General features: G+C 46.6%; 4 protein-coding genes across 6 annotated transcripts; 1 reads left to right on the top strand and 3 right to left on the bottom strand.

Moving 5' to 3' along the window:
- The first annotated feature begins 36,965 nt into the window (after positions 1 to 36,965).
- On the top strand, positions 36,966 to 48,691 carry PNRC1 (proline rich nuclear receptor coactivator 1). The gene is made up of 2 exons (XM_030199104.1): positions 36,966 to 37,653; positions 47,617 to 48,691. Exons 1-2 carry the CDS (start codon positions 37,201 to 37,203, stop codon positions 48,058 to 48,060), a joined length of 897 nt encoding a protein of 298 aa, XP_030054964.1. The 5' UTR covers positions 36,966 to 37,200; the 3' UTR covers positions 48,061 to 48,691.
- A 20,588-nt stretch (positions 48,692 to 69,279) lies between these two features.
- SRSF12 (serine and arginine rich splicing factor 12) lies at positions 69,280 to 161,246 on the bottom strand. The gene is made up of 5 exons (XM_030199103.1): positions 160,868 to 161,246; positions 134,210 to 134,314; positions 132,048 to 132,151; positions 113,457 to 113,595; positions 69,280 to 70,804 (listed from the first exon to the last, which is right to left on the bottom strand). Exons 1-5 carry the CDS (start codon positions 160,930 to 160,932, stop codon positions 70,459 to 70,461), a joined length of 759 nt encoding a protein of 252 aa, XP_030054963.1. The 5' UTR covers positions 160,933 to 161,246; the 3' UTR covers positions 69,280 to 70,458.
- A 13,457-nt stretch (positions 161,247 to 174,703) lies between these two features.
- Positions 174,704 to 206,727, bottom strand: LOC115465237 (gamma-aminobutyric acid receptor subunit rho-2-like). The gene is made up of 9 exons (XM_030195640.1): positions 206,609 to 206,727; positions 202,047 to 202,153; positions 200,135 to 200,202; positions 196,777 to 197,000; positions 194,211 to 194,293; positions 185,727 to 185,867; positions 184,426 to 184,578; positions 178,117 to 178,313; positions 174,704 to 175,009 (listed from the first exon to the last, which is right to left on the bottom strand). Exons 1-9 carry the CDS (start codon positions 206,722 to 206,724, stop codon positions 174,704 to 174,706), a joined length of 1,395 nt encoding a protein of 464 aa, XP_030051500.1. The 5' UTR covers positions 206,725 to 206,727.
- A 15,182-nt stretch (positions 206,728 to 221,909) lies between these two features.
- UBE2J1 (ubiquitin conjugating enzyme E2 J1) lies at positions 221,910 to 288,065 on the bottom strand. Of its 3 annotated transcripts, none has more exons than XM_030199100.1 (8): positions 287,958 to 288,065; positions 267,504 to 267,577; positions 263,944 to 264,075; positions 261,757 to 261,841; positions 255,420 to 255,525; positions 250,380 to 250,509; positions 238,070 to 238,204; positions 221,910 to 224,921 (listed from the first exon to the last, which is right to left on the bottom strand). In XM_030199100.1, exons 1-8 carry the CDS (start codon positions 287,986 to 287,988, stop codon positions 224,652 to 224,654), a joined length of 963 nt encoding a protein of 320 aa, XP_030054960.1. In that variant the 5' UTR covers positions 287,989 to 288,065; the 3' UTR covers positions 221,910 to 224,651. The 3 variants fall into 3 exon arrangements, with proteins under 3 accessions (XP_030054960.1, XP_030054961.1, XP_030054962.1); XM_030199101.1 differs by lacking the exon at positions 287,958 to 288,065 and adding an exon at positions 281,790 to 282,101; XM_030199102.1 differs by lacking the exon at positions 287,958 to 288,065 and adding an exon at positions 281,567 to 281,670.
- Positions 288,066 to 288,358: the final 293 nt, after the last annotated feature.

Here is a 288,358-nt window from a genome sequence, read left to right as displayed (position 1 = left end):
AATCACTGGACCAGAATGGAAAAGAGAGGAGGAGGCATAGCTATAATCTATCGAGACCAATTCGTTACCGAAACCACTGCCGAATCCGTAACACCCGAACTCGAAATTGCCTTGATTAGAATCTATAACAAATCCTTGGTCGATCATCTGAACTGCGTCCTGTTTTACAGACCGCCCAGTAATTGGAGTGACAGCCAACCAATCTTCACAGACTTCATTTCATCTACATGTGTAAACAACTCCAACACACTAATCCTAGGTGACATTAATCTCCACCTAGTAGACCCCAACTCTACCAACACATGTGAATGTAAGGACTTCCTACACTCCTGGGATCTCAAATGGCCTCACATGCAAGCAACTCACACCAAAGGACACACACTAGACCTCTTATCACACAAATTGTCCACAGACCATAACATATTAATAACAGATATCAAATGGTCAGAAACACCTTGGACCGACCACTACAAACTGAACTTATCACTAAACTGGCGGAAGAAGGGATTAAATTGCGTACCAGAACAAACATCATACAGTACGAGCAGGCAAATAGACCCAAAAATATTCTGGCAACAGATATACGACAACGAATGGACAGCACAACCGGACGCCATACATTACCTTACTCAATGGGATGAGAGATGTAGAACCATATTAAATGAAATAGCACCCTTAAAAACAAGAATATCAAGAAGACAAAACTTGATACCATGGTTTAACGACGACTTTAAAAGACACAAAACTCAATCCAGGAAACTTGAATGAACATGGAAAAAAAGGAAAGATGAACATACACTCAATGCATGGAAACAAATACACAGAAAATAGAAATCCTATATAATAATTCTCACCTCCAACGTTCTATGAGCCTGCCTGCCTGTGTCCGTAACTTTCTTTACAGAAGGCCAGCTGGGCTCCAAAGCCCCAGCTGACGTCACTGGACCCATTATGCCATAAACCCAGGGGAAAAAAACAAACCTCACAGCTGATCCTCTTCCCCGCCCCCCCCTACAACTGTCTTGCGCAAATAGTTGACCGCCAAAAAACCCAGAAAAGGCTCAAGACTGCCTGACGACTGTGACGCACTGAACAGCCTCCCTACACAGTTACCGCTGTGCTGGCCATCGCGCTGAAGTAGGGAACAACGGTGCTGGCAGTGATGCGCTGAACAGCCTCCCTACACAGTTACCTCTGAACTGGCCATCGCGCTGAAGTAGGGAACAACGGTAAGGAGGGAGGGGACGATCGCTAACTTCCATATCATCAAGCTGATCAATCCATAGACTGGTGGGTTGTGTCCATCTACCAGCAGGTGGAGATAGAGAGCAAACTTTTGCCTCCCTATATGTGGTCATGTGCTGCCGGAAACTCCTCAGTATGTTCTCTATCTCAGCAGGTGGTGGTCACACACAGCAGCAGCTCTGGCTAGGCCTCCAAGCCTAATCCTTAGGTTTTGTTGAGGCCTGGGGTTGAGGGCTCTTTTGAGCAAGTGCAAACCTGGTGGTGCCAGGTCCCTCCTTTTCTCCCCCCTCCCGCTGGCTCCGTTAAAAAAAAAAAAAAAAAAAAAAAAAGAAAATTTTAAACGTCCTTAAAGGCGTTTATTTCGACGTTTATTTAAACGTTCATTGCAGCTACTCACTGGGACACCAGTTCGTTACAGCTCGGAGCGGCAAGCAGGTAATTTTACCTTTTTATAGCGGGCAGGGGGTTCCCCGATTCTTCTCCTCGTGGCATATGGCGTCGGAGGGCGAGGGCGCAAAGGGTCGCTCCCCGGATCGCTTGAGCGCTTCTAGAGGGGATGCGGGGGTCTTACAGCCTGATTCGCCCTTGTTGGGTGACAGTTTCGTGACCGAGGAATGTCCCGGTCCTTTCTCCGGCGTGGCGGTTTTTCCCGCCATAAACGCCCATCCCCCGCTCCTCGCCTTCGCCATCTTGGCCGGCCACGCGGCTCGGACGGCTTCTTCGTGGGCCGCCCTTGAGGTTGGAGACATTATTGCCATGAACGCCCTTAATTTGGGTGACGGCACAAAGCGGCTAAAGATAAGCGCCGTTCTTCCCGCGCGGCTCCTTCGCGGAGTGTCGCGCCGGACGCCATTTTGGATGCGCAGCATGTCTCTCCCCCGCTCTTGCGAGCGCCGGTTGAGGGTGCGTCTAGGGCTGTTGCCCAGGCTGCGGAAGTGCACAGTCTGGGGGGGTTTCTCCCCCGAGTTTGTTTTGCTGCTGCATCAGGCTTTCCTCATGCAAAACGCTGCCCCTGCTCCCTCTTCTGGTAAAGAGGTTGAGGTTCCCAGAGGTAAACGCCCTCTGGTTGATTTCCAGGCCTTGGAGGACTTTGTCTCCTCCGATGTAGATGAGGGCAGCGTGTCTGAGGTCTCCCAACGGTCCTTTGCGGATTCCTTGGAGGAGATGGATTCCCGCTCGGATGGAGCGGATGACCCCTCTGCAGCGCGGCTTTTTAGCTCAGAGGATTTGCCCAACCTGTTAGTGCAGGCCATGGGCATTTTGAAGATTTCCTCTCCGGAGGACGTCTCTCCCTCAGCCCCTGTTGGCTCTGCCATTATGCTGGGGATGAAGCGCCCGCCTAGAACCTTCCACGTGCATGATGCCATGCACACCTTAATTTCGGCTCAATGGGATGTCCCGGAAGCGAGCCTCAAAGTGGCTAGGGCTATGTCCCGCCTCTCTCCTTTACCTGAAAGTGAACGTGAGGCCTATCTGTGGCCTACCGTGGATTCTTTAATCACTGCGGTGACTAAGAAAACGGCTTTGCCGGTGGAAGGTGGCACGGCCCTAAAGGACGCCCAAGACAGAAGATTGGAGGCGGCCTTAAGGTCGTCCTTTGAGGCGACTGCTTTAAGTTTGCAGGCCTCGGTTTGCGGTGCCTATGTGGCCAGGGCGTGCCTGACTATGGTGCAGCGGGCTTCCCCCTCGGATCATTCCTTGAGGGCTGATTGGCCGGCCCTGGAATCGGGCTTAGCCTATTTGGCAGACTTGCTGTATGTTGTCTTGAGAGCCTCAGCTAAAGGCATGGCTCAGACAGTCTCTGCGCGGCGGTGGCTTTGGCTGCAACATTGGTCTGCTGACCACGCCTCTAAATCCCGCCTGGCTAGATTGCCTTTTAAAGGCAAGCTGCTCTTTGGGGTCGAGCTGGACAAAATCGTGACCGATCTCGGCACGTCTAAGGGCAAGAGGTTACCAGAGGTCAGGGCTCGGGCTAGTACCCGTCCCGGTCCCTCCAGAGGACGGTTTCAGGAAGCCCGTCGGTACCGCCCGGGCAGGCCGGGCTCCTCTGCTCCCTCTTCCTTCAAGAGGAATTTCTCCCCCAAGCAGCATTCCTTTCGCAGAGACCGCCGTCCCGGAGCTGCTCCCTCCGGTCCTCCCCCAGGGTCTTGTACCCAGTGACGGGGCCTTGGTCCACGCCCCAGTGCAGATTGGAGGACGGCTGTCCTCGTTTCGGGGTGAGCGGACCACAGTAACTTCACACGCTTGGGTGCTGGAAGTCATCAGAGACGGCTACAAGCTAGAGTTCTGCCGACCCTTAAGAGACGGGTTTGTACTCTCTCCCTGCAAGTCTCCGGTCAAAGCTGTGGCAGTGCAGCAGACCTTGGACAACCTGATCCGCCTGGGTGCGGTCGTTCCGGTGCCAAAAGATCAGATTGGCAAGGGACGTTACTCCATTTACTTTGTGGTACCAAAGAAAGGAGATTCTGTCCGGCCTATCCTCGACCTCAAAGGGGTCAATCGGGCCTTGAAAGTGCGGCACTTTCGCATGGAGACTCTCCGCTCTGTTATAGCGGCAGTGAAGGCAGGAGAGTTCTTGGCTTCCTTGGGCATCAAGGAAGCGTACCTGCATATTCCCATCTGGCCTCCTCTCCAACGCTTTCTGCGTTTTACAGTCCTGAGACGACACTTCCAGTTCAGAGCCCTCCCTTTCGGGTTGGCTACTGCTCCACGGACCTTTTCCAAAGTAATGGGGGTCATAGCGGCCTTCCTGCTAAAGGAAGAAGTACAAGTCCATCCTTATCTGGACGACTGGTTGATCCGAGCCCCCTCTTATGCAGAGTGCGGCAAAGCTATGGACCGGGTAGTTGCTCTTTTGAGCTCCCTGGGATGGATCATTAACTGGAAGAAGAGCCAGCTGCGCCCGACTCAGTCCCGGGAGTATCTGGGAGTTCGATTCGACACCCAAGTGGGCAGAGTGTTCCTGCCAGACAATCGGATTGTCAAGCTTCAGGCTCAGGTGGACTAGTTCCTAGTAGCCTCTCCTATTCGGGCTTCGGACTACGTGCAGCTGTTGGGCTCTATGACGGCCACGATGGAAGTAGTGCCCTGGGCCAGGGCTCATATGAGACCACTACAGCTATCTCTGCTGTTGCGCTGGACTCCGATGTCGGAGGATTATGCTGTGCGCCTTCCCTTGGACCCAGCAGTGCGCAAGCCGCTGAGCTGGTGGACGCAGACAGACAAGTTGTCTGCAGGAATGCCTCTGGTGACCCCGGAGTGGATTGTCGTCACGACAGACGCCTCTTTGATGGGCTGGGGAGCCCAATGCTTGGGAAGGACAGCGCAGGGGCTCTGGTCTCCTGCAGAGGCAAGTGGTCTATCAACCTCCTGGAACTCAGAGCCATTCGGTTGGTGTTATTGGAGTTCATCCCGGTACTGGTGTTGAAGCCTGTACGGGTCCTGTCGGACAATGCCACGGCTGTGGCCTATATCAACCGCCAGGGAGGTACCAAGAGCGCCCCTCTAGCCAAGGAGGCTATGAATCTATGCCAGTGGGCGGCAGCGAACCTGGAGCAGCTTTCAGCGGCCCACATTGCCGGAGTCATGAATGTCAAGGCGGACTTTCTCAGTCGCCATACTTTGGAGCCCGGAGAGCGGCAGCTATCTGCTCAGGCGTTCTTGGACATCACGAAGCGCTGGGGCCAGCCGAGCCTAGATCTGATGGCGTCATCGGCCAATTGCCAAGTGCCGCGCTTTTTCAGCAGAGGACGGGACCCTCGATCCCTGGGAGTAGATGCTCTTCTCCAACAGTGGCCGACACAAGAGCTCCTCTATGTGTTCCCGCCCTGGCCCATGTTGGGCAGGGTGCTAGACCGGGTGGCAAAGCATCCCGGCAGGGTAATCCTGGTGGGCCCGGATTGGCCCAGACGTCCCTGGTATGCGGACTTGATCAGGCTCTCAGTCGACGATCCTCTGCGGCTGTCAGTGGAGCAGGGCCTGTTACATCAGGGTCCCGTGGTGATGGAGGATCCCTCCCCCTTTGGGCTTACGGCCTGGCTATTGAGCGGCAGCGTCTGAGGAAGAAGGGCTTCTCAGACAAGGTCATCGCCACTATGCTAAGAGCAAGGAAGCGCTCTACTTCTACTGCTTACGCCAGGGTTTGGCGTATATTTGCAGCGTGGTGTGAAGCAGGCTCACTTTCTCCCTTCACTGCTCCAATTTCTTCAGTGTTGGCGTTCCTGCAAGAAGGTCTGGAGAAAGGCCTGTCGCTCAGTTCCCTTAAAGTCCAGGTAGCGGCTCTGGCTTGCTTCAGGGGCCGCCTGATGGGTGCTTCCCTGGCTTCGCAGCCAGATGTGGTGCGCTTTCTCAAGGGAGTTAATCACCTGCGCCCTCCTCTGCACTCAGTGGTGCCTGCGTGGAATCTCAACCTGGTGCTAAGAGCATTGCAGAAGCCGCCTTTTGAACCCTTGTCAAGGGCATCTCTGAAAGACCTGACGTTGAAAGCAGTCTTTTTGGTGGCTATCACTTCAGCCAGAAGAGTTTCCGAGCTCCAGGCGCTCTCATGTCGAGAGCCTTTTCTGCAGTTCACTGAGGCAGGAGTGACTATTCGCACAGTGCCTTCCTTCCTGCCCAAGATTGTTTCTCGCTTCCATGTGAATCAGCAGCTCTGTCTCCCTTCCTTTCGTAGGGAGGTCTACCCAGAGGAGTACTCTGCTCTTAAATATCTGGATGTGAGGCGAGTCATCATCAGATACTTGGAAGTGACCAATGATTTCCGGAAATCGGATCATCTGTTTGTCCTGTGTGCAGGTCCTCGTAAGGGTCTGCAGGCTGCTAAGCCTACGGTGGCAAGATGGGTCAAGAGTTATGTGGCCGCAGGGAAGGTGCCGCCTATCCAGCTGAAGGCTCACTCCACGAGAGCTCAGGCGGCCTCGATGGCAGAAGTCGGATCCGTCTCCTTGGAAGAGATATGCAAGGCGGCAACTTGGGCTTCGGCTCATACATTCTCCAAGCATTACCGTTTGACGGTGGCTGCACGGGCGAAGGCCCGGTTTGGAGCTTCAGTGTTGAGGTCAGGGATGTCAATGTCCCGCCCTGGGTGAGTACTGCTTCGGTACATCCCACCAGTCTATGGATTGATCAGCTTGATGATATGGAAGGTAAAATTATGTATAATCATACCTGATAATTTTCTTTCCATTAATCATAGCTGATCAATCCATAGCCCCTCCCAGATATCTGTACTGTTTTTATTCTGATTGCATTTCAGCTGCAAGTTTAGTCTTCAGTTACTTCAGAAAGACTTCGTGTTCAAGTTTTTTCACTTGGATTCTTCAAGAGTTGAGACGAGTTTGTGTTACAGTGAGCTGCTGCATTCCTCTCCCCCCCGTTTTACGGGGCTGGATTGAGACATAAATTCTGCCGGCACTCCCTCCCGCTTCGTGCGGCTGTAGGGCAGCTTTGTACCCCTCCCGCTTCGGCGGTGTTGGGGTCAGTCAGCTCCTCCCGCGGTTGCGGTTGCAGGATAAGCCAGATCCCCCCGCATCGGCGGGTGTGGTGTCCCTCCCCCGCTCCGCGGGGATGAGCTGGACGGATTCCCCTCCCCCACTTGTGTGGGGATGAGCTGGGTTAATTCCCCTCCCCCGTTTCGGCGGTGGTGAGCTGGGCAGAGTGTCCCTTCGTGGGTGTAATTCTCTAAGTGCTGAGTCCTGCGGATGGAGCTTTGATATCGACATACTGAGGAGTTTCCGGCAGCACATGACCACATATAGGGAGGCAAAAGTTTGCTCTCTATCTCCACCTGCTGGTAGATGGACACAACCCACCAGTCTATGGATTGATCAGCTATGATTAATGGAAAGAAAATTATCAGGTATGATTATACATAATTTTACCTTGAATTACTGTTCCCTGTCTTCAAGTCGGACCGAAGAGGGAGGGAGGGGCAGGGCCTGCACCTCAGACGGAAGGAGAGGAAGGGAAGGAGGGAGTCATGGAACTCAGTCCCACACACACACTCTGTCTCACTGTATCTCTCTGTCACACATACACACACACAGTCTCTCTCCCTCTCACACACACACTCTTTCACTCCCTCTGTCTCACACACACACACTGTCTGACTCTCTCTCTGTCTCACACACACTCTCAACACATATACACTCTGTCTCACTGCCTGCCCCTGTGGTCCTACAGAGGGCCTGGACTGCGGATGTTACTGCCAGAAAGGAGGGAACAGGCATCCATACACACATTGGAAAGTAGACAACAACTTCAACAGAGTACATCCAAATTTTATTTTTTTGTTTCCTCTTTTCCATCTTCCAAAATTCCAGACAGCAGATGTAGAGATCGGTAGGACCCAAAGCAGTCCAAAACAAATAAAGTCAGAAACAACACAGTTTATACTTAATTGTTAGAACACTCTTAGGTTTTGGGTTTAAAGAGCAATACCATGTGCATGTAAGGTCTGCGTAAACAAATTAAAACCATCAAAGTTCTAAGCAAATACCACAAATATGTAGTACTGAAAATAATTAAGGGCCTCTTTTGCGCTAGCGATTCCCAGCGTGGCAAATGAGAAGAGGCCCATAGGAATTGAATGGTCTTCCCCAAAACCCAAACCCACCCCAAAACCCACTACCCCCAACTGTACAACACTACCATAGCCCTAAGGGGTGAAGGGGGGCACATGTGGGTACAGTGGGTTTGTGGTGGGTTTTGAAGGTCTCACATTTACCACCACAAGTGTAACAGGTAGGGGGGGATGGGTCTGCCTGCCTGAAGTGCACTGCGCCCACAAAACTGCTCCAGGGACCTGCATACTGCTGTCAGGGAGCTGGGTATGACAATTGAGGCTGGCAAAAAAATATTTTTAAAGTTTTTTTTTAGGGTGGGAGGGGGTTAGTGACCACTGAGGGAGTAGGGGAGGTCATCCCCGGTTCCTTCCGGTGGTCATCTGGTCAGTTCGGGCACCTTTTTGAGGTTTGGTTGCAAGAAAAAATGGACCAAGTAAAGTCGGCCAAGTGCTCGTCAGGGACGCCCTCCTTTCTTCCATTATTGGCCGAGGACGCCCATATGTTAAGCATGCCCCAGTCCCGCCTTCGCTATGCTTCTGACACACCCCTGTGAACTTTGGTCATCCCCGTGACGGAAAGCAGTTGAGAGCGCCCAAAATCAGCTTTCAATTTTGCCGATTTGGGTGACCCTGGGAGAAGGACGCCCATCTCCCGATTTTTGTCGAAAGATGGGCGCCCTTCTCTTTCGAAAATGAGCCCAATAGTCAAATATAATAGAGCTGAGCCAGACAATGCATTTTATAGGGTAGGGTAATTTGGGGGGCAATCCTGATTGTTTTTAGTTATCAAGACCTGGGGGCCTGAAAGATTGTTGAGGAGGCACAAGGCTGAAAGTTTGCCTAGGGTGCCAACCGTTGCACTGACCCTAGGCCCTTCCCAACCCAAAATTTTAGGCCCCTGACTCAATACTTTTTACTTTGACTATACCATGATACACATAATCCAATTTTACTTCTAATATTTGGCTAGTTTTCTTTTGACATTTATTAGTATTGTAACCATGACAATGTTATGTTTTTCCCATAAGAAACGGTGCCATCTGGACTGACATGTTATGCTTGGTGTAGAAATCAAATGAACAGAGAATGCTAAGTAGAACTGACAGTTCTTCTTTCTGGCTCAGACTCTTGAAGACTCAAGTTGTATGCATTTATAATCCACATTATTTTGTTCCAAACCACTGATAAGTGTTAATGGGATGGTTCAGTTAAGTATTTCAGAAAGTGGAAAGGGACTACCACATTAGCTTGCCAACAATACTATACACAACTGAATATGAAAAACCCTTTGAAACTAGAACCATGTGAGCATAACACACCGACTACTATTATTATTATTACGTATTTAAATTTATTAACCATCTTTATGAAGAGATTTACTTTGTGGTTAGTTGTCGGTCTGAATAATAAATAGAATCTCCCTCTACCACAAATAGCAGCAAAATATCCTTTTTTATGACGGATAATTGGAATAACATATATTAACCCCCACCCCCCCATGTTTCAATTACACCATTCAAAATAAATGGGCTGTGTCGGCAATAGCATATGGCAGCTGCTAGCATGCTTAATAAATAGCATGGCTTAGTAAACGGGGGATAGACACCTAGAAAATGATGATAGATGACGGGCTCATTTTCAAAAGAGAAGGACGTCTATCTTTCGACATAAATCGGAAAAGGGACGTCCAAATCGGTATAATCGAAACCCGATTTAGGACGTTTCCAACTGCACTCCGTCGCAAGGATGTCCAAAGTTCAAGGGGGTGTGTCGGAGGCAAAGTGAAGGCAGGATTTGGGCGTGCCTATCACTTGGATGTCCTTGACCCATAATCGAAAAAAACAAGCACGTCCCTGACAAACACTTGGACGTTTTAACTCAGACGTGTTTTTATAATGAATAAGGCACAAAAGGTGCACGAAATGTCCAGATGACCTCCCCTTACTCCCCCAGTGGTCACTAACCCTCTCCCACCCAAAAAACACATCTTTAAAAATTTGTCATGCCAGCCTCAGATGTCATACTCAGGTCCATGACAGCGCAGGCAGGTCCCAGAAGCAGTTTTAGTGGGTACTGCAGTGCACTTCAGACAGGCGGACCCAGGCCCATACCCCCCACCTGTTACATTTGTGGAGGAAATAGCGAGCCCTCCAAAACCCACCAGAAACCCACTTTACCCACATATAGGTGCCCCGTTCACCCATAAGGGCTATGGTAGTAGTGTACAGTTGTGGGTAGTGGGTTTAGGGGAGCTCAGCACACAAGGTAAGGGAGCTATGTACCTGGGAGCAATTTATGAAGTCCACTGCAGTGTCCCCTAGGGTGCCCGGTTGGTGTTCTGGCATGTCAGGTGGATCAGTGCACTACAAATGCTGGCTCCTCCCATGCCCAAATGGCTTGCATTAGGATGTTTTTGACATGGACGTCTTTGGTTTCGAAAATTGCCGAAAGAAACGTCCATGTCTAGGGACGTCCAAATCTACGGACATCCAAGTTTAAGGATTTGGACATCTCTGACGGTATTTTAGAAACAAAAGATGGACGTCCATCTTTTTTTCAAAAATACGGGTTTCCCCGCCCCTGGATTTTGCCGTTTTGCAAGGACGTCCAAATCGCAACTTGGATGTCCCTTTCGAAAATGCCCCTCCATGTGGCCTATCCAGTCTACCCATCCACGCCAGCTTCAAGTCTAGCAACACTGTAGGCCCGTGTTCTCTTGGCTTATCTGTGAAAATTGTGGAGGCAGGATACTTCTAGCATGTGGGCTCTTGGCCTTCTACATTATTTTTTCAAAAATGGGCAGATGGGAATGGGGGAGGTCCAGGGTACCCTCAGTCCTGCAATCTTGAGTTTTGGGGGGGAGAGGGGGCAGGAAGAATCTGAACACCCAAGGTTACACTGATAATGGCTAGATATGGCCATCCAAGTTAGGAACTTACCATTTAAACAGGTGATTAGCACTAAGTTCCTTTTCTCAACCTGTTTCCTACCCTGGGCTTATCCACTTTTAAGGAATCCTAAATTTAGGGTATTCTGAGGTAGTATAAATATTTAAATTTGAAAGCCCTAGACACCTATACCTTTTGAAAAATCACAGTCTTAATTATAAGCTAGGGGTAAAAAAAGAATATAAAGATATCATAAAATAATTTCTATATTATAAATATATGCTATATAATATTTGCATCAGAATACTTACAAGATACAAAAATATAGAACATACTTTTCTCTGTTTCCTTTCACGTGGAACCAGAGTGACTAAAATGACAGAGAACTTTAGGCCAACATTCTAAAATTTAATAACATTTACAAGAGCTCTATTCTGATTTCTCAGCAAGAGGAATTCATTTTAATGATTCAATTTCATGACCTAGTGGAACTAACAAATTGAGATCCTTAATAATTCTTCATGGACCAGAAGAAGGAAAGGATTCAGTTTTCACTCTAATAAAGACTGACTATTTAAGCCAATGGCCAATGAACTATGACCTGAAGGCCATATCTGTCCAATAGAAAGTTTCTATTCAATCCCCAGTTCCAGTCAAAGTCAGTGGCGGCCCATTGGGTATGCAAAGGGTGCAGGGTCATGTGTAATAGCCCATTTGCATAAGTTAGTAGGGGCTGAAATGTGGGGCACAAATACAGTGGTTAGACTGGCCCTTTTTATAGTGAATACAGATTGCCACTGTTACCTTATTTGGAGGAAGAGTAACCCCTAGTGTTGCATCAGAACACATCGCTAGGAGTCAGGTGCCACCATTTTGAATGATTGGGCATCGCTCCTACCTTTACAGGTGGGTCAAGGTTTTGGGGGGGGGGGGGTTGACAGGGGCCACCCTAGAGGTCCCTGGGGATTACAATTGGCTCACAAGTTTAAAGAGTATAAGTAAACCCAAGAGAAATAGCTGGAAAGTTATAAATACAAATGTTGATACCTTATAGAACAAAAGTTAATATCTTTAAGTTCTAGTAATGGTGGAGAGGACTTAGATATTGTTGTTAACCCAAAGATATGATTCAGTGAGTCTCACAGATGAGAGGTGGCCATTCAGAATTATAATTTATTTAAGAAAGATAGAGATGGCAGAAAATGGGGTGGAACATCTTTATGTTAAATGATATCAAGTAAAAAATGCAGGGTGTCTGAGGAAAGGAGGAGATGGCATGTCGGTCTACCCTGATGTGGTCTACAGACCTCCCACTAACGTAGCGGAACTGGATAGAGAATTGTTCGAAACACACAAAGGTGGCAACAAAGGGAAGGTGTTGCTGGTGGGGGACTTTAACCTACCAAATGTGGATTGGAGTGGCCCATCAGTATTCTCAGTTAGAAGTAGACGAATCCTGGACTCTACAGGTAAACAGTAATGTAGCCTATGAGGGAAAGAGCTACACTGGACCTACACATATGAATGGAGGAAGCCTTGCAAATTGATTATGTGCCACGGTAGTTTAATATAATGGCCCACAAAAATTGAAGTCCTGAATTTCAAAAATAATATATAAAAGCAGAAGAAAAACAAAATTGGCACGGTTTACCAAAGAGGTGAATAAAAAAGTAAGTACAAAAAGGTTAACATTCAAAAAATATAAAGGATCCCAAAAGCAAAAACATGGGGAAGACTAAAGCTGAAAGAGGCAGGAAACAAAGTCAGGATGGCAAAAGAGTATATGGAATTAAAAGCAGCTACAAATGTAAAGCAAGGTGACAAGATTATTTTTTTTAAAGATATGCCAGCAAAAGGAGAAAGACCAAAGATGGATCTCATCAAGCTCCATGGCTTTGACCACTTTAATTTTAGCTAGTACCATCCGAACACCCTCCTCTGTAAATGGTGTGGTATCTAGCCCCACTTCCATCTGTATCCTTCCCAACTTACATTGGTCCTTTTCTGTTTCCTTCTTCAGCAAAGTCCAAACAGAAGTATTTGTTTAGCATTTTTGTTTCTGATCTTAGTCTCACGGTACTAGTCCAAATTAAAATGGTCAAAGCCACGGGGCCTGATGAGATGTATCAAAGGGCATTAAGGGGAGTCACAGAGGCTCTGGTGGATCTGCTGAAGGATCTGTTCAATCGATCTTTGAAAACCAGAGTGATCTTGTGTAACTGGAGAAGAGTGGATATTGTTTCATGTCATAAAATTAACAGGATGCAGATTGGAAACTAGAGACTGATTCTGATGGTGAGAAAAGTAATGGAGACTTTACTGAAGGAAATGCAAGGAAATTGCAGGACCCTAACAATGTGGAGATCGTCAGGCTCATTGGGATCAACTTCATGGCTATGGGGACCAAAGGCTTGAAATTTTATCTTCTGGGCAGCAAAAATAGAAACATGCCTTCAAAGGTTCCCATTGGACCAGCATAGGGTGTGTCCTTGATTACAGACCAAATAAAAGAAGATGCAGGCAGACACACCCTTAGTAGTTCAATAGTTGCCAGTGAGTTGTCTTATGGATGCACTGGTTGTCTGACCTTGTTTTGCTCTTCATTTGGTCATGGCCTCATTCAAGCTTCTGTTTGCTCCTGAACTGCTGTGGTTATCTTCAAGAGATTTCTGGTTTCCTGCCTTGAACCTGATTGCTCTAGTGCTGCCTGACTCCTGATTGGTAGCCCTCCAGTCTACAAGTTCTGGGGCTAGCCCTCCCAGTTATGCTGCCAATACAGGGTAAAGTACCCCCCTCACTAAGGGGTCCTTTTACCAAGCTGTGGGAAAAAGGGCCCTGTGCTAGCGATGGGGGCCATTTTTCCTGTGCACCAGGGCCCTTTTTACCACAGTGGATAAAAAGCCCCCAGGCAAACATGACCACGCGGTAAAAGAACTCTTACCGTGTGGCCATGTAGTGGGGAGCCCTTACCGCCACCGAGGTGGCAATAAGGGCTCCCGCGGTAATCCGGTGGTAACTGGCAGCGAGTGGCGAAACTTGATTACCACCGGGTTATCGCCACACAAGCCATTTCTGGGGGTTTTCTTTTTCCCCTGTTAAGTAGAGGAGTGTGGTAGCCGTGTTAGTCCACTCTTAAGGTTATGAATAGAAATCAAACAAAATAAAACATGGAAAAGAAAATAAGATGATACCTTTTTTATTGGACATAACTTAATACATTTCTTGATTAGCTTTCGAAGGTTGCCCTTCTTCCTCAGATCGGAAATAAGCAAATGTGCTAGCTGACAGTGTATATAAGTGAAAACATTCAAGCATTACTATGACAGTAAAATAGATACCATTGGAGATTCTACATGGAATGTTGCTACTATTGGAGATTCTACATGGAATGTTGCTATTCCACTAGCAACATTCCATGTAGAAGTCGGCCCTTGTAGATCACCAATGTGGCCGCGCAGGCTTCTGCTTCTGTGAGTCTGACGTCCTGCACGTACGTGCAGGACGTCAGACTCACAGAAACAGAAGCCTGCACAGCCTTCTACATGGAATGTTGCTAGTGGAATAGCAACATTCCATGTAGAATCTCCAATAGTTGCAACATTCCATGTAGAATCTCCAATGGTATCTATTTTACTGTCATAGTAATGCTTGAATGTTTTCACTTATATACACTGTCAGCCAGCACATTTGCTTATTTCCGATCTGAGGAAGAAGGGCAACCTTCGAAAGCTAATCAAGAAATGTATTAAGTTATGTCCAATAAAAAAGGTATCATCTTATTTTCTTTTCCATGTTTTATTTTGTTTGATTTCTATTGATAACCTTTTTCCCCTGGAAATGGCACGTGCTCGGGGCAAAACTACCACTGGCGACTGCGTTGGGCCAGTGGTAGTCCCAATTTATCATTCAGTAAGCCCGCGTTGGGCTTGATGCTTTGTAAAAGACCCCTAGGGCAGGCCTTGGTGAAAAGGTGGAGTACCTCAGGGATCAGTCCTGGGGCTGATTCTGTTTAATGTCTTTGTGAGTGATATTATGGAAGGACTGAAGGGAAAATTTACCTTTCTGCAAATGACACAAATATCTGCAACAGAATGGACATCACTGAGGCAATAGCCAGAATGAGAATTGATCCAGAAAGCTTGATGAATGGTCTAAAGTTTGGCAGTTAAGTCTGGATGCAAGAAATTACAGAATCCGAGGAAGTAGCATATGTTGGGAAGTGAAGAGCTGATGAGCATTGATTAGAAGAGAGACCTTGGAGTGATAGGCTTTGGCAACACCATGGAAGGGAAACATTGTGATAAGGCAGTGGTCAGAGCCAGGGGGATGCTGGGATGCATAGGGAGAGGCATAAACAGCAGAAAAATGAAGGCAATAATGCTTTCATACAAATGGTTGGGATGAGGACTCGCCTGGAATAGTGTGTTCAGTTTTACGTGTTTTTGTCAGAAAGGATGGAGAGAGGATAGAGGAAACTCAGGAAAAAAAGCAACCAAAATGATATTATTCACCCTAGCCATACCAGCACAACTCTTAAGAAGCTGCAGATATCCAAGGCACAAATATACATCAGATTTCCACAGATTTGGGTTTCTGCCAGGTACTTGTGACCTGGCTTGGCCACTGTTTGGAAAACAGGATACTGGGCTAGATGGACCATTGGTCTGACCCAGTATGGCTACTCTTATGTTCTTATGTTATGATTTTCTTTAAGAAGTTGTATGTTACTTGCTTTAGTTTTTTTTTTTTAATTAAATTTCCATTATTTGCACTTTCTCATGGATGTGTAGAATATTTTAAAATATTAAATAAAATAAATTATGGAAAGACTTATGGCCTTGCTTCAGAAGGAACTGATAGTCCAAAGGAAGAAAAAACAACCCCCCCGCCCCCCCTCACACACACACAAAAAAGCCAGGTGCATTAAACATTCAATTATCAGGTTTTCTGCGGTTAGCAGTGATACATGATATGAAAGCTTCAAGATGTCTGGATGTACAGTTGGAGCATTAATACAAATAGACACTAGGTGGCATTTGGTCACCAAGAATAGAATTTAAAACGCATTGACAGGGAAGTACAGTTTGCTAAACAAAACAATTTAAACTGCGTAGAGTGAGTAAGGCAAGGATGTTCCTTGTAGTTGCATCTGTTCTTGTTGAGTTTGGAGCCTCTTTTGAGGAGCATAGGGGAGAATGGCATGAAGTCAGGGGTGGATATTTGGAGGGAAACAATTTAGGACCTCTTTTACGAAACCATTCTAGTGATTCCTAGTGTGGCAAATAGGCCGCAGCCCATTTCTTTTGAATGGTCTGCCTCTGATTTGCCTCGCAGGAATCACTAGTGCAGTTTAGTAAAAGAGGCCCTTAATGTGGCATTTGTAGATGATATTTTAGTTCAAGAGGGAATAGGCTTAGGAGTAATCTAAGGAAGTATTATTTCACAGAAAGGGTGGTGGAGGCGTGGAATGGCCTCCCGGTGGAGGTTGTGGAGTCCAGGACTGTTCCAGAATTTAAAAAGGCATGGGATAAGCATGTGGGATCGCATAGGAATGGAAAGAATTAGGGGTTACAGAGGATGGGCAGACTGGATGGGTCATCTGGCCTTTATCTGCTGTCATGTTTCTATGTATCAAATTCACGTAGACCTCTGACTGTTCTTCTGCAGGAGCTTTCTCTTTTTGGCTGCTTCTTGGGGCTTCTATTCAATTTTGATAAGTCAGAGGCAAGAAGTACAGGAGTAGCCTAATGGTTAGTGGAGTGGCCTGAGAACCCAGGTTCCAGTGGCGTACCAAGGGGGGGCGGTCCGCCCCGAGTGCACGCCGCTGGGGGGGGTGCCGTGCACCTGTTGGCCGAGTCCGCTCGTTCCCTCCATGCTGTTCCATCTGCGCGGAACAGGTTACTTCCTGTTCCAGGGCAGAGGGAGCAGCAGGGAACGAGCGGACTCAGAGCCGACAGGCGCACGGCATCCCCCCCCCAGCAGGTAAAAATGCACCCGGGGGGGGGGGGTCGCGCTGCACCCGGGGGGGGGAGCGCATCGGTGATCCACCCTGGGTGTCAGCCAGCCTAGGAACACCACTGCCAGGTTCAATTCCCACTGCAGCTTCTTCTGATTCTGGGCAAGTCACTTAACCCTCCATTGCTCCAGGTACAAAATAAGTACCTTTATATAATATGTAAATTGCTTTGATTGCAACCACAGAAAGGCAGTATATAATATACCTAGGATATCTGGAGCAATTTAAACATATACCTGTTGATCCTGTACACCGCTCAAATTAAGCAATGGGTAGAGCTCATGATCTCCTTTATGGGTAGAATCATTCTGTATAAGATGATGCTTTTCCTGAGATGGCTGTATTAATTTATTTCTGATGGTGCCATTGGGTCTGCTGAAAAGAGACCTGGATAGAGTTGGATGGTTGGTAAGGAGGTTCATTTGGAGCGGTAGGCAAGCTAAGACTCACTTGATGGGAGAGGATGTGTATTGAGGAGGGGGGCAAGTCTGATAACAGAGGGTACAGGGAGATACCGTGACCTTTGTGCCTGTAGGTGTCAGGGGTCCGGCCCAGTTCCTTTTCTCGCCCAGTGTGCAATGCCGGGTCCTTTTATGTGAATCTTCAATGCTCTGTGTATGTACACACACTGCTTCACTGGCAACTGCAGCAGGTTTGGCATGTTCCCAGGAAGATGTGCGCCACTGTTTTAATTTCTCACGTAAGCTCTGGACACCCTATCTAGGGGCCTGTGCTCTTCTCTGCCCCAGTGCCCGTCCCAGCTGTCAGTGCCCGGGAGGGAGCAGTCTTGATGGGACTGGATAAATACAATATGGCATGCCTTCTATGACGTGTTAGGGACTGGTTATATGATACTGACAGCTACACTCCAGTGGATGTGGGTCAGGCATGGGCATGCCCGTTGATTCTGACGTTTCCACTTTAGGCCCTAGGGAGTTTTGCCCACCTTTGCATGACAGGGTCATATAGTAGCACCTTTGCGGACTGCCTGAAAGTATGCATCAGAGACAGAGACTTTTTTTTTTTTTTTTCCAAATAATGCATTTGAGCCAGAGCTCTCTTTTAAAGTGTTTAAGTCATGAATTTAACTTGGGTAATACAGTTTCTTAACAGAGGAGGTTTTATAATTTCAGAAACTACAGTGTCATTTTTATTTAAAGCACAATAATTTCTTCAGCTTCTTGCAAGTCTTTCAGAATTTGAGAGAGGGGACTATTTCTGAGGGGTTGAAAACAAGGCTAGATTTTTTGAACTGGATACCCTATCAAATGCTTTCTCAGCATCAAAGCTCACTAACAAAGAGGGCAGCGCCCCTCTCTCCCGATATTCCAAAGAGGCCAATATTCTATGCATATTTTTAGCAATAGCCCACCCCAAAACAGACCCCACCTGAGCTTCATGTATGCGGGCTGGCAGGAAATGTGCCATCCTGTTGGCCAGGACTTTTGCAAGGAGCTTGGTCTCTACATTTAAAAGGGAAATTGGGGAGCTGGTTGATATTGTGTATCTGGATTTTCAGAAGGCGTTTGACAAAGTACCTCATGAAAGACTCCAGAGGAAATTGGAGAGTCATTGGATAGGAGGTAGTGTTCTATTGTGGATTAAAAACTGGTTAAAAGATAGAAAACAGAGAGTAGGGTTAAATGGTCAGTATTCTCAACGGAGAAGGGTAGTTAGTGGGGTTCCCCAGGGCTCTGTGCTGGGACCGCTGCTTTTTAACATATTTATAAATGACCTACAGATGGGAGTAACTAGTGAGGTAATTAAATTTGCTGATGACACAAAGTTATTCAAAGTCGTTAAATCGCGAGAGGATTGTGAAAAATTACAAGCGGACTTTACGAGACTGGGAGACTGGGCGTCTAAATGGCAGATGACGTTTAATGTGAGCAAGTGCAAAGTGATGCATGTGGGAAAGAGGAACCCGAATTATAGCTATGTCATGCAAGGTTCCACGTTAGGAGTCACGGACCAAGAAAGGGATCTAGGTGTCGTCGTTGATGATACGTTGAAACCTTCTGCTCAGTGTGCTGCTGCGGCCAAGAAAGCAAATAGAATGTTAGGTATTATTAGGAAAGGAATTGAAAACAAAAATGAGGATCTTATAATGCCCTTGTATCGCTCCAGGTGCGACCGCACCTCGAATATTGTGTTCAATTCTGGTCACCACATTCAAAAAAGATATAGAGGAATTAGAAAAGGTGCAGAGAAGGGCGATGAAAATGATAAAGGTGATGGGACGACTTCCCTGTGAGGAAAGGCAAAAGCGGCTAGGGCTCTTCAGCTTGGAGAAATGCGACTCCATTCTCATATGTACTATTGCCAGTGAATCGTGGTCCTTCTCCAGGATTTTCTTCTGTGAAAACAGAACAAAAGTATCTGTTTAGCAAATTTGCTTTTTCTTCATCATTATCTACATAGCGGTTCACAGCATCTTTCAGTCTCACAATTCCATTATTAGTCTTCCTCCTTTCACTAATATATCTGAAGAAATTTTTGTCACCCCTCCTTACATTTCTAGCTATTTGTTTTTCCGCTTGTGCTTTTGCCAGACGTATCTCTCTCTTGGCTTCTTTCAGTTTCATCCAGTATTCTTCTCCATGTTCCTCTTCTTGAGTTTTTTCTGTATTTCAGGAACGCCAACTCTTTAGCCTTTATTTTCTCAGCCACTTGCTTGGAGAACCATATCGGTTTCCCTTTTCTCTTGCTTTTATTTACTCTCCTTACATAAAGGTTTGTGGCTATATTTATAGCTTCTTTCAGCCTGGACCACTGTCCTTCCACTTCTCATATGTCCTCCCAGCCCATCAGCTCCTTCCTTAGGTATTCCCCCATTTTACTAAAGTCAGCATGCTTGAAATCCAGGACTTTGAGTTTTGAGTGGCCGCCCTCCACTTCAGCTGTCAGATCAAACCAGACTGTTTGATGGTCACTGCTGCCCAGGTGGGCACCCACTCGGACATTTGACACACTATCCCCATTTGTGAGCATATGGTGAGTTTTATGGGGAAATGTCCTTGCTCTGCTCTGTATCCATTGTTGGTGGAAGGCCAGGAGGTTCTCTGGATGTGGAATCTATTTGGCTTCAATACCATATATGTGTTGGAGGACCGTGGCTCGATGGGGGCTAAAGAAGAGTGCGGTCTCTTGTACTTCCCTTAGCTCTCAATTGGCCACTGAAGCCTGCACTGCTACCCTCACTGAAGTAATTGGGAGTGAGATAGAGGTGGAGCATGGGGTGGGGTGGGGTAGGAACAAAACATGGGTGCATTAGATGACTGTTTTTTTCTCTCTTTCAAAAAGATGGGCAGCTCTAGTGCCCACCCATCCAACTTGTTGACCCACCCAAAAGTTGCCTTCTGTCTACGCCACTGTGCTCATCTACTGGTTTTGCCACCAATGTTTACAGCTGGCTGTAATAACTATTTACATTTTCAAAGTTTCCACACTAGAAGACTCAAAGAGAGTTTGCCCTCAAGCCAGTTTCTTTGACTACATCATCTCTATTCAACTAGAGCAGTTTGAGAGACAGATAAACAGTTATTATGAAGGACTGCTTTTTAGATAGACTATATACATTTGAATGTGTTCAGTGAGGCTATGAAAGAGTAAAGGAATCTGAAAAGAATCAATTGAAGGGCACTTTTCCAAAACTCACTCAGTCCAGTTTTTTTGTCAGTTTGAGTTATGCAGTTAATTTCATTCATCAAGGGAAGATTCATTTACTTTAGCTTATTCCTGTGCCAAAACTCACTCAGTCCATGGTATTTTAATGACTTTATGCTGAGTACTCTAGGCAAAACTCAATCAGTACAAAAGCCGCCATCTATGTTTCTCAAAAATGCTGCTGACGGACTGACAGAGGCATATTTTCAAAGCACTTTGGGAGGCTAAGTTCCATATGTTTCTATGGAACTTTGGGAGGCTAAGTGCTTTGAAAATAAGCCTCTGAGTGAGTTTTGGAAAAGTGCTCTTCGATTATTGCAGAGCATCAAGCACAGACATGACGATTTGCACAATTCTCCACATTATCCTCACACATACATTGGCATCTGATGCAACACCTTGACTACTTTCACAACACACATCTCAATGGGGCGTTCTGTGTTTAATACACTCTCTGGATTTTTTGTTTTTATGCTGTTTCTTTTTCTTCTCATGCAGATTTCACTTTCAGCTCAGTGCTGAATCTTTATACTTCTATTCTGCAGGTGAAGTAAACTTTTTAGTGCCAGGGACTGTGTATTAAAGGTATGTTCACAGCACCCAATTTTCCTGTGCCAGATTTTTCAATATTCTGCAGCAAGTATTAGCAAATATGCCAATTATGTTGCATATCTGCAGAAATTAGAATAGGCCTACATATTAAATAATTCTGGTGTTTTTGTAAAGTAAAATACATAAAGCTTATCACACAGTATACTCAAGTTCAGTGTGGCTAAGAATTGAGGTTAAGTAGGCAATAATAAGAGGACAACAATCATCTTACAATACACCCTGGAGGGTGTGAATGACATGAGGAAGGACCTAGCGAAGCTGGAGGAATGGACCGATATTTGACAACTAAGATTTAATGCTAAAAAATGCAGGGTCATGCTCTTGGGTCACAAGAATCTGAGGGAACAGTACAGTATAGGGGGGTGAAGTGCTTCAGTGTATGAAGGAAGAGCGGGGTTTGGGGGTGATTGTGTCTGATGACCTTAAATCTTCCAAACAGGTAGAAAAAGTGACAGCCAAAGCCAGAAGGATGCTTGGGTGCATAAAAAGAGGGATGACCAGCAGGAAAAAGGAGGGGATAGTGCCATTGTATAAGTCTCTGCTGAGGCCCCATTTGGAGTACTGTGTGCAGTTCTGAAGACCGCACCTATGGAAAGATATAAACAGGATGGAGTCAGTCCAGAGGGTGGATACAACATTAGTAAGTGGTCTGGAACACAAAAAATATAGGGACAGGTTTATGAACCTCAACATGTATACGCTGGGAGAGAGGAGATATGATAGAGACGTTTAAATATCTCAAGGGCATTAATGTACAGGAAGTGAGCCTTTATCAAATGAAGGAAAACTCTGGAACGAGGAGGTGTACAATGAAGTTAAGAGGGAATAGGTTTAGGAGTAATCTAAGAAAGTATTATTTCATGGAAAGGGTGGTGGAAGCTTGGAATAGCCTCCCAGTGGAGGTTGTGGAGTCAAGGACTGTGTCAGAATTTAAAAAGGCATGGGATAAGCACATGGGATTGCTTAGGAAAAGGAAGAGTTAGAGGTTACAGAGGGATGGGCAGACTGGATGGGTAATTTGGCCTTTATCTGCCATCATGTTTCTATGTTTCTATGTGTCTATAAGAGAAGATACATGGAGGGGCATAATCGAAAGGGGTGCCCAAGTTTTCCTGAGGATTTCCTCGCAGGACGTCCCGGCGAATGGGCGGGGAAACTCGTATTATCGAAACAAGATGGGTGTCCATCTTTCGTTTCGAGAATATGGTCGGGGACGCCCAAATCGCTGGGAGGTGTGAAGTCTTGGCTTTTAAGCCAGGAATCATTGCCCTAGGTGGGACCTTCCTAGCGCGATTTCCTTGCAAGTGTTTTATTTCCTTATTACTTATTTGTTTGAACCTAAGAAATTATAAGAGTTTGTGGAAACAGATGAAGAATGCTCTGCAGCAACTTCCTTCAGTTACCACTGTACCGGCTGCAATGACCGATTAACCTTCCTCCCTCAGAAAATGTGAAGTGTAAGATTAACCATTTTGAGTTTTTCTTATTTTCTTTAAGATTATTTTCCTGATCTTGGATCTTCCAATTGTGGACAATTATGTAAATATATATTGTTGAGAGAAAATGTTTTCCTTTTTATATTAATTTCTGTATTTCCTTACATTTATGTGATAAATGTGAATGTAATTAAGTAAAATGATAAATAAATAAATAAAAGGCAAGGGATAAGCACATGGGATTGCTTAGGAAAAGGAAGAGTTAGGGGTTACAGAGGGATGGGCAGACTGGATGGGTCATTTGGCCTTTATCTGCCATCATGTTTCTATGTTTCTATGTGTCTATAAGAGAAGATACATGGAGGGGCATAATCGAAAGGGGTGCCCAAGTTTTCCTGAGGACGTCCTCGCAGGACGTCCCAGCGAATGGGCGGGGAAACTCGTATTATCGAAACAAGATGGGTGTCCATCTTTCGTTTCGAGAATATGGTCAGGGACGCCCAAATCGCGAAATGTAGGTCGACCTTAGAGACGGTCGTCCTTAGAGATGGTCGTCCCCGATTTTCGGCTATAATGGAAACCGAGGACGCCCATCTCAGAAACGACCAAATCCAAGCCATTTGGTCGTGGGAGGAGCCAGCATAGTGCACTGGTCCCCCTCACATGCCAAGACACCAACCGGGCACCCTAGGGGGCACTGCAGTGGACTTCATAAATTGCTCCCAGGTGCATAGCTCCCTTACCTTGTGTGCTGAGCCCCCCAAAACCCACTCCCCACAGCTGTACACCACTACCATAGCCCTTATGATTGAAGGGGGGCACGTAGATGTGGGTAAAGTGGGTTTCGGGTGGGTTTTGAAGGGCTCACATTTACCACCACAAGTGTAACAGGTGGGGGTGGGTGGGCCTGGGTCCGCCTGCCTGAAGTGCACTGCACCCACTAAAACTGCTCCAGAGACCGGCATACTGCTGTCATGGAGCTGGGTATGATATTTGAGGCTGGCATAGAGACTGGAAAAAATATTTGTTTAATTTTTTTTGAGGGTGGGAGGGGGCTAGTGACCACTGGGGGAGTAAGGGGAGGTCATCCCCGATTCCCTCCGGTGGTCATCTGGTCATTTTGGGGCATATTTATGTGTCTTGGTCGTAAGAAAAAAAGGACCAGGTAAAGTCATCCAAGTGTTCGTCAGGGATGCTCTTCTTTTTTCCATTATCGGTCGAGGATGCCCATGTGTTAGGCACGCCCCTGTCCCGCCTTTACGCTTCCGACACGCCCCCATGAACTTTGGTCATCCCCACGATGGAAAGCAGTTGAGGACACCCAAATCAGCTTTCGAAAAGTCCATAGACCATTATTAAATGGACTTGGGGAAAATCCACTATTTCTGCGATAAGCAGTATAAAATGTTTTGTACATTTTGGGGATCTTGCCGGGTATTTGTAACCTGGATTGGCCACTGTTGCAAACAGGATGCTGGGCTCAATGGACCTTCGGTCTTTCCCAGTATGGCAATACTTACGTACTTATGATTTGGGCGACTCTGTGAGAACGATGCCCATCTTGTGATTTGTGTCGAAAGATGGGCGCCCTTCTCTTTTGAAAATAAGCCTGAAAGTGCACTATCTGGATAAGTAAGGGCATAGTTCATAAGTGATATGCAAGATAACATACAAGTTAATTAATCCAGTGTTTTCTGACGTTTCTTGTGTGCCTTGCTCATTTATTTGTTTCTTTTGAGAACAAGGTTTAAAGGATCTTTGTGATCAGTGCAGGAATACAAAGAAGAGAGAAAAGGATCTGGGGAATGGGGAGAAGAAAAGGGATCTCAAAGGGAGATGCGAAAAAGACCTAAGGGAAAAGAAAAAGAAGGATAGGAGATCAAAGAATAAAGATAGCGGAGGTGGGGGGGGGGGGTCTTATCAGGGAGCAGATGGAGGATCACAGGGAAAGGAAAGGACTCATAAACCAAAAAGAATGAGATGTAGGATCAGAAGAGAGAAGAAGGGAAGATCCATTTTTACACACCTCCTGATACTGATCCCATCTTTCACACCATGGTGAAACCACTCTATCCCTCACTCTGTGTGCCCTCACCAGTCTCCTCATTCAAAACTCATACCCACTCTAGTCTCCTCACTCCACACCTATTCCAGTCTCCTCACTCATGCCATTCTATCCTCCAATCCTTTCACTCTCCTCACATTCCCACTGGTATACAGACCCCTCGCTCACTCTTCACTCCCTCCAAACCTTTCACTCTTCCTCTGCCACTTTCTGTCTGCACCCCCATACCAGACATACTCCTCCCACACTGCCCTGCCCCGCCCCGAAATCTCCTCATCTCTTCACCTCCACTCCATGATCCCCTCATATATTCTCCTCTCCTCAGACACCTCCTACAATCTCCTTACTCTCCCTTTGTCGTTTCCATTGTACTATCTCCTCCCCCGTATTCTTTCAGTGCAAGCCACATTATTTATAAATGTAACACGAAAGTCACGTGATGCTGTGAGCAGCTCTGGACGTGCCTTAGGAGAGCTGCTCCGGGATCCTCCTTCTACCCCACTAAAACTGCTATCATAGCACAGCAAACACTGAGAAATGATTTGGAGAGGTGGAACACATCTATGAACAAATTTTTATCGCGTCCAATGCCAGGCTCAAAAACCAAACCCCAACAACATGATGTCTTGCAAGGCCGAGGAGCAGGAACAGATATGGTGGCCTCCCCAGAACTCTCGCAACACGTGGTCACCCAAAGTACTCTTGTACCTGAAATAACGGAGGCTGTAGTTAAAACATTGGATGTCAGCTTCACGCAGCTCGCTGAACAAATAGCAGGGATAACCCAATTTACTTCAGATTTTTCTTGCCACACCGGCAACTCGAATGCAGAGTATCGGAAGTTGAGGATATCAGCCAATCACACACCGCTGAAGTGGTGTTGCTAGAAGGCCTCGTGCAAGCCCAACAAGACAAAATCGACGATCTGGAGAACAGATCAAGGTGAGACAACCTCCGTATAATCGACTTTCCAGAATCTGTGAACAACGCCTCTCTGGCTGATGCATTGGAGATGTGGCTGTTGGCCACCTTTCCCCAGGCTGGAGGCAGAGGGCCTATCCATTTAGAATGGGTGCACCAGGTGGGGCAGCTGAGAGAAGGAGATCGCCACCCAAGAATAATAATGGTTAAATTCCACCGCTACAAACACAAGCTGGCAGTTCTTAGAACTTACTAATCTTTAAAGCAAGATCTCAAATATGGCGGGCAGATTATACACCTATTTCAAGACTACTCTGCATCACTCTCTGCTCGGAGGAGAGCATTTTCACCCATGTGTTCCAAGTTGATAGAACAGAAGATACATTTCAACTTCAATATCCTGCAATGCTAAAAATGTGTTTTGGGGGAAACATAACATAGTAAGATAGTAGATGACGGCAGAAAAAGACCTGCACGGTCCATCTAGTCTGCCCAACAAGATAAACTCATATGTGCTACTTCTTGTGTATACCTTACCTTGATTTGTATCTGCCATTTTCAGGACACAGACCGTAGAAGTCTTGCCCAGAACTAGCTCCACCACCATAGGCGGGGCGTATAAGAGGCTTGGGGAGGCTAAGCCTCCCCAGCCCAACCGTGACCTTACCCTGCGCCCTGCTTCCCTCCCAACTCAGCTCCCCGACCGGCAGCGCCCTGCCAGCACAGCTCCCTGACCGGCAGCTCAGCTCCCCGACAGACCGACCCTGGGGCGGGAGGGGGGTGCTCCGCCGCTCCCGCTGCTCGCTCCTCTTCTTAATGGAACCCCTCCGCACCACGCACCAGCCTTTTAAAAAGAAATGTCCGACGCGGTGGCAAGGCACAGCACCTCGTATCTGCAAGTAAAAGAAGCGGATCATCTCATTGGGCCTTCCCTCACTCTGTCCCGCCCTCCTCTGACACAACTTCCTATTTCCGCAAGGGCGGGACAGTGAGGGAAGGCCCGACGAGACGATCCACTTCTTTTACGTGCAAATGCGAGGCACTGCGCCTCGCCACCGCGTCACACATTTCTTTTTAAAGACCCGGTGGCAGAGAGAAGACGAGGCACTGAGGTTCTGGCTCGCGGTGGGGAGAAGGGAGGGAGCGAGGGACAGATTTGCTGCATCGAGAGGCAGGGAGGGGAAGTGGTATTGCACGAGGAGGGGGGCAAGGAGGGAGAGAGGTGCTGTATGGGGTGGCAAGGTGGGATATTTGTGCTGCATGATGGGGGTCAAGGAAGAAGAAAAGTGATGCATTGGGGCAGTGGACAACAACACAGGGGAGACATATTTTGCATGGGAGGGCAAGGAGGGAGAGAGGTGCAGTATCAAGAGGGGTAGGGAGGGACAGAGGTGCTGTGGGGTGGGGGCAAGGAGGGACAGAGGTGCTGCATCAGGAAGGGCAGGGAGGGACAGTGGTACTGCATTGAGGGGGGAGAAATGAGGAAGAGAGGTGCTGGATAGGAAGAAAGATTAATTGGGGGAAATATGGAAGGGAGAGGGCACGGAGAGAGAAAGAGGTGCTGGACTTGGGAGAGAAGATGGACGGCGGACTTGAAGAGAAAAGACGTGCCAAATGTACAAGGAGACTTTGTCAAAACAGTTAAGAGAAGAAAGAGGAAATCAGAAACCAGAGACTGGGACCAACACAATAAGAAAAATAAAATGACCAGACAACAAAGGTAGAAAAAAAGAATTTTATTTTTTATTTATTGATTAGAATATGTCAGTTTTTTGAATGTGCGTCTGCCAGAACTGGTTTTAGACAAAGTGGAGGTAAATCTCCAGCTTTGAGATGGGCCACCCTTGGCATCTCTGAACTCCTTCACCTTTGCTGGCAGGGATACCGAACCCCACCAGCCAATAAATGAACTGCCACTGCTCTCTGCTGCTTGTTTCTGGCTCTGAGAAGAATGCCAGGATTTCTCAGTGCGCGAATTCCTGGCATGCTGCTCAGAGTCAGAAACAAGCAGCAGAGAGTGGCAGTAATCCATTTATTTGGCTGATGGGGCTCGGCATCCATACAGCAAAGGTATACCTTGCGTGTCTGAATGGTGGGAGGGGAGAGGGAGGAATTCATTGCCCCCCTACCCCCTAGTCCCCATGCCCTCCCCCCCCAAATTGTAAGGCTTGCTATACCCAGAAAGAGAGCCTGTTGTTAAAAATTTCCCAGCACACCACTGGGTGTAGAGCCTAAATCATGACACACTACCTCTTGATGGATCTACATATGGTCTATCAGACAACTATGGATGTAAGCTCCACCCCTGGCCCCACCCATAACCCCGCCCCCTTTAGCATCCCCAAACAGTTGGGCCACCGACCGCCTATGCCCACCACCCAAACACCAGCCCCGCCTCCCAATCTCGGCTAAGCTTCTGAGGATCCATTCCTTCTGCACAGGATTCCTTTATGTTTATCCAACGCATGCTTGAATTCCGTTACCGTTTTCATCTCCACCACCTCCCGCGAGAGAGCATTCCAAGTATTTACCACTCTCTTCGTGAAAAAATACTTCCTGACATTTTGCTTGAGTCTGTCCCCCTTCACTCTCATATCATGTACTCTCGTTCTACCGCCCTCCCATCTCCAGAAAAGGTTCGTTTGCGGATTAATACCTTTCAAATATTTGAACGTCTGTATCATATCACCCCTGTTTCTCCTTTCCTCCAGGGTATACATGTTCAGGTCCGCAAGTCTCTCCTCATACGTCTTATAATGCAAATCCCATACCATTCTCGTAGCTTTTCTTTGCACCACTTCCATTTTTTTTACATCCTTAGCAAGGTACGGCCTCCAGAACTGAACACAATACTCCAGGTGGGGCCTCACCAACGACTTATACAGGGGCATCAACACCTCTTTTCTTCTGCTGGTCACACCTCTCTCTATACAGCCTAGCAACTTTCTGGCTACGGCCACCGCCTTGTCACACTGTTTCGTTGCCTTCAGATCCTCAGATACTATCACCCCAAGATCCCTCTCCCCATCCGTAACTATCAGACTCTCCCCGCCTAGTAGGAGTACTACACAGGGAATTTTGGAACAGGATGGAGAGAGGACTGGGGGGGGGGGGGGGGGTTGTACTTGGGAATCAGTTCCTTGCAGCAGGCTTGTATTCATACTTCTGTTACGTGCTTCTTGGTCAGGGTAAGATCACTGTCCAATCTGTTGTTTTGGTATTGAGATGGGGGGGGGGGGAAGTTTGGAGGTGAGGTTAGGCACCCCGGAGTCCCTCCTGATCAATTATACAATCTTTCTTTCGTCACTTAATAGTAACTGCTGGTCTCCTGTAGGCTAGCCTCCTGGAACATTGGAGGGGTGTCCTTCCCAATAAAGCATACAAAACTTTTACATATGTTGAGATGTCACAAAGTAGATATAGAGGGGCATAATCGAACACGAACGCCCATTTGTAAAAACGTCCATCTCCGAGAACTGGTCCGTGAAGGGGCGGGCCGAATCGTATTTTCGAAAAAGATGGACGTTTATGTTTAGTTTCGAAAATACAGTTTGTGGCGGGCAAATGCATAGGATTTGGGCGTTTTTTGAGCTAGGCGTTTTCGTTTTTCAGCGATAATCGAAACCAAAGCACCCCAGCTCAAAAACGAACAAATCCAAGGCATTTGGTCGTGGGAGGGGCCAGCATTGGTAGTGTACTGGTCCCCCTGAGATGCCTCTATGCCAGCCTTAAATATCATTCCAAGCTCCATGACAGCAGTATGCAGGTCCCCCGAGCAAATTTAGTTTAGTTGGTGCTGGCCGGACCCATGCAGAGAGCAAAAATCGGAAGAAAAAAAAAACATGCAAGTGCAGTTGGGGACGTCCAAATTAAAAATTAGTAAAAAAGGAGATTTGAACCAGCCACCTTCTGATTCCCAGGCCAGTGCTCTAAGCACTGCCGCACAGAGTCAGTTGATTAGATGTCCTTCCCTTTCCATTAAGTCCCTCCAAGATTCTGTCAGCCAATCACAGCTGTTTAGCTGACACGATGTCACTGGAAAAAAAGTGTTTAAAGTTCAGGTATTTTTGGTGGGAGGGGGTTAGTGACCACTGGGGGAGTCAGGGGAGGTCATCTGGTCATTTAGGGCACTTTTTTGGGACCTGTTCGTGAAAAAACAGGGTCCAGAAAAAGTGTCCTAAATTCTGGCTGAAAACGCCTTTATTTTTTCGATTATCAGCCGAGCGCGCCCATCTCTCCTCAGTCGATAACCACGCCCCAGTCCCGCCTTCACCATGCCTCCAACACGCCCCCATCAACTTTATGTGTTCCCGCGACGGAGTGCAGTTGGAAACGCCCAAAATCGGCTTTCGATTATACCGATTTGGGCACCCACAAGAGAAAGACATCCATCTCCCGATTTAGGTCGGAATTTGGGCGTTTTTCTCTTTCGAAAATAAGCTGGATAGTGTGCCTGCAGGAGACCAGACTAATTGACCAGGAACATCAGAAGCTTCAACAGAAATGGGTGGGAGAGGTATTTTATGCATCATAAAATAGTTCGCTGTTATATGAAGATCTAAAAGAAGAAGAAAAAGCTTTCGTGTATCCCGATGATAGAGACTATTCAACGGCAAATATACCCATTGTCAACCTAAGACCACGAGTCTGAAAAGTTTCTGAGGGATTTTCTTATTATTATTAAAATTACAACACATATAACAGCGGACTATTTTCTAATGTCACTTTTTGTGTTGTATAGATTTACCGCATTTAGACATTAGATTTGCTGCACTATTTTGTTTGTAGTATTTTATGCATCCTCAGGCAGGAGGAGGAGAGGGGTGGCGATATTGCTGCATAAAAGCCTCAGGGGAGGCAATCTGTGATCAACATTCAGAAAATGCTCCTAGCAATGGTCCACTGTCAAACACATAAGATTCCTGCCCTGATAGCCAGCTTAGACTTTTGATAAGGTTCACTGGCCATATCTTTTCGAAGTGTTGACACGATTCAGGTTGCAAAGCTGGTTCTTTGAGGCCATACGAGTTCTTTACAATGCACCTCAGGCCATAGGAGCCAACTTTTTAAAATTATTGGGGGTGCTAAACCCAGTGGAAATAACCCTTCCCTGGACACATAGAAGGAATTTTCTCAATATTGAGGGTGCTCAAGCACCCACAGCACCCACAGAGTCGGCTCCTATGCCTCAGGCACATTTAATAGTGAATGGGACTTATTCCCCAACCTTTTCCATATTCCAAGGGATGAGACAGGGTTGCCCTCTGTTGCCTCTATTTTTAATTCTCTCACTAGAGACCTTGATCTGAACCCTTAACAATGATTCGAACATAGCTGGGGTTCAGGTCCAGTCCACTCACATCAAGGGCCTAGCCTTTGCAGACAATTTGCTAGTTGTGATATCTAATCCCCACAGCTTTTTGGGTGCTCTTTTGGGGCTGCTCGCGGAATATGGGCAGGTGTCTGCTTTCACACTAAATCTTGTCAAGTCTAAAGCCCTTTCGGTCACTGGAGGCGTTTGGGAAGACTGGGAGGGGAGGGGGGCTTTCCTCTTATATGGGAGGAGATACAGCTGAGGTACCTGGGGATCATCCTCCCAGCAGACCTATCTGCCCTGTATGCTAGTAACATTCTCCCACTTATGGAAGAGACTCACACAAAACTTGGGTTGTGGTGTTCCTACCTGTTATCTCTCTGGGGTAGAATAAGACTTTATAACATGATAATGGCCCCTAAGTGGTTTTATCTGTTTCAAATGGTGCCTTTGTTTTTAAGAGGTTGTGATGAGAGAAGGATGGAGCAGATTCTACAGCATCATCTATGGCAGAACAAGAAGCTGAGGCTGCTCTTAGGGTGTTGCAGACTCCCATTTGGCATGGAGGTATGGGCCTCCTAAATATCAAATACTTCTCAGTGGCAAGCCAGATGAGACACATCAATGATTGGTACTGGAACAATAATTTTTTTTAATTCTGCCAACTTGGAGACACAGCTGATCCCAGGGATCCACATCAGCAGCATACTACATGGTTTTGGCCACCCTGCTAAAGGGTATTTACAAGGATCATCTAATATACAAGGAAGGGAGAGAATCCTGGAAGTGGATGTCATCACTTCTCATTTTCATCAAATACAACCTCATATTTGACCTTTCCCTCCTGGACTGGGTGACAGTATATTCACGCATTGGCAGCAGAAGGGTATCCTTTATTTGCTACAATTTATTGATTAAGAAAGGAAACCAAAATCATTTTCTATGATTCAACAAGATTATCATGTGTCCCACTCAGACTGTTTTGCATATCTCCAGGCTCGACATTATGTACTCTTGATGGATTGGATAGCTCTCACAGAAGATGTCTAGGAGGTGCAGTTGGAGACGCTTACCTTAGGCTCACAATCAGTAGTACCTTTATGATTTCATTACAGGGCATTACTGGATAAGACTCCTGACGTTGCTTATGTTGCCCTTGCCCAAGAGTGGCTTGTGGAGTTGTGGCATCCGCTTACAGGAGTCCAATTGCAAGACTTTATCTTACACAACAAAGACTACACTGATTGTGTGTTGCGTAAGGAAACTCTATAAAAATTTGCTTTACACTTATACATATCGCCCCAGAGAGCTCGTAGGATGGGCTTTGATTCCACAGGACATTGCGTCTAGTGTAGATCCCCTGTAGCGCACTTCGGCCACATGTTCTGGGTGTGTCTGATTATACAGGAATTTTGGTTACACCTTTTAAAACATTTTGTTAAGCTGTGAACTCTCCATTACTGCTATTTGGAGCATACACATTGGGAATTCCAACAAGGCAGGGGAGCAATCAGTTTTTGAGGCGCTTGGTGCTGTCTGGTATTAAGGCCATTTTGCAGGCCTGGCACTCGGAAGATGGATCTACTCTCCAGCAGTGGCAAATTTTAATGATTCAGGACATGAGGATGAAACGCCTCCAAATCAAAGACATCTTCAGTGGTCCAGGACTCGTTTCAGGCCACATGGTCACTTTTCTGGGATACGCTATCTCCATGTGCGAAAAGCCGGTTGCTCAATCTGTAACAGGCTAGGGTTATACCTTTTGGTATAGGTGGTTCCTATTGGGGTGGGAGTGGATTGGGTAGGAGTGATAGCAATTTGTTTGCCTGTTTGATTCTTAAGTTTGTGCTCAACATGCTACTGTGCAGTTTTACTTTCTGGATCTATACATTTCTATGTGCATGTACTAGTTAATAAAAAAATTGAAACATAAATGTAACACTGGTCATTGGTAAGAAGTATTTTCCCATTTGACGAAAAATAGATACTTCTGCCCTTACATTTGTAGATTACTAAACAGAGCAGGGAAATTACGTAGGAATCTCTGGCCAGCAAAATTTCCTGTATGAACTAATCTGAAGCATAATTGAAACTGAACTTGCACAACTTCCCTTGTACTTTGGAAATTCCTGAAATATGATACCAGCCTTAGAGAAGCAAGGCTGTCTTTACCAATGCTGCTTTAAATAAAATAGCCTAGATCACATGTCTCTTATTAAAAACTGTTTAGCTTTAATAAGTATTCAGCAAATGTAAGAGCTGAGTAATAGGAGTATAATGTGACTACCTTGTTAGTTTTTAAATGTAGGTTTAATTAATTGCTTAGTAATGCGGCTCATTTTTTTTTTATTTTACTTTTATATTGCTTCTACATACTGCTTTCAAAATCAAGCAGCAAAACCAATGGATGAAACACTGAGAATCATTCATTTATCTACTGTATCTACAGTCTCACAGCCTCCACAATCAGGAACATTTCTATTTTTCAAATATAAAAATAAAACAAAACAAAAAACAGGATGATACATTTTTTTATTGGACTAACTTAATACATTTGTTGATTAGCTTTCAAAGGTAGTAGAGGGTAGGGTAGGTAAGGTAAGAAACAGGGAGAGCTGGGTGGGTGAGAACAGGGAGAAATGGATGGCTGATAAAAGGGTGATAGAGCGGTAGAATTTTATGGTTTGTAATGTGTCAAAATAGTTAATCATTTTGATTTCAAAGGTCTTACGTTTCTGGATCATCTTAAATTTTCCTTTTAGTATTCTCACCATAAAATCATGCAGTGTTCTGGTTTTGTAAAGTGCTGTTCCACAGAGGTGATATCCTGGTTGGCATTGTGATGTTTAATATGATGTCTGTGTACATTGATTCTTGTCTCTCCAATATAGCACCCTTCTTCACACTTTTTGCTTGAATGATATATACCACATTTGAAGATGAGCATGTGTAGGAACCCCTTGTGCTGAATGTTTTTTTCCATGTGAGTGACTATCAGGCTTGACGCGCAGGCCTGGAATCAGGTGAGGAACGTAACAGCAAATTAATCCGATGCATATTCATTGTGGGTATCCTGAAAATCTGACTGGCTAGATGTGTTCCGAGGACTGGGTTGAGAACCCCTGGCTTGAGGACATAGTGAATGCAGGCTGGATGGGCCAGTTGGCCTTCATCTACCATCATGTTGTACCAGCCACTCTGTGCAAGTTACACCCGTCTATGCCTTTAATAAGTTTGAAAGTCACTTAAGTTTTGCTTTGATTCCATCTACGTATAGCAGTGGCTCTCAACCCAGTCCTCGGAACAAACCAAACCAGTCTGGTTTTCAAGATATCCACCATGAATATGCATGCACTGCCTCCATTCTATCTCATTCATATTGATTAGATAGCCTGAAAACTGGGTTGGTGTGTCCGGAGGACTGGGTTGAGAACCTCTGTTATACAGCAAGGAGGTTTAATTAACACAGGACAGCATCACATGACAAGGCTGACGCTGTAGTCGCCATCTTGATACACTTAAACTAAAGCAAACTATTGGTCAGCAAGTACTGACTTCAGGTCATATAATGGGCCAAGCACACTCCCGCTGTCTCCTGTCAATTAAACCTCCTTGCTATATAGAGATCTTCTATGTTTTATCCCATACCTTTTTGAATTCTGTCACTGTTTTTGTACCCACCACCACTTTCAGGAGGGCATTCCAGGCGTCCACCACCAGAAGTATTTCCTGGTGTTGCTCTTATAGCTCCTTGCAGCTTTATTTCATGTCCTCTAGTTCTATGTTCCCTGCCTTTGAAAAAGATTTGCTTGTTAGTCCTAGGTTACTTAATTAAACGGTTACTATTTTTGCTGAGTATAAGCAGCACTGTAACTTTTCTTGATGTCCCCCATCCCGCTCTCTGTTGGAGTTCCTCAAGGGTCTGTCCTTGGACCCCTTCTCTTCTCAATCTACACCTCTTCCCTGGGTTCACTGATCTCATCTCATGGTTTCCAATATCATCTCTATGCTGATGACACCCAGCTCTATCTCTCCACACCTGACATCACTACGGAAACCCAGGCCAAAGTATCGGCCTGCTTATCTGACATTGCTGCCTGGATGTTCAACCGCCATCTGAAACTGAACATGGCCAAGGCCGAGCTCATTCTCTTTCCACCCAAACCCACTTCTTCTCTCCCTCCACTCTCTATCTCAGTTGATAACATCCTAATCCTCCCAGTCTCATCTGCCGGCAACCTCGGAGTCATCTTCGACTCCTCCCTCTCCTTCTCTGCGCATATCCAACAGTCAGCCAAGACCTGCCGCTTCTTTCTTTATAACATCAGCAAAATTCGCCCCTTCCTCTCTGAGCACACCACCTGAACTCTCATCCACTGCCTCATTACCTCTCACCTTGACTACTGTAACCTACTCCTCACTGGCCTCCCATTTAGCCATCTATCCCCCCTTCAATCCGTTCAGAACTCTGCTGCGCGTCTTATCTTCCGTCTGGACCGTTATACTCATATCACCCCTCTCCTCAAATCACTTCACTGGCTTCCGATCAGGTACTGCATACAGTTTAAGCTTCTCCTACCAACCTACAAATGCACTCGATCTGCAGCCCCTCATTACCTCTCTACCCTCATCTCCCCTTACGTTCCTACCCGAAACCTTCGCTCACAGGACAAATCCCTCCTCTCGGTACCCTTCTCCACCACCGCCAACTCCAGGCTCCGCCCTTTCTGCCTCGCCTCTCCCTATGCTTGGAATAAACTCCCTGAGCCCATACGCCAAGCCCCCTCCCTACCTATCTTCAAATCCCTACTCAAAACCCACCTCTTCAATGTCGCATTCGGCACCTAACCATTATACCTCTATTCAAGAAATCTAGACTGCCCCAACTTGACATTTCGTCCTTTAGATTGTAAGCTCCTTTGAGCAGGGACTATCCTTATTTGTAAAACTGTACAGCGCTGCATAACCCTAGTAGCGCTTTAGAAATGTTAAGTAACATAGTAACATAGTAAATGACGGCAGAAAAAGACCTGCATGGTCCATCCAGTCTGCCCAACAAGACAAACTCATATGTGCTACTTTTTGTGTATACCCTACTTTGATTTGTACCTGTCCTCTTCAGGGCACAGACCGTATAAGTCTGTCCAGCACTATCCCCGCCTCCCAACCACCAGCCCCGCCTCCCACCACTGGCTCTGGCACAGACCGTATAAGTCTGCCCAGGACTATCCTCGCCTCCCACCACCGGCTGGCTCTGCCACCCAATCTCGGCTAAGCTCCTTAGGATCCATTCCTTCTGAATAGGATTCCTTTATGTTTATCCCACGCGTGTTTGTAAGTAGTAAGTTATATAGTCCGGGGATGTAAGATGCAATCTTCTTTGTCTGGTGTTCCAATAAGGGAGCAAAAGGTCCTTTCACTGGAACTTTGTGCCCTACCGCACCTTTTGGTTACCCTCTTATCCCTCTCCTCAAGCAACGGATTGTCTTGAGCTGCTCCTAGTTGTGATTTATTTGTTACATTTATACCCCACATTTTCCCACCTATTTGCAACCTCAATGTGGCTTACAAAGTATTGTAAGGCGATTGCCATTACGGATGATAATAAATACAAGGTTGTGTTATGGTCACAGGTAGAAGTGTTTCAGGCGTCATGGGGTCAAGGATAATAAATTGTCCAGTACGATCATAGATTATCTTGTGTTGCTGGGTGTGGGGATTTATGTTGGATCGGTGGGATAAGCTTTCTTGAAGAGGTGGGTTTTCAATGATGTCGTGAAGTTTAGGTGGTCATGCATTGTTTTCACTGCATATGGGAGTCCATTCCATAGTAGTGTGGGCTTATGTAGGGGAAGCTAGATACGTGAGTTGTTTTGTATTTTAGCCCTTTACAGTTTGGGTAATGTAAGTTTGATCCGAGTCTGATGATATTTAACATCTTTCTTATTTGTTTGTGGACTAACAATACTTCTCTTCCCATACTTCTTGTTAGTGAACAGATGGTTCCCCGTTTGAACCAAAAAGAAAGAATTCCATATCACCCTTAACAATCCATTATTACCGCATCCTCCTGGTAAGAGAGCAGTAGTTAGTTAGTTAGTCTCCCTCCCCCCCCCCCTCACTCCTACGCTTCGAATCAGATACCAACAGCTTTCGCGTTCCCTGTGAAGGGGAGGAGACAGTGAAGGCCACGCCTCTTCGCTACTGCGCATGTATATGAGGAAACAAAAGAGGGGGCGCGGTACTTACTACGTTCTCTCACTCAGATTCCAGCAACAAAAACAATCGCGTCCAGCTGCTTTTTGTTTCCGCTTACCGGACGCCATTTTTCTCCAGAAAAACACCACTTTATCCGCTACCGAACCTGCAGAGAGCGAATAGTTGGGCCGTTCTCTTGGCAGAAACCGACGGCCACGGCCGTGGCTGTAGTACCCCGGAGGGGGGAGGCGGAGCGCAACACAAGAACGTTGGGCTCCCGATGGTGACCGGCACAGCGCCCCTGTTCACCCGGGCACCGATGACCGGGGACTGGGGAAAAGAGCAACCGCCGCAAGCGCTATTACATCGGCTTCTCGGGGATGGCATAGGCGAGGAAAGAGGAGGCAGCAGCGACTGCCCTAAAAGATCCGGGCTGGCGCTGAAGAAAGCTCGGCGGCGGAGGAAGAAAGGCAAACGGCCCCCCGCGGGATTGTTGCCGGCGCGTTACCATTGTCACCCGCTGCACCAACACCGCCCGAGTCTGGCCAAGAGGAGCAACCTGGAGCCGGCGCAGAGCGGCTCGCAGCCCCGCGCCAACAAGACGGTCGCTAACGGGGGCGAGCACATCTCCCCCAGGGCGAGTGGGGAGCAAGCGGCCGTTGGCTCTGCTGCTGATCTAGATGAAGTCACAGCAGCGCCCCGAGCCGCGCAGTATAAGCAGCTGAGGAAAGAGGTAAGTGCGAAATAATCCCTAAACCACCCGATTCTTCAACTTTGTTTACGTTTATAAAACTTGAAACCCACTGAAATTGGCTTTAATACACGCACGATCCCAACTGTAGAACCCATAAACCCGACTGTCACTATTCCGCAGGGTGACCCTAACGGGAGTATTCCGTTAATCGTATGCCCTCCTCTCCCGGGAAGAACGACGCCGTCACAGTTGACAAACAGAACGTTGGCAGTAGTATGCGCACAGGTGGGAGGGGGGAAATTCAACAGTACCAGCACGGTAAACAAATATGGGGGGGGGGGGTTGGGGTAGCGGACTAAAGTGTGAAAAGATCAAATAGCAACTTTTTTTTTATTGCGCTGTTGAGTATCCCAGAGCTTTGGGGGGGGGGGGGGGGTTGTTCGGCAAGCTGATTGGTTCGACGTAAGCAACCAATAGGAAGAGCAGCAGCGCCCAGCAACAGAACGGAATTAGAATGGTGGCGGCGTTCCAGGTGCCTTTTTTTTTTTTTAGGGGGCGGGGCCCGCTGTGGCGGCGCTATTGTTTTGCCTGCCTGGGTCGCGAGGTAAGGGTCAGGGAGCAGCAGATTCGGAATGTGGCTTTCCGAAAAGTAACCAGTGGAGTGTGGAAGTGGCAAAGGGACGGGAGTGTTGTGTTTTTTTTGTCACGCACTTTCCCCAGTAGACTTAGGTTTGGGTTGTTCGGTTCTCGAGGATCGGTGTGCCAAACACTTTTGTTTCGAGATCGCGCGTCCACGACTATGTTTGCTGCTCTCTGGTAGTAGCACTGTCAGTTTTTCTTGGTTGACACCAATTTTGTTAAACATAGTCCTATTAAGCTTTTGAAAGAGCTTATGGAAGAAGGCATATAACTGGGAATGGTGTTAGCCAGCCAAAGTGTTACATCAAGTCTCTTTATATTCTGGCTTCTCGTATTTTTACTGTTTATTTAAACGTCAGCATGGTATTTCTTTGGCCATGGATGCTATTTGTGACATTTGATTTGTTACCCCGCCTCCCTCAAAGTGGACGTGAAAGGAGTCTTTTTGGTATCAGCAGCTGAAAGTTGACACTGCACTTGTGTATAGCCTTGTCTTACTGTCATAATTATTAGGTGTGAGCCTGATGACAGTGTTTAATGTGCTAGAAGACTAAGTTCCAGATACACAAAACTTAATGAGCCAGCAACCTTCTTCCCGGTAGAACGAGAGGACATGAAATGAGATTGAAGGGGGGCAGACTCAGGAAAGATGTCAGGAAGTATTTCTTCACGGAGAGGGTGGTGAACGCTTGGAATGCCCTCCCGCGGGAGGTGGTGGAGATGAAAACGGTAATGGAATTCAAGCATGCGTGGGACAGGCATAAAGGAATCCTGTGCAGAAGGAATGGATCCACAGAAGCTTAGCTGAAATTGGGTGGCGGGGGGAAGAGGGGTTGGTGGTTGAGAGGCTAGGATGGGGGAGGGCAGACTTATACGGGGTCTGTGCCGGAGCCGGTGATGGGAGGCGGGACTGGTGGTTGGGAGGCGGGAAATACTGCTGCACAGACTTATATGGTCTGTGCCCTGAAAAAGACAGGTACAAATCAAGGTAAGGTATACACATGAGTTTATCATGGGCAGACTAGATGGACCGTGCAGGTCTTTTTCTGCCGTCATCTACTATGTTACTATGTTATGCCGCTTCTAGCCGGTTTAGTGAGCACAGAGTTAGGCGAGACATGTAGCAGCTAGTGAAAATTAAATGCTAAGTTATTATAATAAGCTATTTATTATTCAGATGTGCATTTTGATTGATGCACAGAAAGGATCACCTACCTTAACGATGAAATTTTTACTGGTGGTCAGGAGCTGCTGGTACTACTATTTCCTTCCCATTACCACTGAAATAGCAGCTGCCGGTTGGCTGAGGAGAGCTGCAGCACCTGTAGAGCCTGCCCCTCTTCCGCTCGCCAAGCATGCATGCAGTCAGTCAGCCCTTTGCTCTCTTCTTGCCTTGCTTTCCCTGCCTGTACTGCTGCAGAAGGTCTGGCAGCAATTTAAAAAAAAAAGTTTGAAAACAAAAAAAAAAAGCTACACACTGCTTTCATACATGCAGTTTGTATGCGTGTATGAAAGTTAGTTCACTGCATTGTCAAAAATATCACACTGCTGCATTGGCAGTGAAAGATTTCCCTCTCCCTGTATATGAGGGAGACATTTAAAACCAAAAAAATAGCCAACCAAGAACCCCAAGTGTTACCTGGTTTAGGGCACCCTTGGCCTGTGCACCTGGCACAGCAGGATCTCTACTAGAGAGCCTCCATAATGATGGATTGGACCCCACCCGGACTAATTAACCATTTGCTGTGATGTGGCTTGGGGAGGCAGTACCTGAAGAGTTGCCTTATTTGGCAGACTGACCCTTAGTGGTGGGTCCTGATGATCTTGCTAGGGGACAGGTGCTTCCATTTTCCAGGGTGTCTGCAGTGAGGGAAGGATCCCACCCAAAATTCTACAGGAAACAAAACACATCTTGGAATCCCTATGGATTGAAATTCCATGTGTAAAGGGGAAAAGGATAGTGATAGGAGTGTACTACCATCTGCCAGAATGAACAGACTGATGTAGAAATGTTATTGGAACTTAGGCAGGCTAACAAACTAGGCAACACGATAATAATGGATGATTTCAATTACCCTGATATTGACTGGGTAAATGTAACAGCAGGGAATGCTAGGGAGGTAAAATTTGACGAAATCAAGGACTGCTTTATGGAGCAGCTGGTACAGGAGCTGACGAGAGAAGGAAAAATTCTAGACCTAGTCCTTAGTGGAACGCATGATCTGGTGCAGGAGGTGGTGGGGCCACTTGATAACAGTGATCATAATATGATCAGATTTGATATTAGCTTCCGAGTAAGTATAAACAGGAAATCCAATATATTAGCGTTTAACTTTCAAAAAGGAGACTATGATAAAATGGTGAAAAAGAGGAGCAGCTGCGAGGGTCAAAAATTTACATCAGGCATGGATACTGTTGAAAAATACCATCCTGGAAGCCAAGGCCAAATATATTCCTTGTATTAAAAAAGGAGGGAGGAAGACCAAACGACAGCCGGCATGGTTAAAAAGTGAGGTGAAGGAAGCTATTAGAGCAACCCTAGTTCACAAAATCATTCACAGAGATGCCCCAGCCTACATGTCAGACCTGATAGACTTAACACCCAGGAATGCTAAAAAATCATCCCGCACATTTCCTCAAGCTTCACTTCCCCAACTGTAAAGGTCTAAAATACAAACTAACGCATGCGTCATCCTTTTCCTACTTGAGCACACAATTCTGGAACGACCTGCCACGCAGCTTGAAAACGATTTACGAATTAACTAACTTCCGCAAACTACTGAAGACTCATCTCTTTAACAAGGCGTACCACAAAGATCAACAAATGTGAATCCCTACACATATATCCAGAATTGTCTTACAACATTTGCTTATTACTCTACTATCAAGTTTCATCACTATCATAGTACCCAAGATCCTTATGTTATACAGCGAAAGCTACATACCTGTAGAAGGTATTCTCCGAGGACAGCAGGCTGATTGTTCTCACTGATGGGTGACGTCCACGGCAGCCCCTTCAATCGGAGATCTTCTCTAGCAAAGACGTTTGCTAGCCCTCGTGCGCGCACGCACACCGCGCATGCGCGACCGTCTTCCCATCCGAACTCGCTTGTGTTCGTCAGTCCAGTAAATAACAAAGACAAAGGAAGACACAACTCCAAAGGGGAGGCAGGCGGGTTGGTGAGAACAATCAGCCTGCTGTCCTCTGAGAATACCTTCTACAGGTATGTAGCTTTCGCTTTCTCCAAGGACAAGCAGGCTGCTTGTTCTCACTGATGGAGTATCCCTAGCCCCCAGGCTCACTCAAAACAACAAACATGGTCAATTGGGCCTCGCAACGGCGAGGACATAACTGAGATTGACCTAACTTAACCAACTAACTGAGAGTGCAGCCTGGAACAGAATAAAAATGGGCCTAGGGGGGTGGAGTTGGATTCTAAACCCTGAACAGGTTCTGCAGCACAGACTGCCCGAACCGACTGTCGCGTCGGGTATCCTGCTGTAGGCAGTAATACGATGTGAATGTGTAGACAGATGACCACGTCGCAGCCTTGCAAATCTCTTCGATAGTGGCTGACTTCAAGTGGACCACTGACGCTGCCAATGGCTGTAACACTATGAGCCGTGACATGACCCTCAAGAGTCAGCCTAGACTGGGCGTAAGCGAAGGAGATGCAATCTGCTAACCAATTAGAGATGGTGCGTTTCCCGACAGCCACTCCCCTTCTGTTGGGATCAAAAGAAACAAACAATTGGGCGGACTGTCTGTGGGGCTGTGTCCGCTCCAGATAGAAGGCCAATGCTCTCTTGCAGTCCAATGTGTGTAGTTGACGTTCAGCAGGGCGGGTATGCGGATGGGGGAAGAATGTTGGCAAGATAATCGACTGGTTCAGATGGAACTCCGACACCACCTTTGGCAAAAACTTAGGGTGAGTGCGGAGGACTACTGTATTATGAGAGCCAGGGACCGGAGGTTGGGATGCAGAAGCGCCCCCTCATTCTGAGTAATGAGGGTCAGAAAATACTCCAATCTCCGCGGTTCTTCAGAAGACAATTCCAGAAGAAGAGGGTACCATTTCTGACGTGACCAAAAGGGAGCGATCAGGATCATGGTGCCTCGATCCTGCTTGAGTTTCAGCAAAGTCTTCCCCACTAAAGGTATGGAAGGATAGGCATACAGGAGGCCCTCCCCCCAGTGCAGGAGGAAGGCATCCGACGCTAGACTGCTGTGGGCCTGAAGTCGAACAGAATTGAGGGACCTTGTGATTGACTTGAGCGGTGAAGAGATCCACCAAGGGTGTGCCCCACACTTGGAAGATCTTGCGTACCACTCGAGAATTGAGTGACCACTCGTGAGGTTGCATGATCCTGCTCAATCTGTCGGCCAGGCTGTTTATGCCTGCCAGATACGTGGCTTGAAGAAACATGCCGTTCCGGCGAGCCCAAAGCCACATTCTGACAGCCTCCTGACACAGGGGGTGAGATCCGGTGCCCCCCTGCTTGTTGATATAGTACAACCTGATTGTCTGTCTGAATTAGAATAATTTGATGGAACAGCCGATCTCTGAAGGCCTTTACAGCGTTCCAGACTGCTCGTAACTCCAGGAGGAGGGACCAACTCCCTTGGGTGTGAAGCCCATCTACATGAGCGCCCCACCCCAGGAGAGACGCATCCGTTGTCAGCACCTTTTCAGGCTGAGGAATTTGGAAAGGATGTCCCAGAGTCAAATTGGACCGAATTGTCCACCAACTGAGGGACTGAAGAAAACTCGTGGACAGCAGGACTACGTCCTCTAGGTCCCCAGCAGCTTGGTACCACTGAGACGCTAGGGTCCATTGAGCTGATCTCATGTGGAGGCGGGCCATAGGAGTCAAATGCACTGTGGAGGCCATCTGCCGAGCTGTGATCTGCTGAGACGCTCGTACCCAAGAAACAAGGGACAGAAGATTGTCAGTCCTCGCTTCCGGGGGGGTAGGCATGAGCTGTCTGAGAATCCAGCAGAGCCCCTATGAATTCGAGTTTCTGAACAGGAAGAAGGTGGGACAAACCCTAGTAGCTCCAGGAGTCGAATAGTCATCTGCATGGACTGTAGAGCTCCTGCCTCGGAGGTGTTCTTCACCAGCCAATCATCGAGGTAAGGGAACATGTGCACTCCCAGTCTGCTGTTTAATGTGAGCAAGTGATGCATGTGGGAAAGAGGAACCCGAACTATAGTTACGTAATGCAAGGTTCCACGTTACGAGTCACCGACCAAGAAAGGGATCTCAGCGTTGTCGTTGATACTTTGAAACCCTCTACTCAGTGTGCTGCGGTGGCTAAGAAAGCAAATAGAATGTTAGGTGTTATTAGGAAAGGAATGGAAAACAAAAGTGAGGATGTTATTATGCCTTTGTGACCAAACCTCGAATATTGTGTTCAGTTCTGGTCACCACATCTCAAAAAAAGAAGGGTGATGAAAATGATAAAGGGGGTGGGATGACTTCCCTATGAGGAAAGGCTGAAGCATCTAGGGCTCTTCAGCTTGGGTAGATGTGAATCATTTGTTTACTCTTTCCAAAAATACTAGGACTAGGGGGGGGTGCGATGAAGCTACAAAGTAGTAAATTTAATACGAATCGGTGTTTCTTCACTCATCGTGTAATTAACTCTGGAATTCTTTGCCAGAGAATGTGGTAAAGGCGGTTATTTTAACGGGGTTTAAAAAAAAGGTCTAGATGGCTAGGTTCATAGACCATTATTAAATTCTGGGATAAGCAGCATAAAATGTATTGAACTTTTTCGGGATCTTGCCAGGTATTTGTGTCCTGGATAGGCCACTGTTGGAAACAGGATGCTGGTCTTGATGGACCTTTGGTCTGCCCTAGTGTGACAATACTTATGATTGAGAACAGGAGATGGCATGACTTCAAAAAGTTGAAGCCACTTATGTTAGTCTGTTTTCCCTTCCCCGTGCAGCCGTCCTTCTGTGTACACTCAAAACAAAGCAAACAAACCTATGAGCTGCTGCGTCCACGTTGTCATTCTTTATTATTGGTAGCATTTTAATTTAATCTCGCTTATATTTTCAAACATGCCAGCTTGTGCAGCATACAGATTTATACAGAGGAAGTATAATATAACTTTTCAAAAGGTAGAGTAGTAATTTGTTAATTTTAATAATCAGTGTGTCGTGGAGGGGCTGGTTATGATCCTTTTACACTCAGCGGCTGAAAACAATGGGAAACACGACCCGGCTATGTTTCGGCACATGTGCCTTCTTCAGGGGTAAAGACCCATGTGTAGAAATATCAGGCGTTAAGAAGTGGAATCAAAAATTGGTTCTATAGTCAATAAATCCTGGTTTGCAACTTAAGCAAAGCTCAGTGAGTTAAATAACTATCGGAAAGAACTGCAAGGCACAGTGCGTCTCACACCATGCCTAGATCAAAAGAGAGAGATGGTTTTTGGGAACTTGCTCCTTTTGTTTGTTTTTTTTAACTTTAAATTTTTATTGAGTCTTTTGAAATATCTTTAAACATTTGTATCAATAAGACCATACAATATACATCCATTTATGTTTCCATTTCTTCTCAAAGTCTCAACATATTGACTGTCCAATTAACTTATATAACCAACATTGACACATCTTGTTAATTACACACATGTCTCAAACATTAACACATCTTGCTGATTACAAGCATATCTCAAAATACAATCCCTCCAACCTTGTTCCTCTCTATATTGTCCCCAATTTTACTTTTCGCCTGCCTGTCACAGGTGGTGGGATCAATCTTGCCCCCTATCATTTCTCTATCCCCCCCCCTAACCCCTCTACCCATCCCCCCTCCCTGGAATGCAACCTCAACCCCTTAAAGTCTCTCAATCATTTGTTGAAGTCTTGCCCATCCCCTTTTACGACAGAGTTCACCCTCCCTTCTATATACTGTTAACCATATGCCACAAAAGTCTCACTTTGACCTTCCAATCCCTAATACTTGGGGGATCTACTGAATTCCAACAGCGTGCGATAAGACACTTAGCCGCTGCTAAACCCCACCGCATCAGTTTACTCTTCTCCCACACCTCTCGCTCATTATACAATCCCAATAAACACTGTCGTGGTCCACACACCAGTGAAACTCCCATAGTTCTGACCAGCGCTTTCATCACTGCCAGAATACTACCACCCCCTCACAAGTCCACCACACATGGAGAAATGTCCCTCTCTGTTTTTCACACCTCCAGCATACATCTAATACTCCTGAGTACATCTTCTTTGGTCTCTCTCGTGTGTAATACCATCGTGTTAGTACTTTATACATATTTTCCTGTATTAACACACAAACCAATGCTTTTTGTACTTCCCCACAGATATCTTCCCACTCCCGTGCTGTAAATTGACATTGCAGATCACTTTCCCAAGCTTCCTGAAATGGGTATTTTTTTTTTTCATCATCCCCTTGAATAAACCTGTATATCACTGAAATGGGTTTTGGAACTCTCCCCAATAATTTCCACAGATTCTCTAGACTTTCCTTCTTCCTTGGATGTCCCCTCCTCCACCCCTCTTTATCTATAAAATGTTTTAGTTGCATGTATGCAAATCTCTCTCCCGCAGGGATCCCATATCTAGTGCACACCTCCTCGAAGCTACACATGCCACTCCTATGCAGCACGTCTCGGAATTTCTCCACTCCCTTCTGTTCCCATCTTGCAAGTATAGCATTTTCCCTACCCACCCCAAACCTAGGTTCCCACCTGATAGAGGCCATTGAGGATACTCCTCCTTTCCGACCCCCACCTTTTCCTTATCTTCCCCCATAGTTCTAATAAATGCCTAAGATATGGGCTATGTTCCCCCTGTTGCCCTTTCCCTGTTATCTCTGTCATCCACATCAATGATCTCAAGCTCCGTTGTGGCCAATATGACTGTTCCACCTGAACCGCCGGTTTCTCTGTCCCCCTGTCCCAGTCTAAAATCATCCTTATTTGGGCTCCCCAGTAATACCACTCGAGATTTGGAACTGCTCTCCCCCCCCCCCCCCCCCCATCTCTCCCCACAATATTCTTTGTGCTACTTGCTCCTTTTGTTTTGTGGAATGCAGTGGTATATTTTAAAAATGCGTGTATTGTTTATCACTACTATTTAAAAGAAAGATACTAAATAATGAGGGCAGAGCTACCTTCATGCAGAAGTCCAGAGTCTGTCTAAATGTGTCAACATTTTCCAGTTCTGTGATTATGTATTTCTTCGAATCAGTTTTTAACAGCATTTTCTCAGTTACTACCCAAATGTGAACACAATTATAATTTTTAGATGTTGGCTGAATTCTATTCTGTTTTGCTGTATTTCCAGTTTTGACACAGCATGTCATCACAAGGACAAAATATAAGAAAACCAGTGGACTGTATTAGGGGCTTATAGCCTATTTAGTTATGTTTAAACAAATGAGAGATCCTGCATGAAAGAAAATATTTTTATTATTTTGACTGAAGAAAACCAATTGTCCCTGAAACATGCTCAAAACAGAATAATTCATTTGTACAAAACAGATGAGGTGAAGATGTGATTCCATGTGCCCATCAGTAACATAGTAGATGACGGCAGAAAAACACCTGCACGGTCCATCTAGTCTGCCCAACAAGATAAACTCATATGTGCTACTTTTTGTGTATACCCTACCTTGATTTGTATCTACCATTAGTGAACAGGATATCCTCACTGAAATTTGGCCACACATTACTGTATTGTTTAAAACAGTGTAGAAAAATGAGCACAAAATACAGCCTTTAGTGCTGTTTCCACCAGCTACAGTAAGTTTTGAAGCTGTTTTAGTGATACTCAAGTTTTGATTTCATGATATTTATGGAAAGCTGTCAAGTAAGTAAAAAAAAAACAAAACCCAAATCTTTTGTTCTCCACCTTTTAAGGCACTGCCTATTCAACTGGAACAGCTTTTGACTTTATGGGCCAATCATAGGCAGTCCATTATTTCGAATAGTCTTTTACTTTCAATAGCGTTTGCTATTGTTTTGGGTGTACTTGTGACTCAGCCTACTGCCAGCAAGCTACGCCTACTGGCTTCAAATGGGCTAGATAGCTTCGTACAAGTTCCTGTTCTCAGTCTAACCGCCTTAATCCCACCAGATGCCTCTCTGGACCAGTATAATTACTAAGGGTAGTAGGAGAGGGAGGGGGGGGTTGGTTTTAGAAACATCGTGATCTCTCTGGTCTAGGGGGGGGGGGGGGGGCTGGTACTGTAAGCTAGGGGACCAGAGTGTGATTCCTTGACTGAATAAAGATTGGTGGGTGGTGGTTTTTTTTATTTTGTGGGAGAAAAGATAAAGCTTTAAACTTTTTTTCCTTTTTTTGTGGTGTGCAGGTATTAAAAGCAAAGATGGGAAAATTGGAAAAGATGACCGTTTCCCACAGTCAAGCTGGTTACAGTATACAGAGATGTGAACAACCAAACTTTCACAAACAGAAAACCAAATGTTGTATGCCTCTAATTAAAATTACATCAGCAAAAGGGAATGAAAACTGTTGGCAGAATACAATGACACTTAACGTGCTTCAGAACCAGGAGAAAAAACCTTTAAATAATACAGAAAATTTCCTGAATATAAAGCTTAAAAATGCAGTTTTTCTGCCTGAAACAGGACATAAAGAAAAGAACTATGCTGGAGCAAAATTTAGTGATCCACCATCTCCTAGTGTTCTTCCTAAGCCTCCCAGTCATTGGGTAGGAAGTACCACGCAGCATTCTGATCAGTCCAGGGAGCTGATGGCAGTCCACCTGAAAACTCTTTTAAAGGTCCAAGCATAACCTATCTGCTTTTATAGGTATCATTTTTCAAATGTTACTACTTTTAAAAAACCCTCCATTTGGAAATTGACCTGTAGAATCAAGCACTATGAATCTGGAGGGGTTTTTTTTTTTTTTTGCTTGTAAACTAAGACCAGTTATGTATTATTTTTTATAGTTGTGTAAATACTGTAAATGATGTAATGTGTAAATTGTTCATATGTTGAGAATTTTTTAGTTTTGTTATTAAAAAAAAATGTATTTTGTTGTGCTTTGGAAGAAGGTGATAGTGTGATTGTAATGAACAGGACTGATGAGCCTGTAGCGATACACCTAAAGTGACTGATTTTTGCACATCCTACCACGTTATTTCAAGAATGAGATTTAAATGTGAGCACTGCAGACAGCTGCAACTTGTTGCACAATCAAGGTAAAAGTTGATGGAGCAGCATGTCTCAATTAAGAAAACAAGTGAAGCACTGAAGTGAAAATTGTGTGACATTTCTGAAACAGTACTTAATCTTTCTATGTCTTCACATTTTTTAACAATGTGACAAGGTTATAAACTTAAGGACTGGATGTACTCAACTTGAGGCTGATTTTTTTTCCATCAAATATTCCAAGTCTAATTGTCATAATATTAAAAAAAAAACAAACAAACAAACAACCCCCCCACTTAAGAATAAGTACAAATTCCCATTATTGAATTGGCTACCACTAAATAAAAACATAATTGGACTTCCCTTAAATCTGTGTGTTGTGCTTGTGTGTACTGATAAGTACTCTCTTTGGAATGATTTACTTTGTTAAGGTATTTCATAGAGTGATAAATACTAATGGGCCTAGAACAATACTTCAGAAAGGTATAAAAAGTTGGTGTCCCTACTACTTTACAGGCAAGCTCTCTATGCAGAAACACCTCTTATTTAACTTATTAAAAGGGCCATTCTGTGTCAAACTATAGTCTGTTAAGTTCAGCATCCTGTGATTGCTTATATAAATGCATTAGGGTGCTTTTCTCTCCCCCCCCCCCCCCCAAGGAACTTGGTGCATGTTTTATACCTCATGTGCTGTAGCCCATGACAATGATCTTCCTCCTTCCACCACCAGACCTAAACCCTTTCTCTCACCAAAATCCCATTCCTTTTCTTTGTGGGTGGGCGGCACCATCCACCTGCTTATTTTTTTTGGAGTAGCTATCATCTATTCCCCCCCCCCCAAAAAAAAAGGTAGTGTATATCTCATGCATATTCATTGCAGATTTCATGAAAATCTAACTGGCACGGGGCTACTCCTGGACTAACTTGAGACATGCTGCCATAGTGCATTACTCAGTACAATTTTTGTAGGAAGGTATGCTGTGAATATGCCACTTAAACTCTCGAGTGGTTGTATGCATTTTGAATTAGTTTGAGTTGGTGTCAACTCTTGTGGTTTGAACAATGTATGGGGCATTACCATAGCCTAGCCATGATATTACAGCATTGGATCACTCTTAAGACTCAGCCTCTTGGTATATGGAGAGAAAGACTGTGTAGTTGCCACAGAACTCTTGCTTACATATAGTCCACAGAGCTGAAGGCTGCCTGCATAATCCAGCAACACTGGTAGCAAAGTGGATCCCTTCTGTGGAGATAGTTAAGAACTGTCTCTGTTCCATAATGTCTGAAGCTACATTGATATGAGTCTAGTCAGTTCCTTTCATTTAGCCAGTTAACGTTGAATGTGGATTGTTCTGTAAGTTTTCAGAGGAAAGTGATATTAGGTATGGGCTGGTACTTTACCAGCTTGTCCTGGTTAAGATGCTGTTTTTCCAGTAAGGGATGCTCCACAGTCCTTTTTAGTGTTGTTGGTAGCTGTCCTTTCATAAGAAAGAAGTGATTTGGTGGCCCTTTCAATAAGGTGGCTGCTGTATTATCTTTGGGCAGGATCCTGGCTGTATATCTTTTGAAATTTTTGGAGAGCCTCCTGTAGTATCTGAGTGCCAGATGGCTGTACGTAAGTAGGAAGGAGGAGTTCACCTCCTTAGCTGGTGGGAGCGTAAGGAAACTGTATGTAGATCACTGATGGAGACTTTTTGCTGGCAGAAGTATGTCGTAAGTTACAATCATTGTTGGTCAGTTGTGTCTGAGAAGGCTGGTTCTAGACCATTTATTTACTATGTAGAAAAGCCGCTTGGTTGAATTTGCAGCCTGTTCAGTACATTAAGAGAAATCTCTTCCCCCCCCCCCCCCCCCCCCAATATAAGCATTGTAAAAGCAACAGGCTTTTTATACTTGTATATCCACTGCTCCGTCTCTGGCTATTAGTGGCTTGTGCTACCTGTCTAGGTTCTGATGATATTCAGACTAACAAGATTGGATAGCCTTTTTTTTTTCTATCTTAACTCCTGGCTTTACTCCCAGCCTACCCTGGCACCACCTGGATAGTGCTTTGGTAATCCAACTGAGCATGATCCTGGTCAGTGGTTAGTATTTGGTATAGGACTTTTTTTGAGGGGAGGTCCATTTTTTCTATGGTCATTGCTAAGTATGCATTTCAGATATCAACATGCTCTGACCCTGCACTCATCTTTTTCATCCACAGCAGTCAGATTTATCTTGTCATGAATTGCCTTCCAAACCCTAGTCTGGATCTTTTGTTTGAGGTTGTCATTTGTAGAAAATAATCTGCCCATGATCTCAACAGCAGCAAAGTTCATGTCCTATACAGAACATGTCTAGTATGTTATGCATTTCAAGGGTGTGTTGAGGAAAACAGTAGTGGTGGTGGCTGGAGCTTTTGAAGTTGCCAATTATCACTAACCTAAGGAAATTTGGTTACATCTGTGAACACAAACAGCCAAATTATCCTCAGCTAGCTGGATTAAGAGGTATTATGACTCTGGTGGATAATAACTTTGCATGATTTGACTGTCAGCTTAGGACTTTCCTTCCAAGGCCCTTGTCATGGCTTATACTGAATAGTGAATGCTGTTGGGCATGGCTCTGTCAAAAGGGCTCAGTTATTCTGACTCGCTGCCTCTGCTGTACCTGGAGCACAATGTCAACAAGTGAATCAACACACTAGCTTGAGAGGAGGACTTTGGTTTGAGCCATGTCAAGCAGGGCACCAATGAATTCCAAACATTGCACAGGCGTGAGCTGGGACTTTGGGTGATTCACAGAACCTAGTAGCTCCCACACCCCAAAAATATACTGCATCAATTCTTGAGCCCTGTTCTCTGCTATGTTCTTTATCGGTAATCATCCAGGTAGGGAAACTTGTGTGAATTCCCCCCCCCCCCCAAAAAAAAAAAAAAACCTCTGCTTAGCAGCTAGGCATTTTATAAAGACCATGGGCATGGACACGAGGCAAAAGGCAAGTATATGGTACTGTTAATGGCATTTCCCTACTCAAGCTATGAGAGGCTTCCTGAAGCTGGATGTGGGTGTAAAAGCATCATTTAAGGCCAGAGAACATAAGCCCCATGAGTCAGGAAAATGATTGGCTAAGGTGCGCAGGGAAACCAGCCTGAATGTTTGGCCAAGTACCTGTTGTCCAGAGCCCTTATGTTGGAGTTGAGACAAAATCTTCCTGTTGTTTTGGGGACGAGAAAGGACATGGTGTAAAATCTCGGTCTGTTTTTCACATGGTGTAACAGGCTCAACTGCAGTGCCCTGGAACAGAGATGAGCTCCTATAGAAGCAGTGACTTGTGCTGAGAACTTAAACTTTAATACTCTTCAGGCGCAATTTGGAGGGGGTTTTCACCAAGGAGCCATCTAGACTATTTTGAGAACCCACTGGGCTGAGGTTGCAATGGGCCACTTTTCTTGGGGGGAAAAAAAAGTGAGCCTACCTCCTACCAGTTGGTCTTTTGGAATGGTTACCTTAACTGTGGCTATGCTCTTCTGGAAGCAGTAAATAGCTCATCCCTTGCGTTGACTGGGACTTTTAAGCTCTTGGCTGACTTGAGAAGGATGGGATGAAGGAGGGGCCCTATGCCTTTGAGAGTAGAAGGGTCTCTTCTGTGCAGTGCCCAACTACCTCCTGGAAGAGGAGGATGCAGCAAGAAGCAGGCACAGATGAGGTCAGCTACCTCTTCACCAAAAAGGTTAGCACCTTGGTAGGGGATGTATACCAGTTTGTCTAGAACCACCAATTCTAGGTCCGAGGCATGCAGCAAGCAAGTCTACACGCTCCAATAGCCATAGCAGAGGCCCAGACCACCATATCAAAAGCATCACGGGCTACCTGAGGCATGTGTTTTCAACATTCCTGCTGCTTTGCTAGTATCTGGCAAAGCTGTACAGCTTGTGCAGATGGTAAGAGTATTTGCAAACTATGTCCCACCGTTTACCAAGGGCTTCAAGTTCATGCTCATGAAGAGCTGCTAAGAATATATACAGGAGGCCAGCATAGTCAAAAGATTAAAAAATCCTTGCCTTTCTCCCTGGGGGCATCAAGGAGTGAGCCTTGGAGCTGTTGGTTTGTTTGAGATTGGATAATGTAACAAAGAAATATGTTTGGGGAATTGCATTAACCTGCACTGTATAATGTTTAAGGAAATGTGCTCGGAACATAAGATGCTTATTCTCAGGTACAAATAACATTTATTTACAGTACATGCAATGCAATAATTTTAGAAGGTAGCTTAGGGATTTTACACAAGGGAAATGTGCCACATGATAAAATATTGCTAGCAAGGCAGAATTATTAATTATGCTAGATTAATATTAACTCTCTTTAATTGAGGCTTAGATGTATTCTTTCTGCTGCTGGTTGGAGTGGTGAAGGAGGTCTTGTCTTTGTAGCTGGACAGTGGATCAGATCCTTTGCTGGGGATAGAAGTCCTCTGCATGCAGAGCTGATGGTAGTAGAACCTGGAGAAAGCCTTATCTTGAAGTCAGGTGGGATGTATTAATCCAATCAAAACTCAGAGGACAGGTGAAACTAGTTCTTTCTAGTTTTTGATAGGGAGAGATGAAAAAGCGAAGATATTTACCTGTAGCAGGTATTCTTTGAGGACAGCAGGCCTTATAGTCTCACAAGTGGGTGACGGTAACTGTGTTGCCCAGTTTGGGACTTATGACAAGCATAAGTAAAGCGGTGTGGAGAGCGCATGTGGTGAGCTCAGTTATATACTACAGCAAAAAAAAAAAAAAAAAGTAGGAGACAACTCCAAGGGGTGGTAGGAGAGAGTGTGAGAATATAAGGCCTGCTGTCTACTAAGAATACTTGCTACAGGTAAGTATCTTCACTTTCTCCGAGGACAAGTAGGCTTATTTATTCTCACAAGTGGTGAATCCCTAGCATCCAGGCTCACCGAAAACAACAAACTTTGGTGAATTGGGCCTTGCAACGGTGATGACATAACTCAGATTAATCTAAAACTATATACAAACTGAGTGAGCATACAGTCTGGAACCGAATAAAACAATTCTGCAACCCTGTCTACCTGAACCAACTGTTGCATCAGGTATCCTGCTCCAGGCTGTAATAAGGTTGAATGTGTGGAATGAAGACAACATCACAGCCTTGCAAATTTCTTTAATGGAGGCTGACCTCAAGTGGGCTACCACCGCAGCCATGGCTCTGACATTGTGTGAGCTTTGACATGACCCTCCAGGCTCGGCCCAGCCTGGGCCTGTGAAGGAAATGTAATCTGCCAGCCATTTGGAGATGGTGCATTTCCCGATGGCGATCCCCATCCTGTTTTGATCAAAAGAAATAAAAAGTTGAGTGGACTGTCTGTGGGACCTGATCTGCTCTATGTAATAGGCCAAAGCTCTCTGGTGATCCAAGGTGTGCAAGGTGCTTTCGCAAGGATGGGCATGATGTTAGGGAAAGAATGCTGACAAGACAATCGACTGGTTCAGGTGGGAGGAACTTAGAGCCAGATGCACTAAACCTTAACGACCCTCTAACAACCCTTTAACGAAGGAAATTCCTAACGTTGCATGCATTAAAGGCCTTTTTCCAACGAAGCAAGCAGCTAACGAAAACTGAATGCAAACCAGAAACTACCATTGAAATGTGGACAATTCGGAATGCACTAACCATACCGACGATTGCAACGAATCATTTTACGTGAGCTCAGACCTGTCGTTAAGGCCTGAGCTGTCATCTCCCCGCTGCCCCCTGCACCATAAAAATCCAAGCCGGCATGTTTAAAAAGAAAAGTGAGATACAAACACGTGGCTCTCCGCTTCCCCCCTGCATCACTACAAAACTAAACATACCTCAAAAAGGGATCGGGAGGGGGCAAAGGCGCTTGTCAGAGGCGTCCTGTATGGACGGCCTTGCCCCCCCCCCCCCAGATCATACAGACACTGCTCCCCGCAGCATAAAAATCCTGTCTCTCTCTCCTCCCACAGCTTTGAAAATTAACACTCTGCTCTCCTCTCCTCTGAAGCCAATTTCCCAATACTGTAAACAACTTAAGCTGCCCCATCCTCCTCCCTTCTTCTGTTCCATCACAGTGAAAGAGGTCTTTTGTTACAAAAGGGGGTTTATGAGGGACGTTCTTTTTAGAGTCATCTTCAACTGCACTCAAATCCTGCTAGATCACAGAGCTAAAAACGCTTGCTTAATCATTGCCATTGGATTGGTGTATAGCAACCTAAGCCAAGTCAGAAATCTACCGTCCAGTCCTATCTGTTTTAAGACCTCAAACAGAAATAACCACTCTATGCGGTAGAATGCTTTTTCTGCATCTACCGAGAACACTTATTCCTAGAGCTGTGTCATCCCTAACTTGCTGGATAATATGTAGTAAGCATCTAATATTATCAAATGTCTGTCTCCCTGCAATGAAACCCGCTTGGTCCTCATGTACTAAGTGTGGCATTACCCCCTGTAGCCTCTTAGCCAGTACTTTAGTGAATATCTTATAGTCGGTGTTTAGTAGCGAGATCGGCCGGTAGGATCCGCACTGAAGCGGGTCCTTACCTGGTTTTAGGATTAATACTATCTCCGCCATTCTCCAAGAGTATGGTAGTTCCCGGGCCTCCTCTAGGGAAGCCACCACTCTCAGTAACAGGGGCGCCAGCCACTTGGTAAATATTTTATAAAAATCGGACAGGGAACCCATCTGGGCCAGGTGCTTTATTATTGGGTAGATCAAGCTGTTGTTTTTGCCCACCAGGTACATGCCATGTTGGCAAGCCCAATGCCAACATCCTCCTGACAGAGAGTATGATCTGGTGCGCCTCTGCTTGGTGTAATACATAGCAACCTGATTGTGTGTCTGAATGAGCACAATTTGATGAGATTCATTTCCTGGGTGGACCAAACACCTTGAGTGTGGAGCCCATCCACATGAGTTCCCCAACACAGAAGGGTTGCATCCATCATCAGCACCTTTTGTGGCTGAGGTATTTGGAATGGAAGTCCCAGAGTCAAATTGGATGGAATGGCCCACCAGTAAAGTGAGTGAACAAGCTCTGGGGACACTTGGATAATGCCTTCCAGATTCCCAGTGACTTGATACCACTGAGAAGCCAGGGTCCATTGTGCTGATTTCATATGAAGACATGTCATGGGTGTTACATATACTGTGGACTCCATGTGGCCCAACAGCTTCAACATCTGCTGAGCCGTGACCTGCTGAGAGGCTCAAACCTTGGAAGCAGTGTAATTAAAGTGTCCACTCTCAGCCACGGAAGGTAAGCTTGAACCTTCTGTGTATCGAGTAGGGCTCCTATGAATGCCAATTGTTAGGCAGGGTGAAGGTGGGACTTAGGGTAGTTTAAAACAAACCCTAGTAGCTCTAGCACCCGAATAGTCATCCACATGGACTCCTGAGCACTGTCCTCCAGCTAATCATCGAGATAAGGAAACACATGAACTCCCAGTCTACGTAGCGATGCTGCAACTACTGCTAGACATTTGATGAAAACCCTGGGAGCTGACGCGAGGCCTTAAGGCAACACACAGTACTAGTAGTGATATGTTCCCAGCTGAAACCATACATACTTTCAGTGGGCTGGACAGAGAAATATCCAGTGTACCTGAATGTAACTCACCTTGAGCTACTACTGAAAAAGATGTGAGCAAAATCTATCTATCTAAATTTATTTATTTATTTATTTGTTTGTTGCATTTGTATCCCACATTTTCCCACCTATTTGCAGGCTCAATGTGGTTTGCATTGTACCGTTATGGCGATCGCCATTTCCGGATTAAGAAATACATCCATCCATCCATCCATCCTTTAAGCCCAGAAAGCATAGCCAATCATTTTCCTAGATCATGGGGAGAAGGGTACCTAGGGCAACCATCCTGAACTTTTCTTTGACCAGGAATTTGTCCAGGGCCCTTAGGTCTAGGATAGGATGCATCCCCCGTTTTGTTCTGCACAAGGAAGAACCTAGAATAGAATCCCTGCCCTTCTCCTGGTGGAACAGGCTCGACTCCATGGGCCTTCAGAAGGGCTGAGAGTTCCTCTGCAAGTATCTGTACTGAGAGCTGAAGGAATGAGTGCTCAGGAGCCAATTTGGAGGTTTCTGATACCAAGTGGGGGCGCATGCAAGACCAACTATTTGGAGAACCCATCAGTTGGAGGTTATAAGGAGCCACCTTTCTTGAAAAAACTTCAGCCTCCCACTGACCAGCAAGTTGTCCAGAATGGACATTTTGACAGCGGCTATACTCTGCTGGAGCCAGTCAAAAGCTTACCACTTGCTTTGACTGGGGAACAGAAGGGCCTTGGGTGCAATCTTGAATAATGTGCAACCTTTAAAATCTGTCTGCTCGTTATTTTAAAAAACCTCGCTATTGGGATGCTGCATCTTCCCCTAGTTTGGGGATCTCTTTTAAAGATACCTTGTTCTAAATCATGAACTTTTAAGCAACTGTTGGTCTTCCTTTTCTAGTTTAAAATCTGCTCTCTCTCTAACTCCTTTTTAAATGTTGACACCAGCAGCCTGGTTCCTCCCTGGTTAAGCCCATCTTTCTGGAATAGGCTCCCCTTTACCCAGACTGTTGCCCAGTTCCTAACAAGTGTAAAACCCTCCTCCCTGCACTATCGCCTTATCCACGCCTTGAGCTCTGTCTGTTGCTTGGGTCCTGCGTGTGGAACATGAGCACTTCTGAAACTGCTACCCTGGAGGTTCTGGATTTGAGCTTGTCACTTACGATCCTAAATTTAGCTTCCAGAACCTCCCTCACACATTTTCCTATGTCACTGGTACCCATTGTACCAAGACAGCAGGGCTCCACCCCAGCATCTAGATGCTGCACAAAGTCCGCCACCTTTGCACTAGAGAGTTGCATGGGGACAGATATTTCACCCATCCCTGCTGGAATCTAATCCACCCCTGCCAGTCCCCACTGGAATCCCCTCCGTCCTCCTAACCTGTTCCAGTGCTGCTCTCTACTTTGCACGAGGCAGGCAAGTGACCAAATGATCCTCATGGCCACCAGCCATGCAGTTATCTACATGGCTAATGATCGAATCTCTAACTGCAATGGCCATCCTAACCCCCTGGACACACATCCTCTGTGCAAGAGCATATTGCATTCCCTGGAGGGCAGGTCCTGGTTACAGGATCAGTTTCTGCCTCTCCACAGTGATGCTTTCCCTTCAGGAGACCTTTCTCCTCCATGGCAGCGCAGAGGTTGCCAGATTGGAAGTGGGTCTTTTCTCTATAAACCTCTACCTCAGCTCTTCCAAGTCTGCTATTCTAGCCTCCAGAGATCGGACCTGTTCTCCAAGTGCTAGGAGCTTTTTGCACAGAGTGCACACATATGACCTCTTACCAACTGGGAAATAAATATGTGACACTCAGTCCAAAAGACTGGATAGCCCCTCTTTCTGCGTGCATCTTATTATTAGTGATTTCCATAGCGTCCCACAGCTCAATCCAGAGACTTGTGGGTTATGTCGCTCTACAAGCAGGTGGACATAGAGAGAACTGCAGAGGTTTACTATATGTGGTCATGTGCAGCCACCTTAACTTCAGTATTCTATCTAGCAGGTAGATGGTCATAACTGCAGCTTTGGAGTGATTGGCTCCTGGCCTGGTCCCCTGGGTCTAGTCGAGGTTCTGGGGTCTGAGGTGACCCAGTTCTGGGACTTGGGTGCACACCTGGTGGTGCCAGGTCCCTCCCTTCCTCTCACATCGCCCCCTCATCTCTGTCTGACTGGGGTTTGTGGTTCTCACTCTCCTGACTTAAGAGTCTGAGGTTTCTTTTGCTCAGGCGTCCACTCCTGCCTTAAAAAAAAAAAAAAAAAAAAAAAAAGCCGTTTGAGCACTGTTAAAAAAGAAGAAAAGAAACAACTCAGAATGATTAGTCCAGCGCAGCCAGCGGATGCCAGTTTGCAGTACTGGTTGAGGGGTGTGAGGACCGACTTGGCATGTGACAGCGATTTCTGAGGGGGTGAGTAGTCATTACCCTCCCTGTGCCAGAGGGTGAGAGCAAAAGCGGCTCCCAGTGTGGGAGCCGCTGGGCTGCTGCTGTTTCCTGTGCCAGAGCTCCACTGTACAGCCCAACTCCATGGAACTTTGTGCTCCTTCCCAGCTTGTTTTGGCTGACACAGGGCACCTGTTTTCTTGGGCATGCGCTATCTTTCCTGCCGCGCCATATAGCAAGGCTACAGCGCCAGCGTTCTCTTGGGGCCCAATTCACCTACAATTCTGGCAGTTTTATGTGCAAGCTTTTCAGAAGATGTGACTGGGGAACTGGTGTGGATTGCTCCCAGTTTCTTCATATTTGGTATTTAAGAGCTTCTGAAAAAGAGGCCTGGGGCAGTTTGCAGACTCCTGTGGGAGTCCTTGGATATCCGACAGCTTTGAGTCTCCTGCAGCTTCCCAAGGGGCGAGGTTGGAAGCAACGAGAGCCTTAAACTGCAGCTTGGAAAGTACTATCTGAAAGTCTTCTGGTGGACATGCCTGTGCCTCACTAGGTGATTTATGGTTTGGGTGTACCCTCTTAGTAACATAGTAGATGATGGCAGAAAAAGACCTGCATGGTCCATCCAGTCTGCCCAACAAGATAGACTCATATGTGCTACTTTTTTTTTGTGTGTGTGTGTGTGTGTATACCTTACCTTGATTTGTACCTGTCCTTTTCAGGGCACAGACTGTGTAAGTCTGCCCAGCACTATCCCCGCCTCCCAACCACCAGCCCCGCTTCCCACCACCGGTTCTGGCACAGACCATATAAGTCTGCCCAGCACTATCCCCGCCTCCCAACCACCAGTCCCACAACTATATGCTACTTTTTGTGTATACCTTACCTTGATTTGTACCTGTCCTTTTCAGGGCACAGACTGTGTAAGTCTGCCCAGCACTATCCCCGCCTCCCAACCACCAGCCCCGCTTCCCACCACCAGTTCTGGCACAGACTGTATAAGTCTGCCCAGCACTATCCCCGCCTCCCAACCACCAGTCCCGCAACTATTCGGGCGTCGAATAGTTGCACTAAGAATATTTCTGGACCCTCCTCAAGGAGGTTCAGGGTATGTTGACATCATTAATGGAGGGGAGAAAGGGATCCAACTCTAGGTTTTTCACTTTTTCCCTTTCTCAGAGCATGGCAGTACAGATGGGGTTCAGTTAGTCAGGCTTAGGGCTGTTAACTCTATGTTTCTGTGAGAAATGTTACATTTTGAGGCTAGTGCAGGCCTCTCAGGTTTCTCTCAGTCTCCATCGTAATCCTGCATGGTGGTAGTGGCAACTTTCCTTTACAAGGATGGATTGCAGGTTAATCCATACCTCGTGACTGGCTGATTTGCGGCTCTCTCTATCAACAGAGTCTGCAAATTTCATCCAAGATACCTACCCTGCTTCAGTCCTTAGGACTGGTAATCAATGTCACCAAGAGTCAGTTGTTTACAGCACAAACCTTGGCTTATCAGGGAGTGATTTTCTTCCTTTTCCCTCTCAGCAAGAGGTGCCAACCTAAGTCGGGTTCTACTTTCCCTACCAGGTCCAGGTTCAAGTTATGGGCACAAGGGTCTCTTTCTTGGACATTCTCCCATGGGCCTGATTCCGTATCAGACCACTTCAGGGGTTCCTTCACTGCTTTGGTCCCCATCTCTATGGTTCCCTTCAAGCTAACTTCAAGAAAACTTCTGAAATGTAAGCAGAAGGCTGTGTTGAAATCCCCATTGAGACTATCTGCCGCTTGTAGGCTTCTAAGGTGTGCCGTAGCTGGCGGCAACAGATTTTGGGTCCCTTACAGAAGGCAGACAGTTGACCACCTTCTCACTTGCCAGATGTGGAGTCGAGGCTGGCTTAGTTGAGAGTTTTCTTCTATGATTTGTTTCGGGCGTCGAATAAGCAGACGTTTTTGGTGGTCACAGCCTGTCATTTGATATGGTTGTGCTGCTGTGCGGGAGATGCCACTTCTAACAATGGCTGAGTTGGCTTCCTTTTCAGGGTAAGCTATTGTTTGAGGACTCAATGAAGTTGGCAGAAGATCTGGGTGACTCAAACTCAACGTCTTCCTGAGGACATGTCTGCATGGTTTTTTTTCGGTCAGGTCAGGCTCGCCCTTATCTTTAGGATACCAGGACTATCGTTCAGGGCAGCCTAGTTTTCTTCAGCAATCCAGTCCAGGCAGGGTCTCAGAACTCCAGACTTCATCCATTCGAAATCCTCTGGATTTCTACTGATGGGGTGACGAGGGCACAGAGTCCTGTCTTTTCTGCATACGGTGGTTTCTGCCTTCCATCCCATTCCACCTTTGTATCTTCCCACTTCTTGGACATTCACCATGTACTCCTATACTATTTAGAAGTGATCAGCGAGTTCCGTTGGTCAAGTCTTTGCTTCATGCTGTGCTTGGGACCTTAGGAAGGTAATGCAGTTTCCAAAGCCACGCTGGCTATTTTTAGATTCGCATATGTGGGCGTAGCGATTTTGATGTCAGGGGTAGCAGACCTTTTGTGAGTAGACATCAGTGTGAAGCTGAAGAGCTGATCCGCAAAGGAGCCATTTTATTCAAAATCCATTAAGGGTAGCAGCCCCTCCCCTCCCCTTGTACGCCACCTAGTTATTTCTCTGCATAGTGGGGCAATGTTTGGGGTAACCCACTGAGCACAAGTGACTTCCTCTATAGACTCATGCACTGCTAAAGACTGAAGCAGTCTTCTAGTGCTCGCCATTTTAAGGTTAGCAGATGCAGCAGTGGCAGGATCAGAAGCAGACGTATTCAGAACCTGGAGAGCTTTAGGTATATATATATATAAAGGGCGACTCCTTACGAAACACCCACACTGCGATGGGATCATCAGATTGCTGACCAGAAATGCCTCCCGGCATAGCCTCATGCTGTCCTATGGCTGGTCACAAGAAAGGGAATCTGGTTTTGAGAGACAGTGGCCACTGGCAGAGAGAGGTAATTTCTTCGGCTGGCCTCTATACGGGACAGTTTCTCCCGTTGCGGGTGGCAGCACTTTCTTCCAGATCACATTTGACTTCCGAGTCCCATCTGGCTTCCGTGGCAGCTCTTTGCAGTTTGGCCACTTGGTCCTCTGTTCTGCCGTGGATGGCTTTTGCAGATCGTTCACTTGATCTGCTGTCCTTCCCTTGTTAGGCTGCAGACTTGACATGGCAGTGCATGTAGCTGCGGCCTGTGGAGTATCGCTCCAGTCTACTGAGGTTGTAGTACCCCGCCCCACTTGAGGACTGCTTTGGTACATCCCACAAGTCTCTGGCTTGACCTGTGGGACGCTATGGAAGGTAAAAAGGTGTGGGAGGCTGTTGCCAGGCCAGAAGGGAACAAACAGAATTGATAACTCTTCCCAAAACCTGAAAAGCGAAAGAATATCTGATATTCTTGTTGGATCAGAATATGCAGGTAGGTCCCTGACAGTTCTAAAGAAGTGAGAAACTCATCAGGTCTTTCTGCCACATGGAGAGCAAAGTCTTAGCCTAATTTACTCCTTTCAAATCTAAGATGGGTCTGAAGGACCCCCTCCTTCTTTGGAACCACAAAGTCGATGGAATAATGGCTTGTACCTTTCAAGAAAAATATGGTCTCTTGGGAGGAGAGGCCAGAGAAGGGTCCTCCCAACATTCTCCTAAATCTGATCCTGTCTGCCTTTTGGCCTTATGCATGAAAAAAAAGCCTTGCACATGGTCAGCACAAACTCAGCACAAAATACACACCCAAAGGATCGGGCAGCTCCCTTGCCGTTGGAAGAGCCAAAGATAATGTCTCATGCTCCAGCTGCAGCGACTGCTTCTCAGCTGGTACTGCAAGCAAGACAGCAGCGGTTCCCACTGAAGTTGAAGCCATGCCAGAAGAGCAGAGCTGCAGGCTGCTAATATGTCTTCATGGGAAGAGGACTGCTACTGGCCCTTCCTTGGAAGCCCCTTCATTATGACAGACCCCGCAAAATTCACACTTGCCCACTGTATCCAGGCTTCTCTTCTGACAGACTTGGCAGTGCTTAAGGCTCTCTACGCTCATCTTAACACCAGAGGCTTCAGCAGACAGCTAGCATGAAGGAACTCCCTCATGGCACAGAAACACTATTGTCCCAGAACCGACGGTAGCTAACTGGCTCGAGGGAAAACAACTGGTCCAAAATCCTTGTTCTGCCTGGTTTTCGATGCAGCTGAAAGCCTGAAACTGACCATGCATTTATGGTGAAAGTTGAACATTTGTGCTTTGTCTTGTCTCCCTCCCACTCCCCACCTGTAGGTGCTTCTCTTAGGCCTGTCTTACAATCCCTGGAGGTCTATGGGTGTAGTCAGAACAGGAGTGATCTCCAATTGCTCCTAGCTATGCCAGCTCTGCTCTCACAATTGCCCCTAGAGGTCATAGCAGCCATCTTGTGAGACTACTGAACAAGGTCACAGCAACCATTTTGAGTAGAGCTGACATGGGCAAGAGTGACCGAGGATCACTCCCTGCTCTGACTACACCACCAGGGATTGTTAGGTAGTCAGGGGGGGGGGGGGGGGGGGGGGGGACAGCCACTTTTTTTTTTTTCTTTTTTTGGGTGTAATGTGATTGCAAATAACACAGTTATGATCTTACATACAGTACAACTTCATTTTAAGGGACCCTGATATGTGTCACTCAGATATAGTGGACTAATTTTTAGTTCCAGCTGAGAGAATAGGACATCCCATGTATTTCAGTTTGGTTATAGTGGACTTCTGGTTATAAATGACCATTTTACAGTGTGTTAAGGCTTCATTGAGCCATCTATGTAAGAGACTGACACAGCAGCTGCGCTACACCTGAACTGTCTTAAACATCTCTATCAGACTATTTTAACTGAAATGTGTTGTTAAACTTTTCCATTCACAGATACTGTACATTTTATTGTTAAACTGAGGATGGAACAACAGAAGGCTGCAATTGAGTAAACAAATTCACAGTTTGGATATAAGGGACAATTTTTATCAGGCTCCAGCCATGCCTTATAACAAAGTTTTACTGTAGTAGTTTAAATGATAGAAGCATTTAATACAAAAGTTTAGCAGGAATTTAAGTCTGTAAGTTTGGGAAAAAGCTCCTTTGGAATTAGTTTCCTCTGAGACTAATTCTCATCAGCTGTCACTCCAAATGTGGCACAGTCACCCTTTAAAAAAAAAAAAGTACAGTGGCTTTCAGTTTGTTTTCATTAGCTAAGGTCCATATCTGCGGAGGCTATTTTGCTTAGAGATAAAATATGGGTTGGATATTATTTGGGCGATTCTAAAGAATTTCCAGGCTCTGTTGGGTATGAAGATGATGCAGTATTTTAATCAAATTTGTGGAGTGCAGATCAAGATTCTATAAGAAAGGAACCTGCAGTGATTAAATACTGATTAGCTTATAGTGTTAATTTAACTGACCAGGCAGACTTCACCAGCACTCTAGAATGTCTGAGCAGCAGAGAACAACCAAGGCAGAGAATGACACTCCAAGAAACTTGGGGTGGGGGTGGTGGGGAAACAACCTGGTCACCCGGGTAAGATACCTTTGGGGCAAGGGAGAACTGCCTCCCACCCCAGTCCGGCTGTGTCAAGGCATATCAAGAGTGATGACTTTAAATATATTGTTTTGCTGAAAACTAAATTTAGGAAACCAAAGACCACCCCCTAGGGCCTAACCAACAAACTGGGATTGCACAGGCTTACCACATCCACCATCTGCTGGAGCATGAGGAAGGTCAGTTACAGGTTTAATTGAAAGTCAGTGCTCCTCAGTCTCCATCTGCTTGTGGGAGTGCCTACCAGTCTGGAAGAACACTATGGAAATGTACTTTAAGATGCATGATGTTGGCATTGTTCAGTTTAACATTGTAACAATTTAAAGAAAATAAAAACAAACCTATAAAAGGGTGGACTGCAAGGCTTTACAAGATGAATATAAGTGCCAGGCCAGTGGTAGAATGTAAAAGCTGGACTGCCACACATAAGAAAATAAAGTTGCTAAAAACACAAGGCTTACTAAACTTGTAGGAAAAAAAGTTGTCAGCTGTGAGGGAGGACCTTGTCAGTATGTCTCTCTCTCCCATACAATTGCTTATATTACTATTGATCAATAAACAGTGTCTTTGATAGCTCTATTCCAAAATAAGGGTGAAGCATTATTTCTTCAAGAGTACCTACAATATAGCACAAATTTACAGTTACTAAGCATTTATACACCATTAACACACAAACCCTCTGTTGGCACTGACACCCAACCATCATACTGCAGTGTTCAGCATGGTGAATTGCTTGCTAATGTGCAGTAAAATTTGCTGTTTTTGTGTGGCACTAGAGCGAAGTTACTCACCTGTAAGACCCCAGTGCCGATGCTGCCCAGTGTATATAACTATTAGAAAATTGTAGCAGTATCCTACTGCACATGTCCAGGTACCTTTCCACCTGACACACGAGCACAGGTTCCTCAGTAGGATAACATACCTGAAGGAATACAATGCCTAGGGGAGGTGGGAGGGTATATAAGAATACTTAGCCTGTTGTCCTCAGAGAGCACCTGTTACAGGTGAGTAACTTTGCTTTCTCCAAGGACAAGTAGGTCATCTGTATTCTCACAACTAGGTATCCCTAGCTGTAAGGCTCACAGTGCTAGGACAATAGGGACTCAAAACATTGAGGCTTTGTAGCCAACCAACCTTAGGCTATATGCATACTAGTTGTAAAGGTGCAGCCTGGAAGAGAATAAAACCAAGCTTAGGAGTGTGGAGCTGGATTCTGAACACCAAACAAACTTATTCTGCAGCACAGTCTGACTGAACTGGCTGTCATGTTGGGCATTATGCTCAAGGCAGTAATTACATGTGAATGTGTGGACCGAAGTCCACATCGCAGACTTGCAAATCCCCTCAATGGATGCCAACCTCAAGTGGGCTACCGACATAGCCAGGACTCTGACATTATGTGCCTTGACATGATCCTCTAGTCAGCCCAGCTGAGGAATAAGTGAATGTTTGCAGATGGCTGCCTCCATCCTGTTTTGGTCACAAGAAACAAAAAGCTGGGTGGACTGTCTATGGGTTTTAGTGTGCTCCAGAAAGAAGGCTAAGGCTCGCTTGCCATCTAAGGTATGCAGCACACTTTCACCAGGATGGGCATGTGGCTAAGTGAAAAATGTTGGTAGCAATTGACTGGTTAAAACGGAACTCCAACACTATCTTAGGAAGGAACTTAGGGTGTTGTGCTGAAACTTCATGTAAGGTGAATCATCTACTAGGGCCTGAAGCTCATTGACACTGTGAGCTGAACTGACTGCCACCAAACACAACCTTTCAGGTCAAATACTTTAGATGACAGGAATCAAGTGGCTCAAAGGGACTCTTAACAACTGGGTTGAAATCCTGTGACAGAGGAGGTGGTTTGGGTTTTTTTTTTTTTTTTGAGGGGGGGGGGGGGGGCTTTAACATCAAACCATTCATGAATCAAACAACTAGACGCTGCATAGAGATGGGTTTAACTCCTACATATGGTAAGCACCGGTTGCACTGAGATGTACCCTTATAGAGTTGATTTTTAACCCGCAGAAGATATTCAAGCAGTTTTTATGTAGGGCAAGGTAAAGGATCTAGGGCCTTGCCCTCACACCAGATGGCAAACCTCCTCCCTGTAAAAGACCATCACCTTAGTGGAATCTTTCCTGGATGCAAGCAAGATTTTGGAGACACCCTCAAGCAGATTCAAGGCCTGAAATTCAATGCTGTCAACATCCAGGCCATGAGGGCCAGGGACTGGAGGTTGGGATGCAGAAGGCATCCCTCATTATGTGTTATGAGGGTCAGAAAACACTCCGATCTTCATGGCTCCTTGAATAACTCCAGAAGAAAAAACTATATCTGTCTCAGCCAGGACAGAGGGATTAGGATCATTGTTCTCTCAATCTTGCCCGAGTTTCAGCAAAGTCTTCTCTATGAGAGGTATCAGAGGATATGCATACAGAAGACCTTCCCCCTTATGAAAGAGAAAGGCATCTGATGCTAGTCTGTCATGTGATCTGACCCTGGAGCAGAACTGAGGGAAGTTGTTGAGATGAGTGGCGAAAAGATCCACTGAGGAAGTGCAGGCTATGCCCATATTGAGACCATTCATAAAAACATAAGCGTTACCATACTGGGCCAGAACGAAGGTCTATGAAGCCCTGGTTTTCAACAGTGGCCAATCCAGTACCTGGCAAGATCTCAGAACAGTAAAAGCGATTTTAGCCTGCTTATCCTAGAAATAAGTGGATTTTCCCCAAGTCCATCTTAATAATGGTTTATGGATTTTTCTTTTAGGAAATTATCCAGACCTTTTTTAAACCTTGCTAACTACTTTTAACACATTCTCTGACAACGAATTCCAGAGTACACGTTGAGGGTCCATTACCCTGCTCAGTCTGTCCTCCAGGCTGTTGTCCTTGGCATTGTTCACTTAATACATTGCAACCTGATTTGTTCTCATTCAAACTGACAATTTGGTTCTATAACCAATCTCTGAAAGCCTAGAGCATTCCAAAGAGCCCTTAGCTCCAGAAGGTTGATGTGGAGATCTGCCTCCTGAGCAGACCACACTGCTTGGGTGTGAAGCCCATCCACATGAAACCTTTCCCATCCCAATATAAATGGATCAGTTGTCAACATCCTTTGTGGAGGTGGAATTTGGAATGCGCGTACCAAATTGTCCACTAGAGGAGGGATTGAACAAGCTCTGAAAATACTTGGATGACATCTGCTAGTGTCCCCATGGCTTGAGACTACCACCTTGATTAGATTATAAGCTCTGTTGAGCAGGGACCATCTCTTACATGTTTAGAGTACATCGGCAAAGACTGGGGGGAGCTGGTTCAGGGAACCTGAGAAAGAGCCATGTCAAACTGGAAGCGGGAACCTGGCTACTTGAAGACTGGCGCACCAGCACTTTCACCAAAGAGGGGGAGCTATCCTCTTGGTGCTGGCACTTCTCAGGTACCGGTGATGCCAATGCCCTGGTGCTCCCCGCACTGTGCTTTGAAGGGGATCACTGCTTGTGCTTCTTTGGCTTCCTTCGACGCTCAGCATCACAATCCCTTGGTGCTGATGAGGACGACAAACCTATACGCTGCCTTTAGGTCGGGTCCAATCCTGGCCAGTCCCGGGGCCTACTATCAGCGCCCAATGTTGCGGGAGACCTCCTCAATGCTGCTGTTAACATAGCATACATAGTCGGGCAGCCATCGAGGTCAATGTGTCTGGTGCTGATGGACTGGCCTTCGAGGAGCCAAAAAGTTTCTCCTGCTGGACCTGATGCTCTTCTCTGTCTTACCTGCATTTGTAAACAGAGAGAACAAGAATCACGCTGATGGTCAGACTCAAGTCACGTGATGCACTAACTGTGTGGCCGAGTATCAATATCACCACACTGCATTGGGTGTACCTTTTGAAGCCACTGGGGGTCATCTTAGACATTAAGAATCACAGCTAAATTCCTCAATCTTGCGTGTAAAAAATGGGGCAAGGCTCAAATCGAGGTCAGCACTCAGGCCTAAAAAGCAATGTGAATAAGGACGACTTTAAAAGCCAAAAGTCTACAAAAATAAGGGGAAAGATACTGAAACTAAAAAAAACGATGAAGAAAATAAGAGAACATAAGAACATAAGCATTGCCATACTGGGGCAGACCGAAGGTCCATCAAGCCCAGTATCTTGTTTCCAACAGTGGCCAATCCAGGTCTTTTAAGACGTGAATAAACATGGATAAAGATGTGCCAGTTGATGTAGCGTACCTAGATTTTCAGAAAGTTTTTGACAGAGTTCCTCATGAAAGACTCTTGAGAAAATTAAAAAGTCATGGGATAGGAGGCAATGTTATGTTGTGGATTAGGAATTGGCTATTCGACAGAAAACAGAGGGTAGGGTTAAATGGCCATTTTTCTCAATGGAGGAGGGTTTAAAATGCCGAAGGTATATGTACTGGGAACAGTGCTATTTAACATATTTATAAATGATCTGGAAATTGGAACGAAGAGTAAGGTGATTAAATTTGCAGTTGACATGAAACTATTCAAGGTTGTTAAAACACATGCGGACTGGAAATTGGAAGACTGGGAATCCAAATGGCAGATGAAATTTAATGTGGACAAATGCAAAGTAATGTGCATTGGGAAGAATAGTCTTAATCATAGTTACCTGATGCTAGGGTCCACCTTCGGGGTAAGCACCCAAGAAAAAGATCTAGCCGGTGGTGTAGATAATATGCTGAAATCTTATGCCCAGTGTGTGGTGGCAGCCAAAAAAGCAAACAGGATACTATGAACTATTAGTAAGGTATGGTAAATAAGACAGAGAATAATATAATTCCCTTCGGCACCTAACCACTACACCTCTATTCAGGAAATCTTGACTGCCCCAACTTGACATTTCGTCCTTTAGATTGTAAGCTCCTTCGAGCAGGGACTGTTCTTTGTTAAACTGTACAGCGCTGCGTAACCTTAGTAGCGCTCTAGAAATGTTAAGAAGTAGTAGTAGTATTACTCCATGGCGCAACCCCCCCCCCCTTGAGTATTGTGTTCAGTTCTGGTCGCCTTATCTCAAAAAAGATATAGCAGAATTAGAAAAGGTTCAAAGAAGAGCAACCAAAATTATAAAGGGGATGGAACTCCTCCCATATGGGGAAAGGCTTCAGCTTGGAAAAGAAACAGTAGGGAGGAGATATGATTTGAGATCTATAAAATCCCAAGTGGTGTAGAACGAGTAGAAGTGAACTGATTTTTTACTTTTTCAAAAAGTAAGACTAGGGGACACTAAATGAAGTTACATAGAAACAGTTAAACAGCACATTAGATTATGGACCTCAAATCATGATCCCATTCATAATTTCTTTAAAAAATTTTATTTATAAAGCATCTGTTCCTTTGTAAGTTTCTTACAACAGAGCAGGTTATGAGCAAGTCAAATTCCGAACACAAAATGCAAATAAATCCCATCTCTTCAAAAAATATTCTATAATGAAAGGAAGCCCCCTTAGAACAAACCCAGTATACCACATTTAAACAGAAAACAATTTTAAAATGGTTTATGACATAGAAGTCAAAATGAAATAGTCAGAAGGCATATGCAAGTTTTCAGAGCTCATGCAATACAATCAATCATAGCAATCACCACATTTAAGGGGGGGGACCCCATTTAAAGAAAGCCAAGTAGGGACATTCACAAGTAAGAGTTACATGCAAAGAACATATTAAACTATCAACTTACTAAAGTCTCAACAAATACTCCTAACTGAACTAAAAGAAAAAAAGGTTTTTACCTACAAAAATGGAGCTATTCACTTATTCAAAAAGGCTACTGAACCACAGTGCAATAAGAAGTTCTTGCCATTAATCTGAAAAACTATTTTGATGAAGTATATTTTGTTTTGCATACCAAATTAAAGGTCTATATAACTGTATTTTCATAACAGTGTTTGTCTATTACATTATTTCCAAGAATATATTCGAGGAAATTCATAGCAGATCATTCTCAATACTCAATCATAACACAAAAGCTATTTCAGACACACCTAATCTTTGTAAAATTACTACAGTGACATTGTTTGTCTATTTATGAACAAGATGTATGTTTTCTTTTAATAGCATGTTCTCTTACTTGAATGACTACATTTAAAGAAGTGTCAAGTTTAATTTTCAACACAATTTCTGTATTTGTACAAACACAACTCATAGATATTTTGTAATTTCTTTTGTTTACACTTTCAGTAGGATCATAAATTCCAGAATACATAGGTTTCAAAAAAGCACTGCCAAATCTACATTATGGGATACAGGATTTGGCATATATTGTAATATTTCTTAAACTTAAAAATTACCAATTTTGTTTCATGATTTTATGTAATCTGCGCTGGAAGACAAGACCAGTTTTCTGAGAATCCACAAACTCTGATCTTACTCCTTGCCTCTATTCAAGAAGAAAACCTGACCACAAGCCTTGTACAATGTATGTCAAATCTGATGTTACTGTAACACGTTTATTAATCTTGATTCCACATCACCATCAGTCTTCTTCGGATACATATTGTCGACTATTCTTGCGCTGATTCCGAGATCTAGACCGAGAACGAGAGCGTTTCAGTGTTTTGCTCTCACAGTTGGCATGCCCTTGTGGAGATTTTGACTGAGATCTTGCAGGTGAACCAGAATCCCTAGATTGCCTGTGAGGTGACCGAGACTGTGATTTGGCTACAGATTTTGAGTTTTGCTGAAATGACTTTGATCGTGAACGACCTCTAGATCCAGAGTTTCGCCTAGGTGTCCTCGAGCGTCTTGCTGAGTTAGAATACCTGGGTAGTGATTTGGAGCGGGACTTGGACTGACTGTAAGAATGCCGTCTGTGTCTTGACCTGCAAAGCATTCCAAATGTAAGAGAAGGGATTCCATGACAACGTTTAGATATCTTTCAGCTGTTAAGATTCCAATGTAATGCCAAGCTACCTCCCATAATTATTGTGGCCACAAAAGTCCCAAATTACTATTACTATCTAGATCTCTCTATCTATATACTCTGGCAACAAAAGGACAAAATCCTGCATGTACACTAATTTTCAGGAAAGAATGTAAAACATAATAAAGATTCTGAAACTGGCCGATAAGAAGTGGGGTTACTTACCTCTAATGGAAGTTCTCTGTGGACAGCAGAATAAATCAGCTACATAAACAAATCAAGTCATCCTGATGACACCAGACCAGATCCTCTTTCCCATAGCTCAAAGGAACCTACAAAGATACTGAGTATACTTGGGTGCTCCCCTCTGACTGGCCAAAGCCCCTCCCCTCTTCCATCCTTTCTACAACTTAGTCTATCTTCAATTGTAAGGGCATCTTCAACTTTGCAAGGGTTGTGTGGCTGATTTATCCTGCTGTCCACAGAGAACCTCTATTACAGGTAAGCAGCCTCATTATATCCTGCTTGCCCATGAAGAAAATCAGCCACACACATGGCTAAATACCAAGCTACTGGTGCAAGGGTGATCAGCATTCTAAATATATTCACCTAACACTTGCAATCTGAGTGTTACCGTTCTGGTAGGATGAAGGTAAGGAGAAAAGATTACAACCCTTGAATATCAGAGGAAAACAAAAGGGAAAAGTGCTTTATATAATTTGTAAACTGCATTGGTTTTATCACAGAAAGATGGTACATGAAATGCATTACCCTATCAAGTCTAACAAAGGTCCTGTCAGAAATGACGATCTAGTTACAAGTCAAAAAGAGTGAACATGTCAATGAATATTGAACCAGGGTTAATAGGAGTAGTTTAGCACAGTGTTCGACATTATAGAGTGATGTGAATAACTGAACACAGTGGGGTAATCTTTTGCTGGACCACGGATTGGCATCCTGAATTCCTACCATGCTAGCCTATTGTGAATTGTAGCTTACCGTAACCCATGGTTAAAAATAATATTTTTGTACCTGGGGAGGTTCCAGGGAGTTGGGGCAGGCATTCTGAGTGCCTGCAGGTGGGGGGTCGCAGTGGTCACGATCTCGCTGTGAGTGTACCCATTTTGAGCTGTTCTGGGGTGGAGGAGAGCCGACGTCAGCTTTTAGGAGAGCCCGGATGGTGCCTTTAGAATGGCTAGGGTGACAGGCGCAATGCTGCGATGGCCGGTGACGTCATTGATGATGTCACACGCACATGCGCAGTTGCCTCAACAGTCCCGATGCCTCTGGAGGAATTCTGGAGCCCGGGAAACACTAGACTACCAAAGTTTTATATAATTTTATGTGGAAACATCTGTTAAAAGGGTCCGTTTTATGTAAATTTTAATCGCATTGTGATTGGCGCTATTGCACAATCGTGAATGGGGCATTTTAGAGATCTTTGTCCCTAAGGCTGTTGGGAAGTAAAGGGGGGGGGGGGGCTACAGAAAACCCATGAGACAAAAGTGGCGTGATTTCGGGCGCATGCACTGTAAGCTTAAAGGAGACCTGTAAGGACACCTTTTTATTATAATTAAAATTTAAAGTGTCTCCAAAGTTTTTAAATAAGAAGTTAAGGTGTAGGAAGCTTATAAATGCATGCTATGACGTCATCTGAGCTCTGTTTGAATGTTAATGAAGGTAATTGTAGAGAGTTCTTGTGGGGAGTTTGAGGTGTATAAAGATGCAGATTTTTACATAATACTGCTTAAAGCACGATTGCAAGGTATTTTGAGGGATTAAAGTTTAAAAACGAGGGTTTTAAATAGTAAAACTGTAATGTTTTTGTAAGGTTAGGGGCTGTACAGGGATCTGTTCAGGCACGCTATCTCCACAGAATCTTATGGCATGAATGATTGGCTACCCTGCTGACAGCAAGAACCTGTTTCTAAGGGGAAGTTTTAGAACTTCTGAAGTTCTGAGAGATGACAGTTGGACTGATAAAAAGAAAGGTATTGAGTGATTGTTGTCTGAGATTGATGTGAGGAAATTTAGTAAAAGAGAATTTAAAAATTATATAAAGAGGTAAGGATATTGGGTGTGTGTTTAAGGAACGTGGGTAGTGGAAAATTTAATACATTTCTAGAAATTTTAAGATTACTGTTAGTGAGAGGAAACTTTTGTATAAACTATTGAGAATTTTGGGCCTTGTTTACTAAGCCACATTATAGGCACATTAAAATTTTTAACACTCATTAACTATGTACGAGTGTTAACTGTGTATATGTGCCTACAACATCCCTATAGCCCTATAGGCACCTACATGGTTAGCACATGCGCTTATAGGTGCGTTAAAAATGCTAACACACCTTAGTAAACAGGGCCCTTAATGTAGAGTGCTCATAATCTTCTCAGAGGGTGGAATGATTGAAAACTCATTAGTTCTGAGAAATTGTAAAGAACTGTGGAAATTGTTAACGTGAGAGAGAAATGTAATTGATATTTTATTGACAGTTTCTCTCAAACTCTAAAAGACATATTTCAGGAAAGATATTTTTAGTGCTGGATATTGAAATTTTTCTGGCTAAGTTTAGTGAGAAGTGAATGCGGTGAGAGTGGGAGCTGACTGAAAAGAAAAAAATCCTCTGAAGAATCCAAGTCCAATAGAAGATGAATAGATTAAGAAAGGGATTTTAAGTAAAAGACAGAATAGGAAAAATAGCTAAAGAATCAACATTTATTTTTGAAATTAAGATTTGATACAGTTTAGGAATCCAGTCTTTGTTAAGAAATCTTCCTTTAAACTGAATGTACCTAAACTGTGTTTCAGTTCTTTTACAAACTTTTGAACTATAGTTCCAAACTTTACAGGTAAGTATTTTGAATAATTTCCTTTCAGGTAAGTATTTTATTTATTTGGTCTTATAATCTTCTTCACACTTTTTGTTTTTCAGTGTATTTCTTTCAGTCCTGTATAGCGAATGCTACATACCTGTAGAAGGTATTCTCCGAGGACAGCAGGCTGATTGTTCTCACTGATGGGTGACGTCCTCGGCAGCCCCTCCAATCGGAATCTTCCTAGCAAAGTCCTTTGCTAGCTCTCGCGCGCCCACGCGCACCGCGCATGCGCGGCCGTCTTCCCGCCCGAAACCGGCTCGAGCCGGCCAGTCCAGTATGTAGCAAGACAATACACTTCAAGGGAAGACTCAACTCCAAAGGGGAGGCGGGCGGGTTTGTGAGAACAATCAGCCTGCTGTCCTCGGAGAATACCTTCTACAGGTATGTAGCATTCGCTTTCTCCGAGGACAAGCAGGCTGCTTGTTCTCACTGATGGGGTATCCCTAGCCCCCAGGCTCACTCAAAACAACAACCATGGTCAATTGGACCTCGCAACGGCGAGAACATAACTGAGATTGACCTAAAAAATTTACCAACTAACTGAGAGTGCAGCCTGGAACAGAACAAACAGGGCCCTCGGGGGGTGGAGTTGGATCCTAAAGCCCAAACAGGTTCTGAAGAACTGACTGCCCGAACCGACTGTCGCGTCGGGTGTCCTGCTGCAGGCAGTAATGAGATGTGAATGTGTGGACAGATGACCACGTCGCAGCTTTGCAAATTTCTTCAATGGAGGCTGACTTCAAGTGGGCTACCGACGCAGACATGGCTCTAACATTATGAGCCGTGACATGACCCTCAAGAGCCAGCCCCGCCTGGGCGTAAGTGAAGGAAATGCAATCTGCTAGCCAATTGGATATGGTGCGTTTCCCTACAGCCACTCCCCTCCTATTGGGATCAAAAGAAACAAACAATTGGGCGGACTGTCTGTGGGGCTGTGTCCGCTCCAGGTAGAAGGCCAATGCTCTCTTGCAGTCCAATGTGTGCAGCTGACGTTCAGCAGGGCAGGAATGAGGACGGGGAAAGAATGTTGGCAAGACAATTGACTGGTTCAGATGGAACTCCGACACAACCTTTGGCAAGAACTTAGGGTGAGTGCGGAGGACTACTCTGTTATGATGAAATTTGGTGTAAGGGGCCTGGGCTACCAGGGCCTGAAGCTCACTGACTCTACGAGCTGAAGTAACTGCCACCAAGAAAATGACCTTCCAGGTCAAGTACTTCAGATGGCAGGAATTCAGTGGCTCAAAAGGAGGTTTCATCAGCTGGGTGAGAACGACATTGAGATCCCATGACACTGTAGGAGGCTTGACAGGGGGCTTTGACAAAAGCAAACCTCTCATGAAGCGAACAACTAAAGGCTGTCCTGAGATCGGCTTACCTTCCACATGGTAATGGTATGCACTGATTGCGCTAAGGTGAACTCTTACAGAGTTGGTCTTGAGACCAGACTCAGACAAGTGCAGAAGGTATTCAAGCAGGGTCTGTGTAGGACAAGAGCGAGGAGCTAGGGCCTTGCTGTCACACCAGACGGCAAACCTCCTCCACAGAAAGAAGTAACTCCTCTTGGTGGAATCTTTCCTGGAAGCAAGCAAGACGCGGGAGACACCCTCTGACAGACCCAAAGAGGCAAAGTCTACGCCCTCAACATCCAGGCCGTGAGAGCCAGGGACCGGAGGCTGGGATGCAGAAGAGCCCCTTCGTTCTGCGTGATGAGGGTCGGGAAATACTCCAATCTCCACGGTTCTTCGGAGGATAACTCCAGAAGAAGAGGGAACCAGATCTGACGCGGCCAAAAAGGAGCAATCAGAATCATGGTGCCTCGGTCTTGTTTGAGTTTCAACAAAGTCTTCCCCACCAGGGGAATGGGAGGATAAGCATACAGCAGGCCTTCCCCCCAATCCAGGAGGAAGGCATCCGATGCCAGTCTGCCCTATGGCCTGAAGCCTGGAACAGAACTGAGGGACTTTGTGGTTCACTCGAGATGCGAAGAGATCCACCAAGGGGGTGCCCCACGCTTGGAAGATCTGGCGCACCACTCGGGAGTTGAGCGACCACTCGTGAGGTTGCATAATCCTGCTCAACCTGTCGGCCAGACTGTTGTTTACGCCTGCCAGATATGTGGCTTGGAGCACCATGCCTTGACGGCGAGCCCAGAGCCACATGCTGACGGCTTCCTGACACAGGGGGCGAGATCCGGTGCCCCCCTGCTTGTTGACATAGTACATGGCAACCTGGTTGTCTGTCTGAATTTGAATAATTTGGTGGGACAGCCGATCTCTGAAAGCCTTCAGAGCGTTCCAGATCGCTCGCAACTCCAGGAGATTGATCTGTAGACCGCGTTCCTGGAGGGACCAGCTTCCTTGGGTGTGAAGCCCATCGACATGAGCTCCCCACCCCAGGAGAGACGCATCCGTTGTCAGCACTTTTTGTGGCTGAGGAATTTGGAAAGGACGTCCCAGAGTCAAATTGGACCAGATTGTCCACCAATACAGGGATTCGAGAAAACTCGTGGACAGGTGGATCACGTCTTCTAGACCCCCAGCAGCGTGAAACCACTGGAAGGCTAGGGTCCATTGAGCAGATCTCATGTGAAGACGGGCCATGGGAGTCACATGGACTGTGGAGGCCATGTGGCCCAGCAATCTCAACATCTGCTGAGCTGTGATCTGCTGGGACGCTCGCACCCGCGAGACGAGGGACAACAAGTTGTTGGCCCTCGCCTCTGGGAGATAGGCGCGAGCCGTCCGAGAATCCAGCAGAGCTCCTATGAATTCGAGCTTCTGCACTGGGAGAAGATGGGACTTTGGATAATTTATCACAAACCCCAGTAGCTCCAGGAGGCGAATAGTCATCTGCATGGACTGCAGGGCTCCTGCCTCGGATGTGTTCTTCACCAGCCAATCGTCGAGATATGGGAACACATGCACCCCCAGCCTGCGAAGTGCCGCTGCTACCACAGCTAGGCACTTTGTGAACACCCTGGGCGCAGAGGCGAGCCCAAAGGGTAGCACACAGTACTGGAAGTGGCGTGTGCCCAACTGAAATCGCAGATACTGCCTGTGAGCTGGCAGTATCGGGATGTGTGTGTAGGCATCCTTCAAGTCCAGAGAGCATAGCCAATCGTTTTGCTGAATCATGGGGAGAAGGGTGCCCAGGGAAAGCATCCTGAACTTTTCTTTTATGAGATATTTGTTCAGGGCCCTTAGGTCTAGGATGGGACGCATCCCCCCTGATTTCTTTTCCACAAGGAAGTACCTGGAATAGAATCCCAGCCCTTCTTGCCCGGATGGCACGGGCTCGACCGCATTGGCGCTGAGAAGGGCGGAGAGTTCCTCTGCAAGTACCTGCTTGTGCTGGAAGACTGAGCTCCCGGTGGACAATTTGGAGGTTTGGAGGCCAAATTGAGGGTGTATCCTTGCCGGACTATTTGCAGAACCCACTGATCGGAGGTTATGAGAGGCCACCTTTGGTGAAAAGCTTTCAACCTCCCTCCGACTGGCAGGTCGCCCGACACTGACACTTGGATGTCGGCTATGCTCTGCTGGAGCCAGTCAAAAGCTCGCCCCTTGCTTTTGCTGGGGAGCCGCGGGGCCTTGCTGAGGCGCATGCTGCTGACGAGAGCGAGCGCGCTGGGGCTTAGCCTGGGCCGCAGGCTGTCGGGAAGGAGGTTTGTACCTACGCTTACCAGAAGTATAGGGAACAGTCTTCCTTCCCCCGAAAAATCGTCTACCTGTAGAGGTAGAAGCTGAAGGCTGCCGGCGGGAGAACTTGTCGAATGCGGTGTCCCGCTGGTGGAGAGACTCTACCACCTGCTCGACTTTCTCTCCAAAAATGTTGTCCGCACGGCAAGGCGAGTCCGCAATCCGCTGCTGGATTCTATTCTCCAGGTCGGCGGCACGCAGCCATGAGAGCCTGCGCATCACCACACCTTGAGCAGCGGCCCTGGACGCAACATCAAAAGTTAGTTCTTCCGAAGCATGTCACCGGAGCTCCCCGGCACCGACGAGGAGGACGTAGAATCCAGCCGTCGCTTCCTCGGGGCCGAGGCCGAAGGAGGTCGGTCTCGGGGGGGCTGTACCGCAGGAGCCCTCAGGGTAGGAGGAGACCCACCCGAGGGCTCACCGCCACCAGCAGGGGAATGGACAGCCCTCACCTGCACTCCACTCGATGCACCACCGTCCGACGACATCAGGAGACGAGGTCCCGGTACCACCGACGTCGATGCAGCTATCCGATGTCTCGGCGCCGATGCAGAGGGCCGATGCCTCGATGCACTCGATGCACTGGCAGCCAAGGAAGAAGGTCTGGACGCTGATGACGTCGATGCACACGATGACCCCGGTGCCGATGCCGACGAAGAGCCCGAGAACAAAACGTTCCACTGGGCCAATCTCGCTACTTGAGTCCGCCTTTGTAAGAGGGAACACAGACTACAGTTCTGGGGACGGTGCTCGGCCCCCAGACACTGAAGACACGAAGAGTGCCTATCAGTGAGCGAGATTACCCGGGCGCACTGGGTGCACTTCTTGAAGCCGCTGGAAGGCTTCGATGTCATGGGCGGAAAAATCACGCCGGCGAAGTCAAAATCCGAAATGACGAATTTGGAGCACCAAAACTTTAAGGGAGAAAAAATCTCGACCGAGGCCGAAAAGAGGCCTACCCCGACAACGAAAGAAAAACTTACCGGGGCAAAAACTGGAAATACGGGAAGGGGCAAACGAAACCCAAGGGGGTTTCCGGAGCACTTTCCGAACGAAAAGAAACTTTTTCCGAAGAAAAAACACGTCGATTAAAATAACGGACGCGCGAGGTCGACTCTCCGGGGCTCAACACGGCAAAAAACACAGCCGTACCGAGTGCGGACGAAAGAAGACTGGCCGGCTCGAGCCGGTTTCGGGCGGGAAGACGGCCGCGCATGCGCGGTGCGCGTGGGCGCGCGAGAGCTAGCAAAGGACTTTGCTAGGAAGATTCCGATTGGAGGGGCTGCCGAGGACGTCACCCATCAGTGAGAACAAGCAGCCTGCTTGTCCTCGGAGAAGTGATGTTTAAATGTGCACACTGTAGAATTTAACTTGTCTGTCTTCAAACTTCTCAATTTAAATTCAGCATTGGGGCCAGCCCGCTTCCAGATGATGATCTTCTGTACCTAAACTTATTCTTAAATAAAATAAAAGGAAGAAAACTCTCTATATGTTTGAATTAACTTTTATGTTACTTCCTATTCTTTAAAACAAAGAGTTACTTATTAACATTTTCAATTCATGAATACCTTTTTTCATATTTAATTGCAAACAATTAAAATGTTATAATTTTATTGAACAGAGTGCAGCCTGGAACAGAACAAAAATGGGTCTAGGGGGGTGGAGTTGGATTCTAAACCCTGAACATATTCTGCAGCATCGACTGCCCAAACAGACTGTCACGTTGGGTATCCTGCTGGAGGCAGTAGTGAGATGTGAATGTGTGGACTGATGACCACGTTGCAGCCTCCTCAATGGAGGCTGACTTTAAGTGAGCCACTGACACAGCCATGGCTCTAACACTGTGACCCGTGACATGGCCTTCTAGAGTCAGCCCAGCTTAGGCGTAAGTGAAGGATATGCAATCTGCTAACCAATTGGAGATTGTGCATTTTCCAATGGCGACTCCCCTCCTGTTCGGATCAAAAGAAACAAACAACTGGGCCGACTATCTAAAGGGCTTTGTCTTCTCCACGTAAAAGGCCAATGCTCTCTTGCAATCCAAGGTGTACAAACTGCTTTCGCCAGGGCGGGTATGAGGACAGGGAAAGAATGTTAGCAAGACAACTGACTGATTCAGATGGAACTCCGACACTAGCTTTGGCAGGAACTTTGGGTGCGTGCGGAGGACTACTGTGTTGTGATGGAACTTGATATAAAGGTGCATGCACTACCAAGGCCTGAAGCTCACTGACTACGAGCTGAAGTAACAGCCACCAGGAAAACAATATGAGCTCCCACCCCAGGAGAGATGCATCAGTTGTCAGCACTTTTCGTGGGTGAGGAACTTGGAATGGTCGTCTCATGGTCAAATTGGATCGAATCGTCCACCAGTGGAGAGAATTCCAAAAGCCCGTGGACAGTTGGATGACATCCTCTAGATCTCCCGCAGCTTGAAACCACTGGGAAGCTAGGGTCCATTGATCTCATATGTAGACGTGCCATGGGCGACGAACTGTGGAGGCCATGTGTCCCAGAAGTCTCAACATCTGCTGAGCCATGACCTGGTGAGACGCTCGAACCATGGATACCAGGGACAGAAGACTGTCCGCCCTTGTCTCAGAAACATAAGCTTGACCTGAGTTTTCAACAGGGCTCCAATGCATTCCAATGCTTGGACTGGGGTGAGATGGGACTTGGGATAATTTATTACGAACCCCAGTAGCTCTAGCACCCGAACAGTCATTCGCATGGACTCCAGAGCATCCTCTTTCGAGGTGCTCTTCACCAGCCAATCGTTCAGATAAGGAAACACATGCAATCCTAGTCTGTGTAGTGATGCTGCGACTACAGCTAGGCATTTGGTAAACACTCTGGGCGCAGACGCCAGGCCAAAAGGCAGTATACGGTACTTAAAGTGCTGTGTTCCCAGCCGAAATCAAAGATACTTCCTGTGAGCTGGAAGTATCAAGATGTGTGTGTAAGCATCCTTTAAGTCCAGAGAGCATAGCCAATCATTTTCCTGAATCATGGGAAGAAGGGTGCCTAGGGAAACCATCCTGAACTTTTCTCAGACAAGAAATTTGTTCAGGGCCCTTAGGTCTAGGATGGGACGCATGCCCCATTTTCTTTTGCACAAGGAAGTACCTGGAATAGAATCCCAGCCCTTCTTCCCCTGGTGGAATGGGCTCGACCGCTTGGGCCTTCAGAAGGGCGTAGAGTTCCTATGAAAGTATCTGTTTGAGCTGGGAACTGTAAGAATGAGCTCCCGGTGGACAATTTGGAGGTTTGGATTCCAGATTGAAAGTGTATCCTGACTGTCTATTTGAAGAACCCACTGGTCGGAGGTTATGAGAGGCCACCTTTGGTGAAAAAATATCAACTTCCCCCCGACTGGCAAGTCGTCCGGCATGGACACTTTTATTGAGGCTATGCTTTTGCTGGGGAGCCGCAGAGGCCTTAGGCGCATGCTGTTGACGAGAACGAGCACGCTGGGACTGAGCCTGGACAGGCTGCCGAGAAGCTGGAGTGTACCTACGCCTAGCATTGGAATAGGGAGCACTCCTCTTCCCCCAGCAAGGAACATCTGCTATCCACTGCTGGACCGAATGATCCAGGTCAGAGACACACGCAGCCATGAGATTCTGTGCATCACTATACCTTGGGCAGCGATCCTGGATGCTACATCAAAAGTGTCAAAAGTACCCCTGACCAGGAACTTGTGACACGCCTTCTGCTGCCTGACCTCCTGGCAAAAAGGCTCGGCCTGCTCCAAAGAGAGTGCATCAGCCAAGTTAGACAGTTGGCTCACCGAGTTCCGCAAGTGGATGCTCGTGAAAAGCTGGTATGTCTGGATTTTGGCAGCGAGCATAGCAGCCTGAAACGCCTTTCTCCCAAAAGAGTCCAAGGCTCTAGATTCTCTGCCTGGGGGCGCCGAGGCATACTCCCTAGTACTCTTGGCTCTTTTGAGAGCAGAGTCCACTACCATGGAATTGTGGGGTAGCTGAGACTTCATCAATCCAGGCTCCCCGTGGATGATATTGGGATTCAGTCCTTTTAGGGATCATGGGATTAGACAGAGGGAACGACCAGTTTCGCCTAAGGACTTCCTTCAGTACATTATGCAAAGGAGCTGTCTGCAGCCTCTCTAGGCAGAAAAGGATAATCCAGGACCTCGAGCATCTCAGCCCTGGGCTCATCCTCAACCTGCATAGGGAAGGGAATAGCCGCAGCCATTTCCCGGACAAAGGAGGTAAAGGATAGACACTCTGGTGGAGAAAGTCTCCTTTTTGGTGGAGGGGAATGTTCAGAAGGAATCCCATAGGACTCATCAGAAGAAAAGTACCTGGGATCCTCCTCTTCCTCCCACGAACGCTCATCTTCAGTATCGGACAAGACATCTCTCAGAGCAGTCCAAAACTGAGCCTAGCTCGACGTGAAGGAACAACGTCCTCGATGGCGGTGCTGAGAAGTCGACGCCTGCCTGGACTCGGGTGAAGCTTCCTCCACCGACGTCGAAGGGGAGTCGACCTGAGTGGCAGGCGGCACCAAGGTCGGGGACCTCACCACAGGCGAAGGACCAGATACCGCTGCAGCAGACTGTACGGAAGGCACAAGCACCCCCGACACTGAAGCATACTGGTGCAGTAACCCTTCCAGAAGCTCTGGAAGCAGGGCCCTGATGTACTCGTAGAGAGTCGCCGTCGGAAAAGGCTGCGGGGTCGGTATAGGAGCCGGTGGCAGAATCTGTCGAGGCTCAGGAGCAGGTACCGGGCTGCTAGACCGACGCATCGGCACCTCCTAAATAGAGGGAGAGCGATCCTCTAAGCGCCAACGCTTCTTAGGTGCCGAATCCCTCAACGCCCCGGAGATCCCAGCACCATGTGTCGAAGGAGAACAATGACGGTGCTTCTTCGACTTTGCTCGACACCCGTCATCGAGACTCCTCGGTACCAATAAGGAACACGTGGAATCCTCACGTCTCCTCGGGGCCGGGTCTGACGAAGGTCATCCTGGGGGGCCTGCATAACAGGAGGCCTCGAGACAGGTGGAGACCCACTCGATGCCTCACTGCTCCCAGCACGAGTTGGTCGTTCTGCGGCCATTACATTCTCTCCCAACATCGATGCGTCCCTCGATGTCGACGCCGCTGATCTCGGCACCGATGTCGAAGGACCGGATCAAGCCCCACAAAGCTTCTCTCGTTGGGCCTCTCGAGACACTTGAGTCCGTTTCTTCAGGCGAAGAAACAGACTACAAGCGGCTGGGCTATGGTTGGTATCGGTACCAGAGATGGTCCGGTTGCACCGAGTACAACGTTTGAAGCCGCTGGGTGTCTTTGATGACATGGAAGGAAAAACGGCTTCGGCGAAAAAGACGCGATCGTGCCTGTTAAAAGAAAAAAGGGCATGAAAAGAAGGGAACAACCCCACCGCGTTGAAAAACAAAGGAAATTTTAAAAGGGCAAAAAAATAAAGAAAACCACGGGAAGTTTTTTTTTTTTTTTAACGTAAATTTCTATTAAAAAAAAAAGAAAAGAAATATGGCAAAAGTCACAAAAACGGAAAGACTCTTTCCTGGGCCTAAGAGGAGCGGGGAAAAAACTTGACCGCACCTCAACATGGAGAAAAAATAACTGATTTGGAATGCTCTCGCAACGGGCGGGAAATCGGTCAGCGCATGCACGCCAGAAGGCTCTGACAAGATTTTTTTATATTTTCCTTGCAAAATGCCGGTTCCTGGGCCGACGTACATGTCGACCCACATGTTAGAACAAGCAGCCTGCTTGTCCCCAGAGAAGGGTGTCTTAAATCAGTGCCTTTTGGGATGTAAATGACTTGTTAGATCCCGGTTTGGTGGGATTTAGAAGAGTTTCTAGAATTAAATCTTTGTTAACAGCTATACTAGAAGAGATTAGCATTGGGGAGATAAAGGGGAAAAGGTTTTGCTTGTCTCTAATGATTTAAGTGCTGCTTTCGATACGGTACAAAAATATTCTGTTGGAAAGATGTATTGCATTGAGATTGCTAGACCCTGTTAAACAATGGACACTTCATGCATAGCAGAGAATTTAAATATGGTATGCTAATACATAGTCTAGTGAGAAGTTATTAAAATGGGTGTTCCTCAGGGATTCCCCCCCTTTCACCTTAGTATTTGTCACTTTTAGGGAAATCAGCACGCCGGTGTGGATTTTCACTTTATGCTTATGCAGACTGTACAGAGTACTTATTACCTATAGATGGGGATTGGTCAGGGGCAGCAATTAACTCTTTCCATAGGTGTGAAAGAGGTACAGTGATGTGAAAAAGTATTTACCCCCTCCTAATTTCCCTTATTACTGCACATGTCGTGCTGTCGTTAAACAAAATGGATTAGACAAAGTGAACCTGAGCTTTTAAATTATAGCTTCATTTAAGGAACAAAGTTATCCAACACCCATATGACCCACGTGAAAAAGTAATTGCCCCTTAGTTTATCAACCAACTGACCAAATTTAATTGGCAAATTCAGCTTATTGAACACAGTCAGGTGTGACTGCAGCCAGCCCTGTTGAATCTAAACCTCACTAGATATTGAATCTTACTAGAATAGTGAAGTAGTTATCATAAAGGTTCTACAAGAACACTATGCCATGATCAAAGGAAATTTCAGAAGAGATGAGAAGTTGTTCTAATATATCAGTCTGGAAAGGGTTTCAAAGCCTTTTCTAAAGTCTGGGACCCCACCAAACCACAGTGAGAGCCATTATCGCCAAATAGAGAAGACTTGGCACAGTGTTGAATCTTCCCAGGAGTGTCCAGCCTACTAAAATTAGTCCAAGGGTGCAATGACAACTCATCTGGGAAATCACAAAACATCCGATAAGAACATTCAAAGAACTGCAGGTCTCTTTAGCCTCAGCTAAGATCAGTGTTCATGACTCCACAATAGGACAAACAGAGCAAAAATGGGATTCATATGAACTTGCTTAACTACTCTAGCTGCCAGTGAGCAGAGCAGAGCTGTGTACAAAGCTAAAACATCATGTGGAAAAAGGAAAAGAACTACAAATGATGATAGGAAAGAGTATCACACAAAGAAAGGAAAGAGTATCACACAAAGGAAGAGGCACCATCATTCAAAAAGAGGTATTACAGCACACAGTCAAAAGCAGAGGTGTCTCGACCTGACTGGCAGCAGCAGCTTCTAGTCAACACTCGTATCCAAAGGCTTGTCTGAAAAGCCAAGCTTTCAGGTTGGCCTTGAAGCTCTTAAGAGACAGATAACTACGTAGGGCAAGGGGCAGAGCTTTAAGAAAGGAAAAAGAAAGCACGGTCTGTAGTTGGGCAGATTTAGGGCTTGGTAGAACTAGATGGTGGTCATTTAAAGGACCTTGGCAGGGGAGTAGGGGATAGTTAGGCCGGACAGATAGATAATCAAAGGAGCCTACCCTAAAAGCCTTAAAAGTCAGCAGGGTGACTTTGGGTGATCTGATATTCTACTGAAAGCTAGTGGTGCTGTTTTAATAGAGAGGATATGGGATCAGAATGGTGGGCATGGCATAGTAATCTGATGGCTATGTTTTGTAAAGTCTATAACTTCTTAAGACTAGATCAAGGTAGGCCTGACTAAATATTACAGTAGTACAGATGCGAGGTGAAAAAAGAAAGAAGAGCGTGGAAACTATCGTGGTCAAAGATGCCAAATAATCTATAACTGTTGAAAGGTAATGAAGCAAAGCTTGGATAAGTGTGAGATGTGTGGCAAAAATGATAAAACAGGAGTCCAGAATTACTCCCAGATAGCGAAAATGTGAAACAGGAGACAATTTTTCCAACAATGCTCATCTTACATTTGCAAAGACACACCTGGATGATTCCCAAGTCTTTGGGATAATGTTCTAAGGACAGATGAGTGAAAATATAGAATTTCACAGTACGAACACACCAAGTCAAACATAGTGGAAGTAGTGTGATGGTACGGGGATGCTTTGCTGCTTTAGGACCTGAAAAACTTGCCATTATTGAAGGAACCATGAATTCTGCTCTGTACCAGATAAGAAGAATGTCCGGTCATCTGTCTGCGAGCTAAAGCTGAAGTGTAATTCAGTTATACAGGAATAATGATCCAAAATACAAAAGTAAGTCTACATCTAAATGGCTGAGGTGAAAAATTTACAGTTTTGGATGGGCCTAGTCAAAATCCTGACTTGAACCCTACTACTGGCAAAACTTTTGAATCAAGACATCCTTCTAACTGTTGAACTGAGGTGGTCATCTGTGTGGCAATCTGCCTTTGTAAACTTGTGTATACAGGCAAAACTAAAAGCCAGTTCCACAAGTGGCTAATAGAATATAGGAGTGCCCTCAAAAGAAAAGTCACGGAGAAGCCTTTGGTGGACATCTTTTAAAAAAAAAAAAAAATTGATGATTTCTGTTTTTTTTATTATCCACAAAGCCTTTATGTCATAGGAGAATGGTGATGTGGATAAAGCGAATGCTACATACCTGTAGAAGGTATTCTCCGAGGACAGCAGGCTGATTGTTCTCACTGATGGGTGACGTCCACGGCAGCCCCTCCAATCGGAAACTTCACTAGCAAAGGCCTTTGCTAGTCCTCGCGTGCTCATGCGCACCGCGCATGCGCGGCCGTCTTCCCGCCCGAACCGGCTCGTGTTCGTCAGTCCCATAAGTAGCAAACAAAGCAAGGGAAGACACAACTCCAAAGGGGAGGCGGGCGGGTTTGTGAGAACAATCAGCCTGCTGTCCTCGGAGAATACCTTCTACAGGTATGTAGCATTCGCTTTCTCCGAGGACAAGCAGGCTGCTTGTTCTCACTGATGGGGTATCCCTAGCCCCCAGGCTCACTCAAAACAACCACCATGGTCAATTGGGCCTCGCAACGGCGAGGACATAACTGAGATTGACCTAAAAAAATTTACCAACTAACTGAGAGTGCAGCCTGGAACAGAACAAACAGGGCCCTTGGGGGGTGGAGTTGGATCCTAAAGCCCGAACAGGTTCTGAAGAACTGACTGCCCGAACCGACTGTCGCGTCGGGTATCCTGCTGCAGCCAGTAATGAGATGTGAATGTGTGGACAGATGACCACGTCGCAGCTTTGCAAATTTCTTCAATAGAGGCTGACTTCAAGTGGGCTACCGACGCTGCCATGGCTCTAACATTATGAGCCGTGACATGACCCTCAAGATTAAGCCCAGCCTGGGCGTAAGTGAAGGAAATGCAATCTGCTAGCCAATTGGATATGGTGCGTTTCCCCACAGCCACTCCCCTCCTATTGGGATCAAAAGAAACAAACAATTGGGCGGACTGTCTGTTGGGCTGTGTCCCCTCCAGGTAGAAGGCCAATGCTCTCTTGCTGTCCAATGTGTGCAGCTGACGTTCAGCAGGGCAGGAATGAGGACGGGGAAAGAATGTTGGCAAGACAATTGACTGGTTCAGATGGAACTCCGACACAACCTTTGGCAAGAACTTAGGGTGAGTGCGGAGGACTACTCTGTTATGATGAAATTTGGTGTAAGGGGCCTGGGCTACCAGGGCCTGAAGCTCACTGACTCTACGAGCTGAAGTACCTTCCAGGTCAAGTACTTCAGATGGCAGGAATTCAGTGGCTCAAAAGGAGGTTTCATCAGCTGGGTGAGAACGACATTGAGATCCCATGACACTGTAGGAGGCTTGACAGGGGGCTTTGACAAAAGCAAACCTCTCATGAAGCGAACAACTAAAGGCTGTCCTGAGATCGGCTTACCTTCCACACGGTAATGGTATGCACTGATTGCACTAAGGTGAACCCTTACAGAGTTGGTCTTGAGACCAGACTCAGACAAGTGCAGAAGGTATTCAAGCAGGGTCTGTGTAGGACAAGAGCGAGGATCTAGGGCCTTGCTGTCACACCAGACAGCAAACCTCCTCCACAGAAAGAAGTAACTCCTCTTAGTGGAATCTTTCCTGGAAGCAAGCAAGATACGGGAGACACCCTCTGACAGACCCAAAGAGGCAAAGTCTACGCTCTCAACATCCAGGCCGTGAGAGACAGGGACCGGAGGTTGGGATGCAGAAGCGCCCCTTCGTCCTGCGTGATGAGGGTCGGAAAACACTCCAATCTCCACGGTTCTTCGGAGGACAACTCCAGAAGAAGAGGGAACCAGATCTGACGCGGCCAAAAAGGAGCAATCAGAATCATGGTGCCTCGGTCTTGCTTGAGTTTCAACAAAGTCTTCCCCACCAGAGGTATGGGAGGATAAGCATACAGCAGACCCTCCCCCCAGTCCAGGAGAAAGGCATCCGATGCCAGTCTGCCGTGGGCCTGAAGCCTGGAACAGAACTGAGGGACTTTGTGGTTGGCTCGAGATGCGAAGAGATCTACCAAGGGGGTGCCCCACGCTTGGAAGATCTGGCGCACCACTCGGGAATTGAGCGACCATTCGTGAGGTTGCATAATCCTGCTCAACCTGTCGGCCAGACTGTTGTTTACGCCTGCCAGATATGTGGCTTGGAGCACCATGCCGTGACGGCGAGCCCAGAGCCACATGCTGACGGCTTCCTGACACAGGGGGCGAGATCCGGTGCCCCCCTGCTTGTTGACGTAATACATGGCAACCTGGTTGTCTGTCTGAATTTGGATAATTTGGTGGGACAGCCGATCTCTGAAAGCCTTCAGAGCGTTCCAGATCGCTCGTAACTCCAGAAGATTGATCTGCAGATCGCGTTCCTGGAGGGACCAGCTTCCTTGGGTGTGAAGCCCCTCGACATGAGCTCCCCACCCCAGGAGAGACGCATCCGTGGTCAGCACTTTTTGTGGCTGAGGAATTTGGAAAGGACGTCCCAGAGTCAGATTGGACCAAATCGTCCACCAATACAGGGATTCGAGAAAACTCGTGGACAGGTGGATCACGTCTTCTAGATCCCCAGCAGCCTGAAACCACTGGGAAGCTAGGGTCCATTGAGCAGATCGCATGTGAAGGCGGGCCATGGGAGTCACATGAACTGTGGAGGCCATGTGGCCCAGCAATCTCAACATCTGCCGAGCTGTGATCTGCTGGGATGCTCGCACCCGCGAGACGAGGGACAACAAGTTGTTGGCTCTCGTCTCTGGGAGATAGGCGCGAGCCGTCCGAGAATCCAGCAGAGCTCCTATGAATTCGAGTCTCTGCACTGGGAGAAGATGGGACTTTGGATAATTTATCACAAACCCCAGTAGCTCCAGGAGGCGAATAGTCATCTGCATGGACTGCAGGGCTCCTGCCTCGGATGTGTTCTTCACCAGCCAATCGTCAAGATATGGGAACACGTGTACCCCCAGTCTGCGAAGTGCCGCTGCTACTACAGCCAAGCACTTCGTGAACACTTTGGGCGCAGAGGCAAGTCCAAAGGGTAGCACACAGTACTGGAAGTGACGTGTGCCCAGCTGAAATCGCAGATACTGTCTGTGAGCTGGCAGTATCGGGATGTGCGTATAGGCGTCCTTCAAGTCCAGAGAGCATAGACAATCGTTTTGCTGAATCATGGGTAGAAGGGTGCCCAGGGAAAGCATCCTGAACTTTTCTTTGACCAGATATTTGTTCAGGGCCCTTAGGTCTAGGATGGGACACATCCCCCCTGTTTTCTTTTCCACAAGGAAGTACCTGGAATAGAATCCCAGCCCTTCTTGCCCGGATGGCACGGGCTCGACCGCATTGGCGCTGAGAAGGGCGGAGAGTTCCTCTGCAAGTACCTGCTTGTGCTGGAAGCTGTAGGATTGAGCTCCCGGTGGACAATTTGGAGGTTTTGAAGCCAAATTGAGGGTGTACCCGTGCCAGACTATTTGAAGAACCCACTGATCGGAGGTTATGAGAGGCCACCTTTGGTGAAAAGCTTTTAACCTCCCCCCGACTGGTAGGTCGCCCGGCACTGATACTTGGATGTCGGCTATGCTCTGCTGGAGCCAGTCAAAAGCTCGTCCCTTGCTTTTGCTGGGGAGCCGATGGGCCTTGCTGAGGCGCACGCTGCTGACGAGAGCGAGCGCGCTAGGGCTTAGCCTGGGCCGCAGGCTGTCGAGAAGGAGGATTGTACCTACGCTTGCCAGAAGAGTAGGGAACAGTCTTCCTTCCCCCGAAAAATCTTCTACCTGTAGAGGTAGATGCTGAAAGCTGCCGGCGGGAGAACTTGTCAAATGCGGTGTCCCGCTGGTGGAGCTGCTCTACCACCTGTTCGACTTTCTCTCCAAAAATATTATCCGCACGGCAAGGCGAGTCCGCAATCCGCTGCTGGATTCTATTCTTCAGGTCGGAGGCACGCAGCCATGAGAGTCTGCGCATCACCACACCTTGAGCAGCGGCCCTGGACGCAACATCAAAGGTGTCATACACCCCTCTGGCCAGGAATTTTCTGCACGCCTTCAGCTGCCTGACCACCTCCTGAAAAGGCTTGGCTTGCAGGGGGGAGCGCATCCACCAAGCCCGCCAACTGCCGCACATTGTTCCGCATGTGTATGCTCGTGTAGAGCTGGTAGGACTGAATTTTGGCCATGAGCATAGAAGAATGGTAGGCCTTCCTCCCAAAGGAGTCTGTTCTAGAGTCCTTGCCCGGGGGCGCCGAAGCATGCTCCCTAGAACTCTTAATCTTCTTTAAGGCCAAATCCACAACTCCAGAGTCATGAGGCAACTGTGTGCGCATCAGCTCTGGGTCCCCATGGATCCGGTACTGGGACTCGATTTTCTTGGGAATGTGGGGATTAGTTAGAGGCTTGGTCCAGTTCGCCAGCAATGTCTTTTTGAGGACATGGTGCATGGGTAGAGTGGACGCTTCCTTAGGTGGAGAAGGATAGTCCAGGAGCTCAAACATTTCAGCCCTGGGCTCGTCCTCCACAACCACCGGGAAGGGGATGGCCGTAGACATCTCCCGGACAAAGGAAGCGAAAGACAGACTCTCGGGGGGAGAAAGCTGTCTCTCAGGAGAGGGAGTGGGATCGGAAGGAAGACCCTCAGACTCCTCGTCAGAGAAATATCTGGTGTCTCCTTCCTCTTCCCACGAGGCCTCACCCTCGGTGTCAGACACAAGTTCACGGACCTGTGTCTGCAACCGTGCCCGACTCGACTCTGTGGAGCCACGTCCACGATGGGGGCGTCGAGAGGTAGACTCCCTCGCCCGCATCGGCGAAGCTCCCTCCGCCGACGTAGTCGGGGAGCCCTCCTGGGAGGCGACGGCAGCCGGTACCGCACGCGGCACCGACGCCAGAGAACTCACCCCGGGCGATGGACCAGCCGGCGCCACGCTCGACGGTACCGGTGGCGCAAGCACCGCCGGTACCGGAGGGGTAGGGCGCAACAGCTCTCCCAGAATCTCTGGGAGAATGACCCGGAGGCTCTCGTTCAGAGTGGCTGCAGAGAAAGGCATGGAGGTCGATGCAGGCGTCGACGTCAGAACCTGTTCCGGGCGTGGAGGCTGTTCCGGGCTGTCCAGAGTGGAGCGCATCGACACCTCTTGAACAGAGGGTGAGTGGTCCTCTCGGTGCCGATGCCTACTGGGTGCCGACTCCCTCGGCGACCCAGAGCTCTCGGTGCCGACACGGGAAGGAGACCGATGACGATGCTTCTTCGACTTCTTGGAACGAAGCATGTCACCGGAGCTTCCCGGCACCGACGAGGAGGACGTAGAATCCAGCCGTCGCTTCCTCGGGGCCGAGGCCGAAGGAGGTCGGTCTCGGGGGGGCTGTACCGCAGGAGCCCTCAGGGTAGGGGGAGACCCACCCGAAGGCTCACCGCCACCAGCAGGGGAATGGACATCCCTCACCTGCACTCCAGACGAAGCACCACCGTCCGACGACATCAGCAGACGAGGTCCCGGTACCACCGACGTCGACGCAGCTGTCCGATGTCTCGGCGCCGATGCAGAGGGCCGATGCCTCGATGCACTCGATGCACTGGCGGCCGAGGATGAAGGTCTGGACGCTGAAGACGTCGATGCACTCGATACCCCCGGTGCCGATGTCGACGAAGAGCCCGAGAACAAAACGTTCCACTGGGCCAATCTCGCTACCTGAGTCCGCTTTTGCAAAAGGGAACACAGACTACAGGCCTGCGGGCGGTGCCCAGCCCCCAAGCACTGAAGACACGACGCGTGCCTGTCAGTGAGCGACATGACCCGGGCGCACTGGGTGCACTTCTTGAAGCCGCTGGGAGACTTCGATGTCATGGGCGGAAAAATCATGCCGGCGAGATCAAAAGTCGAAATGGCGGAAAAGGCACCACAAAAACAAGGGGAAGAAAACTTCGACCCGAGGCCTAAAAGCGGCCTACCCCGACGACGAAAGAAAACTTACCGGGGCGAAAAAGCTGGAAATATCGGGGGGAAAGAGACCGAAGAGTCCCTTTCCACACACAGAATGTTTAGTTTTTTTTTAACACGAAGAGAACGCGCGAGGTCGACTTTGCGGGGCACGACACGGCGAAAACACGACCGTACCGAGCGCGGACAAAAGAAGACTGACGAACACGAGCCGGTTCGGGCGGGAAGACGGGTGCGCATGCGCGGTGCGCATGAGCGCGCGAGGACTAGCAAAGGCCTTTGCTAGTGAAGTTTCCGATTGGAGGGGCTGCCGTGGACGTCACCCATCAGTGAGAACAAGCAGCCTACTTGTCCTCGGAGAAAGTATTTTTACAAGAGGAACAGAAATTTATTTTCAAACTGAATACAGTCACATATGGGCTTAATCAGGAATAGGATCTATGTTTTCTTATAACAATTATTTTAAGTGACAACTGTTGTGCAAGTTCACTGGCACCATTTTTTCTTTTAATAATAATTTTTCTTTCTTTTAAAGGTTATTTTGGTTCTTTATGTATTTTATTGTTTTTTTAATTATATCTTTATTTATTGCTGGATCTTTACATTTGCTTAAAAAATAATATTTTATGCACATTTTTTTAGTTCAGTTTATATTTATTGCTTTATACATATGTACCACTACACTCGTAGGAAATCTGTACATTAATGCACAGTGGAGGAGTGGCCTAGTGGTTAGGGTGGTGGACTTTGGTCCTGGGGAACTGAGGAACTGAGTTCAATTCCCGGCACAGGCAGCTCCTTGTGACTCTGGGCAAGTCACTTAACCCTCCATTGCCTGCCGCATTGAGCCTGCCATGAGTGGGAAAGCGCGGGGTACAAATGTAATAAAAATAAAAATTTTACTTTAACATATCTAAGGCTTAATAGGCTTACAGTATGCCCTTTTTGTTCAGGTTCAAATAAAAGTTTGATGGAATACAGGAAACATAGTAGAGGAAATCCAAAGCACACCCAAACAGACAAAGTAGCCAAGAAAGCACAAGCATTGTATATTAAGGAGAGCCTTGAATCAAATAGATTGAAAATTCTGCAGGAAACAAAACACATCTTGGAATCACTACGGGTTGAAATTCCACGTGTAAAGGGGAAAAGGATAGTGACAGGCATATACTACCATCCGCCTGGCCAGGATGAACAGAAGGATGCAGAAATGTTAAAGGAAATTAGAGACACAAACAAACTGGGCAACACAATAATAATGGGTGATTTCAATTACCTCGATACCGACTGGGTAAATGTAACATCGGGGCACGCTAGGGAGGTAAAATTCCTTGATGAAATCAAGGACTGCTTTATGGAGCAGCTAGTACAGAAGCAGACGAGAGAAGGAAAAATTCTAGACCTAGTCCATAGTGGAGCGCATGATCAGGTGCGAGAGGTAATGGTGCTGGGGTCGCTTGATAACAGTGATCATAATATGATCAGATTTGATATTAGCTTTGAAGTATACATAGGAAATCAAATGTGTTAGTGTTTAACTTTAAAAAAGTAGACTATGATAAAATGAGAAGAACGGTGGAAAAAACAAAAACTTAGAGTGGCTGCGAGGGTCAAAACTTTACATCAGGCGAGGATGCTGTTCAAAAACACCATCCTGGAAGCCCAGGCCAAATATATTCCGCGTATTAAAAAAGGAGGACAGAAGACCCAACGACAGCCGGCGTGGTTAAAAAGTGAGGTGAAGGAAGCCATTAGAGCTAAAAAAAAAAATTCTTCAGAAAATGGAAGAAGGAACCGATTGAAAATAATAAGAAACAGCATAAGGAATGTCAAGTCAAATGCAAAGCGCTGATAAGGAAGGCTAAGAGGGACTTCGAAAAAGATTGCATCGGAGGCCAAAACACATAGTAAGAAAGTTTTTGTGTATATTAAAAGCAGGAAGCCGGCAAAAGAATCGGTTGGACCGTTAGATGGCCGAGGAGTAAAAGAGGCGATCAGGGAAGACAAAGCCGTAGCGGAGAGATTAAAATGAATTCTTTGCGTCAGTCTTCACCAAGGAAGATTTGGGTGGGATACCGGTGCCAGAAATGGTATTCGAAGCTGATGAGTCACAGAAATTGAATGAATTCTCTGTAAACCTGAAGGATGTAATGGGGCAGTTCTACAAACTGAAGAGTAGCAAATCTCCTGGACCGGATGGTATCCATCCCAGAGTACTGATAGAACTGTAAAATGAACTTGCGGAGTTATTGTTAGTAATATGTAATTTATCCTTAACATCGAGTGTGGTACCGGAAGATTGGAGGGTGGCCAATGTAACGCCGAATTTTAAAAAAAGGTTCCAGAGGAGATCCAAGAAATTATAGACCAGTGAGTCTGACGTCGGTGCCGGGCAAAATGGTAGAGCACAGACTATTATAAAGAACAAAATTACAGAGCATATTCAAAACCGTGGATTAATGAGACAAAGTCAACATGGATTTAGTGAAGGGAAATCTTGCCTCACAAATCTACTACATTTCTTTGAAGGGCTGAACAAACATGTGAATAAAGGTGAGCTGGTTGATGTGGAGAGCCATAATCAAACACGAACGCCTATCTCCATGGGCGTCTATGTCCGAAAACGGGTACGTGAAGAAGCAGGACAGACCGTATTTTCGAAAAAAATGGACATTTTTGAGCTGGGCACTTGTTTTTTTTAGCGATAATGGAAACTAAAAATGCCCAGCTCAAAAACGTCCTAATCCGAGCCATTTGATCATGGGAGGGGCCAGGATTCGTAGTACACTCGCCCCCCTGACATGCCAGGACACCAACTGGGCACCCTAGAGGTCAGAGCGGTGGACTTCGGACAACGCTCCCACATGCATAGCTCCCTTACCACGGGTGCTGAGCACCCAACCCCCCTCCCCCAAAACCCACTACCCACAAATGTACAACACAACCATAGCTCGTAGAGGTGAAGGGGGCACCTACATGTGGGTACAGTGGGTTTTGGAGACCTCCCATTTACCAGCACAAGTGTTACAGGTAGGGGGGATGGGCCTGGGTCCACCTGCCTGAAGTGCACTGCTGTCCCCACTAAAAGTGCTCCAGGGACCTGCATACACGCAGGCCTCCAGGACTTGTTGCTATATAACATTGGCACACCAGTTGACACCTGAAGACTAATCTCTCCGAAAACGTCCTTTATTTGAATAAGCACGCTTACTCACAGTTAACTTCAGATCAGAGGTTGTGCCCACTGGCAACGAGTCTCCCTGGTACTGAGATGAGCAGTAGGTCAGAGCTGGCAGAATGCTGTACAATGCCCTCTTTCAGCCACATTCAAGGTAAGAACTAAGTTCTGTAACGTGGCTAACACGTGAAAGGGATCTAAAACTGGCTTACAAAAATGGCCACTACCTCATGACTACCGGAAACAAAACAGGGCACACTCTGACCCAGTAAGCAGGGGGAAAAGCACCATGGGAGTAGAGCCTACCAACATCGTGAGCATTTGCCACAAGCTAGTGGAATCACGGAGCCCAATACCCTACACCCACATAACAGAAAAGGTGTCACACTCACCAGAGAGCCACATCAGAACCAGGGAAAGGCTGTCACAGGATAGAACACATTCTGCTGTCATGGAGGTGGGAACGGCATTTGAGGCTGGCATAGAGGCTGGAAAAAAAGTTTTAAGTGGTTTTTTTTTTTGGTGGGAGGGGGTTAGTGACCACTGGGGGAGTCCGGGGAGGTCATCCCCGATTCCCTCCAGTGGGGCACTTTTTTGTGACTTGTTCGTGAAAAAAAATGGTCCAAAAAAAGTGACCCAAAATCGCGGTAAAAACGCCTTTTTTTTTTCCCCCGATTATCAGCTAAAGACGCCCATCTCTCTTCGGCCGATAACCATGCCCCAGTTCCGCCTTCACCACGCCTCCAACACGCCCCCGTCAACTTTACCCGTTTCCGCGACGGATTGCAGTTGGAAACGCCCAAAATCGGCTTTCGATTATACCGATTTGGGCGCCCACGGAAGAAAGACGCCCATCTCCCGATTTGGGTCGCAATATAGGCGTTTTTCTCTTTCGATTATAAGCAGGATTGTGTATCTGGATTTTCAGAAGGCGTTTGACAAAGTACCTCATGAAAGACTCCAGAGGAAATTGGAGAGTCATGGGATAGGAGGTAATGTTCTATTGTGGATTAAAAACTGGTTAAAAGATAGAAAACAGAGAGTAGGGTTAAATGGTCAGTATTCTCAATGGAGAAGGATAGTTAGTGGGGTTCCCCAGGGGTCTGTGAAGGACCACTGCTTTTTAACATATTTATAAATGACCTAGAGATGGGAGTAACTAGTGAGGTAATTAAATTTGCTGATGACACAAAGTTATTCAAAGCTGTTAAATCGCGGGAGGATTGTGAAAAATTACAAGAGGACCATACGAGACTGGGCGACGAAATTTTGTTACATTTGTATTCCATATTTTCCCACCTATTTGCAGGCTCAATGTGGCTTACATAGTACCGGAGAGGCGTACGCCGACTCTGGTATGAACAAATACAAAGTGATGTTGTGGTAAGATAAGGTTCATGTGGGTAACGTACAGCGGAAGAGTTGTGTTATGTTCATTACGTACTTTGGTTTTGTTGTGTTGCAGAGTTCAGGCATTTAAGTTGGATTGGTAGGGTATGCCTTTTTAAACAGGTTGGTTTTTAGTAATTTCCGGAAGTTTAGGTGGTCATACGTTGTTTTCAAGGCTTTTCGTAATGCGTTCCACAGTTGTGTACTTGTGTAGGAAAAACTGGATGCGTAAGTTGATTTGTATTTAAGCCCTTTGCAGCTTGGGTAGTGGAGATTTAGATAGGTCCATGTTGATTCGGATGTGTTTCTGGTTGGTAGGACTATGAGGTGTGTCATGTATTCCGGGGCTTTGCTGAAGATGATTTTATGAACCAGGGTGCAGATTTTGAAAGCAATACATTCTTTGATTGGGAGCCAGTGCAGTTTTTCACGGAGGGGTCTTGCACTTAAAAATTGCATTTTTCCAAAAATAAGCCTGGCTGCCGTGTTTTGAGCGGTCTGAAGTTTATTTAAGTGGCAGATGACGTTTAATGTGAGCAAGTGCAATGTGATGCATGTGGGAAAGAGGAACCCGAATTATCACTACATCATGCAAGGTTCCACGTTAGGGATCTAGGTTTCGTCGTTGATGAAATGTTGAAACCTTCTGTTCAGTGCGCTGCTGTGGCTAAGAAAGCAAATAGAATGTTAGGGGAAAGGGAAATGGGACTTGATATACCGCCTTTCTGAGGTTTTTGCAACTACATTCAAAGCAGTTTACATATATTCAGGTACTTATTTTGTACCAGGGGCAACGGAGGATTCAGTGACTTGCCCAGAGTCACAAGGAGCTGCAGTGGGAATCAAACTCAGTTCCCCAGGATCAAACTCCACAGCACTAACCACTAGGCTACTCCTATTATTAGGAAAGGAATGGAAAACAAAAATGAGGATGTTATAATGGCTTTGTATCGCACCATGATGCAACTGCACCTCGAATATTGTGTTCACTTCTGGTCGCCGTATTTCAAAAAATATATAGTGGAATTAGAAAAGGTGCAGAGAAGGGCAACGAAAATGATAAAGGGGATAGGACAACTTCCCTGTGAGGAAAGGCTAAAGCGGCTAGGGCTCTTCAGCTTGGAGAAAAGGCGGCTGTGGGGAGATATGATAGAGGTCTATAAAATAATGAGTGGAGTTAAACGGGTAGATGTGAAGCGTCTGTTTACGCTTTCCAAAAATAGTAGGACTAAGGGGCATGCGATGAAGCTACAACATAGTAAATTTAAAATGAATCAGAGAAAATGTTTCTTCACTCAACGTGTAATTAAACTCTAGAATTCATTGCCAGAGAATGTGGTAAAGCTTAGCGGAGTTTAAAAAAGGTTTGGACGGCTTCCTAAAGAAAAAGTCCATAGACCATTATTAAGTGGACTTGGGGAAAATCCACTGTTTCTGGGATAAGCAGTATAAAATGTTTTGTACTTTTTTGGGATCTTGCCAGGTATTTGTGACCTGGATTGGCCACTGTAGGAAACAGGATGCTGGGCATGATGGACCTTTGGTCTTTCCCAGTATGGCAATACTTATGTACTTCCACTAACAAAGGAAATGAAAGACCCCTCTTACGGACAACAGAACGCCCCCCCCCCCCCCCTCCCATTTGCCTCTGCCCAGAATTGGAACTCTACAAATCTAGTTCCTAAGAGTTTGTCAAATAGCTATGACAGCGGTTTAAAAAATTATTTTGTCCACTTCTTCTGAAGACATCAAAGAGCTAATAAACATTCTGAGGCCAAAACACCAGACCGAACAATTTCCCCTTCCTTAGCAGCAATCCAGACCAGTCAAGATGCTTGGGAAGTACCAAAGCAGTAACCTCAAGGGTGGGACCCCCGAAGGCAATACCTGAGACCTGAACCTTGCATTCCATGAAGCTTGCACATCCAAGCGAATGCTTCACAAAGGAATGCAGTGAGACCCAAACCATGGCCCGACAAATGTCCTTAGGACGAATCAGGCTACATTCCGCCCAGGAAGCTGCTGCCACCCCCTCCAAGTAGAGTGAGCCTTGAGCACTGGGAGGTAGGTAGACGCAAAGGCCTCCTTTCTCCACCGCATAATGGAAGCTTTGGAAGCAGCTGCACCCTTCTTAGGGCCACCAAACAGTACAAACAGATGATCCGACCTCCGGAACCCCTTTATTTCTACCCAAATACAGCCGAAGTGCCCGCTTAATATCTAAATGTGCCAAGGGTCTCTGCTCCTGATTGCCAGAGACATCTCCCCAAACTGGCAGCGAAATCACTTCATTCATATGGAACACGGAAACCACTTTAGGCACACAAAGGACAGAACTGTCCACAAAGTACCCTTTTACTGGGAAAACTTCAAAAAGGGTGAACACCATGACAAGGCTTGCAATTCCAAAATCCTCCATACCGAAGAAACCGCCACCAAAAACAGTCTTCAAGGTCATATCCTTCAAAGTAGCCGAAACCAAAGGTCCAAAGGGCGCAGATACCAACATCTCCAAGACCAAATCCAAAGGAGGCCCTAGGGCATGACAGGGGGACCAGAGCAGCTCCAGAGAAAACACTACATCCGGCAAGGGATTTACCTCATACTTGGCCGTGGAACACATCCATTGCCGCTAATTGCATCTTGATGGTCGCCAGCAACAACCTTGTCTACGCCAGCCTGAAGAAAGCCCCAAAGAACTGGAACTGAAGTCCTGAAAGGAGACATTCTGTACTCCGAACACCAATCCTTTAACACACACCAGACCCGAATATACACCAAGGATGTGAATCCCACGCACCTAACATCGTAGAGATTACTTGCCTGGAAAAAACGTGCTTCACGAAACATGACCACTCCAGAACCAAGCCGTAAGTGAGAATGGAGCTGCATCTGGCATTTACATGGAAGACCCGGAAAGCCCCACAGCTGAAGAGGAGCGTCCACCAACAGAAGAAATCCCCGTACCATGGCCTTCGAGACCAATTCGGCACCACCAGAATCACCTGACCAACATGCGCCTCCACCCTCCGTACCATTCATTCAATCAGATGCCACCGAGAAAACATATACAGAAGGCAATCTGTCAGCCAAGGCCAAAGCAATGCACCAACCCCCTCTGACCTCGTGTTCTTCCACTGACTGTAGAACCGCGGAACCAGAGTACTGCGAGAAGACACCATCAGACCAAAAGGGAGCGCAAAACTGGCAATGATGCACCAGCACCGCAAAATGCAGATGTTCCCAATGAATGGGGATGTGCAGATACGCCTCCAAGAAATCCTTTCCACATAGTGAAAACCGATCACAGCATCTCCATATGAAAACTGGGCACCTTGAGCATTCGGTTCACCCTCTTGAGGTCCAATATGGGGTGAAAGGTGTCCTTCTTGGGCATGACAAAATAGATGGAGTAAACTGGACTTGTGCTCTGCCCGAGGCACCATGCACAGGTTGAGAAACTACCACACGGTATCCCTGATCACCCCCACCTTCCACCACGGCCAGCAGGGCTCCAGAAACAGATCGGGCAGAAAACATTCAAACTCCAGCGAGTAACCGTCTCCAATTACGTCCAGCACCCATTTATCAGTCGTAATCCAGGCCTACCTCTGGTAAAACTCACACAACCGCGCCCCAACCGGGACCAGAAGCTAGACCCGAAGACCTTCATTGGGAGGAGAGACCAGACATGAGGTCCCTGGCTTCCCAGAAAAGGCTGAGACCTCTGAAAGAAACGACCCCAATGAGACGTGGTGAACCACTCTGGTCAATATTTGTGTGCCTCCTGAAACCTACCACGGACCGAGATCCCCCGGCTACCTTATTTAGGCTTATCCTCTGGCAGCCATGATACCATGATGTCTCCAAGCCTCAGTCCAGCTTATCCAACTCCTCCCAAACAGCATGGAACCCTTGAAAGGCAAAGTACAGAACTTATTCTTTGAAGCCACAATGGCCACCCAACCGCAAGGCCCGCCAAGCAGCCACTGAGTAGGCCATATTCTAAGCCAAGGCTCACAACAGATCATAGAAGTGTCTGCTACAAACGAAGCCCCCATCTCCAGTCTAGCCCAAGTCCTGAAGCAGGGTCCTATGATCCTCCAGCTGTGCATCCAAAATCCGTTCTGCCCAAAGAAAATGTGTGCCACTAAACCAACACAAATGGAAGCCTGAAGTGCCAGTGCGAAAAGATTAAACCCAAGCCTCAACAGGGTCTCCCATTTGCCTGTCCTGTGGTTCCTTTAGGGCCGCACCACCATCCACTGGTACAGTGGTCTTCTTAGTGAACATCGTCACGAGGGCATCCATGGATTTTCTCATCTGATAGAACAAATCCAGATATTTCCACTCTGCCAGAATCATATCCATGATATCCTGGTTCATCAGCAAGGTTTTAGAAGATCTCCTAATACCCTTGACCAGCGAGTCCACCACATTGGCCACCATCTGCCAGGCCACATCCTTTTCCTCAAAACGCACCATAGTGGAGACCTGAGTGATCAATTCATTCAACTCATGAAAGATACAGACAACAGTGAGGTCCTCATCTTCCTTATAATCCCCCACAGCAGGAGAGTCCTCCTCCATCTGCAAATGGTCACCCTCTAAAAAGTCAGGTTCCAAATCCAGGGCCTCATTGTTATGACCTGGTAAATGTGAGCCCTTGTGCCCCAACTGAGCACGGCGAAGATGGAGTGACACCACACTCATCAGGCAGCCAGACAACCCCTAGCTTCACCTGGGAAGCTACCACCGTTCCCTGAGATTTGAGCCCTCAGGTGCGGGCAGCCACCAGGACTTCTGGAACCGGCGGGGTAGCACGGTCACCGACCCGACAGGCGGGAGTAAACACAGTCCAGAACAAAGGGGTCAGCAGTGAAGCGAGTAACCAGGCAACAGTCCGAGGTCTGGGCAGGCAGCAACACAACGCAAAGTCAAGAAACAATCCAAGGTCTGGTACACAGGGAACACTGGAACAAGGTAGCCGTCCAGGAATACGGGACGAGAACCACGACCTCTATGCAGCAGAAGCCGAAGCAATGAATGACTGGAGGCAGGGCTTTAAGTAGTGTAGGAATCAGGCTCAAACATGTGCAGCTGATCCAAGATGGCTGCCCCCATCAGCAGAGAAGCCCTACGCCCAAATATGGGCTTCCTTCCTGCAGCTACGGGATGGCTGCCACAACCTGAGATGCCCATCCCAAGATGGCCGATCTATCCTGGAGATACCACATCCAAGATGGCCGACTATCTCCGCCGGACCACGATTCATCGGCGAATCGGCCGCGCAGGCTTGGAGCCAGGTGAGGAACGTAACACTCATTTTCCCAGGCCACCTGAGGCCGCTTAGCAGGAGATCTGGACCCCTCCCCCTGAAGGGCCTCCACCACAGGTCACCGGACTGCTAGTACTGACAAAGTGTCCAGTTAAACTCTGGGGGAATACCCTCCATAGGCTGTGAGCCAACAACATCCGCCGGAGCCCATCCTGAGTCTTCATGCTGCGGCAGCCCATCAGCTCGAAGGTTCAAATCTAAGATGGTGGTGGTTCCCATAGAAATCGGGATTGCCACCGAAGAGCCCGTCAAATTCTGCTCCGAAAAATCTAATCCCTACGTTGTGGCCTTCGGTGGGGAACCGCTGGAACACACTCTCGAGGCAGACATTGCGCTACCGAAGTCTCCACTCCACGCTTCCCACAGAAACTTCAGCGATACAGCTTGTCTGCACTCATCGCGATGGAGAACAGCACAGGCAGTGCACCAACAGAAGAAAAAACACCCCAGGCAAAGAACCAGCACACAAAGCTCCATACAGGTGTCCCCCTGGACTCCTAGACTGTTCACCCTGTTGCTGCAGTGCACCTCTCACCTCCAAACGGCAGGGTTTTTTTTGTTTTTATTACTACTATTTTTCTAAGTTTTCTTTGCTTGAAAGCACAGTTCAGCAGACAGGATTTTAGCACTCAAGCATCCAGCTCCCTGGAGCTGACACACTCACTGAACCTCTACGCCACAGGGCAGGGAGATGGCTTGTGGGGGGAGGGACCTGACCTTCCCAGTGTAACACCACCAGGGGGAAAAGTGGCCCCCAATGACCAACACCCCCCTTGGCACCCAGCAGAGGCAAAGGGAATCTCAAACAATTCACCCCCCCCCCCCAGGGCCCCCACCCCACCAGGCCTACCCAACTGGCTCAGACTGCAAGTCTACCATCTGCTGGGAGACTTGAGAAATACTGGCTGGCTGTAGAACTGCACAGGGGTCTTATACAATTCTCACAGTCAGTGTTCTCAGTCTCCATCTGCTGGTAGGAGTGCAAGAGTTTGAAAAAAATGAGGTGTTTTGATAATAGTTTTAAATAATATTTCAGACCTATGAGGCAGGCAAGTCGAGGGTTATGGTGAAACGAGTCGCCGCTGAGGTCTTAAAGCAAACTAAATGAGCCTGCTTGCTACTTAGAAATACCATTGAGCTGATTTTTGGAACTGGGTTTATTTCATGTTGTATCATTGGAGGTGATGTCATGATTCCTTAGCAACAGCAAAAGATTTAAATAGTGCTGGTTTTTGGCATGCTTTTCAGAGCTTCTTTACAGACACTCGGAACAGATGTTTGACCAAGTCATGGCTTGCCTACTTCTCTCTTTAAAAACGGGCAGAGTATTTTGTGGCTTTATTGTGAGGCAAACTATATGTATGTTTCCCTGTGTATTCTCTTAGGTAGTGTTTTCCTATCCACTGGCATAGTTTGCAGGCATCCCTGAAGGAAGCCCCACTTACTGTCCCAATGTTCCCATCAATCTGTTCCCATATGGCTTATTACGGGAACATTGGACACTAAAGGGTTAATATAATTCTCATACTATTAATTCAGTTCTGCTCTTATGATTATTTTTTATATAAACAAAATTTTTGACATTACCCCCTTGCAGTAGCAGTACCGCAGGTTCCTTTGGAACTGCCCAGTCACCCATCACTTTTCTTGGTATTTTAACTAGGTATATTTATCCTTAGATTCCTCTGGAATGCAGTGATGGCCATCTTTATGGCAATTTCATATTACTCTTACTCAATTCTAATGAGGCTGTCAGACTAGATTATGAAACCACATACATGCCAAATACTACATATATTAGTGTACCAAGTTATTATGGATAAAAGCTGTCAAATTACCAGTCTAAAAAAACCTCCCCCCGTCCTTTATTATTTGTATTTTTCTTCTTCTTGTATCACTAATTCTTTTTATAGACTTTTAAAGTTTTTCACAAGTTCTTATTTCTAAAACTTAATAGATCGTGGTAACTTAGCTTTTAAACACATGAGCCAAGCATTATACAGCATTTAAATATGTTTTATTCTTATTAAATGGTTTTACCCTCCTGTTTACTAAGCTGCGCTAGCAGCTGCTGTGTGGCAATGCCGACACAGCCCATTCAAAGTGAATGGGCTATGTTGGCATTAGCATACTTCAGCTGCTAATGCACTTAGTAAACAGGGGGGGAGGGGTTAATGTTTTATATTTACAAAGCCCTGTGGCCTCTTATGACCCGATGCTCCTGACAGCTCCTGATACAGCTGTAGTTGAAAACTGGCCAAATGGGAAAGGTCATAATTTTTTGTACTATTTTTATCTTACTTGACCATCAAAAAATACAAGGTTTTTTTTTTTTTTTTTTAAAGCTACTGTTGCATTATCCTTTTCAGCTTCCATGGTTGTGTGTGCAATTTTTTCAGCACTGACATTTGCCATCATTCTGTAAGAAGTGGTTATGGTAAGATTTTGTTACACTGGATTTTTAGTTGGTCATAGTTAATCCTGAAAGTTTAACTTACAGTTGTGTTCATTTAGATCCGTTAACTGGCCAGCCATAGGAGGATTTTCTCCTAGGTGAGTGGAATAGTAGTGAGACCAGAGCATCTTACTTTATCCAGATGACATGACCGTCTTTAATTTGGGGAATCTTATGCACGGTTTAAGATCAGGCAAGAGACTGTCTTGGAGATTTTTACCTATAAAAATTCACCTGGTACCACTGAAGAATACTGCCATGCTAGAGATCGTTTTTAGCCTAAAACACTGAAAGTACGAACACAAATCACTGGTAACATTAATTTGTTACTATTCTCTCTGAAGCACACAGACAGGATGACGTCAGAAGAAGGCAGAACACAGCGAAGGGAAGGCTAGACGTCGGGAGCGCCGCCTCCTTCTCTGACGCTGCGCTGCCAGAACCGCCACCGAGGTAAATTTAAAAAGAAAAAAAAGGGATGTTGGGGGGAGAGAAGAGGGTGGGCAGTAAAGTTGAACAATGGGAACGGGAGGGCAGGGGAGAAACGACAGCATGGATGCGAAGGGGGGGCATGGATGCGGGGGGGGGGGGGGGAGAAGAGGGCGGGCCAGGCTGGGACATGGGAGAGAGAGGAGTATGGATACGAGGGGGGGTCATGGAAGGGAGAGAGGGGAATTGCTGGAAAAGGATGAATGGAGGGGGCAGGGGACAGAGGAGCATGGATGGGCATGGATTGGGAGGGCAGGGCGAGGGGAGCGAGGGGAATTGCTGGAAAGGGATGAATGGAGGGGACAGATGGGCATGGATGGATATGGATTGCAGGGCAGGGCTCAGGGAGAGAGGGGAATTGCTGGATAGGGATGAATGGAGGGGGCAGGTGACAGAGGAGCATGGATGGGCATGGATTGGGAGGGCAGGGCTCAGGGAGAGAGGGGAATTGCTGGAAAAGGATGAATGGAGGGGGCAGGGGACAGATGGGCTTGGATTGGGAGGGCAAGGCTCACACTCTCTCTCTCATATACAATGTCTTTCTGACTCTCACTCTCACACACTGTCTCACATTCATTCTCTATGTGCCACACAGTCACTCACACACTCGCTTGGTCTCATACACTCACTCTCACAGAGAATCTGTGTCTCACACACACTCTCTCTCTCTCTCGCACACACACACACACTCTCTCTCACACTGAAGCATATTTTCAAAGCACTTAGCCTTCCAAAGTTCCATAGAAACCTATGGAACTTTGGAAGGCTAAGTGCTTTGAAAATGAGCCCCACTGTGTCTCACATACACACTTGCACACACTCTCATTCTCACACACACACTCTCTCACAAACACACTCACACCCAGACTCACTCTCTCTCTCTCACACACACACACTCACACTTTCACTCTGACTCTCACACAGTCACTCTCACATACACTCTCCCAAACATACACACTCCGAGGAAAACCTTGCTAGCGCCCGTTTCATTTGTGTCAGAAACGGGCCTTTTTTACTAGTATATTTATAAATGATTTAGAGATGGGAGTAACTAGCAAGGTAATTAAATTTGCTGATGACACAAAGTTATTCAAAGTCGTTAACTCGCGACAGGATTGTGAAAAATTACAGAAGGACCTTATGAGACTGGGCGGCTAAATGGCAGATAAGCAAGTGGAAGGTGATGCATGTGGGAAAAAAAGAACCCGAATTATAGCTACGTCATGCAAGGTTCCACGTTAGGAGTTACGGACCAAGAAAGGGATCTGGGTGTTGTCGTCGATAATACACTGAAACCTTCTGCTCAGTGTGCTGCTGCGGCTCGGAAAGCGAATAGAATGTTGGGTATTATTAGGAAAGGTATGGAAAACAGATGTGAGGATGTTATAATACCGTTGTATCACTCCATGGTGTGACCGCACCTCGAATATTGTGTTCAATTCTGGTCGCCGCATCTCAAGAAACATATAGTAGAATTGGAAAAGGTGCAGCGAAGGGCAACGAAAATGACAGCGGGGATGGGACTTCCCTATGAAGAAAGACTAAGGAGGCTAGGGCTTTTCAGCTTGGAGAAGAGACGGCTGAGGGGAGACATGATAGAGGTATATAAAATAATGAGTGGAGTGGAACAGGTGGATGTGAAGCGTCTGTTCACGCTTTCCAAAAATACTAGGACTAGGGGGCATGCGATGAAACTACAGTGTAGTAAATTTAAAACAAATCGGAGAAGGGGGTAGACGGTTTCCTAAGGGACAAGTCCATAAACCACTACTAAATGGACTTGGGAAAAATCCATAATTCCAGGAACAACATGTATAGAATGTTTGTACGTTTGGGAAGCTTGCCAGGTGCCCTTGGCCTGGATTGGCCGCTGTTGTGGACAGGATGCTGGGCTCGATGGACCCTTGGTCTTTTCCCAGTGTGGCATTACTTAGGTACTTATAGTCGTATATCTATTGGTGTAATAAATCAGTATATTTTGGTAGAGTACAAAGTTTTGTAACTTGCTTTGCCTTTTGCCATATTGTTATTTTTATATCTATAATAAATAATATATTTCCACTTTGGCATTATTCCTTTCATTGGTACAGCTTGTCAGCAGAAGGGCCACATGAGGTACTGATCATATCCTTAGCAAACGAGTCCAGAGTAATTGAGCTTTCGTGATTAAGTGATATAGAAGTACCTTATCTTACAGCACCTTAGTAAACAGGGCCCTAAATATTGAAAAGGAAAGGAATTTTTATTGGTGTTTAACTTTATTTTATGTACAGGTTGTGTCAGATTTTGATCACTTAGGGGATTCACTGGAGCATACAATTTTGACCAGGGATGCCTAAACATTTACAGAAAACTTACAGATGTAGGGCAGTGCTTTCTAATCTTTGTGGCTGTGCCCCACGATTGTAGCCACATACATTACAATTTCTAGACCGCACTATCCGAGGTACTATGTGGTTTACAATATAAAACATTTACAATAATAATTAAAAAAAAAAAATCACAAACACAATCCAATACCTAACATACACATAACACAGAATCAACCATAGCATCTTATGTGATCTCCTGGAGGTCCAGAATAATGTTGCAGTTATGAAGAGCCCACACAGGTTGTGACCCCATTTAGAGTCTGACCCACAGTAGGGGTTTTATTTTTTTTTTTTCATTTGCTATCACATAGCATACAAGATCCCATCTGGAACAGAGCTGAAAGGTATATTGCCTCCAAGACTGAACCCTTACTAGATGGGGATATCCCAAGAGATGTAACTACTAGTCTCCTCCAGTAGCATCACTTTTGCAAAAAGACTGTACAGAATTCTCTTAACATGTTCTGTAAGGGAAAATTAGGTTCTTACCTTGGTAATTTTCTTTCCTTTAGTCATAGCAGATGAAGCCATTACGTATGGGTTATGTCCATCAACCAGCAGGGGAGATAGAGAGCACTCAAACTTTCACAGTGCCCTCTTGGCCAGCTAGCTCCACTGCCTCTTCAGTATTTGAAGCTTCCAAAGCAGTATGGCAAACCGCAATGGGAATCACAAGAGCTTTCCTCACAGCGAACGATGGCCCATCACAAGGGCATGAACTCATAAAGGAGGGAATGCACATCCTCCTGGAGGGAATAAACTCATCCTCCTTATTGTATAAGTGGAGGGGAACACACGCGCCTCCTGGAGGGAATCACACATCCTCCCAACACACTGGAGGGAATGAACTCATCCCCCTATTTATAGAACTGGAGGGGGAACACACGCGCCTCCTGGAGAGAATCAACACATCCTCCAAAAAAAACATGCTGGAGGGAATGAACACATCCTCCTAAATTTAAACTGAACATGAATCCTGAAGATTGTTTTCCAACTTTCTCCCAAGGAAGGAACTTCAGGAAATTAGAACAGAACCTGAAAAACAGATTCACAGCATACAGACAATCATACAGGGAGGGCTCATGGCTTCATCTGCTATGACTAAAGGAAAGAAAATTACCAAGGTAAGAACCTAATTTTCCCTTCCTTGTCATCAAGCAGATGAAGCCATTACGTATGGGATGTAACAAAGCAATCCCTAGATAGGGTGGGAACAAGCCACACCACGCGCTAGCACTTGTGCACCAAAACGCGCATCCCTCCTGGCAGCCACATCCAGCCTGTAATGTCGGGCAAAGGAGAGCTTAGAAGCCCATGTTGCTGCACTGCATATCTCTTGAAGAGAGAGTGCTCCAGTTTCAGCCCAAAAGGAAGAAATCGCTCTAGTAGAATGTGCCTTAAAGGCTACAGGCGGAACCCTGCCGGCCAGCAGATAAGCTGAAAAGATAGTTTCTTTGGGCCAGTGGGCAATAGTGGCTTTAGACGCTGGAGACCCTCTGCGAGAACCGGATAGCAAAACAAACAGATGATCAGAAGTCCTGAAAGAGTTAGTAACTCGCAGATACTGCAGCAGAGTCCTGCGCACATCCAAAAGGTGCAGCTGCCCAAAAGATTCTGGAAACTCTTCCTCTGAAAAAGAGGGCAAGAAAATAGGCTGGTTTAAGTGAAAGGCTGAAACCACCTTAGGCATAAAGGAAGGCACAGTCCGAACCGTGACTCCGGACTCTGAAAATTGCAGAAATGGGTCTCTACAGGACAGCGCCTGGAGCTCTGACACCCATCTCGCCGAGGTAATGGCCACCAGAAAAACGGCCTTCAGTGTCAAGTCTTTCTCCGATGCTCGCCGAAGCGGCTCAAAAGGAGATGCCTGCAGGGTTTTCAAAACTAGCCCTAGGTTCCAAGCTGGACAGGGTGCTCGCACTGGAGGTCGGAGCCGAAGCACCCCTCTAAGAAACCATGCCACATCTGGGTGAGCAGCCAAAGACACGCCTTCCACCTTACCACGAAGGGAGGCCAACGCTGCCACCTGCACCCGCAGGGAATTATAGGCCAAGCCTTTTTGTACACCTTCCTGCAAAAAGTCCAGAATCGGCGAGACAGGAGCCCGCATTGGAACAATGGCTCTGGAAGCACACCAAGACTCAAACAGGCACCAAATCCTGGCATAAGCCACGGAAGTGGACCGCTTGCGGGCTTGCAGGAGAGTGGAAATAACTTTATTGGAATAACCTTTATCCCTCAATTGCGCCCTCTCAATAGCCATGCCGTAAGACCAAAGCGGCCGGCGTCCTCCATGGCTACCGGTCCCTGAGTCAACAGGTTCGGTACCAGAGGTAACAGCAGAGGAGCCTCCAGGAGCATCTGTCGGAGGTCTGCATACCAAGGTCTCCTTGGCCAATCCGGGGCGATGAGGACCACTTCTCCTGGGTGCAGCCGAATCCGCAAGAGCAGGCGCCCTATCAAGGGCCATGGGGGAAACACAAAGTAGACCCGGAGGCCAGGGTTGAGCCAAGGAATCCAACCCCGCCGAGCAAGGATCTCTCCGTCTGCTGAAGAAGCACGGGACTTTGGTATTGGCACTTGTCGCCATTAGATCCATCACGGGCTTGCCCCATTTGGCACAAATCTGCAGGAATACTTCGTCTGCCAGATTCCATTCTGCTGGATCGATCTGATGCCTGCTCAGATAATCGGCCTGCACATTGCTCTGACCTGCAATATGAGCTGCCGACAGACACTGAAGATGCAGCTCGGCCCAGTGGCAAATCAGTTCGGCCTGCGCGGCTAGTGCTCTGCACCTTGTTCCGCCTTGTCGATTTATATAGGCCACCGTTGTCGTGTTGTCCGACATCACTCTGACAGCCAATCCTTCCACGGTCACTTGAAAGGCCAGAAGCGCCTGAAACACCGCTTTCAACTCTAGGCGGTTGATGGACCACTCCGACTCCTCGGGTGTCCATAGACCCTGGGAATGCTTCCCCTTGCAGTGTGCGCCCCAGCCCTTCAGGCTGGCATCTGTTACCACTAGGCACCAAACGGGGAGCGTCAGCGGCATTCCTCGCCGCAGCATGCTGTCCGAGAGCCACCACTCCATGCCGCAGGGAGCCAAGTAAGTCTGCATTGGTAATCCTGAGAAAAAGGAGACCATCTCCGGAGTAGGGAATACTGTAGAGGTCTCAGGTGCGCTCTCGCCCAGGGTACCACTTCCATCGTGGCTGTCATCGATCCCAGCAGCTGGACAATGTCCCAAGCTCGCGGGCGTGGCATCTTCAGGAGCAGACGGACCTGATTCTGAAGCTTGCACCGCCTTAGCTCAGGTAGGAACACATAGCCCGAGACTGTGTCGAACCTGGCCCCCAAAAACTCTAGAGATTGTGAAGGGGACAGGTGACTTTTGGCCATATTGACGACCCAGCCTAGAGATTGCAGTACTGAGACCACTCTGGCTGCAGCTTGTAAGCTCTCTGTTGCAGAGTCTGCTCTGATGAGCCAGTCGTCTAGGTATGGGTGAACCCTGATACCTTCTCGCCTGAGAAAAGCAGCTACTACCCCCATTACCTTCGAAAAGGTTCGGGGAGCTGTGGCGAGGCCAAAAGGCAAGGCCCTGAACTGGAAATGTTTTCCCAACACCGCAAACCTCAGAAACTTCTGGTGCGGGGGCCAAATCGGTATGTGCAAGTAAGCTTCTTTCAGGTCTAGAGACGTGAGAAACTCTCCTGGCTGAACCACCGCAATGACGGAGTGCAGGGATTCCATGTGGAAATGCCGCACTCTCAGGGACTTGTTCACTTCTTTTAAGTCCAGAATAGGGCGAAAGGACCCACCTTTTCGCGGCACCACAAAGTAGATGGAGTATCGGCCGCAGCCTTGCTCGGTGGGAGGCACCGGGGTCACTGCCCCTAACTGAATCAGACCTTGTAAAATCTCCTCCACCGCCGCCCTTTTGACGGCAGAACCGCATCGGGACTCCACAAACACGTCTCTTACTGGGGCGTTGAATTCTATTCTGTATCCATCTCTGATCAGGTCCAGAACCCACTGATCTGAGGAAATCTTGGCCCACTCCTCGACAAAGAGGGAAAGCCGTCCTCCGATGACAGGCATCGAGGAGAGGGCTGGCGCACCATCATTGAGAGGGTCGCCCCTGAACTCCTGGTCTTGAGCCACCGGCTGCGGAACGCTTGTCCGAGCGAAAGGAGTTCCTCTGCTGACCACGGGCACGTGAAGTGAACCCAGCAGAACGCCCCGGGCGGTACCTTCTAGCTTCACGGAAGCGAGGTCTGTACGAGGAGTGGACCGCCTGGCCCTTAGAGGAAGGCCTCTGCCTATCTTCGGGCAAGCGCTGGGGTTTTGGATCACCTAGGCCTTTCACAATTTTCTCTAACTCCTCACCAAATAGGTGAAGTCCTTGAAAAGGCAACTTCACCAACCTTTGCTTAGAGGCCATGTCCGCTGCCCAGTGTCGTAGCCACAGACGACGGCGAGCCGCCACTGCTACTGCCATTTGTTTAGCCGAAGCTCTGACAAGGTCATAAAGGGCATCAGCCAGAAAGGACAAGGCCACCTCCATCCGCGGAGCCACATCCAAGAAGGGCTCCGCTCCATCTCCGGGCTGAGCCACTGCCTGTTGCAGCCAAGCTAGGCAGGCTCTCACAGCATAACAGCTGCATGCAGACGCCCGAACAGCGAGACCTGCAATTTCAAAGGACCGTTTCAACGCTGTTTCCAGCCTACGGTCTTGAACATCCTTCAGGGCAACACCTCCTTCAACAGGGAGGGTAGTTCTCTTTGTCACCGCAGTGACTAGGGCATCCACTGTAGGCATTTGAAAACGAGCCATATGTCCCTCACGCAGAGGGTATAACTGCCCCATAGCCCTGGAAACTCTCAAAGGTCCCTTGGGGTCAGCCCACTGAGCCGAAACAAGCTCTAGGATGGAGTCATGCAAAGGGAAGGCCCGAGCAGCTTTCTTGGTACTAGCCATCCTGGGATTACCCGAGGAGGCCATGCCACTGTCAGGATCTTCAATCGAGAGGGCCTGCAGGGTATCTGAAATAAGCGCTGGCAGCTCATCACGGTGGAAAATCCTCACCGCGGAGGGATCATCCAGATCCTGTGGTAAATCCGCACCTGACTCTGGTTCCTCAGACCAAGAACGTCTGTCAGAGTTCTCCGAATCCTCACACCCCGACCACGGGGGGGGGGAAGGTGCACCACAATCTGAAGGGGAATTAACCCTTCTGCGCTTATCTTTAGGCCAAGCATCCGGGAAAAAAGCCTCACTGGGCAGTCCCAGGCCAGAATCCATCGGGGGGGCAATCAGAGGAGCCTCAGGCGACCCTTGAGGAAGGGCTCTTTTCATCATGTATGCTTTATGCAGCAAAAGCACAAAATCCGGGGAGAAAATCTCACTCTGGGCACCCAAATCCTGTCCGGTGCTAGCCACTCCTGAAATAACCTCATCTCGAGGTGCCCCACCCGGCTCAGGTCTCTCCGTGTCCACGGAGGCCGCGCCATGCGGTGTAAGCAAAATGGCGCCCGCTGCCAGCTCAGAGCGGGAAGAAACATCGCTCGCCATGCTCGGGCCGGCTCCTACGCCAATACAGCAAGATTTACAGAGCCCTTCTGCTGATTTGCGCTTGCCACAAGTGGAACAGCGCTTTACATTGTCCGCAGCCATCGCCAAAAAATGGCGGTAAAATCCAAAATGGCGGTTTCGCGCCAAAATCGCCCCGATCGCGGGCCCACCCCGGAGAAGTTGGAAAACACTCTTACCTCAAAGGATCTAGTGTACAACTACGATCCTGTTGAAAATCAGGTCAAAAACCTCTGTTCCAGCGTCTCTGCGTTTAAAAACGCGACTTTTTTTTTTTTAAGCTGTGAGGAAAGCAGAGGTATTGAAGACTCCGGAGGCTCAGATGAGTGGGAAAGGCAGGGAAAGGGCGAACCTATATGCCTGCATCCACTGTTGGTGGGTAAGGACAGGGAAAGCAAGGCAATATGTCCACATCCACAGAGGTTTAGGTAAGGCAGGGAAAGGGCTAACCTATGTGCCTTTAAAGTGAAGCTGCTATAGCCTCCAACACCCTGGTTAACAACTGGCAAGCCAGGAACCACCTCCCGGCAGATTTTTCTGGAGCTCGAACAAGCTGCAGCCACCCTGCTAAGGGAGATAGAGAATACTGAAGAGGCAGTGGAGCTAGCTGGCCAAGAGGGCACTGTGAAAGTTTGAGTGCTCTCTATCTCCCCTGCTGGTTGATGGACATAACCCATATGTAATGGCTTCATCTGCTTGATGACAAGGAATGTCCTATGTTACCAAAAGGATAAAGCTGCTTGTGAGGTAGATACATGTGTGTCTATTAACTTGTGTTTTGTGTCTAATCCACACCACATCTTCAAGACAAGGCGTGAGGCCACCAATAAGGGTATTTCTTCCTCCCCTCCTGCAAGTAGGATGCTTTAGTTCTGGGTCAGATTTTCTACACTTTCTAAGAAATTCTCTTTCATTTAATATCAGCTAATTTGTCTGTAGGTTTAGGTATTCCTATTAAGCAACAGACTTACTCTTTCAGACTGTCTGATCTTCTCCTGCCATGGTCCCAGGAAGAACTTCTGCTGCGTGTTCTCCTCCTGCTACGGCTCCGGGACCTTCTATATTCCATTGGAGAAGAATGGCGCTCTTTGCTTTTCATCTGACCTGGTGCTAGAATTTAAAGTTAAGTTGGAATAGTTCATCATTGCAACAAAAGATAACCCTTGAAAAAAGAATGGCACCCACCCCAACATATTTATGGCTATTCATTCCCTCATAATTACATAATGAATCAATATTAAAACAGCACCAACTTGTTACTATCTATGTTTGTGCGCTGAGTGGAATTATCTTTAAACAAAGTGAAGATACACACTTTTTAGCATGACCACAGTGCTATTTTTGCACGTTCAAAAATATTTGCACTGTAATACTACTATTTGAAAGAAAAAAAGCAGGGCACCAGCTTATTGTTAATGTCATCACAGCAATGTAGACTTTTGTAAACAATTTGAATTAGAATAATTTGTTTTTGATAATTTACAAATAATTTCTTTAAAAGCATTTCAAATTGGAACAGCAATCATAGGCAAGGTGTCTAGCAGACAAAATAAGAATACAGACACTGCATGAACAAGGTTTCGGAGCAAAGGCGATAGTGGCTGCGTATCATCAAGAACTATAAGCTCAGCACTGAAGAAAATTTGTCAGCGTGACTGCAAAATTCTGACACATTGTTAATTGTGCTGTTTGAATAATGTTCTACTGTGTTTTATTCAAATTTTTTAATGTGCAAAAATCGCTAGGTAGTATCATCAACATAGCTTTAGATAATTAAATGTTTACTAGTAATATGCAAGAATAATAACTGAAGTATGTAAAATTTTTCATTGAAATCAAAGTGGTTGCTGAAATAACTGCAAAGAACTGTAGAGGGTTACTTTTTTTCACTCACCCTGTAAATATTAAAATTCAGAAGAAAAGGTAAAATTATGTCTTACCTGATAATTTTCTTTCCATTAGTCCCTCAGATCAATCCAGAGACTTGTGGGTTATGCCCCTCCTCTAGCAGGTTAGATAGAGAGAACTCAGAAGTTTGCTACAATAGAGCATGTGCAGCCAGCCTCACTTCAGTATAACGAAGCCATAGAACACTCTCCTGTCTCTGCAAAAGCAGCATAAACTTGGAAGAAACTCTCCGAGCTGCTATAACTTAGAAATGTAAATATAAACACACCCTAACAGCCTTACCCGTCCAGAGACAAAGGAACGTGAACAGAACCGACTGAAGTATACTGAATCCGATCAGAGATTACGAAAGCGAATTCCATGGAGGGGCTCTGGATTGATCTGAGGGACTAATGGAAAGAAAATTATCAGGTAAGACATAATTTTACCTTCCATAGCGTCCCCAGATCAATCCAGAGACTCGTGGGATGTACCAAAGCAATCCTCATCAAGGGTGAGACCGGCCTACTCCGGCCGCCAAACACAGAAGTCCCAACAAGCGCCTCTCGACGCGCAGCAACATCAAGACGGCAATGCATAACAAAGGAATGCCAAGACGACCAAGACGCCGCTTAACAAATGTCCTCCAATGACACCAGATGCCACTCCGCAAAAGAAGAGGCCTGAACCCTCTTGGAGAGAGCCCGAATGCAAATAGGGAAAGAATTCCCCAACAACAGGTAAGCCGACGCAATAGCCTCCCCTAAGCCACCGATCGACCGTGGCCTTAGAGGTCATGTTCGCTTTCTTATGACCTGCGAACAGCACAAAAAGATGATCTGCTTTCGAAACAAATTAGTCGCCTCCAAATAACACATCAGAGGTCCCCTAACGTCTAAACCCCGTAGAGCTCGAAAATTGTGAGGGAAATCCTCTTGCTTGAAGGATGGATGGCAACACCACTCCCTGGTTAACGTGAAAACGCGTGACTACCTTAGAAACCAAGGACGGCACCCTTCGAATTGTCACTCCAGCCTCCGAAAATACAGAGAAAGGGGCTCTGCATGAAAGGGCCTGAAGCTCAGACACCCGCCTGGCTGAAGCCATTGCCACCAGAAACACAGTCTTCAACTTGAAAACATTCAAGATCTTTACTCAGGGGCTCGAAAGGAGACCGCCGAAACGCCCTAAGGACCAGGTTCAAATTCTAATCTGGCACCACTGGAACTTAAGGAGATCTTACACTGCGAAGAAAACGAACCAACTCCGGAACAGACACTAAGGAGTGGCTCCCCAAACGACCCCTCCAGGAAGCCAATGCCGCTAAACTGACCCTTTAAAGTACTTAGCGACAGTTCCTTAACCATCACTTCCTGCAAAAAAGCCAGAACAGACCCAAGAGGGTCTGATTGAGGAGAAATACCTGCCAAGGAACTCCAAGCCACAAACGACCTCCACACTCCATCATACGCAAAAGAAGTGGAACATTTGCGCGCCTGTAACATGGTCCAAAAACCGCCTCTGGCTATTCTGGACACCTCAGATGCGACCGTACAAAGGCGAGGCCATAAGCCCAAATGGAGCGTGATCTTTCATGACTACCGGCCCCTGATGGTAAGACCCAGCCAGTGAGACAGGTGGAACGGCTCGTCGATCAGGAGGCGAATCAATCCCGCATACCAAGGACATCTGGGCCAGTCCGGTGCAATAAGTATTACCGGACCCGGAAGACGAGAGATTTCCTCACTACTTGACCGACCATCGGCTACGGAGGAAAGACATATAGAAGCTCCAACGGCCACGGCTGAAGAATAGCGTCTATTCCTTTGGACTCAAACTCTCTGCCTCTTAATTGTTGTTGCTCCCAGCTTTATTAGTAACAGTGGGATTTGAACCGTCTACCTCTGCATTACAAGACCAGCGCTGTTACCACTTGGTCACAGCTGCACTTTGCTGAAGAACCGGGTCACCTTAGGATTGTAGAATCAAGCCATGAAATCCATCACTGGAGTCAGTCAGCGATCCGAAATCTGGCTGACAGCCGGCGGAGAGAGCTCCCACTACCCGGCATCCAAGCAATTGCGACTGAAAAAGTTGGCCTGTACACTTAGCACTCCTGCTATGTGAGCCGCCGACAACCGAATGCGACGCTTCTCTGCCCCAAGAGACAGCACGGACGCCTCTTCTGCCAGCGGAGCACTTCGAGTTCCACCCTGCCGAATGACGTACGCTACCGCCGTCACATTGTCGCAGAGAACTCGGACTGGTTGAACTCAAAACAACATCTCGAAAGCTAGGAGCGCCAACCGAAACGCCCGAAGTTCCATGAGATTGAACTGCAACCTGGACTCCGAGGGGAACCAACTCCGCTGAGCTGAGTGGCCGAGAACCACACGCCACTCCGACGCGGCGAGAGGCAAGCCTCAAGTCAGTATCCGACCTGAGCCAACACCGCAGAGCAAAAGAAGCTCGTGGTGTCCAGGGAAAACGAATCGAAGAACCTTGGAAAGGAAAGACCAATGACTGAGTAGATACCATTGCAAAGGCCACATGTGGCTCCAGGCCCAAGGAACGACCCCTGAACATAGTCCAACGCTGTTGAGCCTCCAGCCGAATGAGGGAAGAAACCTGGCACAGCTTCGCCCGTCGCTGTTCCGGAAGAAAAACTCTGCCCTGATGGGTATCAGTCGTACTACCAGGTACACCAGAGACAGATGGTGTAGCAGCATGTGTCTGTAGTACCATTGCATGCTACAAAAAGCAAGCTACAGTGGGTCGTGAAGCTGCACCCCTAGAGCTCAGAGCTTACTCTCAGCTGATTGCAACCACTATTAAGCTATCTCTACACTGAAGTAGCTCCTGGGCCACTCCTCATGAAATTTAGGTACCCCATAAGGTAAAATTATGTATCATACCTGATAATTTTCTTTCCATTAATCATAGCTGATCAATCCATAGACTGGTGGGTTGTGTCCATCTACCAGCAGGTGGAGATAGAGAGCAAACTTTTGCCTCCCTATATGTGGTCATGTGCTGCCGGAAACTCCTCAGTATGTCGATATCAAAGCTCCATCCGCAGGACTCAGCACTTAGAGAATTACACCCACGAAGGGACACTCTGCCCAGCTCACCACCGCCGAAACGGGGGAGGGGAATTAACCCAGCTCATCCCCACACAAGTGGGGGAGGGGAATCCGTCCAGCTCATCCCCGCGGAGCGGGGGAGGGACACCACACCCGCCGATGCGGGGGGATCTGGCTTATCCTGCAACCGCGGGAGGAGCTGACTGACCCTAACACCGCCGAAGCGGGAGGGGTACAAAGCTGCCCTACAGCCGCACGAAGCGGGAGGGAGTGCCGGCAGAATTTAATTCTCAATCCAGCCCCGTAAAACGGAGGGGAGAGGAATGCAGCAGCTCACTGTAACACAAACTCATCTCAACTCTTGAAGAATCCAAGTGAAAAAACTTGAACACGAAGTCTTTCTGAAGTAACTGAAGACTAAACTTGAACCTGAAATGCAACCAGAATAAAAACAGTACAGATATCTGGGAGGGACTATGGATTGATCAGCTATGATTAATGGAAAGAAAATTATCAGGTATGATACATAATTTTACCTTCCATATCATCAAGCTGATCAATCCATAGACTGGTGGGATGTACCGAAGCAGTACTCACCCAGGGCGGGACATTGAAATCCCTGACCTCAACACTGAAGCTCCAAACCGGGCCTCCACAGTCAAGCGGTAATGCTTGGAGAATGTATGAGCCGAAGCCCAAGTTGCCGCCTTGCATATCTCTTCCAAGGAGACGGACCCGGCCTCTGCCATCGAGGCCGCCTGAGCTCTAGTGGAGTGAGCCTTCAGCTGGATAGGCGGCACCTTCCCCGCGGCACATAAGCCGCTGCAATGGCTTCCTTGACCCATCTTGCCACTGTAGGCTTAGCAGCCTGCAGACCCTTACGAGGACCTGCAAACAGGACAAACAGATGATCCGATTTCCGGAAATCATTGGTCACTTCCAAGTATCTGATGATGACTCGTCTCACATCCAGATATTTAAGAGCAGAGTACTCCTCTGGGTAGTCCTCCCTACGAAAGGAAGGGAGACAGAGCTGCTGATTCACATGGAAGCGAGAAACAATCTTGGGCAGGAAGGAAGGCACTGTGCGAATAGTCACTCCTGCCTCAGTGAACTGCAGAAAGGGCTCGCGACATGAGAGCGCCTGGAGCTCGGAAACTCTTCTGGCTGAAGTGATAGCCACCAAAAAGACTGCTTTCAACGTCAGGTCTTTCAGAGATGCCCTCGACAAGGGTTCAAAAGGCGGCTTCTGCAATGCTCTTAGCACCAGGTTGAGATTCCACGCAGGCACCACTGAGTGCAGAGGAGGGCGCAGGTGATTAACTCCCTTGAGAAAGCGCACCACATCTGGCTGCGAAGCCAGGGAAGCACCCTTCAGGCAACCCCTGAAGCAAGCCAGAGCCGCTACCTGGACTTTAAGGGAACTGAGCGACAGGCCTTTCTCCAAACCTTCTTGCAGGAACGCCAACACTGAAGAAATTGGAGCAGTGAAGGGAGAAAGTGAGCCTGCTTCACACCACGCTGCAAATATACGCCAAACCCTGGCGTAAGCAGTAGAAGTAGAGCGCTTCCTCGCTCTCAGCATAGTGGCGATGACCTTGTCTGAGAAGCCCTTCTTTCTCAGACGCTGCCGCTCAATAGCCAGGCCGTAAGACCAAAGGGGGAGGGATCCTCCATCACCACGGGACCCTGATGTAACAGGCCCTGCTCCACTGGCAGCCGCAGAGGATCGTCGACTGAGAGCCTGATCAAGTCCGCATACCAGGGACGTCTGGGCCAATCCTGACCCACCAGGATTACCCTGCCGGGATGCTTTGCCACCCGGTCTAGCACCCTGCCCAACATGGGCCAGGGCGGGAACACATAGAGAAGCTCTTGTGTTGGCCACTGTTGGAGAAGAGCATCTACTCCCAGGGATCGAGGGTCCCGTCCTCTGCTGAAAAAGCGCGGCACTTGGCAATTGGCCGATGACGCCATCAGATCTAGGCTCGGCTGGCCCCAGCGCTTCGTGATGTCCAAGAACGCCTGAGCAGATAGCTGCCACTCTCCGGGCTCCAAGGTATGGCGACTGAGAAAGTCCGCCTTGACATTCATGACTCCGGCAATGTGGGCCGCTGACAGCTGCTCCAGGTTCGCTTCTGCCCACTGGCATAGATTCATAGCCTCCTTGGCTAGAGGGGCGCTCTTGGTACCTCCCTGGCGGTTGACATAGGCCACAGCCGTGGCATTGTCCGACAGGACCCGTACCGGCTTCAACACCAGTACCGGGATGAACTCCAAAAGCGCCAACCGAATGGCTCTGAGTTCCAGGAGGTTGATAGACCACTTTGCCTCTGCAGGCGACCAGAGCCCCTGCGCTGTCCTTCCCAAGCAGTGGGCTCCCCAGCCCGACAAAGAGGCGTCCGTCGTGACGACAATCCACTCCGGGGTCACCAGAGGCATTCCCGCAGACAACTTGTCTGTCTGCATCCACCAGCTCAGCGCCTTGCGCACTGCTGGGTCCAAGGGAAGGCGCACAGCATAATCCTCCGACATCGGAGTCCAGCGCTGCAGCAGAGATTGTTGTAGTGGTCTCATATGAGCCCTGGCCCAGGGCACTACTTCCATCGTGGCCGTCATAGAGCCCAACAGCTGCACATAGTCCCAAGCCCGAAGAGGAGAGGCTACTAGGAACTGGTCCACCTGAGCCTGAAGCTTGACAATCCAATTGTCTGGCAGGAACACTCTGCCCACTTGGGTGTCGAATCGAACTCCCAGATACTCCAGGGACTGAGTCGGGCGCAGCTGGCTTTTCTCCCAGTTGATGATCCATCCCAGGGAGCTCAAAAGAGCAACTACCCGGTCCACAGCTTTGCCGCACTCTGCATAAGAGGGGGCTCGGATCAACCAGTCGTCCAGATAAGGATGGACTTGTACTCCTTCCTTTCGCAGGAAGGCCGCGATGACCACCATTACTTTGGAAAAGGTCCACGGAGCAGTAGCCAACCCGAACGGGAGGGCTCTGAACTGGAAGTGTCGGCCCAGGACTGCAAAACGCAGAAAGCGTTGATGAGGAGGCCAGATGGGAATATGCAAGTACGCTTCCTTGATGTCCAAGGATGCCAGGTACTCCCCTGCCTTCACTGCCGCTATAACAGAGCGGAGAGTCTCCAAGCGAAAGTGCCGCACTTTCAAGGCCCGATTGACCCCTTTGAGGTCGAGGATAGGCCGGACAGAACCTCCTTTCTTTGGTACCACAAAGTAAATGGAGTAAAGCCCCTTGCCAAGCTGACTTTCTGGCACCGGAACGACCGCACCCAGGCGGATCAGATTGTCCAAAGTCTGCTGCACTGCCACAGCTTTGACCGGAGACTTGCAGGGAGAGAGTACAAACCCGTCTCTTAAGGGTCGGCAGAACTCTAGCTTGTAGCCGTCTCTGATGACTTCCAGCACCCAAGCGTCTGAAGTTATTGTGGTCCACTCGCCCAGAAACGAGGACAGCCGTCCTCCAATCTGCACTGGGGCGTGGACCAAGGCCCCGTCATTGGGTACGAGATCCTGGGGGAGGACCGGAGGGAGCACCTCCGGGACGGCGGTCTCTGCGAAAGGAATGCTGCTTGGGGGAGAAATTCCTCTTAAAGGAAGAGGGGGAAGAGGAACCCGACCTGCCCGGGCGGTACCGACGGGCTTCCTGAAACCGTCCTCTGGAGGTACCGGGACGAGTACTAGCCCGAGCCCTGACCTCTGGTAACTTCTTGCCCTTAGATGTGCCGAGATCGGTCACGATTTTGTCCAGCTCGACCCCAAAGAGCAGCTTGCCTTTAAAAGGCAATCTAGCCAGGCGGGATTTAGAGGCGTGGTCAGCAAACCAATGTTTCAGCCAAAGCCACCATGCCTTTAGCTGAGGCCCTCAAGACATCATACAGCAAGTCTGCCAAATAGGCTAAGCCCGATTCCAGGGCCGGCCAATCAGCCCTCAAGGAATGATCCGAGGGGGAAGCCCGCTGCTCCATAGTCAGGCACGCCCTGGCCACATAGGAGCCGCAAACTGAGGCCTGCAAACTTAAAGCAGCCGCCTCAAAGGACGACCTTAAGGCCGCCTCCAATCTTCTGTCTTGGGCGTCCTTTAGGGCCATGCCACCTTCCACCGGCAACGCCGTTTTCTTAGTCACCGCAGTGATTAAAGAATCCACGGTAGGCCACAGATAGGCCTCACGTTCACTTTCAGTCAAAGGATAGAGGCGGGACATAGCCCTAACCACTTTAAGGCTCACTTCAGGGACATCCCATTGAGCCGAAATTAAGGTGTGCATGGCATCATGCACGTGGAAGGTTCTAGGCGGGCGCTTCGTCCCCAGCATAATGGCAGAGCCAACAGGGGCTGAGGGAGAGACGTCCTCCGGAGAGGAAATCTTCAAAGTGTCCATGGCCTGTATCAACAGGTTGGGCAAATCCTCTGAGCTAAAAAGCCGCGCTGCAGAGGGGTCATCCGCTCCATCCGAGCGGGGATCCGTCTCCTCCAAGGAATCCGCAAAGGACCGTTGGGAGAACTCAGATACGCTGCCCTCATCTACATCGGAGGAGACAAAGTCCTCCAAGGCCTGGGAATCAACCCGAGGGCGTTTACCTCTGGGAACCTCAACCTCTTTACCAGACGAGGGAGCGGGGCAGCGTTTTGCATAAGGAAGGCCTGATCCAGCAGCAAAACAAACTCGGGGGAGAAACCCCCCAGACTGTGCACTTCCGCAGCCTGGGCTACAGCCCTAGACGCACTCTCAACCGGCGCTCGCAAGAGCGGGGGAGAGACATGCTGCGCATCCAAAATGGCGTCCGGCGCGACACTCCGCGAAGGAGCCGCACGGGAAGAACGGCGCTTAACTTTAGCCGCTTTTGTGCCGTCGCCCAAATTAAGGGCGTTCATGGCATTAATGTCTCCAACCTCAAGGGCGGCCCAAGAAGAAGCCGTCCGAGCCGCGTGGCCGGCCAAGATGGCGGAGGCGATGAGCGGGGGATGGGCGTTTATGGCGGGAAAAACCGCCACGCCGGAGGAAGGACCGGGACATTCATCGGTCATGAAACTGTCACCCAACAAGGGCGAATCAGGCTTTAAAACCCCCGCATCCCCTCTAGAAGCGCTCAAGCGATCCGGGGAGCGACTCTTTGCGCCCTCGCCCTCCGACGCCATATGCCACGAGGAGAAGAATCGGGGAACCCCCTGCCCGCTATAAAAAGGTAAAAATTACCTGCTTGCCGCTCCGAGCTGTAACGACCTGGTGTCCCAGTGAGTAGCTGCAATAAACGTTTAAATAAACGTCGAAATAAACGCCTTTAAGGACGTTCAAAAATTTTTTATTTTTTTTTTAACGGAGCCAGCGGGAGGGGGGAGAAAAGGAGGGACCTGGCACCACCAGGTTTGCACTTGCTCAAAAGAGCCCTCAACCTCAGGCACTCAACAAAACCTAAGAATTAGGCTTGGAGGCCTAGCCAGAGCTGCTGCTGTGTGTGACCACCACCTGCTGAGATAGAGAACATACTGAGGAGTTTCCGGCAGCACATGACCACATATAGGGAGGCAAAAGTTTGCTCTCTCTCTCCACCTGCTGGTAGATGGACACAACCCACCAGTCTATGGATTGATCAGCTTGATGATATGGAAGAAGCAATTAGAGGTACCGGAAACGCTGCAGTACCAGGCAGCTGAGGCTAATATGTAAAAGTGTGGCCAGTATCAGTGTGCTGAGAGAGAGAGAGAGAGAGAGAGAGAGAGAGAGCACAATTTAAAACGGAAGAGTTCTGAAAACTGTTCCAGTCATGTAAGAACTATTTGGCCAAGCAAGCCATAAGAGATAATGAAATAAAATATGCCCCACTGGAAATCTAGCTGAGCCCACAGTATCTAATAGGATGGAAAAACCAGCCTTGAACCTATAACCTTCAGGCTGAAAGGCCAGCAGCCTTCCTCAATAAAACTAGATTGATGTAAACAATACCCGCAGAGCAAATGCCACCAGGGGAGCCCAGAGGGTGCAGGGTTACCAAGGAAACCGAGAGAAACCTGAGAGGCCTGCACTAGCCTCAAAATGTAACATTTCTCACAGAAACATCTAGTCAACAGCCTTAAGCCTGACTACTAAAACACTGTACTGCCATGTCTGAGAAAGAAGAAGAGTGGAAAAGTGAAAACCTAGGGTAGGATCCCTAATCCTGATCCTTTCCTCCCATCCATTAAAGATGTACACACCCCCTGAACCTCCTTAAGGAGGGTCCAGAAATAGTCTTACTGTAACTCACCTCGAGAAGCACAGGCATCTCTATCAGGAGACTTTCAGATAGGCAGTACTTTCCAAGCAGCAGCATAAGGCTCTGTCACGCACAGCTGCAGGGGACTAAAGGGTCACCTACCTCGCCCCTAGAAAGCTGAGGAAGACTCAAAGCTGTGGAAAACCAATATGCAGAAACTGGAGTGCTCCACACTAGGTTCCCAATCACATTCCTGAAAGATCTACCTATAAAACTGCAAGCACATCAGACCCCAGGGGAGCACTGGGGCCTCAGCAGTGCCATGTGGAGTGGCAATAAAGATGGAGCTATACTAGATTGTAAGCTCTTGAGCAGGGACTGTCTCTTTATGACACATTGAGCCTGCAAATAGGTGGGAAAATGTGGGATACAAATGCACTAAAGAAATAAAATAAAGAAGGGTTCCAGAGGAGATCCGGGAAATTATAGACCGGTGAGTCTGACGTCGGTGCCGGGCAAGATGGTGGAGGCTATTATTAAGAATAAAATTGCAGAGCATATACAAAAACATGGACTGATGAGACAAAGTCAGCACGGATTTAGTGAAGGGAAGTCTTGCCTCACCAATCTAATGCATTTTTTTGAGGGGGTAAGCAAACATGTGGACAATGGGGAGCCGGTTGATATTGTATATCTGGATTTTCAGAAGGCGTTTGACAAAGTGCCACACGAAAGACTCCTGAAGAAATTGCAGAGTCATGGAATCGGAGGTAGGGTATTATTATGGATTAAGAACTGGTTGAAAGATAGGAAGCAGAGAGTAGGATTGCGTGGCCAGTATTCTCAGTGGAGGAGGGTAGTTAGTGGGGTCCCGCAGGGGTCTGTGCTGGGTCCGTTGCTTTTTAATGTATTTATAAATGACCTAGAGATGGGAATAACTAGTGAGGTAATTAAATTCGCCGATGACACAAAATTATTCAGGGTCGTCAAGTCGCAGGAGGAATGTGAACGATTACAGGAGGACCTTGCGAGACTGGGAGAATGGGCGTGCAAGTGGCAGATGAAGTTCAATGTTGACAAGTGCAAAGTGATGCATGTGGGTAAGAGGAACCCGAATTATAGCTACGTCTTGCAAGGTTCCGCGTTAGGAGTTACGGATCAAGAAAGGGATCTGGGTGTCGTCGTCGATGATCCGCTGAAACCTTCTGCTCAGTGTGCTGCAGCGGCTAGGAAAGCGAATAGAATGTTGGGTGTTATTAGGAAGGGTATGGAGTCCAGGTGTGCGGATGTTATAATGCCGTTGTATCGCTCCATGGTGCGACCGCACCTGGAGTATTGTGTTCAGTACTGGTCTCCGTATCTCAAAAAAGATATAGTAGAATTGGAAAAGGTACAGCGAAGGGCGACGAAAATGATAGTGGGGATGGGACGACTTTCCTACGAAGAGAGGCTGAGAAGGCTAGGGCTTTTCAGCTTGGAGAAGAGACGGCTGAGGGGAGATATGATAGAAGTGTATAAAATAATGAGTGGAATGGATCGGGTGGATGTGAAGCGACTGTTCACGCTATCCAAAAATACTAGGACTAGAGGGCATGAGTTGAAGCTACAGTGTGGTAAATTTAAAACGAATCGGAGAAAATTTTTCTTCACCCAACGTGTAATTAGACTCTGGAATTCGTTGCCGGAGAACGTGGTACGGGCGGTTAGCTTGACAGAGTTTAAAAAGGGGTTAGATAGATTCCTAAAAGACAAGTCCATAGACCGCTATTAAATGGACTTGGAAAAATTCCGCATTTTTAGGTATAACTTGTCTGGAATGTTTTTACGTTTGGGGAGCGTGCCAGGTGCCCTTGACCTGGATTGGCCACTGTCGGTGACAGGATGCTGGGCTAGATGGACCTTTGGTCTTTCCCAGTATGGCACTACTTATGTACTTATGTCAGGTGTTCAGCGCTGCCAGTGTTTGGTAGTGCATACAAATGCTAATAATCAAGCACGCACATACACCCAAGAACAGAATAGCCTCATGAACCTAACAGGCTTCCGTCGGCTCCTAGTGCCCGACCAAATGGAAAAGCTAACCGCAGAGGATATAAAATTAGCACAATGCCTGTATAAAGAACGGAATCAGTTCTTCCCTTTAAAGAGCCTGGCCGCGGTGAGGTCAACTCCCTCTGTTCAAGGTGCCCTGAAAATGATTCCCCTGACCCAGGGTTATTATGGAGGGCTAAGTGACTTGCTCACTGACAGAAGGAGCAGCAGAGGGAAACGAACCCAGACAGCCAGGTTCAAAGCCTGCTGCACTAACCATTATGCTACTCCTCCACTCTACCGCCCCCTTAAACCCAACCGGGCCGTCTTAGGCAGCTTCTGTACGAACTCAGAGCCCGAGGCAGCAGAGCCTCGAAAATGGCTGCCTCCTGCCCTTCTCCCTCAGAGCTCAATAAAAACGCTTTGAGCAAAAGAGTACAAACTCCGGGGGAAATGCCCCCATAATAGCCTTTTCCAGGAGAGAAATCGAGGCTTCTCTGTCAGAGGGAGCCCCAGCAGATCCCGCCACCGCATCCCGAGACTGTGGCGCTAGCGAGAAAATGGCGCCAGTGGATCAACAGTTCCAGTCACAGACTTTCCCGCCAAGCGAGAAAATACCTTTTGGCGCCGTGGTGCCCAACACGCGATCCCCTGCTCCGCACTATGACTCACTACCGTCCTGGAGGGAATAAACTCGTCCTCCTTATTGTATAACTGGAGGGGACGAAAGGAACCTTCCTTCTTGGGAACCACAAAGTAAATGGCATAACGACCCTGTCTGCACTCTGAAGAGGGGACTGGACAAATGGCTTGAAGGTCCAAGAGCCTCTGTAGAGTATCCCGTACCGCGCCTGCTTTTTGGTGAGAACGACAGGGAGACTCTAGAAAGGCGTCTGAAAGAGGCTTGGCGAATTCTAAGGTGTAGCCATCTCGAATAACCTCCAAGACCCACTGGTCGGAGGTAATATGGGCCCACCTCTGAAAGAACTGAGACAGCCGAGCTCCTACAGGAACCAGAGGAAAGGCCCGCGCACCTTCATTGGGAAGAACGGGAGAAGGACCGGAAAAGAGAGCCAGAATCTCTACCTTCTCTACGGAAACCTCGAAAGGTCTGAGTTCTGTTAAAAAACCGAGACCTCTGAGCCTGAGCCCCCCCCCCCCCCCCCCCCCCCCGGACCGGTGTGAAACCTATGGAAATCCCTCGCCTGACTACAACCAAACAAAACACCCTGACTAGACGGGCGAGGTCTATCTTCTGGGAGACGAGGAACCTTCGTATCCCCCAAAGAATGCACTAATTTATCCAACTCTTCTCCAAACAACAAAGAACCCCTGAAGGGAAACTTAGCTTAGATTTGGAGGCAGCATCCGCCGACCAACCTCGCAACCAAATGGAATGGCGAGCCACAACTCCCAACGCCAAGGACTTGGAGGATGTTTTCAACAGATCATACAAGGCATCTGCCAAGAAGGCAGATCCCGTCTCAATCTTGGCCACCTCTACATCTATAGCAGAAAGATCATCCGAGGATCTATCGAGGACTCTTTCTGCCCAGCGAAAGCAGGCTCTGGCCACCAGGGAACCACAAATAGCCACCTGTACAGCCAAAGAGGAGACATCAAAACTATTCTTAAGTAGAGAATCCAACCTCCTGTCCTGGACATCCTGAAGGGCTGTCCCCCCGTCCACGGGAACCGTATTACGCTTGGTAACCGCTGATACTACAGCATCGACCACCGGTACCTTAAGAGCCTTGTCCACATCTGGCACTGGGTAAAGGCGGGTCATCGACCCGGCTGGACGAAAAGTGGAATCGGGAACATCCCACTGTGCCTTAATAATGTCCCAAATGTCTTGATGCATGGGGAGCGTTCTCCCTGAAAATCTGGTGCCTCTTACCTTGCGAACCTCGGGAGACGGGTTTGGATGTTCCTCAAAATGCAGAGTGGAGGAAACCAAGGAGATGAACTCCTGCAAGTCCTCCTTACGAAATATCCTAGCCACAGAAGGATCTTCTCTCTGGGGAAACGGATCTGTAGCTGGATCCATAAGACCTTGGTCTTCCAAGAACTCCTGTGCTACACCTTCCTCCTCTTCCAGGAAGGGCACATCCTGATCCTGGTTAAACAAAGAATCCACTTGAGAATCCCAGCATCTAGGTCTTTTAGAAGAAGGAAAAGACCTGGAGGACTCCCCTGCAACTTCTGCCCCAAAAACAGAGTTCTTCATCAAAAACGCCTGGTACATCTGGAGGACGAACTCAGGGGGAAACCCCCCCCCCCCCAACTCCTGAGTCCCTCCAGACTGCCCCAGACACACAGCCTCTGCTTCCTTCTGCCCTCCCGAAGGCTGAGTATTAGAGGAGAGTTCCAGCGCTGAAGAACCTGCAGCTGCAGGCAAGATGGCGGCCTTCCACGTCAAATTCGAGGAACCCGGAAGATCTGAAGCAGAAACGGAGCAGTGTTGCCAGGTGGGCGGTTTTACCGCCCAATTGGGCGGTTTTCCGCGACCCGCCGCGGGAAATTTTTGCCCGCGGCGGGTTGCGGTTTTTTGGGCTGGTTTTTGTGCTTCGGGCGGTTTTTTCGGCCGCGGGGGGGCGGGGTTAGTGACGTTTTTGGGTGGGGTTAATGACGTTTTGGGCGGGGTTAGTGACGTGGGAGGCGGGGCCGATGACGTGGGAGGCGGGGCCGATGACGTGGGAGGCGGGGCCGATGACGGGGAGGCGGGGCAGATGACGTAAGAGGCGGGGCCGATGACGGGGAGGCGGGGCCAGTGACGTGGGAGGCGGGGTCGGTGACGTGGGAGGCGGGGCCGGTGACGGCGGGGGCGGGGTTTATGACGGCGGGGGCGGGGGTGATGACGCGGGGGTGGGGGTGTCAGGGGCGGGGTTTGTGTTTGGGCGGTTTTTGGGCTGTTTTTTGGGCTCCAGTGGGCTGGAAAAAATTTTTCCACCTGGCAACCCTGAAACGGAGGGCGGAGAAGCAGACGCGACTGACCGGGAAGAAGAAACAGGCGGGATCGCTGACGCCAACGAAGGCACTGAAGAGACGTCTAGCGCCACACAAAACTTGCAGGAACCGAGAGCGCCTACTCCCCGGCGCTGACAATGCAGCGCTTTAGTTTCTCCGCCATAGCGGAGCTCTCCCTGCATTCAAAAGACACGCTTCACGCCCTTTTTTTTTTTAAGCTGCCGGCGCTGCAGAAAACGTGAGGGAAAAGGAGAAGTATAGCCTGAAGTAACCTGCTTGTTCAGGCCTTGGGGCACTATTCTTTTTTTTTTTTTTTTAAGAAAACAGCTGAGAAGCAAAAAACCAGAAAAAAATAAATAAATAGAGCCGAACGGAGCTGCCTGCTCGTTAGCGCTCTAGGGAGAGAAAGGCTTTTTTTTTTTTTTTTAAAGAAGTGTGGCTGCCTCTCCCAAAGGCAATACACCTTTTAACGAAAAGGGTAGCCCTTCCCAATAAGAAAAGGGAGATGGAGAGGAAGGGGGGAGGGACCCAGGGACACCCGAATTTAATACCCCAGAGGCTGGAAAGGAAAATAAATATCTGCCAAGCCTCTAAATTAGACTCCCCAGGCACAGAAGGAATATTATTTTTTATTTTAAACTAGTAAAAAATGCCCGTTTCTGAAAGAAATGAAACGGGCACTAGCAAGGTTTTCCTTGGAGTGTGTGAGAGTGACTGTGTGTGATAGAGAGAGTGAATGTGCGAGTGTGTGTGTGACAGAGAGAGAGTGAGACTGGGTGCGAGTGTGTCTGTGAGAGAGTGTGCCAGGGGGGCCCCCCTCCTCTCCTCCCCGTTCCAGAGTCGGCCCCCTCCCTCACTGCCTCCCAGTTCCAGGAACACTGACTTGCGCTTCCAGAGCTCGGCTGTCATGGCCCTGCAGGAGGCTAGCAAGGCTTACCTGGTGGGGCTCCTCTTCGAGGATACCAATCTGTGCGCTATCCACGCCAAGAGAGTCAACCATCATGCCTAAAAATATCCAGCTAGCCCGTCGTATTCGTGGTGAGAGGGCTTAGAAAGCATTATACTCCATGTACACAGAACCAAAAGGCTCTTTTAAGAGCCACCACATCCCTACACAAAAACAGCTGACGCGTCAGTCTGCTCTATGGTTACTACTTAGCTCCCGATTTCCAGGCTGTTGGAGGTTTAAGGATTGTAGGTGGCATTTCAGTCTTTCTTCCCGGCTCCCCACCCCCCCCCCCCCCCACCCCCAAAGTACAGTATTGAACAACTCGTGCTCTCCCCCTTGGCCTGTTCTCGTCTACTAAATTGTGGCAACGCCGGCTCCCCTCCCCCAAACCGCTATTCAGGCTGCAGTATTGAAACACCCGTCCTCCCCCTTGGCCTGTTCTCGTCTGCTGAATTGTGGCAACAGTTTTATTTTTTTATCTCTGCCCCTCCGCCAACCTCCGCTGCCGTGCACAGCTCAGCGTGCACGCCCACTGAACAATAGACCCAATCGCCGCCATGCGCCCGCCCTCCCACCTGTGGTTGGTCAGTGCTGTTTGTGACGAATCCGGAAGCACGCTGACATCAATTCAGGAGATAGATACAGCCTTACAGAGAGCATGAATGCTTCAAGGCCTCACTTTCTCAGCTTCAGAACGTTGGAGGTGCTTTTTATTATATAGGATAAGAGAATGAAAGAAATAGAGAGAGAGACTAATGGGCTCACGTCCTACCTGCTGGAGGCTGAGTAAATACTGGGAAAATACTAAGGCTAGGGTCAAATGGCCAGGGCTCTTATTGGTTCTCTAGAGTCAGAATTTTCTCAGTCTCCACCTGCTGGAAGGCGTGCACAACTCATCTTTCCAATCCTGGGCCGGTCCAGAGGGACACTAAGGAATTCATACTTGATAGTTCATTATCCAAAATAGTTGCATGCACACTTTGGATTCATGCTGATATTTCAGTGCCATATATAGAATCCAGGGGTAAGCAGCTCCACCTATTCTCTATCTCCAGGAACACCTGGATACATATCCCACAAAAGTATATGATATTTATTAGTGCATGCTTTTGTGGTGCATATCCCTGGAACAATTGTGTAACACCTACCCATGAAGAAGACTACAGTGTGCGGCTGCTGCCAAAAAACACAAAGAGTATGTTAGGAATTATTAGAACAGAAAGTTTTTAAAATGCCTGCATCGTTCCATGGTGCAATCACACCTTGAATACTATCTGCAATTCTAGTTGCCACATCCCAAAAAAGATAACTGAATTGGAAAAGGTACAGAGAAGGGTAACCAAAATTAAAGAGAACAGATATATGAGGAAAGACTAGGGAGGTTGGGGCTTTTCAGTTTGGAAACGAGACAGCTGAGGGGAGACTGATAGAAGTCTATAAAATCCTGAGTGGAATGGACCCAATCAATTGTTTACTTTTTGGAAAAGTATAAAGACTAGGGAACACCATGAAATTACAGGGTAGTACATTTGAAAAATATTTTTCGATTTGTTTTATTTAGTGCATAGTTAAGCTCTGGAACTTGTTGCTGGATGATGTTGTAAAAGCAGTTAGCGTACCTGGGTTTAAAAAGGGTATGGATAAATTTCTGAAAGAAAAATCAATAAATTATTAATGTAGACCTGGGGAAATCACTTATCTCTAGGGATAAGTAGCATCGAATCTTGTTACTTTTGGTGATTCTGCAGGTACTTGTGACTTGGATTGGCCACTGCTGGAAACAGGATGCTGGACAAGAGGGACCTTTAGTTTGACCCAATATAGCAAGTCTTATATTCTTATAACCTGCAATGAGCAACAGGTACAACCCTAACTAAAGCATAGAGGGCTACAACATGCCCAGTGCGGCAGGTACAACTCTAATCACATTATTAGGCAGACTAGATGAACCATATACATCTTTATATGCTGTCATTTTTTTTTTGTTACATTTGTACCCCGCACTTTCCCACTCATGGCAGGCTCAATGCGACTTACATGGGGCAATTGAGGGTTAAGTGACTTGCCCAGAGTCACAAGGAGCTGCCTGTGCCTGAGGTGGGAATCAAACTCAGTTCCTCAGGACCAAAGTCCACCACCCTAACCACTAGGCCACTCCTCCACTATGTTACTGGTCTAGCAGGATGAAGAAGTTGAATGAAGTGGAAAAAGCAAACTGAAGGAGAGCATGTACTCAATATGTTATGCAAGAATCCCATCATCCCTTTCTAATCTATATTGGATGTTTATGATTTGCAGCTGCCTTCACTGGCAACACATGGATTTGAGAAGAAGCATGCTTATGCTGATGCCAACAAAAAGGGAAAATGAACAGTGTTCCCTTTGCACTTACAATAGATCTCAAACTCTCACAATATACTTACTTTTTCGGTCACCTTGGGCAAACTGTATTTCAATCTGACGGCCACAAACCCACTTTCGATTGAGGTTATACAGGGCATCTTCAGCATCACGAACATCTTCAAATATGATTTGCTGTTAAGGAGACTTTGAATATCATTGTACAAAGTACACAATGAAACATATGAGATACAACCTAATTTTCAAAAATTTGTATATAAATTGTGATCAAAAGAGTTTTCCCTTCAAAATGCCTATATCATTTTCTTACACAATGCAAATGTTACAATGGATATAGTCAAACAGAAAACTTGTTTGTTCAATCAACTGAGGATAATGTTATGCAGTAAATTTTAGAAAATTCAGGCATGGTTTAAGAGTAGACATATATGCAGTAGCAGCTTAGTAGTTAGCGCACCAGGCTTGACAACCAGGAGTGCCTAGTTTAAATCCCACTGCTACTCGTCAACTTGTGTATGTCACTTAACCCTCCATGCCCTCAGTTACAAAATTAGATTTGCGTGTCCTCCAGGGACAGGGCAATGCCCAGTGTACCTAAATGTAACTCACCTTGGGCTACTACTGAAAAAGGTGTAAGCAAAATCCAAATTAATAATATACGTGTGTTTTTAAATGTAAATTAGCAATTTTAGAAGGGTGTACTCTGTCTTAATCTCTATTGATTCCTATGTAGATGGTAGCATGCAGAAATTTCATGGTGACATTCTTGGCAATCCTTCAAAATGTGTTATACAGCAGCACTTTCACCCACTTGCATTTACAACCAATTTAAATCACACAACCCCCATCTAACTTCTTGTTTGGACAAATGCATGAGGGAGGACTAATGCTTGCCTCTCTAGCATGCAAAATCATCTCCCTTTACAAAAAAAAAAAAAAAAAAAATTCAGAATGATCTCCAATCAGCAACTATACAAAATGGTGCCATCTTAAGTTGAAAATTGCACCTTATGTTTGTATGTAGCATTGTTTATAAACTCACTAGTGATAGTCTTTTCTAAGCATTTTCCTTTATGAAATATTCTTTTCTATGACAAATATACATTTCTCTGGCTGTGCTATAGGCTTCACGTTTACCAAGCCTTTTATAAATACTAGCATAATGAGAAGCCTTGGACCTTCATAAGTGGCAGGAAGGTATGTAGCAGGGAATGAAAGTGAGAATTGAGCACATTATAATCTAGGCAGAATTTTAAGCTACAAAATATCAAAAGCAGAAAGAAAATCCACTGGACAAATTTGTTCTGTTTTTAAAGAACTAATAGATTTCTCTGGAGCTTGAACGCTAAGGAAAAAAAAGCAGCCTTCTTCAAATATGTGCCAAACCCAATTACAGAGCTCAAATTTTTAATTTTGAAATCTGAGGTTTAATACTAAAATTTAACATCAGGGATATTTCAATTTTGCTTTTCCATAAGGCATTCCATACAAACTGGTTGATAGTGGTGATAAATGAACATGCACAAAAAAAAAACAAAAAAAAGCAAAGCAGCAGTACTAGGAAAATACTAGCTTTCAGATTTATTGTAAACATTGAAGCTTATTCAGTTTAGTTGATTAGTTTATGCAGAACACATTTACCCAAAACTAAATCAGCAATGAATTACATTACTGTGAAGGGAACCCCTCCCCCCACCAAGAAACCCAATAAATTCCTGGGTGAAACTAAAATAAAACAATACAACAAGGTTCGATAATAATAGGATACAAATAGGAGACTTTGTCAGTTACCTCAATTTCACTTGATCTTGAACCTTTACTCTTTGGGGCTTGCAAGATGAACTGGTCAAGAGCAGCAGAATCAACCAAATCAGACCTGGCTTGGCTCTGACTTTGGAACTCTGAGTAAATGTAGGAAAGCCGAAGCCTCAACTTGGCGTTGGCCTTGTCTTTTGCTTGAAAAAGACTTCCCCTCTTCCAGCTTTCTTTTTATCTGTTTCCACCCTCCCTCTTTATTCCTTGATGCTTGAACTTTAAGTGGTCTTTTGGCTTGCCTGCTTGGGTTACGCTTGGACTCTATCTAACAGGATCATTCAAACTTTGGGGCGCTTGCCAGTTACTGTGGACTGCTTTACATTTTCTGAGACAAAGAAATAAATAAATGATATTAGCACACAGTTGCAACAAATGCTCCTGAATAGAAATACAGAGAAACAAAGGATATTGTATATAAGCAAATCCTCTTGGATGGCGAGTGTAGAAGTCAAGTGGAATGTATACATCAACTATTGGGCCATATCGACCAAACTCACGGCGCAATTCCTCAGGCCTGAAGTGTTTTAGAGATAAGGCAAAGAAATAAGAATATAGCTGTCTTGCAAGCAGCAACAATCTGCTTAGGCAAATCTGTTAACTCAAAGAGTATAAACTTGTTTTGTATCCTTAAAGTAAAAAAAGGAAACAAACTTTAGATTATAGGTGCTGTGTGTACATTAAGATACTTACCTGTAGCTGACATTCTCTATGGACAGCAGGATAGAATTCCTCACAAATGGGACATCATCTGACAGGGCCCAACGCAGGGAAAGTAATGGAACTCTAAGTTGAGCTTTTGAGCAATGCTAACCAGATGTACCTTTCTGCGTTAGGCCACTTCAGTTCTTTATATAGCTGTATATGGAATACAACTCCAAGAGTAGGTAGGAGGGTTATGCGAGGAATTCTATCACGCTGTCCATAGAGAACACCTGCTATATCAGGGGCGGGCAACCTCGGTCCTTGAAGACTGCAACCCAACCAGGATTTCCCCAATGAATATGCATGAGATCAATTTACACATATTGTCTCCACTGTATGCAAATAGACCTCAAGAATATTCATTGGGGAAAATCTGACTGGGTAGCGGCCCTCAAAAAACAAGGTTACCCACCACGATGCTATAGCAAAGGGTTCTTAAACCACTCCACAGGGAACACCAAGCCAGTAAGGGTTTCAGGATTCTCACAATGCATATGCATGACAGATTTGCATGCGATTTTATGTCATGGATATTAAACTGTGGATAGCCTAAGAATCTGACTGGTTAGTGTGTCCAGAGAACTGGGTTGAAAACTCTTGCTATACACAAGAATGGGCAACCTCTGTCCTCGAGAACACACAATGAGATGTCCCCACAAATGGAACTCCCTAGCTACAGGTTGTCTAACATAAAAAAAAGGGGACAAACAGAAAAAGCTAAGTTACTTACCTGTAGCAGATGTTCTCAGAGGACAGCAGACATATCACATATGGGTAATGTCATCCACGGAGACCAGTGCAGACACTGCCAATTGCACTATCACTTTAAATCTTTGAGACAGTGCCCTTACTGCACATGTGCGGATGCCTTCCCGCATGACTCTCGTGTACAGGACCAGCAGTACAGTACTAAAGCTAAGAAGACAACTCCCAGGGGAGGCGGGAGGGATGTGAGAATATATGCCTGCTGTCCTTGGAGAACACCTGCTACAGGTAAGTAACTTAGCTTACTCTGAGGAAAAGCAGGCATAATATTCTCACTAGCTACCAGGCTCACAACATAAATTACTTTACTGGCCTTATACTCCACATCATCCGAGTTGAGAACTCAGATCTATGTGGCTTACATAAAATTAAGCAAACAAATTCAGGTCAAGGATGCAAGACAAGGCAGCCAGCTGATAGATCTGTGAATACAAAATTAGGGAAGGAGACCTAGTGTAGGGTAGACAGCTCCTTGGTATTAGGCACAAAGCTCATAATTCTGCAACTTAGTTGATAGTGAGTCTGGTGGGAAAAAAAGGGCCAGAGTGCAGAAATGGCTTTTAAATACTAAAAAGATTCTACAGGACTGTTTGTCCAAACCGACTATCCCACCTAGAATGCTGCTCCAGACAGTAATGAGCAGTGAAGGTGTGGAAAGAAGACCACGTAGCTGCCTTACAAAATTTTTCAATGGAGGCACAGTGGATATGGGCTCTGAAGCCGCCATGGCTCTTAACACTGAGAGTCATGACCTGGCCCTGAAGGATCAGCCCAGCCTGAGTATACATGTAGGAGATACAGCCTGCCAGCCAAGTACATATAGTAAATTTGGGGGTGGTTATCTGTAATCTGTTAGGATTGAAGGATACAAAAAGCTCATAGGACCTCCTCTGAGGTTTTGTACACTCCAGATAATATGCTAGAGCAGACTTGCAACCTAAGGTATGCAGTGCTGCTTCTCCAGGATTATAGTGTGGCTTAGGAAAGAAGGCAGATAGTACAATGAACTGATTGAGATGGAACTCAGATACCATTTTATGAAGGAATTTGGGGAGAATCAGAGTTGTGGTAGAACCTGATGTAAGGTGGATCTGCCACAAGGGCCAACTCTTCTGGCAGAAGTAAGAGCTATTAAGAACACCACCTTATATGCAAGGAACTTTAGAGAACAGGAATGAAATTGTTCAAATGGAGGTTTCATGAGAGCTGTTAAGATGACACTGAAATCCCACGCCACTGAAGGTGGTTTGATAGGAGGTTTGATGTGAAACAAATCTTTCATGAATCGAATAAAGGATGAATACAAATTGATGACACGTAGCGGGGGGAAAAGTGTATAGAAGGTCCATTCCCCTGTGGAACAAGAAGGCATCTGGGGCTGTATGGCTGGGAGCATATATTCTAGAACAAAAGTGGGGAACTGCTTGTTCTGAGAAATGACCTATCACTGGGGTCCACCCCTGCTGGAAGATTCAATGAACTACAGAGGTGTTGAAGGACCATTCGTGAGGCTCATGGACTCTGCTCAATTTGGCTGCTACATTCCGTTTGCCGGCTAGGTAAACAGCTCTTAGAAAATGTTCGAGAAACTGCCTAAGTCCATATCTGCATGGTTTGTGGACAGAAGTGGTAAGAACCTGTTCCCTCTTGTTTGTTCAGGAAATGCATTGCAACCTGGTTGTCTGTGCAAATGAGTATTACCTGACAGAGTGTGATCTTGAAAAGTCGTGAGAACATTCCAGATTGCCCGAAATTTGAGGAGATTGATATATCTTTTCTCCTGTGGGGACCAGGAACCGTGTGTGTGGAGTCCGTCGAGATGAGAGTCCAACCTACCATGGATGCATCTGTGGTTAGGTTCTTGCGATGTGGAGGGGGTTGTAACTGAAGACCCTGGGTTAGATTCTGGGACACCATCCACCACTGTGGACAGTGGCTTAGCTGTGGAGTCACTCAAATTTGAGCTGAGAGGAATCCTGTGATGAGATTGTCCACTGAGGAATTTGGAAGTGGAGACGAGCCAATGGCATTACATGGACTGTTTGACTGAGTAGGCAAAGCATATGACGAGCAGATACTTGAGTAGATTTGAGCATCTAAGTGGAAAGTCTCGGTATGTACTTTGCTCTTGGTTGAAGAAAGCAAGCTCGGCCCCAAGTAATGTCCAGAAGAGCTCCAATGAATTAGGTTCTGAACAACTTGAAGATGTGATTTTGGATAATTGATCAGAAACCTGAGGAATTCTAGGAGCTTTATAGCAGATAGAATGGAGTTGTGTGCCAACTCCCAGGAGTGTGCCTTGATTAACTACTCGTTCAGATAGGGGAAGACATATATGCCCCATGTGTGAAGTGTTGCAGCTACTACTATCAGACACTGTGTGAAGACTCGAGCCAAAGCCAAGCCAAAAATGTTTATTTCAGTAGAAACTTGCTTAAGTCTCACAGATCGATAATTGGACGCACTCCCCCCCCCCCCTCATCTTTTTTGAAATAAGAAATTATCTGGAATAGAGCCCTCGGCCCTGAACTGGTTCTATTGCATTCCGCTGGAGGAGAGAAGAGAGCTCCTCTCAAAGTTGTTTCATTTGGAGGGAATAGAAACGAGGCTCTCTTGGTAGATGGTTGGAAGGTGGTCTTTTCCAACGCACAGTATAGCCATGCTGAATGGTCAGAAGTAATGAAAGGCCACCTCTGTTGAAAGAGAATGAGCCTCCCCTCTGACTGGTAGGTCGCTTGGCACAGACAACTGTATGATGGCAATGCTCTCTAGGGCCCTAATGCGTAAAGCTTACTGTGCTTGCAACACTTGATATAGACCGGCTGTAGTCAGTCTAGCACGCACATTATTTAGTGTCTAATGCACAAAGTGATTCTGCGTCACTTTTACTGTTCGCGGTAGCAGCTACAGAGAATCCCATGCAGATGTATTACAATGAGCATTCCATGCAATGCACTTTCCCTATCGAACCATTTGCAGAATTTCCGCACATCTCATTTGCATGCAGTTTCCTTTGAGCACTGATTGCTGTGTCAAAATCAGTAATTTCAACTGCGGATAGATATAGATATGCACTCAGTATATATCAGCAAATTTTGAGCATCAGAGCCTAGGAAGGAGTCAAAAATTAGGCTGTTTAGATGGAGGGTGTTTTGGATTTTTGACCCCACTGCTGCCTTGGATGCGAGTGTTGGGGAGTAGTGAGGAGCAGGAGCGTAATGATGCTTAGACCTTTAGTTGTTGGAGCATCAATAACCTCCTGCAAATATTCTATAAATAGCAGAAGAGGTTTGTGGCTTGGATAGTCTTTTAGGTCGGCCACTTCCTCAACTTTGTCCCCAAACTTTGTCTCCCTACATTCCTCCCCGGGAACTCCGTTCACTGGGTAAATCTCTCTTATCTGCACCCTTCTCCTCCACTGCTAACTCCAGACTCCATTCCTTTTATCTTGCTGCACCTTATGCCTGGAATAGACTTCCTGAGCCGGTACGTCAAGCTCCATCTCTGGCCGTCTTCAAATCTAAGCTAAAAGCCCACCTATTTGATGTTGCTTTTAACTCCTAACCCTTGTTCAGAACCCTTATTTTATCATCCTCACTTTAATATTCCCTTATCTCTTGTTTGTCCTGTTTGTCTGTCCTAATTAGATTGTAAGCTCTGTCGAGCAGGGACTGTCTCTTCATGTTCAAGTGTACAGCGCTGCGTACGTCTAGTAGCGCTATAGAAATGATAAGTAGTAGTAGTAGAGTCTCCCAGTTGTGGAGTAGAGTATTTTTCATAATTGTATGGATGTGGCATAGTGATTCCTTCTCTAAGAAAGCCATAATCTAGAACCTCAAAAAATTCTGAAAGGAGGTTCTTCCTCCATTTCTAATTTGAAAGGTATGGCTTAAGCCATCTCACGGACAAAGCCAGGAAAGAATGTACTTTCTGGAGGAGACTGCATCTCAGTTTGCAGAGAAGGATCAAATGAAATTCCATAGGATTCCACAGCTAAGAGATTATTGACTAGAGCTTCAGCTCTGCATCGAGACAGGCGAGTCTCTTAAGTTGGAGAAAGTTCATCGGCCAATGCTGATGCACGAGTTAGGTTCATGCCGACCCAGATGGTTGATGCTGAGCTGGCGTGCAGGACAGCTTTCACGACTCTTTCCGATGTATCGACAGGGTGGGCTGAGGCTGACACAAGCACCTGTAAGCCTGTATAGACTACGAATGCAATAGCCCCAAAAGCTCCTCCTTGAGCATAGCCCAGATTTCCTCATGAAGAGTAGGCGCCAATACAGGCTGAGAAAGTGGTGTGGATGCAGCCTGTGCAGGCACAGGAGATCTTTAAGACCTTGAAGGCTGTCAATAAGGAATAATTAGGTTGCAGAGGAGAGCGGTCACTATGGCATGGACACTTTCCGTGCAGAGGATGTCGATGTAGGGGAGGTATGGGCAGTGTGCCTGGAGGAAGAACGATGGCGATGCTTCTTAGGCTTTTTAAACTGCAGGTTTCTCGATGCACACAGCACAGACGAAGAAGAAGAGCCCTTATGCGTATGTGGTACCAAGTCTGATGTCAGACCTCCTTGATGTTGCATCTGTCAACACGGATTCTGCATCGAGTACCAAATCCCCTGTCATACTCGATGTAGATGCAGAACCAAAAAGTTTTTCACGATGGACTCTGCGGGCTTTAAGGGTCCTTCGATTGCATGTGCAGAGGCTACACTGTATGTTTCAGTGCTCTGGACCCAAGCACTGAACACACCAATTATGGGGGTCTGTGCCTGAAATAGTCCTACTGCACCAAGTACACTTCTTAAAGCCACTCAGCACACCCTCACTGACCCGGAGGAAGAACAGCCAATGCGAGGTCAAAAGACTCTATAGCCCGGGGAGCTCATTTAGTTGTGTACCAGAAAATGGTCGATGCTTCAGGCAAAAGAAGGGATAAGAGGCCCCAAAAGGCCAAAAATGGAAAAATACAAAATAATTGAAAAAAGAATGTATAATTTGGACAACACAGAAAAAAAAAAAGAAGACGTCTATAAAGAGAAAACAGCCCAAAAAAGGGAAGGCACCAAAAAGACAAAAGTTTGACATGTTGAAGAGAGATTAAAAAAGCAACTTCTCCGCTCCACAGATAACGACAGACTGCTGGTCCCACGCTCAACCATTGGGCATGAAGGCACCCGCACATGCGCGGTAGGTGTACTGTCTCAAAAGATTTAAAGTAACAGTACAATTGGCAGCGTCTGCACCAGGCTCTGTGGATGTCATCACCCATATGTGAGATTATTATGCCTGCTTGTCCATGGAGAAAGACTGTCAGTGGGCAAATAAAACGTTTTTGAAGGCAACAGGCCTTTATCCTTGACTAAAGGAAAATAGAAAAAATGAAAACAAGCCCTGGGGGAGATGGAGCCTGACTTCAAATCTAAAACAGATTTCACAGACTGCTTTACTGTCTTGACAGAATTATTTTCCTAATGATGTTATGTGAATGCTTGGACTGAAGTCCATAATGCAGCTCTGCAGATCTCCATGAAGGACAGCATTAAGTGAGCTAGCAATAGTGACATGGCATTGACAGTGAGCCTTAAAATGACCATCCAGGTTTACGCCTTCTTGAGCATAAGGAAAAATTAGTTATTACCTGATAATTTTCTTTCCATTAGGCCCAACAGATCAATCCAGAGGCCCGCCCTTTACTGTTGTTTGTTTACATAATTTCCCTGATTTTCAGGGGGCATAACTCTCGAGGGTCTGTCCTTTTCTCAGGGACCACTGGGAAGCCAACGATAAACTATAGTGGATGGAGTACTTTCAGGATTGCACTTAGGTGCTTTCCCTCCCGCTACTGCGGTAGAGGAGGAGCCTGCAAGGGTTCTCTGGAGGCAGGAGTGGAATTTAATATTGGATTGTTTTTCTTCTTCAGCTGCTTTGGTATTGACAATACTGAGAGTAAGCTGGCTGCACAGGTCTACATATACTAAGACTCTGAAGTTCTCTCTATCTCCACCTGCTGGTAGGGGGACATAACCCACTCATCTCTGGATTGATCTGTGGGATGCTATGGAAGAGAGACAGTTTACTAGCCTATTAGACTGTGCACACTTGGCCACAAGAACCCCAGGTTTACTGGGATCAAAAGAAAGCTGGGTGGACTTTCTAAGGGCCTTAGTCCTCTTCAAATAAAAGGCCAAAGCTTTTTTACCTTTTAAAAGATGGGCGTGTAGCGGGGAAAAATTATGAAAAGACTATTACGTAAGAACGTAAGCCATACTGGGACATATCAAAGGTCCATCAAGCCCAGTATCCTGTTTCCAACAGTGACCAATCCAGGTCACAAGTACTTGGCAAGATCCCAGAACAGTAAAACAGACTTTATGCTCCTTAACCTAGAAATAAGCTGTGGACTTTCCCAAATCCATCTTAATAATGGCTTATGGACTTTTCTTTTAGGAAATTATCCAAACCATTTAAAAACCCTGCTAAGCTAACTGCTTTTACCACATTCTCTGACAACAAATTCCAAAATGTAAATACACATTGAGTGAAGAAATATTTTTCTTGGTTTGTTTTAAATGTGGTTGGGAAGCGGGGATAGTGCTGGGCAGACTTATACGGTCTGTGCCCTGAAAAAGACAGGTACAAATCAAAGTAAGGTTTACACAAAAAGTGGCACATATATGAGTTTATCTTGTTGAGCAGACTGGATGGACCGTGCAGGTCTTTTTCTGCCATCATCTACTATGTTACTATGTTAATAGCTTCATTGGGTGCCTCCTAGTCCTAGTATAAGAGTACACAAGCAGTTCACCTCTACCCATTCCACTTAGCATGTTATAGACCTCTATCATATCTCCCCCTTAGCTGTTTCTTCTCCAAGCTGAAGAACCCTAGCCACTTTAGCCTTTCCTCAAAGGAAGTCATCCCATCCCCTTTATCTTTTTTGTCACCCTTCAATGTACCTTTTCTAATTCCGCTATATGTTTTTTTGAGATGTAGTGGACCAGAATTGCACACAATATTTGAGGTGCGATTGCACCATGGAGCGATACAAAGGCACAAACACTCATTTTTGTTTTCCATTCTATTTGCTTTCTTAGCCGCTGCTACACACTGAGCAGAAGGTTTCAACCTATCATCAGATACCACTTTAAATATAAATGTAGAAAGGGTGTGTGGAGTTTATAGAAATTTACTGGCTCCTCTTAATACTCCCTCACAGAACCACATTAAATACCGTAGTACAGAGCAGAAGGGCATGGATGGCTTAGTCAAGGGAAAGCAGTGAGGGTGTGGTTCAGGCAACCAGATAAAAGATGAGCAGTCAGGCCAGGAAGGCAGGCCCAGGAAAGATAAAAGCAGCCTGCAGCATTTGCCTTCACCACAGATGTGCAGGCAGCAGAAGCTTAATTCAGGTAGGCCAAGTTTCACTTTAAAACCCTTTGAATCTGGTTTTGGTTAATCCTGAAGCCAGACTAGTGCACACAAACTGTGGGGCTCTGTCACTGACAAGGCTGCAGGAAGACCACAACTGAATTCCAAAGGACTTTTATTCTTATTTTATTATGCCTGTAAAGGAACATGCTTTAACAATCTTTTGAATATAAACTCTTATACAGACTTGTATGGAATTTTCGGTAATTTACGATGATCCGCACTGACTCCAACTGCTTCCTGATATGAGCTAACAGTCAACTGTCTACATAGGAAATCACGTGGATTCCCAGTCTGTGTAGGTGCACATCACCATAGCTAAGCATTTAATGAATATACATAACACTAGGCCAAAAAGAAAAAACATAATACAGGTAAAGTTGTTTCCCTATTAAGAATATGAAACTTCCTGCGATTTGGATGTTGATGTGGGCATAATTTGTTATATTTGTATACCACCTTCCTTAATGTCATGCTCAAAGCAGTTCACAACATATCAAAATATAATAAAAATGTGTACATTATCAAATAAGTCAAGAGAATATAACCAGTTCTCCTTTAGGAAGTAAGGGAATTTCAGATGTCCACAGAAACCAATTTTGTGCTTTTCTCACACCAGGAATTTGTTAAAGGGCCCTTAGGTCTAACATGAGATGGAATCCCATTTTCTTGGTGATCAAAAAATACAAAATCTTCTGAAGGGACTTTCTCTTCCTTCTGTAACGAGGGTTCTGTGGGGGAAACCGGTGAAGATTTCTTCTTCAGAAATCTCTTGATCAATAATATGAACCCTAGAACAGCTCCACATCAGAATTGCTCCACTGGAGATATCCAAGTATGTACCTCACTAGCAGTGTTAACACCTCAGAGAAGATACCTTTTGATTTCTAGGGTCCAGGCTTCCTTGATACTGATCACCACCTTGGTGAAACTTCCTCTCCCAATGAACTCATATATTAATTCTGACACCCTTTCATGCCTTGACAATCAATGGAAATCCTCCAGACAATGTATGGGTCTTGAAGATCAGCATGACCTCTTCCTGTATCACAGTCATTGAAGCACTGAATTGAGCAAGACACTGGGCAAGCCACTACTTGATTCTCCTGTCCAGTTCCTCTTTAAAGACTGGAAATGCCAAAATAAGAGCCACCTCATCCTTGATCACACGAGCTGCATTGTTAACCTGGTCCTAGCTCCTCTGAGTTTATTAAGAAGGTTCAACACTCCTCTCTTTAGGGAGGTTTGGACAGGCGCACTTTGAAGCTTCATTAACTGGACATTGGCATTGCAAGGACCAACTGTGAGCATCCATGCAGAAAAAGATCTTGCCATACCACCTGCATTGTTTATTTTAATACAGCCTCTTTTCTTTGGGGGTGAGGAGTGCTGCTTTTTCTCACACATATGATAGAGAAAAAAAAATCAAATGTCTTGATTTTGAAAGCATGTCCCAGCCAAGTCCCCAAACACCACAAAGACCTGGCAATTGTAAAAAACAAAACAAAAAAAAACAAAAAACAATTATAAAAACTTGACTAGGAAGACACTAAGGCAGGTGTTCTCAACCCAGAACTCATGACACACTTAGCCAGTCAGGTTTTCAGGATATCCCCAATGAATATGCATGAAATAAATCTACATGCACTTCATCCATTGTATGCAAATCTCTCTCATGCATATTCATTGTGGGTATCCCGAAAACCTGACTGACGGTGTGCCTTGAGTACTGCGTTGAGAACAACTGCACTAAGGGGATAATTATAAGAGAGCACATTTTAAGCCTTTTCTATAAAGAAAAGTAGATGTCCACTTTTTACTGAGTATGAATGGCAGAGAATGCATGTATATCTACTCACACCAGCTCTACAGCTTGTTCAAGCGCCCACACCTGGATGCATGCATGAACTTATGTAATTTATGCAAGGTCATGGATGCTCTGTCCATTCACCACTCAAATTTCACCCATGTGTACACCCACTGACAAGTACAAACATCGAATAAAGCAAAGATTCTTACCTGTAGCAGGTATTCTCAGAGGACAGTAGGCTGATTATTCTCAAAGTTGGGTCGGCGATCTGTGCCAGCCAGGGAACCAGCATTCCAAATAGCAAAAAAGTTTGCTGGAGCCTTCTAGTGCACCGTGCGTCCAACTGCGCATGCGCAGAGTGCCTTCCCAACCGTCAAGCAGCTGCGCTCCTCACGAGTTTAAAAAAAAAAAAAAACCCAGAAAGAGAAGACAACTACAAAGGGCGGTTTTGTGAGAATAATCAGCCTGCTTTCCTCAGAGAATAAATACCTGCTACAGGTATCTTCACTTTCTCAGAGGATAAGCAGGCTGCATTATTCTCACAGTTGGGGTATCCCTAGCATCCAGGCTCATCCAAAACAACCAACATTGGTCAATTGGACCTCGCAACGGCGAGGACGTAACAAAGATTAACCTGAAACTATATACAACTTGCTGAGTGTGTAGCCTGGAACAGAACAAAAAGGGCCTGGGGGGGGTGAATTGGATTCTCAACCCCAAACAGATTCTGCAACACCAACTGCCCAAACTGTCAACATCGGTATCCTGCTCAAGGCAGTAGTGTGATTGTGAATGTGTGGACTGAAGACCACGTTGCAGCTTTGCAAAATCTCTTCAATGGAGGGCTGACTTTAAATGAGCCACCGATGCAGCCATGGCTCTGACATTATGAGACCATGACATGGCCCTCCAGAGTCCTGCCCAGCTTGGGCATAAGCAAAGGACATGCAATCTGCTAGCCAATTGGAGATTGTGCGTTTTCCGAAGGCGACTCCCCTCCTGTTGGGATCAAAAGAAACAAAACAACTAGGCGGACTATCTGAAGGGCTTTGTCCGCTCCATGTAAAAGGCCAATGCTCTCTTGCAGTCCAAGGTGTGCAAGCTACTTTTGCCAGGGTCGCATGAGGATGGAGAAAAAATGTTGGCAAGACAATCGACTGGTTCAGATGGAGCTCCGACACCATCTTCGGCAGGAACTTAGGGTGTGTGCGGAGGACTACTCTGTTGTGATGAAATTTAGTATAAGATGCATCCACTACTAGGGCCTGAAGCTCACAAGTAACAGCCACCAAGATGATGACTTTCCAGGTCAAATACTTCACGTGGCAGGAATTCAGTGGCTCGAAAAGAGCTTTCATCAGCTGGGTGAGAACAACGTTGAGATCCCATGACACTGGCAGAGGTTTGATAGGAGGCTTTGATAAAAGCAAAGCACTCATTAAGTGAACTAAAGGCTGTCCAGAGATAGGCTTACCTTCTACACATTGATAAGCACTAATTGCACTAAGGTGAACACTTACGGAGTTGGTCTTGAGACCAGACTCCGATAAGTGTAGAAGGTATTTAAGCAGGATTTGTGTAGGACAAGAAAGAGGGTCTACAGCCTTGCTGTCACACCAGACAGCAAACCTCCTCCATTTAAAAGAATACACCTCTTAGTGGAATCTTTCCTGGAAGCAAGCAAGACTCAGGAGACACCCTCCGAAAGACACAAGGAAGCAAATTCTATGCTCTCAACATCCAGGCCATGAGAGCCTGAGACTGGAATGTAGAAGCGACCCCTCGTTCTGAGTGATGAGGGTCAGAAAACACTCCAATCTCCACGGTTCTTCGGAGGACAATTCCAGAAGAAAGAACCAAATCTGACGTGGCCAGGATGGTGCAATCAGGATCATGGTTCCGCGGTCTTGATTGAGTTTCAGCAAAGTCTTCCCCGCCAGAGGTATGGGAGGATACGCATATAGAAGGCCTGTTCCCCAATGTTGGAGAAAGACATCTGACGCTAGTCTGTCATGAGCCTGAAGCCTGGCACAGAACTGAGGGACCTTGTGATTGATATGAGTGGTGAAAAGATCCACGCTCGGAAGATCTTGTGGTCTACCCCCATATTCAGTGACCACTCGTGAGGCTGCATTACTTTGCTCAACCTGTCGGCCAGACAAGTGGCTTGGAGAAACATGCCATGACGGTGCGCCCAAAGCCACATCTAGACAGCTTCCTGACACAGAGGGCGAGAACCGGTGCCCCCCTGCCTGTTGGTGTAGTACATCGCAACCTGATTGTCTGTTTGAATTAGGATAATTTGCTTGTACAGCCGATCTCTGGAAGCCTTTAGAACGTTCCAAATCGCTTGAAGCTCCAGGAGATTGATCTGAAAACCTATTTCCTGGGGGGGGACCGGGCTCCCTGAGTGTGAAGCCCATCTACGAGCCCCCAACCCCAGAAGAGATGCATCCGTCGTTAGCACTTTCTGTGGTCAAGGAATTTGAAATGGGCATCCCATGGTCAAATTGGATAGAATTGTCCACCAATGGAGGGAATGGTCAAAGTCGGTGGACACATGGATGACATCTTCCAGGTTCCCTGTGGCTTGACACTACTAAGAAGCTAGGGTCCATTGAGCAGATCTCATGTACTGACGTGCCATGTGTCCCAAGTCTCAACATCTGCCGAGCTGTGACTTGCTGAGATCCTCAAACCATGGACACCAGGGACAGAAGGTTGTCTGTCCGGATCTCGGGGAGATAGGCTCAAACTGTTCTCGTGTCGAGCAATGCTCCAATGAATAACAATTTCTGAACCAGAGTGAGACGAGACTTGGGGTAATTTATTACAAACCCTAACACTTCCAGAACTTGAACAGTCTTCCTCATGGATTCCCAAGCACCGTCCTCCAAGGTGCTCTTCACCAGCCAATCATCAAGATAAGGAAACACATGCACTCCCAGCCTGCGTAGCGACTCCGCAACCACTGCTAGGCATTTTGTGAATATTCTGGGCGCAGACGCTAGGTCAAAGGGCAGTACACGGTACTGAAAGTGCTGCGTTCCCAGCCGAAATCGAAGATACTTCCTGTAAGCTGGAAGTATTGGGATATGAGTGTAAGCGTCCTTTAAGTCCAGAGAGCATAGTCAATCGTTTTCCTGAATCATGGGAAGAAGGGTGCCCAGGGAAACCATCTCAGACTAGGAATTTGTTCAGGGCCCTTAGGTCTAGGATGGGACGCATCCCTCCCCTGTTTTCTTCTGCACAAGGAAGTACCTGGAATAGAATCCCAGCCCTTCTTCCCCTGGTGGAACGGGTTTGACTGCATGGGCCTTCAGAAGGGCGGAGAGTTCCTCTGCAAGTACCTGCCTGTGCTGGGAGCTGAACGAATGAGCTCCCGGTGGGCAATTGGAAGTTTAGACTCCAGACTGAAAGTGTATCCTAACCAGACTATCTGAAGAACCCACTGGTTGGGGGTTATGAGAGGCCACCTTGGGTGAAAAAACATTAACTCTCCCCCCCCCCCCCCCCCGACTGGCAAGTTGTCCGGCACAGACACTTTTACTGTGGCTATGCTTCCCTGGAGCCAGTCAAAAGCCTGTACTTTGCTTTTGCTGGGGAGCAGTAGGGGCCTTGGGCGCACACTGTGAGCCTGAGTAGGCTGGCGAGACGCCGAAGTGTACCTACGCCTGGAAAAGGAATAGGAAGCACTCCATGACCCACCAAAAAAGGAGGTGGTAGCAGAAGGCGCCCGGTGGAAGAGAGAAGCCATAGCATCTGTGTGCTTCTTGACCTGGTCAACCAGATCTTCTACCTTCTCTCTGAAAATATTATCCCCTGGCAACGAACATCCGTTATCCTCTGCTGGCACGAATGATCCAGGTCAGAAACACGTAGCCATGAGAGAGTCTGTGCATTGCTATACCTTGAGCAGAGATCCTGGATGCTATATCAAAAGTGTCGTATGTGCCTCTGGCCAGAAATTTATGACATGCCTTCTGCTGTCTGACCAGCTGGCGAAAAGGTTCGGCCTGCTCCAGAGGGAGGGCATCGACCAAACTAGACAGCTGCCGCACCGAGTTCCACAAATGTATGCTCGTGAAGAGCTGGTATGATTGTATATGGGCAGCAAGCATACAGGCCTGATACATTTTACTCCCAAAAGAGTCCAAGGTCCTAGCTTCTCTGCCTGGGGGCACCGAAGTACAGTCTCTAGAACTATTGCTCCTTTGAGGGCAGAGTCCACTACCATGGATTTGTGGGGTAATCGAGACCTGATTCACCATGGATCCGATACCGAGGATCTATCTTCTTAGGGATCATGGGGCCAGAGGGGACTCCCAGTTTCGCACAAGGACTTCCCTGAGTACCTTATGGAAAGGAGCTGTCACTGCCTCCTTAGGTGGAGAGGTGTAGTCCAGGACCTCGAGCATCTCCATGTCTACAGGGAATGGAATGGCCTGAGACATTTCCCGTACAAAAGATGAGGAGAGGCTCTCAGGAGGAGACAGTCTCAGGTGGAGGGGAAGGTTCAGAGAGAATCCCAAAAGACTCATCTGAGAAGTACCTGGGATCTTCCTCTGACTCCCACGAGCGCTCCTCCTTGGTGTCGGAGAGTACTTCCGAGAATGGACCTAACTCGACACCGAAGACCCGTGGTCTCGATGGTGATGTTGAGAGGCCGACCCCGCAACAGACTGCGGCGAAGCTTTCTCCATCGACATCGATGGGGAGTCGACCTGGGTGGCAGCCGATACTGGAGCCACAAGCAGCACCGAGCTCGGGGACCTCACTGTGGATGGAGGGCCAGACACAGCAAGGTAGGCAGCAAGGTAGGCACAAGCACCTGACGCTGATGCAGACTGACGCAGCAGTCCTTCCAGAAGCAAGGCCCGAATGTGCTCGTTGAGAGCCGCCATCAGAGAAGGCTGCGGGGCAGGTGGAGCAATCTGTGACAGAGTCGCCTGGGGCTCGGGAGCAGGAACCAGGCTGCTGAGAGACCGATGCGTCAGCACTACCTGTATGAAGGGGGTGCAGTCCTCCCGGTGTTGATGCTTCTCTGGTGCTGATTCCCTTGGCGCCCCAGAGCTCCTGGCACCATACATCGAGAGAGAACGATGTAGGTGCTTCTTAGTCTTTGCTCAATGCACCTCACCGAGGCTCCTCGGTGCCGATGTCGAATCCCCACATCGTCTCGGGGTCGGGTCCGACGATGGACGATCCCAGGGGACCTGCATAGCAGGAAGCATCAAGGCAGGTGGAGACACACTTGATGCCTCTATACCAGTGTGTCGTGGCCCCTCAGGAGCCATGCCTACCTCCACTCCCGTCGACGCGTCCCTTGGAACCGAAGTCGACACTGAAGCACCAGACCAAGCCCCCCAAAGTTTTTCTCTCTGGGCTTCTCAAGCTAGTTGAGTCCTTTTCTTCATACGAAGACAAAGGGCACAACAAGCTGGGCTAGGTCGGGGCCCCAGGAACTGAATATACCACGAATGGGTATCAGTACCTGAGATGGTCCGGCAGCATCAAGAACAACACTTGAAGCCAATGAGAGTCTTCGATGACATGGAAGGGAAGACTGCCCTAGCCAAATCAAAAAAAACTTAATGGGGCTAAATAAAAGTGCACCAAAAAAAAAGGAAAAAAACCCCGTCCGAGCAGGCCTGACGGCTGCGACTAAAATAAAAGAAAACTTGAACGCGGGTCCAAGAACCTAAGACCTATAAGGGAGAGGGGTTTTTTTTAAAACAAAATAAAGAGAAATAAGGTGAAAAAAGTCGCAAAAAAGCTCTCCTGGGCGACGAAGCAGAACCAGGAAAATTAGCTGCTGCTCCTCACGCGGACAAAAAGTAACTGAGCGCGACAGGCGGGAAGGCACTCGACGCATGCGCAGTAGGACGCACTAGAAGGCTCCAGCAAACCTTTTTTGCTATTTGGAATGCCGGTTCTCGGGCCGGCGCAGATCGCCGACCCAACTGTGAGAATAATACAGCCTGCTTGTCCTTGGAGAATGTATATTCTTGTTCTAGTCTGTATTCTATTACTGGTCACTTATTACTACTACTACTTAGCATTTCTATAGCGCTGCCAGGGTTACGCAGCGCTGTACAAGTTTAAACATGGGGAAGGACAGTCTCTGCTCAGGAGAGCTTACAATCTAAAGGTAAAAACTATGTAGTCAGTGTAGGTATCAGGAATGGGAAGGTGGTTAGGCACCAAAAGCAAGGGAGAAGAGATGGGCCTTGAGTAAGGACTTGAAAATGGGCAGGGAGGGCGCATGGCGTATGGGCTCAGGAAGTCTGTTCCAGGCATAAGGTGATGCGAGGCAGAAGGGGCGGAGTCTGGAGTTAGCGGTGGTGGAGAAGGGTACAGAAAGGAGTGATTTGTCCTGAGAGCGGAGGTTACGGGTGGGAACATATGGGGAGAGGAGGGTAGAGAGGTAATGGGGGGCTGCAGATTGAGTGCACTTGAAGGTCAATAGGAGAAGCTTGAACTGTATATGGTAGCGGATCGGGAGCCAGTGAAGCGACTTGGAGTATCGGTTCACGCGGTAGATAAAACATGCGGCGGAATTTTGGACAGATTGAAGGGGGGATAGGAGGCTAAGCGGGAGGCCAGCGAGGAGAAGGTTGCAATAGTCAAGACGAGAGGTAACGAGCGAGTGGACGAGAGTTCGGGTGGTCTGTTCAGAGAGGAATGGGCGAATTTTGCTAATATTATAGAGGAAGAAGCGACAGGTCTTAGCTGTCTGCTGGATATGGGCAGAGAAGAAGAGGGAGGAGTCAAAAATGACTCCGAGATTGCGGGCTGAAGAGACGGGGAGGATGAGGGCGTTGTCAACAGAGACAGAAAGTGGGGGAAGAGGAGAAGAGGGTTTGGGTGGAAAGACAAGGAGCTCAGTCTTTGCCATGTTCAGTTTCAGATGCCGGTTGGACATCCAGGCAGCATAAATGACTAGAAGTCCACCATTTGTGTGCTTCTGATACTTAAAACTAGGTAGCTCCTTACAGAATTACCCCCCAAGAGATGAAAAAGGAAACCCATGCATGAGAATGAAGGGGGGGAAAAAAAGTTCATGAGGGGAAAGCATCTTACCCGCCCTGAAGAAAAAGAATAAAGGAGGTCCTATTTGACCACACACTGAGGAAAAGTACTGCCTGAAGGGCCCTTTTATAAAGCAGTGGTAGGGCTACCGTGTGCCAAATCGATACTCCCCAGTTAGCGCCCACCTGGCAGTTGTAGCAATCAGATAGGATAGAAGGAACAAGGTAAGAAGGAAAAAGGGTAAAGGTATCAGAGTCCAAAATGGTCCGTGAAATAGCTGGTCTGAAGGACTATAGGATGTGTGAAGTGTTGGGTTTGAGTGGTGAAACAGTTTTCGGCAAAGCAATCCGTAAGTGGGTGCTGTTGTAGTAACCCATCCTGAATTGATGATAAAAGCTTGCCGCGAGAGAAAACTTTGCAGGAAGAAAGATGATTTTTGGCAGGAAGTGATGGGCATCGACTTAACAGACCAGAATGATGTTGTATGGAAGGAAAGTAGTTGAAATCCGCTCTTGCCAGCCATCTACACCAGCCCCCCGAGACAACTGTTGCAGCGATCAGGTCACTCTCTGGAATTAACGATAAACAGCTGGTTGAAAGGTGGAAGCCAACGAACTGTGGCAGTTAAATCCGGCTGTCTGCGTCAGTTGGGAACAGCAAGGTAGGAGGAGGAAACGAGGCTCCCATCTATGAGTGGTATTGTCAAAGTGGCCCCAACAGGTTGCTGCAAAGATCAACGAGTGGAGATCGGGGGCCAAAGCGACCAAGCGGCAAGGCTGAGTGGCAGCAGGCGCAGATGGAGTCCATTGGGAGGAGACCCGCAGCGTAGAAGCTGGCGGCCAGGAGGATCAAATGGTTGGCGCAGTTTCCCGCAGTAGAAAATATTTTTCCATTTTCTACTGTGGGAGGCATCCGCGGTGGAATTGGCTAAGTCAATGGGTGGCGATAAGGGCTCAGGCAGTAAATAGCCACATGCAACTGTTAATTTTAGCACATGGCCATTTACTGCCCCCATAAAAAAAAAAAGCAAAGATACTTACCTGTAGCAGGTATTCTCTGAAGACAGCAGGCCTTATATTCTTACAAGTTCTTTTTCTACCACAACTTGATACCATTGAGAAGCCAGAGTCCATCGGGCTAATCTCATGTGAAGACGTGTCATGGATGTGACATGCACTGTGGACGTTATGTGGCCCAACATCTGCAGAGCTGTGACCTGCTGAGAGGCTTGAACCTTGGAAGCCAGTGTGACTAAAGTGTCTGCTCTCAGTCCTGGAAGGTAAGCTTGAACCCTCTGTGTGCCAAGCAGGGCTCCTATGAATTCCAATTGTTGGGTAGGATGAAGGTGGGACTTGGGGTAGTTTAAAATAAATTCTAGTAGGTCTAGCACCCAAATAGCCCTCCGCACAGACTCTCGAGCACCATCCTCCGAGGTGCTCTTCATCAGCCAATCATCTACATAAGGGAACACATGGACTCCCCGTCTGTGTAGCGACGTTGCAACTATCACCAGACATTTTGTGAAGATCCTGGGAACTGATGCGAGGTCAAAGGACAACACACGGTACTGGAAGTGATGTGTTCCCAGCTGAAATCGAAGATACTTCCGGTGAGCTTGAAGTATTGGGATGTGAGTATATGTATCCTTTGAGAGAGCATAGCCAATCATTTTCCTGAATCACGGGAAGAAGGGTGTCCAGGGAAACCATTGTTCAAGGTCCTTAGGTCTAGGAGGGACACATTCCCCATTTTCTTTTCATATGAAGTAACTGGAATAGAATCCCTGCCCCTCCTCCCCTGGTGGAACAGGCTCAACTGCATGGGCCTTCAGAAGGACAGAAAGTTCCTCTGTAAGTATCTGCTTGTGCTGAAAGCTGAAGGAATGAGCTCTCGGTGGGCAATTTGGAGCTTTCTAATACCAACTGAGGGCATATCCGAGAAGGACTATTTGGAGAACCCACTGGTTGGAGATCATGAGGGGCCACCTTTCGTAAAAAAAACTTCAGCCTCCCCCCCCCCCTCCCAGCAAGTTATCTGGGACGGACACTGAGGAACTGAGTTCGATTCCCACTTCAGGCACAGGCAGCTCCTTGTGACTCTGGGCAAGTCACTTAACCCTCCATTGCCCCATGTAAGCCGCATTAAGCCTGCCATGAGTGGGAAAGCGCGGGGTACAAATGTAACAAAAAAAAAATATATTGTGGCTATGCTAGTCAAAAACACGCCCTCTGTTTTGACTGGGGAGCAGCAGGGGCCTTGGGCGCACGCTGTTAACAAGAATGAGAGCGCTGGGGCTGAGCCTGAACAGGATGGCAAGAAGAGGTGGGGTACCTATGCCTCAGAGTAATAGGGACCCCTCCTTGACTTGCCAAAAGACCTCCTAGCTGAGGCGGCTGATGCAGGAGGAGCCCGGCAGGAGAGAAAAAAAGAGATGGTTAAACTTCTCACCTTCCCCTCACTCGTGTCCACCACTCATAACTCTGCCTTTAGCTACTTGAGCCCCAAACTGTGAAACAATCTCCTCCTACATGTCAGACACCAACCTTCCCTCCCTGCCTTCTAACAAGCCTTGAAAACCTACCTTTTGTCTATCTCTTACCCCAATAACGTTTAGACCCTCCCCCTTTGACTTGTTAACTGCTTTATGCCTATGTGCGGGCCCTAGTGGTATATCAAATGTGCTGAAATAAATTCAGATAAGAAAGAATGGACTAACAGAAATAAGAAAAAGGCTAATCATTCCTACAGTGCTACTAGATGTACGCAGCACTAGAGGGCTCACAATCTAAGCTTTTTTGTACCCGGGGCAATGGTCATAAGGAGCTGCAGTAGGAACCGAATCCAGGTTGCCAGGATCAAAGTCTGCTGCACTAACCCTTAGGCTACTCCTCCACTCACCCCTGTACCCACCTCCCAACCCAGAACCTGTCTGTAGTATCTTGGTGTGGGTGGATGCTGGTGGCAGTTCTATAGGGCCATGACCATCATGGGGTGAGAAACTGATGAAGATAAAGCCAATAGAAATTAACGTCAGCATGCTGGGGCAAGTCTGTACAAAAAAAAATAATTTACAAATAAAGACTGCAGAATTATGTTTTTTTTTTGCACAGAATTCTCTTACCATAAAGGTCTGGTCCCGCAATGCACCATACCTGATTAGCTCCACTGGCTTTCTCTCTGCTCAGGTTTAACCCATCTCCCAGGAGTCTCACTCTCCAACTGGCTTGAATCCCTCCCTATGCTTGATCTTCCTCCCCAGCCCCTTAAGTTCAATTCCAATTTTCTCTGCCCCCTCTTAAGGGTGGATGATCCCCCCCACACACTTCCATTCTCTTTTACCCCTTGCATAGCAAGAGCTCCCAGTTCTTTCTCCAACCCTCTCCCATGCAGCAACAGGAAGTTGTGACAAAAGGTCGGACCTCGAGGCAGCATGGCTTAATCGCTGCTGGCGAAGACATCAAGGATGGAGGCCCGAAAGATGGGAGAGAAAGACCCCATTTTAGGCGCAAGACTTCAGGTCTTCAGTGTTATTCAATGTAAGACCCATGGCCTGCACCCAGATGCAAAAACAAAGTCTGATGATGGGAGCTACTATTGTCCCACGAGCCTTGCATTGAGAACACTGCCATCCTGCTTCAAACCAACCAGTCCACTGTGGATCTGGAAAACTTGGAAATAACAGGGGAGTTGGCCTTTCAACCCCCCCCCCCCCCCCTTTCCTTTACTAGCCCGTTTTTACAGGCTCAACGGCTAGTGTTAACTATATCTAGTACATGGTATTTTCTCAACTATTCATAAGGAAAGTCTAACCATTGCAGACTGCTTATTTAGACTAAACATAGTATTTGCAAGCTTGGAAACAGGAGAAGAAAGTTTTCAATAGTAATTCTTTAACTAGAGATAAGCACCGTGTACTTGAGGGGCCCCAAGATGAAGGAAGGAAAAATAAATAAATCTCAGTGTAGAGTTAGAAACAATTCTGTTCACACTAATCAAATGCGGGCTTTTTTTCACCATGTCCTGCGAAAGCTGCTGAGGCTTACAATAGTCAATAACTCACCAAAGGCAATTTCTTACACAAAAAAGGTAGAAGTTGGATCCCACGGATTCAGTAAAAGACAGATCTATCGGATCCTCTCAGTACTATCTTAAAACAGAGTGCTGTTCTATTTTGACTGCCAATGCTACTTTCGGTATGCAGTGAGCCCCCTGCACTGATGAGATCTATTCTTCTCTGCCAGGTACTGCCCCCACAGGAAGTGCTGGATAAGGTACATGCTGCCATTCTTGTGGGAATGAGAGCTGGACCTGGGTAGATCCAGCCCTTCTTGTGGGAATGAGAGCTGGACCTGGGTAGATCCAGCCCTTCTTGTGGGAATGAGAGCTGGACCCATGTAGATGCTGCCTTTGGGTGGGAATGGGTGCTGGATAAGGTGGATCCAGCACTTCATTGGAGAATGAGTGCCGGATCCAGGTGAATTCCAGGGGGGAGGGCTGGGAAGTGCTGGACCCGGTGCAACCGGGGGGGGGAGGGGAGAAGACGAGTGGGACTCAGGTGCATCCAGGGGGACAGGGGAAATGAGTGCTGCATCCAAGCAGAATAAGTTCTGCACCCGGGGGGATGAGGTGAATAAGAAGTGCTGCATCCAGGAGGGACAAGATTCCCAGGGCCCGACGCCAAAGGGTTCTGCTCCCTCCATCTGTCTCTATTCTGCTCCTGCGTGTTGGGACCTGGGTCCCAGCACAAAGGAGGAGGAGAGCGACAGGATGGTAAGGGGGGCAACAGATGCGGCAGCCCTACTCCAGCTCTGTCTCTTGGCAGCCCTGGGAATGAGTGCTGCATCCAAGGGGATGGGGAGAATGAGCGTTGGATTCAGCCCTTATTGGGGGGGGGGGGGGGGGGGGAAGATAAGTGCTGGATCCAGGGCGGATGTAGCCCTTCTGGGGGAGGGGAGAGATAAGTGCTAGATCCAGGGGGATACAGCCCTTTTCTTGGGGTGGGGGAAGGGAATGAGTGCTGCATCCAGGGAGATACAGCCCTTCTGGGGGGAATGATCCAAATGGATGTGGCCCTTCTAAGAGAAACCTGTGCTGGATCCAGAGGGATATGGCCCTTCTGATGGGAATAAGTGCTGGATCCAACTCTCTTGGCTCTAACCCTCGACTTCTCTTCACCACATTGAACTCTCTCCTCAAGGTGCCCCCTCCCCCAACATTATCTCCTCAGACCCTTGCTGAATTCTTTCACAAGGTTCAAAAGATAAACCTTGAATTCTCTTCCTCGCCACCTCTCCCTCCACTAGTCCATTCCCCTCTCTCTCCCCTTCCCCTCATTCCTTTTCCTCCTTTCCTGAAGTTACTATAGAGAAAACTAAACTTCTCCTTTCTTCCTCAAAATGTACCACCTGTTCCTTTGATCCCATTCCCACCCACCTTCTTAATGCCATCTCACCTGCTCTTATTCCTTTTATCTGTCACATTCTCAACCTCTCACTTTCCACTGCAACTGTCCCTACTGCCTTTAAACATGCTGTCGTCACATCTCTCCTTAAGAAGCCTTCACTAGACCCTACTTATCCCTCTAATTACCGACCCATCTCCCTCCTTCCTTTTCACTCCAAATCACTTGAGCGTGCTGTTCACCGCCGCTGCCTGATTTTCTCTCCTCACATGCTATTCTTGATCCACTACAATCTGGTTTTCGCCCTCTCCACTCAACCGAAACTGCGCTTACTAAACTCTCCAATGACCTATTACTGGCTAAATCCAGAGGTCTCTATTCCATCCTCATTCTTCTTGATCTTTCCGCTGCTTTTGACACTGTCGATCACAGCATACTCCTCGATATCCTGTCCTCACTTGGATTCCAGGGCTCTGTCCTATCCTGGTTCTCTTCCTACCTCTCCCTCCGCACCTTCAGTGTTCACTCTGGTGGATCCTCTTCTACTTCTATCCCTCTGCCTGTCGGCGTACCTCAGGGTTCTGTTCTTGGTCCCCTCCTCTTTTCTATCTACACTTCTTCCCTTGGTTCATTAATCTCATCCCATGGCTTTTCCTACCATCTCTATGCTGATGACTCCCAAATCTACCTTTCTACCCCTGATATCTCACCTTGTATCCAAACCAAAGTTTCAGTGTGCTTGTCTGACATTGCTGTCTGGATGTCTCAACGCCACCTGAAATTAAACATGACCAAAACCGAGCTTCTCATTTTTCCCCCCAAACCCACCTCCCCGCTCCCCCCGTTTTCTATTTCTGTTGATGGCTCTCTCATTCTCCCTGTCTCCTCAGCTTGAAACCTTGGTGTCATCTTTGACTCTTCTCTCTCCTTCTCTGCTCATATCCAGCAGATCGCCAAGACCTGTCGTTTCTTTCTTTACAACATCCGTAAAATCCGCCGCTTTCTTTCCGAGCACTCTACCAAAACCCTCATCCACACTCTTGTCACCTCTCGTTTAGACTACTGCAATCTGCTTCTTGCTGGCCTCCCACTTAGTCACCTCTCCCCTCTCCAATCGGTTCAAAACTCTGCTGCCCGTCTCGTCTTCCGCCAGTATCGCTTTACTCATACTACCCCTCTCCTCAAGTCGCTTCACTGGCTCCCTATCCATTTTTGCATCCTGTTCAAACTTCTACTAACCTATAAATGTACTCACTCTGCTGCTCCCCAGTATCTCTCCACACTCGTCCTTCCCTACACCCCTTCCCGTGCACTCCACTCCATGGATAAATCCTTCTTATCTGTTCCCTTCTCCACTACTGCCAACTCCAGACTTTGCGCCTTCTGTCTAGCTGCACCCTACGCCTGGAATAAACTTCCTGAGCCCCTACGTCTTGCCCCATCCTTGGCCACCTTTAAATCTAGACTGAAAGCCCACCTCTTTAACATTGCTTTGGACTCGTAACCACTCGCCTCCACCTACCCTCCTCTCCTCCTTCCTGTACACATTAATTGATTTGATTACTTTATTTTTTGTCTATTAGATTGTAAGCTCTTTAAGCAGGGACTGTCTTTCTTCTATGTTTGTGCAGCGCTGCGTATGCCTTGTAGCGCTATAGAAATGCTAAATAGTAGTAGTAGTAGGATCCCAGAGGATGCAGCCTTCCAGAAAGGAATGAGTGCTGGATCCAGGTGGTTCCACTCCTTCTGAGTAAAACGATTGCTGGATCCAACCCTTTTGAGCAGAATATACATCAGATACAGCACTTTAGAGAGTTTTGAGTGCTGGATCGGGAAGGCTTCAGCCCTTACATGGAGAACGATTGCTGCATTCGGGTGGAAACAGCTTTTCGGGGGAGGCAATCCATTTTTAAGGTTGTGCTCTCAGGAAACTGGTAACGGAATTCAAACATGCGTGGGATAAACATAAAGGAATCCTGTTCAGAAGGAATGGATCCTAAGGAGCTTAGCCGAGATTGGGTGGCAGAGCCGGTGGCGGAAGGCGGGGATGGTGCTGGGCAGACTTATATGGTCTGTGCCAGAGCCCGTGGTGGGAGGAGGGACTGGTGATTGGGAGGTGGGGATGGTGCTGGGCAGACTTATACGGTCCATGCCAGAGCCGGTGGTGGGAGGCGGGGATAGTGCTGGGCAGACTTATACGGTCTGTGCCAGAACCGGTGGTGGGAGGCGGGGCTGGTGGTTGGGAGGCGGGGATAGTGCTGGGCAGACTTATACAGTCTGTGCCCTGAAAAGGACAGGTACAAATCAAAGTAAGGTATACACAAAAGTAGCACATGAGTTTATCTTGTTGGGCAGACTGGATGGACCGTGCAGGTCTTTTTCTGCCGTCATCTACTATGTTACTATGTTATGATCTGGGGGATCTGTGTAACTAAGTTTACCAGATCCATACCCCCAATCCCAGTGCTTGCTCTGCCTGTCTATAACCAAGATACATTCCCCAACTGAAATCCTTCCATAACTCACCCCATGGTGGGCTCTACAGAAACTTGTGTGGAGGCCCTAAATGATATAACCACCTGTTAATATTGCCACAAATAAGACCCCCCTATAGTTCTAATTGCAGACGAGAAAGTAGCGAGTAAATACAGTTATTCGTGGACTCTACCTGCAGAAGAGAACAATGCAGAGGAACTAGGGAGAACAAAGTTCAGTGGATAGCAAATGACTTAACACACTCTCCTTCCCTTCATCTTCTTTCTGCTAGCTGCTGACCTACCTGGCAAAAATCTGCCTTGGCATCACATGAATTGGTACATCTGAAAGTGTTCCCTCATACATATTTGGGTTCTTGGCTTATAGGTGGTGGAGATGAAAACGGTAACGGAATTCAAACATGTGTGGGATATGCATAAAGGAATCCTGTGCAGAAGGAATGGATCCTCAGAAGCTTAGCCGAAATTGGGCGGCGGATCAGGTGGACAGAAGAGGGGTTGGTGGTTGGGAGGTGAGGATAGTGGAGGGCAGACTTATACGGTCTGTGCCAGAGCCGGTGATGGGAGGTGGGACTGGTGGTTGGGAGGCGGGAAGTACTGCTGCGCAGACTTGTACGTTCTGTGCCCTAAATAAGGCAGGTACAAATCAAGGTAAGGTATGCTTAAATATTTTAAATTTAAATGCTTTACTTTTTGTCTATTAGATTGTAAGCTCTTTGAGCAGGGACTGTCTTTCTTCTGTGTTTGTACAGCGCTGCGTACACTTTGTAGCGCTCTAGAAATGTTAAATAGTAGTAGTAGTAGTATACACATATGTTTGTCTTGTTGGGCAGACTGGATGGACCGTGCAGGTCTTTTTTTCTGCCGTCATCTACTATGTTACCTAGTTTGCCTATGCCTTTTCCCACCCTATTCCTTAGTCTTATGCTTTCCTTTCCACCTATTGCTTATACACAACCTCTCCAAAATCTCTTTGGTTGTCCCTCAGCAACCTATTTAGAAGGAGGGGAAAACAAAAGAAAAAAAAAAAAGCATATACCACTTTATTGATTGTATTTGTATCCCACATTTTCCACCTATTTGCAGGCTCAATGTGGCTTACAATATTACATCATGACAAGCGTCGTCAGAAAGTAGACACACCATTAATTACATACAGAGAAAGTGTAACAGAACGGGTAGCATCAGTTCAATAAGCAAGTGAACAGTCAGATAAGGCCTGTAGAATCCTACAGTAGGAAAGTAACCAGACCGAAAAAAAATAATTAACCTTGATATTGTCCTCCGTGTGCTCGCTGCTTTTATTTCACAGTTAATCTCCCCTCTGCTTTATGTATCAATTTGGTAACATTAAGTAAAATTATTATGCCAACAAAGATACTGTGGAATCCATTCCCCCACACCAGTCCAATCCTCCACCCGTCTCACCTGGTGCCATCTCCCACGTTCCTGACAAAGAGAGACGTGTTCGGAGGTCGTGAATAACGAGACATGGCTGCCAGCGGCGGTTACTACAACAGTTATCGAACGTTGAAAAAAAACCCGCGAATACAGAAAAAGGGTTCGGCGTGACTCCACAGCGCGCTCGCTCGGGCGCGCAGAGTAATTCTGACAGGCCGCTTTCCACACGTTTACGGCTCCTACGTTGTAACTAATAGGTCAGACAAGCGCGCCACTCATCTAAAAACAAGCTTAAAGGCCGCTGGTACTTTTTGGGGAGAATATCGCTGCAGTCAGAAAATCCAAGTTCTCTCCTTTCTGAGGAGCTCAACCTCCTCAACACACAAAGAAATGGCGGAAGAAAGAGTGAACGACGCGCGCATGGCCATGCGTTGCGTACGATGACGTAATGTATTGTGACCAAGGAAGGAAGGAGGAGGTTAGATTGAGAACAGGAGAGGAGACAGTACGAGGCAATTTTAGCCCAAGCAGCCAATTATATGGGTTGAAGCAAGTAGGCAGAGATTGCCACCACGCTGGTTCACCCAAAACAATAGTAAACGCTATTGAAAACAATAGTAAAAGATTATTTTCCACCATTCATGATGTATTGTAAGCCACATTGAGCCTGCAAAGAGGTGGGAAAATGTGGGATACAAATGCAATAAATAAATATTAGAAATAACGGCTTGCCTAGACGTGGTCCATCTGTAAAAAGTCAAAAGCTGTTCCCAGTTGGATAGGCAGTGGCTTAAAAGATGAAAAACAAAATATTTTTATTTATGTATTTATTTTTATTTATTTGACAGCTGTGGAGGAGTAGTGTAGTGGTCTGTGCAGCGGACTTTGATCCTGGGGAATTGGGTCTGCCCACTGCAGCTCCTTGTGTCTCTGGGCAAGTCACTTAACCCTCCATTGCCCCAGGTACAAATAAGTACCTGTATATACTATGTAAAACGCTTTGAATGTAGTTGCAAAAACCACAGAAAGGTGGTATACTACTACTACTTAACATTTCTAGAGCGCTACTAGGGTTACGCAGCGCTGTACAATTTAACAAAGAGAGACAGTCCCTGCTCAAAGAGCTTACAATCTAATAGACAAGTGAACGGTCGGTCCGATAGGGGCAGTCTGGATTCACTGAACGGTAAAGGTTAGGTGCCGAACGCAGCATTGAAGAGGTGGGCTTAAAGCAAAGACTTGAAGACGGGCAGGGAGAGTGCTTGGCGTAAGGGCTCAGGAAGGTTGTTCCAAGCATAGGGTGAGGCGAGGCAGAATGAGCGGAGCCTGGAGTTGGCGGTGGTGGAGAAGGGTACTGAGAGGAGGGATTTATCCTGTGAACGGAGGTTACGGGCGGGAACGTAAGGGGAGATGAGGGTAGAAAGATAGTGAGGGGCAGCAGTCTGAGTGCATTTGTAGCTAAGAAGGAGAAGCTTGAATTGAATGCGGTATCTGATCAGAAGCCAGTGAAGTGACCTGAGGAGAGGGGTGATATGAGTATATCGGTTCTGGTGGAATATGAGACGTGCAGCAGAGTTCTGAACAGATTGAAGGGGGGATAGATGGCTAAGTGGGAGGCCGGTGAGGAGTAAGTTGCAGTAGTCCAGGTGAGAGGTAATGAGAGCGTGGACGAGAGTTCGGGTGGTGTGTTCAGAGAGGAAAGGGCGAATTTTGCTGATGTTAAAGAGGAAGAAGCGACAGGTCTTGGCTATCTGCTGGATATGCACAGAGGAGAGAGAGGAGTCAAAGATGACTCCGAGGTTGCGGGCAGATGAGACGGGGAGGATGAGGGTGTTATCAACTGAGATGGAAAGTGGAGGAAGAGGAGAAGTGGGTTTTGGTGGAAAGACAATAAGCTCGGTCTTGGACATGTTCAGTTTCAGGTGGCGGTTGGACATCCAGGCAGCAATGTCGGATAAGCAGGCCAATACCTTTGCCTGGTATATCCAGTCCCATTTCCTGTCTTCTTATTTGAAAGCTTCCCATATGCGGTCACTGCATCTCAAAAAAGATATAGTGGAATTAGAAAGAATACAGAGAAGGGCGACAAAAATGATAAAGGGGATGGGACGACTTCCCTATGATAAGGTTCACAAGATTAAACTTGAATTCTCAACCAGGTCACCTCCACCTCTCCTTCTCTTAGTCCATTCTCTCAACCCTCCAACCCCTGCCTCCTTTTCTGAAATCATTGAAGAGGAAACTACACATCTTATTTCCTCCTCAAAACTAACTAACTATTCCCACCCATCTACTTAACACTATCTCTCCTACTGTCATCCCTTTTATCTGTCACTAGTAAATCAGGCCTGTTTCTGACACAAATGAAATGGGCGCTAGCATGGTTTCTGTATGTTTGAGACAGTGTGTGTGAGAGAAAGAGAGAGTGAATGTGCGAGTGTGTGTATGTGACAGACAGTGAGACTGCTGGGTGCGAGCGTGTCTGCTCTGTCCCCTGCCCCCCCCCCTCCAGCCACCCAGCGATTGTCCTCTCTCCCCTGCCCCCCCCCAGCCACCCAGCAATTGTCCTATGTCCTCTGCCCCCCCTCCAGCCACCCAGCGATGCTCCTCTCTCCCCTGCCCCCTCTCCAGCCACCCAGCGATGCTCCTTTCTCCCCTGTCCCTAACGATACCGGCCAAATCTCTTGCCCTCCGCCAACCGGCTAACCTCCGCTGCAGTGCACAGCTCAGCGTGCAGGTTCGTCCACTGAATGATCGATCCATTCGCCACTGTGCGCCCGCCCTCCCACCTCTGGTTGGTCAGCTTTTGCGTGTGACGTACCAGGAGGTACTGACGTCAATTCAGAGAGCATGAATGCTTCAAGGTTTAGTGCCACGGAGTCAGCTTCAGAACGTTGGAGGTGCTTTTTATTATATAGGATATCCTCAATCTTTCACTGTCCACTGCGACTCTTCCTGATGCCTTCAGACATGCTGTAGTCACACCACTCCTTAAAAAACCTTCATTGGACCCTACCTGTCCTTCCAACTATCGCCCCATTTCCCTTCTCCCTTTCCTATCCAAGATACTTGAACGTGCTGTTCACCGCTGTTGCCTTGGCTTTCTTTTATCTCAAGCTATTATTGATCCACTTCAATCTGGCTTTCGCCCCCTTCATTCAACTGAAAAGGCGCTTGCTAAAGTCTCCAATGATCTGTTCCTGGCCAGATCCAAAGGTCCATCCTCATCCTTCTCGATCTATCTGCTGCTTTTGACACTGTTGATCACAGCCTACTCCTTGATATGCTGTCCTCACTTGGATTTCAGGGCTCTGTTCTTTCCTGGTTTTCTTCTTATGTCTCCCAGCATACCTTTAGTGTATACTCTAGTGGATCCTCCTCTACTTCTATCCCACTGTCAGTTGGTGTACCTCAGGGATCTGTCTTGGGACCTCTTCTTTTCTCCATCTATACTTCTTCCCTTGGTACTCTGATCTCATCCCATGGTTTTCAGTATCATCTTTACGCTGATGACTCTACTACTACTACTTATCATTTCTAAAGCACTACTAGACGTGCGCAGCGCTATACACTTGAACATGAAGAGACAGTCCCTAATCAACAGAGCTTACAATCTAATTAGGACAGACAAACAGGACAAACAAGAGATAAGGGAATATTAAAGTGAGGATGATAAAATAAGGGTTCTGAACAAGTGAATAAGGGTTAGGAGTTAAAAGCAGCATAAAAAAGGTGGGCTTTTAGCTTAGATTTGAAGACGGCCAGAGATGGAGCTTGACGTACCAGCTCAGGAAGTCTATTCCAGGCAAATGGTGCAGCAAGATAAAAGGAACAGAGTCTGGAGTTAGAAGTGGAGGAGAAGGGTGCAGATAAGAGAGATTTGCCCAGTGAACGGAGTTCCCGGGGAAGAATGTAGGGAGAGATGAGAGTGGAGAGGTACTGAGGAGCTGCAGAGTGAATGCACTTATAGGTCAATAAGAGGAGTTTGAACTGTATGCGGAAACGGATAGGAAGCCAGTGAAGTGACTTGAGGAGAGGGCTAATATGAGCATAACGACACTGGTGGAATATTAGTCGTGCAGCAGAATTTTGAACAGATTGAAGAGGAGAGAGATGGCTAAGTGGGAGACCTGTGAGAAGCAAGTTGCAATAGTCTAAGCGAGAGGTGAGTGTGGATGAGGGTTCTGGTAGTGTGCTCAGAAAGGAAAGGGCGAATTTTGGTGATATTATAGAGAAAGAAACGACAGGTTTTAGCAGTGTGCTGAATATGTGCAGAGAAGGAGAGGGAGGAGTTGAAGATGACCCCAAGGTTACGAGCTGATGAGACAGGAAGGATGAGAGTGTTATCCACAGAAATAGAGAATGGGGGAGGAGGAGAGGTTGGTTTAGTGGGAAAGATAAGAAGCTCAGTCTTGGTCATGTTTAGTTTCAGATGGCGCTGAGACATCCAGGCAGCAATGTCAGACAGGCAGGCTGATACTTTGGCCTGGATTTCGGGCTGAGATCCGACAGCCACCCAACTTAAAACACAAGCTAATTAGAAGTAAGCTCCCAACACAGACTCAAAAAGAAAAGAATGGCACACATCCTTGCAATATGTCCAGCTGCAAACTATGCCAAAACATTTTGCAGGACCCCACGGTCATTCACAAAGGAAAAATATTCAACATTAAGGAATCTTTCACGTGCTCATCTTCCAATGTGGTATATATCATTCACTGTAAAAAATGCAATGAAGGCTGCTACATTGGAGAAACTAGTCAGATGCTAAAGAAGAGATTTAATTTACATAGACACCATATGAAAAATGCTAGTACCAATAAAGATGTCACGCCTGTGGGGCAGCACTTTACAAAACCAGCACATTGTACCAGTGATTTTATGGTAAGAATCCTGAAAGGGAACTTTAAAACAATATAGGAACGTAAGACCTTTGAAGTCAGAATGATTACATATTTTGACACTCACCAGACAGGACAACAAAGATCTGTGTTTTCTTGCCCATTATAAACCATAAAATTGTACTGCTTTGTCACCCTCCTGTCTCCATGCATATCTCCCTGTCCCTCTTCCTGTCATTCACCTATCCACCCCCATCCTGTTAGACTGTCACTGGAGTGCTACTTTGCAAAGTACCTAGCAGTGAAGGGATTTTGTTGCTATTATTGAGGTGCTACCAGAATTTGAATACATTGTTATATGTCATTGCTGCAATTATATTGCAGGATCCTGTCATGTGCATTGAGATGTTTGCCATTATAGTTGACTTATGTCTGGTCAAGTTTGATATGGCATAATGTAACTATATTTAAAAATATCAGTTTTTCCATTAAGTATGTCGGTGGTTTATGACGGCAGAAAAAGACCTGCACGGTCCATCCAGTCTGCCCAACGAAAATAACTCATATTTGCTACTTTTTGTGTATACCCTACTTTGATTTGTACCTGTGCTCTTCAGGGCACAGACCGTATAAGTCTGCCCAGCACTATCCCCGCCTCCCAACCACCAGTCCTGCCTCCTAACCACCGGCTCTGGCACAGATCGTATAACTCTGCCCAGCACTATCCTCGCCTCCCAACCACCAGCCCCACCTCCCAACCACCGGCTCTGGCACAGACCGTACAAGTCTGCCCAGCACTATCCCCGCCTCCCACCCACCAGTCCCGCTTCCCACCACCGGCTCTGGCACAGACTGTATAAGTCTGCCCAGCACCATCCCCGCCTCCCAACCACCAGCCTCGCCTCCTGATCTTGACTAAGCTCCTGAGGATCCATTCCTTCGGCACAGGATTCCTTTATGCTTATCCCACGCATGTTTGAATTCCGTTACCGTTTTCGGTGGTGGAAATGAAAACGGTAACGGAATTCAAACATGCGGAAGGGCATTCCAAGCATCCACTACTCTCTCCGTGAAAAAATACTTCCTATGTTGATCCATAAAACACCCTATGTTGATCCAGGGCAGCTGTTGGGCAGACTACTTAGAAATCCATCATCAAGTGCATTCTACGGCATTATTTTGTAGTATCCCAAGAAACACTACTCATACCTATATATTTATTTATTACATTTGTATCCCACATTTTCCCGCATAGCAGTAGGAAAAGCCTCAAATCAAACGAGAACACTCCGTTGTTGATCATTCAACATAGAAGGAGGTCCCTTTAATCATCACAGGTAAAAACCTCCTAATGAAGAGTTGAGCTGATAAGAACCTTTTCAAATCTTAATGGCTCTATCAGGATGCACTTATCTCTCAATCCTGCAGTCGTTAAACACCTTCCACGGCCCGACTTCGGCCCAAGTTTCCAACTCTGCTTCAGGGTCCGTGGTGTCCGACCAGGTAAATATATGTAAGTGTAGCAGCCACTTCTGACTCCTTCTATGTTCTATGTTGAATGATCAACGACGGAGTGTTCTCTTTTGATTTGAGGCTTTTCCTCCACATAAAATTTAACATTAGGTCATATCACATCACTTCTAATTTATCTTGGACATTTTGCCAAAAGAATTTGGCTCAGAGCTTTTATGTCACTGCCTGCACCATGGCTTCCCTGCTCTGCCTTATCTTGGCCACACCCTATGAAGTAACTCTGTGAGAACCTGTAACCTCCTATACACTCCTTCTCAAGCATATACAATAAACAAATAAATAAATGCCAACAGTCACTAATAGCAGTGTAACCCCAATAATCCTGCAGTATTTTCCTAGATATAATGCAGCAGTGTATGGCTGGCAAATGTCTTAATTCCACAAGCGCATATCTTTTGGACTGCATGTTAACAAACTGTCATAGGTTCACAGCTGGTTAGTGAAGATTAATTCCTAATGAGGACAAGAAAGCCTCTTTAGGTAATGTAATGCCTTTGGCTGTAGATCAGGCATTGCAATCATCCACCCACGGCTAACCTTTAAATCCGGATTTAGTGGGTAGAAAAATAAAAATGGAAAGTTCATCTGCTTTTGTTGCTCCCCCCATCCAATGTATACATGAAGCAGTGGCCAGCATCAGATGTACCTTGTGAACAGTTACCGTAAGTCTGTCAGCTTAAAGTGTGCATTTGCTGCTGCTGCTCACCGTAGCAATCAGAGGAGGTACTGTAAGCTCACAGTTGCACAGAATATAGTGATAAGAGATATTGCATTTAGTTCACAAACTCATACTGATGTTTTCAACATAAAGAAAAGTGCTTTACTTTTTCAGCCAGGAAAAGAGTTTACAAGTTAATTCAATAACCATGAACTAAAAAAATAGTCTAAGGGCACATAGGCGCCCCGTATAAGAGGCTTGGGGAGGCTAAGCCTCCCCAGCCCAATCGTCGACTTCCGCTTGTGGTGCAGCCCACCCTCCCGCCCCGCGCATTTTGATCTTTTATTTCCGTGGCAGCGACGTCAATGAAGAAAAAGACTACAGGCTCGCCGCCAGCTTCTCCCTTCTCTCTGCACACAGTGTCCCGCCTTCTGCGGTGATGCATTTCCTGTTTCCGCGAGAGCAGAGAGAAGGGAGAAGCTGGCGGCGAGCCTGTAGTCTTTTTCTTCATTGACGTCGCTGCCACGGAGCGTATGGAGGTAAGCTCCGCCCCCTTTAGCCTCCCCAAACAGTTGGGCTACCGACCGTCTATGTAAGGGCATATATAGGAGGTAATTCTCTAAAGGTCACTGTGGTATCATGAGTGAGGGTGGGCCACGTGGACAGGTAAGACAGTCACACACCACACTCAGCAAGTTGCAGTGAAAACAAAACAATATTTATTAAAGGTATCTGGAAAAGGCTCCTGTTCACTTCACAGCAGGGCGTAGCCAGACCTCGGCGGGAGGGGGGTCCAGAGCCCAAGGTGGTGGTGGGGGCACATTTTAGCCTGCCTTCACCAGCCGCCGACCCTCCCCCGCTATTTTTAACCCGCCCCTGCTGACCCTCCCCCGCTGCCGCCAGGTACCTTTGCTGGCAGGGGACCCCAGCCCCCGCCAGCCTTAGTCTTCTTCAGCGCCTGGCGCGTTCGCTGATCTGTGCTGTGAGTCCTGACTGATGACGTCCTCCATGCACATCCTGCACACTCAAGCTAGTTCGGCAAATATAACAGTATCCTATAAGCTGAGAAACTGCAACCACTATGTTCAGGAAGGCCAAGTTCAGCTTGGAACCTGGAAGAATTTGTGTTTTGACCTGGACGACTGCAGCCAGCCTTGTGTGTCTGCTAGAGACTATGCTGGTAACTCTGAATCTAGGGACCAGGCCAGAGACGAGTAAGAATGGCTGCTGAGACAGATATTCATGTATGCTGTGGCCTTGCAGGAGCAGGCCACCCAAGAATGAGCAACATCCTATACACTTAACATAGTCACCTTATGTTAAGTACTAAAAGCTGGGAACAAAGTATGAATTTCATATTGGCAATTAGGTGTGCAATTGCCATTATAGAATACTAGCATAAGTCCTCATTTTAATGTTTTATTTTAGTCGCAAGTTTAACTGCTTGAACACAACTGACGATATTCTATAACCTTAGCATGTAAGTGCTGGGCATGCCCCTGACCTGCCCATGCCCCTCCCATGTCCACATCCTCCTTGCAGTTATGTACTATAGAATTTGTACTGTACATATGTTTATCAGATGTCAAGCTTCTTTGGGTCACAATGGTTAAGTGCATGCTCTGGTTAACTGCATGCATTTCTCTGGTCCCAGACCCTTGCACTTAAGCGGATTGCATTGTATATACCTACCGTATGGGAAAAATGCTTTTTCTGCGCTTTTGAGATACTACTGTGCAACACACAAGAATGCCAAACTTTCATAGCACTAATCAAAATCAATATCTATGTCATGTGATTCCCACGGCCAATAGAATAGTGACCATCAAAATCTGGTCCAATAAAAAGGATAAAAAGCAAAATATGCAAAAAAAAAAAAAAAAATTAGAGTGAATCCATGGGGACCCGGTAATTTTACCATATTAACTGCAACAAATCATAGAGTATTGATGGCATGCAATATTTTATCCGCCAATGATGAACAACTGTAGCCTCACTTTCTGAGCTGAATGATATTTAAATACTCAGCAATTCTAGATGTAATCATTCTTTTTATATGACCTATTAGATAAGATGGCCTACTTCATATCACAATCCGTGTTTTGATCATGGGTACCTGTAAATCCCAGTGGAGGATGTGTAACCATGTCAGTTTCAATAAAAAACAACAAACTTTGCCTGAACCCAAGTGAAACCAAGCTTCTCTGGGTCCCTAACACAAGTGGGCACATCCCTGACATCAAAATCTCTTTTAGGAAATACAAACTCCCCCTCAAATCACAAGTCAGGAACCTTAGATTCAACACTTATTCTGATCTTCCAAATCAAAGCAACTTTTAAGAGCTGCTTCTATCAGTTGCGACAGCTATGCTGCCTCTCTCCTTACATTGAGAAGACAAGTCTTGCCTCAGTTGTGCATGCCATGATTTTATTTATTTATTTATTTATTTATTTGTTTGTTTGTTTGCTGCATTTGTACCCCACATTATCCCACCTATTTGCAGGCTCAATGTGGCTTACATTATATTGCAAAAGATATAATTATGAACAGAGTAAGAGGTTTGTTTTAATTTAACATATTACTATGTAAGAAATAAGGAAGATATGTCTGTAGAATGATTTACATAACACAAAATAAAAAGCAGTAAAATATAATGACCAATAATGGTAATATGATTAATACAATCAATTCAGAAGGATCAGTAAGTGGTTGGTTTAGATATAGAATAATCAAGTCGTTAAGGAGGATTCTTATTGTAAGTTTCTTCGAAAAAGTGCGTTTTCAATAATTTCCTGAAGTCTGTCAAGTCACGTGTTATTTTTATATGATAACATCAAGACTGGATTACTGTAATGCAGTCTACACTAGTATGACTACAAAAGGTCTACACCAGCTCCAGTTGATTCTTGGACAATTGTTCACTCAATCATTTTCACCAAGTAGTTCAACAACGCCAGACATCAGTAGTCACTGGAGGTGTGGACACTGGGGGGAATTCTATATATGGCGCCTTAAAAATCAGCGCCGTAAAACCACAAGTCTGATTCTATAAACTATGCCTAAAGTTAGGCGTAGTTTATAGAATACGCTCACGTGCCGTTCTTACAACTAAAATTTAGGTGTACCCATTTAGGCCACCTAAAATCAGGCCTAAGTACCTGCACCTAAGTTAGGCGCAGATCTGGTGTATTCGATAATAGTGCACATAGAGGCCCTTTTACTAAGATGCGTAGGTGCCTACACGCATACAATGCGCATCAAATTAGAACTACTGGCCAGCTATAGTGTTTCCCAGGCGGTAATTCTAATTTTGACGCATGTCCATAATGCACAGCAGAAAATCATTTCTATAACTCCAACAAATGATTGAGAAACTTTAGGGGGCTTGGGATACATTCCAGGGAGAGGGAACGGGTAGGGGGGGAGTATTAGGGGACATAGAGGCAGATGCATCAAGCAAACGTTAAAAAATCTAAATCGTTAAAGTCCCTAACGATTTTAAAAAAACGAAGAATGCACCAAAACAACAAGTCACACATGCTCGGATCGGTATTGAAAAGTACAATGTATCAAAGAATCACAATACACGTCGGTAATCGGCCCCTAAAGCATGCGCAGAGCAGCCAATCGTTATGTTAGCTGCTCTGCGCATGCCACAAACAGCCAAAACACAAGCACGTGGCTCCCAAATCAAAACAAAAATAAAAAAAGGGTAGGAGGGGGGCCAAGGCGCTCGTGAGGAGCGTCCTGTATGGCCGTCCTTGCCCCCCCCCCCCGCCCGAGGTCGCCGTTTCTTCCCCCCCCCCCCACACGTGTGTTTCGGGAGGGGGCAAGGGCGCTCGTCATGAGCATTCTGTATGGACGCCTTGCCCCCCCCCCGCTGCTCCCCGCTTCCCCCCCAACCCCCCCCGCACAAAAAACTCCAATTTTAGCAGCCTCAGCCCGGCCCTCCTCCCTTCCTGTGTATTCTCCCACACTAGCTCTGCCTCCCGCCATGCTCCGGTCTCGTGCCCCGCCCCCGCCGCCCCCCCTTTGGTCATGGCTGCCGCTCCCCCCCTCCAACGACCCCTCCCCCCCCCTTTGCCTTACCGGCCCGTGCAGCGCCTCTCACCTCTGCTGCACAGGCAAGAACAGCTGATTGGCGAGTCAGAAGGCCTCCTCAGACGTCCCTTCTTTCTTCCTGGGCCCGCCCTCCTCTGACGTAGGTATATGGTATATTGAGACAATGTAAGGAGCGGATATATAAGCTGTTGTACATTTAATGATTTAATAGTATGATGTTTTTCTAAATGTTAAAATATATATATATTCAATAAAAAAATTTCAAAAAAAAAAAGAAAATCATTTCTATATTCTACCACGTGGGGCTAACTGGGCAGTAATCGGCAGTGTACGCGTTGATGATTACCGCCCGGTTAACGAGTGAGACTTACTGCTAAGTCTCAGGCTCAAAATGCGACACGCACTGATTTTTATTTTGCCGCACATCCATTTTCTGCCCAAAAAAAAGGCCTTTTTTGCAGGCGCGCTGAAAAATGGACCTGCATGCGTCCAATACAAGCACCTACACCAGCGCAGGCCATTTTTCGGCACGCCTTAGTAAAAGGGCCCCATAGTTTTTTGAAACTCCCACAACCCACCCATTCCATGCCCTTTTTCAACTGTGCACATTAGAATTTATGCATACCGAATTCTAGAACATGCCTAGCAAGTTGTATGTGTTAATTCTAATTAAAGCCAATTAGTGTCGCTAACTGGTTGTTAAATATCAATTATTGGCACTGATTGGCTTAATTAATTTATTCATGACATTTATACCCCACATTAGCCCGAAATAGACTTAAGTTCAGTGTGGCTTACAAACAAACAATAAAGTGAGAGGTTGATTCTCTTACCTCGCTCTTCTGGGGTAGTGACTCTATCAGCTGCATAAGAGGGATCACACAGCCGGACGGTGCAGGGCCTTGAGCATCCTGTGCATGTTCAAGTCTGGCTGGCTTCTGTCCCCTCCAAAATAAGAAGTTCAAAGGGGGTGAGAGCCAGCAAGCCTCAAGTATGCGCAGATGCTCAAGGCCCCATGCCGGCTCGCAATGTGATGCCTCTTATGCAGCTGATAGAATCACCACTCTGAGGGAGCGAGGTAAGGGAAGAAATGCTTGGCAGTGGTGGGGTAGTAGAGAAGGAGAGAGATGCTGAACACCATAAGGGGGGTGTTAAGGAAGAAGGAAAGGAGAGAAATGCTTGGGAGGGGGAGGGAAAGAGATAGATGCAGGAGGGGGAAAGGAGGAGGGAAGGAGTGATATACTGAATGCCATGGGGGGTGAGGAGGTAGGGAAAGAGAGAAATGCTGGAGACCATATGGAAGGGAAGGGAGAGAAGAGAGAGAGAGAGAGATGCTGAAGATCATAGGGGGTTGAGAGGGAGGGAAGGACAGAGAAGCTGGAGACCACAGGGGAGCGGGGTTGAGAGGGAGGGAAGGAAGAGAAATGCTGGACACCATGGGAGGTGGTTTGGAAGAAGGGAAGGAGAAAGATACTGGAGTTCATAGGGGGTTGAGAGGGAGGGAAGGACAGAGAAGCTGGAGACCACAGGGGAGCGGGGTTGAGAGGGAGGGAAGGAAGAGAAATGCTGGACACCATGGGAGGTGGTTGGGAAGAAGGGAAGGAGAAAGATACTGGAGTTCATAGGGGGTTGAGAGGGAGGGAAGGACAGAGAAGCTGGAGACCACAGGGGAGCGGGGTTGAGAGGGAGGGAAGGAAGAGAAATGCTGGACACCATGGGAGGTGGTTGGGAAGAAGGGAAGGAGAAAGATACTGGAGTTCATAGGGGGTTGAGAGGGAGGGAAGGACAGAGAAGCTGGAGACCACAGGGGAGCGGGGTTGAGAGGGAGGGAAGGAAGAGAAATGCTGGACACCATGGGAGGTGGTTGGGAAGAAGGGAAGGAGAAAGATACTGGAGTTCATAGGGGGTTGAGAGGGAGGGAAGGACAGAGAAGCTGGAGACCACAGGGGAGCGGGGTTGAGAGGGAGGGAAGGAAGAGAAATGCTGGACACCATGGGAGGTGGTTGGGAAGAAGGGAAGGAGAAAGATGCTGGACACCATAGAGAAGACTATAGAATGCTAAGGAAGGATTGGGGGTGGAGCTTGGGCATCCCCAAATAAAAAGGGGTTCTGCTGCCTCTGTCAATGCTATTCAGATAGCAGTGCAGTCACCACTCTAACCAGGGCTGAATATCCAGATTTTTTTAAAGCTGTAGTGGCCAGCATTAAAACAAACAAAAAACCACTGGCTGCCACAGCTTGAATATTGACACATTAGATTGTAAGCCCTCTGGAGACAAGGAAATACCTAGGGTACCAGAATGCTGTTGAACAAAAGTGTGAGCTAAATCCAAAGTAGTAATAATAAAATTACTGCTGGCAGGCCTGCAGCGATAAAACAACAGGGGGATTTTAAAGACTGCTCCCTAGAAGATCATAAGATTAGTACCAGTATAACCTTCACTTTCTTTAGCATTGTCTTTCCATTGTTGTCAGTTTTGGGTCTTGATTGGTTAAACACAATCGTCAGTTCAATGTGCCAATGAGTGAATAATGGCAGATGAGCAATGTCACGGGGTTGTACCATTTCCATAGATGCAGAACAGATGCAGGAAAAAATACAAGAAACTAATGGACAATGAAATCCCAATTACGTCTCTAGGGCGGGATATTTTTCAAGTGCAGATACTCCAAGATGTAATGGGAGACGCTTCTCCATACCTCACTATCCCAAAATGCTCACAGGGTCTTGAAATTGCCTCCACTGAGGAATCTTTGACTGAGCACTTCTAGCAAAGAACAGACCAGTATATTAAGTTAAAAAAGATGTAAGATGCTGGAAAAATTAATCGGGAGTATTTGTCGATGGCATGAGTGTTCTGAATGATTCGCCGACCCACATGTCCCTTAAGGCCCCCCTTCCTACATGAAGTGGATTCGTGGCTCATGTGCACCACCATGTTGTCCTTTCTCTCGTCATCCTCAGTCACAATATGGCTTCTCGTGTACCCAGTCAAGCTGTTGGCATCTGATTCAGCGTACGTGCCATCCAGCAGCACGGTCCTCCTGTGAGGCATCCCACACGGGCACAGAACCTAAGAGCAATATTAGAAAAACAGTTCAACATAACAAAAAGAAAATATCAGCTTTATTTATTTTTGGTTGCTAACCCCTGGATTCTGTATACGGCACACAAAATTGTGCATTCAAAATGTTGGCATTTGCCCAATTTGCACGCACAATTTAATTGATAATTGGGTGCTAATAATTATCAGCACTATTTGTAGTATGGAGTGTTGCCAGGATTTGGGTTTCTGCCAGGTACTTGTAACATAGTAAACAAAGTAACATAGTAGATGATGGCAAAAAAAGACCTGCACGGTCCATCCAGTCTGCCCAACAAGATAAACTCATATGTGCTACTTTTTGTGTATACCTGACCTTGATTTGTTTCTGCCATTTTCAGGGCACAGACTGTAGAAGTCTGCCCAGCACTAGCCCCGCCTCCCAACCACTAGCCCCGCCTCCCACCACCAGCTCTGCCACCCAATCTCGGCTAAGCTTCTGAGGATCCATTCCTTCTGAACAGGATTCCTTTATGTTTATCCCATGCATTTTTTAATTCCAGGGCCGGTCTTAGGCAGAGGCGACCAAGGCGGCCGCATAGGGCCCCGCGCCTAAGGGGGCCCCGCTCTGCCTCCGCTCCGACCTCCGCTCGCCTCGGATGACCGTCCGCATCATTCATGATGATCCCGCGGCTCGGCCACTCCACTTCTGGGGAGGGGAGGTTTCATGATAGCATTGTGCTTATTATTTCAATCAGTTTTTTGTACAAGTTTAGCTTCATTTGTCTTTATTTGAAATTTCATAAATAAAAAAAAATTCTAAAAATGGAATAATCTTATCAATGGGGTGGAGCTAGGGTGGGGCGGAGCTAGGGCGGGGCTAGGATGGGGCCCCACCAAATTGGTCTGCACAGGGCCCCGCACTTGCTAAGACCGGCCCTGTTTAATTCCGTTACCGTTTTCATCTCCACCACCTCCCGCGGGAGGGCATTCCAAGTATCCACCACTTTCTCCGTGAAAAAATACTTCCTGACATTTTTCTTGAGTCTGCCCCTCTTCAATCTCATTTCATGTCCTCTAGTCATACCCAGCTCCCTGACAGCAGTATGCAGGTCCCTGGAGCAGTTTTTTGTAGGTGCAGTGCACTTCAGGCAGGCGGACCTGTTACACTTGTGGTGGTAAATGTGAGCCCTCCAAAACCCACCAGAAACCCACCATAGCCACATGTAGGTGCCCCCCTTCACCCATAAGGGCTATGGCAGTGGTGTACAGTTGTGGGGAGTGGGTTTTGGGGGGCTCAGCAAACAAGGTGTCACGATTGTGGTCGTGACCCCTCTCAGACTCACCTTATTTCCGGCGGTCAGCTTCTGAGCTGGCTTCTGTCTGTTCTTCCTGAGTTAGTTCTGTCTCTGTCTCTGTGTGCTGGCTGCTTCCAGCATGGCTCTGATTACTCCACTATACTGCACCTGTGTGTGTTAAGCCTCTCTGTGCTTCAGTATGCTTTCTGCCTGTGTCTTGGTTTGTGTTCCTCTTGCTCTCTGGTAGCCAGAACCGGTGGCTACCATAGACTTTCCAGACTTTCTTTCTGATCCGGTCCAGGTACTCCAGCCCTCCAGACTTGGTTTGAAGTTTGGCAGCTAGCCTCACCCGTAGCTGCCTCATGATTCCTGCAGCTGAGTTCAGCTGCTGATGAGTTTATTACCACCTGGAACCTTCTGAGTTTGCCTTTGCATCGTCTAAGGTCCCTGGTTTGTTGGTGCTTTGTTGCACTTCTGCCTAGTCTGGTTTCTTGTTTAGTTCCTTATCTGACTCTAATTAATCTGTGTGTAGTTTAGCTTAGGTTTATTTGCTTACTTCCCTAGTCTTGTTTCTGGTCTGTATTCCTTGTCTAGTTTCTGTTTGTCTGTGTCTCTTGCTTAGTGGCTGCTCTGCAGCTTTCAGTCCTGTATCTTGTCTGTCAGTATTTGTACCCTGTTTTAGTGGCTGCTCTGCAGCTTTCAGGCTTGTCTCTTGTCTGTCAGTATTTGTACCCTGTTTTAGTGGCTGCTCTGCAGCTTTCAGTCCTGTCTCTTGTCTGTCAGTATTTGTACCCTGTTTCAGTGGCTGCGTGGCAGCTTTCAGTTCCTGTCCTTTAGCTTGTCCATTTCTTGCTTTGTGTAGTATTATCTGTCTGTGAGTCCTAGCCCAGTTTCCTGCCTTGCTGCCCATGCATATTCCTTTCCCCTCTAACCTTCAGTCCCTGTTCAGCCTAGTTGGTATCCAGTGCCTGCCCTGTCCGGTAAGTCCTGCCAGCCGCCTGCACCCAGGGGCTCAACTCCTGGGGAAGGGCGGTCAAACGCAGGTGAAGTCTAGCCGTTTCTGTCAGAGTTCTGCCTTGTCTCTGGTGTGGGGTGGTTTTGCCTGCCACTGCTGCTCCACGGCAGTGGCCCAAGGGCTCACAAACCTAGTTTCTGCCTTGAATGCCTGACACAAGGGAAGGGAGCTATGGACTTGGGAGTAATTTTTGAAGTCCACTGCAGTGCCCCCTAGGGTGCCCGGTTGGTGTCCTGGCACGTGAGGGGGACCAGTGCACTACAAATGCTGGCTCCACCCATGACCAAATGGCTTGGATTTGACTGGGTTTGAGATGGCCGCCATTAGTTTCCATTATCGGCGAAAACCAATGTCGGCCATCTCTAAGGGCGGCTCAAATGTTGAGATTTGGCCGGCCCCGACCGTATTATCGAAACGAAAGATGGTCGCCCATCTTTTTCGATAATATGGTCGGGTACGCCGCTTTACGGGGCCGTCATTAGAGATGGCCACCCTTATAGATGGCCGGCCCCGTTCGATTATGCCCCTGCATGTTAGTTAACTATCCAGATAGTGGTTTGAATATTGCTGTAAAGCTCTACAGGTTGTACAACATGCATCTGTGTGTTGGATTGTTGGTTTACAACGTAGGGATCATGTTACATCTTCTTTAAAGGCTGTACATTGGTTACCTGTGCAGTTTAGGATACATTTCAAAGTGTTGTTACTTATTTTTAAGACTTTGACCAGTATTACTCCTGAATATCTTAAGAAAATCCTGAGGCTCTATGAACCAGATCACTCCAGTCCTTGAACATTGGATATGCCATCCCTCGATTTCTCACCTTGTCTCGCAGCTTCCTTTCTTTCCGCTCCTGCACAGTGGTCAAGTAGTTCACCACTGCATATTCCAGCACAGAGAGGAAAACAAACACAAAACTGACCCAGAGGTAAATGTCCACAGCTTTGATGTAAGAGACTCGTGGCATGGAGGCATTTACACCAGTGATGATCGTAGACATGGTTAGTACTGTGGTAATGCCTGGTAGAAAAGAGAGGTGAGAAGAGTTTTATTTACTAAATATCTGTTACATTCTATATCATAAAGCTTGCAAGGTTGACTAGGTCTTTGCCATTTGGCTCTGCAGAAACAAGTTTCTTCTTTTCTTTAGCAAGCATGGTAGAGTAAGGTTATATCATACAGCATTGGTCCAATAATTTACCATCTCTACCTGTGTAATAACCATCTCTAAGCAGTGGCGTACCTAGGTTGGCTGCCACCCAGGACGGGTTGCTGCTACCCCCCCCCCCCCCCCCGGCGTATCAACCCCTCTCCCAAAGTGCATCATCCTCACCTCCTGGGGTGCATGGAGCAGTCACTCTGCTGTCGGCTCCCCTGTCCCCTGCCCCTGAACAGGAAGTAACATCAGAGGGGGCAGGGACTGCTCCATGCATCCCCTTGCTGCCTGAACCCAAGGCGAACCGCCCCCACCGCTCTGCCCTTGGTACACTACTATCTCTAAGTATATACAGCTTAAAATAATGCATACAGACATGACCCTTTTAAAATCGTTTCTGCATGTAAAGTAACACTTTATACATGGAAACAGCTATTTATAAAGTTGCACTTCTGATGTGTGGAAAATTACATGAATATTGGTGGCCAGCCCACTGAGCATGATTTAATTGGACAGGAGCCTATCCTGCCCACTTACATCATTTTGAATATCGGGCCCTATGTGTCATGCCCATCACCTGTTTGTTTTGAAGTCTGAAATGGTCCAGTAGCCTGCCATATCTGAGGAATCTTCTCTGCTTCCTGGAACTCTGCACTTCCTTTTTATAGCATATGGCACTGATTGATGACATCATATCCTGCCTAGGTATTTAAAGAAGGTCCCTACTCTCATCCAGTGCATCACCAAAAGGCTTTCTGGTGTCCTGCTGACTTCAGTGCTCCTGTTTGCCTGCTCTTGCCCTGCTGTGTGCCACTATTCTTGCCAGCCTATTCTTGCCCTGCCATGTTCCAGTGTTCCTGCCAGCCTGTTCCACTGCATGTGCTTGCCTACTCCATACTTTGCTACCTTGAGGCCTGACTAGATTTCTGCTGTGTTCCAGACCTTGTCTCTCTGCTGCCGGGCCTGGCCTTTGTCACTTCTAGCTTGGTTCCACTACAGTGTCCCGGACTTTGTCAAATGCCTTTGTCAGCAGCCATCAGCGAAGACCTGTGTGGCGCACAGGTGGCGCTAATCTCACAATGGTCCAAGGGCTCAATTCACTCGAACCCTGACACTATGTTTCCATATTTCCGATGCTCACAGGGGCAGTGTTGGGAAAGAGTTTGTATTTATGAGCATACTTTTGAAACTATGCACATATGCACATCAAAATTAAGGTTCTTGAAGTTTGCTATTGTAATTTACTTCTACTACTACTACTACTTATCATTTCTATAGCGCTACACGGAGTCTCTTTAATTCCCAGACAGAGTAAAAAAAACACATGTCCATCCACAGGCAAAAGCATTTATCACATTCACTGTACTCAAAAGTCAGTAATTTCGTATAATCCACTTATCTCACGCTGTCTTCTTATCCCAAACAGAAGCAGACCAGCATGCCAACAGATCCCCAATACCCGACAGGGAATCCCTATTTCGCCAGAGCTACGTCAGGGGCAGTCGTCCTGTGTCATGGCTACTGCTTCCAAAGATCAGGCAGAATCTACCTAAATGTAGCATCTGTGACTGGGAGTCAAATGTAGGTAGGGCTCTGATTCTTTCCTCTGTGCCTCCCTGACCTAGTTGTGCCCTGACCTTTTATTCTCCTTGAGCCACGCCCTCCCAGTTCTGCCTTTCCTGTGTCGCCTCCCCCCTGGGCGGAAGTCTGAGGGTTAAGGTGGTTTTGCAACTGTGAGGAAGGGGGGCTGGATTATAGCTGTTACCTGTAGACTTGCTCACATCCACATTTTGATTATTTACAGATAAGACTTTCTATTAGTAGTCTGGGATATTTTAATGGGGGACGATGGCGGCTTCCCCCAGATTTGAGTGCCTTTACAATATCAGCATCTAGATGGCGGGATTAGTGAGAGGCACTGGTCACCTCCAAATTTTGGAATGCAATTTTAAGGCATTGGGATCTCTCCCTGAGAACATGGTGTTAAGGAAAAAACAATATGGGTGGTCCTTTTACTACGGCACGCCAAAATATGGCCTGCGCTAGTGTAGGCACATATTTTGGATGCGTGCAGGTCCATTTTTCAGTGCACCTGCAAAAAAGCCCCCTTTTATTGGCTGAAAATGGACGTGCGGCAAATTTAAAATTGGCGCGTGGTGAGGTCTGACGCAGTAATCGTCATCGCGCATACACTGACGATTACCGCCCAGTTAGCGCTGCGCGGCAGAAAATAAAAACTATTTTCCAACGCATGTATCGGATGTGCGTAAAAATTAGAATTACTGCACAGGTTCACGTGGTAGCTGGGCAGTAGTTCTAATTTGATGCACGTAGGCGCCAACGTGCTTTAGTAAAAGGGCCCCTAAGTTTCTCTGGCACAGCTATGCTCATTGGTGCTGTGTGTATAAGGCGCAGTTGGTGGGCAATGATGAGGCTTCATTGTTTCACTCGTTTTGTGGTTGTGCTTGATTGTGAGAAATCTATGGGGTATGATTATGCAATACAAGCAAAGTTGAATGGGAAGATTTACAGCACTGTCAATGGAGCTGTGCCTCTTTGGGATGTATCCAACACCATTTCGCTTTCTGGTGACCAGAAGCCATTATACAATAGGTCTTTTCTAGTGACAAAGAAAGTGATTTTAATAGATTAAATACAGAAGATAGGGCTTTCAGTGCTGGAGTGGAAGAATCAGTTCTGTGCCCTTGTGGAAATGGAAAGATTAACTGCGAGGGCCAAGGTCAAGTTGGGTTGGAAGCCTTCCTTGCTTTGTGGCTCCCTCCTGGGGAGAGCTACAAGTGTAATCCACATTGTGTAAGATGGTCTTTATTGGGAGAATTGAGGATATGGTTGTACTAAGTGGAATGGTGGCCGGCTAACGCCGTTAACGGTAATATGTAAGCCACACTGAGCCTGCAAAAAGGTGGGAAAATGTGGGCTACAAATGTAACAAATAAATAAAGTGAGAGGAGTGATAAAGGCTACTGAGCTTGGCAACTGTGGCTACAGGAAGGGGAAATGTAGGGGGGTAGACAAGTTATAACCAAAATAGTGGGATAGAAGGGATGGTAGATGGCATGGATGGGCAGACTGGATAGGCCATATGGTCTTTATCTGCCTTCATGTTTCTATGTATTGTGAGCACTCTGGAGTGCTGTTGCGGGGAAAAGGGGATAGGGGTTCTTTCAGCCGTCAGCATCCCTGGTCATTTAGCCCAGCTAGGAGAGCGGTGCGCCCTCTAGAGGCCAAACTGACAGAGAAAGCTTTAGTTCAGGGGAGAAACTACACTCCCTAGAAGCCAGTGCAGGGTCAGCTGAACTCCCAGGAGGGGGAGGGAGCAATGACTGATTGGGAGATGAGGTCTGATGATCCTGGAGATGGGGAACAGCTGGTGGAGCTTGGGGAGGAGGAGGAGATGGATTGTAATAAAGAGGAGGTGGAAGGAGAAAGAGGAGAGGAGAGTATGGAAGTGGCTGGTTTGGCTCAGACTCGAGGAAAAAAGGTAAAAAGCTTTTGTGGCCTCTGTATTGCCAAGACTGTGGATGTTGGGGGAGGCTAAAGTGAGCTGGTGGAAACAACTAACCCAGAAACTGTCTGCTGATAAAAGATAGTGCTGTGGGGTTAGCAGAGTCAGCAACTGTCATGTGGAAAATAGGACTGAACTTTGTTGGAAATAACGACTGTTAAGGATAAGCTGAACTATCTGTGCTGAAGGAGGGATTGAACTATCTCTCTATATAAAACGCACCTCCAACGTTCTAATGAAGCCTCTGTTAGCCAACATTCTAAGTGAAGGGGGTGAGATCCCATTGTGTCTGCCCCGCCCACGCGTCAAACGTGATGACGTCGAGGGCGGAGCAATGACACTCAACCAATCGCATCGCTCGGCAGCGAAGCGTCAGGGAAGGAGGCGGCGCTCTCGACGTCTAGCCTTCCCTTCGCTGTGTTCCGCCTTCTTCTGACGTCAAGGATGACGTCAAAAGAAGGCGGAACACAGCGAAGGGACAGCTACACGTCGGGAGCGCCGCCTACTTCCCTGACGCTTCGCTGCCGGAACCGCTACGGAGGTACATTTTAAAAGAAGAAAAACAAAAAAAACGGATGCGAAGGGGGGGGGCATGGATGCGAAGGGGGGGGGGGAATATGGATGCGAAGGGGGGGGGCCATGGATGCGAAGAGGGGGGGAACATGGATGCGAAGGGGGGGGGCCATGGATGCGAGGGGGGGGCATGGAAGGGAGAGAGGGGACTTGCTGGAAAAGGATGAATGGAGGCGGCAGGGGACACAGGAGCATGGATGGCCATGGATTGGGAGGGCAAGGCTCAGGGAGAGAGGGAAATTGCTGGAAAAGGATGAATGGAGGGGGCAGGGGACAGAGGAGCATGGATGGCCATGGATTGGAAGGGCAGGGCTCAGGGAGAGAGGGGAATTGCTGCAAAGGGATGAATGGAGGGGGCAGGGGACAGAGGAGCATGGATGGCCATGGATTGGGAGGGCAGGACTCAGGGACACAGGGAAATTGCTGGATAGGGATGAATACAGGGCACAGATGGGCATGGATGGATATGGATTGCAGGACAGGCCTCAGGCAGAGAGGGGAAATGCTGGATAGGGAAAAAAGGAGGAGCCAGGTGACAGAGGACCATGGATGGGCATGGATTGGAAGGGCAGGACTCAGGGAGAGGGGAATTGCTGGATAGGGATGAATGGAGGGGACAGATGGGCATGGATGGATATGGATTGCAGGGCAGGCCTCAGGCAGAGAGGGGAAATGCTGGATAGGGAAAAATGGAGGGGCCAGGTGACAGAGGAGCATGGATGGGCATGGATTGGAAGGGCAGGACTCAGGGACAGGGGAATTGCTGGATAGGGATGAATGGAGGGGACAGATGGGCATGGATGGATATGGATTGCAGGGCAGGCCTCAGGCACAGAGGGGAAATGCTGGATAGGGAAAAATGGAGGGGCCAGGTGACAGAGGAGCATGGATGGCCATGGATTGGAAGGGCAGGACTCAGGGACAGGGGAATTGCTGGATAGGGATGAATGGAGGGGACAGATGGGCATGGATGGATATGGATTGCAGGGCAGGCCTCAGGCACAGAGGGGAAATGCTGGATAGGGATGAATGGAGGGGGCAGGTTACAGAGTAACATGGATGGCCATGGATTGGGAGGGCACGGGTCACACTCTCTCTCTCATATACAATGTCTTTCTGACTCTCTCTCGCCCACACACACACACTCTCACTCACACTGTCTCTCACATACACACTTGCACACACTCTCATTCTCACACACACACTCTCTCACAAACACACTGACACCCAGACTCACTCTCTCACACAATCACACTTTCACTCTGACTCTCAAACAGTCACTCTCACATACACTCTCCCAAACATACACACTCCGAGGAAAACCTTGCTAGCGCCCGTTTCATTTGTGTCAGAAACGGGCCTTTTTTACTAGTGTGACAATAATGACTGTTAATAATAAGCTGGACTATTCATGCTGGAGGAACTGATGCAAGTCACAGCTAATACTGTGTGTAAAGAGCTTGAACAATAAAGCCTTGGATTTTTATAAGAGCTTTGAGTGTGTTAAAGTCTCTGGAAGTGGGGTGAAGAAAGAAACTAAGGGCTATACTGACCCTGACCAACGGAGGGAGAGACTGAGTGAGAGGAAGCCAGTCTGATCCAGGAGGTGTGCAGGAGAGCTCAGCTCATGAGAAGCAGCTGAAGCTAAGCAGGGACAGCCTTGGTCCCATCTGGAAGGGTGACCCGCTTACAGTATCTATGTACATTTGTTAGATGTTCTGGATTAGAACTGAAGTGTGGAGACCACTAAAAATGACTGAACTAAATGTAGAGCAAGTTGGCTTTCCATGGCAATAATCAAATCTTTATCAGTAGAAGCAGGCTATAATCACCACATTAGATTTGCTGTTTTTTTCTGTTTGTTCTTCAGTTCTTACCCAGTGAGACTCTGGCGGGAACAGCTCTGCGATCGATCCAGAAGGACACCCAGGAGAGCATGACCATCAGAGTGGCTGGGAAGTAGGTTTGGAGCAGGAAGAAGAAGATGTGACGACGCAAAGTAAAGTTAATGTATAGACGATTGTACCAGCCTATCAGAAACAGAAAGCAACAAACACAAATTATACAAAAATAGTCTTCCTTTGACATATATACAGAGAAAATAGACAATTATTAGTGCTTCCCGCCTTTGGATAGCCAGGGAAAGAAGCTTAGTAACGAGGCTAGTCTTGAATTTGAAAGTCAGCAATAATTCTTGGCTCACAGTTATTATTTCTCAGTAACATCAGTCTATGCACTTCCATCCATTTTCATGTATATATTTTGATCTGTTATATTTTGTTTGATTTTAGACCCCTGAAGAAGGCCGGTTGGCCGAAACACGGGGGAGGGTGACAGGGACACAGAGGACCAATGCTGAAAAAAGGGGGAGAGAGACAGGGACACAGAGGACCAATGCTGAAAAAAGGGGGAAGGAGACAGGGACACAGAGGACCAATGCTGAAAAAAGGGGGAGGGAGACAGGGACACAGAGGACCAATGCTGAAAAAAGAGGGAAGTGAGATAGGGAAATAGAGGGCAATACTGAAAAAAGGAGGGGGGATACTAACAGTGTAGATGGTGAACATGGGGGGGGGGGGGGGAGAATAGGGACAGGGACACAGAGCAGAGATACTGGAAAATGGGTGAGATCAGAGACACAGAGAGCAATGGTGGAAAAGGAGACTATGGGGATCCAGAGGTGCAATGCTGGAAAAGAGTGCAGATGCTGAACATAAGGGACAGAGACAGGAATACAGAAGGGAGGTACTAGACAGGATGCCAGGATGCAGAGGGAAGATGGATGATGGCTATGGAGCTGTTTTTAAATTTTTATTCAAAGGAAAGAGAAAACAAACCCCTAGTTGAAAACGCAACCTAAAAGAAGAGAGTAGACCAGTGATTCCAACAAAGGATATTTATTAAAAGATACAGTAAAATGATAAAGACTACTGCTCCACCCCCTTCTTTTTGGTTGTGTTTTGATTTTACATTTTTATTCACATAATTACTGTTTGGATGTTACTTTGTGGAGATTTTGACTGTACAGCTTTAATTTTGTTATGATAATTTTTCTTCATTTGGTTTTCTAGTATTTCTTATGTTCTATTGTAAGACCACTTAGAACTACAGGCGATTGGCGAAATACAAACTTTTAAATAAATGACCTACAGAGAAAGAAAAAGATTATTATTTGTACCTGTGCTACTGTAAAAAGCAAGCCTAGACGTAGTATGAAACTTCTGGATCAAGAACTGGGACAGGAAGATCTTGTCATCAGTTTTCAGAGACTCGTTCCCATTTTTCCAGTACAGCATCAGATCTTCATCTGTATAGGCATCTTAAATTACACAAAATGAAGTGACTTTAGCCATAGCTTTCAGAGGAGAAGCCTGTAGTTATATGAAGGTAGGCTGAGATTTGTTGCCGTTAGGGATTGTGCTATGATTAGTGCATAGGTTTCATATGCACTGAGGCCATTTTTAGCACAGATGTAAAATGGATGAATTCCTATTTCCCCCATTAATGCCTACACGCTAATTTCCCAATTAGCGCGCGGCCATTACTGTGGGAGCCCTTACCAACGCCTATTTTCTAGGCCGTAAGACCTCCTGTGCCAACCACGAGCTAATCAGAGTGCAGTGATGTGTCTACGCTAATTAATTAGTGCTGGGCACGCCTACTCTCTGCCCCTAAACACACCATGCGTGGGAAACGTCCGCCAATCTGAAAATTACCACGGGATGCATGAGCGTGTCCTGCAGTACTGGTTTTTAGCCTGCGGTAAGCACGCATTAGTGCTTTTAGTAAAGGGGCTCCATAAGTTGACGTAATCCTCCGGATTCTATATATGACGCACCAAGTAGCCTGCATTAAATTGTGCATGTGACCGATTTATGAAAGCTACTCGATTAGTTAAACAGCCTATTAGTGTTGATAATTGGCTGATAATGACCAATTATCCACACTAATTGGCAACAATTGGAATTGACGCACACATCTTTCTAGATGTATTCTAAAAAGAGGTGCGCATAAATTCCAGTCGTGTAGCCAAAAAGGGAGTGTGGCAATGGGAGGAGTGTTGACGTGTCGGTGCGATCAATTAAATCTACGTGCATGGTTATAGAATTCAGGGGAGCGCACCTAGATTTAGGCGCAGGCTTTTCACTGGCGTAAATGTCTGCATCTAAGTTTAAGCACGTCCACCCAGCCTATGCGCTATCCTATAAACTGCGTCTGAATGTAGATGTGACTTATAGAATACTGCTAGGCGTGAAAATCAGACGCGCCTCGATTGTAGTCACCATATATACAGTGGCGTTCCTAGGGGGGCTGGCACCCGGGGCGGATCACCGATTCGCCCTGCCCCCCGGGTGCAGCGCCCCCCCCCCATGCAGCGCGGACCCCCCCCCCCCCCCCCCCCCCGGCGAAAGGACAACCCCATGAAGGAAACCCCCTAACCTGTTCCAGGGCAGAGAAGAAGCATGGAACAACGGAGGGCAGGCGCGCGCGGTACCCCCCCCAGCGGCGTGCACCCGGGGTGGACTGCCCCCACCGCCACCCCCCTAGGAACGCCACTGCATATATAGAATCTTGTCCAATATGCATTGATTCTATTTTACATGCACTAAGGTGCACTAAGCCTTAACGTGGGCTTAACATGCCAAAAAAGGCTTACAGAAGGATGCACTAAAGAATCTTGTGATATTTTTCTCATTTGCGCGCCCTAATCGCATGTTTCAAGTTTCTTAAAAACTTGAAACAGAGCAAACAGTCTAGGCGGAGTACAATCTAAATAATAAGAGAAAATAAGTGATGTACACAACTTACACGAAACAAGAGGAAAAGAGGGCAGATAAGGAAAAACAGTAAGGGGCAGGGGAAAAAAAGACTGTCAGTCAGGAAAGCGGCTCCATCTGAAATACATACAGTAAGTACATAAGCACCGCCATACTGGGAAAAGACCAAGGGTCCATCAAGCCCAGCATCCTGTCTCTGACAGCAGCCAATCCAGGCTTCAAGAACCCGGCAACCCCCCCCCCCCCCCCCCCCCAAAAAAAAAAAAATTTTTTAATAATGTTCAATGGACTTTTGCCTCAGGTATAAGCGTCACGAAATAGAACGGTTTTAAGTTCAGTTTTAAAGAGGACTAATGAGGTGATTTGGCGAAAGTGAGATGGCAGAGAGTTCCCATAGCTTGAGACCTTGGTTTGCAAACATAGAATGCCTGCTGAACTAATGAAAGGATTTTATAAGCAATGTGGTGTGAAATTGGATGAGAAATGTGGTCGAATTTTCTGAGATGACAAAGGACTCTTATGGCAGTCTTTTGCACTAACTGTAGACGATGTCGATCTTTAATCCAAATACCCCAATAGAGAGAGTTACAATAATCTAGTTGAGAAAAGACCAATGCAGTGGCGTTCCTAGGTCGGCTGCCACCCGAGGCGGATCGCCGCTGCACACCCCCTGGCGCATTTTTTTCACCTCCTGGGGAGTACAGGGAGCAGTCGCGTGGCTGTCGGCCCCGCCGGTTCCCTGCCCCGGAATAGAAAGTAACGTCAGAGGGAGCAGGGAACCGGCGGAGCCGACAACCACGCAGCTGCTCCCTGCACCCCCTTGCAGCGTGCACCTGGGGCGGACCACCTCCACTGCCTTGCCCTCGGAATGCCACTGGACCAATGAGTAAATAAAGACATTAATAGCAGAGGGATTTAGCAATGACCAAATGTTTTTGTTATTCTGTATTTATTTTTTTGGAGGGGGCTTGGGCAGGGAATGGGTATGCTCTAATTACTGCCCACAAACTAGTTAACCCAGGCTTAATGCAGGAATGCTTAACACCTTCTAAATAGGAGACGGTAAGTGCTCATACATTAATTATTTGCAGTTGCCACATACAGGCTTATTTTCGAAAGTGATCGCCAGCGATCTTCCGACATAAATCGGGAGATGGCCGGCGATCTCGCAAAAGCGGCAAAATTGGTATAATTGAAAGCTGCTTTTTTTTACACCATCGCCACTTTCTCGTCGCCAAGCCAGCGAAAGTTCAAGGGGGCGTGTCGGCGGCAAAGCGAAGGCGGGACATGGGTGGGCAGGGTCGTGGCTACCAGATGGCCGGCTTTTGCGGATAATGGGGAAAAAAAAGCAGTGTTAATCAGTATTTTGCCGCTTTTACTTGGTCCTTTTATTTTCACAACCAAGCCTCAAAAAGGTGCCCAAACTGACCAGATGACCACCGGAGGGAATGGGGGATGACCTCCCCGTACTCCCCCAGTGGTCACCAACACCCTCCCACACTAAAACAATAGAACTAAAAACCCTTTTTTGCATGCCTGTATGCCAGCCTCAAATGTCATACCCAGCTCCCTGACAGCAGTATGCAGGTCCCTGGAACAATTTATGTTGGTTGCAGTGGACTTCAGGTAGGTGGACCCAGGCCCATCCCCCTCCCTACCTGTTACACTTGTGGTGGTAAGTGTTGAGCCCTCCAACCCCCCCCCCCAAACCCACTGTACCCACATGTAGGTGCCCCCCTTCACCCATAAGGACTATGGTAGTGGTGTAGAGTTGTGGGGAGTGGGTTTTGGGGGGGGGGATTTGGGGGGCTCAGCACCCAAGGTAAGGGAGCTATGCACCTGGGAAGTATTTGTATATATTTTTAAAATTTTTAGAAGTGCCCCCTAGGGTGCCCGGTTGCTGTCCTGGCATGTCAGGGGGACCAGTGCACTACAAATGCTGCCTCCTCCCACGACCAAATACCTTGGATGTCGCCGGGTTGGAGATCGCAGGCATTTTTTTCCCATTATCGCTGAAAAACAAACCGGCCATCTCAAACCCGGCGAACTCTGGCATTTGGCTGGGCTAAACTGTATTATCGAAAAAAAAATGGCCAGTCATCTTTTTTGATAATACGGTTCCGGCCAGCTGTAGCGCTGCCACCAAAATAGATCGCCGGTGATCTATTTCGCCAGCGACGTTCGATTATGCCCCTCCATGTAACATAGCCTACACATAAAAAAATAGAATAATACCGATTTTACTGCTGAGGTAAAAATGGGCTTAGCTTGCAGGAAAGTCCCATGTTAGAATATGCTAAGCCCAGACTTTGCTGGGTCTTAATAAAAGGGCCCTAAATTTTTTAAAGTGTGCTAATGAACTGAATGTTTGCTAACCAATGCACATCTCTACTTGTCGCTTTCAAAGACCAGATACCATACTAATTATAAGCCCAATATTTAAAAAAAAAAAAAAAAAAGCTGAGCCTCTAAATGTAGTCACCAAAGTTAGGACCCCAAGGGGCCATGTTTACAAAAGCGCGCTAGCGTTTTTAGCGTGCGCTGTGTAGACGCCCATAGGAATATTGTGGGCATCTACATGGTTAGCTTGCACTAATTTTTAGCGAACACTAAAAACGCTAGCGCACCTTTATAAACAGGGCCCTAAGCTTGTTCCTTGTCAGCATTAGCCTAGCTGAGGCTTTAGGGCCTACTCTGTGTCAGCCAAAGACCTCTGGGAGAGCAGCTCTCATTCCCCCCTTTCCTCCCAGTCTGACCCCAACACCTGTGCTTCTGAGCAATAAAACAAACCAGAACCAATGCTCTGGAAAAACAATAGAAATAAACCACTGTCTCCATAAACTGTGCCTTCACAGTAATTCACACCTCCTTGGTAAAACTAACCAAATTATATCACAGGCCAGAGGCCAGTGCATGGGAAAAGAATTGTTATTTAAACCAAGAGAGAGACAAAGAGAAGGCCAGACACATACATACACACACATACACACACACACACCTTCAGACACACATCCACACCCCTCCCCCCTCCTATCTGCAGCCATTCTACACACACACCTTCTTCTCAGCCCTGACAGAGACAGACACTCATTCATTCAGAAACCTCAGGCAGGCCCTGAGACTAGGGTTACCATATGTCCGGATTTCCCTGGACATGTCCTCTTTTTGAGGACATGTCCGGGGCATCCGGCGGGTTTTGCCTGCCCGCCTTTTTATCCGGATTTCTGAACAAACAGGTGGGCGGGCAGACGAGCGGCGCCGTGGGTCTCCCCTCCCCTTACTTATCTGCCCTGGTGGTCTAGTGACCTCTTCGGGGCAGGAAAGAGCCCCCTCTTTCGTGCCCGGAGCGCTGCCTTGCCCTGCATCCTTCTCAGTCTTGGCTCGGGATTCAAAATGGCCGCCGAGAGTTGAAGCGGCCTCACGAGACTTCAACTCTCGGCGGCCATTTTGAATCCCGAGCCAAGACCGAGAAGGATGCAGGGCAAGGCAGTGCTCTCTGGGCAGGAAAGAGGGGGCTCTTTCCTGCCCTGAAGAGGTCACTAGACCACCAGTGCAGTAGATAGTAAGTGAGGGGAGGGGAGGGGAATATGTGACAAGGGGGAGGAGAGGTGACCGGAGGGGAGGTGACAGGGGCAGGGGAGGGGAATATGTGACCTGGGGGAGGGGAATATGTGACATGGGGGAGGGGAATGTGTGACAGGGGGCGGGGTATGAACGAGAAAGGGCGGGACGAGGGTCCAAAAGAGACGTGGTGTGGGCTGGGCAGGGGCGGGGCAGGGGCATGGCATGTGTCCTCTTTTTCAGAGGACAAAATATGGTAACCCTACCTGAGACACACAGAAGCAGTGCTGTATTATCTTTCTTCCATAACAGGCAGATGATCAAAAGCAAATGCCGGGGCTAGAGGCTGTTAGCGCCATACTAGCCCCGGCATTTGCTACCGCCCCATGATCAGAGCCCTCGAGCGCGTTGTTTCACGCGCTCAAGGGCTCTTTGCGCAAGTAGCATGCAAATGCATGGTAAACAGGACTTAGCGCATTCATCACCGATGATCAGCGGTCAGCGCGCCAAAATTTGGGTTGCTGGCCTCGGCAGACCCTATACCAGCTCTGAGCTATGGCTGACAGAGCCCAAAACACAGTCTGTGGCTGACTGCCATGCCCCAAACACAGCCTGTAAGTTCTTCTTTCTCTTTCTTTCTCTCTGAGTTTCCTGGTCTGGCTCCAGCTAGACCTTGGAACAGGGCTTACAAGTCTCAAATCCAAAAGTTGGCTTTCTTCAGCCAGGTTATAGTTGCTAGACATACGTTGTAAAAGCATATGTTGAGGCTTCAGTTCTTCCTTCCCTGGGCCTCCTTAACCCTACTCTGCCCTGCTTCCTGGTTCTGACTCCACCCCTCCAATCTCACTTCCTCCTTAGGTGGGACTAGTGGATTTAAGGTGATTCAGGCTATCTGAGGGACTAATTTTAAGGGTCAGGGGCAGTATTAACATGCTGATAGGAGATTAAACCTCTCTACTCAACATCTGCAAGGAAACCACAAAAAGAAAGTAGCTCCAGTGGTTAACACTTTAGATTTTAATTGAAGAAATTGTCTCCTCCTCAGCTGGGTAGCTCTGCAAACGTCAGCCAAAACAGTAATCAGTATGGCAATATTTATGTACTTATGACATTCTGAGAAGCTTCAAGAAATTGAGTCAAATTGGCAGTTGTTGGATCATTAACAGCTTGCTCTCCTTGTACTGAATCACTAGCTGAACTTGACAAATAAAACAATTTAGATAATAATATATTATCCACATCTGACATGTTTTAGAACTTGTTTAAGATAATTTCTAAACAAAATTTCAGGGGACAAATGATGGGTTTTTGGAAAATTCGATAATCTAAGAGTTTTTAATCCTTAGGGAGTTCTCCAAAAATTCTATATACCTGTGAAACATCACACTATCTTTAACCCTTGATGCTCCTAGGGATTGTATAGAAGAGAATTGAGAAGAAAAAAAACATTACAGGTTTCCTCAATCTTTTAAGCTTTGCCATCCACTTCACCCATTTTCTCAGCAGTCCCATGAGAAAACCTATCTGGTTAGTCATACCCTTCAATAACAAAGTATTATTAGAAAGTAAAGTCCAAGGAGTCCTTTTACCAAACAGCAGTAAAAGGTCGTCCACGGTGGTGTCAGCAAGTGGGATTGCTGTGCACCGAGGCTACCTGTTACCACCTTGGGTAAAAGGCAAATTTTTTTTTAAGTAGGGCAGGGGCGTAGCCAGACCTCAGCGGGAGGGGGAGCCAGAGCCCGAGGTGGTGGGGCACTGTTTAGCCACCTCCCCCTGCCGCCGCCACCCCCCCTGTCACTTTGGACCCCCCTCCGCCGCCGCCACTTTGGACCGCTGCCGCAACCACAAACCCCCCCCCTGCCGCCCGCCCCCCACCCCGCCGCATCAGGTACCTTGTTTGCTGGTGGGGGTCCCCAATCCCTGCCAGCCGAAGAGTCTTCTTCAGCGCCGGTTGACTCCGGCACCTTTGTTGTGGGATCATCTGTTTCTGACGCCTTACGTCCTGCATGGGGCTACATGCACGGTGCAGGATGTAAGGCGTCAGAAACAGATGATCCCACAACGAAGGCGCCGGAGTTGACCGGCACTGAAGAAAACTCTTCAGTTGGCGGGGTTTGGGGACCCCTGCCAGCAAACAAGGTACCTGAAGCGGTGGCAGGGCAGGGGGCGGGCGGTGGCGACGGGGGGGGGGGGGGGTCAAATGTAGAGGGGGCCAGGGCGTAATCTGTGGGGGCCCATGCCCCCTGGCCCCACGTAGCTACGCCCCTGGCTGGGGGAGCCCTTACCATCTCATATTTAGGAGACAGTGAGGGCTCTGACACTAGAAAAGTTTTTAAAATTTCCTGGCGCCGGAAACAGTATGCGCCAGAAGCCGGAACTGCTCAAGAGCCCAGCGGTAGGGCCAATTTCCCACAAGCAAACCCAGCAGTAGCCCTACCACTGGGTAGTAAAAGGACCCCCAAATGTCCTTCAAAGTAACCTGATCAGAAACTACAGGAACATCCAATGTTACAGCTAAGGTATTGGTGTTGGAATAGGCAGCAAATTCCTAGCGACAACCAAGGAAGACCCCTATTTCTCACTCAAATTTCCACCACTAGCAGTAACAAGGTCTTGTAACTTTAATGGTAAAATCAAATTTATGTGTCCTTCTAGGAACTGAGGGGATACCCTCTCAATGGGGCTCAAAGATGCTCCCAAACTTGAAGAAGACTGGGGTGAACAGTTAAGCTGAAATACCACACTCACTGGAGCCGGAGTTGATAGATGTTTGTCCATAGGGCCATTCACAACTGCTGAGGAAGTAGAGGCTGCCTTCACTTTAACCTTCCTCTTCACCATTTTGAGGATATAAGATACAAAGAGTCCTGCCACACCAAGATGGCACCAAAGGGATATAACCTCCTTTGGTCATGCGCCCCTTAGGTTGTGCGGCCGCAAGCAGGGAGGCTCACAGAAATAGGCAGCAGAAGATGACATCATGGCTGGGGGCGTGGCAAATACCACAAGATGGTCTGGGAAGCAAGGCTTTCTCTCTCCCAAGTGGCTCCCTGCAGCTGCTGCTATCAAGCTGTCCTCCTCCATGCAGCAGGTCAGCTCCCCACATGTAAATTTCCATTGGTGCAAATGGATGCACCTAAATTTATGTGGGACTCCTGTGCTTAACTTTACACAAGGCTGATAGAATAGCGCTTAAGTAGAGGTTTTCGGTGCCAATTTGTTAGGTATGATTTATAGAATTCACCCCACAGCACAAAGCAATAACATAGAACATGCTCTCTCAAATAAAAGACAGTGTTATTGAAAACCTCAGTTTCACTTACAGCTTTCCAGCTCCAGTGTACAAGTCTGCGTGTCCAAAGGAAACCGACTGAAGTCCATGTTACACATCGCTGTCACTGTAACCCTAAACAATGGAAAAAAATAATCACATATTTGCATTTCAATTAAGATATTAATAAGTGCTCTGATAAGAAATGTGCCCAATTTAGGCAAGAAAGGAGAAGCAACCCAGCCACAACTATATCACAGTCCAGAACATAAATGTGACTTATAAATTAAACATTCAGTTTATTAGGACAAATAGATGGAGCGAGATGATGGGAAGAGAGGGAAAGGGTTAAGGAAAATCACATTCAAACACTAAGCCCTCATAGCAGCCCAGGTTTTCTTAAAAAGGAAACCAAATGTTTAACTATAGGCTCACAAGGGGAAAATGTTTAAAATGGAAAAATAATGGTGACTGCTTATGAGGGAATCATATAGGTTTGTTTGTTTGGCCCCCCAAAAAAGGAAGTGAAGACATCTTTTGGATGTTTTCACTTCCTTTTTTGGGGGGCCAAACAAACAAACCTATATGATTCCCTCACAAGCAGTCATACGCTGTTTTACTTTTGACAGACTACACAGAGACTTTAAAGTATCTGTTTCAATTCTTCGAAGGTCTTTTTCAAGACCACCTAACTTTCAGACGATTACTAGTACCAGAATCATTTAAGACTCCTGAGGCAGGCCTGTGGCCGAAACACGGTACTGTGTCGAGTCTGTGAATAAAGTGGTACTTTATACATCAGTATCCCGTCTCCCTGGAGTCATTGGTCCGCAATGTTTATCAAGCACTTTTTCTTTAAAGTGTTACCAACTGCAAGGACTGTAAAATATGGTGGTAAAAACTATGGAAAGGAACCACAAAAGTGGAAAGAACACCAAAGTCCCACATGAAAGATGCAAAAGCAAAGAAAAAAAAAGTAGGAACAGGATCAGTCTCTTCGAAACAGACCAAGGACTCTCGATATGTAGTTTAAAAACTTTAATTTGGTGATGACTCGACACGGTACCAAGTTTTGGCACCTTCGTGCCTGAATCAGGAGTTGTAATAAGGATATATATTCAACAATCACAGATGTTTACATTGATGTGTCTTTAAAATATAAACATGGGTGGTCTTTATAAAGGTCGTTGGTGAATTAAAATAGATGTGTCGCTTATGGGCGACTTTTGTCTATTTGTCTTTTCTTCTCTCTCCTGTCTTTTTCTATTCCTTCCCTAGACCTGTTTCTCACCTATTGATCCTTCCCTTATCTGTCTTATCTCCCTTTTTTTCTTTTCAGCCTCTTTATCCACTCAAACTTCATCTTCTTTCTCACCCTTTTCCTTCTTTTAACTTTTCAGCTACCTATTAACTTTCCATATTCTTCTCTCATTCTTTAGCTGTCCCATTTTCCATCACTCCTTCCCCAGCTTGCTATTCCTTTCCATCTTTCATCTACCCTCCATTACTACATTTCTACCTCTGTATTTGCTTTCTTCCTCTCACTAATTATCTTGCCATCCTTTCTTGGCCTGCTGTACCACATGGTTCTGCAATTTCCATTATTTCACAACCCTCTCCCGCCACTGCTTGAGCCCAATATTTCCTCTTCCTATCCCCCCTCCCCCCAATGGCCTAACATCTCTCTGTCCCTTTTTCTCCACACCCCTATCATCTTCCTGTCCCATCTCTCTACCCTCCTGACCCCCACCATGATCAATCATTTCTCTTCCTCTTTCTCCCCTCCATGGTCCAACATTGCTCCCTCTCTATTTCCTACTGCTGTTGTTCTCCTCCCAACCTATCCCACATAAGCCAGCATCTCTCCCTACCTCCTCCCCTCCCATTGTTCAACACCTGCCTCTCCTTCCCTTCCTTTCCTGGGTCCAACATCTTTCTCTTTCTTCCCAACTGCCCTCCCATCTAGCATCTCTCTCTCCCTCCCCAACACTCCTGGGTCCAATATCTTTTTTTCTCTCTTCCTTCCCTCCATCCCATTGCCTTCTCTCTCTCTCTCTCTCCTCCCCTGTTCCCAGGCCCATCATTTATTACTCCACTATCCCCTCCCCCCAGTCTACTTTAAAATATCTCCAGGGACCTCCGCGGTCCCCCCATCTCTTCCCCCTTCTTGCCACCCCAAACCGATGTCTCCCTTCCTTCCCGTCCTTGGCGATTCTGATACGCTGCTTGTGACTGCCCTGGCGCTGTTCCTCAAGTAAAATCTAAGAACTCAAACTCTTACTTTTCAACTGAATAGGTGCATCATGCCCTCTCTTACCATTTACCATGCTTGTAAAATTAACCCATGATTCTCCCTGATCATGGCTTTCCTAATTTAACCATTTCTATTATTTAAAAAAAAATGATATACATTTTGTCTAGATGTACTCTGGAGCATGGACACTCTTTCTCGTGTGTCTATCTTGTAACTCTATATAAAATAACCCTTAGTAACACAAGGAAGAAGCATCACCGAATATAGATTTCCAGTTTAATTACATGATAATCAAGACAAAGGTGACCAGCGAACCTACAGAAAGATAAACCATCCACAGCCAGCAGGAGCTGAGAAAGCTTACCTCATGCTGTAAAGGACCTGACCATCTGGATACACCCGCAACATGATATTATCTGTAGTGGTGTCATGAATAAAAGACCTCTTAGAGTGGACAAAAAAGACATCCGGAACCCATATCTTCTTCACCAATCTGCCGTCGAAGGTCATGCTTTTATTGCTGTTACTGTGGAAGGAGAGGCGCTCGTCCTTCCAGTAGTGTCTCAGGTAGAGGGTCATAGTGAAATCCTGTATTTTGGAAAATAAAACATCTGTAGGAATATATAACACTGAGGCTGAGTAATGGGAATAACAGCTATACAGTATTTATTTATTTATTTACATTTGATATACCGTTGGGGCCTACACATAGGCATAAACCTGCGTTAGTGTGGGTGCATGTTTTTGGCATGTGCTGGGCCATTTTGTTTACCGCAGCTGGGAAAAATAAGGCTTCTTTTAATGGGAGCAGTAAATGGCCATGTGCTAGAATTAAACACTATCAGGATACCCTATCTTCCCTGTTTTGGTGATATCTTTGAAAGATTCCTTATCCCGAACCATGCGCTTTTGAGCGACTGTTGGCCTTCCCCCCATTTCTAGTTTAAAAGCTGCTCTATCTCCTTTTTAAATGCCGATGCCAGCAGCCTGCTCCCACCCTGGTTAAGATGGAGCCCATCCTTTCGGAATAGGCTCCCCCTTCCCCAGAATGTTGCCCAGTTCCTAAGAAATCTAAAACCCTCCTCCCTGCACCATCGTCTCATCCACGCATTGAGACTCCGGAGCTCTGCCTGTCTCTTGGGCCCTGGAACAGGTAGCATTTCAGAAAATGCTACCCTAGAGGATCTGGATTTGAGCTTTCTACCAGAGAGCCTAAATTTGGCTTCCAGGACCTCTCTCCCATATTTTCCTATGTCATTGGTACCCACATGTACCAAGACAGCCGGCTCCTCCCCAGCACTATCTAAAATCCTATCTAGGTGACGCGTGATGCTACATGTGCGGTAATCATGCAGCACTAATGTGGCTGCACTGCAGCTTACCACCAGGAACGCCCCCCCTGTGGTAAAAATAGAAAAATATTTTCTACTGTGGGAAACAGCGTGCACCAACCTCAATATTACAGCCAGGTGGGCGTGCTAACCAGGTGGTAGTGTAGATTTGGCGTGCATACATAACATAGTAGATGATGGCAGAAAAAGACCTGCATGGTCCATCCAGTCTGCACAACAAGACAACTCATATGTGCTACTTTTTGTGTATACCCTACTTTGATTTGTACCTGTGCTCTTCAGGGCACAGACCCTATAAGTCTGCCCAGCACTATCCCCGCCTCCCAACCACCAGCCCCGCCTCCCAATCACCGGCTCTGGCACAGACCCTATAAGTCTGCCCAGCACTATCCCCGCCTCCCAACCACCAGCCCCACCTCCCACCACTGGCTCTGGCACAGATCGTTTAAGTCTGCCCAGCACTATCCCTGCCTCCCACCACCGGCCCTGGCACAGACCGTATAAGTCTGCCCAGCACTATCCCTGCCTCCCACCACTGGCTCTGGCACAGACTGTATAAGTCTGCCCAGTACTATCCCTGCCTCCCATACCTGTGCAGTAGCTTTACCGCCACTTAGTAAAAGGGCCCCTGAAAGTTATGCGCATATGTGTTAGGTGCAGTTCTATAACTGGCACATGTGAACTGCTTAGTATGCTACTGCAAGGGGTGAACACATGGGCGGACCAGGGCTGTCGAGAGACTGAGCTGGGCCTGGGGCATGGCTGCCGCCCCTCCCCCAGGATCGCCGCCACCACTGCTGCCCCCCAGGATCGTCGCTGCTGCCCCCACCCGCCACAACTGCAACTACCTTGGCTGGTGGGGATCCCAAGGCCCCGCCAGCAAAAGAGGTCTTCCTCCAGCGCTGCTCTTCTTCATTCTGCCGCATGGCCTGCCCCTGCAGCTGCTTTTTCTCTCACGTTGCACATGCTCGGTTTCAAAACTGAGCATGTGCGGCCTGAGGGGAAAAGCTGCTGCTTGGCAGGCAAGGCGGTAGAGTGAAGAAGAGCAGCACTGGAAGAAGACCTTGGGGGGACCCCCACCAACCAAACCAGAGGCCCTGGCCCGAAGTCCAGCTTCCAAGGGGAGCCCAGCATGGAGTTTTCTCTCCCCTGCTCCTGTCGGGACGTGATCACCCGGGTCTCATCAGGAGCGAGAGAGAGAGAGACCCGGGACCCCCTTTGCCATCTCCTCCCTTTCATTCATATATATCCAGAATCAACTTCTCTTCTCTTCCTTTCCATCCATGTCCAGCATCCCACATATTCAGTATCTCCCCATCCCATTTCCAGCATCGCTCCCACTTCATGTCCAGAATCCCCCTGTCTCTTCTGTTCCCTCATATCAGTCATCCCCTCTCCTCCCTGTCTAGTGTCTTTTCCTCACTTCTCCACCCTGCCCATCTATCATTGCTTACTCTGTTCCCTTCACCCTCAGCCCAGCATTGCACTCACTTCCCTTTTCCTCACTGCTGTCACCGCCACTGATAAAGTTTATGGTTTATTAATTAGATATACTGCCTCACCATTATGAGAATACCGAAATGATTTACAATAAAACTAAGAAATATTCAGAAAGGAACTCCATTATAGATAGGAAAGAAAAGAAAAGAAAGAATTTGAAAGAAAAGGCTAAAAGTGAGGAAAGACAAAGAGCAAAACAATATAGGGATTGTCAAACACGCATCACTTTAGAGAGGTTTTACAGTGTCACAATGCTGCGCATGATCTCCAAAAGCCAATCTGAAGGGATGGGTTTTGAGCTCAGCCTTAAATTTCTGTGCAAAGGGAGGAAGAGAATTCCAAGAAGAAATGAAAGAAAGGGCAATATGTGACCTTGGAGTCCGTGTCCACATCAGTGTCTGCCAGACAGGAGATGAAATGAGCCTATGTGGCCCATTATGTGGGCTAAAGCTTGCCGCCATATTGAGTGACCCAAAACATTTGCAGACACGCACACTTGTGAGGTTAGTATTGTTTTATTAAACCTCCTTGGTTCTGCATTCTTTCTGTTAGGAGGGGAGTTGGGGGGGGGGGGTTTGGAGAGTTTGAGTGGTTCGTTTTGGGTACACCAATACGGCAGCTGCTGGGGGAAACCAGCTTCAACTTTCTGATATCATGCCGTCTACTGTCTTATTAAACATCCTTGGCCAAACCCATCCCAACGCAGACCTCCTGTATTGGAGGGGGTGGGTCCAGCAGATGCTGAGGGCAGGTACAGGCAGTAAGATCCCAAGCTACCCTTTATTTTAACTTCTGCCACAAAGTGAGGCAGACATCAAAAATACAGGCCCAGAAAAGGGTACCGACTGAAAAAAGGCACTGGTTACTTACCATGTCAACTTCAGAAATACTGTCCAAACTTTCAAGCTGCACATCCACTCCAACAGGAATTGCAGGACCTGTAATCAAGGAGTTAGACATATACACTTAACCTATAGCATTTATCAGCCAATGGCGTCATAGATTCTCCCTCAGAAGCCCCCCCTCTATGACCGATATTCAGTGGATGATAGCCGGCTACCTTCCGCTGAATATTGCCGGTTAGCGAATAGCAGATAGCTGGTTACATCACGCGATATAACCAGCTATCCACAGATAGTCAGCACATTGCCAGCTAAGTTTGGTGGCCAGATTAGGCCGCCGAAATAACTGGCCTATCTTTGGCCAGCTTCAACTTAACCAGCCAGTGCTGAATATCAGTTTGGTTGGTTAAGTTGAAACTGGCCAAAATACGCCCGGATATTCAATGCTGGTCACTGGAAATGGCCCAGCTTCGAATATCTGGGTCCAGGGCCAACCACACGAGGCAGCACATCTACCTCCCATGGTCTGAATATCATAAGAACATGCTGTACTGGGCCAGACCAATGCTCCATCTAGCCCAGTATCCTGTTTTCCAAACAGTGGCCAAGCCAGGTCACAAGTACCTGACAGAAACCCAAATCGTGGCAACACTCCATACAACAAATCCCAGGGCAAGCAGTTGCTTCCCCTTGTCTGTCTCAATAGCAGACTATGGACTTTTCCTCCAGGAATTTGTCCAAACCTTTTATAAACCTAGATACGCTAACTGCTGTTACCACATCCTCCGGCAAAGAGTTTCAGAGCTTAACTATTCGTTGAGTGAAAAATTATTGCCTCCTATTTGTTTTAAAAGTATTTCCATGTAACTTCCTTGAGTGTCTCCTAGTCTTTGTACTTTTGGAATGAGTAAAAAATTGATTTACTTCTACTCATTCTATACCACTCAGGATTTTGTAGACTTCAATCATATCTCCCGTCATCCGTCTCTTTTCCAAGCTGAAGAGCCCTAATCTCTTCAGCCTTTCCTCATACGAGAGGAGTTCCATCCCTTTTATCATTTTAGTCGCTCTTCTTTGAAACTTTTTTAATTCTGCTATATCTTTTTTGAGACATGGCGACCAGAAGTGAATGTAATATTCAAGCTACAGACACTGTGAAGTGTTACAAAGACATTATATTATTTTCGGTCTTATTCACCATCCCTTTCCCAATAATTCCTAGCATCCTGATTGCTTTTTTTGGCCACCGCCACACATTGAAGTGAGAGGGAGAGTTGTGGGTGGGTGGGGAAGGAAGGAGAGATGCTGCATGGGGGGAGAGGGGCAGAATTGTTAGGGTGGAGGGGGAAGGAAGGAGAGATACAGCAAAGAGATGGTGAGGGTGAGAAAGGGAAAAATCTTGCATATGGGGGTGGAGGGGAGGGAGAAATGCTGCACTGAGAAGAGAGAGGTGTGAGAGTGGGAGAAATGTTGGACATAGGGGTGGAGAGGAGGGAGAGATGATGCATGGGGGAGAGAGATAGAGAGAAATGTTGGACATGATGGAGGAGGGGTGGAAGGGAGAGATGCTGCATGAGATGTTGGAGAATGGACTAAGGGAAGGAGAGGAGGAGGTGACTTGGTTGAGAATTCAAGTTTAATCTTGTGAACATTATTATGAAAATACTCAGATGAAAGCCAATATACACCAACTATTTATTGTTAATGTCTCATTAACTAGTTTGTGCACAGATCTGGGGTCTGCATTCAAATTTGTGTATCCAAATTTTGGCAACCTTCACAAAATCCAGAGGAAACGTGTCAAGTATCCTACAGTCTGCCTAAGGTTCCTGACAGAAATATCAAAATGAATGTGGCCAAGCGACCGAAGAATTTTCAGAAACTTATAAAAAAATAAAAAACTTCCACAAAAGATTTTTTTAAAAACCTTCCAACTGTACCTCCAAAAGCTGGCCTCATAGTAAAATCATGGTCATCTACGTGTAGTAGCTGATCACTTTTCCCCCACTGGATCTTGGTTATGTCATGATTCTTCTTATAAAGGGGACTGCAAAGAGAAATTGCAGAACATTTGCTATTTGACCACCTTCATAGGAGCCAACTTTTCAAAATGATTGGGGGTGCTTAATTTTTTTTTTTTTTTTTTTTACAGGTGGTGCATTTCTTCCCCCCTCCTCTCCCTCTCTCCTCGACCCTCCCCCTCCTCGCCCCCCTCTCCTCAGAGTTCCAGGTCCCCCTCCCTCTCCTCAGAGTTCCAGACCCCAATCCCTCCCTCCCTCCTTCCTCAGAGTTCCAGACCCTCCCTCTCCTCAGAGTTCCAGACCCCAGTCCCTCCCTCCCAGACCCCCTCCCTCTGAGTTCCAGACCCCCCTCTGAGTTCCAGACCCCCCTCTCTCTGAGTTCCAGCCCCTCCCTCCGAGTTCCAGCCTGACCTCTTCTCCCACTCCCACAACAGTCCTTCGCCTGCCCCTCGCCTTCCTGCATGCCTGCCACCCATAACTTAAAAGTCATGTTACCGGGGTCCCAGTGGCAGCAGTACTGAAAGGCGAGCACGAGCAGTCTTGGCGAGTTGGCGCTTCAGCCTGCTTTCCCTTCTCGTTGCTCTCAGCTTTGCCTCTGGTCCCACCCTCATTTCCTGTTTCCAATGGGCCACCTTCATTATTTCATAAATCTTAGGAGGCAATTGTGCAGAGGGTGCTGAGCTTTGCACCAAGAAATGAGTACCAGAAAAAATAGTGCCAAGTGGTATTCAATAGCGGCAAGCCTGCAGGTGCATGCCGGTACAGAATACAGGAATGAGCCTAAGTCAGCATTACCGCACCTCCAGCCAATAAAGCAGCATAGTAAACGGGGGTAAAAGTTTTCAAAAGGGATTCAGATCTAATAGCCAAGGGAAGGCCATTCCCATTACATCTAACCCCCTTAGGTGAGAAATAAGTTAGATTCAAATGATTTCTGCTCCGTCTTTACTTTCCAGAGCTCGAGAACAGAAACCATCTGTTCAGGTATTCTGGTGTAGCTCCATACAATGATAAAAAAAGACCAGAGTACATAGCATAAAGATTTCTCTAGCCTCAATAGGCAACCAATGTAATGCTACATAAGTGGGGTCACTCTATCATATCTAGTTTTAGAAAGGATTAGCTTAGCAGCAATATTTTGAACAGTTTGTGCTCTCTTTCTAACCATAGATGTACATCCCACATAGAAAACATTACAATCATCACTTTGTGATAGAACTGATTGACCTAATAATGTAAAGTTATCACTGTTAAAACAATGACGAATCCATCTTAGATTCTTTAAAACACCAAATACTTTCTGAACTACCATGTGAGATTGATTTTCCAATGATAGATGCCAATCTACTAAAATGCCCAAAATTTTCAGTTCTGTCTCTAATTTCAGAGAATTACCATCTAAAGTCAAGTGTAGATCAGAAATGTCAATGCAAAGGGGGATATAATTAAACGTTTTCTTTTTTCCTTATTTAATTTCCACCAATACTGTACTATGTTTAATAATGATCCCCCCCCCCCCCTTTTTACAAAGCTGCACTAGCAGCTGCTGGTGCAGTAATGCGGGCAGCCCATCCAAAGTGAATAATAATGCACGGCTTTTTAAAGGGAGGGGACTTAAATTAACATCATCCTTATTCTTATCAAATGGAGAAAAGATTGTAATGTCATCTACATATGAGAAAACAATTAATACCCTCCTCTTCTAAAAAGAAACCAAGTGTAGACATTAGAACATTAAACAGTATTGGGGATGTGGGGACAAAAATGGCATTATGAAGTTAATTTGCTCTTTGGACAACCAAAACTAGGGACGAAACCTAAGCGAGGTTACACTGCTTTTGCACTGAGAGCAATACTTGTTGGTAAGCAAACGATATTATTAGAATGGATGTCATACCACTCTCCGACGTTACAACAATGGCGGACACGTATGATACACGTTATGTATGGAACGTATAGCTACAAAAGACCTTGACTCAGAAATGGGCATTAAATTTCAGCAACGATGGAGTCCGTTCTGGAATACAATGACACCGACAGCACGAAGTCATATATTGAACCCCTGACGATAATGTTTTGGATACCAATAGGAAGGACACTGCAAGAGGAAGGGAGTAGGGTGGGAAGGGGGAGGGTGGGGTTTGAGGAGGGAAGATAGGATACCTATGTTATGATACTATCTGCCAAGTTGATCACTAGAATATAAATGTACAAGATATAGGTACGGGGGGGGGGGGGGGAAGAAAAATAAAAAAAATACTCACGTATTAGCACATGGAAATTGTGGAAAATGGTTGTACTTAGAGACAAATGTTAACTGTATTATTTTCACAGAATGTTTAATAAAATATGATTTAAACATAAACAGTATTGGGGATAGTGGGGACCCCTGAGGGACTCCACTAGCTGTTTCCCCTTTCATTTTTACAATAAGATCATTTCATTAGGAAACCTTTCAACCAGGCAATCACCTTTCCACTAACACTAAAAGAATCCAAAACTGACAAGAAAATCCTATGGTCTACAAAATCAAAAGCACTAGGTAGGTCATACTGTAACATAATAATCTGATGACCCCCAACTCATATACTTCCTTATATCACCTATTAAAGGCCCCGTTAAGGTTTCAGTGCTATAAGGGGTCCTTTTACTAAGGTGCACCGAAAAAACGGTTTGCAGTAGTGTAGGCGCGGGTTTGGGGCGTGCGCTAATCCATTTTTCAGCGCGCCTGTAAAAAAGGCCCTTTTGCCAAAAAAATTGGACGTGTGGCAAAATCAGAATTGCCACGTGTCCATTTTGGGTCTGCGACCTTACTGCCAGCCATTGACCTAGCGGTAAAGTCTCACGCCATAACAGGGTGGTAATGACCTACGTGCGTCAAATGCCACTTGGCGCACGTCTGATATGTGCATCTGAAAATATTATTTTTTGGCCGTGCATATCGGACACGCGCAAAAAATGAAATTACCACAAGAGCCATTTTGGCGCACATTGGGTGCACGAAGATGCTTACACGGTTTAGTAAAAGGGCCCTAAGTTTTCCTAGAGCTTGATTGAGTAGGATATAATAAATCAAAAAGATCCAAGTAGTCTACCAGTTGCTTAGCCACTAGACTTTCTAATATTTTAACATAGAGAGGAATAGAGGCAATTTACAGCCTCTTCCATATTGCCGTTCTCATTCTTTGGGGTTGGTGTAAGGATGATCTTTTTTAACTGATCAGGAAAATCACCATTCTCAAGTGAATCCTTCACCCATTACAGACTTAATTTCACAAAATTCTCAAGATGGATTTTTTTAAACAAGTAAACTGGACATGCATATAAAAAACTCTGCGACCTAGAATATTTCAACTAAAACCTCCTAAAATCCAGGTGAAAACTCAGACCAGTACCTATCTACCACACATTCCCTTTTCCCTTGTTTAATAATATCCATGCTATCGATAATCTGGTCATGCCTACTGTGGTCAACCACGTTGCCCTCTTCCTTATACCTTTCGACACATCATGCCAGAATTTTTGCACAGCTTGTAAAGAGGATAACACACAAGAAATGCAACAGTCTACCTGTGGAAACTTAAACGGCAGCTGGACTGAACTGGAGACCACGAAAGCAAGGCAAACTTCAAAATGAAGTATTTGGAGTTGAAAGATCCATGATAAATAAACGCAAAAAACACCTGTCCTTTTATATATTTGATGGCTAACAGATATGTGCACATCCGACCATATGCTTAACTTTACCGTCACACAAGAAACGCAACAGCCATAAGTACATAAGTATTGACACACTGGGACAGACCATAGGTCCATCAAGCCCAGCATCCTGTTTCCAACAGTGGCCAATCCAGGTCACAAATACCTGGCAAGATCCAAAAAAAAGTACAAAACATTTAATACTGCTTATCCCAGAAATAGTGGATTTTCCCCAAGTCCATTTAATAATGGTCTATAGACTTTTCCTTTAGGAAGCCATCCAAACCTTTTTTTTAAACTCTGTTAAGCTAACCGCCTTTACCACATTCTCTGGCATCGAATTCCAGAGTTTAATTACATGTTGAGTGAAGAAAAAGTTTCTCTGATTCGTATTTAATTTACTACTTTGTAGCTTCATCGTATGCCCCCTAGTCCTAGTATTTTTGGAAAGAGTAAACGAACGATTCACCTCTACCTGTACTCCACTTACTATTTTACAGACCTCTATCTCCCCTCAGTTGAAAGATCCATGATAAATAAACAAGAAAAACACCTGCCCTTTAATATATTTGATGGCTAACAGTTATGTGCACATCCGACCATATGCTTTACTTTACTGTCTGCATTTTTCTCATGCCTTTGTATTTGCAGAATGCTTTCATTATGCTAGGGTCAGCATTGTCGTTTACATCGGCTGAGACACCATTTCGGTGCAAACAGGGCCAGTTACTAGAAAGGTATAGAATTATTGGTGAAATTCAAGGGGTTTAACAGTACCTCACCTGGCCTTCTTGTGCACCTCCTGCTGAGCTGACCAGCGCCTATTCCTGTGTTTTCTGCTCTCAGTAAGCAAGATCAGGCAGCAGAGCACCAAAAGCAGTGGGGAAAAATGAGGCATGTTTAAAACCAAAAAGTGTGATAGTGCAGGCTGTAGTTCCTGTCCCTTCTGGCAGGGTAAATCTCACCTGCTTTACACTTTGGAGCCAGCTGGGCTTGATGGGTGCAGCATCTTTCCAAACTCTCTTTGCTAGGGATTTGGTTTTTCTGTAGCAGGATTTAAGCCTGATGCTGACAGCTGTGCAATGTGATTGGTCCTGGTTCACAGAGAAGCTTTTTTTCCTGTGAAGAGGACATGTAGCCTTCACATGCTGAAATCAAAAGGTTTGCCTAAGGCTGTTACATAAGAGCTCTGGAGTCCAGCTTTTTCATCGATCACAAATAAGTAACATAGTAACATAGATGACGGCAGAAAAAGACCTGCATGGTCCATCCAGTCTGCCCAACAAGATAACTCATATGTGCTACTTTTTGTGTATACCCTACTTTGATTTGTACCTGTCCTCTTCAGGGCACAGACCGTACAAGTCTGCCCAGCACTATCCTCGCCTCCCAACCACCAGCCCCGCCTCCCAACCACCAGCTCTGGCACAGACCGTACATGTCTTCCCAGCACTATCCCCGCCTCCCTACCACCAGCCCCGCCTCCCGATCTTGACTAAGCTCCTGAGGATCCATTCCTTAGGAGCTTAGTCAATGGATGCTGACAGCTGTGCAATGTGATTGGTCCTGGTTCACAGAGAAGCTTTTTTTCCTGTGAAGAGGACATGTAGCCTTCACATGCTGAAATCAAAACGTTTGCCTAAGGCTGTTACATAAGAGATCTGGAGTCCAGCCTTTTCATTGATCACAAATAAGTAACATAGGCAGGCTGCACACATTCATGCTCCCGAGCCACACACTTAAGCTTTATTTATTTATTGCATTTGTATCCCACATTTTCCCACCTCTTTGCAAGCTCAATGTGGCTTACATTATGCCGTAATGGTGATCACCATTTCCAGATTGAGAAATACAAAGTAGTGTTACATTAAAGTTCAATCTACACCTCTTCCCTGGGCTCCCTGATCTCATCTCATGGCTTCCACTATCATCTTTATGCTGACAACACCCAGCTTTATCTCTCCATACCAGACATCACTGCGGAAACCCAGGCCAAAGTATCGGCCTGCTTATCCGACATTGCTGCCTGGATGTCCAACCGCCACCTGAAACTGAACATGGCCAAGACCGAACTTATTGTCTTCCCACCCAAACCCACTTCTCCTCTCCCTTCACTCTCTATCTCAGTTGATAACACCCTCATCGTCCCCGTCTCATCTGCCCACAACCTCGGTGTCATCTTCAACTCCTCCCTCTCCTTCTCGGCGCATATCCAGCAGATAGCCAAGACCTGTCGCTTCTTCCTCTATAACATTAGCAAAATTCGCCCTTTCCTCTCTGAGCACACCACCCGAACTCTCGTCCACTCTCTTATTACCTCTCGCCTTGACTACTGCAACCTACTCCTCACTGGCCTCCCACTTAGCCATCTATCCCCCCTTCAATCTGTTCAGAACTCGGCTGCACGTCTTATCTTCCGCCTGGACCGATATGCTCATATCACCCCTCTCCTCAAGTCACTTCACTGGCTTCCGATCAGGTACCACATACAGTTCAAGCTTCTCCTACTAACCTACAAATGCACACAATCTGCAGCCCCTCCTTACCTCTCTACCCTCATCTCCCCTTACATTCCTACCCGTAACCTCCACTCTCAAGACAAATCCCTCCTTTCAGTACCCTTCTCCACCACCGCCAACTCCAGGTTCCGCCCTTTCTGCCTCGCCTCACCCCATGCGTGGAACAAACTCCCTGAGCACATACGCCAAGCCCCCTTCCTGCCCATCTTCAAATCACTGCTCAAAGCCCACCTCTTCAATGTCGCCTTCGGCACCTAACCACCACACCTCTACTCAAGAAATCTACACTGCACCAACTTGACATTTCGTCCTTTAGATTGTAAGCTCCTTCGAGCAGGGACTGTCCTTCTTTGTTAAACTGTACAGCGCTGCGTAACCCTAGTAGCGCTCTAGAAATGTTAAGTAGTACTAGTAGTAGTAGCATAAATGTTGAAGTAAATATAAAGTAAATTGGATAGACAGTTCATTTCAGGCACGGGAAATAAGGGGGTAATGCGTTAATGTTCATTGGTGAAAATTGATTTAAGCGGTCAGGTGTAAAGAATTCGGTTTTATCTGGTTTGGAGAGATATGGTGTTAGGTCATTTCAGATGGCTCATTATGATATATCTTATTGAACAGGTTGGTCTTTAGTAATTTCCAGAAGGCTGTTAGGTCGTGCATTGTTTTTAAGGCCTTTGGTAGTGCATTCCATAGTTGCGTACTGATGTAGGAGAAGCTGGATGCATATATTGATTTATATTTAAGTCCTTTGCAACTAGGGTAGTGGAGGTTTAAGAATGTACGTGCTGATCTTTTTGTACTCCTGGTTGGTAAGTCTATGAGGTCTGACATATATGCCGGGGCCTCACCATGAATGATTTTAAGAACCAGAGTACAGATTTTGAACGCAAATCGTTCTTTCAGTGGGAGCCAATGTAATTTTTCTCTTAGGGGTTTGGCGCTTTCGTATTTTACTTTTCCAAATATGAGTCTGGCTGCAGTATTTTGGGCAGTTTGGAGTTTCTTAATGATTTGTTCTTTGCATCCGGCATAAATGGCGTTTATTTTGGCCATGAGCTCCAATTTGACTAGGGCACATCTGCCTGTCCAACTTCTATGAAGTGTATGGTGGATAGCGCGGGTTCCACAATACCACCATATATCGGCTCTAGCCTGTGAGAAGTCCGTAAGGTTCAGACCCCTCAGGGCTCCCTTTGCTAGGGAACTATTGCAATTGGTCAAGTTTCCCAAAAACCGTGAATTTTTCACTCCATATCGTTCCAGACATGTATGATATCTGGTACCAGGATCTGGAATCCTGAATGTAGGAGGCACCCTCAGCCGAGGGGGTAAGTAGGGGTGGTGTCTGTCAAGATGCTGACACGACTGGTTAACCTCAGTTGTTACCTGTAGTAACTCTAACATGCACCAAAAACCATCTGGATCATTATACTGATCTAGAGGAAAGGGAACTACTGTTGGTTCTGCTCTTGCATGGGAACAAAAATAACAATTAGAAACATTCAAACTCTTTGTAGTATAATGCGCCCATTCGAGCCACAAGTTTGTCTCTCCAAATCCTGTTTCTAGTGCCATTAGGTCTTTGGAATTATTAATTGGCACGATCTGGTAAGGAATCTTTACTTCTGGGATCTTTGTTGGCATCAAAGGATTCTTTTCTGGTTGGGCTGGGGGTGGGACAATCTTGTCTTTATTGGGCGGGTGTGCTAGGAGGGCTAGGTAGGGTATGCTCTGCACTGGTATCTAGGGCAGTAAAAACCGTAGGGTTACGGGGACTGTCAATGACTGGAAGGCACCTGCTGGTACCCTCAGCAGTAAGATAGCCTCCAGGGTGACGTTGTCTGGTGTTATGAGCAATGGAGTCAGATTGTTGGGGTAATTCGGGCTTGATTACAACGGAGGCAAGTGTATCTGGAGTATCAGGACACGGGTGAGTGGAAAGGGATTTGCGTAAGGAACGAAGTCCTTCCGAGACGAAAGCAAGGTCATCTCCCATACTGGCCAATGTACGGCCATATTGTGGCATAGCTTGCACTCCCGAAGGGACCGATGTACCAAGGGGGAGAGGCATGGGTAGGGTAAGGCGAGGTGAATCATCAGCAAAGGAAGGGATCGCTTCACTATCTACAAGAGAGGAGAAATCGAGCATCGGAGGAGGCTCGCTTCGGATTCCTTCTTTAGCCGGTTTGGCAGGGAGTAACAGAGGACGCTGAAGAAGAGCTTCTAACTCCTCTGTTGATTGGGGAGATCTAACCTTTGGTCGTGCACCCAACGTATCCCATCTAGGGGGAGTAGAGCATTCAGGCGCGAGAATAGGCATAGAAGGATTAACTGGATCACGGGGTAACTTTACGTAACCCTGATCGTATAATTCCTGACAAATTGCGCGTGCCTGTGTGGCAGGACTGTATGGAATAAAACCCATCTGTCGTAACTGGGACAGAGTAGGGCAAGGCAAGGTTGCAGGAGGCAGGGGACCAGTCTGGACAGAGGATTCTAAGAGTGGTGGTTGGGGTGAAGTCTGAGTAGCATGCCCCATATATGAGTTAGTGGCTGTTTGAGTGGTCATATGTGAGGTGAGTCCCGATCCTAATACTGGGCAAGTGGAGGTAATATCTGTAAATAAATACTGCTGACAGAAACCTTGCAGATCTTTGGATCACACTTAGCGCCTTTCCCACTGGCAACGTTACTTTGCCCGTTGGAAACGCCACGGTACTTGCAACTACTTCTGTACTTGCAGCTACCCCTGCAGTACTTGCAACTACTTCTGTATTTGCAACTACTCCTGTTCCAACACCTACTACAGCAGCCTACATAGAGCCCCAACAGTATACCACATTCACACGCTTGTTTGGACACACATCCCTCCAAACGATCAAAAAGATCAGTCCCCTTGCCACCAGTTATCCCACCCCCTGGGCAGACACATCTGCCACAACAGACTTTTCAACTGGCCATCCTACAGTGCCTATTGAAAACTCTGCGACTACTCCTGTCCTCACTAATTCTCGTATTTTGCATTCTACAAGTGTTCCTAATAATATCAGTAGCTCGGTCCATATTGTCCCCAATCTTACAACTACTTTTGAGGATAATATTACCTTGCCTGAATTGCGAGCCACCCCTTATCCTTATCCTCTTGTGCCTAATAGTGATGTTCCTCCTCCCACGAATACTACCTTAGCCGCCTCAAGTATCAGAGTCCCAGCCACACGTCCTCCTAGATAGCTACATTTGACCATCAATATATGTCCCATCGCAGACCTGACAACCAGCCTTCTCCACCACAATCCGTTCCTTCCCTTGAATCTCCACCACTGTCGCCTTTTATTTTAGGTGATCAAGTAATCCCTGAACCCCCAGAGTACCTTTTAGATCCACGAGAATTAAGATATCCCCATTGGGACCCAGCCCCAGAAGACGATCCCAATTGGGATCCCCTCACACGATATCAGATACTGTGTGAACCCTTGCTTGAGAGTTGGACACTCGGTCCCAGTCGAGTAGTTACCCATACCCTAGCGTTGTTTGGAGGAAGCTTAGGTTTACAAGTTGAGCAGACTGAAGAGCTCCTAATAAGACCAGAAACTGGTGACGTAGTGGATTTTTGGTTAATCACATACGCCGTACTTGGCACAGACTGGATACCTTTTCTATTCATTAGAGAGGTTGGATTGGGACCTTTGGAAGTATATAGTCTTTTCGAAGTCCCCAATCCCACCGAACAAGGAGCTACTAGAATTTACCCCCCATACCCAAGTTTCCCCTAATGATATATCAAGCCTTGATATACTTTGGAATACTAATTATAGTGATTGCAGTTCTTGCTAAGACCCTAGAGATAATTTTGTTACTCATTTTCATTAGCCGCCAATTGCCTTTTGTACAGTCCAGATCTAACATCTAATCATGAAAACTACCAACATGAAGTGCCTAGTCCTCCTGTTGTGTGTGCTCACCATGCCCATGGTACAAGGAGCACAAGACTTAGCAGATTTTCTACAGAAATTTACAACCACCCACGAAATAACATTACCCACTACTAAGGACACGACTACAATAACCCTTGATGTGTGTTCTTACACAATGTGTGGAGAACATCCTGTGCAGCAATATTTGACAGCTTTTGAAATATACCTGTGTCCCTTCTCCAATTGCGGAAGTTGGGCACAAGTATGGTGGTACACAGGTTCATGGGTTCCCTACTCAGGTAGTGAAATTCCAGATCTCAAAAAGAGCATTTCCATTATGAAATTGCAAATGACTGGCCTTTGTTCAATGACCAAATGTAATCAAGTGGCTATCACTTTCAGAGGAGTAACGGCTGTTACATACAGAACCTATTCCTTAGGAATTGACGCCACAGGTAGAGACCCCATTGGAAAATTTAAGATTTTCCCACCCCCAGCCCAACCAGAAAAGAATCCTTTGATGCCAACAAAGATCCCAGAAGTAAAGATTCCTTACCAGATCGTGCCAATTAATAATTCCAAAGACCTAATGGCACTAGAAACAGGATTTGGAGAGACAAACTTGTGGCTCGAATGGGCGCATTATACTACAAAGAGTTTGAATGTTTCTAATTGTTATTTTTGTTCCCATGCAAGAGCAGAACCAACAGTAGTTCCCTTTCCTCTAGATCAGTATAATGATCCAGATGGTTTTTGGTGCATGTTAGAGTTACTACAGGTAACAACTGAGGTTAACCAGTCGTGTCAGCATCTTGACAGACACCACCCCTACTTACCCCCTCGGCTGAGGGTGCCTCCTACATTCAGGATTCCAGATCCTGGTACCAGATATCATACATGTCTGGAACGATATGGAGTGAAAAATTCACGGTTTTTGGGAAACTTGACCAATTGCAATAGTTCCCTAGCAAAGGGAGCCCTGAGGGGTCTGAACCTTACGGACTTCTCACAGGCTAGAGCCGATATATGGTGGTATTGTGGAACCCGCGCTATCCACCATACACTTCATAGAAGTTGGACAGGCAGATGTGCCCTAGTCAAATTGGTAATTCCAATCATTATAGCATCTTTGATCCCTCCTCATGGCAGTTCTTCCTCACGAGTGAAGAGAAATGCAATGCCTGGATCTTTTGATGATCGAGTCTATATAGATGCAATTGGAGTACCAAGAGGGGTACCTGATGAGTTCAAAGCCAGAAACCAGATTGCTGCAGGGTTCGAATCTGCCTTCTTTTGGTGGGCTACTATAAATAAAAATGTAGACTGGATCAACTATATATATTACAACCAGCAGAGATTTGTAAATTACACCAGAGATGCGGTTCAAGGAATTGCAACACAATTAGACGCCACCAGCAGAATGACACTAGAAAATCGATTAGTGCTTGACCAGATTCTGGCAGCAGATGGCGGAGTGTGCCACAAGATAGGTACACAGTGTTGCACCTTTATCCCCAACAATACTGCACCAGATGGATCAATTACCAGAGCTTTGAAAGGCTTAACCTCACTGTCACAGGAATTGGCAGAAAACTCTGGTGTCGACACATCTTGGACTGGTTGGATGGATAAAGCTTTTGGTAAATGGAAAACATTTATCATTTCAGCGGCCACCACCATAATCATAGTGGTAGCAATCTTTGTATTAGTAGGATGTTGCATAATCCCTTGTGCTAGAGGCTTAGTGGAACGCTTAATTGAAACCGCCATAATGAAAAAGACAACCGCAGGACAGTATGCCCTGTATGAAAATCTCCTTCCTAACACCACAGGAGATAACACATTGGACTATCTCCCTATGAGATGGACCAATCGCTATGCAAACGCTAGAGACACTGTAGAAATGTCTGCAACTGTATAATCAGGTAATAGTACACAGGGATACAATATAAGAACGTAAAGCTTCATGAAAAGATGTGATCAATAATCAATATCACTATATAATCTATGCAAATGTACACTTAGGATATAATCAGTATATAACCAAAGAATTATTGATTGTTAGCAAAATATATATACACATATGTAAGAATAAGAGTAGAACCTGCATATTAATGGGTTAAGAAATATTAATGGTGTAAGTATAGTATGTTACTTAATCGCAAGTATGAGTAAGTCCTAAGAGGGATTGACATGACTGAAGTAGTGCCTATGCTATGATCTGAATTTCAGTTATTTGACCATATCAGGTTTTCATCAGACTCTCCAGAGCAATAGTTTTATACCTTCTGGAATGGATGGTACCATGGTGCATTAACCCTGGTGTCACCCTATGAGATAGGGTGAAGAGGGGAATGTTAATATGTGTTGTAGCTTGAGGCCTATCCACTGGAATGGTGGTGGGCCAAGTTACAGGGCTTTGGCCAGCTGAGAAGCCCTGATTAGGCCTGATAACCCACTAATGGCCTTATAGTTGAGAACCTGCAAAAGCAGGACTGCATGAAGAGTTTTGACAAAACCTGGTACAACCTTCTGAATGAAAGTAGCACCTATGATGAAGGAATAATGGAAAAGAATGGATAACATTTGGTCTTTAACATGGAGTTTGTGTAAGATGGCACTCAGATCATAAGATGATATGAAAGATGATATGAAACTTGTATTAAGAGAGAGAGAAAAACAAGTTGTTGACAAAAACGGAAATGTCACAATCATTTGCAATAGCTAAAACAGATATTTTTGTAACAAGAAAAACAAGTTGTTTACAATAACGGAAATTGCAAAATCTCTTGCAATAGCTAGAACGGAAAGGAGAGGTGGGTACAAATGGGCACCTGCCGGAAAGGAAAATATGAATCAGAGATTGGGCAATATTAAGAAAAAAAAAAAGGGTCTTGCCATTGACTTACATAGAGACCTTCGCCTATAAAAGGGATGAGATTTTGGTAGATCGTTGGAACATTCCCCAACTCTTCTTGGAGGGAACAGCTCTGTGCAGTTGAACCCAGATGTACTAAATTCAAGACTTTATTTTGGTAAGAATAAACAGAATCTTATTTCTGGAAACTTTCTTTGTCTTTATTTCTATTCATTCTATTTACTCTGCTTTACCAAATAATCCACACACAAGTGACACTTACTCCCTGAACAAATTTGGGTTGATTTTTAATAGTATATATGTGGGAACATAAATGGCCCAAGATACACCTAGATCCTCATAGACAGAAAGCTGTGGTCATGGGAATTAGGTTTGAACTGAGCCTTCTGATGCCTCCCCAGAACAGACCCCCATGGGACTGGGTGACACTGGAGGTCAGGGAAACAATTCAAACACTTTTGGATGAACTAACCCTCTTTACCCCTCCGTGTGGAGGGGTCCAGAAGGGGTCTAAAAAGGGGGGGCGTTAAAACAATATATTGATTTATATTTAAGTCCTTTGCAACTAGGGTAGTGGAGGTTTAAGAATGTACGTGCTGATCTTTTTGTACTCCTGGTTGGTAAGTCTATGAGGTCTGACATATATGCCGGGGCCTCACCATGAATGATTTTAAGAACCAGAGTACAGATTTTGAACGCAAATCGTTCTTTCAGTGGGAGCCAATGTAATTTTTCTCTTAGGGGTTTGGCGTTTTCGTATTTTACTTTTCCAAATATGAGTCTGGCTGCAGTATTTTGGGCAGTTTGGAGTTTCTTAATGATTTGTTCTTTGCATCCGGCATAAATGGCGTTACAATAATCCAAGTGGCTTAACACCATAGATTGTACCAGGCTGCGGAATATATCCCTTGGGAAGAAAGGTTTGACTCTTTTGAGTTTCCACATTGCATGGAACATTTTCTCTGTTTCGCGTGGCTATTAAACACATTAACATATAACCCCTAGGAAGCACCGGAGCCTTGAGTCCAGTGTAGTAGGGACTTCCTCTCCCTGCTATGCCTTTCCAGCTAGGGTGAGTGACTCACTGGTCTATGTAGTGGCCAGCCATAGCCTTGCCTCCAGCGTGGTTGCGTGTCCATCCGTTTTCCACTGAAGATGCTCCCCTGCCTCCTCGGTGGCCTTTTATTCAAGTCTTCAGTGCCATGGGATTCGAATCTCGCCCGCTTCCAGCCTCCCTGCCAATCGCCGCCAGTCTCCTATGACATCACTCCTTGGCAGGGAAGCCGGAAAGGGAGGACAGCTGGCTGCTCGCTAGTCAGCTCTCTGGCCTTCTTAAATGGATCTTTCGCCCAGACTTGGTAACATCATACAGTCCCTTTCCAGAAAGCACTGAAGAGGGTCTCCTTCCAGGCACTACACAAAGACGTGCTACTTTCTTTCTTTCTTTATTTTTAACTATATCTTCCTAATATTTTTGATTGCAGGGGCTGGTTTTTGGTGGAAATCGGTCCGCTTGGTACACATGAGTTACCCAACAGGTGGTTTAACTAATTTTTTCAACGGCAGTCTCTCTTGGGTCGATATTTTGGAATGTTTATGGGGATGAAGAACATGGTAGAAAAATCTCACTAGATGAAATAGGGATTTTTTTTTTGCCAGAGAAATCAGAAAATGTAACTGCGTTTAATAGAAATAAAATAAAAATTATGCTTTCCATATGTAGAAGAGCTGACCCCCTGAAACGGATCAATTCTAATTAGTAGCAAGTTGAAGTCTGTTTATACAGTAACATCTCCAGCCTCCTGCCGTACCTTGGCAAAAGTCATACACAATAAACAGTAACTATCTACCACCCCCTCCCCCATCAGTTAAAGTATCCATAGGGCCTGCCCAGCCGCTAGGTGAATTATTTTATTTTATTGCATTTGTATCCCACATTTTCCCACCTTTTTGCGGGCTCAGTGTGGCTTACAATATGAAATGAATGATGGAAATACAATTTGTTACAAATTGGTTATGGATTACATTGTGTAGAGTTATGCAAGACAATCGAGGTGTCGTTAAGCAATGTAACAATGGAACACAAACATTGAAAGGAGACAATGGGAGCTTAGAGGGCAATATTAAGGCATAAAAAACATATGGTACACATATTTCTGTGAGTAAAGGTATGAGTGATGTGAGATTATGGGGGATGAGAGTTCAGAAGTGGATGTATGATGCATTAATGAACAGTAAGTGTGGACTTTATGTGTTTTGGCTCTTTCCGTAAATTTTTTCAAAAAGATGGGTCTTCAATAATCTGCAGAAGGAAGCTTGCTCGTGGATCGTTCTTAAGTTGCGCGGCAGTGTATTCCAAAACTGCGTGCTCATGTGAGAAAAGGTTGACGCGTGTGGCGTCTTGTATTTCAAGCCCTTGCAATTGGGGAAGTGGAGGTTGAGGAAGGTTCGGGATGATCTTTTGGCGTTTCTGGGTGGTAAGTCTATTAACTCAGACATGGTTGCAGCGTGACAGGAGAGCAACATTTCATTTCCATTTTCATTACAGACAGCAAGTGCTTACTACTCTCGAGTTACCATATATCTATATCAAGGTGCGTTTTTCTTCTTTTTACATTAGGTTTGTCCTTTTTTAAACCCCTTTTTTTATCATCACATATTAAAGAATGTCTCTTTATAAACACTTGTCTCATTAGGATCACAATTTATGTCATTTATTATTATGCAGTCTCTTCTTCATTCTGTTATCATCTTACTCATATACCTTTTTATGTTATGTTTTATATTATACTCACTAGTAAAAAAGGCCCATTTCGTAAACAAATGAAACGGGCGCTAGCAAGGCTATAGAGAGAGTGAGAGTGTGTAAATGTATGTGTGTGTGTGTGTGTGTGTGTGTGACACAGAGAAAGTGTGTGTGTGTGTCTCTGTGTGAAAGAGAGTGTGCACAGGTATGGTGAAAATGAAGAGACAGCAGTGAAATTTTACATAGGACAGCTGAACCATTTGAGGCATGTTTGTGTGTCTGTGTGAGAGAGTGCGTGTGTGTGTGGGATAGAGACAGTGTGTGTGTGTGCGTCTGTGTGAAAGAGAGTGTGCACAGGTAGGGTGAAAATGAAGAGACAGCAGTGAAATTTTACATAGGACAGCTGAACCATTTGAGGCGTTTGTGTGTCTGTGTGAGAGAGTGCGTGTGTGTGTGAGATAGAGACAGTGTGTGTGTGTGCGTCTGTGTGAAAGAGAGTGTGCACAGGTAGGGTGAAAATGAAGAGACAGCAGTGTAATTTTACATAGGACAGCTGAACCATTTGAGGCGTGTTTGTGTGTCTGTGTGAGAAAGTGTGTGTGTGTGTGTGTGTGTGAGATAGAGACAGTGTAAGTGTGTGTGTTCATCTGTGTGAAAGAGAGTGTGAAAGGGTAGGGTCAAAATGAAGAGACAGCATTATAATTGTACATAGCACAGCACAAACATTTGAGGCAGTTCTTGCCTTATCTCCCGTCGCCCCCTCCATACCCAACGATTTGTTCCTTGTCTTCCATACCCTCTGTGTCCTGTGTGTGTGAGAGAGAGCGAGAGGTGCTAGCAGTCCCTGTGATAGTGGCAGGTCAGTTGCTTATTATAGCCAGTTAAGAGTGAGAGTGTGTGCGTATGTGCTGGTTTTTTTCCTTCCCTCCTATGCCCTCTGTGTCCGTTGTTTTGTGTGGAGAGCAGAGATCTATATGGTGTCCATGTATAAGAAGAATGAAAGGGAGAAAATAGAGGCTGTTAGGAGCCTCTGTATTAGGTGGAGGGACTTCACCATCTCACTCTTAGGGCGGGTGGTGCAAGTTAAAATGGTTCTGTTGCCCAAAATCTTGTATCCCCTTCAGATAATGCCCCTCTGGGTGACTAGTAAGGATGAGAAAGAGTACAGGGGAGTGATATCTTCATTCATTTGGGGTACGAGGCACGCCCATATAGGGCTAAACAAATTGACCAGAGTAAGGGGGGGAGGGAGGAGTTAATTTGCCAGATCAGACTATATAATGTTGCGGCATTATTGCGCTGGATACATGAACTTCACACTGGAAAGTTTGCGTTTGCTCCCCCCGGGTGTATGGGAATTGGCGGCCTCACCTTTCTCGGTCTTTAATGCAATTCACTCTAAGGGTGTATGAGTTAAACTACCCCCACTACTATGACCCCTTAAGCTGGCCTGGGAGTGGTGGAGAAGCCGCCTGGGGGGGGGAGCAGTAGGCCCTTTCTTGGAAATTAGGGACAATCCAAGCTTCCCTGCAGGGCAGAGTAGATCGCAATTCAGAGCGTGGGCTAGCCAGGGATGACGGTATACTGGACATCGAGTTCTGTCAAAGCATGGCGCAGACAACATCAAAGCACCAAGGAACAGCACATGAGCAAATTTGAGGAACACATGGAGCGCTTCTTTCTTGATGTGAAGCTGTGGCTTTGAGGACATCAATGCCAAGAATCAAAGTAACATAGTAACATAGTAGGTGACGGCAGAAAAAGACCTGTACGGTCCATCCAGTCTGCCCAACAAGCTAAACTCATATGCGCTACTTTATATGCATACCTGACCTTGATTTGTATCTAACATTTTCAGGGCACAGACCGTAAAAGTCTGCCCAGTACTAGCCCCGCCTCCCAAAAGTGGTTCCACCAGTACTCAAAGCTCATTTACTGCTTGCAGGTGTCGATGCCAAGGCCTAGAAGGATTTCAGATTTGATGCCGATATCCAGTCCATCGGAGGAGAAAGCTTCTCTAGTGCACTGGAGGCTCCCAGAGTCTCAATGGCCTTGGCCCAGGCCTACCAGGAGGTCAGTTGCTCAAGGCAGGAAGAGACTCAAATGCCTGCTAGAGAGTACTTCTGAGTCAGATTCTGAGTGTTCCTGGATATCCAAAGAGAAGCTAGAGTCTTCTCGGAGAGAAGGGTCCACTGGTCTCCCTTCAGAACCCTCCCCACCTCACCTCACAAAGAGATGCAGATCTCTCTCAAAGGGGTTGTCATTCATTGAGTTTGTCAGGCAGATGGCTAAGGCCAGCTTGGACAATTTTTAAAGCCACTGAGAACTTTTCTGGGTCATGTCTGGAAAAATAGCCACAGCAAATCAAATGACTCAATTTTCAAAAATACACTACTGGGTGTCTAGGCCAACAAGGCCAGAAGAGGGCTGATTAAAAAAAAATGTTAAACACCCCAAAAATCTAACCAAAGTGAGTACTGGGGTAGAAAATGGACCCTGCTTGACATTGACAGAATTCACACATAATCATGAATGAATGAATAACATTTTGAAAAAATGCAATTTGACACAAAGTTCAGTATGTTCTCAAAAGCTGTAGTAAACATGCTGGAGAGCGTTTTCTGCGCAAAGGCTCAGTCAGATGACATCACTCATATGTGAGAATATCAGTACCCTGCTTGTCCTCAGAGAACACAGTAACACACAAATGGACAATGGAGACCCAATTGGCCTAACCACCGTGCCCAGTTAGACTCAAGTCAATGATATATCCCAGTGATCAGCTGTATAAGCTTGACCACCTGGAGAATATCATTCCATATCTGTTTTCTTTCCTTGGTCCTTTTCCCTTCTGGGTATACAGGTGCCCATACTTTAATCTAACATATAGGCCTCCTCACCTACCCACTCACCTTTTACCTCTACTTGCAACACCTGTCCTTGTCCTGCCCTATCTATTCTGTCACAATACTGGTCACTGTCAGCATTCATTATCTAGGTATGGTCCTGGGTCCAGTTCGCAGAGGCAGTGGGTTCGTAGACGCAGTGGGTTCCAAAGAATACACAATCCACACGGGTTTGGATATATATAGAAAGTATATTGTATTTACATATATAGGCTCACAGCACTTAGTACAGGTAAATATTGCAATGCTGTATCTGTGTGTGGGTTTATATGGGAATCAATGAGAGAAAGGTAAGGATGAGGGGTGCAGAGAAAGAAAAAGAGAAAGCTAAGAAAGCAGAGCCATGTGCTCTGAAAGAGAAAGCCCAGCTGGCAGAGCCATGTGCTCTGGTGGCTGAAGATGTGTGTGTGCAGAGAAAGAGAACAGAGAAGCACAGAGCTGAGCCATGTGCTCTGCTTTATCTATCTATCTATCTGGAACAGAGAGGGATCAAATAACTTCTTTCCTTCCCAGCCTTTGTAAATGTCAGTTATTTCCTTTTGCAAACTCCAGTTTAATTTCCTGATGTAAGGAAGGTGAGCATTTTCACAGGTTTTAGTCTTTGAAGTCCCTAGTTTTGGAGCCTCTCTGTCTTTCAGCTTTCATTATTCTCAGAGAGCCCTGCTCCCAGATGCCCAGAGAGGACAAAGGTATGTTAATTAGGGGTAATCATGAAAACAAAGGGCTAGCAGGCAGCTGGGCAGCATTTGGTCCATCTGCCATCCTCCGGGCTTCCTGATGGAGGGGCAAACTGGACCCGGGGCCATACCTAGACAACGTATGCTGACAGTCACCAACACCTCTAGTGGATTATTCTAGACATCTACCACCCTCTCTGTAACGTGATATGTCCTCTTATTTCCTCTGTGTCTCCCTTCATCCAGCTTCATGTCACGACCTCTTGTCCTTGAACATCTTTTTCCATGGAAAACTGCAACATCCTGCACTCCACTGAGGCCTGCAAAATACTTAAAAGATTTTATTCAGTTTTCCCTTTCTCTTATTTGATTTTAGCACTGTCTGAAAATAAAAACAATAGGAAAGTAATAAGAATACACAAAATAGTATCTTATATTTTGACATATAAAAATTAAAATGTGAAGCTGGAAAACATTTAGGTGAGATCCTTTCAAAGGTGAGTTTTTTTTTTCTCATGCAACTTAATATGAAGAATTACACACCAGAATAAATGAAAAACCTAAAGACAACACAAAGATTGTGGAACAAAATATTCAAAATTTCAGACCCTTATTGATATTCCACATAGAAGGTAAAACAAACAGTACATTTGAGTGCATTTTTTGTAGATATGATTAGCTACAGTTATATGAATCTTTCTACTGGCCATTTTAACAACTATGTACAATTTTCTACTCCCCAATTAAAATTACTGACTCAAAACTACTGAAAATGTGGGATTGGATAATTGGGGCAACAGATTGCTGAGCTACACTTGAATTTCAAAGATGAAAACAAAACAAAAAAAATCTTCACAAAAATGGCATTTCAATCACTGCACAGTGTATATTTCTGGAATATTTAAAACAATGGCTTTGGATAAATACCACATTTTTGTAACAACATCAAGAAGAGACATATTTAATATAATTTTTTTTTTCAATTAAAAAATTAGCATATATGTTTGAGAACGCCAGCAGATATTTTAATTGAGTAAGAGAGTACCGGAAAAGAACAAAGCTACCAAACAATCTCTGGTCCCAATTTTCCTAAAAAGATTAATATAATCAGGGCCTCTGCTTTCATTTTAACTATATGTTCTGCATTTAATAAAATGTGGGTTCTACAGTAGCATTCTCATCCCTACTAAATTCCTGAACATACCAAAAGGGAAGACAATGCCATTTCACCTCAAAATCCTTTTTGCAGCCAAAACTTCTAGAGTGACCCAAGAACAGGCCGTAATGGGGGAAACTGTATAGATGGTGCTCAAAAATCGGCGTCAGAAAAAAAATCAGCACTATGCAGTATTCTATGAAGGGTGCTCCAAGATGAGGGCTCTTTATAGAATAGCACTTAGAACCGATTCTCAAGGCTAACATGAGCACTGTCCATGCCCCCTTTCGATTTGCACGCTATGGGGTTTAGGCACTCGGGGTTATAGAATAGTGCACAAGCCAGCTGCATGCACAAATCCAAATTAGTGCCAATTAAACAGGGCCGCCAAGAGACAGGGCTACCGCTGCCCCCCCCCCCAAATTGGGCTGCCGCCGTCCTCCCTCACCTTCCTGCGTCTTCTCCTCCCTAGGTCTGTCATTCTCGTTGCTCCTGTGTCCCAGGACTCAGGTTAACTCATTAACGCAATCGGCCCACGTCCCAACACATAGGAGGAGCGAGACAAACCCCAGCACCGGGCCCCGGGAATCTTGCCCCTCCCCACCCCCCCTTCTTGGCGACCCTGCAATTAAGTGCAATTAGTGATTGCTAAGGCCCATTAACTCACAGTTGATAACTCGTTAACTAATTTACTTGCACTCGCATCTTAGATTTGCGCCAAAATTTTTGGCGTCGATGTTTCGGACCAAGAAAACAATAGGGCAAGCGATCCGCAAACTCCAAGGTGGCAGTGAACAAAAGCAGATCGGACTCAGGAAAACAAGCTTCAAAGACATTTATTTCTGGAATAAAAAAAGCCAAACAAGCCTGATGCTGGCTGTGTTTCGCCTACACAAGGGGTGCCTCAGATGCTAGAAAGTACCAAGTGCTGTTCAAATGGCACTTGATAAAACAGCTTAATCCAGAAGATGGCAGCCTCTCACAGAATTCTTGCAGTGCTCATGGCACTTGGTATTTTCTAGCCTGTTCTTTCCTATGATCTCCAGAAATGGCCAGCCTGGATTGAGTAGGTTATAGACTGTCAATCAGCTGAACCGTGAGTATATCTTGAAGCAAAGTCTTTTGAAAAATTGCTTTTTTATTTTTATTCTTGTATCTTTCATTATTTATATTATTGTTTGCTGTGTATTTTGCTAGCTTAGGCATTGTTTGTTATTATATCATGAGACCTTTTCAGTCTAAGAAGGAACCATCCCCTCAACCCGCTGCAGAGGGTCAGGGAGAAACATCTATCACTCCTTATGTTTTGTATGTAGATAGCCGAAAGAATTGCTCACCCCTTGTGCATGTTAAGGATACTTTTCCCTTTGAGGCACCCGTTATTCAAAAGGTCTGTGAGAAATGGGCTGGATATGCCTCACAGGATTCATTTTTATCATGGCCAGGTGGTGGTTCATTTGTAAGAACTCAGCTGTTGTCTGTTTTAAAATACATACAACAAAACAAGCCCCAGCGTGGGCAAAACACAGCCAGCATCAAGCTTGTCTGGCTTTTTTATTCCAGAAATAAAGCTCTTTGAAGCTTATTTTCCAAAGTCCGATCTGCTTTTGTTCATGTTCGATATTTCGGCGCCATATATAGAATCCAGGGGAATACGCTTCTATGTTCCACAGACAAAATGCACCTGGCCCTCACTGATTTCACGTTAGTTATAAATCGCAAATGGGTGATGCCTGGAGAGAACTGGGAGTTTCCCCAAATATTCCAGCAAGCACAAAAACATTCACATCACCCTACTTACAGTCCCGTTCCAATTACCAGTTGAGTCTTCTGAGTTAGTACAAACTTTGTCCTATGGGAGGGTGCGTGCGTGCACAAAAACACACCCACACATATACAACTTTCATTAAGACCTAAATAAGATAAATAAAAATAGTGCTTTCTGTAAACAATTCTCGTAATACACCCAATACAGAATGTTTAATGAAGCATTCAAGTCACTGCCTTTTAAGACAGAAGCAAAATATTATAACTCATAATCAAATATGTAGTTGTTGGCTAGATAAATCCTTCGGAAGAGAAGAACTGCCAGAGCTAAGGTCAGTAGAACGATCAGTATAGTTGATCCAGCGTTCATTCTTGGTGGCTGCGCCTGGGTAAGTCCAGGGGAAGCTGAGACTCTCCGATCTGACTGTGGCTGGGTACGGCGCCGTCGAGGGCTCGCAGGTATGTTACCAGCAGGTACAGGTTGGGCATGTTCTTCAGGGGATGATACTGTTGTATTCTGAATTTCTGCCTAAAAAAAGGACAAAAAAAAATATCATCATTACAAGTACATTACAATCTGGTAAATAAAGGGGGACAGAAATCACCAGCCCAAACAGGGCAAAAAGTATATCCCAAAAACAAGTGATGCCCTCATTATATATTTTATAAAACTTTCCTGGAAACTCTGCCATATTGCTCCAGTATGTGAGGTGGGAGGTGATGCTGTCTTGTGACATCTGTCTGCTCCCCGAAGAAGCCTGTGGAGGGTGAAACCGGTTGGAGCAAACAGTAAAGAATTGTTATGGCAGTTTGGAGTTGTTGTTGAATACTTTTTAAAAAATGCCTGTGTGAGTTTATTCACTTTCCAGCCGATATTCAGCCCGCAGGAAGCAGACTGGCTAAGTACAGCGACTGGTGCTGATCCCAGATCCGGGGATTTTTGGCTGGCTTATTCTTAACTGGTCAAGTTAATATTTAGTACTGGCTAGTTAAGTTTATAGCAGCCAAAGATAGGACTGCTATTTATGTGGTCCAATTTGGCCGTTAAAAACTTTGCTGGCAAAGCACTAAATAAATATTTTTTATTTATCGTGCTTAGCCGATTATATCGCGCGATATAGCTGTCTAGCCGCTATGCACTAACTGGTGGATTCTATCTATGGTGCGTTGAGGCATGCATGCAGATTTGTGCATGTGCCTCATCTACTCATAATAAGCGGCCGATAATGACTATTTATCATCGCTAATTGGATTTAAGTAGAATTTACGTGCACAGGGGTCACGTGATGCCTGCTACCTGATCAGCAGCAAGGGAGAGCAGCTCCTCAAATAACCTGCCAAAATCAGTTAAAAACTCTGGATTCACTTTGGAAAACGGACCCTAGGACGAATCAGAACTTATCTCAAGCTGCTGGGCCTATGTTCAGCACTTCCTCGGGAGTCCTGGAAGAGGCAAGCCCACGAGGACACAGAGAAAAGCGAAGGTTCCGTAGAGGACGGGTATGAACAAGATGGCGGAGGCGCAGCAAATGCACAGCCTGCTACCCATACAGACACCCAAGTGGGTACAAGAGATCTCACGATCGGTGTCTGCAGCACTGGAGGATAGGTTTATTAAACTGCAATCCATGGTTGACGGAATCAATGAAAATCTTGACTCCAATACGCGACGCATAACGGAGGTGGAATGAGTGTCAGCGGGAGAGGACGAGGCGAAGGCTATGGCGGCTCAAATAGCTATGCTCCAGAAGAAGGCGGGATTGAGTAGAAGAACAAGAGAATAGAAACAGAAGGAATAATTTGAGAGTTATCAGGCTGCCGGAAGCAGTGATGGACAAAAAGCTATATCATTTTTTTGACACATGGCTCCCGGAACGTCTAGACCTTCTGGGCAGAGAGACTACTTTCTGCTGTGACTGAACACACTGTATAGGGGCTCGGAGTGACACCTCGGCCAAGCCTCGAACAGCAATTGCTCACTTTACCAACTGGCAAGCGAAAGAGCAGCTACTAAAAGCATATCGAGCCCAAGCCTTGGTGGAATACGAGGGTCACAGGCTGCTCTTGTTTAATGATTACTCAGCAAGGGTGGCCATGTTGCGCCTACATCCACGGTTTTGCATAAGAAAGGAATCCGGTTTGCACTACTATATCCCGCCAAACTGGGTGTCTGGCAGGGAGGCCCCAGAAGTGAAGAAATTTATGGATAACATTAATAAAGACATTGGAGATGGGATGCGGGATGTCCATTGAATATGCCTATGTCTGTGCCCGTGGAAGTTCGTTGGTGGTGGGATATAAAAATTGAGGTCACGATGAAAATCTGGATTATGTGGACGAATTTTGTGTTTTATACCTGTAGTTGCATTTTGTTGTTGGAACTGTCAAATGGGTTCTTCAAATGAGAACAAGGACCCTGCGGAGCGCATTTGCCATGAACTTGGAGGGAAACATGCAGTGAACTGAAAGGTTAAATATGCTCTTTTACTAGGTGGTAAAGCAGCAGTGGGGTCTGAAATTGTTTTAGTTTGTGGAGACGGGTTTGTTTTTCAAAGGGATGTTATTATAACTGCGATGGCGGGGTTTGAGGGAGCAGCCTCCTTGTGGGGTTCGGGTGGGTGAAGGATGAAAGTTGGACACCTGGAAGGAATAAGAGGGGGAGAGGGAGGGGGGATTGGGTGGTATGGGACTTTTTGTGCGGGTGAGGGTGTGTTTGAGGTATGCGGATGGATGACGGTGTGCAAGGGGGTGGAGGGGTGCGGGGAGGGAATAGCGGGCAGGGGTTTACAACAGGCTTTCTAGGAATAGAGGGGAAGCAGAGAAGGGGAGGATTGGCGCACCTTCTATGTTATTTTTTATTTTACTCTTCTTCCTCCTTTTCTCTCTCTCAATCTACAATACTAGTTCTTGAAGATCAGGTACAACCCGGAGGGTTTGGCTGGGAGACCCGAAGTGCTAGGTTGTTGGTGAAATGTGCTGTCTGTTGTAGCGTTTCTATAGTTGATGGTTAGGCTTAAAATAATAACATTAAATGTTGACGGTATCCACTCCCCAGTAAAAAGGACCAAGATCTTGTCTTGGCTGAAAAAGGAAGAGGCGGATATAGCACACATTCAGGAAACACATTTATCAGCAGCAGAACATCAAAAATTAAAGGGGTGAGGGAAGTGGTGTGCTCTTCTTATAACAGCAGACAGAGAGGGGTGGCTATATTACTGCACAAGCAACTCCCCTTTCACACTCATAAAACCGTTCAGGACAAGGAAGGCAGATTTGTACTTCTCCAAGGGGAGCTTTGGGGACATAACAGTCTCCTTTGCAATGTCTATGGTCCAAATACTTACTCTCATAAATTCTTCTCTGAGTTAGTGGCTGCAATTGTACCCTACAACAACTATCAAGTTGTACTGGGGGGAGATTTTAATGTATTGGCGGACCCGTCGATTGACTGTAAGCCACCTAAATCTAAAGATAAAGGAGGGGATGCTAAGGGTGTAAATTTCCTCTCCTTTAGGATGGATGTGGTAGACATAGGGAGAGTTCTACATCCACATGATGTGGAATTTACTTTTTTTCACATCCCGATAATGTTTACTCTAGGCTAGATTATCTCCTTGTGGATAGATCCCTGTTCCTTAGGGCTGCAGAGTCCCACATAGCTGATACTACATCCTCTGGCCATTCAGCAGTTACGGTAGTCATTTCATTTGTTGATGACCCGAGTGAGAGGGTGTGGAAGTTCTCTCCCTCGTTGTATAATGATGGGGGCTTCCGAGTATATCTGAGAGAAAAATGGTTGGAGTACAAAACTCATAACAGAACATCCGGAGTGGATCCTGGTATATATTGGGAAGCCTCTAAGGCAGTCATGCGGGGCCATATTATATCTTACTCAGCCGGACAAAAAAAAAAGAGAGAGAGGCGGAGCTTTTACGTCTACGCAGGCAGCACATGCTTCATGTGAAAGTACCAAACAACAATTGATGCAGACGAGGAAACAGTTAGACATACTACTGCATCAAAGGGCAGAGAGGGATATTTATCTTCAACGCTACAGATTGTTTAAATGGGGAAGTAAGGCCGGTAAGCTTCTAGCCAACCTAGTTAGCCCCCCCCCCTCTCCCCCCCCGTAGGAAACAGGTCATCACTTCTATCAAAGACGATAAGGGGAAGGAGTATACCATGGAGGCTCAAATTAGGTGACAGTTCATACAATTCTACAGTTCCCTTTATCAGGCTCGGGAATTTAATGTGGAAGCATGCAGGGTTTTTTTTTCCAACATATGACTTTACCTGCCCTCACGACAGAGCAGTTGTCGGGTTTGAACTCTCCTATAACAGATCAGGAAGTCAGTCGGGGCATTAAAGCCTTGAAGCTGACCAAGACTCCAGGACCTGACGGTTTTGGACCGGAATACTATCGTATTTTGTCGGAATTAGCAGTAGTGCCCTTAAGAGAGATGTTCAATGAGCTGGGGGAGAAAAGCTTGAGCCTGTATCAGAACTTGGCACATATTCCAAAACCAGGGAAAGACCCGGCACAGGTGGGCTCTTATTGAACCCATCTCACTTTTAAACCAAGATGTTACAATTCTTCGCGGCTATATTGGCTAGGCGTCTGAATGCGGTGATAAATTCCCTGGTACATGAAGACCAAGTGGGCTTTGTGCCTGGGCGCTATGCATCCATGAATCATCTTAGGGCTTTGCTAGCCATTCAAGAATGTAAAGGGAAAGGAGGAATGGGGGCTATAGTAGGTCTGGATATGGAGAAAGCTTTTGATTGCATTTCCTGGCAGTATCCTTTCTGGGTTTTGGAGCGTTTTGGCTTTCAGGGAACTTTTGTTACATGGATCTCCGCTTTGTATACTTTACCAAGGGCACAGTTACTGATAAATGATAAACTCACAGAAAGTTTCTCTCTGCAGAGGGGTACGCGGCAGGGGTGCCCTCTATCACCATTTCTTTTTTTGTTGGCCATAGAGCCTCTGGCTTTAAAGATCAGGGGCAGTAGGGATATCCAGGGTATTATAGTGGGGAACAGGGAGCAGCGCATAAACCTCTTTGCAGACGACATCTTACTCTACCTGGCACATGCACCCCGAGGCTTGCCAGAGGCGCTGTCCCTGGTGCGGGCGTTTGGAGATCTTTCGGGTTAACTGCTCCAAATCAGAACTTCTCCCCTTGTCTAGATGCTCTGGGGAGCCTTGGCTTTCCTTGTTACTTATTCCACCTGTCAAAGGGCCAATGAGGTACTTGGGTATCTATCTCAGCACCAATCCAATTTTATTTTATAAATACAATGCGATAGACCCTCTTGATAAGATCAGAAGGCTATGTGCTGCTTGGAAGGATTTACCGCTTTCACTGCTAGGTAGTGTGGCTTTGGTGAAAATGATACTTCTGCCTAAGTTGCTGTATCCTCTTTAGGTCGCACCTATTTGGGTGTTGAGGAGAGATGAACGTCTTTTTTGCTCCCCGATTCGCTCTTTCATATGGTGACAGAGAGGAGTGAGAAAAGGACATCAGAAGTTAATCTTGGATAAAAATCTGGGAGGTCTGGGCCTCCCCGATCTTCGATTATATAACATTGCAGCTTTGATGCGTTTTGTATCTGAGGGGATCAAGGGGATATACCATTTCTCTCCTCCAGGATGGATGGAGGAATGGAGCAGCCCTATATCATTCATAAATCTTTTACATACACCCCCTGGGACCCTCCCATGGGTTGCCTCCAAGTTGAGTTTTCTTCGACCACTGCATAGGGCATGGTGTTGGTAGAGGGGGTCCCAGGGCCGGTCTCCTGAAGCATTGCCTTTTCTGACTTTGGCGGGGAACAAGGATTTCCCAGCAGGTATGGGTGGTTCAGAATTTCAGAGATGGCACGGGAAGGGGTGTACACATATTGGGCAGTTGTTGTCTGAGGGGGGGGGAACTCTTTCCTTACTTTCACCCGGGTCAAAGAGAGGTGGGGGCTATCAAACCGTCATATGCTGCAGTACCTACAGGTACGGCACTACTGGTTCTCTTTGAAGGCTAGGTATAACTGACTGGATGAATGGGGAATTAGATAAACCTCTTCTTCGTTTGCCTGCCTCACTGAACAGATTGTCTACATGGTACAAGATTTAAAAAATGACCTTGCCCTCAGACGGGATGGGGATGCTGACGCAGCAGTGGAACAGGGATCTAGGCACTGAGTACATGCGCACCCAATTTAGCACACTTTAGGATAGACGAAAGTGTGTTAATGGTTTTGTGGATGTATGGTTTATTCTTTTCCATGTTTTATTTTGTTTGATTGTATGAAATGACTAAATCAGCAGAATTACAAGAGGCACAATATATAATATTACACAGAGCCCATTTGACCAGGGCAAAAGGAGCTCATCTGGGGTTATGGGATAACGATTACTGTTTGAGATGTAAAACCAGAAGGGGCACTCTCATTCACACTTTTTTTTGGAGTGCCCTGCTCTATCTCTGTGGTATTTCCCTTGCTCAATAGGGTTGTCCAGAGGGAACTGGAATGGGATTATAGTACCTTGCTTCTGGGGGATCAGGGGTTATTTCACATTCAGCAACTGACTCAGCCTCAGAGGAGATTCCTATATATGTCCCTTCTGCTGGTCAGGAAGACTATATTGCAGTTCTGGATCTCTCCAGACCCAGTGCCATTTGACGGGTGGACTGCGAAATTACGAGATAGGTAGGATAATAGATCATACGCTCTGTTGTGGACACGCTGTTTGGAACTGCTTGATAAACGAAAGGGTGGGAGGGATGGGAGGGGAGGGGAGGGGGGATAAAGGGCCGCAGTATGACTGGATGGATGAGAGGGGGATGTTAGAGAATGGATGTTGAGGCACTGGGATAGACGAAAGTGTGTTAATGTTTTTGGAGATGTATGGTTTATTGAAAATAAAGAAAAAGTCAATGCGGAGAAATGTGTTGTATTGACAGTTGCAAGGCACGTTTATAGTTCATCTCTGTTACCTATGTTTAATATGCTTTTGTAACTTGCTTTGATGTATGGATGATTTCTGTATTGACAAATGAAAATATAATTAAAAAAAAAAAAAAAGAATTTACGTGCACAGTTTGCTAGGCATATTCTATAAAAGCAGCAAACGTGAATACTCAGACATGCAGCCAAAAAGGGGGCATGATGATGGGAGGAGTGTGGGCGTGCCGGGCCTATCAATCACATCTACGCACGTGGTTATAGAATTTGGGCCAGCTTTTCACTGGTGTAAATGGACGCGCCAAAATGTAGGAGCATCGACCCGGCCCAAGGCATATTCTACATACCGCGCCTACATTTAGGCACGTCTAGTAGAATATGCCTAGGCGTCTCTATTGGATGCGCCCAGATTCTAGGTGCCATATATAGAATCTAGCCCTAAGCGCTAATAGTCAGTGGAAATAACCGTCTGTCTTGCACTGCATATTAGCACTTAGCCAGTTAAATAGTGCTGAATATTGTGTGTGTGTGTGTGTGTGTGTGGGGGGGGGGGGGTTTATCTTTTTGTGGTAGCTCAACCCTCCTGGAGAGACTGTGGATATTGATAGATGAATAAAGCATTGTTTATATTTTTCATAAAGTTTTTGGAGTCTCTTACAAAGTTTTTTTTTAAATAAAATATGTAAAAAGACACCACTTGTTTTTGGGATATACAAAATCATCAATAAGTATCTTGTTCAGTGTAAGATGATATGGGAGTAATTTTATAAAAGATTTTTAGATGCAGAAATTGGTATTATAAAACTGCATACAGATAAACACCCAGGAAAGTATGAGTGCTGACAAGAACATGCACACTTCTATGCAATCCATACATAGGTTCAGGTTTGTTATATTTGATTAACCGCCCAAGGAAAAAAATCCAACAAGGTGGGATGCATACAAAAAAAAAAAAAAAAATACATAAAAACAGAAAAGAACTCCAACAACATGAAAAGGATAGAAAATAAGAAGTGTTGTCTGCTACCATGGCTCCAGGTCCCCCCCCCCCCCCAACAGCCAACCCAGCTTAATTCATGACTGAATAGTTATAGATCAGCAGAAAAAGCTTCCCGGAAAAAATGAGTCTTAACAGCAGACAAGGACGCTTCGGAATGCAAAAATAATGGAAACTGGTTCCAAAGCTCCGGGCCCACCATATTAAACACTGAATTCCTATAGGTTGTCAAACAGACTTGGTGGGAGGATGGCACCGACAGCAAATGTTGTTGAGCCGAACGAAGCAAACATGGTGGAACATAAGGAACCAGATACTTTGCAAGAAATTCTGGAAGACCCTCTGGAAGGATCTTATGCACCAAAGGCAGAGTTTTATATAAAATCCGGAAATTAACAGGTAACCAATGTATGCTTAGGTAAAGATTTGGGCGGAGTTGTGATAGACGTGCATATTTTTATAAAATACACCTATATACACATATTTATACTTCCTTCACAGCAGGTACATTCACCTAGAAAATTTTCAAAGAGAAAATGTGTGTGTGTGTGCTGGCCTTCTGACAAATCTGAAGAGAGAGAAGCCTGAGAATTTGCCGTTTGAGCTTGAGCAGACAATGCTGAGGCAGGAAAATCTTCCCCGCCTGGGTATTGAAGCACACTCCCAGAAACTCCAGGGTCTGGGTTGTTGGGGTGAGATAACTCTTGCTGTAATTCACCACCCAACCCAGCACAGAAGGTGGAGACAGGACTGTCTACGTACTGCGAAGGCTCTCTTGACAGGAAGGCGCCCGAATTAGCCAATCGTCTAGGTAAGGATGTACCTAGATTCCTTGCCAGCAAAGAAAGGCTGCTGCCGCCACCACCACCACCGTAACTTTTGAAAATGTGCGAGGTGCAGTGGCGAGGCCAAAAGGCATGGCACTGAATTGAAAATGATCTCCCAGGATCGCAAACCGGAGAAATTTCCTTGTGAAAATAAGCCTCCTTGAGGTCCAATGAGGTGAGAAACTTGCCTAGTTGGACCAAGGCTATGATAGAACGAAGAGTCTCCATGCGGAAGTGCAGCACTCTGAGAGACTTGTTCACCCCTCTGAGATCCAGAACCGGGCAAAAAGAGTCTTCTTTCTTTGGGAAGACAAAACAGATAGAATATCGACCCGTGCCCCTCTCTGCCGGAGGAACAGGTTGTATGGCCACCAGTTACCTTAAAGAGGCTAAGGTACTTAGCACTACCACAAGGGGACAGCATGAAAAGATCTGTGAGTGGCTTTCAAAATTCTGGCTTGTAGCCATGGAGAATGATATCGAGGACCCATTGGTCTGCAATAATGGTGGTCCACTCTTTGGGAAAGCGGGAAAGAATTCCACCTATGTCTATGTACAAGGAGTGAACTTCGACCCCGTCGTTGCAAGGGCTGTGAAGAGGGAGAGGTTCTTGAGGAAACGGAAAAGGGCTTCTTGTCTCCTCGAAAGGAAAACTGAGTCTGAGGAAAGCGAGGTTTTTCAGCAGAAACACTAGCCTTCCATAATCTATACCTCTGCGCTTCTCGAAAACGAGACCTAGCCACCTGGAGATGAAGCTTAGGCTTGTCCTCAGGTGGACCTTGGAATCTCCCAGGTCTTTAACAATCTTCTCCAAATCCGCACCAAACAGTAGTTTCCCCCAAAAGGGCAACTTTGCCAAACGATATTTGGATGCCACATCAGTGGCCCAATGCCTCAACCATAGCCAGCGTCGTGTCGAAACAGCCAAGGCCATACCCTTAGCTGACACTTAGAGAATATCATAAAGAGCATCTGACAAATAGGATAACCCCACCTCTAGAGTAGGGAGAAAATCTGGAGGCGAGTCCAACGTGGACAATTGTTGAATCCATGATAAAGAAGCCCTGGCTACAAAAGAAGAAGAAATTGCTGCCTGATAATTTAACGCAGCTAGTTGAAAGGCAAGCTTCAAGGAAGCCTCAAGCCTGCAGTCATGCATATCCTTTAATGCAGTGCCGCCTTCAAAAGGGATAGCTATATGTTTAGTAATCGCCGTAGGTTACTTATGTCAGACGGGGGCGGGCCCAGGTCAGGACAGGAGAGATGTCCTGAAGACTCGGTGGCGATCAGATGTTCTTCTTGCCCATGCAGCGCCTTCACACAGAGGTGCGAGGCGCTGCGCGGGCCCTGTAAGGCGGAGGGGGGGAGCGGCGGCGGCGGGGTTGGGGCACGGGGGCAGAGGATGGCGGGAGGTGGAGCTGTGGGAGAAAGAAAGGAAGGGAGGGGGGGGTCGGGGCTGCTAAAATTTTGATTTTTCATGCAGGGGGAAGCAAGGCCGCCCATACAGGACGCTCCTGACTAGCGCCTTTGCCCCCTCCCGATCCTTTTTTTTCTCCTTTTATTTTAATGCAACGTGTTTGTGTTTTGGTTTTTTTTTTGTTTGTTTTGACGTTTGTGGCATGCGCAGAGCAGCCAGCATAACGCTTGGCTGCTCTGTGCATGCTTTAGGGGCCGATTACCGATGGGGATTACACCAGTTTCATGCATTGTACTTTACAATACCGCACCAAACATCTGCGACTTGTTTTTATGGTGCATTCATCGTTTTTTCAAATTCGTTAAGGACTTTTACGTTTTAGATTTTTTTACGTTTGGTTGATGCATCTGCCTCTGAGTCCCAAGGAGGAACATTCCCCAAATCCTGCGAAACGGAACATTTTCGTTTCTTAGGAAGCTGCTCCTCAAAAGAAATGCGAGGGGAAGAAGGAGAGGCAGCTTGAGCTGACTTTAATAAAAAGGCTTGATGTAATAAGAGAACACATTTAGGTGAAAATGGCAGGGCAAAAAGTACAAAGACCAGGGGACACTCAATGAAACTTACTTACTTACTAACTACTTAATATTTCTAAAGCACTACTAGGGTTACGCAGCGCTGTACAATTTAACATGGAAGGACAGTCCCTGCTCAAGGAGCTTACAAATCTGCATGGAAATACTTTTAAAACAAATAGAAAGAAATATTTTTTTCACTCAAAGAACAGTTAAGCTCTGGAACTTGTTGCTGGAGGATGTGGTAATGGCGGTCAGTGTATTTGGGTTTAAAAAAAAGGTTTGGACAAGTTCCCGGAGGAAATGTCCATAGTCTGTTATTGAGATGGAGAAGGAGGAAGCCACTGCTTGCCCTGGGATTGGTAGCACGGAATCTTGCTACAAACTGGGTTTCCCTCCACTCTCTATCTCAGTTGATAACACCCTCATCCTCCCCGTCTCATCTGCCCGCAATCTCGGAGTCATCTTCGAATCCTCCCTCTCCTTTCTCTGCGCATATCCAGCAGATAGCCAAGACCTATCGCTTCTTCCTCTATAACATTAGCAAAATTCGCCCTTTCCTCTCTGAGCACACCACCCAAACTCTCGTCCACTCTCTCATTATCTCTCGCCGTTAATACTGCAACCTACTCCTCACTGGCCTCCCACTTAGCCATCTATCCCCCCTTCAGTCCGTTCAGAACTCTGCTGCACGTCTTATCTTCCGCCTGGACCGATATACTCATATCACCCCTCTCCTCAAGTCACTTCACTGGCTTCCGATCAGGTACCGCATACAGTTCAAGCTTCTCCTACTAACCTACAAATGCACTCGATCTGCAGCCCCTCCCTACCCTCAACTCCCCTACGTTCCTACCCGCAACCTCCGCTCTCAAGACGAATCCCTCCTTTCAGTACCCTTCTCCACCACCGCCAACTCCAGGCTCCGCCCTTTCTGCCTCGCCTCACCCCATGCTTGGAATAAACTCCCTGAGCCCATTCGCCAGGCCCTTCCCTGCCCATCTTCAAATCCTTGCTCAAAGCCCACCTCTTCAATGTCCCCTTCAGCACCTAACCACTATACCTCTATTCAGGAAATCTAGACAGCCCCAACTTGACATTTCGTCCTTTAGATTGAAAGCTCCTTTGAGCAGGGACTGTCCTTCTTTGTTAAACTGTACAGCACTGCGTAACCCTAGTAGCGCTCTAGAAATGTTAAGTAGTAGTAGTAGTATTACATATAGCAGTGATTTAACCAGAGCTGAGATTGTGATGAGCCAACTTCATCAGTGACGTCACAATGGCTCGACTGTCCTATACCTGGCCCACTTCCCCTCTTAGTGTGAAGAGTTTCAGTCTCTGGTATCCAGAGCTGAGATTGTGATGTCATAATGCCTCATTCCACCCATGCCTAAGAGCCAACCTCATCAGTGATGTCACAATGGCTTGATTGTCCTATATTTGTCTCACTCTTATCTATTAGATTGTAAGCTCTTTGAGCAGGGACTGTCCTTCTTTGTTAATTTGTACAGCGCTGCGTAACCCTAGTAGCGCTCTAGAAATGTTAAGTAGTAGTAGTAGTAGTAGGATACTGGGCTAGATGAACCATTGGTCTGACCCAGTATGGCAATTCTTACATTCTTATGAGTAGGGGGGAGAGAGGGAATTTAACATAAAACCTGAATGAAGTGAGGTTAAACTGAGCTTTGCTTTTGTAAGACTACACTGTTTGCTAGGCTGTCAGTGTGCTGTATTCCTTGGATCTGTGTGGCCGTAAGAAATGCGTTTATTATTGCTTATTTGTTTGCTGGTTCCTAGTCTATATATATAAAAGGCACCTCCAACGTTCCATTGAAGCCTCAAGCCGGAAAGTTGAGGCGCCCGAGATATCCGGTTTGGCCTGCAGGCTGCAGTCGCTGTAGCTCCGCCCTCGCGTCAAAACGCAAAGACGTTGAGGGCGGGGCGGGCCTGCAGTCAGTGTACCTACTCCCTCGGGTCAACACGCGATGACGCAGAGGACGGGGCGGCGAAGACACAACGGACGACTTCCACACATTCTCTGACAGCTGCTGGGAGAGCGCACCAAACTTCGCAAACTCGCAACCACGTCACTGAGGGACGGAGGGAGGGAGAGGAGAGGTGTGCAACTCGGAAGGGAGGCACGGAGGGGGTGTCTGGAACTCGGGAGGATGGTGGGGGGGGGGGGGGATTACCCTGCTAGCGCCCGTTTCATTTTTTCCCCGAAACGGGCATTTCTTACTAGTATTATAATATTTATGCTGCACTTGGTTTCAATAAAATACCTTGTTAATTTTATTTTTAAAAAAGGGTCCAAACTCATTAGCACTTCTGCCATGCACAGAAGGCACTCTCCATATGCAGTTTTCCATTACAATTGCAGTTAAATGCCGTCTAACTCCTTGACTTGTGAAATGCCATTAAGAAATGGTGGAACTTAGTGCTCCAAATTTACAAATTCGAATCACACCTTGCAAAGAAATCTTCTCGTTTTGCTTCATATAGGGAAAAATGGCTACCACTTGTCTCTTATTTTGATACGGTACAATGATAAGTACTAAATTTGAGGTGTGTTTTTTGACATGTGCATGCTTTACACTTTGATTTGTATTCTCCAGCCCCCCTCCCCTTTCCCTCTTCTTTTCCTCTTTCCTCCCTCTCTCTTGTTTTCACTTGATTTGATTCTGGATGTAGATTGCTGCTTCTTACATGTGAGCTCCGGTATTGCCTTACTTTGTAAAATGTTACTTGTTCTTATGTTGTGAGCTCTTGATTGTATCTGTATCAAAAATCAATAAAAGAAATTAAACTTAGAATACTGAAGCTCAAAAAAAAAAGAAATGTAGATGTGTGTACAGTTTTAAGTCCACTTCCACCATGAAACTTAAGCGCTTACTCTCATACCTTTACTTGTGGTGATTCCTCTTGCATGTCTCTTGGTAGATCTTCCAGCTGGGACTCCACTGTGGCAAAGGAGTGGTTTGAACTGGAAGTTTTCAAAGGTTCAGTAGTAGACTGCGCAGAGGAATTAACTTCAGCCTAAAGAAAGCGTAAGCATAATTTCAGTTATTATATTTGATATTGTACTATTTCCACACCGATAGCCTCAACTGGATTCCACATAAAAGCAGCAACTGGTATATCATAATAAAATTTGAAAAATCCTCCTCTCCCATAAATAACATACAAAGTTACAACCACCTTAGCAACACCTCCCCCCCCCATTCCCCCCTGTCCGTTACACATCAGGTATTCAGGCACTAGAGAATGACATGGGTACAAAATTCGTCCCCGTCCTGTCCCCACAGGTTCTGTCCCCGTCCCAGCCCCATCCCCATGGACTCTTTTCTCATCTGCAGAAGCCTCAAACACTTACAGTGGGGGAAATAAGTATTTGATCCCTTGCTGATTTTGTAAGTTTGCCCACTGACAAAGACATGAGCAGCCCATAATTGAAGGGTAGGTTATTGGTAACAGTGAGAGATAGCACATCACAAATTAAATCCGGAAAATCACATTGTGGAAAGTATATGAATTTATTTGCATTCTGCAGAGGGAAATAAGTATTTAATCCCTCTGGCAAACAAGACCTAATACTTGGTGGCAAAACCCTTGTTGGCAAGCACAGCGGTCAGACGTCTTCTGTAGTTGATGATGAGGTTTGCACACATGTCAGGAGGAATTTTGGTCCACTCCTCTTTGCAGATCATCTCTAAATCATTAAGAGTTCTGGGCTGTCGCTTGGCAACTCGCAGCTTCAGCTCCCTCCATAAGTTTTCAATGGGATTAAGGTCTGGTGACTGGCTAGGCCACTCCATGACCCTAATGTGCTTCTTCCTGAGCCACTCCTTTGTTGCCTTGGCTGTATGTTTTGGGTCATTGTCGTGCTGGAAGACCCAGCCACGACCCATTTTTAAGGCCCTGGCGGAGGGAAGGAGGTTGTCACTCAGAATTGTACGGTACATGGCCCCATCCATTCTCCCATTGATGCGGTGAAGTAGTCCTGTGCCCTTAGCAGAGAAACACCCCCAAAACATAACATTTCCACCTCCATGCTTGACAGTGGGGACGGTGTTCTTTGGGTCATAGGCAGCATTTCTCTTCCTCCAAACACGGCGAGTTGAGTTCATGCCAAAGAGCTCAATTTTTGTCTCATCTGACCACAGCACCTTCTCCCAATCACTCTCGGCATCATCCAGGTGTTCACTGGCAAACTTCAGACGGGCCGTCACATGTGCCTTCCGGAGCAGGGGGACCTTGCGGGCACTGCAGGATTGCAATCCGTTATGTCGTAATGTGTTACCAATGGTTTTCGTGGTGACAGTGGTCCCAGCTGCCTTGAGATCATTGACAAGTTCCCCCCTTGTAGTTGTAGGCTGATTTCTAACCTTCCTCATGATCAAGGATACCCCACGAGGTGAGATTTTGCGTGGAGCCCCAGATCTTTGTCGATTGACAGTCATTTTGTACTTCTTCCATTTTCTTACTATGGCACCAACAGTTGTCTCCTTCTCGCCCAGCGTCTTACTGATGGTTTTGTAGCCCATTCCAGCCTTGTGCAGGTGTATGATCTTGTCCCTGACATCCTTAGACAGCTCCTTGCTCTTGGCCATTTTGTAGAGGTTAGAGTCTGACTGATTCACTGAGTCTGTGGACAGGTGTCTTTCATACAGGTGACCATTGCCGACAGCTGTCTGTCATGCAGGTAACGAGTTGATTTGGAGCATCTACCTGGTCTGTAGGGGCCAGATCTCTTACTGGTTGGTGGGGGATCAAATACTTATTTCCCTCTGCAGAATGCAAATAAATTCATATACTTTCCACAATGTGATTTTCCGGATTTAATTTGTGATGTGCTATCTCTCACTGTTACCAATAACCTACCCTTCAATTATGGGCTGCTCATGTCTTTGTCAGTGGGCAAACTTACAAAATCAGCAAGGGATCAAATACTTATTTCCCCCACTGTATGATTTTATATTTAAAATCTTTTTATTAAAGTATAAAAAGGAACAATACGCTGTGCAACTGTTGTGTATAAATTACAGGTAGAAAACAATAGTAACAACATGCAACAATAATAACCCTCCCACCACCACCACCACCTTCTACCCTTCCAACCCCAACAATAGCTGAGTTCTACTACCCCAAGGAATCCTAATCCACCCTGTTAAATTGTCCAGGGGTACAAAATACAACCTATTCTGCATGCCCTAGAGGGGAGATTTTTTAATCTGTGGACAAATAAGAAGTCATCGACAATCTCAGGATTCAGTCTAGCTCTCCTGTCTTCCACAGTCCCTCCTGAAATAGATGTCTTCTTAGAAGATGTGCTGGTAGCAGGATGTACAGGATTCCCCATGCAAAATTTGCTAGCTGTGGCCTGCATGTTTGCATGTTTTTCCAAAACATAAAAACTATTGTCACTTGCATCAATCAACATAAATAACAGTCCAGTTTTATTTATTTATTTTTGTTACATTTGTACCCCATGCTTTCCCACTCATGGCAGGCTCAATGCGGCTTACATGGGGCAATGGAGGGTTAAGTGACTTGCCCAGAGTCACAAGGAGCTGCCTGTGCCTGAAGTGGCAATCCAACTCAGTTCCTCAGTTCCCCAGGACCAAAGTCCACCACCCTAACCACTAGGCCACTCCTCCACAGTTCATTAACAGTTCATTAACAGGCTTCAAAGTAGACAGTGACATCCTCATGGGCTCTGTCCCCATCCCTGCCCCGTCCCTGTGGGATCTGTCTCTGTCCCCACCCCGTCCCCATCCCTGCGGTTACCCATCCCCATGTCATTCTCTATCGGGCACACAGAAACCTACAATAGGATCTGCAGGACTCTTGAAAGCTTTGCCCAAAAAATTCAAGGAAAAAGGTTCTAGAAAGACCCCTGAAAGGAGTAGCTTCCAAGGAGTAGGTATGCAACAGCTAAGTACACATAGAGAGGCATTTTCGAAATGGCGTCCAAGTCAGAATACATCTGGATTTGAAAAATCAGTGAGATAGACGTCCATGTGCTGAGGACATCCAGCACGAACTAGAACATTCAACATATAAATGGCAAAAAAGCAAGGACAAGGATGAAGAATGTACATAGATGTCCCTGCAGAACAGAAGGGTAGCCTAGTAGTTAGTGCAGTGAACTTAAACCAAGGGACCCAAGTTCATGTCACATTTTAACTCTTATTTTGTACCTGTGAGCCCTTCAGGGACAGAAAAATATCTATGGTAGCTGAATGTTCACCACTTTAGGCTTGCAGGTGGCTTAAATAGTTAGGCACGGTATTTTTCTGTTTATGGAAGGCTCACACACACAAAAAAGAGTTAAAGTAGGACTTGAAGCTGGGTCCTTGGTTTAAAGTCCACTGCACTAACCACTAGGCTACTCCTCAGACTTGTTTTCTACTCTGTTAGGAATGCCCATAATACTTGAAGATGTCATAGAGCATGTGGGAAAGAGGAACCCAAACTATAACTACCTCATGCGAGGTTCAGCGTTGGGAGTCACGGACCGAGAAAGGGATCTAGATGTCATCATTGATGATACATTGAAAACGTCTGCTCAATGTGCTGCTGCAGCTAGGAAAGCAAATAGAATGTTGGGTATCATTAGGAAAGGGATGGAAAACAAAAAAATAAGGATATTATTCTGCCGTTGTATCGCTCCATGGTGCGACTGCACCTCGAGTATTGTGTTCAATTCTGGTCGCTGCACCTCAAAATAGACATAGTGGAATTGGAAAAGGTGCGGAGAAGGGCGACAAAGATGATACAGGGGATGGGACGACTTCCCTATCAGGATAGGATGAAGAGGCTGGGGCTCTTCGGCTTGGAGAAAAGGCGGCTGAGGGGAGATATGATAGAGGTCTAGAAGATAACGAGTGGAATGGAACGGGTTGATGTGGAGCGTCTGTTTACGCTTTCCAAAAATACTAGGACAAGGGGACATGCGATGAAGCTGCAGTGTGGTAAATTTAAAACGAATCAGAGGAAATGTTTCTTCACTCCACGCGTAGTTAAACTCTGGAATTCGCTGCCGGAAAAGGTGGTTAAGGCGGTTAACTTAGCGGACTTCAAAAAAGGGTTGGACGGCTTCCTGGAGGAAAAAGCCATAGAATGTTATTGAATGGACGAGGGAATAATACAGTATTTCTAGGATGGGCGGGACAAATTGCTTGTTCTTTTGGCCGCTGTCGGTGACAGGGTGCTGGGCTCGACAGACCCTTGGTCTGTCCCAGCATGGCAATACTTATGTATCTCCTTTCAATATCACTTTCAGGGGAGGAGGGGGACAGCACCCACTAGGGGATGAAGGTTTCATGCCTTAATCCCTCCAGTGGTCAGCAGCTCAATCAGAGCACTCTTTTGCACTCTGGACATGACTGAAGTAGGTCTAATTTAGGACATCTTTCTTTTTAGACTTGGATATTTCTTCCCATTTGGATGTCCTGATTTTGCGCCCTCCCCAGTCCTGCCCAAAGTACGCCCACAACACGCCCCCTGAACATAATGCAGTATTGGATGTCCCTTTTCTACCTTTGAAAAATTGGGATTTGGACATTTCAAGTACATGGATGTACCCCCATTGGCACTCCTCCCCTCAAGGCATCCCCCCCACCCCGGCCTACTTTTAAGGTAAAATTATGATATTCTTTCCTTTACTTGCAGCAGATGAATCCAGAAACTGATGGGTGTGTCCATCCACCAGCAGGTGGAGATAGAGATTACCAAACTGAAGGCAGTGGTATCAGGCGACCAGCCCCTCCTTCACTACTACTACTATTAAACATTTCTATAGCGCTACTAGACTTACGCAGCGCTGTACAAATTAACATGAAAAGACAGTCCCTGCTCAACAGAGCTTACAATCTAAATTGGACAGACGAACAGACAGCTAGGGGTGGGGAAATTGCAGTGGTAGGGGTGATAAGTGAGGGTGTTGAGTAAGAGAGTCATGGTTAGGAGTCGAAAGCAGTAGCAAAGAGGTGGGCTTTAAGCCTAGACTTGAAGACAGCCAGAGACTGAGCCTGACGTACTGGCTCAGGGAGTCTATTCCAGGCATAGGGAGCAGCGAGATAGAAGGAACGGAGCCAGGAGTTAGCAGTGGGGACCTGGGTAAAAAGAAACCCGGCAGCCTTCCTCATCAATACATCAGAACAGAATAAACACTTTGCATCACACAGCATCGTAATTATGTTATCCTCTTCATATCTGCAGATCTTTTTTTTTTTTTAAGAAAAGAGAACAAAGGAAAATACATAGCAAAGAACGCGGCTAGACAAGGGAGGGATCCTGAATTCATCTGCTGCGAGTAAAGGAAAGAAAATTATCAGCAGGTAAGGCATAATTTTACCTTCCTCAGCCTCTGCAGTAGATGAATCCAGAAACTGATGGGATGTACCAAAGCAGTCCCTAACTAGGGTGTGGAGCCGTGGGCCCCCGAGACAGAACCACTGCTCCAAAGGAAGCATCCAATGAAGTGGCCACGTCCACTCTATAGTGTTTCAAAAAGGAATGCAAACAGGTCCAAGTAGTCGCTCTACAGATCTTGTCCAGAGAGAGGACACCCGTTTCCACCCACGACATCGCCTGCTCCCTTGTGGAATGAGCCCGCAGTGTCTCCAGCGGAGAATAGCCTTCCAAAATATACACTGAAGCGATCGCTTCCTTAATCCACCAGGCTCTAGTTGGCTTAGACGCCATCTCATCCCGCCGGGACCCGGCCAGAAACACAAACAGATGATCCAAAACGCTGAAAATCATTACATACTTTCAAATAAAGGAGGAGGAGTCCCCTCTGAACATCTAAGAGTCGTAGTTTCCCAAAACATAAAGCTGTATTTCTCTGTTTATTACCCTCCTCTCACCTACCAACACCCATTCTGTTAGAATATCAATGAAATGCTTTGATGTCCCCATGCATACCCCCACCCTCCCACTCTGTCAGACTGTCAAAGTAATGCTTGGATGTTTCACTTATATATATTATCTGCTACCTCATTTGCTTATTTCCATTCTGAGGAAGAAGGGCAACCTTCGAAAGCTAATCAAGAAATGTATTAAGTTATGTCCAATAAAAAAGGTATCATCTTATTTTCTTTTCCATGTTTTATTTTGTTTGATTTCTATTGATAACCAAAATCCGGGGGAAAGTTCTCCTCCCGAGAGGAGAGAAAAAGAGACTGATAAATATGAAAAGCTGAGATCACTTCTGGTAAAAACGAAGGCACCGTTCGCAACATGACCCCCGACTCTGAAAATTGCAGAAAAGTGTCCCAGCACGACAAGGCTTGAATCTCGGAAACCCTACGTGCTGATTCAATAGCCACCAAAAACACTGCCTTAAGCAAGCGCTACATGTCCAAAGCCTTCCTCAAAGGCTCGAAGGGAGCCCTTTGTAGGACCTGAAGAACTAAGTTGAGTTTCTAGGGCGGACAAAGCTGACAAAGTGGGGGATGAAGATGAAGCACAACCCACAAAAAACGTACCAAATCCAGATGTGAAGCCAAAGAAAAGCCCAAAATGCACCCTCTGAAGCAGGCCAGAGCTGCCCCTTGAACTTGAAGTGAATTGTAAGCCAGACCCTTCTGCAAACCATGTTGCAAGAAGGCCAGAAGCTGAGAAACAGAGGACTTAAGGGGCAACCAAGCACGGGTCACACACCACGCCTCAAAGGTTTGTCACACCTGAGCACACGCCGTCGAAGTAGACTGCTTCGGCACACGAAAGGTAGGTATTACCGTGTCAAAATAGCCCTTCTTCCTCAATAGTGACCTCTCAAGAGCCAGGCCATAAGACCAAAGCGGGAGGGATCCTCAATCAGCACCAGGCCCTGATGCAGGTCAGGATGGACCGGAAGATGAAAGGGGAAAGGAAATGGGATATGATATACCACCTTTCTGTGGTTTTTGCAACTACATTCAAAGCAGTTTACATAGTATATACAGGTATTTATTTGTAACTGGGGCAACGGAGGGTTAAGTGACTTGCCCAGAGTCACAAGGAGCTGCAGTGTGAATCAAACCCAGTTCCCCAGGATCAAAGTCCGCTGCACTAACCACTAGGTTATTTCTCCACTCGTCTATCAGAAGACAAATCAAATCCGCATACCAAGGACACCAGGGCCAACCCAGTGCCACCAGAATGATCCCACCTGGATGGCGCCCAATCTTGTGGAGCACCTCGGCCATAGAGGAAAGGCATAAAGGAGCGCCTCCTCTGGCCAGGTCTGCAGGAGGGCATCCAGTCCTGCCGACCCTAAATCCTTCTTTCTACTGAAGAAGGTGGGTACCTTGGCTTTCCTCCGGGATGCCATCAGATCTATCTCTGGCTCCCTCACCTCTGGAAAAACAGAAGAAATGCCTCCACAGACAGCTCCTATTTCGTCAAGTCCAGCAGATGACGGCTGAGGACGTCTGCCTGCACATTGGAAAGTCCCATTATGCGTGCTGCCGACAGACACAGAACATGAGCCTCAGCCTAAAACAAGAGATGGGTCTCGGTGGCCAGGTCTAGACCCTTAGTGCCACCCTGCCGGCTGATGTACGCCACCACCATCGTGTTGTCTGACAGAATGCGAACAGCTAGGATTCAGACTGCCACTGATTTTGCTTATCTGAAGGCTTAGGGAAATCAAGTCCTTAGAGATTCAGTAATGACGTACGATACTTTCTGACTAGGGCCACGATGCTCAAAACTACGACTCTGTTCTGAACAGCACCAGGGAAATAGCACCAGAACAGCCAGGCAAAACAACTCCGGCTAAGTTTGGCAGCCAAATTCAGCCGCTGAAATAGCAGGCCTATCTTCGGCCAGTTTCAACTTAACTGGTCAGCACTGAATATTGACTTGACCGATTAAATTGAAACTGGCCAAAAATAAACCGGATATTCAATGTTTTTAAGAGTCTTCATTTGCATAGTACCAGAACAGCCTGGCAAAACAACTCCCTAATACTCAACGCTAATAAGATGCAAATATAGGCACACTCTTAGGCTTGAGCACTAGGAAGTTGTTTGGAAGTTAGGGGGAGGATGGTGTCTAGCGCATGCACTCAAGAGTTGTGCATGCCCAGAACGTTAGAGGTGGGAGGGGGGAAGGAGGAGGAAGAGATGCCGACTGAGCTCTCCGAACTTTAAAGGCACGTTACAATTATTTGATATATATTTTTTAAGATTGTACAGACTAATGCAAGGTGGTTGTGGTACTGAGGGGGGGGGGGGGGGGGGGGGGCGTCCTTCACTTTCTGCCTTGCTCTTATGGCCAGACGTTTTTAGCTGCACTCAGCCCAAAGTTCACGGTCTGCTTTCTCATAGGTTAATCCAGGGGAGACGACATCGCTCCTGGTACTGTTAAATTAGCTTTGCACAATACGTAGCATACTAGAAATCTGTTTTCAGCTGTTACCTAGCTATTTTTACCCACCTTTTCACTGCTGCTTTTCGGTCCTAGCCACAATTGCCCTCCCCTTGTCCCTTCCTCCCTTCTCACCAATTATTTCCCTCACCCGTAACATAGTAGATGACGGCAGAAAAAGACCTGCACGGTCCATCCAGTCTGCCCAACAAGATAAACTCATATGTGCTACTTTTTGTGTATACCTTACCTTGATTTGTATCTGTCATTTCCAGGGCACAGACCGTATAAGTCTGCCCAGCAATATCCTCGCCTCCCAACCACCAGCCCCGCCTCCCACCACCGGCTCTGCCACTTAATCTCAGCTAAGCTTCTGAGGATCCATTTCGTCTGAACAGGATTCCTTTATGTTTATCCCACGCATGTTTGAATTCCGTTACCGTTTTCATCTCCACCACCTCCCGCGGGAGGGCATTCCAAGTATCCACCACTCTCTCTGTGAAAAAATACTTCCTGACATTTTTCTTGAGTCTGCCCCCCTTCAATCTCATTTCATGTCCACTAGTTCTACCGCCTTCCCCTTTCCGGAAAAGGTTCATTTGCGGATTAATATCTTTCTGATATTTGAACGTCTGTATCATATCACCCCTGTTTCTCCTTTCCTCCAGGGTATACATGTTCAGGTCAGCAAGTCTCTCCTCATACGTCTTGTAACGCAAATCTGTCTTGTCTGTCTGTATTACTTAGATTGTAAGCTCTATTGAGCAGGGACTGTCTCTTTGTGTCAGGTGTTCAGCGCTGCGTGCGTCTGGTAGTGCTATACAAATGCTAATAATAATAATAATTTAATATTTCTGGCTGAAAAAAAAATTGCAAAATTGTCAGCACATTTCAAAGAACACCGATGCCATTGATGAGTTGGGGCAAACCAGTTACCAGGATTCAAAAAAGCCTAGAGATGAGTCAACTTAATATGTGGGGCTGCTTCACAAAACCCTAACTACTACTACTTATCACTTCTAACACCAGCTCTGAGCTGGCGTCGGGTTTGCAGCGGTATGGGCGCCTTTGTGGAGTGTGCTGTTTTATAAGCATCGGAGGGAATAGGAAATGACCCCTATTTGCATGCTTTTGACTACATTAGCATGCTACTTGCGCTGATGGTGGGCATGCTCGTTGTTTTCCACAGTAGGAGTCTTTCAGCACTATTCACCGGTAAACACGGGGGCTAGTCCAGCGTTAATGGCCTCTAGTGCCCGCGTTTACTTGTGACCATCGGGTCCTAGGTTACTATGGCTGGAGGAACTCTCTTTCCAACATTCCTCAGATTTCTACCATAATAGTTCAGACTGTGAGGTTTATCCCTTTCTAGCAGAAGGAAGTTCACAAACCTCAGGCAAAAAGGATGATCAGATGATTTGTAACTAAATATGGTTTGTCTCAGTTAACAACATCTTCCCCAACCTCAAGGTACATGTCAATTTCCTTGGTTAAATAACATTAACTATGTAAATAAAACAAGTGTAAACAAACCACAGCAATAAACGGGTCAGGGATACTTCTCCCAGGATTACAGACAGGAAGAACAATATTTGCACAGAGAATTTAGCAATGCATTAAATCATGACACTATTTCTTGAATCTGGTAGTTCAGGGTGAGATATCCGAGCTATTATGGTGGATCTCTGACAACAAAATACATTTTTTCCTTGGGACATTCTCCATAAGAACGTAGACCACAAGATTTGCAGGCCCAATATCCTGAAATCTGATCAGGAGAGAAATCTTTCATTAGTTAGATACTGCTGAAGGTTTACAGAAAGGAAGAATAATATTTCCACAGAATTTAGCAATGCATTAAGCACGACAATATTTCTTGAATCTGGTAGTTCAGGGTGAGATATCCGAGCTATTATGGTGGATAAGAATGTAAACTACAAGATTTGTAGGTCCAATACCCTGAAATCTGGTCAGAGAGAAATTTTAATTACTTAGATACTGCTGAAGGTAATATTTTTGCCTAGACCATACAAAAAGCCTTGATCAAGTGTGCAATAAAGTTCAAACTATATTTACAGAGGTCTTAAGTACATAAGTAATGTCACACTGGGAAAGACCAAGGGTCCATCGAGCCCAGCATCCTGTCCACGACAGCGGCCAATCCAGGCCAAGGGCACCTGGCAAGCTTCCCAAACGTACAAACATTCTATACATGTTATTCCTGGGATTGTGGATTTTTCCCCAAGTCCATTTAGTAGTGGTTTATGGACTTGTCCTTTAGGAAACCGTCTAACCTCTTTTTAAACTCTGCCAAGCTAACCGCGTTTACCACATTCTCCGGCAACGAATTCCAGAGTTTAATTATGTGTTGGGTAGAGAAATATTTTCTCCAATTTGTTTTAAATTTACTACACTGTAGTTTCATCGCATGCCCCCTAGTCCTAGTATTTTTAGAAAGCGTGAACAGAGGTCTACAGATTAAAGGGGCAATTTTAAAATCCTTTTCTAGGCATTAAGGGCTACATTCTATATATGGCGCCTAAAAATCAACATTAAAAAATGCACTATTCTATAAGCCATGCTTAAAGTTAAGCGAGGTTTATAGAATAGTGCTTAAATTTAGGCGCCACCATTTGCACCAATGAAAACACGGTGCAAACGGCTGCGCGTAATTGAAAACCACGTCCCCGATCCGCCCCCAAATGCCCATGACCCTCCCATTTCCGCATCCTCTTTTCTGGGCCATGTGTAAAATTTAGGCACAGATTCTGTACCTAAATTTATGAGCATAGATGACAATTAAATCTAATTAGTGCCGCCTTTTGGAAAAGAAAATAAGGTAAAGGGTTGAGGAGGGAAAGTGGGGGGGGGGGGGGGGGGGGGGGGGGGGGGGGGGAGATGCTAGACCGGGGTCGGGAGCAGTATTTCATCCCTGCCTCAGGTGGCAGATTGCCTTGGGCATAAACGAGGGCAATTCTGCAACAGGCCCCCAACGTGTGTAGCAAGTATGCAGATTTTCAAAGCATGTAGGTGCTTTAGGTTTTGGAAACCACACAGGTGAACCTATACGCACACTTTTACACCCACTATTTATTATGCAAGGAATTGTCTACTAAATTTACACACATGCTTTTGGATTTTCAAAAGTAAACAAAGTAAACACTCCTGTCCTAAACATACACTCAGGCATGTCTACACTCACCACAGCTAAAATATATATGTGAAATAACATTGCATCTATGCTTTTACTTCGGCGTTAAGCCATCTATGTGTATAAACCTCCACTTATCCCCCTAATTCTATAAAAGCCGCCAAAAATTGCATGCGCAAATTTGGGCGTGCACCCAATTTGTGCGTACGATTTAAGTGAATGATGAGCCAATTAGTGCCAATAATTGGCTTTTTGACAAGCAATTTGTACAGTGTCAGAGTTTTGAGCATCGGCCTCTTGTTGAGCCAAATGGTCTGGCGTAGGAAGTGCGGGCATGCTGCTGGAGGGTGCACACAGCAGCCGCGCCCCTGACGGCTCTGCTGGTTCCCTGCTCCTTCTGTCCCGGAACAGGTTACTTCCTGTTCCGGGGCAGAGGGAGCAGGGAGCCAGTGGAGCCGACAGGCGCGTGTGGCTGCTCTCTGCACCCAACAGCAGCCAAGAAAGCACCGGGGGGGGGGGGGGGGGGGGGGGCGCAGCGGCGATCCGCCCCGGGTGGCAGCCGACCTAGGATCGCCACTGGCCGCACTGTTTTGTACAGCGTCGGAGTTTTGAGCATCGGCCTCTTGGTGAGCCAAACAGTCTGTTATCTGTCAACATCGGACGTGTTGCTGAAATGTTGTTAACGGCTGGCTCATCTACCTTGAAACTGATTTGCCTTGCAAGTTCCTTGGCTTCCTCATCCGCTCGGCTTGAATTACTATCCAAAGTCAACGGGTGCAGTACTGTCTTCATGTGTGCTCCACATCCTTCACAGTAGAAGTCCTGGGACCTGGTATAAACAGACATGGCCGATGTAACCACCAGTGTTTGAAAAAAAATCAGTTCTTTCAGTAGATCTACAAACCTAAAGAACCTAGCTATCAAGGTCATTTACATCTGAAGATGTTTTTGGTTAGAGAAGACAGTACTGTGTGTTTTAAAATTATCATATTACACGCTAAGGGTAAATGTGTTTCAATATAGTTTTATTTATCTACAATGCACACAGTACTAACAAATATTCAAGTACCAAATTCCTTAAGTGTTTCAATAAACAAAATGAATTAAAGTTCTATTAGACTACTAATATTTTATTTATTTATTTATTTATTTATTTATTTTTGTTACATTTGTACCCCGCGCTTTCCCACTCATGGCAGGCTCAATGCGGCTTACATGGGGCAATGGAGGGTTAAGTGACTTGCCCAGAGTCACAAGGAGCTGCCTGTGCCTGAAGTGGGAATCGAACTCAGTTCCCCAGGACCAAAGTCCACCACTCTAACCACTAGGCCACTCCTCCACTGTTGCTACTATTTGAGATTCGACATGCAGATCACCAATGTGGCCGCGCAGGCTTCTGCTTCTGTGAGTCTGACGTCCTGCACGTACGTGCAGGACGTCAGACTCACAGAAACAGAAGCCTGCGCAGCTTTCTACATGGAATGTTGCTAGTGGAATAGCAACATTCCATGTAGAATCTCCAATAGTAGCAACATTCCATGTAGAATCTCCAATAGTATCTATTTTATTTTTGTTACATTTGTGCCCCGTGCTTTCCCACTCATGGCAGGCTCAATGCGGCTTACATGGGGCAATGGAGGGTTAAGTGACTTGCCCAGAGTCACAAGGAGCTGCCTGTGCCTGAAGTGGGAATCCAACTCAGTTCCTCAGTTCCCCAGGACCAAAGTCCACCACCCTAACCACTAGGCCACACTAATACACACTAATCACTTCCACCTCTCTCACACTCTCACCCATCATATACAAATCACAAACATTAAGCTTCTCTTAAATATAGCATAATATGACACATGGGGCCAACTTAGTGTACATAGCATTTAATTCAACTTACCACAGTTCATCTTTTACTGATATCGCATAAATCAAACGTTGCAACAGTTCATCTTTGCTAATCTACTATAATAAAACTCACCTGAGCTCAACGTTCTGAGGACACTGACGTCAGTGAAGCCAAGCCCTGACTTCCTTCAAAAAGGTTCGAAGGTTCGTGGTGGTGAAGCCACCAAAATTGCTCCGGGCCCCGCCCTCAAGGGCGGAGCAATGGCAGAACAACGAAGGGGTTGGCAGGGAGGGAGGCAGGGGTGGGTGGGAAATCGCTCCGGGCCCCGCCCTCGAGGGCGGAGGAATGGCAGAACAACGAAGGGGTTGGCAGGGAGGGAGGCAGGGAGGCGGGGGTGGGTGGGAAATCGCTCCGGGCCCCGCCCTCGAGGGCAGAGCAATGGCAGAACAACGAAGGGGTTGGCAGGGAGGGAGGCAGGGAGGCGGGGGTGGGTGGGAAATCGCTCCGGGCCCCGCCCTCGCGTCTAACGTCATGACGTTGGGGCGGAGCAATGGCAGAACAACGAAGGGGTTGGCCAGGGAGGGAAGAGGGTGTTGGCGACGAAAACCTTGCTAGCGCCCGTTTCATTTGCTCTGAAACGGGCTTCTTTTACTAGTAATACATAAATCAGGTGTTTAAAGAGTGAGCGGCTGCGCATAACTGTGGAGGAGTGGCCTAGTGGTTAGGGTGGTGGACTTTGGTCCTGGGGAACTGAGGAACTGAGTTCGATTCCCACTTCAGGCACAGGCAGCTCCTTGTGACTCTGGGCAAGTCACTTAACCCTCCATTGCCCCGTGTAAGCTGCCTTGAGCCTGCCATGAGTGGGAAAGCACGGGGCACAAATGTAACAAAAATAAAATAGATACTATTGGAGATTCTACATGGAATGTTGCTACTATTGGAGATTCTACATGGAATGTTGCTATTCCACTAGCAACATTCCATGTAGAAGGCTGCGCAGGCTTCTGTTTCTGTGAGTCTGACGTCCTGCACGTACATGCAGGACGTCAGACTCACAGAAGCAGAAGCCTGCGCGGCCACATTGGTGATCTGCAAGGGCCGACTTCTAGTGGAATAGCAATATTCCATGTAGAATCTCAAATAGTAGCAACAGTGGAGGAGTGGCCTAGTGGTTAGAGTGGTGGACTTTGGTCCTGGGGAACTGGGTTCGATTCCCACTTCAGGCATAGGCAGCTCCTTGTGACTCTGGGCAAGTCACTTAACCCTCCATTGCCCCAGGTACAAATAAGTACCTGTGTATAATATGTAAGCCGCATTGAACCTGCTATGAGTGTGAAAGCGCGGGGTACAAATGTAACAAAAAAAAAAAAAAGTTGTCTGGCGGGCTGATAAGGTATTAAATGTGAATGCTGTGTACTTTGCTGATTCACAGCTTACTCTGAAACCTCCAATAAATGATGTTACCAAAAAAAATGTTTTTCAAACCACCAGTTACGTTCAATATGTTGTTTTTCGAACAGCATTTCTCTCTTTTGGTTCAAGCTCCGATTTTTTTCTCACCTTGACTATTGTAACAGTTTATATTTAGGTATTGCTAAACATTGCAGATCAAAGTTACAAACTTTGTAGCAAAGTTGATTTTTTCATTGTCATTAATTTGATAGGGCTACTGTATTTTTGACTAAGCTGAATTGGTTGTCAGTTTCCGTGAGAACAGAATTCAAATTGGCTTGCATTATCTATAATGATTTTTTCTTCTTAAGGATCGTTTTTTTGTGTCCTACATGTAACATGTAATCCACTTTCAACCTTGGTGGAAGAAGTTGCCATAGGATTTCTGCAGGGACAGAAGCAGATAACTATGTGATTCTCAAGGGAGTGTAGTCATAAGTACATAAGTATTGCCATACTGGGAAAGACCAAAGGTCCATCGAGCCCAGCATCCTGTTTCCAACAGTGGCCAATCCAGGTCACAGATACCCGGCAAGATCCCAAAAATGTACAAAACATTTTATACTGCTTATCCCAGAAATAGTGGATTTTCCCCAAGTCCATTTAATAAAGGTCTATGGACTTTTCCTTTAGGAAGCCATCCAAACCTTTTTAAAACTCCGCTAAGCTAACCGCCTTTACCACATTCTCTGGCAACCAATTCCAGAGTTTAATTACACGTTGAGTGAAGAAAAATTTTCTCCAATTCGTTTTAAATTTACTACATTGTAGCTTCATCGCCTGCACCCTAGTCCTAGTATTTTTGGAAAGTGTGAACAGACGCTTCACATCTACCCGTTCAACTCCACCCATTATTTTATAGACCTCTATCATATCTCCCCTCAGCCGCCTTTTCTCCAAGCTGAAGAGCCCTAGCTGCTTTAGCCTTTCCTCATAGGGAAGTCGTCCCATCCCCTTTATCATTTTCGTCGCCCTTCTCTGCACCTTTTCTAATTCCACTATATCTTTTTTGAGATGCGGCGACCAGAGATGCGGCGATGCCAGAAAGAGACTTGGAATGCACTGAGAGAGGAAACTGGAGCGACAGAATGAAGCTTGGAATGCCCAGAGGGGAGTTGGGACACCAAACTGAGGCTTGGAACTCTCAATGGTTGAATAGTGAATACCATCCAAGAAACTGCAGGAGGCTTTTAGGTCAGGATGAAATGGAAGGCTGTGAGAGAGTAAAGAATAGCACCAACTCTTGCAGGTACGGGGAGGAGATTAATTGTGGGAAAGGTTGGGGATGGAATGGATCTTAGCGGGTACAGGTGGGGTATGGGTGAAACTTCTGTCCCCATGCAACTCTCTATTGTGAACACGAAAAGCAAAGTTGAACAGGAAAGTCTGTGTAATCACATGCCAAACATATAATAAAGAAAGAACAGAAATGACTGCTAAGAGCAGAGTTTAATAATAAAAAAAAACAAAATCTTGAAATTTTACTGCTAACCATTCCAGTAAAATTGGAGGTCGGAATACTCAATACACCCATGCAAAGGGACACTTTTATAGCTGTTTTAAGTAAAATACAGTATAGTCTCGATTATCCGACATAAACGGAACTGAGCCGCTGCCGGATAAGTGAAAAGTCGGATAATACGGAGAACAATGGTAACCCCTTAAAAAATGCAAGCAAAACATACAGGGCCGTGCCTAGGGTCTCCGGCGCCCCCCTGCAGTTGGCCCCGCCGGCGCCCCCTGCAGTTGGCCCTGCCGGCGCCCCCCCCCCCACGAAAACGATCGCTACACTACCCGCCCTCTTCTCCCCAGATCCTTTTCCTTTTTGTTTAAATTTACCTCTCCGGCGTGCGGCAGCGTAGCATTAGTGAGAAGGAGGCGGCGCTCCCCCGCCCCGACGTGTCTTCTTCCCTTCGCTCAGTGTCCCGCCTTCTTCTGACGTCATTTCTGACGTCAGAAGAAGGCGGAACCGAGTGAAGGGAAGATACTGACACGTCGGGGCGGGGGAGCGCCGCCTACTCACTAATGCTACGCTGCCACGCGTCGGAGAGGTAAATTTAAACAAAAAAAAAAGGACAAGGATCTGGGGAGAAGAGGGCGAGGTAAGCACGGTGCGGCGGGGCGCCCCCCAGAGGATGGCGCCCTCCTGCCATGCTTACCTCGCTTACCGTGTCAGCATGGCCCTGAAAACATACTTTATGCATACAGAACAGGCATAGGGTATCTGTATTTAAAGAACAGTACTGTTTAACACTATAACCAGCAGCGTGTGAAGCCGCAAAACAGGAAAAGAACCTGCACGGCTCTCAACAGCAACATGATGATGTCACCGGGGGAGGGTCTGTCGGATATGCCCGGTTGGTCGGATTAGTGAAGGTCGGATAATCGAGACTGTGCTTTACAAAAATTATTCTCAATCAGCCTACAAGCAAATAAAAGTACCTTACTTTTTGGCAAGTGCTTTCCTTTCCTCTGGAGTATAGTCTAAGGAACCTATGGCACCTTCTCCTTTCGTTGGCATAAACCCAATAATCGCTAACAATGCAGTTCTTACTAAAAAAAAAAAAGGAGGGAGAGGAGTTATGTAAGAGTCTCGGTTGTTGCTGCAAACTTTTTAAAAATTGTTATTGGAATTTCAAACAAAACAATTGCATTATGAAAGCCACAAACATAGTAACCCAGTAGATTATGGCAGATAAAGACTTGTACGGTCCATCCAATCTGCCCAACCAGATAAACTCATTGCATACGGAATGATGTGATACGTCATACCTGATCTTGATTTATCCTTGCCATTTTCGGGGCACAGACCGTAGAAATCTGCCCAGCACTGCCCTTGTTCTAAATTTCTGAAGTTGTCGAAGCCCTTGAAAAGCTCCACTGCAGCCCATCCAAATCTATTTAGCCACGATCAGGGTACAGACCGTGGAAGTCTTCCACTGCCAATATATTATGTATACCACTTTGGTTAACACTGCGCTGTTCACATACAGGCTGCTCCATACATCCATCACTCTTCCTTCGCAGTCTCACATCAAGACTGCTTCCTTCTGAAACTGTTTACTCCAAAGAAAGGCCTACCTCTTATTCACCATGTTGAGACATCATAGTGTTTCTTACATATCCCCCCCCTCCCCTTCCTCTTACAGAGTCATTTTTATTTATTCAGTATTTTTAGGGACCCTTTTACTAAGCCGCGTAAGAGTCTACACGCGCCCAATACACTGCGCCTAAATTTTCTAGAATATGCTTAGTTCCACACGGATTTTTTTAGGCACCATATATAGAATCTGGCCCATAATGGAATATGGGCAGATCAAAATAAAATGGCCAAATTATGAGCAGAACCAAACAAGGGTCATGGATGTCTGTATTGCAGCATAGGAACACCCATTTAGAAAATGGTCGAGATTGGGTGGCAGAGCCGGTGGTGGGAAGCGGGGCTGGTGTTTGGGAGGCGGGGATAGTGCTCAGCAGACTTATACGGTCTGTGCCAGAGCCGGTGGTGGGAGGCAGGGATAGTGCTCAGCAGACTTATACGGTCTGTGCCAGAGCCGGTGGTGGGAGGCAGGGATAGTGCTGGGCAGACTTATACTGTCTGTGCCAGAGCCGGTGGTGGGAGGCAGGGCTGGTGGTTGGGAGGTGGGGATAGTGCTGGGCAGACTTTTACGGTCTGTGCCAGAACCGGTGGTGGGAGGCGGGGATAGTGCTGGGCACACTTATACGGTCTGGGCCAGAGCTGGTGGTTGGGAGGCGGGGCTGGTGGTTGAGATGTGGGGATAGTGCTGGGCAGACTTATACAGTCTGTGCCAGAACCGGTGGTGGTAGGCAGGGATAGTGCTGGGCAGACTTATACGGTCTGTGCCAGAGCCGGTGGTGGGAGGCAGGGATAGTGCTGGGCAGACTTATACGGTCTGTGCCAGAGCCGGTGGTGGGAGGCGGGGCTGGTGGTTGGGAGGTGGGGATAGTGCTGGGCAGACTTATACGGTCTGTGCCAGAGCCGGTGGTGGGAGGCAGGGCTGGTGGTTGGGAGGTGGGGATAGTGCTGGGCAGACTTATACGGTCTGTGCCAGAGCTGATGGTTGGGACGCAGGGCTGGTGTTTGGGAGGTGGGGATAGTGCTGGGCAGACTTATACGGTCTGTGCCAGAGCTGATGGTTGGGACGCAGGGCTGGTGGTTGGAAGGTGGGGATAGTGCTGGGCATACAGTCTGTGCCAGAGCTGATGCTTGGGACGCAGGGCTGGTGGTTGGAAGGTGGGGATAGTGCTGGGCAGACTTATACGGTCTGTGCCAGAACCGGTGGTGGGAGGCGGGGATAGTGCTGGGCAGACTTATACGGTCTGTGACCTGAAGAGGACAGGTACAAATCAAAGTAGGGTATATGAGTTATCTTGTTGGGCAGACTGGATGGACCGTGCAGGTCTTTTTCCTCCGTCATCTACTATGTTACTATGTTACAATGTCCATGCAGAGCAGAAGGGTGGCCTAATGGTTAGAGCAGTGGACTGTACACCAATGTGCACCATTTCAATAGCCTTCAGGCTTGCAGGTGTCCTATAAATTCAGGTGCAGTAGGTATTTTCTGATTCTGGAGGGCTCACAATTAAAAAAAAAAGAGTTGAAGTGAGATTTGAACCTGGGTCCCTTGGTCTACAGTCCACTCACTTCACTACCCAATAGGTTACTCTTCAGACCGGCTTCCTATTCTGCTAAGAATGCTGTCATAGAGCCCGGTATCCCCTTCCGGTTTCACTTTCAGGGGAGAAGGAGGGGAATTGTAACCACTGGGGGATTATGGAGGTGTCATGCTTTAATCCCTTCAGTGGAGAGCTGCTCAACCAGAGCACCGTTTCTGCTACCTGGACGTGCCAGGTCTAAATTAGGACGTCCTTTTTAGACATGGACGTACCTTCCCCTTCAGTAATTGTTGTTGAACGTTCATATTTTGGGCCTTCCCTGATGCCACCCAAAACATGTCCTAAACACGCCTCCTCACTATATGGATGTTCTACCGTGTTAGACGTCCATACCCTGCCTTTGCAAAATTGGGATTTGGATGTTCCTGCAATATGAAAGTCTGAATGCCAGTTTTCAGACATCCCAAACACAAATAGAGCTTCGAAAATAAGCATCATGGTGTATCTGGAATTTCAGAAAGCATCTGGCAAAGTACCTCATGAAAGACTTGAGGAAATAAAAAACTTACAGAACAGGAGGCATTTACCCATTACACAAAAAGCAACTTTTTGTTCTCTGAGTCTACTTTTGTAGAATATGTTGCTCCAGGAATTAAGGGATGAGAATTACTACTTGTGTTTTTGTAAATAGCTAAAAGCTTAGTATTTTTGAGTTTCGTTAACGCCTGTGGTTTTGCCGAGATATGATAATGGATTTTATGCAGCTTTTATTTTTATTCTGTTTGACTGTTTTGCACTTTTATTTGTTTACCTATGAATTTTAAAATATTGTACATTGCCACAATGCTTTTGACAAGACGAACTGCATAAAAGTCAGAAACACGGAGCAGAGTTAAATGGCCATTTGTCTCAATGGAAGAAGGTGAACAGTGGAGTGCCACAGGGATCCGTACTGAGTATGGTGCTTTTTAACATATTTATAAAAGATCTAAAAACAAGGTAATGTAATTTGCAGAAGATGGCAAATGATTCAAAGTTGTTAAAATCACATGTGGATTGTGAGAAACTGCAGGAGAACTATGTGGGACTGGGAGATTGGGCATCCAAGTGGCAGATGAAATTCAATGTGGGCAAGTGCAAAGTGACGCATATAGCAACCAGTGGCGTAGCTAAGTAGGGCCAGGGGGGCCTGGGCCCCCGTAGATTTGGCCCTGGACCCCTCTGCCGACGACCATCACGACCCCGCTCCCGCCGTCAACCCTCCCCTGCCGTCGTCGTGGGCTACCTTTGCTGGCGGGGGACCCCAATCCCCGCCAGCCGAGGAGGTCCTCTTCTTCCCGCGAAGGCTTTGTGCAGGACGTCAGAAACAGAACAAAGCCTTCGCGGGAAGAAGAGGACCTCCTCGGCTGGCGGGGATTGGGGTTTCCCGCCAGCAAAGGTAGGAGACAGCAGGGGAGGGTTGGCGGCGGGAGGGAGGGGGTTGAGAGGGTCGTCGCCAGGGGTCGTCAAAGTTGGCGGTGGTGGGTCGATAATGGCTGGGGGGGGGGGGCTAAAATGTGCCCCCTCACCTCGGGCTCTGGACCCCTCTCCCGCCGAAGTCTGCTTACGCCCCTGATAGAAACAAATAACTCAAAACGTGATCACCTCTCCCCTCTCCAGTCGGTTCAAAACTCTGCTGCCCGTCTCATCTTCCGCCAGGGTCGCTTTACTCATACTACCCCTCTCCTCAAGACCCTTCACTGGCTCCCTATCCGTTTTCGCATCCTGTTCAAACTTCTTCTACTAACCTATAAATGTACTCACTCTGCTGTTCCCCAGTATCTCTCCACACTCGTCCTTCCCTACACCCCTTCCCGTGCACTCCGCTCCATGGATAAATCCTTCTTATCTGTTCCCTTCTTCACTACTGCCAACTCCAGACTTCGTGCCTTCTGTCTCGCTGCACCCTACGCCTGGAATAAACTTCCTGAGCCCCTACGTCTTGCCCCATCCTTGGCCACCTTTAAATCTAGACTGAAAGCCCACCTCTTTAACATTGCTTTTGACTCGTAACCACTTGTAACCACTCGCCTCCACCTACCCTCCTCTCTTCCTTCCCGTTCACATTAATTGATTTGATTTGCTTACTTTATTTATTTTTTGTCTATTAGATTGTAAGCTCTTTGAGCAGGGACTGTCTTTCTTCTATGTTTGTGCAGCGCTGCGTACGCCTTGTAGCGCTATAGAAATGCTAAATAGTAGTAGTAGTAGGAAAGGGTAGACATCATCATAGTCAATAGGCTGATATCTTCTACTCTGTGTGTGGTGGCGGCCAGAACTCAAACAGAATGTTGGGAATTATTAGGAAAGGAAGAGAGAATAAAACAAAGACTATCATATTGCCCCCTCTATTACTGCATGGTCCAACTGCACCTTGAGTGTTATGTGCAATTCTGGTTATAGAGTGGAATTAGAAAAGGTACAGAGAAGGGTCATCAAAATGACATAGAAGGCAGAACAATTCTCATACAAGGAAAAGCTAAAGAGGTTAGGGCACTTTGGCTTGGAGAAAAGAAGGATGAGGAAAGATGATAGAGATTTTTTTGAAATCCTGAGTGGAGTGTAACGGGTATTTGCAAACTGATTGTTTACTTCTGCAAACAATATGGGATATGCCATGAAAGTTGCAAAGTAGTACATTTAAAAAAAATAGGAGAAATATTTTATCCCTGGACTTGTTGTCGGATGATGCGGTAAAAGCAGTTTGTGTAGCTGAGTTTAAAAAAGGGCTTGGACAACTTCCCGAAAATAAAGTCATTAGACTGTTATTAAGGTAGACCTGGGGAAACTCACTGCTTATCCCCGAGGATAAATAGCAGGAAATCTAGCTATATTTTGGGAATATCCGGATAGTGCTCCAGTGGTCAGACAGGATATTCAGTGGTAGTATCCAGTTATGTGTCGTAGAATATCCTGTGGGGACCTGGTCAGCACTAGTTAACTGTTTAGGAGCCTACCTACCTGGTTAAGTAGTGCTAAATATCAACCCCTTACATAAGAACATAAGTGTTGCCATACTAAGCCCAGCATCCTGTTTCCACAGTATCTGGCAAGATCCCAAAACAGTACAACACACTTTATGCTGGTTATCCTAGAAATAAGCAGTGCATTTCCCCAAGTCCATCTTAATAATGGTATATGGACTTTTCTTTTAGGAAGTTATCCAAACCTTTTTTAAACCCTGCTAAGCTTAACTACTTCCACAACATTCTCTGGCAACAAATTCCAGAGTTTGATTACTCGTTGAGTGAAGAAATATTTTCTCTGATTTGATTTAAATTTACTACTACATGGGCGTCCTCAACTGCTTTTCTTCGCGGGGGCGACCAAAGTTCACGGGGGCATGTTGGAAGCCCATGTGTTAAGCACGCCCCAGTCCCGCCTTCGCTATGCTTCCGACACGCCCCCGTGAACTTTGGTCGCCCCCGCGACGGAAAGCAGTTGAGGACACCCAAAATCGGCTTTTGATTATGCCAATTTGGGCGACCCTGGGAGAAGGACGCCCATCTCCCGATTTGTGTCGAAAGATGGGCTCCCTTCTCTTTCGAAAATTAGCCTGTATATCTTTTTTAGATGAGGTGATTAGAACTGCACACAGTATTCAAGGTGTGGTCGCACAATGGAGCGATACAGAGGCATTATAACGTCCTCATTTTTGTTTTCCATTCTTTTCCTAATAATACCTAACATTCTATTTGCTTTCTTAGCCGCTGCAGCACACTGAACAGAAGGTTTCAACGTATCATCAACGATGAAACCTAGATCCTTTTCCTGGTCAGTGATTCCTAATGTGGAACCTTGCGTCATGTAGCTATAGTTCAGGTTCCTCTTTCCCACACACATCACTTTACACTTGCTCACATTAAACATCATCTGCCATTTGGATGCCCAGTCTCCCAAGGTCCTCTTGTGATTTTTCACAATCCTTTTGCGATTTAACAACTTTGAATAACTTTGTGTCATCAGCTAATGTAATTACCTCACTAGTTACTCCCATCTCTAGATCATTTACAAATATGTTAAAAAGCAGCGGTCCCAACAGATATATCCAATCATTCATTAACAAACAAAGACACATTTCGCTATATTTTCTTTAAAAATACTCACTGCTCCAGGAGGGCTGCCAGGTTTCAGGATGGTGTCCGGAAATGCTCAAACAGATTTTCTTTCCCACTTCAAACCTGCCATTGGACTTCATAAAACATGAAAGACACTTTACTACAATATAACCGAGAGGAATTTAAGAAGGTAGAGAAGGTAAAATCTTCAGATAAAAATCAAAGATATAGTGGAGGTCTTGGTTCAATTCCCATGTCTAGGTTTCCATTCCCTGGTATGGTTGGGGGGGATGATGTGGAGGAGAGTTTCAGCTTGGGTTTGACAGGGGCACAAGGAAAATAGTTTTGTAAAAAACCATCCACATGAAAAATCTAAAAATGTGCCTCTTTTAAGCTATTTTATTGAGACAACACAGACGCTCAAATAGCTTTACAAAATATGCACCCAGAACTATCCCCAACAGATCACAAAATTATACCTGCCCTGAAAGTGTAAAGGTGTGCACGTTCACATGAATTTTAGGTTTAAATCACCTTTATTAGTGTATAATGTGATGCCACATAACACTCACTGTATAGGCATCGTTTTCAGTGCCACAGGCTTAATCAAAAAGATCTTCCAAGAGCACCTGGATAAGTAGACTATATATGTGACATCTTCCCCCTGATTCTATAAAAGTCACAAATAATTGTGCATGCAATTTAATAAAATAACGAGATAATCAGTGCCAATAATTGCCTTTTTTAACAAGCAAATATTGGCACTAATTAGATTTAATTGGGACTAACGCACGTAAATTTACATGCGGCCCAAAAAAGGGGGCACAGAAATGGGAGGGTCGTGGGCATGGTTTTGAGTTACATATGTAATTATAGAATATGGGTGCTCCGCGTGTAAATTAAGGTGTGGGCATTTGCACCATGTTATCGTTGGTGCAAATGGTGCCACCTAAATTTACACGGGACTTTTCTGCTTACGTGTTATTCTATGAACCGCACTGAACTTTAGGCATGGCTTATGGCGCCATTTATAGAATTTACCCCCTTATGAACTCCAGAATGAAGCTCTCTTTGGCACAATGCAAGTACTACGGCAAGCACTAGCAATACATTTGAGAGACAGATCGAGAGACTGAGATCATACTCCAGGTGCTCTGGCTTAGGTTCATTCCTGTCACTGTATGTGCAAAAACAGACAAGGAGACAAGCAAATCAAAAGACGATGCTCAAGAAAATTCAAGGTATTTATTTTCATCCAAGGCTCGACACGGGCCGTGTTTCAGCCACTAGGCCTGCATCAGGAGTCTCAACTGGATGTAAACTCTGTATTGCTCGGTAGAAAAACAAAAGGAATTTGGCAAATGCTGGCAAAGTATGGTCAGTAAGTATAATCACGCAACAGTGTGGAATAATATCTTGCTCTACAGGAGCACAGGAACACAACTGTGAGCTGCTTAGTGAGTAGTGAATGTAACGTCTAATTAAATGGCTTCTGATTTCTCTGTAGTGGCAAATGAAGGTTTATACTACTAGACTAGCCATTAAGCCCGTAAAAACGGGCGAGTATTGCAGCCCTCCTCTCTCCCCTGGCCTCACCACGTCCACTGATCCTCCCCCCCATATCCAGCGACCCTTCTCTTTCCCTTGGCCTCCCCCCTCCCCCCATGTCCAGCAATCCTCCTCTGTGCCCTGCTCTCACCCCAAGTCCAGCAACCATGGCCTCTCCCCCCATGTCCAGCTACCCTCCTCGCCGCCGCTCCCTCCCCCCTCCATGCCAGGCCCCCTGCACTGACCTGATAGCGCCTCTCACCTCCGTGTGAAAGCGCTACAGGCAGCAGCAGATCGCTCTGCTGCTGCCTGCAGCGCTTCCACACGGAGGTGAGAGGCGCTGTCAGGCCAGTGCAGGGGGGCCCGATACGGAGGGGGGTGGGAGCGGCGGGGATGGGGGGGGGGGGAGGTTGGTTCACGCGATGTTCGTTTCTAGGCGGCAGCAGCGGCGTCTGACAGTCCGACTCCGTTTCCCTCTCTGTTCCGCCCTCTGACGTCATGATGTCTTGACGCGAGGGCGGGACAGAGAGGGAAGTCTGTACTGCGCATTTGCAGGTGAGTTGGTCACTTGCCGTTTATATGTTTGATTCTACCCCCCAGTTCTAACTTGAGCTAGAAACATAAAGTAGAAAACGAGGACAGAAGCAGAAAAAAAAAAAAAAAAAAAAAGAGATCTTTAGGTTCTTACTGTTAACAAAATAATACTTGGAGGCTTCATAGGATACTCTGGTGGAAGCACAATGCGGCCGTGATATATTCCTCCATTGAAATCCGAGTCTGGAGGCCCTCGAACAGTGAAATGCCACTCAAAAAGATTATCCTATGGGATGAAAAAAGATTTACTGTGTAAACCATGTGTACAAATAGGCAAAAGACCTCAGGGGTATCCTACCTCAGCCCTCGCCAGGTCAGGTTTTTAGGATTTCCCCAATGAATATGCAAGAGATCTATTTGCATACAATGGAAGCAGTGCATGCAAATTAATCTCATGCATATTATTATTATTATTAGCATTTGTATAGCGCTACCAGACGCACGCAGCACTGAACACCTGATACAAAGAGACAGTCCCTGCTCAAAAGAGCTTACAATCTAAATAACACAGACAGACAAGACAGTTACGGGTGAGGGAAGTAATGGGTGAGAAGGAAGGAAGGGACAAGGGGAGGGCAATTGAGTAGTGGCTAGGAGCTAAAAAGCAGCAGCGAAAAGGTGGGTTTTCACTGGGGAAATCCTGAAGACCCAACTGGATTGAGCACTCGAGGACTGAGGTTAGACAACCCTATTAGAACCCATTCCCTCTTCTGGAGATTAACTGGACTTTCGTATCTCTTGACCCAAACTCAAGGCCAGGGAAAATGTACTATCACTGTACTTGTTTCAGTGTTCAGTTTTAACAGCAACAAAACCACAAGATGAAGAAAGTGTGAAGAGGAGGCAGTAAGAATCAGCTCTCAAGACTTCTACTAGTGTTTTGTGCAACGCGCTTGTGCTGTTAAGCAAACAGCTCACCCTCTTAAGTGCACGTCTATTCCTTGTGACCCCTGCAATGCCATTATGCAAGCAGCTCACCCTCTTAAGTGCATGTCTATTCCTTGTGACCCCTGCAATGCCACTGAAAGTGAACACTGCACCAGGAAATCTCTCTAAACTAAAAGGTTCTCATCCCAGTCCTTGGGACACACCCAGCCGGTCAGATCCCCAGTTTTCCCCTCCACCTCTCTCCCAGCATTACTCTCCATCTTCCCACTTTTGCCCTCCCCATGTTTTTCCTCCAATCTTTTTCCACTTCACTCCCCCACCAGCTTATAACCTCTTGCCTTCTTGCAAAATTAAAAGATGCTTTCGTTGAGCAAGCTTGTGAGTGGAAATCTAGATGACCGACAGAAATTTGGACATTATTATAATTATTTCCAGGATTGTTTTAAAATGGTCTTTTAACTCCTTACCAAGGGACAAACTACTTATGAGTAATACATTAACCTGTGTAAGAGGAAGTGGCTTCATGGCTTCAGCAATGGGTTGAGAACCAGGGAAGAAAGGGTTCAATTTCTGTCTCTGCCACTGGCACACCTTCCAGCTTATTTTCGAAAGAGAAAGACGCCAATATTTCGACCCAAATCGGGAGATGGGTGTCTTTCTCCCGTGGGCGTCCAAATCAGTATAATTGAAAGCCGATTTTGGGCGTCTTCAACTGCAATCTGTCGCGGAAATGGCCAAAGTTGACGGGGGCGTGTTGGAGGCGTGGTGAAGGCGGGACTGGGGCGTGTTTATCAGCCGAGGAGAGATGGGCGTCCTTGGCTGATAATCGAAAAAAGAAAGGCATTTTTAGCGCAAATCTGGGTCACTTTTTTTGGTCCCTTTTTTTTCACGAACAAGTCCCAAAAAAGTGCCCTAAATGACTAGATCACCACTGGAGGGAATCGGGGATGACCACCCCTGACTCCCCCAGTGGTCACTAACTCCCTCTCACCCAAAAAAACAACTTTAAAACCTTTTTTTTCCAGCCTGTATGCCAGCCTCAAATGTCATACCCAGCTCCATCACAGCAGTATGCAGGTCCCTGGAGCAGTTGTTAGTGGGTGCAGTGGACTTCAGGCAGGTGGACCCAGGCCCATCCCCCCCCCCCACCTGTTACACTTGTGGTGGTAAATGGGAGCGCTCCAAACCGCCCCCAAAACCCACTGTACCCACATCTAGGTGCCCCCCTTCAACCATAAGTGCTATGGTAATGGTGTAGAGTTGTGGGGAGTGGGTTTTGGGGGGGATTTGGGGGGCTCAGCACCCAACGGAAGGGAGCTATGGACTTCAGAGGTAGTTTGCTTTGTTTTTTTAATTGTTACAAGTGCCCTCTAGGGTGCCTGGTTGGTGTCCTGGCATGTCAGGGGGACCAGTGCACTATGAATCCTGGCCCCTCCCACAACCCAATGCCTTGGATTTGGTCGTTTTTGAGCTAGGCGCTTTTGGTTTTCATTATCGCTGCAAAACGATACCGCCCAGCTCAAATCCGCACAAATCTGATGCATTTGGCTGGCACAAACTGTATTATCAAAAAAAAGATGGATGCCCATTTATTTTTGAAAATACGGTTTGTCCCGCCCCTTCACATACCCATTCTCAGAGATAGACGCCCATGGAGATGGGCGTTCGTGTTCGATTATGCCCCTGTGACTCTTGAGCACATCACTTTCTTTCCCACTGCCTCAGGTATTCACAAAGGGGTCAATGCAGAAAGATGCTCATTAGAGCCACTGACTGCATAGCTTCTACCTCAAGTTTTCTGCAAAAAAATTGCCCACGGGATGCAGTATTCAGTAAGCAAGCTGATTGTAAATTGTCCCCCCTTCCTATCAGTGTGTGATGGTGATTGGCTCATGAACTGTCAGGAAGGATGACATTAAGTAAAAAAAAAACCCCAAAAGCCGGCATTTGTATCAGAGACCACCAAATAAGGGTAAAATTCCCATATTTGACAGATTGACCCTGGTCAGTGAATCCCATGATACACTGCGCAGGGTCAAACACTGCCATTTTTCAAGATGGCAGAACTGGAGGCAGGAGCGAATGGGCATTGCGAGTGGGGTTGAAGCGGTTGAGGAGGGTGCACCTAGACACCAGGAATTTTTTTTTTTACAGTTGGAGTTGGGGCAGGGGAGGGAGGGGGCCACTATTTTAATGTTGGGGACAAAGGAGATTGGATTGGGGGGGAGGGGACATTAGATTATGAAAGAACCTTTTCTAAATGTCAGATGGAGGGTTGGCAGGGTGAAGGGTGCTCCTAGACCTTTATGTCTAAGTTCTAACTTAGTCAAGTCTGCTACTCTAGCCTCCAAATACTGGATGTAAAAGCCAGGAGCAGTTTACATCATGTGCACACATATGACCTTTCACCAACTGGTATGTGGCACTCAGTGCAAAAAACTGGATAGCACCCATCTAGTTGCTGCACTGCTGCCTGCATCTTAGTATTGGTGAAATATTTAGTTATTTAAAGTTGCTAAGGGAACAACTTTACCTAAACTAATATAAAGTCCCTTAATTGGCCTAAAAGCTAAAGATTGAAGCCGGGGTAGGTGGGAACAAAACCTTAACAGAAAGCTTTTAATCAGCCTATTGCTTAACTTACTTTATGTGAACTCTGAGATTTTTCTGTAATATATTTTTCAATAAACATTTTCCCCATTACATCATAGGTGCATATAGTTAAAGAATATTATGGATTAGCACAAAAAAAAACAACATACTAACCTCCAAAGGCTGAGCATGGTAATGGTCGGTAGGATCTTTCAGTTCTGCTGCCTCTTTCATTAAGCGCTTAACGGCTTCAGAAAAAGAAACAAAAGATTTAGATAAAATCAGAAGACTACACATGGTGCTGAATTATTTCTCCTCATTTTGAAAGCCACTTTTAAAACAAGCTCAGACAGTGACGTATCTGTTCTTAGCGTTGCACAAAGGAATGTCACCAGAATTTGGTAATTTAACAAATCTTATAAAATAGATATGACAAATACATCGACTCTTTTTCCTACACCAGCCCTAATGGACTCACAGTCTTGTATTATATTGTTCCTGGGGCAATGGAGGGCTAGGTGACTTGCCCAGGGATGTACACGGAGCTGCAGAGGGAATTGAACCTGGTTCCTCAGGATCTCAACCCACTGCTGACCATTAGGCAGCAGCGGGAATCAAACCCAGTTCCCCAAGTCCACAACCTGCTCCACTAACCATTAGACCACTCCTCCACATTAATGTATGTCAATGTGATGTAATGTATATTAAACACTACAAGAGATCTGCAATGCTCAGATCAGCAGAAGAAAAAAAAACCCAGCAGACCACTACACAAAGATAGGAATAGTAACAAGGCTTTTAACTGCACACAAAAAAAAATGCTAAGCCCAATGTGGGTGGTGTAATGGAAGTGAATTTTAAAATTGTTTTTCAACTCTGTCTTTGACCGAAAGTAAACTTTTCTTGTAAATACAAAAAACAAGTTGGAATGCAGAAGATAAGACACAGCTCTAATTTGGTATACAAAGGGGAGAATGGCACTTATTTCCCAGGCCCAGCTTGGCCACCTGGACTTGGGAAAGCATGTGACCACGTTCCCACAGACCTAAACAGAGAAGCCTTCTGTAACTTTCCATAGCTCTGAATATGCGCTCAGAGCCTAATAAAAAGGGAGGGCTTGTCACAGCAGTGGGGTTTATCTGTGGACAGATGTGTCGTGCAGAGGGTCTGTTCCTGGTCTGAAGCTCCTAGCTCTCGCTGTGAACCGGGCCCTCCCCCCCCAGCTGATGATAAGAGCCTGGATGATGGAGACCAGTGATGTTGTATGTATAGTGTATTATTGCTTCATTTCCTGGTCTAATAACTCTTTGCATCGCTTAGATGTAGAGACCAATGATGTAATGATTGTTTAGCTAATCATTGTATACTAGTAAAAAAGGCCCGTTTCTGACACAAATGAAACGGGCGCTAGCAAGGTTTTCCTCGGAGTGTGTATGTTTGAGAGAGTGTATGTGAGAGTGACTGTGTGTGACAGAGAGAGAGTGAATGTGCGAGTGTGTGAGAGAGAGAGAGAGAGTGAGTCTGGGTGCGAGTGTGTGTATGAGAATGAGAGTGTGTGCAAGTGCATATGTGAGACACAGTGTGAAACAGAGAGTGTGTTTCACACAGATACAGTGTGTGCGAGAGAGAGAGTGTGTGTGAGACACAGACTCTCTGTGAGACTGAGTGTATGAGACCAAGAGAGTGTGTGAGTGACTGTGTGACACATAGAGAGTGAATGTGATACAGTGTGAGACATAGAGTGTGAGAGTGAGAGAGAGAAAGACATTGACTGTGAGAGAGAGAGAGTGTGTGAGAGAGAAAGTGTGTGTGTGTGTGTGTGTGTGTGACAGAGATACCCCCCCCCCCTCTCTGGTGTCAGGGCCCCCTCCCTCCCTCTCTCTGGTGTCAGGCCCCCCTCTCTCTCTGGTGTCTGAGCATTACTGTGCAGGACGCTGAGCTCTGGCTGTGCTTCAAGGAACTGACCAATCCTATTTAATAGAATGCACCTCCAACATTCTGAAGCTGAGAAACCTTGTGTGGTTGGTCACTTCTGCTTGTGACGAACCCGGAAGTACGTGATGTCAATTCAGGAGATGGATACAGAGAGCAGGAATGCCTCAGCCATGCAGTCAGCTTCAGAATGTTGGAGGTGCGTTTTATTATATAGGATGTGCTAACCATTGTACTGTATATATCTTAATCAATGTAGAATTTAGCTCCTCTAATAAAAGGTCTTATTTACTTATTACGAATCCAAAAGAACCCACGGTAATTATTGAGCAGTCTGTGTTAGTGAGACAGGCTGTAAATCCATAGCGTTACAGGTGGCCTACAGAAGCTGCATCAGGGGCTCTCAACCCAGTCCGTGGGACACACCTAGCCAGTCAGGTTTTCAGGATACCCACAATGAATATGCATAAGATAAGTTTGCATGCTCTATCTCCATTGAGAATGCAGCAGATAAAGAGCATAAACCACTTCCCCGATGCAGGACTCGAAAACACTGGCCATGTTGGCAGTTGGTCTGATGGAGTAAAAGCTGGAGAAGCTATTAAGAACTACATTTTTGAAATTTCAAGCACTCTAAAGTACCGAAGGCACTTCAAGCACCCTAAAATATTATGAATGAATTGAAATATAGGAGACTGATGATGAAAAGAGTGGTGGTGAGTTGCTGGCTTGCTCACCACTTCAGATGGTTCCCAATAATATTAATTTAATATAGCAGTATTCATTGTATTTTGCATTGGATATTGGCAATGTAAGTTTGTCAGAACTGTAACAATACAGAAGTTACAGCATGAGGTTGTGGGGTGGTAGACTCAGGAGTAATGTCAGAAAATTCTTTTTCATGGAGAGGGTGGTGGATGTCTGGAATGACCTCCTGAGGGAGGTGGTGGGAAAAAAAACTGTGGTGAAATTCAAGTGGAGGAGTGGCCTAGTGGTTAGGGTGGTGGACTTTGGTCCTGGGGAACTGAGGAACTGAGTTCGATTCCCGGCACAGGCAGCTCCTTGTGACTCTGGCCAAGTCACTTAACCCTCCATTGCCTGCCGCATTGAGCTTGTCATGAGTGGGAAAGTGCGGGGTACAAATGTAACAACAAAAAAAAAAGGCATGGGATGAACACAGAGGATATCTAAATAAAAAATAAATGAAATAAAAAAACAAAAAACTTAAAGGGTTGCATGCATATGTGTTGCATATCAAGTGGTGCTTTGATGGCGACTCCAGCTGCATCAACTAAGGCCAGTGCTGGGCTTGTACGGTCTGAGTCCCGCTTATGACGATCCAGTTTAGGGTGGGCTGGAGACAGCTTCAACGTAAACTCCAGTAGTTTGGAGCGTGAGGGACTGTGCTGGGCAGACTTTTATGGTCTTTGTCTCGCAAATGACAAGATGGATTTGGATAGGCTGGAGTGGCTTTGTCGGCAACTCCAGTACCTGGAACGTAAGGACAGAGCTGGGCGGACTTCTATGGTCTATGTCCCAGAAACACCAAAGAAAAACTACAATCAAGTAAATAATATGACGTTCATTGTTGATTTAAATCTTGAATTGATAATGAATGGGACTGTTAGGCAGACTGGATGGACCATTCAGGTCTTTATCTGCCGTCACTTACAGGCTTATTTTCGACACAAATTGGGAGATGGGTGTCTTTCTGTCAGGGTCGCCCAAATCGGCATAATCGAAAGCCGATTTTGGGCGTCTCCAACTGCTTCCCGTCGCGGGGATGACCAAAGTTCCCGGGGGCGTGTCAGAGGTGTAGCGAAGGCTGGACTGGGGCGTGCCTAACAGATGGGCATCCTCGAGCGATAATGGAAAAAAGAAGGGTGTCCCTGACGAGCACTTGGCCAACTTTACTTGGTCCACTTTTTCTTACGACCAAGCCTCAAAAAGGTGCTCGAACTGACCAGATGACCACCGGAGAGAATCAGGGATGAACTCCCCTGACTCCCCTAGTGGTGACTAACCCCCTCCCACCCTGAAAAAAACAACTTTAAAAACTTTTTTGCCAGCCTGAAATGTCATACTCAGGTCCATCGCAGCAATATGCAGGTCCCTGGGTGGGGAGGAATGTGTGTGTCAGTGGAGGCATAGCGAAGGCGTGGACGTCCTTTGTTCCAACATTTTGGACGTCCTGAACTGACCTCCCCCCCCCCCCCCCCCCCAGGGATGGCCAAATTTCAAGGAAGTGGAGTGGCGTGGCCTAGTGTTAGAGCACTGGTCTTGCAATCCAGAGGTGGCTGGTTCAAATCTCACTGCTGCTACTTGTGATCCAAAATCCAAATAAATAAAGGGGTGTCTGAGGCATAGAAGGCATGGACGTCCTTCTCACAGAAACATCCAGCCCGGAGCCGCGACGCCGCCTAAGGCACTACCTAGCTAAGCGGGTCACCACGGTGAGCCAGACCAACCCCGCTGACCACGAAGGGATCCACTAGCTAGCCGAACAACAGCCCGAGGCAGCGGGGCATAGAAAAGAACGGAGAGCCCCACCACTGAACTAGGCAGCGTAACTACACAGCCAGAGAGAGCGGATGAGGGGAGCAGCTGCCGGTGGTGCTCATGAGACTGATCCAAGTGGCGCCTCACCGCCAACGCCACCTGTCGCGGCGGGCCTGCTGGGCTGGCCAAACAGGGATAGGGCTTGGATCTTTACGCACCAAGACACACTACAGGGCACCGGACCGCGAGTGGACCGCAGATCCACCTCACTTCAGGCCGTCTCAGCTGGCATGGGAGAGGTGGAGATGGAGCAGGCAGAGAGTGTGTGTTGTGTGATCGAAGACCGAAGGTACAGTTTGCACAGTCATGGGCATGCATGCACACCCGTAGAGGAAGCGTTGCACAGAGATATTGACGTTGCCTTATAAACTAAACTTTAATACTTCATTCTGAAGAATGTTATTTTTAGGGGACCCTTAACAAAGATTTAAAAAAAAAATAAAAATAAAAAACCTAATGGGGAAAACACTGCCTTCCAGCTTGCACCAGTAAGTCAAACTTCTAGTGGTGATGCGCTTTTGGCTTAATGTTTGTTTCTCACGATCAGGACACTCTAATCAAAGGCAAGCAGATCTGCAAAAAGTGCATTAGCCTGTGATAGAGGGAATAGAAAGCTCCTCACTGCTGATAGGCTTATTGCCGAATCAACAAATCACCTCCACATGCTTGTCCATTGAGTGGGAGTTACAACCACAATCTGAACTACACTGATTTTCTTGCACTGATTGCAACAAGAATGAATAATTCCCAAGAAAAATGGAACTCCGCACCCTGGTTCACAAATGAATACTATCAATCTACTCCTTATCACTGATCCACTTAACACTAACCACCCCACTCGCAGAAAGCAATATCACACCCATACTACATAATCATCATAGTCTGATCAGATATACCGCACCTCATCAAAATGATAACAACCTAAACAAAGGAAGAACACCAACAAGCAGACAACCACAACAACAAAAGGGAAAGAAAGGTCCTAACAAACTCACACTAACAAAGAAGCGACAACTAACTAAAATCCACACAACACCAAACTTAGAAGACCCATACCAAAAAATTCAAGTGGGATACATCAACGCCAGATCCGTAGTACATAAGTATTGCCATACTGGGAAAGACCAAAGGTCCATCGAGCCCAGCATCCTGTTTCCAACGGTGGCCAATCCAGGTCACAGATACCCGGCAAGAACCCAAAAAAGTACAAAACATTTTATAGTGCTTATCCCAGAAATAGTGGATTTTCCCCAAGTCCATTTAATAATGGTCTATGCACTTTTCCTTTAGGAAGTTATCCAAACCTGAAGGTGGCTCTTCCGCAAAAATATAAACAATTGTGATGGATCAAAAAATTTAAAAAAAACCCACAAGTACTACCATGAAATTTACTTATACATTGTTTTTAAGTAATGTCAAGGAACCGCCCCCCCCCCAACACCCCCCCCCCCCAAAAAAAAAAAACTCATCCCTAAGAATTGCCTAGGGATGGCATGGAAACAGTTCTTTCTCTATTGTTGTGTAGTTATTGACAGGAAAAGTGTTGCACATGCGCACTGTGGATAGAGTTGTAGGGAGTGAGGAGAATGAGTCAGTCCAGTCAGGGGTGGAAACTAGTGCTGCTCAATCCACATTTGTCAGAAAGAGTGTCAAGACTAAGAATAAAATGAAAAGGGAAGTGGAATAATGACAGCCCCAGTCATAACTACCACAAATATGAGTGGGATTGAGAAGAGATCCAACATAGCAAGGAGGTTCAAAGGTAGGATGGGAGGAGTGAGGCCCAAGAGAAAATATTCCAACAAAAATGGAGCAGCTGGGACCCATGACTGAATATCAGGCCCTCCAAGAATTGGTTCAAGACAGGGTTGAGCCTGGGTCTTCTGAGTTCAGGCAGTGATTGGCTAGGCCCCCTTTAGATAGTGGAGTGGAGGAGTGGCCTAGCGGTTAGAGCACCGGTCTTGAAATCCAGAGGTGGCTGGTTCAAATCCCACTGCTTCGTACTTCCGAAGTAAGTTGCAAAGTACCATTGTCTTTTATTGCATTTTCCCCATGGTTCTTTTTAAAGACCGCTTGTTTTCAGTGCCATTTGGCACTTTTACCCTTGGGTGGTTTCACACTTCCAGACAACATAGAAAGACTCCCGAGGCAGGCCTTTGGCCGAAACACAGGGCTGTGTCGAGTCTTCCATCAATAAAATTTGTGTTATTAAGAATTTGAAGTCCTTTTGATTTGTCTCTACAGAGCCTGGTCCACTTCCCACTATTCTTGTCTCGCCGCAATCCATTACACCATCTCAATAGCTGGTGTGTTCACGGCTATGTGGCACCACATTTACATACAGTTTACACTATGTTTTAAGTTACATGTGTATCCAGTAGAGCCGCCCACTGCCCTCCATTCACATACACGTTACAGTGAATACGCACATATTTAATAGAACTGCAGTTAGTACATACGTGGGTAAGTGCCAATTAATGGTGCCTCTTACACGTGTCAGTATTCTGTAAAATACACAGGTATTTGCCCCCTCATTCTATATAGTGTGACTTGAGTTGCGCGCACAAATCTGAGCGTATTCTGATTTGCGGACGCAACTCAATTAGTTAACATCCAATTATCGGCACTGATTGGTTTAACAAGCAAAAGCAATTATCGACACCAATTGGAATTTACGTGCACTACTCGTTAAGTGTATTCTATAAAGTAGTCCATGTAAATTCTACCATATATCTCAAAATGGGGTGTGATCATGGGAGGGGCATGGGCGTTCTTAAAACGTATGCGGTGTTACAGAATAACCCATTCCGTGCCTAAAGTTAGACATGAGCATTTATACCAGGTTTTCATTGGTGTAAATGACTGCGCCTAAATTTTAGTCACGTGGATGGCACTACGCATATTCTATAAACCGCATCTAACTTTAGGTTTATAGAATACGCTTAGTTGCATTTTCCATCCGTGCTGATTTTTTCGGCACCAAATATAGAATCTGGCCCTTGGTGTCTACCTGTAGGTGTGAATTTATAGAATTGTCTTTATTGTTTTCGTACAAGCACGGCTACTGACATAGGCGTCACTATGGGGTGGCAAGAGTCACCCCAGTTTTGCATGCAATCTTGCATTTCTCTCCACCCGCCCGGTTCAGTAGCTCTCTGTCTTTCCCTCCCCCCTCACACAGTTCAGTAGCGCTCTCTTTCCCTCCTCCCTTTGGCAGTGTTCCTGCGGACTTCTGGCAGCATCAAAAAAGAAAGCAAGCTGCCTCCGACCGGCTGCTTTCTTTTTTTGATGTTGCCTGCCAGCAGCCTACAAGAGCACTGCCAAGAAGAGGAGGAAAAGACATAAGAGCTACTGAACCAGGTGGGGAGGTGAGGGAGACATGAGAAACCTACTGAACCGGATGGGGGGAGGGGGAGACTTGAGAGCTACTAAACTAGGTGGGAAGGAGAGGGAGAGAGAGACAAGAGAGATACTGAACCGGGTGGGGGAGAAAAAGACGCTAGAGATACTGAACCGGGGGAAGGAAGGAAGGAAAGGCAGGCTAAAAGAGATGCCACAATGTGCAAGAGAAGGGAGATACCAGAATGCAGGGAAGGGAGACAGGACTGGAGAAAGATTGGAAGGAAGAGAGATGCTGGACCTACAAAAAACAGAAAGAAAGAGAGAGAGAGAGATGCAGTACCGTGGGGTAGGGGACGGAGAGATGCTGGCTTTGGAGTGTGGTGGGAAGAAGCTGTACACAGGGAGGGACAAGATGGGTGATACTGGACACAGGAGGATGGAGGGGGACAGCAACACAGAATGGAGATGCTTTACAGGAAAGATAGGTACACAATGGGAATGATGGTGGACATGGAGAGAGAAAAATGTCAACTGGACAGAAGACCCTAGAAACAGCAGAAGATGGATGGCACTTGGGAAGGGAGGGGGACAGAGCAGAAGATAGATGGCACTTGGGGAGGGGGTCACAGAGCTGAAAATGGATGGCACTCAAGAGTAAGGGAAGAACAGAGCACATGATGGATGACGCTTGGAGGGGGGAAGAAGGGGAAAAGAACTGAAGATGGGACTGGGAGGAATAGAGCACAAGACGGATAGGACTAAGGGGTGGGGGAGAAGGGGAGCAGAGCAAAAATAAGAAAGGGACAAGGTGGTGGGTGTGGGAGAGGGGAGAAGGGAAACTAAGCAGAAGATGAATGGAAATAGGGAATGGGGAGAGGAGACGGGGAACAGCAGAAAAGAGAAAGGGATTAGGAGGTAGAAAGGGAAACAGAAAAATTTGATTGAGTGGGAAAGCGTTGGGGGGAAGAGCTGGGAATTATGGATGAGAGAGATGGAGTGGGAATTTTGAGGGCATAGTGAGGACTTGGCAATTGGTAGCTATGCGTGATGGTGTATTGGTGGGTTGGGAGAATAAGTGAGGCTGTGAAATGGGGGGAAGAGAAGGGGATGAATGGGGGAAAGATTGACACATGGTGTGAATGACCTGGAAGACTGGAGAGAGGATGAGGCATTGAAAATGGATGGGAGTACTGGGGAGGGGTATGAGAGGAAGGGGATGGATCTCTGAAGGGGTTGAGTGAAGGTAGAAATGGGATTACAAAGAAGGTGAAAGAGAGGTAATAGGATATGGGGTAGAGAGTAAAAGATAGAAGAATGGCCTGGAGGCAAGGGAAGGAAAGAGACCAAGAGTAGAGCTGGGGATGGTGAGGAGATGAGAGACAGTGGAGGGTAGGTGAGGAGATGAAAGAGTGAGTACAGAACATGGAAATGGGGGACTAGGGAGAGGGGTAAAGATAGGGTGGGGTGATAAGAGACTGAGAAAGGGGAAAGACGGGGTAGGGGCAACAGGAATGGGGGAAAGGAGATGAGAGGAAGGTGGGAAAAGCTGGTGGGTAGATGAGAGGTGGACAGAGGGTAAAATCAAATGGGATGTGTCTGCTTTGGGTTTGTACATATTTTCTATTTTTGTATTTTGCACAGTACAGAAGAAAATGCATTTTTCTTTCTTACCAGTACTACACTGCTTATAGTAGCAGTGGGCCACAACCCAGTTGGGTCACAATGACTATATGTGAGATCTATTTGTCTACAATGAAAGCATTACATGCAAATCAATTTCATGCATATTCATTGTGGAAATCTTGAAAACCCAACTGGGTTGTGGTCCTCAAGGACCATGGTTGCTCACCCTTGGCTTATAAAGTCTGGCTTTCTTGGGAGGTGGGGTCTCCATTTCAGTTTTTGTCTGCATGTTTTTTTGTGGTTCCCTCTTTTGTATCTGGTGAGGATTTACCATGTTCTCAATGTGTGGCTGAGGTGAAGGATTCTGTTAATGCAGGGGTGGGCAACCTTGGTTCTCAAGGACTGCAATCCAATATGGTTTTCAGGATTTCTCCATTGTAACCAAATACATTTCATGCATATTTATTGGGGAAATCCTGAAAACTTGACTGGGTTGCCACCTTCAGACCAAGGTTGCCCACCCCTGTGTTAAGTGTGTAGCACTTGTGTAGGAATCAACAGTCTAGCTTGTTATAGCTTCCCAATAGTAGGTATACTGGAACTTTAGGGACAGTGTAATGTTTACAACACTATCTTTTCAAAGGTGGGCTAGGGCAGTTAGGATTGGTAAGTGACCTCTTGACATTTTTATTATGCTAGGTCCTATGTCACTATTGCCTGATTAGGTGTGTATACTTGAAAGTGTGCGTGTAAATAAATTTGAAGCCGGCTGCTGTAAGTATTGCTATGTTTTTCATTTAGATTTTGAAGAGGGACGTTAATTTTTTAATTCTGCATACAGTATTTGAGGCATGGAGTGATACAGAGGCATTATAACATTCTCATTTTTGTTCTCTTAGCTGCTGCTGCACACTGAGCAGAGGGTTTCAATGTATCATCAACGATGACACCTACATCCTTTTCCTGGGCAACAACTCCTAATGTGGAACCTTGTATCATGTAGCTATCTAGTCTTAGGCTGAACCAGCAAATAGTTTGGTGGTGTTTGGCCACGATTAAGCTGCCTCAGCAAGGGACGATTCAGCTCGTAATATAGCAAAGAGCTCTAGAGGCAAGGAACATGGTGCTAATGGCTCAGTTACATCTGTAAATGGAGAAACCCCATAAGTTACATTAATAAAGCTGAGTCCGTCTTATAAACTTATTGCATGGTCTCTCTGCTGTACAGGTTGCGGGGATTGGGGAGGTAAAGTAGGGTGAAGGGGTGGTTTACTCAGTGCGATGCCAGTTTTCTGTAATTAATCTAACTGCTGCAAAAATGCATCTCTTCATGACTTGTCTCTTCCTTCTCCTTGCATGGGGCCATACTCCCTGGAGCCTCACCAAATTGAGTTGATTCCCACTTCAGGCACAGGCAGCTCCTTGTGACTCTGGGCAAGTCACTTAACCCTCCATTGCCCCAGGTACAAATAAGTACCTGTATACAATATGTAAGCCGCATTGAGCCTGCCATGAGTGGGAAAGCGCGGGGTACAAATGTAACAAAAAAAAAATTCAAGGAAAGGTAGAGAGGAAAAGGTCACTTGGGTTTTATCAAAAACACCCTCCACCTAAGGCAGGGGTAGGCAACTCCGGTCCTCGAGAGCCGCAGGCAGGTCAGGTTTTCAGGATATCCACAATGAATATGCAGGAGATAGATTTGCACACCATGGAGGCAGTGTATGCAAATCAAGTTCATGCATATTCATTGTGCCTACCCCTGACCTAAGGCATCTTGCTCAGCTAAACTTGTGATCTCATAATCTGTGTTTCCTAACTAACTGCTTAGTGGCTATTTCTAATTGATATCTGTATTCTATGTAACAGATTTTAAAACTGCTTATTGGCTATTTGTATTTGATAGTTGATAATCTGAGAACTGGATTTAACAAGTGCATTAAAATCGGTAGTAGTTTCTCTTGTGTTTTTTTTTTCTTCTGCTTCCATAGTGTGTGGAGCCCCTCCCCTCCCTCATCTGCTTTTGTTGTAAGGTGTACATAAGTACATAAGTAATGCCATACTGGGAAAAGACCAAGGGTCCATCGAGCCCAGCATCTTGTCCACGACAGCGGCCAATCCAGGCCAAGGGCACCTGGCAAGCTTCCCAAACGTACAAACATTCTATACATGTTATTCCTGGGATTTTGGATTTTTTCAAGTCCGTTTAGTAGCGGTTTATGGACTTGTCCTTTAGGAAACCGTCCAACCCTTTTTAAACTCTGCTAAGCTAACCGCCTTCACCACATTTTCCAGCAATGAATATGTGTACTACCACATATTCCTTCTCTGATGAATACATTACCGTCACTCACTTCTTATAGAAACTGCAGCGCCTCTGTAGCCTGCTTATATTAAGGGGCATCTTTTCACCCCATTGTTTAGAATGCTTATATTCTGCTCCTACAAGAAAAATCATGCTCTCAGAAGGACAAGTTAGATTCGCTCGGAGGAGGAGAAGGTGAGTAGTGGAGTGCCTCAGGGATCGGTGCTGGGACCGATTCTGTTCAATATATTTGTGAGTGACATTGCCGAAGGGTTAGAAGGTAAAGTTTGCCTTTTTGCGGACGATACTAAGATTTGTAACAGAGTGGACACCGGGGAGGGAGCGAAAACATGAAAAAGGATCTGCGGAAACTAGAATGGTCTAAGGTTCGGCAATTAAAATTCAATGCGAAGAAATGCAAAGTGATGCATTTAGGGAGTAGAAATCCACGGGAGAAGTATGTGTTAGGCGGAGAGAGTCTGATAGGTACGGATGGGGAGAGGGATCTTGGGGTGATAGTATCTGAGGATCTGAAGGCGATGAAACAGTGTGACAAGGCGGTGGCCGTAGCCAGAAGGTTGCTAGGCTGTATAGAGAGAGGTGTGACCAGCAGAAGAAAAGAGGTGTTGATGCCCCTGTATAAGTCGTTGGTGAGGCCCCACCTGGAGTATTGTGTTCAGTTCTGGAGGCCGTACCTTGCGAAGGATGTTAAAAAAATGGAAGCGGTGCAAAGAAAAGCTACGAGAATGGTATGGGATTTGCGTTACAAGACGAATGAGGAGAGACTTGCTGACCTGAACATGTTTGGAGATCGGTATTACATTGGCCATCCTCCAGTGTTCAGGGACTGTGTAATACAATAAAGATGCTTCAGGTTTCAACGGAAGCCCCAGTTTTGCAAGGAACCTCTGCCATTTTGTTTGAAGCAGCGGCCACTCCTCTTGCACTGACATCAGGCTTACGGGTCTGTAATTTCACTCTTTTAAAGGGATCTGTCATCCCCCCCCCCCCCCCCGGAAAAAAAACTTTCTTTTCATTGAAGACCTTAAGGAAATGGTTCAGGCTGAGTGGCAATCTGGATGCTGCTCTTAGGATTGGACAGGCCATGGCGAGACTTTTATCAGCTTCCTTTTTCAGTGTTATAGAAGTTCCGTTTACCAAAGTTGGATGCCCTCTTCACAACAGTCATGAAGAAGACTGCTATTCTAGTGGAATGTGGTATAGCTCTTAAGGACCCTCAAGATTGCTGTATCTTAGTACTTTTAAAGAGATCCTTTGAGCGCCTTGGCCTGCAGGCGGCCATCGGTGGTGGTTATCTTGCCAGTGCCGGTTTGCAAAGGAGAGTTTTTGGAAGCTGTCATTGACTTCAAGATGATCATTGTTGGGCAGACTGGATGGACCGTGCAGGTCTTTTTCTGCCGTCATCTACTATGTTACTATGTATACCCTGGAGGAAAGGAGAAACAGGGGTGATATGATACAGACGTTCAAATATTTGAAAGGTATTAATCCGCAAACGAACCTTTTCCGGAGATGGGAGGGCAGTAGAACTAGAGGACCTGATATGAGAGTGAAGGGGGGCAGACTCAAGAAAAATGTCAGGAAGTATTTTTTCACGGAGAGAGTGGTAGATACTTGAAATGCCCTCCCGCGGGAGGTGGTGAATATGAAAACGGTAGCGGAATTCAAGCATGCGTGGGATAAACATAAAGGAATCCTGTGCAGAAGGAATGGATCCTCAGAAGCTTAGCCGAGATTGTGAGGCGGGGCTGGTGTTTGGGTGGTGGGGCTACTTCTGGGCAAGACTTCTACGGTCTGTGTCCTGAAAATGGCAGATACAAATCAAGGTAAGGTATACACAAGAAGTAGCATATATGAGTTTATCTTGTTGGGCAGACTAGATGGACCATGCAGGTCTTTTTCTGCAGTCATCTACTATGTTACTATGTAGATTAGTGACCATGATGAGGTCTAGAGGCAGGTATCTCTTGCCTAATACTAAACATGATTTGCAGGGGAAGTCTCACCCACACATGGGTCTGTTAAGGAAGTCTCTCTAACAAGGCTGGAAGAGGAGCCTCGCCCATATCAAGTCTGCTGATGAAATCTTTCTTCTCTTCTCTGACACCAACAGCAATGAAAGGGTCCACTGACAGGTCTACAGAGGGAGTCTATCTTTCCCCTAACACTGACAGAACAAGACTTTGGGGGGTGGGGGTCCTCTTTCATGACACAGATAGGGCTGATAGAGGAATGAGACTCCTAAGACAACCCCCACCCCTTTCTCTCCATGAGTCCGTTTCCTCTGACACCGGTAGTACGGATGGCCGGATGGTCTCTCTCCCCTAGTTATATAACACTGTCTGGCAGGCTTGCTGGGCAGCCTCTGTCTCTCTCACCAGTTCAATGCTATAATCTGCCATCCTCGAAACCGAAAGTGCTCAGAACAAAGACAAAAGGCGAGGCGAGCTATTATTACCTTAGGACTTGAATGTATGTCATCGAGGACAGAGATAGGAAAAGTGTATTCCCTCCTCCACAAACCAAAGCCTCCAGAGCCAATATTTATTTCCTTGACACTGTGCACTGCACTGCTGCTACCTCTGATCCCAGGGCAGCAAGGGGCGCGCGCGCACACACGTGACTGACACAACAAGCACAATATACGATTCAGTGGGGGACAGAGAGAGAAGACAGCCTACCGGGGCTCTTGAGGTTGTAGCGACCCTCCATGCCAGCAGTGCCAGGGCTCGATCTCCTTGCTGTGGCTCTTCTTCAGACACTGCCCCCTCCGCCCTCGGATTATTGCCCCTAACTACTGCAATCAGGACAGCAAAATGTCCCTGCCGGCTTGCTTGCCTGTGTGTCCTGTCTTCTTCCTGTCTGTTTCCTGCACTAGAGGTTATGCAAACTTCCCCTGACGTGGCACCAGCTATGTGGCCTTTTTTTCCCTGCAGGGCTGTAGCACAGTCGGCGGGTGAGGCGGGGAGAGGACCCAAATCTCCCCATCTGACACGCCACCATTGCTGCACACTCAGTGGGGATTAAAGGGAGCGGTCTGCTCAGTGGCTGTCACACTGCGCGGGGGGGGGGGGGGGGGGGGGGGGGGGAGGGTAGTCTCTTTCCTGACATAGATTCAGATAACTTTATTGACAAAACAACTTTACATGTATGGGTAAAGTCGTATATTTTAGAGATTAAGGCAGTGGTATAGCCACCACCACTGAGCAATCCCCGTAAACAGGCGGGGGCTGCTGAATGCAAATTATAGGATCAAAAACTGAAGGGCGGTGGCGGTGCACTCGCTCCCTCAACTGCAGGGCCTCTCAAATGGGGGCGCAAGGCGCAAAAAGGTCACTATCTGAGCAGACTGTAAACAGAAACATCATCAACCCACACCTCCCGGGGGGGGTCTTGTGCTTTCTGTGGCTGCGATAATGGAGGAGCTAAGGACAGGATTGGAAGCAGCATGGCAACGATGCTGGAAGAAAACACTGTGCTGATGACCTCCCAGTGCCCCAGACTAATCTTTATCTGCTCAGGGAGGGAGGATGGGAAATGGGAGCTCCTCTGAACCCTCCACTGCACCTGACACCTTCTCTGGACACTCACCCCATGCTTCTGTCCTCACCCATTCACACCCTTTCTCTCGTTTCTTGAACATTCCACTATATCCCTGACAATCCCCTCTGCACCACTGCCCCAAACCCCACCTACCAACTACACCCTTCTCATGTACCCGATAGCCTTCTCTTAGGTCCCTAACACACAAATCCATCCTGTCTTAGAGGCCACCACTGCTTCAGACACACCATCTACCAGACAACCCCCATGTTCACACACACACATCACAACCCTACCATCCATATGCCCCTTCTTGGATTCTCACCCACAGCAGACACTCCCTTTACACATCACACACATACCTGGCCCTAGACATCATAACTCTTACTTACATTCCTGCTCCAGACTTTATTCACATACCATCCCTGCCCTCTATAACCATCCACACACTGCCTGCTCTGGACAATATCTCAATTTCCGTACTACCGAAGGGGTGGACTGCATTCCCTCGAAGCAGAGAGAGGAACTCCACCAAGTCCAGGTGCACCGTTCGAGTCTCCAGGTGATTGATCGACCACAACGCCTCCAGCGGAGACCAAGTCCCCTGTGCCACTCTGCCCAGGCAACGGCCTCCCCAGTTGAGGAGACTCATTGGTTGTAACCACCATCCACTGCAGAGGGTCCAACAAGACCCCATGAAGAAGATGGAGGGAACTGTCCCGCCAGTTCAGACTGGCTCTCGCCTTGGTAGACAGGGACAAGAGGTGCTTCAAATCCTGAGAAACTGGGGCCCACCTGGACAGGAGAGCTGAAAGCAGGGGCCGCATGTGTGCTCGTGCCCAAGATAGCACCTCCAGTATCACCACTATGAAGCCTACATTTCTGGGCATGTAGCTTCACTGCCCAATCTTCCAGGAGGAAAACCATCCCTTCAGCAGTATCAAAGCAGACTCCCAGATATTCCAGGACCTGGGTAGGGAATAAGTGGCTCTTTGGGCGATTCACCAGCCAGCCTTGGCCTTCCAGGAGGGCGATGACCTAAGAAGTCACTCCCTGAGTTGGCCCAAATCAGCTAATCACCCAAATAAGGATGAATCCAGATGCCCCTCAAATGGGACGCCACCACCATCAACCCTTTGGTAAAGGGGCAGGGGCTGTGGCCAACCTAAAGCGCAAAGTTTGAAACTGAAAAAGGCACACAAAAGCAGAGATACCTCTTGTGGTGATCCACAATGGGAATGTATAGGTAGCTTCCATGAGGTCCAAGGATGTCACGAACTTGCCCAGGTGAACCAAGGCAATCACAGACCAGAGTGTTTCCATGCAAAAGTGCTGGGCTCGAAGACAAGCATTCACTCCATTTAGATCCAGGCCGAAAGGAGCCTCCCTTCTTTGGGACCATGAAATCAACAGAATATCGGCCCAGATCCCGCTGTTCCATTGGGATGGGTTTTACTGCTCCTAGGCTGAGCAAATGTTACAAGGCAAAAGCGATCACCTGTTGCTTGAAATCCGAACTACATGGAGATACTATGAAGGAGTCTGGAAAGGGGCAGGTGAACTCCAGGAAGTAACCATTGATGACCACCTCCAGAACTCACTGATCTGTAGTGATGTGGACCCACTCTTGGAGGAAGAGAGCCAACTTGCCCCCTACCAGAACCACCAAGGGGCCCAGCATACCCTCATTAAGCAGGCCAGAGTCACCAGTTCTTTTGGGCCCATGAACCCGAGGCCTGGGGAGCAGAGCGCCTACCTGACCAAAATCAGCCCACTTCCCTGGAGCAGCCTCTAGCGACTGAAGACTGCTCAGAGCCCTTTTGTTGCAGCTCTGGGAGATGAAGAGGGTGCACCTCCCCCATATCCTTCACCAGCTTCTTCGGTTCCTCTCTGAACAACCGCCTCTGAAAGGGTAGCTGACTGAGAAGCTTCTTTGAGGCTGTACCCAAGACCCAATGATGCAACTATAGCCAGCGTCGACCGACCACAGAGGCAGCCACTGACCTGGAGGAACGACTGACCAAGTCGTAAAGAACATAAGCCAGGGACACAGCATGGTCCTCACCACATAGTCTTTGTCTTTTTAGATTGTAAGCTCTTCGAGCAGGGACTGTCCTTCCATGTTAAATTGTACAGCGCTGCGTAACCCTAGTAGCGCTTTAGAAATGTTAAGTAGTAGTATAGGGGAATGCCCAATGTCCCAGAAGCAAAGGCCATGCGGAACTACTATTCCACCCACTTCTCATGAAGCTTACAGAGAGATGAGCCTCCTTACATGGGGACAGCGGTCTCTCTGGTGACCGCTGTGACAAGCGTGTCCAGCTTGGAGTATGTCCAGTACCTTTCTACATCCTCAGAAGCGAAGGTATACATATGATCCAGGGCTCTGGCCATTCGGGGACTCCCACTATGCCAGCATCATGTGAGTGAGGGCCTTGTGAAGCGGAAAATGCTCTGAGGGTCCTGTGAGGCCCTCCAACAAAGGATTGCCCTCAAAAGGGTCTGCAGCGGGATCCTTAAGCATTCCAAGGGCCTCCGTGACCTTGTCTGAGACAAGAAAGCTCCTCCCAATGGAAGAACTGAATAACATGGGACCACTCCTCTTCCTCCTCCCTGGGACCATCTGGAACAACCTGGGGCATCGGAGGGCCCTCAGTCCTCCCAGCAGCACTTGGCCCCAAGAACAGGACCCTAGGTGGGAGCTGCCAGGCCCCCAAGGGGCCCCCACTGCTGCCTGAGGGGCCAACCTCTAGGGTTTGTTTATCCATCTAGGTTAAGCTTTGGAGTCAAAAAGAGCTTGGGGCCCCCACCCCTCCAAGCCCTAATAGGTGCTAAGAACTTTCCTGCTGCAACAGACTGTTATTAAATGGACTTGGTGAAAATCCACTATTTCTGGGATAAACAGTATTTTTTTTGTTGTTACATTTGTACCCCGTGCTTTCCCACTCATGGCAGGCTCAATGCGGCTTACATGGGGCAATGGAGGGTTAAGTGACTTGCCCAGAGTCACAAGGAGCTGCCTGAGCCTGAAGTGGGAATTGAACTCAGTTCTCCAGGACCAAAGTCCACCACCCTAACCACTAGGCCACTCCTCTACTCCACATTTTTGGGATCTTGCCGGGTATTTGTGACCTGCATTGGCCACTGTTGGAAACAGGATGCTGGGCTCGATGGACCTTTGGTCTTTCCCAGTATGGCAATACTTATGTACTTATAAAACAGCAGCAGGAAAAAAAGACAGAAGCAAACATGGTGACCATTCCCAACGCTTCTGTGCAGGGAGTAAAGCAGGCAGCTTCTGCACCCTGGGACAATTTTTGAAGTTAGAAACAGGAAGGGCAGACAGAGACGACAGATGTGCTAAGCTGCTAACACTTGAAGACAGAAAAGTGTCTGCCAGCAGGCATGCTTGGCCACATGCTCGGTGCTTGAAGACCTGCCTGCTCATCTGGGCTGTCCTTGGTCCAGGGCTCTGGCATCTCTGCCTCCCCCCCCCCCCCCCCCCACTCTCTTAGGGTGCGCTCTTTGGGTTGTTTTTTTTTCTTTTAAAGCAGAAAGCTGCTTGAACTCAATTAGAAACTAAACCAGGCAGGACCAAACTTTTTTTTTTATGCCTCGGAACTGCAGATGAGCCCTGGGAAGAGAACGCCCAAACAGGGTGTAAAGGTTACAAGGGCTGGGGGAATGGGGACCCATGCCAAGTGCCTTGCCCAGTGGATGCTAAAAAGTGCGACTCGGGGCAGTGGAGCACTCAATGAAGTCTGGTCTGGGGACCAGGTAACCTGGGAGCGGCTGTTAGGCTCTTCTTTGCTGTGCAGCCTCAGCCAGCAGAGCAGGGAGCAAGGCAAGAGACCAGAAGCAACAAGCTACCATCTACTAGATGTAGAGAAAATACTAGAGTTTTCATAGAGCAGCACCAGCAGGTTATATCAATGAGTTCACTAGAAGAGATGAATTGTTCTCTACCTCCATCTGCTGGTAGGAGGGAATATGTATGCTGGGGAGACTAGGGATTTCAGAAAGAGTTGAGGAGTATGTGGTAGGGGGAGGTGTGAGAGTGAGCTATGGGGGAGAAGGGTGGTGTGAGAGAGCTTTGGGAATGTGTGTGCCTGGGGGAGGAGTTTGAGAGGGATGGAGATAAAATGGTGGGATGAGGAGACAGAGAACAAGATCTGGAGAGGGGGCAGAGAAAATGGGGGCTTGAATCTGCTCTCTTTCCGGCTGTGGTGATGAGAGTTATAATCCAGGAGCTAGGGGAAGGGCAGAGCTACTGGCATTAGCCAGCTGGGGTTGATGGGGAAACAAAGTGAGTGATGATATTTTCAGTGCTTGTTTTCTTTTGGATTTTGCCCTGGGAAAGAGAAGGGAGAGGACAGAGTAAGTAATATGTATAGTATAGTGCACCCCCAAACTATTTTTTGAAAAAAAAAAAAAGCTGCTAAACCATTAGGTCACAGCTCACTGATTGGAGATTAGGGGAGCCAGCTAACAGAATTGTTTGTTCAGTTTGCTTCCCTGACACAGACAGGAGTCTTTCTCCTCTATCTAACAGAATTAGTGGGGTCTCAGTCTTCTGACTAATAAGGCTGGTGGACAGTGGTGGGTGACTCTCTTCTCTGACAGTGCAGAGCAAGTCTTTCTGACCTCATGCTGACAAGCCTGGGGGAGGAGTCACCCATAGCAAGTCTACTGAGGGAGTGTCTCTTTTGGAAACCAGCAGGAAAGAAAGGGTAGCTTGACTCTTCCGTGACAGGTCTCTAGAGTGGGACTTTCTCTCTCCCCTGATACGGCGAAGGCAGGGGGGAGTCTCTTTTTTCCTTACCCCGAGAAACTCCAGATACTGACAGGGCTAGAGGGTTCTCAGTCTTCTACCTGACAAGGCCAGTGATGGCACTCGGAACTGGTCTCTCTCCTAGTGAAAATACTGACAGGTTTGCTAAGCAATGTCCCAGGACCTCAGACCCAAAAAACAAACACGTGGCTTACAGATCCCCAGTCCCCCTGCATGCACCCTAAAAACGGAAGTGCTTAGCTAGCAGACATTCAATAAGCGACCCCCCCTCCCCCCCAGAGAGAAGAGGTGAGCTATTCTGGAGGGGATATATCTGTTCTAAGTCCCACCCCCCAAAGCACAGCATCCAGAGCCAGGATTTATTTCCTGCGCTTTTGATTCCCCCCCCGGCACCCTCTTCTGGGAAAGCGCGCGCGCGCACACATACATATACATACATAGTTCATAGGCGCAGAGACACGTGACTGTCAGCAGTAACAATAAGCATAACAATGAGAGCGCGCGCGCGGCCTACCGGGGCTCTTGAGGTTGTAGCGGCCCTCCATGCCCGCCGGGGAGGGAGGGAAGCGGAGTAGCAGCCCGACCTCTCTCTCTCTCTCGTCTCCCACTGCAGCAGCCGCTCACTCACCGGGGACTGGGAGGAGCCAGCGCTGACAGAGAGAGGGAGGGAGGAGAGATGCGGGACTTTGCATGTTATCGCCTGCTTTTTGCTTTTACCTCGGCTGCTCAATGTTATTACTTAACTTTGCAACACCTGTAAACGTGGCTTTTGCCAATAAGATTATCCGAATCTGCCAAGGCTGACGGAGTCAGGGTTGCCAGGTGGAAATTTTTTTTCCAGCCCACTGGAGCCCAAAAAACAGCCCAAAAACCGCCCAAACACAAACCCCGCCCCTGACACCCCCACCCCCGCGT

This window comes from Microcaecilia unicolor, chromosome 3 (assembly GCF_901765095.1).
Source record: "Microcaecilia unicolor chromosome 3, aMicUni1.1, whole genome shotgun sequence".
Taxonomy (NCBI): Eukaryota; Metazoa; Chordata; class Amphibia; order Gymnophiona; family Siphonopidae; genus Microcaecilia; species Microcaecilia unicolor.
Note: the sequence above shows the minus strand (reverse complement) of the source record. Positions and strands in the feature narration are given on the sequence as shown.

What these genes read in the sequence shown, in the direction of transcription:
- PNRC1 (XM_030199104.1), top strand. Translation starts at nt 37,201, where the DNA reads ATGGTGACCGGCACAGCGCCCCTGTTCACCCGGGCACCGATGACCGGG. An exon ending in ATAAGCAGCTGAGGAAAGAG is followed by an intron (nt 37,654 to 47,616) that starts GTAAGTGCGAAA and finishes TGTGGTGTGCAG; the next exon opens with GTATTAAAAGCAAAGATGGG.
- SRSF12 (XM_030199103.1), bottom strand. Translation starts at nt 160,932, where the DNA reads ATGTCTCGTTATTCACGACCTCCGAACACGTCTCTCTTTGTCAGGAAC. An exon ending in AACGTGGGAGATGGCACCAG is followed by an intron (nt 134,315 to 160,867) that starts GTGAGACGGGTG and finishes AAAACACTTCAG; the next exon opens with GCCTGAGGAATTGCGCCGTG. An exon ending in AGATCAGACAGTCTGAAAGA is followed by an intron (nt 70,805 to 113,456) that starts GTAAGTCTGTTG and finishes AATGCTTTGCAG; the next exon opens with GTCAAGACACAGACGGCATT.
- LOC115465237 (XM_030195640.1), bottom strand. Translation starts at nt 206,724, where the DNA reads ATGCCTCATTTTTCCCCACTGCTTTTGGTGCTCTGCTGCCTGATCTTG. An exon ending in CAGGTCCTTTACAGCATGAG is followed by an intron (nt 194,294 to 196,776) that starts GTAAGCTTTCTC and finishes TCCATTGTTTAG; the next exon opens with GGTTACAGTGACAGCGATGT. An exon ending in AAAGGAAGCTGCGAGACAAG is followed by an intron (nt 175,010 to 178,116) that starts GTGAGAAATCGA and finishes TATTGCTCTTAG; the next exon opens with GTTCTGTGCCCGTGTGGGAT.
- UBE2J1 (XM_030199100.1), bottom strand. Translation starts at nt 287,988, where the DNA reads ATGGAGGGCCGCTACAACCTCAAGAGCCCCG. An exon ending in CTGGCAGCCCTCCTGGAGCA is followed by an intron (nt 255,526 to 261,756) that starts GTGAGTATTTTT and finishes TTTTTTTTTTAG; the next exon opens with TAAGAACTGCATTGTTAGCG. An exon ending in AGGAATCACCACAAGTAAAG is followed by an intron (nt 224,922 to 238,069) that starts GTATGAGAGTAA and finishes TCCTTTTTTTAG; the next exon opens with GCAGAAATTCAGAATACAAC.